The 288,358-nt window shown below is 40.2% G+C and overlaps 1 protein-coding gene and 2 long non-coding RNA genes across 14 annotated transcripts; all 3 read left to right on the top strand.

The window, feature by feature from the left end:
- Positions 1 to 10,745: 10,745 nt before the first annotated feature.
- Positions 10,746 to 11,705, top strand: LOC130931346 (uncharacterized). The gene is made up of 2 exons (XR_009067198.1): positions 10,746 to 11,162; positions 11,554 to 11,705. It is a non-coding gene; the product is annotated as an uncharacterized LOC130931346 (long non-coding RNA).
- Positions 11,706 to 118,260: 106,555 nt separating this feature from the next.
- Positions 118,261 to 267,070, top strand: fgfr3 (fibroblast growth factor receptor 3). Of its 12 annotated transcripts, none has more exons than XM_057860206.1 (18): positions 118,261 to 118,559; positions 139,857 to 140,005; positions 169,196 to 169,396; positions 171,553 to 171,606; positions 199,866 to 200,035; positions 212,384 to 212,507; positions 215,945 to 216,135; positions 230,168 to 230,315; positions 234,735 to 234,914; positions 238,960 to 239,104; positions 239,181 to 239,302; positions 243,984 to 244,094; positions 244,165 to 244,355; positions 244,763 to 244,885; positions 244,959 to 245,029; positions 253,601 to 253,738; positions 253,816 to 253,921; positions 259,286 to 267,070. In XM_057860206.1, the coding sequence occupies exons 2-18, from the start codon at positions 139,912 to 139,914 to the stop codon at positions 259,475 to 259,477; spliced, it is 2,361 nt and encodes a 786-aa protein (XP_057716189.1). In that variant the 5' UTR covers positions 118,261 to 118,559; positions 139,857 to 139,911; the 3' UTR covers positions 259,478 to 267,070. The 12 variants fall into 12 exon arrangements, with proteins under 12 accessions (XP_057716189.1, XP_057716188.1, XP_057716187.1 ...); XM_057860205.1 differs by having other exon boundaries at positions 171,553 to 171,618; XM_057860204.1 differs by lacking the exon at positions 230,168 to 230,315 and adding an exon at positions 231,857 to 232,001 and having other exon boundaries at positions 169,196 to 169,462; positions 234,735 to 234,907; positions 238,956 to 239,104.
- Positions 216,316 to 227,650, top strand: LOC130931419 (uncharacterized). Its single transcript, XR_009067207.1, has 2 exons — positions 216,316 to 223,400; positions 225,033 to 227,650. It is a non-coding gene; the product is annotated as an uncharacterized LOC130931419 (long non-coding RNA).
- Positions 267,071 to 288,358: the final 21,288 nt, after the last annotated feature.

The following is a 288,358-nucleotide window of genomic DNA, read 5'->3' as shown; positions in this document are numbered from 1 at the left end:
TTTTGATAATGGGATTTTTTTCTCAGCACAATTACATCTACCTGAACTGTTATTATTATACTATACTATAACCCAGGGGTTGGCAACCTATGACACGCAAAGGGTTAACCAGTGACACGTGAGCGCATGGCAAAATAAAAAAAATGTGCCTTTTTACCTGAAATTTAGACATTTTTAGTTGCGCGCCCTCTTATTGTATAAAGTACTGTAATGTGTTCTCGGTGTGGTCTCGTTATGGTATTGTTTTGATGGTGTAAATTATTAGTTTGAAAGTCAATAAAAATATTGTGGGAAATAAAGTACTGTACTAAAATAATAAAGGAAGGTATAAAAAGGTTGCTGACCCCTGCTATAACCTATTGGATGAAGGAATTCGGCCCCCCGGCCAAGCCGCGGGAACAGCATCAGCCGAACCAAATGACGTCCCGCTGGCGCTGCTCCAGCAAGTCGGCCAGCGAGGCCAAATCCCACGCGTTTACTCCAGCGTTAACCCTTTGTACTGACCCCATTTTGAACGGTTTAAAGAAAGCTCACCGCGAACAAGTTGACAATTTATTCGTCAACAGTGATCAAAAACAAAAGGCAAAACAGACGACAGAGAGGCAATGTTAGATCCAGGGTCCGCAAAACAACGGATAAATTGGAATGTCCCCGAGAAGTGAGCGTTGTTATCTAAAAGTTCAGTCTTTTGAAAGCTGCGGTAGAGTGGGGGGGGGGGGGGGGGGCGCGGAAGGCGTGCCTGGGTGTTGTCTTGGGATGGTCCCTCTGTAGAAGATTTGGGCGGTCAAGTTCGTGCGTCATCCTTCGTGGCTGGGACATGGTTGCCACGGCAATTGAGGCAGGTGTTGACGTCTAAGACGCCACGCAATCAGTTTGTTGTCTTGGTAGGGTCAGAGCCGTTGACGTCCTTTCCTTTGCTTATCAGGCGAGGGCTGAAAAGCCGATCAACTCTACTGTGTCAAATGGCATGTAGTAACATCTCCCTAACTGCTTTACTATAATGAATGTGTTAGACTAATGTACAGGGATGAAAGTGGGCCAGAACGGTCAGGAAAGCAGTTCCGGTATAAGAGTCAGGGCCAGAACGCAGTTCCGGTATAAGATTCAGGGCCTGACCGGTACACGGTGCTTTAATTCAGAAAATATGACAGCAACTGTCAAAACGCTATGTATAAAAAAAAATTTTTTTTTTAAAAACCTAAGCTGCCACACATGCATTTCAGCTCCAAGAAGAAAACAATCTACCAACATCAGATTTACATACACAAGTGTTAACAACAAGCATAATAAAGTGCTTGTGTAGCATAATCCGTTTCCACCAATATTTATTATTGATTTTATTCCACGGACGGCATGGAGGTTTCCCCAGCTGCTGCAGTTATCTGAGTCCGACGATGATGAGTCACGTCAATGTGCAAATGCACGCAGCAAAGCAAAACGCCTGCACTCATTTATCCGTTCAATTGACTGACATACTGTCATGTGGTCAGAAGAGATGGTTAGCTCTGATTGGTTCAAATGTGCATGTTTTCTGGAACAGCAAAAAAAAAAAAAAAAATTGAATTGATGCCACAAAAAAGCAAAGCAACATAAAATGGATCAAATCTTTAAGAGCAACGAAAGAGTTGAGGAGGCTTATTTATCATATTTCGTTTTATTTACTCTGATGGGGAGGTTCAGAACATCTTAACTGTCAATGTGCGCTTTGGACTTATATTTGTTCATTTATGTTAGGCTACTTATTCATTTCCTTATGATTTGAAAAGTTCAATGTTTGCGTAATTTTCAAATATATTCCATTCCATAAGTCATTTGTACTTATTTTTCTGAATGTATCTTATGTATATCTTTATTATTAAAAAAAAAAAAAAAAGTAAATGTTTACATTAACTTCAACATTGATATATATCCTATGTTCTTAAGTAGTTAAAATTGAGATTTGGCATTTAGTATGTGAGGGAATGAGGGAAAATAAAAACTAGGAGATGGAGGTTGGGGTTATTGCTGTTTTTGTTAACTTTTATTTTGCAAATCATTCAAAAAAATACAATTTTGAATGAAAATCAGTTTTTGTATGTGTTATAGAAATAACTGTGCTAAAACAGTTTTCTTTGCATTTCAGTAGTTTAAGAGGTTTGACCACCTCCCAAAAAAAAAAAAAAAAAAAAAAAAATGCCGTCCTTTATGTCGGGGAGTTCCGGCAAGAAATTCTAGCCACTTTCACCCCTGCTAATGTAGACAGTAATATGGTGTCTGTGAGAAAGGTACCTATTCCCTTCATACACTACCATTTTAGGCCAAAAAGATGACACAAAAAATCATCAAATTCAGACCACAACAACACATGAAACATCACCAGTCCAAAGGACATGAGCCCCCTCTAGCGGATAAAAACATTTTTACCTCTGATTGGTATAATAAAGTCATGTGGGTATTGTTGCGACGTCTAATTGAAACTGAGACAGCCACTGGCGGCAACTCTGGCAAAAATAAAGAACATGTAGAATAAGAAGGAAAAATGTAACGACTCTCGTATAGCCCAAGAATAGACTTCATAATGATATTGACGGGTCACATCCGTCATACACTGCGCCACGCCTTCAAGTAGGGGGCCTGCCCACATCAAGAGGAGTTATTCTCAAACACACTCACGCAGCGATCTAACTGCGGATTTAGGTTAAAAAAGGATGAAAGCTGTACCGCTAAGTCTGCTCTCCCAAGCTATTATGAAGAATACAGTTTTAGCCCATAATCATGTGCTTACATTTTTATTACCGGCAATTGCTCACATTCTGCTGATAAATAGATACACATACAGTATGTTGATTCATCACACAACGTCTCAGTACTTTTCCACCAAGCTACTTCGAGTGCAAATGTGTGTTCAAAACCAAGTTATCTTGCTCGCTCAAGAGTGTGACTGTTAATTTAATCAAGAGTGTGACTGTTACATCAATGACTAGAATAAGGAACTTTGCACGATCGAAACTGCCACGTTGGACAACAGTGTTGTAACTATATTCCGCCCAGCAACAAGCCCTCAATAAAAGTCAGCAGCGTGGGGAGTCCGGAGAGAGACCTCGGTAAGATTCCGATTTGGCACGTTGCGCTCGCCGACTCTCCCCAAAACTGCGGTTTGGTAAAAGTCTACTCTCTGACTCCTGCCTCCTTGTGTCCTGCCTTTTGTCACCTCGCTCTGGGTCAACAGCTAAATTGAAGAAGGTGTTTTAGACCCAACAACAGCATACAAACAGGAAGATTGTCTCAGGAGTGATTTGTTCGAGGATTCAAGGTAATTACTATATTTTTCGTGCAATGGATGCATTTTGAAACGTTGTGCAATTGATCAATGGGAGAAATTAGCCGCAACTGCATTGGCATCATAGTTCGTAATATTTACGTAAAATAAATGCTGAGCGCACATATTCTTTTTTTTTTTTTTTAGCTTTTAATCAAAAATTGAGACTGTATTATGTCCATATCTATAAAGAATTCAGGGATTTAAGCATTTATTCACAAGAATTTTGAATGAAAAAAGCTCTATGTGATGATGAGGCGGCGCTACAGTGGCTTAAAGACTAGCAGCAGATTTGATATATTTACCTAAAATAATTGCTAACTATCCATTTTTTTTTCTTTTAATCAAGAATCGAGACTGTTTTATGTCCATATCTATAAAGAATTTGGAGATTTAAGAATTTATTGACAAGAATTTTCAACGTAAAAAGCTTTTTGTCTGTGTTTCCACTGGGTCAGCTTTGACTGAGATAAACCCCCTATGAATCGGCCCCGCACCCGGTGTCCCATCCATATATTATAAAGTCTATGCCTGGTGTGAATACGCCCTAAATAGGGTTAGGGTTAATCGTCAATATTATTATGAAGTCTATGGCCTAAGGTAGCAGAGTAGGAGTAGTGTTTCTTCTTCACAAATCTACTCAAGTAAAAGTTATTGATCCAGCAACCCAATCTGACTATCGCAGATTAGCAGTGAACTCTCCGTCCCTCTTGCACTTATCACTGGCGCACGAGCGCAGCCTCACATTACACATAAAGACTGCTCATAGCTGCCGGCAAAAATCAATTATGAAATTCATTGGCAACTCATTTATCAATTGATTTTAATCGATTAGTTGTTGCAGCCTTAGACTGTAACTAAGTAGTTTTTTGGTGTAACCTTTAATTTCAGTATTTTTTTTAAACAGTCATTTTACTTTTAGTTCATTTTTTTTCTATTTTGTTTTTGAAGATGTTTGCTCAATTACATTTGAAAGTACCTCGGTTACAAAGTACCGGTAAATTCTTTCAGCGCCATTGAGAGTGATAGATGTCCAATCTGGACTAGGAAGAGCTGGCTGCCGTCATTGGCGGACAATCAGTTATCTGTGAGCGAAGTTGGAGTCCCATCGTGGTTGATAGGGCCTGATATGAGGCTCTGTCTGTTTCTAAAGGTTTTTTAGGTGTCCATGTAAGAGTTTTGTAACGCTGACAGACGACTCTGGGCCGCCGACCAGATTCCACTGATCTGGCAGCCCTGGAGATTTTTGGGACAAGAAGACAAGCCGTATCTCGACTGCGGGTCGAAGCGACCTCGCCGCTGTCGAGCCATATTGATTCTTGGATATGAGTACTTTATTAATAATGATTATAACTTTAATCTATGAGTTGTTATTTATTGTGTGTGTTTGCACGTAAATGTGTTTGCTGCCAGACACCTCAATTTCTCTCTTGAGAACATTTTTTACCAACTTACCTTCCTTCCTTTCTAACAAGGATGCTCACAGTTAACTAACCTACCTTACTTCCTTTCCAACAAAAAATCTACCTACATAACTTCCAGCATGCCTTCCAAACAATGATACTCACAGTTAGCCTGCTGTGTATGGCAATGTGAGTCGCAAAATAAATCAGCCCGATGTAAAAAAAATCAGCTGGCTCACACCTCAAAGCGCCTTTTTACTCATTTTCTAACTTGTTAAAGACAAATCCAAGTAAAATCACATGTTAGTTCTATATGTCTTATTTTAGTTTGAGTAACTCATCTCCACTGCTGGCTAAAAGTATTGGCACCCCTGCAATTCTGTCAGATAATGCTCAATTTCTCCCAGATAATGATTGCTATTACAAAACTTTGGTAGTAATATCTTCATTTATTTTGCTTGCGATGAGAAAACACAAAAGAAAATGAAAAAAACATCAAACCATTATCAGTTTACACAAAAGTCCAAAAATGAGCCGGACAAAAGTATTGTCACCCTCAGCCTGATACTTGGTAGCACAACCTTTAGACAAAATAACTGCGAACAACCGCTTCAGGTATCCATCAGTTTCTTAAGATGCTCTGCTGGAATTTTAGACCATTCTTCTTTAGCCAACTGCTCCAGGTCTCTGACATTAGAAGGGTGCCTTCCCCAAACAGTCATTTTCACATCTCTCCACAGGTGGGGGATTCAGGTCTGGACTCATTGCTGGCCACTTTAGAAGTCTCCAGGGCTTTCTCTCAAACCATTTTCTAGTGCTTTTTGAAGTGTGTTTTGGGTCATTGTCTTGCTGGAAGACCCATGATCTCTGAGGAAGACTCATCTTTCTCACACTGGGCCCTACATTATCCATCCATCCATTATCTTCCGCTTATTCCGGGGTCGGGTCACGGGGGCAGCAGCTTTAGCAGGGAAGCCCAGACTTCCCTCTCCCCAGCCACTTCCGCCAGCTCCTCCGGCGGGATTCCAAGGCGTTCCCAGGCCAGCCAAGCGACATAGTCTCTCCAGCGTGTCCTGGGTCGACCCCGGGGCCTCCCGCCGGTGGGACATGCCCGGAACACCTCTCCAGGGAGGCGTCCAGGAGGCATCCGAACCAGATGCCCGAGCCACCTCAACTGGCTCCTCTCAACGCGGAGGAGTAGCGGCTCGACACCAAGCCCCTCCCGGATGACCGAGCGTCTCACCCTATCTCTAAGGGAGAGCCCGGACACACTGCGGAGGAAACTCATTTCGGCCGCTTGTATCTGGGATCTTGTTCTTTCGGTCACGACCCAGAGCTCGTGACCAAAGGTGAGGGTAGGAACGTAGATCAACCGGTAAATCGAGAGCTTCGCCTTTTGGCTCAGTTCCTTCTTCACCACAACGGACCGGTGCAGAGTCCGCATCACTTCAGACGCAGCACCGATCCACCTATCAATCTCCCGCTCCCTCCTACCCTCACTCGTGAACAAGACCCCAAGATACTTGAACTCCTCCACTTGGGGCAGGATCTCATCCCCGACCCGAAGAGGGTATGCCACCCTTTTCCGGCTGAGGACCATGGTCTCGGATTTGGAGGTGCTGATCTTCATCCCAACCACTTCACACTCGGCTGCAAACCGCCCCAGCGAGAGTTGGAGGTCACGGCTTGATGAAGCCAACAGCACCACATCATCTGCAAAAAGCAGTGATGCAGTGCTGAGGCCACCATACCGGACACCCTCAACGCTTCGGCTGCGCCTAGATATTCTGTCCATAAAAATTATGAACAGAATTGGTGACAAAGGGCAGCCTTGACGGAGTCCAATCCTCACTGGGAACGAATTCGACTTACTGCCGGCAATGCGGACCAGACTCTGACACCGGTCGTACAGGGACCGAACAGCCCTTACCAAGGGGCTCGGTAACCCGTACTCCCGGAGCACCCTCCACAGGACTTCCCTAGGCACACGGTCGAACGCCTTCTCCAAATCCACAAAACACATGTAGACTGGTTGGGCGAACTCCCATGCACCCTCGAGGACCCTGCCGAGGGTGTAGAGCTGGTCCACTGTTCCACGGCCGGGACGAAAACCACACTGCTCCTCCTGAATCCGAGATTCGACTTCCCGATGGACCCTCCTCTCCAGCACCCCTGAATAGACTTTACCGGGGAGGCTGAGGAGTGTGATCCCTCTATAATTGGAACACACCCCCCGGTCTGCCAATCCAGAGGCACTGTCCCCGATGTCCACGCAATGTTGTAGAGGCGTGTCAGCCATGACAGCCCTATAACATCCAGAGCCTTCAGGAACTCCGGGCGGATCTCATCTACCCCCGGGGCCTTGCCACCGAGGAGCTTACCAACCGCCTCAGTGACTTCAACCCCAGAGATTGAAGAGCCCACCTCAGAGTCCCCAGACTCTGCTTCCTCAAAGAAAGTCGTGTCGGTGGAATTGAGGAGGGCTTCGAAGTATTCTCCCCACCGACTCACGACGTCCCGAGTCGAGGTCAGCAGTACACCATCTTCACTATACGCAGTGTTAATAGTGCACTGCTTTCCTCTCCTCAGACGCCGGATGGTGGACCAGAATTTCCTCGAAGCCGTCCGGAAGTCGTTTTCCATGGCCTCGCCAAACTCCTCCCATGTCCGAGTTTTTGCCTCGGCGACCGCCGAAGCCGCAGTCTGCTTGGCCAGCCGGTACCTGTCAGCTGCCTCCGGAGTCCCACAGGCCAAAAAGGCCCGATAGGCCTCCTTCTTCAGCTTGACAGCATCCCTTACCGCTGGTGTCCACCAGCGGGTTCGGGGATGGCCGCCACGACAGGCACCAACCACCTTACGGCCACAGCTCCGATCGGCCGCCTCAACAATGGAGGTGCAGAACATGGTCCACTCGGACTCAATGTCCCCCACCACCCCCGGGACAAGGGAGAAGTTCTGCCGGAGGTGGGTGTTGAAGCCCTTTCTGACAGGGGATTCTGCCAGACGTTCCCAGCAGACCCTCACAATACGTTTGGGCCTGCCAGGTCTGACCAGCATCTTCCTCCACCATCGGAGCCAACACACCACCAGATGGTGAACAGTTGACTGCTCTGCCCCTCTCTTCACCCGAGTGTCCAAAACATGCGGCCGCAAGTCCGATGACACGATCACAAAGTCGATCATCGAACTGCGGCCTAGGGTGTCCTGGTGCCAAGTGCACATATGGACACCCTTATGTTTGAACATGGTGTTCGTTATGGACAATCCGTGACGAGCACAGAAGTCCAATAACAGAACACCGCTCGGGTTCTGATCGGGGGGGCCGTTCCTCCCAATCACGCCCCTCCAGGTCTCACTGTCATTGCCCACATGAGCGTTGAAGTCCCCCAGCAGAACGAGGGAGTCCCCAGAGGGGGCACTCTCTAGCACACCCTCCAAGGTCTCCAAAAAGGGTGGGTACTCTGAACTGCTGTTTGGTGCATAAGCACAAACAACAGTCAGGACCCGTCCCCCCACCCGAAGGCGGAGGGAGGCTACACTCTCGTCTACTGGGGTAAACCCCAGCGTACAGGCACCAAGCCTGGGGGCAATAAGTATGCCATCACCTGCGCCTCTCACCGTGGGCAACTCCAGAGTGGAAGAGGGTCCAACCCCTCTCGAGAGGACTGGTATCAGAACCCAAACTGTGTGTGGAGGAGAGTCCAACTATATCTAGTTGGAACTTCTTTGCCTCACACACCAGCTCGGGCTCCTTCCCCGCCAGAGAGGTGACATTTCATGTCCCAAGAGTTAGCTTCTGTAGCCGGGGGTCGGACCGCCAAGGCCCCCGCCTTTGGCTGCCGCCCAAATTGCTACGCACCCGACCCCTTTGGACCTTCCCACAGGTGGTGAGCCCATGGGAAGGCGGACCCACATTACCTTTTCGGGCTGTGCCCGGCCGGACCCCATGGGAAAAGGCCCGGCCACCAGACGCTCGCCTTCGAGCCCCACCCCCAGGCCTGGCTCAAGAGGGGGGCCCCGGTAACCCGCGTCCTGGCAAGGGAAACTTGGATCCTGTAATTTTTTCCATCATAAGGGGTCTTGTGAGCCATTCTTTGTCTGGCCCCTCACCTAGGACCTGTTTGCCATGGGTGACCCTGCCAGGGGCTTAAAGCCCCCAGACAACAAAGCTCCTAGGATCATTGGGACACGCAAACCCCTCCACCACGATAAGGTGATGACTCAAGGAGAGGGCCCTACATTATGCTGCAAAATTTGTTGGTGGTCTTCGGACTTCACAATGCCATGCACACAGTCAAGCAGTCCCGTGCCAGAAGTAGCAAAACAACCCCAAAATATCAGGGACCATCTACCATGTTTGAATGAGGGGACCGTGTTCTTTTCTTTGAAGGCTTCGTTTTGTTTTGTTTTCCTTGTAAACTCCAGACTGCAGGACAGCTTGAACTTGTTTGGATGCTAGTCGAGGTTCTTTATTCACCATCCGCACAATCTTTTGTTTAATCTCTTGTCCATTTTTCTTTTCCGTCCACATCTGGGGAGGTTAGCCAGAGTGCTATGGGCTTTACACTTATTGATGACACTGCGCACAGTAGACACAGGAATATTTAGGTTTTTGGAGAATGACTTGTAGCCTTTAGATTGCCCATGCTTCCTCACAATTTTGCTTCTCAAGTCCTCAGACAGTTCTTTGGTCTTCTTTCTTTTCTCCACGCTCAATGTGGTAAACATAAGGACACAGGTCGAGTCAACTTTAAATCCATTTTAACTTGCTGCAAGTGTGATTTGGTTATTGCCACCACCTGTAATGTGCCACAGGTAAGTAACAGGTACTGGTAATTACAAAAAATTAGAGAAGCATCACAGGATTTTTCAAAGAGTGCCAATACTTTTTTTCCGACCCATTTTTGGAGTTTTGTGTAAAATTAGAATGATTTAATTATTTTTCATTCTCTTTTGTGTTTTTTCAATTCAATCAAAAGAATCAAGATATTACTACCAAAGCATTTATAATTGCAATCATTTTCTGAGAGACATTGAGCATTATCTGACAGAATTGCAGGGGTGCCGATACTTTTGGCCAGCAGTGTACTATTTAATCTGACTACACAAACACATAACATTTGCTGACACATGACAAAGACATTGATGAAGTTAAATAATTTTACATGCATTACTTTGATCAGAATAGAGCCGCATTAATATCTTAGCAAAATATATTTTCTCCCGAGGAGAAGGCATTTTTATTTTTTTGACGGGTCGTCGCTTTTCTCTAGTGGCCAATGGAATATTTTCCTTGCGGCTTGAAAGGAATACAGTGATTCTTTGTTTTTCGCGGTCAATGGATACTCCGCGAAAAGTGAAAAACCGCGAAGTAGGATGTCATGTAGGTCCACTCACGAATAAAGAGAGCATGTAGCAGGGATATGATGCTTCATTTGCAGGTAAAATAAAAAAAATCCCTTAGATATTGGAGGTTTGTAAAAGGCTTTGGGTGCCCTCAAAGCAGGTAAAAATAGTAAAAAGTCCCCCAGAGGTCCTTGAGTTGTTTGGAGGGGGTAAGGTGGTCCATTTGTGGGTAAAAGTTGTTGAAACTCCTCGTGAGGTGTTGGAGGTTTGCAGCAAGCTTTGAGTGCTCTCAAAGCAGGGAAATAGTGAAAATAGGCATGAAAATGGGTCAGGGGTAAAGAAGGTGAGAAGGGTGTGGAGGAAATATGTTCCGGTACACTGTACAACTAGGGCTGTCCCAAACAACTAATTTTCTCCCGTTTAGTCAGCCGACTATTTTCACGATTAGTTGACTAATCTAATAATTCCCACCCGCCCCCCTTTTTTTTTTTTTTTTACCAATTTAGCAATGAAATTTTTGATGACGCTTATTCATTCACAAAAACATTTTGGAACACTTAAATTCTTTATTAAAGTACAAGTAAATACTAGGGCTGTCAAAAATCGCGTTAACGGGCGGTAATTAATTTTTTAAATTAATCACGTTAAAATATTTGACGCAATTAACGCAGATGCCCCGCTCAAACATTAAAGGGGAACTGAAGACCTTTCCGGATTTTGGTGTAATTTTATGAATATAAACTTGGGACAAGTTCGTCAAAACAACCATGACATTATCAACACGTAATTGTAAGGATAATTTGCGTTTTTTTAGTTTTTTTGCACTCCGTTAATGGTCCCTTCGCAAACCCGGAAGTGTGACGTAGGCAACAGAAGACTACTCACAGCTAACATAGCAGCAACAACGATGTCAGTGATATTTCCACCAAAGGTAACCATTCAGGATCGCTCTTTCGTGACGCTACCGATGGCAAAGGCTCCCAGGAAAGATGAACTACAATTAATCCCTACATGTTTGAACCTGAGGCGTCAGATGACGGCGATTTACTTGACACAGCAGATGGCGTCATGACGCCAATTGACAGCTCGACACTTCACGAACGGGAGAGTGAGTGGTAAATCCAGCATCGTGATTTTTTTATTAGAATGCGATTACATGGTTGTATATTTTTCCATGCTCTACACATAGCTAAAACTGGATATTAGGTAATGGGACAGCTCCTACCGATCTAAATATGATAAAGCTAGCCCAAATGTGGCTAAATGAATGCTCTACACATAGCTAAAACTGGATATTAGGTAATGGGACAGCTCCTACCGATCTAAATATGATAAAGCTAGCCCAAATGTGGCTAAATGAATGCTCTACACATAGCTAAAACTGGATTTTAGGTAATGGGACAGCTCCTACCGATCTAAATATGATAAAGCTAGCCCAAATGTGGCTAAATGAATGATATGTTATTGATATTTCAAAATAAATGACAAAACCATTTTATTTTCCAGGTGTTGCTGTAAACCGTCAAGTAATTACCCTTCCAAGAGTATGCCTGTGTCATCAGGAGATCCCAGACGTGAGAGCCAAACTTGCGGAGGCTGAAGCACTGACAGGGGCATGAATTTCATTAAAAAAATAAAACCATAAATTGTTAACAACATTGACACATTTTGTTGACTGTTTAATGTATTCTATTGGTATATGATATATTGTAATTATATTACATTCTGAAAAAACATTCAATAGGCCGCAATAATAAATGATACCAGGTTTATGTTGAATCAGCATTAGCTTTCGTTGTCACATTGTGACACAACATGTTATACCAAGCACACAACGGCACACATCAAAGAACATAATTTTAGTAAGCAACACAAAGTTAGGATAGCAACGGACTAGCGCAACATTGAAAAATGATAATGGCAGTGGAAAATATGTATTTACTCTTTTCTGTAGTATGAAGTGTTCTCTATACAAAGATAATGCATTATCATTAAAATATGAAGGTAACTTGATTTTTTTTTAAAAAAATGTGTACTGTATATATGACTAGTTTATGATTTCATATCATCAAAATTTGCTACATTTATTTCTCCTAAATCATCGTCATCTGATGTCACAGACAGAAGAAATTCAGCATCTGGCAGGCCTCATAGGATCTCTTCAGTCGTCATCGCTGGACACCGCATCACTTCGGTCATCATATGACTCGACCCACTCTCTCTTGATTTTGGGAAACTGGGTGGCAACTGACTTGCAACGCTTTTTTCATCGTGTTGAGGGTTTCCGCCACTTAATTTTTTATGTTTGGCTTCCTGGAGGAAAAAAAAAAAATCACAGCAGCATGAAAATATTGGATGAATCCCAATTTTAATTTAATAATAATTTCTTGGTGATCAAATAATAATGCCCCAGTCATAGCAGCATCTATTTGATGCTATTGTTCCCTCTTCAAATAGGCAGACCTTGATGTTGAAATATAAAAAACAACGAGCCAAGGACCTATTTGGTGCTGGGGACATTTGAATTTACATAACACCTATTGATATAGTAATAAAATCACATGAGTAGACATGTCAGCCAACCTATCTACTTATGACAGGCCAACAGCAAAAAAAAAAAAAAAAAATGTCGCACTTCAACAAACTGGCAGTAGGAGTCCCCCTCGTTTATAAAAAAAAAAGCCATTAATGTTCTACTTACGTGTTTGGAAAACCAAGGTTGCATTGTTGTAGGTTTTCAAAGCTGTCGTGGCTGAAATGATGAAAACAATGAGCCGATTGGGGACCTGTATGCATGCTAACAAAAACGGTCCAAACCTTTGCAGAAGTTTTTTTTTGGACCACTCCTAGAGTCTCGAGTCTTCCTGTGAGTAATTCATATCGAATTCATGACGAATCCCGCGAGTAAAACCCAGAAAATGTTTGCAATATATGGCGAGGATAGCGTGGTGCTATATATCCGTGTTCAGAGTGGTGGCGAGGCTTCCTGGAAGTTACGTCACGAGGTAGGGGTCGGCAGGACGGCGCGTCCCTCGTTGCTATGGTGTTGCTATGGCCATAACTCAAAAACTACGCGGTCAATTATTAATTTTTTTTTTTTATGTGACTTTTTGAGAAAGCGAATGACGCATTTAATACAATTCAACTGAGTAAAACACTTAAGAGCGAAATCTGAAAAGCTCTTCAGTTCCCCTTTAAAATGACAGCACAGTGAAATGTGTACTTGTTGTGTTTTTCAGAGTTTTGTCGCCCTCTGCTGGCGCTTGGGTGCGACTGATTTTGTAGGCTTCAGCACCCATGAGCAATTGAGCATTGTGTAAGTAATTATTGGCATCAACAATGACGGGCTACTAGTTTATTTTTTGATTGAAAATTTTACAAATTTTATTAAAATGAAAACATTAAGAGGGGTTTTGATATGAAATTTCTATAACTTGTACTAACATTTATCTTTTAAGAACTACAAGTCTTTCTATCCATGGATCGCTTTAACAGAATATTAATAATGGTAATGCCATCTTGTTGATTTATTGTCATAATAAATAAATACAGTGCTTATGTACCGTATGTTGAATGTATATATCCATTTTGTGTCTCATCTTTCCATTCCAACAATAATTTACAGAAAAATATAGCATATTTTATAGATGGTTTGAATTGCGATTAATTACGATTAATCAATTTTTAAGCTGTAATTAACTCGATTGAAAATTTTAATCGTTTGACATAAATACGTAAATAACAACAATAAAACAATAAATCGCAAATAAACAATGAGGTCAAATGCTCATAGTATTAACTACTGCAAAATAATGGAATGTAAACAGATTCAGAACACTGACTTCGCCTTTCCAACATGATTCAAAACAATTCTTAAAAAAATATCTAGCATTAATATTAAGTATACAACTATATATAATCGTAGTATAATAATTATTCATTGCCAATCAGATTTTTCATAAAGGGTGTCATTTTAAAGCTACTCTTAGTGTAGAATCTGAATTCTGAAGTATGCGGGATTAACTCCCGAAATCGTTATTTATGTGACTAACGTGTGGTGCTTTTATTTTGGAATATTTACCAGAAGTTCGTTCGGTAAACCGCTAACCATAAGCTTTAAACTCCACAAAAAAAAACTCTTTTTGCCATTGCATGTGGTGTCAGTAATCTTTTTTTTTTTCATTTGCAAATGCTGTTAACCAGCGATTTTTCATGTTTGAAGTGTCACCTTTTAACTGCAAGTTTGCGTTTTGGAGAAGACAGCCAATGTTTTATAGCAGGCTAAAGCAGGCTGTTTTTCCCCATTAGCCTCAATGTGGCAATGCTAACGTTTCTAACGTTTACAGTGTTTAATGCAGATGTGTTTATTATTTTGCATGTATGAACTTTATTTCTACGGCGTGTTGATGACCAAAAAACATCTGTGAAAAGAACTGGAGTCTCACATGCCATCAACACGCACATGTACACACAAGCACAAATGTATGCACGCACGCACGTGACGATAAAACGCAGCCATGAAAATTATCGCCCTCATTTTTATTTACCATGCGTTAAATGGACTCATTGCATCCCGTGACAGGCTTAGCAACTTCAGTAAAACATGTCGTTAGGTAGTTAGATGGATTTACAATCTGCCAGCTTTTCCTGTCGTCTTCCAAAATTACAACTGGGTGACAGCGCTTTAGGTGTTCATTCACGGCCGACATGCAGCCAAGCTTGGCATTGAAGAGACAGGACACAACAGTGTACGCTCCTTTGCTTTGTTGAGATAAGTCAATGTTTTGGCCACGCTGGTGCGCTTTTTTGGCTTTGTGCCGCTTTCCCCGCTTGCATTAAAAGTGTCCGACATTAAAAAAAATCTCTCGAACCTCCCCCCCGTAAAAATATTCTTCTTGGAGCAACACAATTCACGTAGGTCACCCTTTTTGACTTCAAACGGCGAATTTCGCGGAAAGGTGAGAGATTTTTATGCCTGTGAAAAGCAACGCTAAATAATCCCTTGGAGATCGTGGAGGTCTGTGGCGGGGGTAGAGTGCTCCATTTTCGGGTTAAAAAAAAAAATAAGAAGGTTCAAATTCCCCTGGAGGTAGTGGAGCTTTGGGTGCTTTCAAAGTGGGTAAAAACGGTGAAAAGTACTGCTGCAAATGACCCGGTAAGTCCTTTTGTTGAAATTCCCCCGTAAGACTGGAGATGGAACAAGGTAAGGGGCTGGGCGAGCCTGCAATGTGTGCAGCCAATTTGCTCACGAGATTGATCCACTCTCATTTGTTCTGTTGTTTGTCAATCAGCATTTGGAAGGCTGCGATGGGACGCAGCCAATCAGCTCATGGGATAAGGCCTCTTATTGGTGGAATTATCCAACAATCATCATAGGGAGATCTCGATGGTGCATATCCAATCGGCTCACGGGATGAAGCCACTCTTCTTGGCGGTCTCATCGGTTGGATAGGCTGCAATGGTGCTAATTGGTGCTCCAATGTGTCAATCTCGCAGCAGGAACCAATCACACGCCTTGTCGAGTTCCCATGGGTATGTACAAATTCCCTGAATCAAGTTTGCCTTGCTGAGAACAATGTCTTTTACACCTCAAAAATGAAACATTGCATATTTTTTCATTTAAAATTTTTATTTAAAAAAAAAAAAACCTGTCCTGTTCAGCTGTTTGACACGGAGAATGGAAGTCTAAGTGCCCGGTCGGTCTGAACAGTTTTAATGTTTCACATTGAGAGTATGGCTTTCTCCCATTGTGATCATTCAACATACCTCGTTTATTATGACAAAGCAGTGAACAGGAAGGGGTTATGGGGGAACAGAAGAAAATAAACACAAGAGAAGAAAGAAAAGAAACACAAACGAACAACAACAAGAAATACATTGAACGTCTACACTAACTACTAATGTGTTGGTGCTATCGCCAGCTAGATGTATTTCCGGTTGACACCATGTGGGGGGCCTGTTGACCAGGGAAAGAAGGGGACAGGGGTGGGGGAGTCTATAAGCTAAGTGGTTGAAAGGGGTAGAGTGTACACAAATCAGCTCTATGATCTGTAACCCAGTAATCGTGTACATCCCTTGTGAGTGTAAACCCGTTGGTGACTGACCCTACGCCGCCCCACCGCCACTCCTGGCACCGGGACCCCCCACCCGAGTGCGCCCTATCACATCCCGCCGCACGCGAGCCCCATCAAGCTCGCGACACCCACGCAGACAAGCGGAGACAGGGCGCCAACCCAGGGCCACGGCCCCCACCCAGCCAGCCCGGGGAGGGAGAGCGGTCGGGCGGGGGAAGAGGGGGCGTTCAGCGCAGCCCATCCCTCCTCCCGCAGCCCAGTAAAGGAGCCATCGTCACCCGACCCAGGATCCAGGGTGGTCACCCGGGCGACCCGCGCACCCATCAACTGGCCTTCAGGGATGGCAAGAGGGGACGCACCACCAACCCCATAAAATTTAAATTTTGTGTGACTTTTATGTATAATTTTATTTCCTGTTTCGATTGCCTTCAACGTTCTTTTGATTTAAAGTGATTTTTATTACCTTCATGTGATGTCAAACACTTTGAATTGTGCTATACAAATAAATTTGCCTTGCCTAACATTAAAATAAAGCATAGAGAACTAACATGTCATTTTAATCAGGGTTCTCTTTAATGTTTCCCACGTAGCAATGAACCCTGTGGCCATTATCTCAATTCGCTGGGCCCGGAACTTATCGCTTCTCTTTACCTGTGTTTGTTAGAACAGAGGCGCATTCAGCTTCAAGGTCAGCTAAATAGCACCAGCACTAACCGCTAATGACTTGGGGGGAGGATGGCAGGGCTTCCTTCTACCTCCTACACATTGGCCTTTGGAAGTCTGGCAGTAGACTCCAAATAGATAGGATGTGTATAGCCATGTAAGATACCCAATGATTCATCTAAAAGTGTTATTTTTGTTGTTGCTTTTTTTGCGTTTAAGTCTCTCTTTATTTCCATGATTTTACACTGTGAGTGTGGTTTTTCACTAATTTGTATTCAATTCAACTCATGACCAGTTTGGGGTGTAGACTACTTTTCGTCCGAAGTTAGCTGGAATATGCTCCAGCACCCCGCGGCCATTGCAATGATAAGCAGTGTCTGAAAATTGATGGTTGCAATTGAATTCATTGGCCGCTATCGATGAGCGTAATGCAATCCGATGAAAGGACTAGATGTAACAATCCCTCGGACTATGTGTGGCAGGGGTGTCTTGCTCCCTGAGTCAAGTTTGTAAAATGTATTATATTTTGGTTCATTTAATAATATATATATATATATCAGGGGTGCACATAAGTGGTCCGCATGCGCGCATGCGTACCGGACATAGACAAACGCGCTGGCCCTCAACGGCTTCCATACGCTTTTGCGTACCAATGGCTGACCATAAGCCTGTCGCAATATGCAATAATTCCATTTATCGCGTGATATATAAAAATGAAGGCGGTAATTTTTCCGCTGCGACTTATCGCCTCGCATGCACGTGCATGCGCGCGTGCGGCAGACGTGCTGTTAAAAGTTCGGATTCCTCGTTACCAACTGCGCAAAATGCATCTTCGTTCCAAGTCCGGCAAAAACAAGCGCCGGAGCCAATCGTTCCCATTATATCCTGTTGTTCAACGTATGCCGGCCGCATCAGTGCTCCGGAGTGACTGTGGACCATCTACAGCGCGCCGGTGTCGTTGACGTGTAGGCGCTCCCGTCAGGAGTGACATTTCACGCGGGTGGCTGTTTTTCGGCACAACGCCGGATATTTACAACGAAGTCCGCCAAAACATTGTTACCGACTAGGCTGCTTCGAACAACCTCGCTTTGACAATAAACAGCTGAATGAAATTAAGAGCGCTGTGTCACCTTCTCATGTAATGCTCACTCTGAGGCTTACTTCCCATTAGACGAATTTGAGAAAACTGAGAAAACCACTCTGGTCTCGATTATTGCTGATTCATTTCTCAGAGATGTAAATGAGACATGAACAAGATCTCATTTTCAATTTTGCTTTGCTATGGGAGTGTGGTGTTGTGTTTGTGGTTTTGGGGCAGGCTTGTGGACTTCCTGTAGTATAACGGAGCAAAAATAAACAATGCAAGATGGAACGCTTGAATATGGATCTTCAGCTCATCAACAATGAATAATTGTTGATCATGCAAATGTTGAGGCGCAGGCGACGCAGAAGACGATTTTGAGGCAGTCTGTCTGTCCTTTGATGTTCGAAGTTCTAGCCTCGGGTGGAAGCCAGCAAGCTATGGCGGCTAGCGTCAAACTGGCGTCGAGCACTGCGTCCAGCATTTTGTCCGAGATCTGCAAAGCTCTCCAGTCCGATTTGTTTGCCGTGTCCTACAACCAGCCAGTGGGAAGCCATAGCAGATTTCTGGAGGCTATGAAACTTCCCAAACTGCGTTGGAAGCCTTGATGTTACCGTTATCATAAAAGCACCAAGGCACTCTCAATCAGTGATGATGTATCGAGTTTGAACTGTCTGTTGTTGAAAATTAAACATCAAAACAACTCTTTTGACACCAAACCTGTGCTTTATTCTTCATATACTTGAAGTGGGACACGTAAATAAGTCACAGACTCACATCAAACATATGTACACAATAAATGATGAAGTGCACCGACCAAAAATACAACATAAAGTGATAAAAAGCTGGCAGTTTTTGGCCGACTGGGCCATCGCTTCATGTGGCCATTCGATTCCGAACACACATATACTTGTCTCGGTGGTTCTTCCATTTTTTAATTCAATCGCTGGCTGTCCTCCAGCCCTGTATTTTCAGCAATCTCCTCCTACGATTTGCTTGCCATTTGGCAATCTTTATAATGTCTTGACGAGACATAGTAGAAGTTGTCGTACTTGCTCTTTGTTGATACTCTCGTCGGCTTAGCGTGTAGCAAAATCATGTTTGACCATGGCGGTGATTTCGCGCTGAACCGGATACAACAGTCTGAGCAGACCAATCACAGTCCATTTCGGCCACGTCATATGTGTCGACGTGACGCAAAGTCACAAAATTTTAGAAGTGCACATCAGGCTATGGCGGAGTGTCGTAAATCGGGTCTTCCTTGACGGCGCAGGTCTTACGCGGAAGCGTAACTCGGCCTTAACTCACATCTACCTCACATGCTTCACTGTCAAACACGCCACACAACCCCTACATCTCACCACACCCTCACATTCCTTCCTCTGTCCTCTGCTGCAGCTGTACAGCGGCTTCTTGCGTCCATATGCTTCTCCTCCCAAGGATCTGTTACTGTGAACTCAATGATATACAGTGGGGCAGATAAGTATTTAGTCAACCAACAATTGTGCAAGTTCTCCTACTTGAAAAGATTAGAGAGGCCTGTAATTGTCAACATGGATAAACCTCAACCATGAGAGACAGAATGTGGAAAGAAAAAAAAACAGAAAATCACATTTTTTGATTTTTAAAGAATGAAAAATTAGTATATAAAAAATAAAGAGTGAAAAATAAGAATTTGGTCACCTACAAACAAGCAAGATTTCTGGCTGTCAATGAGGTCTAACTTCTTCTAACGAGGTCTAACGAGGCTCCACACGTTACCTGTATTAATGGCACCTGTTTTAACTCATTATCAGTATAAAAGACACATGTCCACAACTCAGTCAGTCACACTCCAAACTCCACTACGACCAAGACCAAAGAGCTGTCGAAGGACACCTATAGACAAAATTGTAGACATGCACCAGGCTGGGAAGACTGAATCTGCAATAGGTAAAATGCTTGGTGTGAAGAAATCAAGTGTGGGAGCAATTATTAGAAAATGGAAGACATACAAGACCACTGATAATCTCCCTCGATCTCAAGATCTCACCCCGTGGCGTCAAAATGATAACAAGAACGGTGAGCAAAAATCCCAGGACCACACGGGGGGGACCTAGTGAATGACCTACAGAGAGCTGGGACCACAGTAACAAACGCTACTATCAGTAACACAATGCGCCGCCAGGGACTCAAATCCTGCACTGCCAGACGTGTCCCTCTGCTGAAGAAAGTACACGTCCAGGCCCGTCTGCGGTTCGCTAGAGAGCATTTGGATGATCCAGAAGAGGACTGGGAGAATGTGTTTTGGGCAGATGAAACCAAAATAGAAATTTTTGGTAGAAACACAGGTTTTCGTGTTTGGAGGAGAAAGAATACTGAATTGCATCCGAAGAACACCATACCCACTGTGAAGCAAGGGGGTGGAAACATCATGCTTTGGGGCTGTTTTTCTGCAAAGGGACCAGGACGACTGATCTGTTTAAAGGAATGAATGAATGGGGCCACGTATCGAGAGATTTTGAGTGAAAATATCCTTCCATCAGCAAGGGCATTGAAGATGAGACGTGGCTGGTTCTTTCAGCATGACAGTGATCCCAAACAAACAGCCTGGGCAGCAAAGGAGTGGCTTCGTAAGAAGCATTTCAAGGTCGTGGAGTGGCCTAGCCAGTCTCCAGATCTCAACCCCAGAGAAAATCTGTGGAGGGAGTTGAAAGTCCGTGTTGCCCAACGACAGCCCCAAAACATCACTGCTCTAGAGGAGATCTGCATGGAGGAATCGGCCAAAATACCAGCAAAAGTGTGTGAAAAGCTTGTCAAGAGTTACAGAAAACCTTTGGCCTCCGTTATTGCCAACAAAGGGTACATAACAAAGTATTGAGATGAACTTTTGGTATTGACCAAATACTTATTTTCCACCATGATTTGCAAATAAATTCTTTAAAAATCAAACAATGTGATTTTCTGTTTTTTTCCCCCCACATTCTGTCTTTCATGGTTGAGGTTTACCCATGTTGACAATGACAGGCCTCTCTAATATTTTCAAGTGGGAGAACATGCACAATGAGTGGTTGACTAAATACTTATTTGCCCCACTGTTGATGAGCTTGGATGTATCGGACCATAAGACAAGTTCTGGAAGTAGGCTGGACTTTGCGATCTCCAGGGTGAAATGAGCCTCCGACCTAAATCGACCTGCATCTGACAATGCTTGACTACGTTTAGTGGGCCCAGGTCAGCGTGTGAAGGGCTTGACCTCTGCTTTTCCAACTCCTGAACAAACGATGGCAGGGGTTGGTACACGTGCTGGTTGATGGTAGGTAGGGGCATTGATGGAAACCCTCTTGCAATCAAGTTAATCAGCAAGACATCTGAGGACCTGATTTTGTCTTCTTGTGTCGTATATTGGATATGAGTGAGGCTGGTTTTGCAGCCCACTAGGATGCGCTTGAGTGTTGCTAGGGTCACACACAAGGGGTATGCTTGCTCGTTTCCAAACCATAATTGCAGGTTTACAGGAGATGGTAGCACATCCTCCTGTCCGTTGCTCGAACGATGAAACTCAACCTGTTGGATGGCATGCCCTGATTGAGGAACATTTGTTCATTCGCTGTTAGCCCTCCCACTTCAAACGGAATGGACATCAATCCCTGTCAATGTATTAGTATTACAAACATGTTTCACATTTTGTAGTGATGAGTATCACGTTCAAACCTCATAAATTCCCCATTTGGTGGAGAAGGAGGGGCATTTTGAGTTTCACCAGATGCCGACCTTTGTTTATTTTCCAAGCGACGTTGTTGAGTTTTAAATCATCCCTGCGAGGAGCGCTTTTGTCCGTCCGCCTGCCCGTCATGGCATCCACTGAGCGCTCCCAGACCGTCCTGTCTCCACCCTGTTAGAATTGGCTGTCACAACAGGGCAGCGCTGGTGAGACGTTGAAGAAGTCCCGACTCCGGCTCCCGCCAATGGCTGCACCCGCTGCTCGATACCTTGCTTTAAAAGGCGAAGCGACGCCACGCTTTGTTTAGACTTGAAGCACAAGCGAGGATGGATGATGTGTGTCTCTGCCACTCGGAACACCCCCAACAACCTATTAAATCTGCCCTGCCTGTCACAACAGTCCCCATGCTAATAGTACAATTTGTCCCGGTGCACCACAAGCACTTAACTCCTTGGCTGCCAGAGATGTTGCTTGAAAACAAGCAGTTTCTACACTAAGCACGAAGTAACTTTGGCATATTAGGACCTACAACCTCAGAGTGGCAATATTGATAAGGGCGATGTTCCCATCAAAGTCGAAATTGAAGTCATTACTAGTTTATTTCTTGAAAAGACTATTGGATCAATGTCAGCTATTTACTCAGTGGCTGCCATTGACAGCGCTAGAGTCCGATGCATTTGAAGTGGGAGGATTGGCAACGAATGAATGTTCATTCACTGCAAAAATCCTGCTTCAAATGGATCGGACATCTAATATTGATAACCTCATTTCAGTTGACGATAGAATCATGAAAAGACCTTTTGTGGTCCACTGCCAAAATGGCAGCAATTGCTAACAGTAGTGGCGGCCATGTTGGTAGAAGCGGCATTTCCATCGAAGCCAATGTATTGATATTAAAAAAAGTCATAACTATTTCAAACCGACAAACACAAACTTGTTCGTGTTTAATGTGAGGCTGTGTGCGCACCAGTGGTTAGAGCAAGAGAGAGGGAGAGAGAGTTTACTGCTAGTCTACTACACTCAGGTTGGGTTGCTGAATCACTAACTTTACAAAGTGTCAAGAGTTAGATTATCTTTTGTGCTGTTAGATCCAGTGTGCCAGAAGCCAATTGTATTCTTTGTATTCTATGTTGATGAGATGTGTTGATGATCAGACTGCCTATGTCTATTGAGCCCGTTAAAGTATTACGCATGCGCATCAATTCACAGTCCAACACATGCTGAGCAAACTGACCCGCATGTGCAGCAGCATTAAACCAATAATTATTCATGCTGGCTGTATGTCATTCCAGGGTGATCCTGTTTTGATTGCCAAATAAAGGACACAAACAAGAGACATTAATTTGCTCATTTGGCTCACAGAAATAAAATCGAGCATTATCAGGCTTATCCTTGTCTTCATTTTTTTTTTTTTTTTAATGACTGTGGTCAAGGGCGGCCTCCTGTGTAAAAGCCAAGTTTAAGCTAGGCGCTAACGCTAATGCAAAGCTACATCGCTGCCATCCTGCCTGCCGCTCTTGCTCTTTGCTAACGTAATTGCTGCATTAATTCCGATTTGAGAGACTTTACAGTTCAGACTGCCGTCACATTCTGGGAAAATGTGGCCCAGATCAGATTTAAACTACATACGAAAGTGACCCAGATCGTACCTCCGGTCTGAACCGAGCCACTGACTCATTGACACAATTTATATCAGAGCTCTGCCCACAAGAAAATAACTGTCAATCAGCAGCACTTTTTTTTATTTGAATGAACAATGAACAGCTGATGACCAGTATTATCCACTCTCAATGTGTTTTCTTCCGTCAGAAAAGTAATTGTTAAAAAAGATAAAAAGTGCACTAATTAGGGGTGTAATAAATAAAAAATCGACACCACTAGTTGTAATGTTAGTTCATTGTTCATTGTGTTTCTTCATTTGTAATGTTTGTTTTGTTTTTCAGTATTGCTAAACGCACTTTTTATCGTCGCTTTTGGTTACGTAACAACTAGCCGAAGGGACTTATGACGTACGTGAGCGTAAAGAGGTGTCCCAATTCGTAGGGCTGACATTTCAAGCCCTCCCCCTTATTGCTTCGTTTGAAGGTCCAAGGGGTAGGGGAAGAAAAATAGAAATGGGATGTGGCCGGCGGTGCATAAGAAATGGCCCCATTTACAAAACAAAGGCTAGGCTCGGCTTGGGGGCGGATCCCAAAATGGGACACCCTTGGGGGGTACTTCTAGTGTTAAACCAAGAATCGAGACTGTTTTACGTTCATATCAATAAAAAATTCAGGGATTTAAGCATTTATTCACAAGATTTTTTCAATGTAAAAGCTCTTTGTCTGTGTTTCCTTTGATGGAGATAGGCCCCTCATGAATCGGCCCCGCGCCCCTTGTCCTGTCAATATATTACAAAGTCCATGCCTGGTGTCAATACACCCTAAATATTATTGTTTACTTTCCACCCCTGCCTAATTGGATATTAAAAAAATAAAATAAAAATAGGTCCCCCCCAAAGCAGACAAATTATGTCTGTCCATCAACTGATTGCATCTCAAGTGTTACGAGACCAAAATGTAGGATGGAATTTTTCTCCCTTTTCCCCCTGACACGCAACCAATTTACTTTTTTTCCAAAATGGCATTACCTGAAGAGCAGGAAGGCGACGTTTTAAGGGGCAACTTCATCAAAAGCGACGCGCGGCCACGTAGAAATAGAAACGCCGGCGTCTTTTGATTGAGGGAGACGTCAGGTCAAAAGTCTCCGGAGAGAAACTGCCGACGATTACGAGGCGTCGGAGTGGCTACCGCTCGCTTTAATGCACAAAGCAATTACTTTTTTTCCACTTGAGCAGAGAGAGTGGGAAAGAAGAAGACACACGTAAACCATGACAAACATTTCGCTCATTGACATTTATGGACTTCCAATCCATGAATGATATTTTTGCCAGGTTTTTTGCTTCAGTTCATTGAAGATTGTTACGCTCCTCATATGTGCTCATTACAGTATGCAGGTAGTCCTCGGGTTACGAACAAGTTTATTCCTACGCTGGCGGCGAAGCACGAATTTCCTCGTAAATCAGAATTAACCTTTTTAGTGCTCCTAAATACCCCCTAAATCTCAAAATAACTGTCCAAAACCATGTATAATACGTCACTGTACGGCCCTCGCCACGACGTTGGAGCTAAGTCCTTGCTACACCACGAGCTAAACTGTAATCTTTACCTCTATCTCTCTCTCTCACCTGAGCAACATCTTCGTGCAAATGCGCTCTTCCTCGTGTGTGCGCAAATCGTCCTTTTTCGTGTGTACTTGCGCTCTTACTCGCGTGCGCCAAAATGAAATAATGCATCACAACACAAAAGACATTATAACCAAATACACATTTTGGGAAAGGGCAGGACTATGGAAGCCCATTCCCGCCACAAAAAAAAACAAAACAAAAAAAAAGTATGAAAACTTTTTTTCTCAATAGAACAAGGAGCCTATTTCTGCCAGTAGAAAAAAAAAGCATGTTACTGCCAATGAAAAAAAAACAAAAAAAATTGTTAACCCTACCATCGCCTGACATACCATAGAACAACGTTGTTGCAACGTCACTTGACATCAAAAATTTCGATGTCAACCATACTGATGATTATGATTGAAAATTAATGTTTATTCAATGTCGGTCTGCTATCTGGGTTGTTTAGTTGAGAAAAAAAGTTTTCATATTTTTTTGTGGCGGGAATGGGCTAACCCTAACCCTAAAAAAAAAAAGATACTGTGAGGTACAATAAGGTACTATTTAAGCGATTAAAAAAAAAAAAAAAACCCAACTGGAGACTAAATGGCAGACGAGATTCCGACGTCGTACAGTCGAAATCACGAATGGACTAGCTGTATATATATCCATCCATCCATCCATTATCTTCCGCTTGTTCCGGGGTCGGGTCGTGGGGGCAGCAGCTTTAACAGGGAAGCCCAGACTTCCCTCTCCCCAGCCACTTCAACCAGCTCCTCCGGCGGGATCCCAAGGCGTTCCCAGGCCAGCCGAGAGACATAGTCTCTCCAGCGTGTCCTGGGTCGTCCCCGGGGCCTCCCGCCGGTGGGACATGCCCGGAACACCTCTCCAGGGAGGCGTCCAGGAGGCATCCGAACCAGATGCCCGAGCCACCTCAGCTGGCTCCTCTCTACGCGGAGGAGTAGCAGCTCGACGCCGAGTCCCTCCCGGATGACCGAGCTTCTCACCCTATCTCTAAGGGAGAGCCCGGACACCCTGCGGAGGAAACTCATTTCGGCCGCTTGTATCCGGGATCTTTCGGTCACGACCCAAAGCTCGTGACCATAGGTGAGGGTAGGAACGTAGATCGACTGGTAAATCGAAAGCTTTGCCTTTCGGCTCAGCTCCTTCTTCACCACTACGGACCGGTGCAGAGTCCGCATTATTGCAGACGCCGCACCGATTCGCCTGTCGATCTCCCGCTCCCTCCTCCCCTCACTCGTGAACAAGACCCCAAGATACTTGAACTCCTCCACTTGGGGCAGGATCTCATCCCCGACCCGAAGAGGGTATGCCACCCTTTTCCGGCTGAGGACCATGGTCTCGGATTTGGAGGTGCTGATCTTCATCCCAACCGCTTCACACTCAGCTGCGAACCGCTCCAGTGAGAGTTGGAGGTCACGGCTTGATGAAGCCAACAGCACTAAATCATCTGCAAAAAGCAGAGATTCAATGCTGAGGTCACCAAACCGGACCCCCTCAACGCTTCGGCTGCGCCTAGAAATTCTGTCCATAAAAATTATGAACAAAATCGGTGACAAAGGGCAGCCTTGGCGGAGTCCAACCCTCACTGGGAACGAATTCAACTTACTGCCGGCAATGCGGACCAGACTCTGACACCGGTCGTACAGGGACCGAACAGCCCTTACCAAGGGGCTCGGTACCCCGTACTCCCGGAGCACCCTCCACAGGATTCCCCTAGGCACACGGTCGAACGCCTTCTCCAAATCCACAAAACACATGTAGACTGATTGGGCGAACTCCCATGCACCCTCGAGGACCCTGCTGAGGGTGTAGAGCTGGTCCACTGTTCCACGGCCGGGACGAAAACCACACTGCTCATCCTGAATCCGAGATTCGACTTCCCGACGGAGCCTCCTCTCCAGCACCCCTGAGGCTGAGGAGTGTGATTCCTCTATAATTGGAACACACCCTCCGGTCCCCCTTTTTAAAAAGGGGGACCACCACCCCGGTCTGCCAATCCAGAGGCACTGTCCCCGATGTCCACGCGATGTTGTAGAGGCGTGTCAGCCATGACAACCCTACAACATCCTGAGCCTTTAGGAACTCCGGGCGTATCTCATCCACCCCCGGGGCCTTGCCACCGAGGAGCTTACCAACCGCCTCAGTGACTTCAACCCCAGAGATCGAAGAGCCCACCTCAGAGTCCCCAGACTCTGCTTCCTCAAAGGAAGGCGTGTCGGTGGAATTGAGGAGGGCTTCGAAGTATTCTCCCCACCAACTCACGACGTCCCGAGTCGAGGTCAGCAGTACACCATCTTCACTATACACAGTGTTAATGGTGCACTGCTTTCCTCTCCTCAGACGCCGGATGGTGGACCAGAATTTCCTCGAAGCCGTCCGGAAGTCATTTTCCATGGCCTCACCGAACTCCTCCCATGTCCGAGTTTTTGCCTCGGCGACTGCCGAGGCCGCAGTCTGCTTGGCCAGCCGGTACCTGTCAGCTGCCTCCGGAGTCCCACAGGCCAAAAAGGCCCGATAGGCCTCCTTCTTCAGCTTGACGGCATCCCTTACCGCTGGTGTCCACCAGCGGGTTCGAGGATTGCCGCCACGACAGGCACCAACCACCTTACGGCCACAGCTCTGATCGGCCGCCTCAACAATGGAGGTGCGGAACATGGCCCACTCTGACTCAATGTCCCCCACCTCCCCTGGGACAAGGGAGAAGTTCTGCCGGAGGTGGGTGTTGAAACTCTTTCTGACAGGGGATTCTGCCAGACGTTCCCAGCAGACCCTCACAATACGTTTGGGCCTGCCAGGTCTGGCCAGCATCTTCCCCCGCCATCGGAGCCAACACACCACCAGGTGGTGATCAGTTGACAGCTCCGCCCCCTCTTCACCCGAGTGTCCAAAACATGCGGCCGCAAGTCCGATGACACGATTACGAAGTCGATCATCGAACTGCGGCCTAGGGTGTCCTGGTGCCAAGTGCACATATGGACACCCCTATGTTTGAACATGGTGTTCGTTATAGACAAACCGTGACGAGCACAGAAGTCCAATAACAGAACACCACTCGGGTTCTGATCGGGCGGGCCGTTCCTCCCAATCACGCCCCTCCAGGTCTCACTGTCATTGCCCACGTGAGCGTTGAAGTCCCCCAGTAGAACGAGGGAGTCCCCAGAGGGGGCGCTCTCTAGCACACCCTCCAAGGACTCCAAAAAGGGTGGGTATTCTGAACTGCTGTTCGGTGCATAAGCGCAAACAACAGTTAGAACCCGTCCCCCCACCCGAAGGCGGAGGGAGGCTACCCTCTCGTCTACCGGGGTAAACCCCAACGTACAGGCGCCAAGCCGGGGGGCAATAAGTATGCCCACACCTGGCCGGCGCCTCTCACCATGGGCAACTCCAGAGTGGAAGAGAGTCCAACCCCTCTCGAGAGGATTGGTACCAGAACCCAAGCTGTGTGTGGAGGAGAGTCCGACTATATCTAGTCGGAATTTCTCTGCCTCACCCACCAGCTCAGGCTCCTTCCCTGCCAGAGAGGTGACATTCCATGTCCCAAGAGTTAGCTTCAGCAGCTGGGGGTCGGACCGCCAAGGCCCCCGCCTTTGGCTGCCGCCCAACTCTCTACGCACCCGACCCCTTTGGCCCCTCCCACAGGTGGTGAGCCCATGGGAAGGGGAACCCACGTTGCCTTTTCGGGCTGAGCCCGGCCGGGCCCCATGGGGACAGGCCCGGCCACCAGACGCTTGCCTTCGAGCCCCACCTCCAGGCCTGGCTCCAGAGGGAGGCCCCGGTAACCCGCGTCCGGGCAAGGGAAACTGGGGTTCATTAATGTTGCTCATCATAAGGGGTCTTTTTGAGCCATACTTTGTCTGGCCTCTCACCTAGGACCTGTTTGCCATGGGTGACCCTACCAGGGGCTTGAAGCCCCAGACAACATAGCTCCTAGGATCATTGAGACACGCAAACCCCTCCACCACGATAAGGTGATGACTCATGGGGGGTAGCTGTATATATAAGTATACATATACAGATTATAGTTTGGCTTTTTCATGATAGATTAGATTTTGTTTTACAATGAACGAATGAAAAATTACGATAGCATAACAGATTACAAAACAACAAAATTAACAGGAAGTGACCCAGGAATGCCAACAATCTTACAGGAAGTGACCCAAAATCAACACAGTGACCTATAAACAGAGGTGGGTAGAGTAGCCAAAAGTTTTACTCAAGTTAGAGTAGTGTTACTTCAAAATAATATTACTCAACAAAGGCGTACGTAGGTTTGCATAGGGACTCTAGGGACAAAACACTTCCAACTTTTCAGGATGCTCAAATTGTCCCCACCAACTTTAAAGCAACCTTATATGCATGATATAATGAGTTCAGTTATATAAGTCATTTAGATTGTCTTCCCATATGTTGTAACGATAGAATTGACACTACCATTATTAAGTGAATTATTTTCATTATTTTCAGACTTACATTTACCTCCGCCAGCTTCAAAGAAGAGGGATATTACTAAAAGTTTTTTTTAGCCAGCAGCCACAGCAATTAATGTGAAAGCCTTTGTAGGAAACTGCTTCAACAGAAGTGTCCTCCTGTATGTGTATTCTACTCTGCTAACGTTAATTAAACTGAGAAATATAGTGAACTCTTCTTAGCTGTAAGAAATGTAATGAACCAAGGTTTACCCCCTTCTTCCCAGTTTTCATTTTTATTTTGCTTGCGTGGTCTTAAAGCAGCCCAAAGGAGCTTTTATTTATTTATTTTTTGTTGAGTTTGGCTGTGCTTGTGGACAAAAGCAGTAGTGGTTTTCCGGAAGGAAGGCTCCATTTTTATCTATTTTTGTTAGACAATTTTGAGTGGTATTAAGACAAATGTTTATTTTGTTTTGCATTCCTGTATAGCAGTACTTCTCAAATAGTGGGGCGCGCCCGCCCCCCTGGGGGGGCGCAGAGCGATGCCAGGGGGGGCGCATGTGACCTCGGGGAACATGCATTTTTTGTTTTTTTGCCGTACTGGAATAAAGTGTACTTGCACATCCACTCAGTAGGTGGTAGTGGCGCTCTCATTTTCAGAGTGCGCGCAGTATTTTTGAACTAAGGAAGAGCACTCAGCACACACAGAAAACAGATATGAAGAGCAGTGTGCCACCGCCGTTTTCGAAAGCCGTTTTCCGACCGGACTCACTCACGCAGCGACCCACTGTCTTGTCCGGTTCTCACGTCGCCGCCCGAGAAGTGCCATTTTCGGCTTGGGATCGGCACGACGACCGCCCTCACCTACGGTTCTACCTCGGCCACCGAGAATGCGCTTTTTTCGAGCCGTTTGCCTTTTAGCTTTGACTTTTAATATAGTGGGTGATGAGGAAAGACCACTGTTTACTGTGTCTAAAAATAATTATAGCGGACAGCCAGAAGCCAAATCAATTAAGACGCCACTTAAAGACATTAGACCCCAATCTCATTGATAAGCCGCTTGATTGTTTTTCAGTGAAAACGTGCCGAATATTGCCAACAATTGTCCTGCTTTGTCAGTGTTATATCAGTAATCCACTGAGCATTGTTAGCATGCTCATTGAAAAATAACTCCACACCATTGCAAAGGAGGTAAATACTGTGAGCCGCAAAAATAAAAGCTGTCCTGTCCAAGGACACTCTTTTTTTTTCTTCTTTTATTCAGTTTTGTTTTTTCGGTCAAATTTTTTGGCATATTGTCCTCATGAGTGAATGTTTCTAATCAATTTTAATTTATTATTTACTGATTTTATTACATTTTATTTTTCTGTATGGTCAAAAATGTACCTTGAGTGTATTTTTTTACAGTTTGGATGTGACTTTTTTTTTTTTAAATTCAGGCAAATTGATGCACGTCAAGTCTTCTCTGTTACAAACAAAACAATCTTAATAAAGTTATACTTTATTATAAGTTGATCTATGTTACTTTTTCTCTTTATTAGAAAAAAAGGAAACAATGTTAGGCAGATGCGTATTTATAATAGTAATTTTATAGACAAATGATACTATTTACAGTGGCGGCAGAGAGTTTGGGGGGGGCGCGAAACATTTACGTCTTCCTTGGGGGGGCGTGACAGAAAATAATTGAGAAGCACTGCTGTATAGTTAAGAGATGATGAACAATTTCGTATTTCTTTGTATGTTGATACACACATTTGTGTTCAAATATTGTAATTTAAATTTTCTAATAAAAGTTTTTTTTTTTTAATTTAATTATTATTATTATTATTATTATATATTATTTTTTAAATTATTATTTTTTTAAATGTTTCGTTAATAGATTTTGGAAAAAAAAGGTTTGCATGGAACGGTAAATTGTACTCAGATTTCTTGAAATTAGAAAAATAGCTAACTGAAAATAAACTTAACAGACTTATTTTAAGCAAAAAGCTTCTATATTTAATCTCAAAATTGTGTGTCAGAAATGTTCTTAACTCAAGAATAGATATTGTTCGAAACATTATTTGTAAGCATTTATTTCTTGATTTAGGTGAAAAATGACTGACTTTTAGATTTTTGGGCTTAATAAGAACAAATGGTATTATTTACTAAAAGTAAGTGGAAGAATCTGACACATTAATCTGTTAACTGGCCTTTAAAATTCAAAACAAGAGGAAGACAATTATTAAACGGCAAGGTGAACAGCAAATAGGTCCCCGACAGAGAGGCAATTCTGGATCCAGGGTCAGCAAAACAACAAGGACATTGGAATGTCCCTGAGAAGGGACAGTTGTTACCTAAACGTTCAGTCTTTTTGAACTCTGCGGTACGGTGGGCCGGACAAAGGGTGTGCCTGGGTGTTGTTTCAGATAATTCTTCTGTTGTAGATTTGGGCGGTCAAGGTAGTGCATCACTATTCACTGCTGGGTCATGGTTACCCACCGTCTGAGTGGCGCCGAACTATCAAACTGAGAGTTTCTTTTTGTTATCGGTTGTTGTGGTAGTACAGGACGTCCGGCCATTTGTTTTGGACTGTCCTGAAGAGCTAATTGCGGGATTTGGTGTTGCAGACGTGGGCTTGTAGATGTCTTGCCTATCACCTGGTAGTCAGCATCAATCTTGCTCAGTCAGCTGCATGACGCACACATTGGGCTTCTGTGGTCAGACGGCGTCATGTATCTCATGCCCTATGTCAAATATTCAATCCCGGGCTCCGGCCTTCCAGTGTGGAGTTCGCATGTTCTCACCATGCCTGCGTTGGTTTTCTCCTGGTGTGTGTGAAAGCAGGGCTATAAACATGGCAAGCTGGAAATGGCTAAATGAAACTGAAAACATAACGAAATTAAAATGTCAATCATTACGTTCGGGTCGGGGTTCTCGCAAAATTTTTAAAATAAATATATATTTATATACGTATACCAAAACGATGTATGGATGTTAAACAAAGGAATACTTATCAAATAATTAATTTGGATAAAAAAGACAAGGCACTGTATGGTCATTGCAGAGCCAGAGCGTGCCATGCGCCCTCTTTTTACTCGTTCTCCTCTGCGATGCAAAACCGCATCTGTTTATTTACATTTAACAAACTTCCCCAGCGTTATTTCGTTGTGTAAATGCATTTAAAATGATCATAAAAATATGTAGACTATTTAAACATTAAGAAAAGTTGCAGTTTTTTTCTGCCAACTGAGAATTCGTTACAAAAGACAGGCTTTAATGCGCAGGCATTGTCACCAAATGTGATCACGCAAAACGCAACCAGTCTGTTTTTCCAAGCAGCAAGCAGTGATCTGTCCATGTCTGACTGGAGCATCCCTTCCCTCTCCTCCTCACAAATAATACATAGAATTGAGGGGTACTGGGGTTTTTTTCTCGGGCTTGGGTCTACAAATAATATATAAAATTTTGGGGTTTTTTCGGGCCTGCAAATCAAGTTAATTGACCGGGCTCGGGCAGATCGGGATTTAATACCAGCGGACCCGGGTCGGGTCGAGTCGGGCTGGATTTTTTTAGGCCCGATCTTACCTCTTGATGACCTTAAATTGGTTGCAGTTACACGTCGGTGAACGCCCTCCGGAACAAAACACGACAGGATTTGACCAACATTGTGACAATGCTGACCAAAAATGACGTAATGTCCAGGTTATAAAATTGCCCAGCAGCCTTCCACGCACAGAGAATGCCAGTGGGCAACACAGGTCAAGTCTGTGAAAGCGTCCAACCGGCTTCATTCTCGGAATCTTTTCATGCACGAAAGCAATGACGAGAATAAATCCTGCGTTACCTTATACGGGAAATTCCCTGGTAATATGTGTGAAAAGGGCTACAGGCAATGCAACTTGTCAGATAGAGAGAGACGCTGGGACGAACTACGTAGAATAAATGAATAATAAAAATCAGTGAAAACGAATGACGCTAAGCAAGCTCTTTATTAGGCTTGTATTGTTAACACTTGTGTATGTAAATCTGACATTAGTAGATTGTTCTTATTGGAGATGTGTGTGTGGCAGCGTGGCAGTTTTTTTTTTTTTTTTTTTAAACATTGGATTTTGACAGTTGCCGTCATATTTTTCGGGATCAAAGCACCGTCTGCCGGAACGGCGTTCCGCCATCGTATATCTTGGCGGAACGCCGATCCGGTGCGTTCTGGCCCACTTTCACCCCTGACCGTAAATATTCCAAAACCAACAGAAAGTGACCAAAAATCAACAGAAAATGACGTAGGAATGCCCCAAAATCGACACGATGTGAACAATTAACTGGAAGTGACCCAGAAATGCCCCAACATTGACAGGAAATCACCCAAATTGTACAGAAAGTGACCCAAAAATGCCCAATTCACAATTAAAAAGGATGTGAGCAAAAAACCTACAGGAAGTGAGCCACGGGAGACGAAGCAAAGAATCTCCACGCCATTTCCACAGAAATTGCATTTTCTACTTCTTACTGTGCAATCACATTAACAGAAGAGACGATAGCAGTTGTATTCAAAGAGACAAGCTGGCAGCTTGCGTTAAAGACATTGGAGTGTCTTCTATTTTGTTGTCTCTTTGCGTCTCGGAGTCCATTTGTCAGGCGTGACGCGATCCCGCCTTTTTGATGGCCGTGTCACTTCCCATCTGGCTTCCTCACCTGTTAGCGGCGTAAACAAAGCGCGCAGTCAGGTTAGTCCGTTGGTGTCCATTTGTCATCAAAAATTGGGGTCATATAGGGACTTTAAGGCCAGGAGGCAAGTCATCATGTTTCAGCACCGCTGACAGCGATAGACGTCCAATTCATTTAACGTGGGAGGGACAGGAGCTAATGAATGAACATTCATTCGCTACCACCCTTCCGCTCCAAATGGACTGGACGTGTACTAGAACTCAATGGCATTCACGGCTAGGGTATTAAAAGAGTGGTGAGGTTCCAATCAAAGTCAATGTATTGGCATTTAAATGAAGTCAGGGGCGTTACTAGACCTAGCACAGCGGGGTACTGGCAAGCAAACAAAATTTTTTTTAGCACAAAAAGTCAGAAATAGCCCTTCAAACTATACGTAATTCATTTTAATTTGTTCTCATCATTTCTTTTGACCAAAGCAGTAACGTGCGGTGAGGTTCATAATGAGTGATATATATATATATATATATATATATATATATATATATATATATATATATATATATATATATATATATATATATATATATATATATATATATATATATTAGGGCTGTCAAACGATTACAATTTTTAATCGAGTTAATTACAGCTTAAAAATTAATTAATCGGAATTAATCACAATTAATCGCAATTCAAACCATCTAGAAAATATGCCATATTTTTCTGTAAATTATATATATATTCTGTAAAATAATTTGTTGGAATGGAAAGATAAGACACAAGATGGATATATACATTTAACATACGGTACATAAGGACTGTAGTGGGCATTTCACTCTACTGTCATTTAAATCCGTCTATGCTGTCCTCACTCCGAAGCGTCTACTTTTTCCAAAGCTAGACGGCTAGTGAACGACGCCTTAATAATCAGACTTCTTCCTTTTTCATCTGATTTATTAATAAAATGGCCTAAAACCATTGTCCTCTTTAGACCGTAGTGAAACTACAAAAAAAAAGTACACAAGCATTGCATTAGCAACAACGTTAGCTTAGCACGCTATACAGGTTCACTAAACATAAAAAATAAGCGTCTCATTCAAAAAATATAACATTTCTCTTACTAACATAATATGTACATTCTTTACAACAACCATACTTACAGACAAATCTTGTCCAAGGATCATATAAGCACAACATTACAACGTAGGCGTCAGCCCGAGACGTCGTGCAGCCATATTGAACTGGCAAGAAAGCAATAAACCATGTCGCAAAGCGACCACAAGAGTTCACTGTTAGACAGCACAAAAAACCTTGCTGTAAAACTTACCAAAAGGCAGAATACTGTCTGAGCGGTACATGTGCGTTAATTGCGTCAAATATTTTAACGTGATTAATTTAAAAAATTAATTACCGTGCGTTAACGCGATAATTTTGACAGCCCTAATATATATATATATATATATATATATATATATATATATATATATATATATATATATATATATATATATATATATATATATATATATTTACACACACACACACACACTCTGGTATGAAAAAGAATTTCTCACATTTCTGCATAAAATCACCATCAAATGTGATCTGATCTTTGTCAAAATCACACAGATTGATGACAGTGTTTGCTTTAACTAAAACCACCCAAACATTTATAATTTTTTTTTTTTTTTATCTTTTAATGAGGATAGCATGCGAACAATGACAAAAGAGGGAAAAATAAGTTAGTGAACCCTCTGGGAGACTTAAAGAGTAATTAAAAGCAATTCTTACCAAACATTTTAAGTCAGGTGTGTGCCCAATCACTGATGAGTGGTTTAAAGCTGCCCTACCCACTATAAAACACACACCTGGTCAGAAATGTCTTGATGAGAAGCATTATCTGATGTGCATCAAGGCTCGGTCAAAAGAGCTGTCTGAAGACCTGCGATCAAGGATTGTTGATTTGTATAAAGAGGGGAAAGGATACGGAACCATCTCTAAAAGTCTGGATGTTCATCAATCGACAGTCAGAGAAGTTGTCTATAAATGAAGAGAATGCGGCACTGTTGCTTCCCTCCCAAGGAGTGGCCGTCCACCAAAGATGACGCAAAGAGTTCAGCGCAGAATACTCAGAGAGGTAAAAAAAGAACCCTACTGTGTCTGCTAAAGACTTACAGAAATCACTGCGCAGTCCAATATCTCCGTGTACATATCAATTGTATGTAAAACTGGTCAAGAATGGTGTTCATGGGAGGACTCCACGGAGGAAGCCACTGCTGTCTAAAAAAACGTTGTTGCTCGTTTAATGTTCGCAACTAGGCACTTGGACACTCCACAGAAGTTTTGGCAAAATATTTTGTGGACTGATGAAACCAAAGTTAAATTGTTTGGGAGTAACACACAACGTCATGTGTGGTGGAATTATGGAACGGCTCACCAACATCAGCACCTCATCCCATCTGTGAAGTATGGTGGACGGAGCGTCATGATTTGGGGCTGTTTTTTGTTACCTCAGGGCCAGGACAACTTGCAATCATTAATGAAAGAATGAATTCAAAAGTTTATCGGGATGTTTTGCAGGAAAACCTGAGGCCGTCTGTCAGACAGTTGAAGCTAAAAAGAGGATGGATGCTGCCACAAGAAAATGACCCAAAACACACAAGTAAATCAACTTCAGAATGGTTTCAGAAGAACAAAATACATGTTGTGGACTGTCCAAGTCAAAGTCCAGACTTGAACCCCATTGAGATGCTGTGGTATGACCTAAAAACAGCGATTCATGCTAGACATCCCAGGAATCTGACTGAACTACAGCAGTTTTGTAGAGAAGAATGGGCCAAGATAAGTCCTGATTGATGTGCCAGACTGATCTGCAGCTACAGAAAGCGTCTGGTTGAAGTTATTGCTGCCAAAGGGGGGCCACAAAATACTAAATGTGATGGTCACTTACTTTTTCTTCCCACTTCTGTCATTGTTTGCATACATTCGTTATTAAAATATGAAATGTTTGGGTGATTTTAGTTCAAGCAGATACTGTTTTTTCATCTGTGTGACTTTGACAAAGATCAGATTATATTTGATGGTGATTTTATACAGAAATGTAAGAAGTTCCAAAAGGTTCAGATACTTTTTCATACCACTGTGAATAGCATCAGTATAGATACGGCTCAAATATCACCTACCATATTAACATAATTTTAGACAAAGATCTCGAGTGAGAGCCTCCCACTCACCAGTAGGTAGATGGTGATGTAGTGTAAAGCGCTTTGAGCGCCTTGAAAGGTGGAAAAGCGCTGCATAAGTATAACACCATTACCATTTACCACTCAAATCGCATTTAATTGTCAATATATTCATAAGCAGTAAGCGAAAAGACGGCAGATAATCTGCTACTTCAATTTTGCTAACAGAGAAGTTTACCGCAGTTAACTGCCTGATGTGCAAAGAGTAAAGTTGAACCATTTAAATTCACAATTCATGGGAATAGGCGACCAAACAAACATCAACACAGAGGTAAAAACAAACAACAAGGATGGGCAGTTAATCTGGCACCAACCTGTAATGCAGGTGGGAAAATGTAATTTGCACCGTCGACTGTATAAATTAGCACATGCAAATGTAATATTGATGCTGCATTCACATGTTGTTGGAGTAATCGAAAAAAATGAATCTCTATTACATTGTGTCAACAAAAAGCGGCAAACAGTAAATCAACTTGTGATGTGTCATTGGAGGATTAAAACAGACTTCTTTTTGTAGCATCCATGGTTTTATCCTCAATTACGACTTTACAACACATCAGAATGATTTTCCAACTTGGGAACTCAGCTCTCCCAATACAAATGAACACAGCATCTCCTGAAGGTGTTTCGTGGAAGTTTCAACTCATATGCCTATCAAGCCAATGTTACATGCATATATTACCATATTAAGGAGCCATGTGCAGATTGTCTATATGGAGTAAATAGAGTAGTATGACAATATTAAATGGAGTATTCTGTTGGTTATGTTATGTAGACTTTAACTCCAAAGTATTTTTTTTTTACCAGTGAAATTTATACCTATTTTTCAGACTATAAGTCACAGTTTTTTTTCATAGTTTGGCTTGGGGTGCAACTTATACTCTGGAGCGACTTATGTGTGAAATTATTTACACGTTATTATATCATTTCACTTGTTATTTTGGTGTTTTGGAGTGGCACTGATGGTTTGGTAAAATTGGTAGCATGTTCTTTATGCCATAGTTATCTGAATAACTCTTAATAGCTATGTTACGTTAACATACCGGCCACGTTCGCATTTCGCTGTTCATGCATCATGTAACATTATCATACTGCACACTTAAAGCAGTAATGTGAAGTAATTTCTTCACATGCCAAATAGGGTCACAAGTAAAGTAATTAAACATTGTCCAACAAATAAAGCATGAAAAAATTATTTATATGTTGTATATTTGACAAAATAATTGCGTTTCCGAAGTTCGAGCCTGAAAGGGGACGAACCCGGAAGTGATACGTCACACCGGGAACGCGATGGCACCTCCATACATACAAAGCCCTTCAAACAATGATTCAAACAGCGCTATAAGCGATAGATCAAGCACAAGGGAGGAGATCCAAGTTTTTGAAGAGTTGGAGGAAGAAGAGGAGATTGGAATTTTATGTTATTAGCCAGACGCTAATCAGGATGCAAACAATGTGCCTAGACTTCCTGACATGGAATGGATACAAGACCCATCGAGATTACAACATTGGTAAAATATAGGCTGTTATTATTTTCATGATTTGAAGATGCAGAAATTTGCACATAATTTTATGTTTTTGTCTATCTGATGACATTGTTAAAAAAAAATAATCAGACTTCATGTTCATTTTGACAGATCCGGCAGCTCTCGTGCATATAAAATAATAATATAAAAACGTTGGGGGGAAAGAAGGAGATGAGTCGTTGTTATATCTTGACCGAGTGACCCACACGACACCTTTATTGGCTTTTACAACTTTACTCAATGTCTTGCCAAGTGACTCTGAACAACAACTTTTCTCTCTTTTAGTGAAGGATTAAGGCACAAATAACACATCTAAGTGACATGAGTACACTCTACTGGTGAACTCCCGTATTACAACTAAATAATATCCACTATATCACAGTCGCCGATGGCTTTCTCCACTTTATTGTGGCAACAATAAGAAAACAAAGTGGTGTCTAATGGCGTGAGGAAATGTAGTTTTTTCACACAAGCGAACAGATTACAAAGCACCACTTCAGTGTTGTCCTGAGACTACATTTCCCATGATTCACTGCGTGGCCTGCGCGCTCGCTGATTCGCTGCCAGACATTAAAAGCAACACTTGTCACCTGTCAGCGGCTCTCGCGAAGCGGCGAAACACAAACTAGAAGGCTATCAAGCGATCACCGTGAAAGAAACGGCGAACCATACAAATGCAATGCAATGCTTGAAGCATGAAGGTGGAAATACATAATACAAATACAAATAAATAGATCATAAATAAACAAACTCACCGGCGGTGTGTGTCTCTTACTGCAACGTGACCGTGAATTACCGCAACGCCGACCCGCTTATGTGCACATCCACACCCCTTTCCTGATTGACAGTGGATTAACCCTTTCGGACAAGATCGTAGATGACGCACAATTTAAACACGCTTAACCTAGCGAACGCAACAACAACTATGATCGGGGATTGCCACGACTTAACTTTCGGCTAACGTCGCTAGCTTATACTGTTCATTCCACAACAGTAGGCAGCTATGCTTTGACAAAGTCATCAGTCATCTATCCAAAAATCACACTAACTTTTTGGCAAATCCTTGATCATAAGCAGACCGGTTAAGGAAGCAGGCATCTTCGAAGTGTTTGCAGCAGAGAACACTACTCGATGATGGCATGAAATTAATTTGCTTCGTGCGAACGAAAGATGTCCATTTACATGCCCTGCTATCCTTTGGCCACTCATACAACTTTTCGTTTGAGTGAGAACAAAACATCGCCACACACCGCCGTGGCATCTTACTGAGAAGCAATGCAACAAACAATACTGTTCTGTGGTGGACTTCCCTCGCACTTCCCGGTGTGACGTAATTTCCGAAGATTGCCGAAGAAAAGCATTTTCGTTGTCAAGGGCGTTGCTATGGGTTAAACAAAGAATCTGGAAGGGTTGCGTTAAAAAAAAAAATGAAAACATTTTATGGCTGGTGCGACTTATACTCAGGTGCGACTTTAAGTCCGAAAAATACGGTACTGAGGCACTGCAGATCAATACTGGGGCAGGTACCCCAGTGAAATACAGTGGTATGAAAAAGTATCTGAACCTTTCTGAATTTCTCACATTTCTGCATAAAATCACCATCAAATGAGAGCTGATCTTTGTCAAAATCACACAGATGAAAAAACTGTGTCTACTTTAACTAAAACCCCCCAAACATTTATAGGTTTTCATATTTTAATGAGGATAGTATGCAAATAATGACAGAAGGGGGGGAAATGAGTAAGTGAACCATCACATTCTAAGCCACCCACCCACAACCCTCGCCCCCCTTTGGCAGCAATAATTTCAACTAGCTGTAGCTGCAGATCAGTCTGGCACATTGATCAGGACTAATCTTGGCCCATTCTACTCTACAAAACTGCTGTAGTTCAGTCATTTTTCTGGAGTATCTGGCATGAATTTCTGTCTTTAGGTCATGCCACAGCATCTCAATGGGTTTCAAGTCTGGACTTCGACTTGGCCACTCGAGAACGTATATTTTGTTCTTCTGAAACCATTCTGAAATTGATTTACTTCTGTTTTTTGGATCATTGTCTTGTTGTGGCATCCATCCTCTTTTTAGCTTCAACTGTCTGACAGACGGCCTCAAGTGTTCCTGCAAAACATCCTGATAAAATTTAGAATTCATTCTCCCATTAATGATTGCAAGTTGTCCAGACAACGAGGCAGCAAAACAGCCCCAAATCATGATGCTCCCTCCACCATGCTTCACAGTGGGGATGAGGTGTTGATGTTGGTGAGCTGTGAGTTGTGTGTTACTCCCAAACAATTCAACTTTACTTTCATCAGTCCACAAAATATTTTGCCAAAACCTCTGTGGAGTGTCAAAGTCCCTTTTTGCGAACATTAAACAAGCTTTAAACCACTCATCAGTAATTGGGGACACACATGACATAAAATGTTTGGTAAAAATTGGTTTCAATTCAACCCTCTGCCTAAGGAGACATAAAGAGCTTCTCCTTAGGCAGAGGGTTGACTGACTTATTTTTCCCTTCTGCCATTGTCTGCTCCTAGTTTCATTAAAATATGAACCCAAAATGTTTGGGTGGTTTTATTTAAATGCAGACATTGTTTTTTCATCTGTGTGATTTTGACAAAGATCAAATCACATTTGATGGTGATTAAATGCAGAAATGTGAGAAATTCCAAAAGGTTCAGATACTTTTTCATCTTGCGACGCCTATGAATGAAGTCATAACTAGCTTTTTTTTTTTCACTTATTGGCTGCCGTTGACGGTGCTGGACGGATGGATTGGACAGCTTCTAGTGGTAAAGCAGAAGCATGAAAATACCTTTCTTTTCTCCTACTAACATGGCCCCCTGGCGGCCATGTTGATAGGGGCGATGATCCAATCAAAGTCAATGCATTGACACTAAAATGAAGCCATAACTAGCTTAAACCAATTTCTTAAATGGTTATTCTTTTCTCCTAAGACATATTCTGTCTGTCTGTCCGTCCGTCCGTCTGTCTGTTAGCTGCACAACAACTGCACGCCGCTCTTTGTTTATGCCGTGTAGTAAAGCATTATTTTTCATTATATTCGTATTGACCATGTGGCAGCTACGCGTTCCTCCGACGTCGGCCGGTTTGTGCTGCGGTATTCTCCAGCTGCTTCCCCGGCGAGCTCTCCTGTCCGTAGTTGCAGGGGAACGAGCTGTAACTTGCTCTCCGCCGGGCGGGTTGCCGATCCACGAAGACAATCGACAACCCCGCGGCAGTGTGACGTGATCCGGGCTAGTTTTGTGTGATATTTCTCTTCGAAAGCGAAAATAAGACTTTGAGACGTCACTCGGTTCGGATTAGCATGTCAGCTAGCTGTCGCGCCTCTTGGTTTGTTTACATTCTCGAAAGCCGGGGGGCAGGGAAATATCAAAAGCCTGACTAACTACGGCGGCATAATATAGTGTTCGGAAGGTGCCACAGTAAAGGTGAAGTCGACAGTTTAGACCATTATAGACAGGGGTGCACATAAGTGGTCCGCATGCGCGCATGCGTACTGGACGTAGACAAACGCGCTGGCCTTCAACGGGTTCCATACACTTTTGCGTACCGATGGCTGACCACTGTATTTGCGGCGGACACGAGAAAATAACTTCTCAAAATGTCGAAGAGGCAGGCCACACTGAGTAATTACTTCCGTGTTCCCCCACCCCCGTCAAAAAACAGACAGGCGACAGAGACGTCACCGGAGCTACCGAAAAAAGGACTTTTGCTGAAAAGTGGCTGCAGCAGGTACCGTGGCTAGAAGTAAATGATGCTCGCACGGAAATGCGGTACAAAATGTGCCGTGAGAATCCCAATATCGCCGATAAGAGCAGCGCATTTTATGTAGGGTCAAAGAATTTCAGCCATCCAAACTTAGAAAAGCACGAAAAAACAGAGAGCATGTGGCAATTAAGCAAACTATCAATGTCAGACAGCACCGTACTCGCCCTATGGACAAGTGGCGGAATAAAGGTAATGAAAACGGCGTCATGCACTGACAAACGTGTTTTTGCTCGCATTTTACAAAGCTAAACATGCACGTTCAATGAGGTCTTATGAGGAGGACATCCCACTTTTAAAAAGGCTTGGAGTTAATGTGGGAGCCGCATAATGCCCTTTATTTTGAATTGGTGCGTTTGTTTATTTCTTTACATTTCACTTCAAAGTAATGGCAATTTTGTTGTGCCAGTTGATGTTAACCAGGCATTAATTGTTAATATAATTAATTAAAGTTAATTGGCTCTAAGTAAAGCTTGTCATAAATTTAACCGTCGCATTAAGTGGGTCGGCTCTCAAGCTCAATGAGGACCAAGTCACATCTCCAGGTCCTCCTCTGAGAACCTGGGCAAAAAAATTATGTGCACCCCTGATTATAGAGTAATTTTGCCATGTCGTACTGAATAAATGCATTTTTATTATTTCATATTCCATTTAGCACAAGATTATCATTTGTCATGACCATATAATTTCTATAGCAATTGGGGAAAAATACTTAGATAAAAAGAATATCCTGTAAAAATATTGTAGTAGAGAGACTGCGGCTTTCTTCGTCGCATTTCCCCCTTTCTGAATAATTCCCCCTCAATGGGCTGAATAGTAAAACAGATGAAACCATTCTCCTGCCGACGTCATCCACTTTGTGGGGATGCTAGAGCCCCATAATGGTAGGCGTGGCTAACCGGCAGACTAATTTCTCATCATCTGCGCTTTGCCAAATTGTTGTATATAGTCGAATCGTCTCAAAATATAATTCTAATTCACATAATAATGCCATTTAAGACTTTTTTTTATCCGGTCGTACGCACTTTAAACATCTGCAGAAATGCCAGGGGTGTACTCACTTTTGTGATACACTGTAGGTCCTCTTTGGTGCAAGATGTCGGGAGGAGCGGGCAGACAAGGAGATGTTGCAGGGTCTGATCCTCTCCACACAGACAAGATATGTCACCATTCTCATTGAACCCCCACCTTGTCAGGTTTGTTTTGCATTGGCAGACAGTAGTTCTCAATCAGTAACAACAAGACCAGAAATCTTTTTTTTTTTTCAATTGTTGTTCTCATCATTTGGTTTGTCGTTGTTCACAGTAAAACCTTGCTCATTGAAAAAGAATAATCAGCGGCCCTAGTGTCTAATAAAGCGTTGGGTGAGGAGCATACATTTTGGAAGGAAGGAAGTCGCACGATATGATACCGATAAAAAAGGCCGCGGGGGAGTGAAAGGAGGCTCTAAAAGGAAAGATAAGTGTTGCTGAACCGAAGAGGCTGAAAATAGTGTGGACTGTTATTAGTTATCTCTTCAAGAGAAGAAAAGTGAGGAGGGATTAAGGTCACGTCCACTCATCTTGTTGCTTTTGGACTTTTCTCCTTCAACTAGCTTCCATAAACATTTTCTTCTTTCTGCGGTTTTCTTTCAAATCATGTGAAATGTTTGCTAAACAATGACTGTCAAACGTTTTGAACCATTTTGTTGAGGAAACATTTCAGACATTTGACATGAAAATGATTCTTGTTAACTCATTCAATGCCATTGACAGCAATAGACGTCAAATCCGTTGGAACCGGAGTGGGTGCGATGTCATCCAAACCATTTGGAATCAACAGAACGTGACCTCAAGTGCCCCAAAGCCAACATGAATTGACCTGAAATCAACAGGAAGTAATGGTGCAGGAAGTGAGGTGCTGAGGGTGCTGCAGCACCCTCTAGTGTTGGGTATAAAATAAGTGTTTCGGTAGATTCTTTTTTGTTGTTGTTGTTGTTTAAAGTAAATACATAAATAAAAACATTGAAAACAAGAACGTGTTTAACTTGGGAATTAGATATATATGGTGAAAGTTTTTGAGGTAATAACACCACCTGACACCTAGCTTGAAACCGGGTTCAAATACTTTAATTTTCGGACTGTAAACCGCTACCCTTTCCCCTCATTTTGAATTCTGCGGCTTGTGGCCTAGTGCAGCTTAGTTGTTGATTTATTTGGGTTAATGGAATGGTATATAATATTCAGAATGGTTTCATAAAAACAAAATACAAGATCTGGAGTGGCGTCAAAGTCAAAGTCCAGACTTGGACCCCATTGAGATGCTGTAGCATGACTTAAAGACAGCAATTCATGCCAGACATCCCAGGAATCTGACTGAACTACAGCAGTTTTGTAGAGAAGAAGGGGCCAAGATTAGTCCTGATCGATATGCCAGACTGATCTGCAGCAACAGAAAGCGTCTGGTTGAAGTTATTGCTGCCAAAGGGGCCACAAAATATTAATTGTGATGGTTCACTTACTTATTTTTCCTACTTCTGTCAGTGTTTGCATACTATCCTCATTAAAATATGAAAACTTATAAATGCTTGGGTGGTATTAGTTTAAGCAGACACTGTTATTTCATCTGTGTGATTTTGACAAAGATCAGATCACATTTTATGGTGATTTTATGCAGGAACGTGAGATAATCAAGATGATTTTCCTTTGGGATCTTCAAATACCTTAAATTTCGGACTATAAGCTGCTACTTTTTCCCCTCATTTTGCAGTTAGTAGCCTAGTGCAGCTTATTTGTTGATTTATTTGGGTTCGTAGGTAACACTTTATTTTACAGCGGTGTCCTAGGACCGTCATAATTATGACATGACTTTATCGTGGGCATCAACGAATGCTTATGACAGATGTAATTAAGTGTCATCTCCCAAATTATGTCACTAACTCCATTTATGTTCAGCTAGGATCCTTTACATCCATTCAAAAGTGAGAAAATTTGCTGGATGACACAAAATGACATCTGTCATCAGACACAGGCATTCACTAATGCCTGTGGCAGTGTCATGACATAATTATTGATGGTCGTATGGCACAGCTGTCAAATGTGTTACCAAAATACCATAACTAGAAATCAATGCAAGAACTGGAACGGTGACTGAAGAAATAATTAGCACAGAACATGTATGTTCATTGTTATTTATATCTGTAGTGCTGCAATGCATGCTAGGAGGTTGATGATGGCCAAATAAAGCTTCTTGAAGCAATGAATTCATGGTGGTTAATTTGGTTTTATGACAATCTTATGATGCCACTGTCAAATAAAGTGTTAAGTGTTAATATCTTGTAGTGTAAATATCCCATAATACAGTGAACACAGCTACGGATTATATTCCAGTGCGGTTTATTGAAACAAATGCCATTTTTGAGTCAAATTTATTGGGTAGCAGATTATAGTCATCTGACTATAATCTGCTACCCAATACAGTGCTGGCCAAAAAGTATTGGCACCCCTGCAATTCTGTCAGATCAGTTTTTCCCAGAAAATGATTGCAATTACAAATTATTTGGTAGGAGTATGTTTATTTATTTTAATTGCAATGAAAAACACAAAAGAGAATGAAAAAAAAAAAAAAAAAATTATCATTTTACACCCTCAGCGTAATACTTGGTAGCACAACCTTGAGGCAAAATAACTGCGAACAACCGCTTCCGGCATCTATCAGTGAGATTCTTACAATGCTCTGCTGGAATTTTAGACCATTCTTCTTTGGCCAACTGCTCCAGGTCTCTGAAGGGTGCCTTCTCCAAACTGCCATTTTCAGATCTCTCCACAGGTGTTCTATGGGATTCAGGTCTGGACTCATTGCTGGCCACTTTAGAAGTATCCAGTGCTTTCTCTCAAACCATTTTCTAGTGCTTTTTGAAGTGTGTTTTGGGTGATTGTCCTGCCGGAAGACCCATGACCTCTGAGGGAGACCCAGCTTTCTCACACTGGGCCCTACACTATGCTGCAAAATTTGTTGGTAGTCTTCAGACTCCATAATGCCATGCACACGGTCGAGCAGCCCTGCGCAAGAGGCAGCAAAGCAACCCCAAAACATCAGGGAACCTCCGCCATGTTTGACTCTGGAGACCGTGTTCTTTTCTTTGAAATCCTCGTTTTGTTTCCTGTAAAGTCTATGTTGATGCCTTTTCCCAAAAAGCTCTACTTTTGTCTCATCTGACCAGAGAACATTGTTCCAAAACGTTTTTGGCTTTCTCAGCTAAGTTTTGGTAAACTCCCGCCTGGCTTTTTTATGTCTTTGGGTCAGAAGTGTGGTCTTTCTCGGTATCCTACCATAGAGTCCCTTTTCATACAGATGCCGACAGATGGTATTAGTCGAGGTTCTTTATCCACTATCTGCACAATCTTTTGTTGAAATTTCATTAATTTTTCTTTTCTGTCCAAATCTAGGGAGGTTAGCCACAGTGCCATGGGCTTTACACTTATTGATGACACTGCGCATGCTAGACACAGGAACATTCAGGTCTTAGAGATGGACTCGTACCCTTGAGATTGCCCATGCTTCCTCACAATTTTGCTTGTCAAGTCTTCAGACAGTTCTTTGGTCTTCCTTCTTTTCCCCATGCTCAATGTGGTACACACAAGGACACAGGACAGAGGTTGAGTCAACTTTAATCCATTTTAACTGGCTCCAACTGTGATTTAGTTATTGCCACCACCTCTTATGTGCCGCATGTGGGTAACAGGTGCTGTAAATTACACACATTAGAGAAGCGTCACATGATTTTTCAAAGGGTGCCAATAATTTGGTCCATCCCATTTTTTGGAGTTTTGTGTACAATGATCATGATTTGTTTTTCCATTCTCTTTTGTGTTTTATCTTTGCAAGCAAAATAAATGAAGATATTACTACCAAAGCATTTGTAATTTCAATCATTTTCTGAGGGAAATTGAGCATTATTTGACGGGGGGGTGCCAATACTTTTGGCCAGCACTATAGTCCGAAAATTACAGTAGGTAAGACATGCAGATTGTTGTTTGTTGTTGCTGTTGTTGTTACAACGAAATTTTCTAAAATTCAATTCGAGGTCGAAAATGAAGACGATTATGCTGATAGTTCTATCTGCCTTTGGTGTCTTCAAATGGACAGGCTGAGACATGCTTGCATTGTAGTCATATTAATGTTTGTTGTTGCTGTTGAGCTGCCCCCATGCACAGCGCTGTTGGATATTCGTGTGCAATTTATTTTACTGTTATGAAAAGGAGGTGTTAAACCGAGGTTTATAGGCCCTTATAGTTTTCAAATGTGTTTGTGTCTTCTTGCACCATCTAGCTGCAGGGATTCACATTATAATACAAGGGCACTTTTATTTCCAATACAAAAACCCCAACACACACTGGTGGTCAAATAAAATGCTGTCTTTGTTGTCGCCTAGTAGTAGCACATAATTTATCCAGCATGCGTGTGTACCTCCATTGTGCAACCCTTGTATTTAGAAAAGGCATGAGCATGACAAATTTGGAATTGACAGAATGTACCCTAAAATTAACAAGAAAGTGACCCAAAATTCTATAAAATTAAATATATATACATTTTATTTCAATATGTATTAAATATGTCTATTGCTGTTTCATGTAATAAATTCTAACTATTTACTATTACGTATTATGATTGCATTTTTATGATTAATCAATTTTAAAACTATAAATTTGTTTTTATTAAAGTAATAAATAAATAAACCTAAAATCAATGAGTGACCCAAAATTTTAAAAATAAATATGTTATATAAATTTTAATTTGATTAAAAATGGATATCTTTGTATATTATCATGATCAGTTTGATGTATTTTATAAAATATTTTTTATTATTAATACATTATTTCAAATACATTTTAAACTTCAAATATTTCTTTAAATCTTTATTTGTGTGTTTGATAAAAAAAAAAAGTTAAAAATTGTATTTTATAAATGTATAAACACAGTATATATATATATATATCTATATGTACATGTATATGCATATATGCTCTTGCTCTATGCTCGTTTCTGCTCTCCTGCACTCCTCTTTAAAAGAAACTGCTGTATTTTAAGCCAAAACAACAGTTGTGTTTGATAGAACAATATGTCCATATGCTGCAAATGCAGATTTATGGCACATTAAGCCCCCGAGCTATTTTTAATTTGTCTGTTTTACCCTGGAAACCCCCGTTTACAGACGCCGCGCAACCGCTTTTGTTTCAACCCAGCCATAAAACGAAGGTAATTAATTATATTTATTATTCAAAATGTCTGTCAGTTTTAGTTTAGAATCATTAATTGATGTGTAATATTTCGTTTAAAAAAAGAAAACGAGTTTAAAAATTGATTCACTCACATATTTTAAACGTTTAAACAAATTACGTCACAATCTGTAAATCTCTAAGCAGCTTCCTACGGATATCTTCCTCATAACTATCGCTTACTTGTATTTTTTTTGTTACCGTCACATTTCCTCCAATATGTTAGATGATAAATAATGGATCCAAACAAAGAAAATCTGGAAGAAAAAAAAAAAACGTTTAAAAGGGTAAATATATGAAAAAGAAACTCTCGACCACTCCTTGATGTCTGCGATTTCTGCATCGCGACCCTTGTTCTATTATCATGTTTCACCCAAAAAATCCCCCTAAAATCCAGCTGTGGCCATTCACAGCTGTGTCTTGACACTCAGTGATACATGTTACATGGAGTTTTTGGATCGAAACAAGGTAAGTACGCGATACTATCTCGTTAAAGTTATGGCGTCTGTAATTCTGCTCACGTCTGCTCTTGCCTCCAGATAGGGATTTGCTGTTTAAATTTTTTTTTGTTTTTTGAAATGCCCTCCTATTTAAATCTTTTCTTCCCATAAAAAAAGCTTTCCAATGATGTATCACACATGCATATCGGACAATTTTGAACGTTAGGCAAATTGGGGGCCACAGAGCGGAACTTCAAGTTACCTGTGTGTTTTGCGCCATATATATATATATATATATATATATATATATATATATATATATATATATATATATATATATATATATATATATATATATATATATATATATATATATATATATATATATATATGTATATGTATATATATATGTATATAAATATATACACTCACAATGGGAAAACCCATTGGCAGTGTATCAAATACTTGTTCTCCCCACTGTAATTCCTTTGTTTTCTTGTCATTAAAAAAAAAAGTTTGAGTTTGGGGAAGACGTCGGCAACGGCGTGGTTCTAATTACATCGGGCCGCCGCAGCCTTGCGGCTTGTGTCGCCATGCCAGGACGTCCCGAAAGAGACGGGACTGACGCCTTTGAGGCCTGCCAAGCCCCGCCGCAGAATCCCTCCCATAATGCTCTGCTCCGGGGGGATAATGCGCGCGCGCCTGTGTGACATCTGACAAAACACTCTCCCCCCCCCCCGCCCGCTGCTGACTTTTACAGCCTGTTTAAGAACCTCTGACACAGGAAAAGGGGGCAAAATGACACCTCACTTTTGATATGTGACACACATTGCATGTAATTACTTGTGTGCGGGAAGGGGGCGGCATTGAGAAACGGCAATGCGCCTGCTCGGCTGTGTCGTTTTGCTGACGTGATGACGTTTTCATTTCCTCAAGTGGCGTAATAAAGAGGGTACTTTTTTTCCCTTGCACACATAACATTTACATGATGATAGGCTTCCAGTTCATTTCGACTATTCTTGGAAAATTTGGGGTTTTCCTTTGAAAAAGCGGAGCGAAAAAAGTAATCTAATTACAGTCTCTTTTTTTTTTTTTTTTTTGCAGCTCAATCTTGCAAAAAAAAAAAAAAATGTTGTTTTTTTTTCCCTTTAAATTGACGAGGCATCTTTTTTTTTTTACAAGAAAAAGTGTAGTGTGACCAAAATGTAGTATATATATCTTCTCAGGGGCTGGGAGGGGGGAGTAGAGATGTGACCGAAAATTCGGCGCCGAAACCTTTCGGCTGAAAATGGCTGAAATTGCCCATTTTCTGTTTTTGGTTAAAAGGCTGGAAGTTTACCTCAGAAAAGTGTGAGGAACCTTAGTCCTCGTGTGATGATGTCATCAAAATGGCGAGCTAACACTATTGGCTCACAGCCAACATGTTTGCAGTTTGACACAATGAAAAGTAGTCTGTGTGCAGCTTATATAATAGAGTTCATTTATTTTTCCCCTCAAAATAACTTAAAATATAGCCATTAATATCTAAACCCCTGGCAACAAATGTAAGTACACCCCTTTGTGAAAGTTGTCAATATTAACATACAACATCTCAACTGTCATTATTTTGTGTGGTCACCACTATTATCCAGAGCTGACTTTATTTTCCTGGGCATGGAGTGGACCAGAGCTTCACAGGTTGCTACTGGAATGCTCTTCCACTCCTCCATGATGACGTTGTGGAGCTGCCGGATATTTGAGACATTGCGCACCTCCACCTTCCGAATGAGGATCCCCCAAAGATGTTCTATTGGGTTCAAGTCTGGAGACATGCTTAGCCAGTCCATCACTTTTACCCTCAGCCTCTTCAGTAAAGCAGTGGTCATCTTGGAGGTGTGTTTGGGGTCATTGTCATGCTGGAACACTGCCCTGCAACCCAGTTTCTGGAGGGAGGGGATCATGCTCTGCTGCAGTATTTCACAGTACATGATGGCGTTCATTTTTCCCTCAATGGCATGTAACTCTCCAATACCTGCAGCCCCAGACCATGACATTCCCACCACCACGCTTGACTGTAAGCATGACACACTTATCTTTGTACTCCTCACCTGGTCGCCGCCACACGTGCTTGAGACCATCGGAACAAAACAAATTAATCTTCGTCTGATCAGACTATAGAACATGGTTCCAGTCATCCATGTGCTTTGTTGATACAGTGCCTTGCAAAAGTATTCGGCCCCCTTGAACCTTGCAACCTTTCGCCACATTTCAGGCTTCAAACATAAAGATATAAAATTTTAATTTTTTGTCAAGAATCAACAACATGTGGGACACAATCGTGAAGTGGAACAAAATTTATTGGATAATTTCAACTTTTTTAACAAATAAAAAACTGAAAAGTGGGGCGTGCAATATTATTTGGCCCCCTTGCGTTAATACTTTGTAGCGCCACCTTTTGCTCCAATTACAGCTGCAAGTCGCTTGGGGTATGTTTCTATCAGTTTTGCACATCGAGAGACTGACATTCTTGCCCATTCTTCCTTGCAAAACAGCTCGAGCTCAGTGAGGTTGGATGGAGAGTGTTTGTGAACAGCAGTCTTCAGCTCTTTCCACAGATTCTCGATTGGATTCAGGTCTGGACTTTGACTTGGCCATTCTAACACCTGGATACGTTTATTTTTGAACCATTCCATTGTAGATTTGGCTTTATGTTTTGGATCATTGTCCTGTTGGAAGATAAATCTCTGTCCCAGTCTCAGGTCTTGTGCAGATACCGACAGGTTTTCTTCCAGAATGTTCCTGTATTTGGCTGCATCCATCTTCCCGTCAATTTTAACCATCTTCCCTGTCCCTGCTGAAGAAAAGCAGGCCCAAACCATGATGCTGCCACCACCATGTTTGACAGTGGGGATGGTGTGTTCAGGGTGATGAGCTGTGTTGCTTTTACGCCAAACGTATCGTTTTGCATTGTGGCCAAAAAGTTCAATTTTGGTTTCATCTGACCAGAGCACCTTCTTCCACATGTTTGGTGTGTCTCCCAGGTGGCTTGTGGCAAACTTGAAACGTGACTTTTTATGGATATCTTTGAGAAATGGCTTTCTTCTTGCCACTCTTCCATAAAGGCCAGATTTGTGCAGTGTACGACTGATTGTTGTCCTATGGACAGACTCTCCCACCTCAGCTGTAGATCTCTGCAGTTCATCCAGAGTGATCATGGGCCTCTTGGCTGCATCTCTGATCAGTTTTCTCCTTGTATGAGAAGAAAGTTTGGAAGGACGGCCGGGTCTTGGTAGATTTGCAGTGGTCTGATGCTCCTTCCATTTCAATATGATGTCTTGCACAGTGCTCCTTGAGATGTTTAAAGCTTGGGAAATCTTTTTGTATCCAAATCCGGCTTTAAACTTCTCCACAACAGTATCTCGGACCTGCCTGGTGTGTTCCTTGGTTTTCATAATGCTCTCTGCACTTTAAACAGAACCCTGAGACTATCACAGAACAGGTGCATTTATACGGAGACTTGATTACACACAGTAGGATTCTATTTATCATCGGTCATTTAGGACAACATTGGATCATTCAGAGATCCTCACTGAACTTCTGGAGTGAGTTTGCTGCACTGAAAGTAAAGGGGCCAAATAATATTGCACGCCCCACTTTTCAGTTTTTTATTTGTTAAAAAAGTTTAAATTATCCATTAAATGTTGTTCCACTTCACGATTGTGTCCCACTTGTTGTTGATTCTTGACAAAAAAATTAAATTTCATATCTTTATGTTTGAAGCCTGAAATGTGGCGAAAGGTTGCAAGATTCAAGGGGGCCGAATACTTTTGCAAGGCACTGTATGTCTTAAGCAAACTTTGCGGGCTTTCTTGTGTACCGTCTTCAGAAAAGGCTTCCTCCTGGGGTGACAGCCACTCACACCAATTTGATGTAGAGTGCGGCGTATGGTTTGAGCACTAACAGGCTGACCCCCCACCTCTTCAATCTCTGCAGCAAGGCTGACATCACTCCAGCGACGATCTTTTAAAGAAAGCAGTTGGATGTGACGCTAAGCACATGCGCTTAGCTTCTTTGGACGACCAACCCGAGGCCTGTTCTGAGTGGACCCTGCTCTTTTAAAACGCTGGATGATCCTAGCCACTGTGTTGCAGCTCAGTTTTGAGGTGTCGACAATCTTCTTGTAACCTTGTCCATCTTCATGTAGCGCAACAATACATCTTATAAGATCATCAGAGAGTTCTTTGCCATGTGGTGCCATGTTGGAACTTTCAGTGACTAGTATGAGAGAGTGTGAGAGCTGCACTACAAATTTGAACACACCTGCTCCCTATGCACACCTGGACCTAGTAACACTAACAAGTAACATGATATTTTGGAAGGAAAATGACAAGCAGTTCTCAATTTGGACATTTAGGGATGTAGTTTCTAAGGGGTGTACTCACTTTTGTTGCTAGGGGTTTAGATATTAATGGCTATATTTTGAGGGGAAAAATAAATGAACTCTATTATACCTGTATAAGCTGCACACAGACTACTTTTCATTGTGTCATTTTGTCAGTGTTGTCCCATGAAAAGATATACTTAAATATCTGCAGGAATGCGAGGGGTGTACTCACTTTTGTGGGGAAAAAAATGCAGGTTAGGTTATACATGACAAAAGAACGGTTTAATCATAAGAAAACGTTTCGCCGCAGCAATAAGCAGCCAGATATGAATGCGGCATGGCTCATGCAGTCGCCATGACGACACCTTTACATCACACGCGAAGTGACTGACGGCACTTTTATCAACATGCAGCCAAAGCGCAGCCATTTGTCGAGCTCGGATCTGAGCGGGAGGGGGAATTTGACTAATGAACACCCCCGGGATGTGCTCTTTTGGCGGGTGGGGGAAGAATAAAAGTGATGAGCGTGCAGTGGTGGACAACATTCCTGCCGTTCTTTTCAAATTCAAAGTCACCAAAAAACACCCATGAAAACCGCTCGGGTTAGTAAGTGCGTGGCATGTGACAAAGCTTTGGACAATTTTCAAGGGGGAGTCTTTGTCTCATTGACTGTCATCAATGGTGTCGTTAGGCCTATTTTTGGGGGGCTTCAAATAATCTCAAGCCCCCCTAAAAATATTGGTGTTGTTTTAATTTAAAAAAAAAAAATGAAAAAAGAAGAAGCTGGCATATTCACTATGAAGTTGCCAGAATATTAGTTTAAATCAATAATGATGTAACCTGTTATTATTCATTTAAATATGATCACAAATCTGTCAGTTTCCCCTCACTGGTAGAGAGCCCCATCAGTTCGTACTTATCCAATCCATTCCATTTGTTCATATAGAGACCCCCACATTACTAAAACTTCAGTTTGCGTTTTCCCTGTGACTTGATCGTACCGACACCGTGTGTTTGTTTACCTCTGACGCCCACAGTCTCAAGTAGAGCATGAACGTGAATAGATGGATGAAGGATGGACATGAGACTCATTTCACGAAAGTGAGTATTTATCACTGCTGGGAGTAACAGTTAGTTTCGGGTGACCACATTTTGATTTCCAAAGAAGAGGACACTCGACCTGGTCTCGAGATACTTGAATTTTACTCAAAGTTCACTCAAAGATGCCTGTATCACTTTAATATGTTTAAAGTGTTAATCCAGACCCATGGAAATGTAGTCCAGTCAATACACACACATAGTAGGCTATGTGCCAACTCAACATTTTTTATAAATTACTGACAATTAATTGACAAATTGTTATTCCCACTCAATTTTTATTCTCATTCAATGTTCTAGATTGTACGCAAACAACAACTGAAATAAACTAACAGGCTATTCAACCAGCGTGTTTCCCAACGCAACAGTTCAAAACTGCATTGCCCATAATGCCTAGCTTGGCTGAGCTCACTGATAGCTACCCTATTAGCGAGTACTGGAAGCCGAGGAAAAATTAAACTTTGCTGTAAATGTTTACAATCATCGGCAGCGCAACGATGCGACGCCAAACGGGATTTTACAGATTACGCTAGTCCAAATGTTCAACAGAAGTCAACAGTTGCCTTTATAAATGTGTTTATCATTAAAAGTGTTTTTTTTTTTTTTTAACTCATAAAAAACACAGCTACTTGGAATACTAATATTTAACCAAATAAACGAAAGCATAACAATTACGGGATTTTACAGATTACGTCAGTACAAATCTCCAACAGAAGTCAACAGTTGCCTTTATAAACATACTGTATTCATCGTAAAAAAAAAAAAAAAAAAAAAAAAACTCATAAGAAAGTTAGAAGCACAGCTACTTAGAATACTAACATTTAACCAAATACACTAATGCAAAACAATTACGGGATTTTACACATTACGCCAGTACAAATCTCTGACAGAAGTCAACAGTTGCCTTTATAAACGTATTTATTGTAAAAAAAAAAATAACAATAATAATAAAAAAACATTTTAAAAACACATAAGAAACACAGCTACTTAGAATACTAACAATTAACCAAATAAACGAACACATAACAATTACAAGACTCATACAATATACTGCATCTCTGTGTACACATACAACCCAATTATCAACAGACACATGATCGACATTAACAGGAGATAAACTTACAGAAAGGTGGATGGAGTCACGTCTCTTAGAACTACTTATTGAACTCCTTACTGTAGTCTAATCGCTCACCAAACCGTCAACCATCACTATATGGCGGAAATTCCCATGAAACAAGCAAACTGCCAACAAAAAACAAGACATTCTACTCCTTCTCCCGCCCCTACAAGTAGGAGCCACGTCAACGCAAGCATGCGCTGCCGCCTAGCGGCCGGAGGGATTCTTTTCAAATTGGTCCCGTGAAAAATCATAAAAACCGGACTTTTTCATCAATTTATGAAACCTTGCCGGATGCTCCGGAGGGCACGTGATAAGAGGACTTGTCCGGGAAAAAGAGGACGTTTGGTCACCCTAAATTAGTTAGCTCCAACCCCGAGCTAACAGCAGAAAGTCCCATGAAATTAATAAACGAAATGCTCCGTGTTTGACATAGAAAAACCTGGCTTGAACACTACAGACAATCTGCGCACGTCTTATCTTCTTTGTTTTGCTGTCAAAAGTTGCATCTCAGCGCTAAAATAACGCTGCTACTTAGCTACTGCGAGCTAGTTAGTCTGACATGCATTGTGAAGGTCCAGGTTGTTTATAGAGTTAAGTCTGTTTTACAACTGTATTTAGGGTGACTTCCTACGAATCTGGAGCATCAGTTGTTTCTCACTTCACGCATAGATGAGTACAGGAGCCTAGCTCATTCACGTACAGTACAAGCCAAAAGTTTGGACACACCTTATTCAATGCAACACAAATGAAGGTCCAACCCCAAATGGCAGGAGTGTGCAAAAAAGTAATCAGAGCAAAGGGTGGCTACTTTGAAGATACTGGGATGTTATACATGTTTTTATTTATTTCCGCTTTTTTTTTTTAGCTTACATAATTCCACACATGTTAATTCATAGTTATATTAACTTCAGTGAGAATTCACAATAGTCATGAATATAAAGAAGACATGTGAATGAGAACGTGTCTCCAAACTTTTGGCCTGTACTGTATGATTATCATTAGAGGATGGTCATAATAATACACTAATAATAATCACTCCACCACCTTTATTAACCTGTAGGAGTCAGTGCAGTGGAGCAAAGAGGGTTAGAGAGGAGAGACCTCTATTGTAAAGGTGAGTAGGAGAATAATGATAAGAAAGTGGAGAAAGCCAAGAAGAGGATTATACCAAAGGCGTAGGTTTGGTCTCATCATTGGTAGGGATGATAGAACAGCATAATCTGCATGTACACTTTTTGCTGGGGACAGGACAAACTGATTGACCAAACTGATTGGGTGAACGGGGGTCAGGGCTACATTTCTCACGAATATCAACCTAATTATTTGATAGGCTAAATGATCAATGCAAAATAAGTCTGTATTAACTTATGCTAACTTTCATATGTACGGTATTGGTTCAGATGATAAACCGTTCGATTCAAACCTTTGCTTTCAAAAACTACGAAAGAAACATTTTGAAAACATAAATGTCTGGATATTTAGGCAAATTTAAATTGCAATATTTGAACATAACTTAAATTACATTAACATACACAATAAACACAAACTTGTTAATAATCTGTTAACTATCCAGGAATGTAAACAAATAAATAAACATTTGTCTTAAGACCATGCAACATTGTCTGTCTAAATAAATAAAATATAACCGAAAAAACTTGTTAGTCAGGGAATAACAAAAATAAATAAAATGGAGCCTTCCTTCAGATAAAACACTACTGCTTTTGTCCACAAGCACAGCCAAACAGCAGAAAATGAAAGCGCTTTTGGCCTGCTTTAAGGCCACATAAATGAAATAAAAATGACAACTGGGGAGAAGGGAGTAAACCTCGGTTCACTACATTTCTAACAGTTTAAGGAGAAAACACATACAGGAGGACACTTCACTCTAAGCAGCTTCCTACTCAAGTTTTGCAAGTTAGCAAATTCAGAGTTTAATGTTAAGCTAACTCAGGTTGGATTTTCAGTAGCAAAATTTGTGGTGCGTTCCCCACCTCCACAACATTGACGTCTTTTTACATTACTTACAGTGGCTGCTGGTCCTGTTGGCTGAAAAAAAAAAAAAAAACTAATATCCCTCCCCTTTGAAGGGGGCGGAAGAGGCGGCATGTTGTCAACATTTTGTATAAGTAATCAACCAATCAAACATGCGTTTGGGGGGGGGGGGGGAAATGGACTGGTACATTCAGCAAGTGAAAAGGGGTAAATATAAGTCTGAACATAATGAAAACAATTCACTTAATAATATTAGTGTCAATTCTATCTTTACGGCATATGAGAATGCAATCTAAATGACCTATATAACTGAAGTCATTATATAATGCAAATAAGATTGCTTAAAAATTGGTGGGGACAATTTGATCATCCTAAAAAGTTGGTAGTGTTATGTCCCTAGTGTCCCTATGCAAACTTACGCCCTATACAATCCCTAGCAAAAAGTATGGAGTCACCAGTCTTGGACGAGCACTCACTCAGACATTTTATTATGTAGAACAAACTCAGATAAAAAGCTTGAAAAAGTAATGAATTTGTTCAAAAGTGCAACTCCTTGGCATTCAGAGACACTAAAAGAAATGATTTAAAAAACACTGGTGGTCAGTAAATGTTACTTTTATAGCGCATATGCAGGGAAATAAATATAGAATCACTGCATTCTGAGGAAAAATATATGGAATCATGAGAAACAAATAACAATCAAAACACATCTCTACTATTTAGTTGCACCACCTCTGGCTTTTATGACAGTTTGCAGTCTCTGAGGCATGGACTTGGGTATTCTTCATCAATTTGGTGCTATAACCAAAATCAGTGCAGCTAGATGGCGCAATGACACACGAACACATTTGAAAACTAAAAGGTCCAATAAGCCTCAGTTAACACACACTTTTCACAACACAAAAATAAATTGCGAATGAATATATCCAACAGCGCTCTGCGTAGGGGCAGCGCAACAGCAACAACAAACAATAATAAGGATACAATGCAAGCATGTCTCAGCTTATCTGTTTGGAGACACCAAAGGCAGACAGAACTATCATTATAATCATCTTTGTTTTCGATCTTGAATTGAATTTTAGAAAACTGGTTTTGTAAAGAAAAAAATTGTTAATTCATTTTTGCGCCTTGTTAATGCCTCCTCTGTCAACAGGTAACTTTTCCAAGAGCGCCTTATCCAATGTGCCCCAGAAACATGCAAGGTGTCAAGTGATGACCTTTTCACCCACAAAAAAAAAAAAAAAAACTTTTTGAACATTAATTTGATCATTTTCCGAGCCGCTTATCCTCATATGGGGGAGAGTGGGGGGAGTTGTGTCAGTTTTTACTTAAAGTGACTTTAAAGTGAGGTCATGATAGTAATCTATCCAACTACAATATGAAAATATATTTCAGAATATGGTGCATCTTTGGGAACAATCATTTTGGATCTGAACTATAGTATTTAAGAAATATAGCTTTCTTTTAAAAAAGTGGTCTTTTGGCACAACTTGCCCCCAGTGCCCGACTTACTACGGTGGCATGAAATATTGTTTGGGAGGTGCAGCAGTGAAGATGAAGTCGACAGTTTTGACCATTATGGAGTAATTTTGCCATGTATTTTTTTTTTTTATTTTTTATTATTTCATATTCCATTTAGCACAAGACTGTTATTTGTCATGACCATACCATTTATTTAGCTATTGGGGAAAAAAATACTTGGATAAAAAGAATATCCTGTAAAAATATTGGAGTAAAGAGACGGAAAAAATGATATTTTGCAGCTCTCTTTGTCGTATTTTCCTCGTACTGAATAATTCCCCCTCAATAGGCTGAATTCTAAATCAGATGGAATCGTGACCCTGCCGACATCATCATCCAGCTGGGCACGCCCTATAATGGTAGGCGTGGCTAACTGGCAGATTAAAACACTCATGTCTCGTCATCTGCGCTTGGCCAAATTGTTGTTGACGGTGTTTTTTTGCATTGAAATAAGAATGAAAAAGAGGGAGTCGTCTTATATTCGCGGTCTAGCCATTATACCAATTGACGACGCTGGATGGCACCATATATCATTGAAGCAATGTTCTGTCATGACAGTCCTCAGCTACTCTCCCCATTCACGACACTAGATGGCTCCAGATATCATTGAAGCGATGTTCTGACATGACAGATCTCAGCTACTCTCAAGTTTAAAGGGCAACTGAAGAGCTTTTCGGATTTCGCTCCTGAGTGTTTTACTCAGTTGAATTGTATTAGATGCATTGTTCGCTGTCTCAAAAAGTCACATTAAAAAAAAAATAATAATAATAATTGACCACGTAGTTTTTGAGTTATGGCCATAGCAACACCATAGCAACGAGGGACGCGCCGCCCTGCCGACCGCTACCTGATGACGTAACTTCCAGGGAGCCTCGCCACCACTCTGAACACGGAAATATAGCACCACACTATCCTCGCCATATATTGCAAAAAATATAAAGAGAAATAAATATATGAATATATAAATAAATAAATGAATAGGTAAATAAATGAACGAATAAATAAATGTAAAGAGAAATAAATATATAAATAAATAAAAATATAACGGTATACTTTGTCATTGACATTTACTTTTGGTCAATTACAACCACAAATTTTTCATTGACTTTTACTTTTTGTCATTGAACACCACAAACGGAAAAAACAATGACATTTGTATTTTTTGCCTTTGCCTTTTCTGTTTGGCTTTTACATTGTCATTGTCATTTGTCGATCGCCTTTCCTCTTCGGGAATGTAAATGGCAAATGCGCAGAGAAACGGTCTGTCAATCAAATGACGTTGGGCGGGGCTTTCCAACCAGGAATAGTAGTCGATAACTGATTATTCCTAGTTTACCTGAAGGAAAGTGACGTCGGTTATCGAGTTGCACGTGCGGTTTTTATGGACAGGATAGACTGGATAGATATGGATAGACTTTTTACGTCTATAGATTCAACGATAGAAATACATTTTTCTAGACCGGTAAAAAAATATATTATAAAATATATTATTCGACACACATGCCAGACCATTCAAAGAATAATTATTTTCTATGTCCGAATCTTCGCGTTCATAATCATGACGACATTGGAGGAAGTTGCGTAGTGCAGTCACACAAAACAGCCGCAATCGCGCTTGGGTAGCCGTACGGCGCATGTGCGGAAAGTTAAACCAGGAATAATCAGTTATCGACTACTATTCCTGGTTGGAAAGCCCCTCCCAATGACATTTGATTGACAGACCGTTTCTCTGCGCATTTGCCATTTACATTCCCAAAAAGGAAAGGCGATCGACAAATGACAATGACAATGTGAAAGCCAAACAGAAAAGGCAAAGGCAAAAAATATAATTGTCATTGTTTTTTCCGTTTGTGGTATTCAAGGCCTAAAAGTAAAAGTCAATGAAAAATATTGTCATTGTTTTTTCTGTTTGTGGTTGTTAAATGGTGAATGGTGTTATACTTATATAGCGCTTCAATGACCAAAAGTAAATGTCAATGACAAAGTATACCGTTATATTTTTATTTATTTGTATATTTATTTCTCTTTATATTTATTTATTCGTTCATGTATTTACCTGTTCATTTATTTATTTATATATTCATATATTTATTTCTCTTTATATTTATTTATTCATTCATTTATTTATTTATTCACTTATTTATTTATTTTTAATTTTGGCACTCCTGTGACTCCATAGATATCCTTGTGGACTCTACAATTATGTGCACGCCTGTCAATGTTCATTCGAAATTGTTGGAAACCTTTCATTTATTTATTCGTGGACTCAAACTTTTAGTTTTTGACGAAAAATATTGACTAAAACTAGATGAAATGTGTCTGCAGTTTCGTTGACTAAAATTAGACGAAGACGAACAAATTTTGAAGTAACTGAAATATGACTAAGACTAATAAGTACAGTGGGGCAAATAAGTATTTAGACAACCACCAATTGAGCAAGTTCTCCTACTTGAAAAGATTAGAGAGGCCTGCAATTGTCAACATGGGTAAACCTCAACCATGAGAGACAGATTGTGGAAAAAAAAAACAGAAAATCACTTTGCTTGATTTTTAAAGAATTTATTTCCAAATTAGAGTGGAAAATAAGTATTTGGTCACCTACAAACAAGCAAGATTTCTGGCAGTCAAAGAGGTCTAACTTCTTCTCACGGGGTCTAACGAGGTTCCACTCGTTACCTGTGTTAGAGGCACCTGTTTTAACTCATTATCGGTATAAAAGACACCTGTCCAAAATCTCAGTCGGTCACACTCCAAACTCCACTATGGCCAAGACCAAAGAGCTGTCGAAGGACACCAGAGACAAAATTGTAAACCAGCACCAGGCTGGGAAGACTGAATTTGCAATAGGTAAAACGCTTGGTGTAAAGAAATCAACTGTGGGAGCAATTATTAGAATATGGAAGACATACAAGACCACTGATAATCTCCCTCGATGTGGAGCTCCATGCAAGATCTCACCCCGTGGCGTCAAAATGATAACAAGTACGGTGAGCAAAAATCCCAGAACCACATGGGGGGACCTAGGGAATGGCCTACAGAGAGCTGGGACCACAGTAACAAAGGGTACTATCAGTAACACAATGCACCGCCAGGGACTCATATCCTGCACTGCCAGACGTGTCCCCATGCTGAAGCCAGTACACGTCCAGACCCGTCTGTGGTTCGCTAGAGAGCATTTGGATGATCCAGAAGAGGACTGGGAGAATGTGTTATCGTCAGATGAAACCAAAATTTAACTTTTTGGTAGAAACACAAGTTCTCGTGTTTGGAGGAGAATGAATACTGAATTGCATCCGAGGAACACCATACCCACTGTGAAGCATGGGGGTGGAAACATCATGCTTTGGGGCTGTTTTTCTGCAAAGGGACCAGGACGACTGATCTGTGAAAAGGGAAGAAGGAATGGGGCCGTGTATCGAGAGATTTTGAGTGAAAATCTCCCTCCATCAACAAGTGAATTGAAGATGAGACTTGGCTGAGTCTTTCAGCATTACAATGATCCCAAACACACAGCCAGGGCAACAAAAGAGTGGCTTCGTAAGAAGCATTTCAAGGTCCTGGAGTGGCCTAGCCAGTCTCAAGATCTCAACCCCATAGAAAATCTGTGGATGGAGTTGAAAGTCCGTGTTGCCCAACGACAGCCCCAAAACATCACTGCTCTAGAGGAGAGGAGATCTGCATGGAGGAATGGGCCAAAATACCAGCAACAGTGTGTGAAAAGCTTGTGAAGAGTTACAGAAAACCTTTGGCCTCCGTTATTGCCAAAAAAGGGTACATAACAACGTATTGAGATGAACTTTTGGTATTGAACAAATAGTTATTTTCCACCATGATTTGCAAATACTTTAAAAATAAAACAGTGTGATTTTCTGTTTTTTTTTTTTACCAAATTCTGTCTCTCATGGTTGAGGTTTACCCATGTTGACAATTACAGGACTCTCTAATATTTTTAAGGTGGTGAACTTGCATAATTAGTGGTTGACTAAATACTTATTTGCCCGACTGTATTTTCGTCCAAAAGACTAAGACGAACATTAAAAGGGCTGTCAAAAACAACACTGCATAGGAACAGAACTGTATAAAGATTTTAAATAATTGCTTCGGTTTTCCGCTTCCATTTCCTCATATTTCGGCAAGAATTTTCATTTTGGAGCATCTCTAATAAAAAGTCTAAAAAAAAAGTACTTTATTTTATTTCGTTCAAGTTCTCTGGACCCCTCCCTTTTTGCCCCCCCCCCCCTCCTCCTGCCCGCACCTCTTCAACTACCGCCCTTATGCATCATACAGGCTTGAATTTCCCCTCTATTGAGACGCCTGCGTAATTACCTCGAGAGGAGAAAATAAGGATGTGCAGGGGACATATTAAAAGTGCCTGAAAAAGAAATACTCGGCATTCTTCTGTCCGTCCTTAGAAAAGGAGAAAGAGGAGGAGGAGGTGTTGGCTCAAAAAAAAAAAAAAAAAAACAGAAATGGGGTGCGTTCCAGGAGTTGTTCCCCTGGGGGAATCTGAATAAATTAATGACGGTGATGGGCTCGCTCTCATCGCCCCCTCTGGCGGGACGCCGCCGTCTAATTGGACCCCGGCACAGACGCGGCGCTCCCATTGGCCAGGAGGGATTGTGAGAACCCGAAGACCTCGGCCCACCGGGCCGACGGGAGCTCAAAGGGCAGCTTCTCTCCGCGGGGTGAATGGCGAAGGAGGCGGCGGGTTACGGAGGGCCGGCGTGGGGTGGGTGGTGGTGGCGCTATTATCTGGCTACTAATGGAGCGGCGGGTTTTGGAGAGGGATAATTAAAAGCGATGGAAGCGGGGGAGGTGTGAGAGGAGCGTGTTATCATGTGTGCGGCTTCACGTTTGCGCGAGCTAGGACAGGGGTGTCAAACTGCCGTCCTGGGGGCTCACATCTGGCACGGTGTAGTGCAGCCCATAAAACTAAATGACATGAATTGCCATTAATTTGCTTCAACAAAAATTCTTGTTTTCGTAGACCAAGTACAGGAGATTTACTGTTGGTTGCTTTTTAATGCAAAACAAAAGAGTTGTTTTAATCAACTCCAACAGAGGAAAAAATAGATTGTTTATCGATATTTTTTCCTTTCTATATTTTTGTTTAAATAATGGATGGTCCTAGACATCCAATCCATTCTTTTCATGCACCCCTCTCATTCGAAATGGATTGGACGTCTGGCACCGTCAGCGGCAACCATATAAATTAAATATTAATCTAAGTCGGCCAAGATAATAGAGCTCTCGGTGAAGGAAACCCTAACTACAATCTGACCAGCACTAGGATGAAGGCCTGTTGCCCCCCTCCAGCGAGTCCCAATGGCCAGACATCTGCCTCATTATGGCCTCCACTTCACCACACGCTGCCCATTGTACTGGCTCCCTCTGTTTGCGCTCACTATTCACACAAACGCCCGGCTCCGCGGGAAGCATTTGCTTGGAAAAATCCTGCCTTCAAATCAGCCTCGCGGGAGAGACAGCGATACTCCTGAAAAATGCAAGCGGACCTGTGCTAGATTGCTTCCATAACGTTCTGGAAGAGTGCCACACCTGTCACCAACAGTCACATAGCTACAAAATATATTGAATATTTTTTGTTCATTATTACCTATACTGTTAAATTGTTGTTGTTTTTTTGTTGTTGTTGTATTTTTTAAACTCGCTATGGGCAGGGTTTAGCCTTGCAGAGCAAACCGGCCCTGCCTAATTCATCAAGCAGGATTAGTTTTTGGTTTGAATTATTTTTGATGTGTTGTGACCAGGGCTGTCAACAGACTTGCAGGGGCTTGGGGACATGAGACCATTATAGGGCCCCACCCCTGTCACTGGCTTGTCCCGACAACATACGCAGTACTTTAACGCTTTGCAAGCGATGACAGTGCAAATTTTCAAATTATTTAATTTGAGATGGACAGTTAAATTTAATAGACCGTAATTTGATGTGACACAATATACAGTAAACAAATAATTTCATCTATTGTCCCATTTAGGCTACAATACAATACAACTAAGAGTGCTATGCCGCCTGCTAAGCAACAAAACAGTATAACTAAACATCTTGTGCCTGCCCCTCCACATCCCTGGGGTTATCAAGCCCTCAAACAGTAATGCGCCTAGATTTTTTGACAGCAAAGTCATTTATAACATTGGTGAAATCCAGTGTTTGAGCAAGCTCACGCTAAATAGAGAGCATGGTGTTACCGGCATCCCCAAGCAGCTGCTGTCCCCTACAATATGACCGGCTTTACCAATTTGGAAGAGGAAGAGGTGGGCAAGCGTAAGGGGGTGAGATAGGAGTTGTTGAGAGTTGTTGCGCGGTAGCGCTGAGTTGAGTAGCTGTGGCTCCATCGTTAATAAAAGTTCCAGCAAAAAGCCATCCGACATGTCTCTGCGTTTTTATTCACATTGCCACCTTCCTTAAGGAAGACCCGGACAAACGGACGACAAACGGACGACAAACAAGCCGTCCACCCCACACTACGGTGCGGAGTTTCTTTTCCATAAAGTGCAGTTTGGTGACAATGGCTAGGTTGTTAAGCCTGCCCTGTGATATGGTGGAGAGTAGGTAGTTTTTTATTGAAGCCATTACACGTCAAGGCCCGTCTGCGGTTCGCTAGACAGCATTTGGATGATCCAGAAGAGGACTGGGAGAATGTGTCATGGTCAGATGAAACATAAAATAGAATTTATGGGTAGAAACACAGGTTCTCGTGTTTGGAGGAGAAAGAATACTAAATTGCATCCGAAGAACACCATACCCACTGTGAAGCATGGGGGTGGAAACATCATGCTTTGGGGCTGTTTTTCTGCAACGGGACCAGGACGACTGATCTGTGTAAAGGAAAGAATGAATGGGGCCATGTATCGAGAGATTTTGCGTGAAAATCTCCTTCCATCAGCAAGGGCATTGAAAATGAGACGTGGCTGGGTCTTTCAGCATGAAAATGATCCCAAACACACAGCCAGGGCAACAAAGGAGTGGCTTCGCAAGAAGCATTTCAAGGTCCTGGAGGGGCCTAGCCAGTCTCCAGATCTCAACCCCATAGAAAATCTGTGGAGGGAGTTGAAAGTCAGTGTTGCCCAACAGCAGCCCCAAAACATCACTGCTCTAGAGGAGATCTGCATGGACGATGGGCCAAAATACCAGTAAGGGTGGGGGAAAAGCTTGTGAAGAGTTACAGAAAACGTTTGGCATCCGCTATTGCCAACAAAGGGTACATAACAAAGTATTGAAATGAACTTTTGGTATTGACCAGACACTTATTTTCCACCATGATTTGCAAATAAATTCTTTAAAAATCAAACTGTCATTTTCTGTTTTTTTTCCCCACATTCTGTCACTCATGGTTGAGGTTTACCCATGTTGACAATTACAGGCCTCTCTAATATTTTCAAGTGGGAGAACTTGCACAATTAGTGGTTGACTAAATACTCTTTTCCCCACTGTAGGTGACATTTAAAAAAAAAAGAATTAAAAAGTGTGACCTACGTTTTTTTTTTTTTTAATGAAAAATCAGTTCAATTCAATCAGTTAATATAAACATTTTTTATGTGAAAGATGTTATAGAACTGGGGTCCTCAATTAGCAGACCGCGGTCCACGACCGGACCACGGCACACCTCTCTGCAGGGATTAACGAAAAAACGAAGAAAAAAAAAAAGCTTTTTTTCAACATATATCATTTGTACGAATCGCCGATCTATCGCTATGCGCTACTAGGTCGAGAAGGTCATCAGTAAATCCAAACCATCCACTTGCTCCCTAGACCCCTTCCCTTCCCCTCTGCTTAAAGCACACTGTCACTCCGTCAGTCACTTAATAACAACAATTATCAATCTTTCTCTTCAAACCGGGTATGTTCCGGCCACCCTCAAAACAGCTATCATCAAGCCCCTCCTCAAAAAAGCCACTCTTGATCCAGATCCTCTGTCAAATTATAGACCGATCTCCAATCTCCCCTTCATTTCTAAAATTCTTGAAAAAATTGTATCCATCCAACTTCACAACCACCTGAAATCAAACAGTTTATATGAAAAATTCCAATCTGGTTTTCGTCCATCCCACAGCACCGAGACAGCGCTCATCAGAGTCACAAATGACCTTCTGATGACCTCCGACTCCGGTTCTACTTCCCTCCTTATCCTTCTTGACCTCTCTGCTGCATTTGATACTGTTGATCATCACATCCTCCTTCACCGCCTCCAACACTATATAGGAATCTCTGGCACTGCCCTTCAGTGGTTTAACTCATATCTCACGGGAAGGACCGAGTTTGTAGCCCTGGGGGATGCTAAATCCCGCCCTAACACTGTCATCTGCGGAGTCCCCCAGGGCTCTGTGCTCGGTCCAACCCTCTTCACCATTTACATGTTACCCCTCGGTCGTGTCGTCAGCAGGCATGGAATACAATTCCATTGTTATGCTGACGACACAAAGCTATATATCAAGGTCACTTCGTCCTCTACCCCCTCCTCCTCTGTTTCTCACCTTGACTCCTGCCTGGAGGAGATAAAGGCCTGGATGAGTGAAAACTTCCTGCAGCTGAACAGCTCCAAAACAGAAGCTATTCACATAGGTACTCCTCACCAGCTCCGTTCCGCCCCCATTTCCTCAGTCTCCTTTTTCGGCCACAAATTTTCCCTCTCCCCTTCTGTGACTAATTTGGGAGTCAGATTTGACCCCCATCTTAGCTTTAACAATCACATCAATTACATTTGCAAAACCTCCTTCTTTCACCTCCGCAATATTGCCAAACTCCGGCCATCTCTCTCCCGTCCTGCTGCAGAGAGACTCGTCCATGCCTTTATCTCCTCCAGGTTGGACTATTGTAACGCACTCCTCATCGGGATCCCTGGCAAGAGCCTACAAAGGCTTCAGTATGTCCAAAACAGCGCTGCCAGGGTCCTGATGAGGGTGCGTAAACACGAGCACATCACCCCCATCCTTCACACCCTACACTGGCTCCCTGTTCACCTCCGTATTGAATTCAAAATCCTCCTTCACACCCATCACTGTCTACACGGTGTAGCCCCCACCTACCTCACCGAACTCCTCACATCACATAATTCAGCTAGAACCCGGTCAGGCCAACAGCACCGTCTACTCCCGCCCAGGACTCGGCTCAAGACTATGGGCGACAGGGCCTTTGCAGCTGCTGCTCCCCGTCTGTGGAACGCCCTCCCAGACCACCTCAGAGCCCCGCAGACGGTGGATGCATTTAAAAAAGGACTAAAAACTCACCTTTTTAAAAAAGCTTATTCTAGCTAATTTTATTTGACTATCTTATTTTTATCTGATTGGTATATGATTTTATCTGTGCTTCTGCCTGTTTTGCTTTTCCTCTTTTATTCTTAGTCTTTTTATTCATTTTATTTTTTTCTGGCGATGTGCACTTTGAGATTTGTTTTCAAATGTAAAGTGCGTTATAAATAAAATGTATTATTATTATTATTATTATTCTATCGCTAAATTCTGTTTAATTTTTGGTCAAATATCTTCCATGTTCCCACTTCTGTTGTCATCTCTATGACAACGATGCGCTGATTGGCTTATAGAGCCTGCGTGGATGCACTGATTAGCTGAGAGAGCGTGCATGGATGCGCTGATTGGCTGAGAGCGCCCGCGCATGCTACTAGCTAGCGTGGACGGACCTCAGCAGTGTGAAACACGGGTTGCACCCCACACTTTGCAGTCTGTTTGTACATGCCACCAGTATAAGACCGAATCTAACAAAATGTCATGCTCAAAGTTGACCAAGAGAAGAAAAGTGGACAACGACAATCGCCGTTTCAATGAGGAATAGAATGACAAATATGTGTCCATTTTACCAACTGCAAGTACCAAACCTATGTGCTTAATATGCTTAAAGACAATTGCTCTGATAAAACGTGAAAATGTGAAACACCATTATGTTAAAGAGCACAGCTCTTTTGTTCCTCCTAGTTTCCTCCTAAATCAGAATTGAGAAGGACAGAAATTAACAGCAGTCATACAAGACTCAAGGAAGGTTATTGTTAAATCTATGACACAACAACAAATTGCAACGGAGTGCTCACTCAGAGTGTCGTGGGTGTTGGCCAAACATAAGAAGCCGTTCTCTGATGGAGAAATAATAAAAGAGTGTATGACTGAAGTGATGACAGCAATTTTCAAAGGGAAAGAAGACGCATTGAAGTACTGGCTGATGATGTGATTAAACAGCTTTGTGACCCACAAATGCGATTTCTCTCATTGAGCAGTGTTTTACTGTTAAAGTTACTGTCAATAATTGTTATGTTTGCACCTTAATTACAGAGCTTGTCATTTCTGTTCTGAACAAGTGAACATGTACTGTACAACTTGCACGTTTTCTTTTTTGTCCAGCAGTGTTTTACAGTTACAAAATGTACTGTCAATAGTTATTGTTTGCACCTTAATGACAGATCTTGTCAATTATTCTGTGTACATGTGTAAACATTGTTCTTGCATGTTGTTGGTTTTTTTTGTATTTTTATTTAATCAAAAAACATGTTTGTTTATTTATTTTTATTTAATGAATGGGTCATTTTATTTTTGTTTGGTCAAAAGAAAACCACCTTTACCACCTTCGACCTGCCTTGTACTTGACCCATGCTTGTATGAAAAAATAATTGTGGACCTTCAAGATTTGTATTTGAGGACCCCTGAGTCCTCGGGTTACAATGTCCTCGACCTACGACGTTTCAACTTAACCGTGCCTGTGCTGCGTCCAACATTTGGTCCCCATTGTCTAGTAGGGGTGGAAACCTCTGGGTAGCATACAAGTATACAATACTATAGGATTTGCGATTTAAGGCTCACGATGACGATTATCTCACAATACGTCGATACAACAATTTTCGATACACGTGTCAGGAAATCATTCTACGATATTCTACAATATAACTAATAACCAGCTGTGAATTGAAATGAGTTTACCACTAGTATAGCTAACATAGACACTAAGTCGTTTCCTCATAAAATCCCGATTAATTATTTTTTTATATCGGTATAACAAAACTTAAAATGGCTATAAAATTCTTATATTTTACACTAGATACACAATATCACCAAATGCAGAGATAATTACCTATATTTTCAGGATCAATAGCAATATTTAACATATCATATCAGGTTTTTTCCCAACATAGGAACTTAATTTTATTTCAACAGCTAATAAAACACTCAAATTTCACATCAGAAACATGCATGAAACATCAAAACATGCAGAATCAATTATAAATAATTTATAAAAAGATTATTAATAAATTCTATATGCAATCACAACTCATTATAGAGTAGAATAGCCCATTATTGTCATTATACAGCTGTATAGTTACTTATATAGTTGTTGTGAATGAGGCTAGCGGCCTCCTGACGTAAACAGAGCTTTTCTGGTGAAAATTCTTGTGAATAAATGTTTAAATCCCCGAATTCTTCATAAATATGGATGTAAAACAGTCTCGATTCTTGGTTAAAAGCAAAAAAAACGTGCAGTTAGCGTTTATTTTACATAAATATATCGAAGTTCAATGCTACTCTGTTAGCGATTGAGGCTAGCGGCCGCCTGACATAAACAGAGCTTTTCTGGTGAAAACTATTGTGAATAAATATTTAAATCCCCGAATTCTTCATAGATACGGACGTAAAACAGTCTCGATTCTTAGTTAAAAGCAACAACAACAACAACAAAAAAACGTGCAGTTAGCATTTATTTTATGTGTATATGGCGAACTATGATGCCAATGCAGTAGTGGCTGATTTCTCCCATTGATTTTTTTTTTTTCACAACGTTTAAGAATGCATGTATGGTAGGAAAAATATAATAATTACCTTGAATCCTCGAACAAATCACTCCTGAGACAATCCTTTCTGTTTGTATGCGGTACAGCTTTCATACTTCTTCAAAAATCCAAGCTTAAATCCGGCTTGGACATGAGAGTGTGCTGTCTTTATTTATTTTAAATGAAGCTCAGCCCCCTATGGTAAGGCCTAAAATGTAAAGCAAAGAATGACGAAGTGTCAGGTCAATAGAGTTTTGAAGTCTATGCGATAACCTTTTGGGAAACAAAGTATCGCAATATAACGCCATTTCATCATTTTGTAACACCCCAACTAGCTAGTGCATTGCGCTTGTCTGTGTTTGAGCACTGTGAGCATCTTTGCATTTTTCACCCTCCTTGTTTCACATAATGGCCCCAAAGAAGAAGCCGGGTCTTCTAGGTCCAGCCAAAAGAAAAGCAGTTATCACAAAAATCAAGAAACGATCTGAGAAAGGAGAGAGACAAGGTACTGATGAACATTGGTAAAAATTTACTGCATTCAGATCAAAGTTAAACCGTCACGTGAAAAGCTTTTCGCCAAAAGTGCCTCCTGGACGCCTACCTGGATAGGTGTTCCGGGCATGTCCAAATGGCGGCTGGCCCTGGGGATGACCCAGGACACACTGGAGAGACTACAGTATGTCTCTCAGCTGGCCTGGGAAGACCTTTGGATCCCGCCGGAGGAGCTGGTTGAAGTGGCTAGGGAGGGGAAGTCTTTACTGCTAAAGCTGCTGCCCCAGCAACCTGACCCAGGATTAAGTGATGGATGGATGGATGGATGGATGGATGGATGGATGGATGGATGGATGGATGGATGGATGGATGGATGGATGGATGGATGGATGGTTGGATGGATGGATGGATGGATGGATGGATGGATGGATGGATGGATGGATGGATGGATGGATGGATGGATGGATGGATGGATGGATGGATGGATGGATGGATGGATGGATGGATGGATGGAGGGAGGGATGGATGGATGGAGGGAGGGACGGACAGAAGGACGGACGGACGGATGGATGGAGGGACGGACAGAAGGACGGACGGACGGACGGACGGATTGATTTTTTGATTTGGACAATATCGTGATATCGGTTAAAAAGTTGTTATCGGACGCCTCTAGTCAATGGCACTGAAATAGTTAAGCCCCCTGAAACCCTCTGACGGGCTTTGCTACAAAGCTCTCACAGTTTTCCAAAGGATGAGTGGAGCACGCGTAAGAAATGCCCTGGCTGGCGCTGAAAAATGTCAATAAATTCCAAGAGCGAGACAACGCGCTCTGGCGTACTTTCATACAGTGTGACGCCTTTGAGCGCGCTCAATGTGGCCTTTGAGAGTAGGGCGGGCTGTGCTCGGCTCGGGGGGGAAAAGCAAACACTGGCCTGGGAAAAGAACATCCTCGTCGAGTAGCTAGCGCCGGCCGGGCTGTCTGAGCACAGACGCGGCCTGAGCAAACAACCTCAGTCAGGGACCCTACATGTACTGCATCTGTGGTCATATTTTTCTTAGAAAAAAAAATCTGTCAAATAATGGTAATTTTCTGCTATAATCTTGGAGACCACACTTAATGTTCATCTATGCAGGTCTTTACGAGCTTAAGTTTTTTTTTATGACCAAAAATAGTCAAATGCCCTAGAAAGAATTCAAATTAAGACTTTTTTCCTGTAGAATTTTTCTGACCCAAAAAAAAACGATAAATTTTCTCTTATGCAGTGGTACCTTGAGTTTTTTCTAAGCTTTTTTCACTTGTTACGAAGAATTATTCATCATACGCTTGCAGCAATGCAATAATTAACCATTGTACTGTCTCATTATTCTAATCAGCGAATGAGGTGTGAAAATCATTCACAAACATTTAATGAACAGTTTCGTTTTCACTCTACCGGTTGTGCAGTGTAGAGTACACTTCCTTGTAGAGCAGGTAGTACTTCCAAACAGGAGTAAGAGCGAATGTACATATGAAGAAGAACGTATAGTATTTGCACACATAATGAAGAGGCCACACGCACACACAAGGAAAAGCGCATTTGCACTCACGAAGAAGTCGAGAGAGAAAGACAAAAAAAGATAACAGTTTAGCTTGCTGTCTAGCTACACTGGTATGAAAAAGTATCTGAAACCTTTTGGAATTCTCACATTTTTGCATAAAATCACCATCAAATATGATCTGATCTTTGTCAAAATCGCACAGAGGAAAAAACTGTCTGCTTTAAGTAAACGCACCAAATCATCAATAGGTTTTCATATTTTAATGAGGATAGTATGTAAACAATGACACAAGGGGGAAAAACAAGTAAGTGAACCGCCACATTTATTAATGTCTCTGACTGTTGATTTATGAACATCCAGACTTTCAGAGAGGATTTTGTATCCTTTCCCACATGGATGGATGCATGGTTTGATATCGGAATCAGATTTTTGGAGTTGGCCTGGGAATGTCTTGGGATCCCACTGGAGGAGCTGGTTGAAGTGGCTCGGGAGAGGGAAGTCTGAGCTGCTCTTTTAAAGCTGCTGCCCCCGCAACCCAATCCTGGATTAAGTGGTAGATAATTTCATATCTTGAGGTACCACTGTATTAGTTATTCTTTTTTTTCCTCCCCATATTTTTATGCTTTAGTTTTTGTGTTATGTTGTTGTTTGTAGATACGGATTCCGGCTTGGGCCAAGATTTTTCATTTTGGTGCATCCCTTGTTTGTGTTTTTCTTAAATTGGTTGATTTCGGAGGCCGTGAAGGGGAGGTCTGAAATACATCCCTTTTCCCCAGGATACAAGATCATTTTGAGGCCCAAAACAACTGCAGTTGTCTTTACTGGTTTGTTTCCAATGGTGCCTACCGTTCACGGAGGCGGGATCAGCGCTCACAGATGAGGCTTTTGAGTCTCTTAAATCCAGGGATTATCTATTGTGAGTGCGTTCGGCCCGGTCTCCGCCCACCGGCCCCCTTCCCGCTCGCCACCCACAGCACCGACGACCGTTCGGGCGGCCACCCGGGGCGGTCACCGACCCTCCTCAAAAATTCCGATTAGACCCAACGATAAACTGACTGGCTGGGTGATATCGGCAAAAATATAATCTTGACCAAAAATTAGATTTTCTTTCCTGAATATGCGACTTTTTTAAGGATTCAATAAGAACAAAAGACAGAAAAAGCGCAAAGCATGTAACTCATGCCATTTTATATACTTATTTAAAAGAGAGAAAAAATATATATTCAAACAAATATTTTATACGAACTGATATTTGATTGCTAATTTTCCAATATTTGTCAAATTATCAAATGTGTCTGGCAAAAATTGCATGACATTATATTTTAGTTTGCCAGTGGATAATCAAGAATTGATTTAAGAAGCAGAAGAATAGGATTCAAATGCTGTCATTGCAATGACATATACATGCACTCATACAAATATGCTACTGCAGCTGAAACACAACACCGCAAAGCGCATTTCCCCACATTTTCTTTTTTTTTAAAAAAATGTTTTCCGCATAATTGTGTTGGTTATTGGCGCTCCCGTTGTTCCACAGCGGAATCATTGTTTAGAAACAGCTGCGACTGTTCAACTGCTGGAAAAATATGACAAACACAAACCAGTGAAATCGTAAAAAGACCATTGTTGCTCATGAAAGAATACTTCCTTTCCTTAATGTGTTTTTTTGGACGTGTTCATTCTTCCTTCTTAACCACAGACTCAAATATTCCCATACAGTTATTTGTCAGGAGAGGGGTTTATTGGCCTTTCCCGGTCCAAATGGATTGGACGTGTAGCGCAGTCAAAGGCACTCAAAGAGGATCACTCGATGCCAGCGCTCCCAGTTCAAATTGATTGGAATGGAAATTGAGTTAAGAAGCTTTATTCTATTTAGCTCTATGCTTCTTTGCAAATGGAGTGACCTTAGGTTTACAGCAACACACAATTGTGATTAGGTCTGTCCCAAACGACTATTTTTTTTTTAACGATGAGTTGACTAGTCTACTAATTTTTTAAATTTTTTTTTTTAAACAATCAAGAAATTAATTTTTCGATGATGCTTATTAATTCACAAAAACCTTTTGGAACACCTACATTCTTTATTAAAGTACAAATAAACACATATATAACAATAATAAATCACAAATAAACAATGAGCTCAAATCCTGATAGCATTAACTAGTGCAAAAGAATGGCAGATTCAGAACACTTTCTTTTTTTGTGGTATGTCTATATTGTTCCCAGCATTACAATTGGCACTAGCAGAGTAGATTAATCAATGGAGTGAAGTACTTGGAAAAAAAAAAACTGATGCACCTTGATACGACGCTACGACGGATTATAAGGGCCAAATAATTAAATCCTAAAAAAGGACTATGAGATGTCGTAATAATGCTACGAAAAAAATAATAACTCATTATTACGTAGGAGTGATGTAGCTGTGAGCCGCTAAGCATTGTTGGCGAGGCCGTCAAAGCTGACCGAGTGGAATCACAGACAAAGAGCTGTTTTCGTTGAAAATTGTTGTGAATAAATGCTTAAATCCACGAATTCTTTATAGATATGGACGTAAAACAGTCTCGATTCCTGGTTAAAAGCAAAAAAAAAAAAAAAAGTGCAGTTAGTGTTTATTTTACGTAAATATGTTGAAGTACAATGCTAGTCTGTTAGTGAATTCAGCTAGCGGCCGCCTGACGGAAACAGAGCTTTTCCGGTGAAAATTCTTCTGAATAAAAGCTTAAATCCAAAAATTCTTTATAGATATGGATGTATACCAGTCTCGATTCTTGGTTAAAAGCAAAAAAAACAAACGTGCAGTTCGCATTTATTTTACGGAAATATTGCAAACTATGATGCCAATGCAGTCGTGGCTACTTTCTCCCATTGTACTTCGACATATTTACATAAAATAAACGCTAACTGCACGTTTTTTTTTCCTTTTAACCAAGAATCAAGACTGTTTTACGTCTATATCTATAAAGAATTCAGAGATTTAAGCATTTATTCACAAGAGTTGTCAACGAAAACAGCTCTTTGTCTGTGATTCCACTCGGTCAGCTTTGACGGCCTCGCCAATGATGCAGGACCCCTATTTATCGGCCCCGCGCCCCGTCAATACATTATGAAGTCTATGTATGGACTTCCAATCTGCCAGCTTGTTATCGCCTGTCATCTTCCATAGTTACAACTCGGTGACGACGCTAGACTGAACAGACAGTGTACCCTCCCCTGTTAGTTGAAATAAGTCCATGTTTTGGCCACTCTGGTCCGCTTTTTTGGCTTTGCGGCTTCCCCGCTTGCATCCCGAGCGTCTGCCATTCTCAACTTTTGTCAAGCATTGTTTTACATGTGCACCCTTACTCAATATGTTATGGTAGCAGATGGTGTATGTGTGTTCAATGCATTTTGTTATGACGTAATCCTCCCCAACAGTGAGAGCTGTGTGGATCGCGCCGATGCGAGCATGTTTGTAAATTGTGAATGCTCAAATAAATACACCCGTTTTGAGTGACCGTCAAAACACGCAGTCCTGATCATTTTCATCACACACGGACGAGAGGTCACAAACACTGCGCGTAAACCTTGCTAAAACTTTCCACGCATATATTTTTTTTAACCCCTCATTTACGTCGATGGGATGTTGAGCTTGTATTGACGTCATCGATGACGTCAACTACGTCGACTAGTCGGGAAAGCTCTAATTGTGATAACACAGAATTTGATGTCCAGATGTGTGCCGGTGGATCACCACAAGTATTTCACCAGGCGTGCTTTCACCGCTTCCATAGTTATCCTCTGTGTCAAATTAGTTGGCAACTAATTTATTAATAGATTTCATTGATTACCGTAATTTTCGGACTACAGTATAAGCCGCTGATTTTTTCCTTCATTTTGAATCTTGCGTCTTATAGTCCAGTGCGGCTTATTTGTTAATTTATTTGGGTAAATAGGTAACACTTTATTTGACAGCGGCATCATAACACTGTCATAAGACAGTAATAATTATGACATGACACTATCAATGGCATTACTGAATGCTTATGACACAGTCATCCGGCAAATTATGTCACTAACTCCATTTATGTCCAGCTAAGATCTTTTACATCAATTCAAAAGTGAGATAATTTGCCAAATAACACTAAATAACATCTGTTATAATCATTCATAAATGCTCATGACAGTGTTATATCTTAATTATGATTGTCTAATGACAGTCATATGGTGCCACTGTCAAATAAAGTGTTACCAAATACCATAACTAGCAATTAATGAAACAAGTGGAACACTAACTGAAGAAATAATTTGCAAAGAACATGAATTTTGATTCCTATTTACATCTGTAGCGCTGCAATGCATGCTAGGAGGCATGTTGGACAGCAACAGTGTTGACAGCAGGTGGCAGCAGAGGTTGACTGTCTCCCCTAAGTGAGCAGTGATGGCCAAATGAAGCTTCTTGAAGCTATGAACCAATTGGCTGCAAAGCTTCATGATCATTCATTTGATCTTGTGACAATCTTACTGTGCCGCTGTCAAATAAATTGTTACCGGTTAATATCTTTTGGTGTAAATATCCCATAACACAGCGAGGACAGCTGCGGCTTATATATGAACAAATGCCATTTTTGTGCCAAATTTGGTGGGTAGCGGCTTAGTCAGGTGCGCCTTGTAGTGCGAAAATTACGATAGTTGTTGCAGCCTAATCGTGATAGATCTCAGAATCTATATTTTTTTAAACCCTTACTTACTAAATATCGTTATTGTATTTCTTACATTATATTTTATGCATAATACTTTCCTTCCTTGTATTTATCTTGAGCCATGTTTTTGTTGCAAAGCACTTTGAGGGCCTTTCGGGTTTTGTAAAGGGCTATATAAATAAATTTGATTGATTGATTGATTGATTGATTGATTGATTGATTGATTGATTGATTGATTGATTGATTGATTGATTGATTGATTTTATATAATTATTATAGTGATCCTCAACCTTAAATACATGTAGGCTCTAATAAACCACAATTGTTCTCTTGTACTAAAATATGTTGTTAGAAACACATAAAATGTTAAATCAGTGGCAATATTTTATAATATTTACTTCATATTTTGACCGTTAGTTGGCGCCATGGTTTGCGGGCTCGCAGTGATGACGTCATTGGGATCTTTCCAAATGTGTAGCGTGTTCAACAATTGCTTATTGCTGCCTAAACTCGCGAAGTAAAATGCCACGATGTGCTGCTTTTGGATGCAATTTCCAGTCAAATGGAAACAAGGGGAGTGAAGTGAGTGGTCAAGGTGGAATTATTATTTTTAGTGAATAAATGTGCATAAATGGAAGCTTCTCCCCTTTTTGGTCCCTGTATGCACGTATCCTACCCACCACCGCATTACAACTGGCGCCCAAACATTTTTCCTGGATCCTCAGTCAAGTAAGGGATCAGTCTATTTTCTGGATCCGACGGTCCCACCGCGTCTGCAATGTCTGTTCATTTTTTTGATTCGTCGGTCCCACAACGGCTTTTTGAATCAGTCTATTTTGTGGAATAGTCAGCCTGATCGGTCTAATTCCTGGATCTTCGAGTGAGTAAAAAACGCGGATTTGGATTACTATTGCTATCTTTTTTGTTGACTATTCTTCGAGGGAGTTTTCCCCAAATCATACTAAATTATTAAAGCACTATGGCACGCTACAGTGACGACAGTGACTCTGACGTGGACCTTACAACAATGTTGGAGTTCGTCAGGGAACGCGTGTTTGCGTACTGCTGAGCTCCCGAGTGAAAAGTGGTCAAGGCGAAAATATTATTTTTTGTGAATAAATGTGCATAAGTGGAAGCTTCTCCCCTTTTTGGTACTTTTATACACGTATTCTACCTACCACGCCTTACAATGTACAAGACATTGATTACACAAGGTGTGCTCTTTGGCCTGTACTGTATGTAAAGCACACGACAGCTTTGGATGCTAACAATCTACATAATTATATTGGGATAAGTTTGACAACACAATATACTTACCTTGAATATCTGCTAATAAAACCAGAGTTCCCAACAGCATACACTCTCGCCCCCAAGCGGAGTTCCCAACAGCATACACTCTCTCGCTCTGTCGTCATTGAGACTTTTGCCCAACTTTTGTCTTATCAGGTATTTGCTGCACGCATTTTTCCCTGAAGCTCGTCTTGTGAACGACCGACAGTGCTGTCTTGCTCCTCACTTTTCAGATCTGGTTCAAATAGGAAGGGTAGAACCGACGACATGTTGGGAAAGCTAACAGTGACACGCTGGAATTTCGGGAACGGGCCCGGTGACGTCACGCACTGCGACGTAACAAGAATGGCGACCCTTTTACTTAAAATAATTTTACAAACTTTATTAAAACAAAAACATTAAGAGGGGTTTTAATATCAAATTATAATAACTCATACTAACATTTATCTTTTAAGAATTACTTGTCTTAAAAATAGAGGATCCCTTTAATATGGACTTTTTTTCCAGTATTACTTAACTCATTGTATGCCATTGACGGTGATACACGCAGAAATCATTCAAAAGAGGAAAACTGGCTGTGATCGCTCATGGTCATTCGTTCATTTGCCCCTCCCAGTCCAAATGGATTGGGCATCTAGCGCCATCAATGGCAGACAATGAGTTTACTGAGTAAGTAATTCATAAATCGTGCACGGACAAAAGTATTGGGACAAAGTCCTCTCTAAATGACTTAAATAATAGCGATGATGCCATTTTAGTTTTTGCAACACCAAAGTTTTGTCTGACTGCCGCCTCTTAAAGCACCCTGTTGCTTTTGGAGGGGTGGGTGGTGAAGCAACTCACAGGGTGGAGAGGGCTGGGTGGGGGGGGGGACAATGAAAAGCTTGTGGTGGTCCTCTCCAAGGCAGACTGGACGTCTTTCAGCTGCTAAATGCAGCAGCAGCAACACTTGTGTGGTGTTGATGGAAAAAAGGGCTTTAATGTCCCTATAAAAGCAGACAGAGAGTATTTATATCTGCACCAACAACATTACACAAGGAGTACTGTGACTCTCGGTGCCACGGTTAACTCTTTCAGTGCCATTGACGGTGATCGGTCGGTGACGGTGTTCAATCCAACCAGTACTGTTTTTGTCAACAATGACGATAACAAAACTATTTAGCTGAAGAACAATTTTTCATGACAATGGCGTGACAATTACGAGCTAAAAAGGTGACTTGGGAAACTAGAACATAACGAGACAAATGCCAGTTTTCGTCTGACAAGACGAGTAGTTGAAAATGCCACTTCGTTTGTATAATATGTTTATGATGCGTAAAATGTTCATATTGTACGTAAGCTTGCGACGTGGCAGTGTTTGGGTTGTGTCACTCATGTGAGATGTGCTGCGCCTCTCTTTCACTCTCCTCACCGGGGTGTAAGATGTTTTTCAAGCTAGGCTGTGCTCCATTTTGCTTGTTTGGAAACACGGTAAGATTTGTTTTCTTATCTTGGCAAGAGAGAATATGCAATGTTGCTTTAGCCTTTAAAGGTCCGTGGTCAGTGACCATCAGACTCTAAATGTAATCCGAGCGTTAGCATAGCATTCGCCTTAGCATTAGCTTCAGAATGGCGAGCGTCCTCTTAAAACACTGGCCAGTCTAAAGCAGAGCCACTTGGCTTTTCTGGTCAGTAAGTCTAGAGGATGTTAAACACCTGAACAACTTCTTTTTTACATACAGTTCACGGCTTCTAGGTAGGTTTAATTGTAAAATAATGTACTGCTTTTCCTGATGAGTGTGTATTATCATCACAGGTAGGCGTTGTCCTTGTAGACGCCTAAATATGTGCTGGTCTGTCTATGTTCATATGAAATTGTTGGAAACCTTTATTTATTTATGGACTAAAACTTTTTTTTAGAATTTTACAGACGAAATCATTTTGAGTCACTGTCGACTAAAACTCGTCGAAAACAGAAAACATTTCGAAATGACATAAATATGACCAAGAATAAAAAAGTATTTTTCGTCCAAAAGACTAAGACTATGAGAAAAATTAAAAGGGCTGCAAAAAAAAAAACAAAAAAAACCCCACTGCTTTCAACCCTCCCGCGTCAAATGGATTGGACGTCTACAGTAGTGCTGTCAATGGCAGCCACTAAGAAAGTAGCAGATGCTTTGACAGGGATGAAGGAATCTATTAAAAATTGATTTAAGATCATTATGACTTAATTTTAATGTCAATGCATTGACTGATGGGAAGGTCTCCCGTACCAACATGGCCGCCCTGGGCCATTTTGCAGAGGCGATGAGGTCTTTTCATGCCTCTGCTGTGAAGGGCGTACCGCACACAACACATAATGTTTGCTTATTAATATTCATGACGTTAGCAACTGTTGCTACCCGGGTCAAGCTCGCGTTTGTCCCTAATGCTAAATGCATGTAAATAATGTAGGAACGTGATGTTTACTGAGCTAAAACTACCAATTCTGTCCAAAAATGATGTCCCTGGTGCCAAATTCACTAATGAAGACGTGGAAGAACATACAAATGTTCAGTTAAAGAGATGGCTTGAGTGTCGAGGGCTGAAAAAGACGAGCCAGACAAGGTAGCTTTTTTATCTAAACCTTTTTCTTGTGTGCATTGCCTTACGCCCCTGACAACTACATTCTCCTGTTTCAACAATCTATCCTTTACCACCATATGCCCTGTCTTTCTTATATATTACACCCTCTGGTTGTCTTACGACTCTGACCGTTCTTTACATTGCTATTTTTGTGTAGCATTTGCAAATGCTACTCAGTGACAGCCAACGAACACTTTTAATTTTTTCATTAATAACACATCTTAATTCTATATTTTATTTACCCCTTACTAGAGTTTTTTTTTTTTTTTACAACACAAAAGGTAACAACAGTTGCAGTCAGATACCATTTTCATTTTTTTCAGGTTATTCATTGTCACACAGAAGCAGCACGGCAAAACGCCACACTAAAAAATCAGTAAAATATCAAAATGGCTTACCTCTTCGTCCTCTGTAGGGCCATGGCCTCCAACAAAATGTTCACTGAATATGAAAGTGAATGGCTTCACCTTGCTGGCATTAAACTGGTCTTTTGGACGTCCGTACAAGTTGATCCATTGTTCACATTGTTTCCTCTTTTTCGGCTTCGGGAAACATATGAAGAAAACATCCGTCATATGTTAAGTGTGTGTATATGTGTAATGTCTAGAGTTTTTTTTTTTTACAAGTTCCATAGCAGCAGTGTTTACTCGGCATCTTCTTTTTTGAAAGATTACCGTCAGAAAACAAGCAGTACTAACATGGGTCGTAAGCGAGGGCACCTTTATGTTTACCCACTTCAGGTTAAGGATGGTGACGTCACGGTCTAAAAATAGCATTCGTGCGGTACACTTTTGAAATTGGTTTATCACTAGTAGACGTCCAATCCATTTGAAGTGGGAAGGTGGCAGCGAATGAATCAACGCTAACATTCCCACTTTGATTGGCACAAAATCATCAGAAAGAAACACGTTCCCCAAAACCAATTGTAAGTCCAATCAAGACATCCAATCTATTTGGACTGGGCGGAGCAAATGCATTCATTCATTCATTCTCCAAGTCAATGGTAGCCAATGAGTTTAAGTTCCAAAGCTGTGTCTGAGAGTCCTGACTTTCCCCGATATATGAGAGGGATGAGTGTTCCCATTGTGTCACATGACTTTATAGGAACAAGATGACAGTTACCATGGCAACCGGAAGATGCTTAGAAAGGCAGAATACCACATGCTGTTTACAAACAAATCTTTCATCACAGCAGTCGGTTTGTCAGTCCCTCGCAAAATATTTTAAGATAACCGAGTGGGCGTACAAAAAGGCCGACGACGTCGCGTAATCTAAACTTCCCGCTTGACATTCATGAAGCCAAAATGGAAGCTTTGAGCTGAACTTGCTAATAGATAATTCTTGACTCGAATTAAATAATTACACCTTCAAAACAACATGGTCATGAGGCTTTGGTAACACTTTACAATAAGGGTCCCTTAATTAACATTAAAATGCATTTTTAGCCAATAACTCATTTGTAAGTAACATGACAATAATTCATTTAATCCCTTATCTAACATTTAATATATTAATTAACATGAGTTAATGCATTGGTTAATGCAGTTTAAGACAATAACTGATGTTTAAGTAACATCAGTAATTCATATAATCCCTTATTTAACATTTAGTAATATATTAATTAACACTAGTTAATGCATTAGTTAATGCATAACCAGACAGTAACTAATAAGTAGGTAAAATTAAAAAATATATACTGGACTGTCTCAGGAAATTAGAATACACAATATTCTAATTTTTTGAGACAGTCCTGTGTATATATACAGGACTGTCTCAGGAAATTAGAATACACAATATTCTAATTTCCTGACTGTCTCAGGAAATTAGAATATTGTGTATTCTAATTTCCTGAGACAGTCCAGTATGGTATAAAACACAGACAAAACTGAAAAAGCAGTTTCTGCACTTGCACCCCTCTTTAACATAAACTGCTGTATTTTAAGCCAAAAGAACTGTTGTGCTTGATAGAACAATATATCTATATGCTGCCACAGCAGATTCATGGCGCACTAAGCCTCCGAACAATTTTTAATTTGTCCGTTTTACCCTGAAAACCCCCGTTTACAGACGTGGCTCAACCGCTTTTGTTTCAATCTAGCCATAAAAAGAAGGTAAGTAATTATATTTATTATTCAAAATGTCTGTCATTTTTAGCCTAGAATCATTTATTGATGTCTAAATTTTAGTTTAAAAAAAAAACAACTATAAAAAATTATTAACTCGCATATTTTAAATTTTTAAACGAATTATGTCACAATGAAAATTTTGGCGTCTGTAAAAAAGTCACGGATATCTACCTAATAACTATCGCTTAATTGTTTTGGGGGTTTTTTGTTACTGTTGCATTTTCCCCAATATGTTAGATGATAAATAATCGATCCAAACAAAAAAAATTTTGAAAAATAACGTTTAAAAGGGTAACTTTATGAAAAAGAACATCTCAACCACTCCTTGTTGTCTGCGATTTCTGCGACCCTTGTTATATCACAATGTTTCATCCATAATATTAAAAAAATATCCAGCTGTGGCCATTCACAGCTGTGTCTTCACACTCGGTGATACGTGCTACGTGGATAACATCTCGTTAAAATCGTGGCATCTTTAATTCTGCTCTTGCATGTTCTCGCCTCCAATTATGGTTTTGCTGTTTATAAACCTCTTTTTTTTTAAATGCTTTCCTGTTCAATATTTTTGTTCCCCCGCAAAATTGAGATTTTAAGCTTTCCAATGATGTATCACACATGCATTTCGGACAATTTTGAAAGTTGGCCAAATTGAGGGTCTCAGAGCGGAACTTCAAGTCACCTGAGTGTTTTCCGCCATATATAGGCCTATATAGGGTTAGGGTTTAGGGTTAAGGTTTGTTAACTTAAGCATTTATCATTTATTAGTTAACCCTTTAATGCCAGCAATATGAAGCCATCATCAGAGAATCTCAAACTATGATAAATACGGTCCAAATGAAACCTTTCTTTCAAATTTGTAAAAAGAAAAGTCGGAATTAAAATGTGTAATAAGCGCTGAGATACCTATAACCCTTGCTAAATCCTGTTTGTTTTTTTTCATGGATCATGTGTTGACTTGCATCCATCTTTTTTTTTTTCAAAAAGAAATGTCAAAATTCTGAATTAGTCTCAAAATCATGAAATTTTAGGTGTATCAAATGTGATACATTTGGCAATATAGGGTTAAGGGACACGTGCTACACTTTACAATAAGGGTCCAAAAAGCATTCAGTAATGGTTAATAAAGGTTAAGTAATACTTATGAGTTCACGTGACATAATACCATACTTAAGGTTAGGTTAGCAGCACCCAAGGACTCACAGAGCAAACTTGAAGCTTTTGAATTTTTATGGTTCTAACATTTGTTATTTAAAAGTTTATGTGCAAAAACAGACAACACATCCTTTGTTTGTACGGCTCGACCGAGATAAGTTAAAGTCAGGTAGCACTCACTAGCTGCGGTATTGTTTTAGGCAACCCTTTTAATTTTTGTCTTAGTCTTTTGGGCAATAATACTTATTAGTCTTGTCATATTTTCACATCCCTCAAAGCGCTTTGCACTACATCGCCTTCCAACTGCTGCTGATGCAGCACCAGGAGCAACATGGGGCTAAGTATCTTACTCAAGAATACTTAGACAAGTTCATCAGGGCGGAGAATCAAACACTCCACCACCGAGCCACGCCACCCCAAATTTAGCTATCTCAAAATGTGTTTGTCTTTGTCCAGTTTTTGTTGACGAAGACTCAAGATTTATTTCGTCTAGTTTTAGTCGACGTTTACATCCATAAATGTAGCTTTCCTATTATTTCGAATGAACATTGACAGATGAGCACATATTGTGCAAGGACAACGCCAACTTGGTGATAATACACACTCAGCAGGAAAACAGTACGTTATTTTCAATGAATTATAACCACCTGGACGACACAAGCTGTCTATTAGAAAAGTTGTTCGAGAGTTTTAGAGGACGCTCGCCACTAGCATTAGCCTAATGTTAACGCGAATGCTATGCTAACCCTACATTTAGTGTGTGATGATCACTCAGTACAGACCTTTAGAGGGTAAAGTAACATTGCATTTCCATAATTTCCATCTTAATTCAATGCTAAGCATTACCCTTTTCCTTTTTTCCCCACCTGCCACCTAACCTTCCTTGGACCCATGTTGAAGAAAATTCGCAGTGCTGCCATCTTGCGGGAAAACGATGAAATTGCGATGCTGTTGTAAATCTTCGCAATTCGAGCATGTCGTAATATGTCGAGTCAAATTTGACGTCGGATGTCAAAAGGATCGTATGTCGGGGTGTTCGTATGTCGAGGTCAGGGGTCGCGTTAACCGAATATTTTCCGTCGTTGACCGATTTTTTTAAAACGGTGACGGAAAAAACTGAAGTCCCTCTGTCATTTTGACAGGTTGCAATTCACACCCCAGACCACAGGGTGGCGAGTGAGCATATTAATTAGCTATTGTCTCTCTTGATGCATGATGTCGTTGGCCTTACTCTGAAAAATGTCAAGGCAACTGAGTGTCCGAAGGTTCTTCAAAAAGCCCCAAAACGACGATGGTGTTGATAAGAGGTGAAAAAACAGGGACTCCACAAGCGGGCACGCAATTCAAGTCCATGCGCACCAGGAGGAAGGTGCGAAACTGCGTTCAGGCCACAGCAGGTGAACTGTTAATTTCATTGTTCCATATGTAGCCTACCTACTGGGGCCACAGTCAGCTGTTTTTGTCACTGCGGAGAAAAAGTTACATATTCATCTGCTTGATGTGTGATGGCACGGTGTGGATTCTCTGTTAAGCTTGTTCGGACAGAATATTAATTTAAAATGAATGAAAACTAAATACTATTGAATATGTTGAAGCGGTATGCAATGTTAAGAGTCTTGTTAGCTCGAATTGCTGTGTCCAGCCGCTGTAGCTCTGCTGCTCTCTGTGAACTCTCTATTCAAGCCGGAACGCGCGCGGCTCTTAAGCGTCTCTGTCACGTGACTGTGTCGTAGCCGGTAACGCGCTTGGCCAAATGGACACACAAGTACGGAAGGTGAATTATGCCAAACAAAGGGTCACCACAATGTCATTATCATCATTTTAAAAATTTAAGTGACGGGTAAAAATAGATTATGACCGGATTTTTATGACCCTGTCAGTCAAAATGACAGACAACGAAAAAGTCTGGCGCAACCTCTGGTCGAGGTACAACTGTACCGCAACACTCTTATATGATAGACATGTCTCCCAAGTTTTAGGGGGATTTTAGGGGGGGTAGGGGGGCCCGGCCCCCCCTAGTGGCCAAAAAGTGTCATTGCATGTAATTGAATTTCCTATATACACTGTATATATATATATATATATATATATAAGTTGCACAGCAAGAAAACTGAAACAAAAATGAATGAAATGAACAAAAAAAAATCGCAAAAATCATTTGACTATCAACTTAGACATTTGCTTTTGCGTATAAAAAAAAAAAAAAAGATTAGGGGAGGGAAATTTTATTTTTCAAATGATTATTGAATGATTTGGACACAAATGTCCTACCCATAATATGGCCCAAAAGCAAAAAGGATTGCTTCAATCAAAGAAACGTTTTTCAAAGAAAAATTAAGTGTTCAAATGCAATTTTTTCTCAAATATTTTTTCGCAGTCAAAAACTTTTTCGATGATTGAAATTTTTCTTTTTTTGATTGATTTTTCTTTTTTTTGATTGAAGTGATTTTTCTTTTTGAAAATATTTCTTTGAAGCTACTTATATTTTTGAATGAATAATAAAGACAAAAATGTCCTAGCCAATGTGTGGCCCAAACACAAATAAACATTACTTCAATCAAAAAATTTGCCTCAATCAAAATAAAAACTTCACTTCAATCCCCCCCCCCTAAAAAATCAATCAAACAAAAATAGTTTTCACTTTTTTTTGTTTTGTTTTTTGAGTTTCAAATTTATTTTTGCAATCAAACACGTTTTTTTTTTTTTTTTTTTTTTTTTGATTGAAGTGACTTTTTTTTTGGTTTGAAAATATATATTTTGATGGAGGCAACTTTTTTTTTTTTGAAGCAACTTTTTTTGATTGAATAAAAAAAAGACACAAATCTACCTCCTAATGGCTCCGCCCAGGGGATACAATTTTTGACTGGGGTAATTACATTGGCACGACACCGGCGGGCGTACCATATTCAATGGATGATGATCTTGGTGAAAAGTATTGCCTAAGCAGCCTGATTTAGAATTCCCTTCAAAAATGATGGGAAACAAAAAATGCTCATTGTCAACTTATTATTTTAAATATTCTTGAATGTTAATTTTATTGCTGACACTGTGTTTCGGGGTCATCAACATGTTGTGACCCCACCGCCCCAAAAGTCAAACTCCGCCTATGGTTTTGGGGCTGAATATTTATTATGTACTGTACTGAATCAAAATGGCTGCTTGCTCAAGGGCACTTAGATGAGGTCACCAGAGTGAAGAATCGGACCCACAACCTTTGGGTTAGGGAATACTACTCTACCACTCAGTCACGCCTTTTCCATGCTTGCTATTGCAAACAGTCGAACTTTCTTTGGGGGACTGAATTTTTATGAGAAAAGTCAGTTGAATTGTTTCAGTCGGTTTATCTAATAAAGTAGGGCGCGGACACGTGTAATGAATGTCACGTTTGGCATCAAGTGTCTAAGGCGACAGGAACGTTGACGATGTGACGTCTCGCTCCAGAGGAAAACAGTTTAACACAAACTCATTTAATAGCGGCCAATTAGCGCGCCGGCGAGCGAAGCTGCGGCGAAGTGATAAGTGCATTGACGAGGCGTCCGTTTAGACGGGCAGCTGTCACGGAACATTCCGATGCGGGAGGGGAAAAAAAAGTGGTAAGACAGAGAAAAAGGTTCTCCGAGGACACGCTTACCTAAAGAATAATTTAAAACCCTCATTTTGGGGACGCTTTGGTCGAAACGCTCCACAAAATCAGGTTCTCTTTGGATTTTGCCCCTAAAATTCAATTACACACAAAACATACTGTCAGTGTCCCAAAACCACCAGAACTGACCTTTAAAGTGCCTATGACAGGATACAAAAAGTCTTAAATAGCATTATTATGTGAATTACAATCATATTTTAAGACATGATTTTATACAACAATTTGGCAAAGCACAGATGACGAGAAATTAGCTCTAGCATCCCCAGCTGGAGGATGACGTCAGCAGTGTCACGATTTCATCTGATTTAGAATTCAGCCCATTTAGGGGTAATTATTCAGAACGAGGTACATGCGATGAATGCAGCAAAATTTCATTGTTTCAATCAGTCTACTCCAATATTTTTACAGGATATTCTTTTTGTCTAAGTATTTTTTCCCAATTGCTAAATAAATGGTATGGTCATGACAAATAACAGTCTTGTGCTTACTAAATGGAAAATGAAATATTAAAAATGCATTTATTCAGTCCGACATGGCAAAATTACTCCATAATGGTCAAAACTGTCGACTTCTTACACCTCCCAAACGATATTTTATGCCACCGGAGTTAGTCCAGCTTTTGTCATTTCCATGCCCCGGCTTCGAAGAGCGTAAACAAACCAGGAGGCGTGACAGCTAGCCGACATGCTAACCCGAACCGAGCGGCATTTTAAAGACTAAGGGCCCAAGTACACCGCATGCGTGATCGTTGCGGTTCCGGTCCGGTTCAGTGTTGACTGCGTGCCACGCAGTCCGTCAAAAACAGGCAAATCATACCGGCTGCTGCACGGCTGCGGTCCGCCAACTCTGTCCCCTCGTGAGCTCTCGCGTGATCGCGTGCGATAATGTGCCATTTAAAACAACGACAAACACACGGAGTCTGTAGTATGTACTCATCAGAGAAGCAGAGAGAGAGCACATTTTTTTCCTCAACGAGCTTCAAGGCCTTTTTCCTCTTTTTCTTTATTAACCTCCCGCCACCTCACCAATGCAAAAACAACAACTATATACACTGACGCTATCTAGTCCACCAATCGGAGCGTCGCGCTGGGGCACCAGCACACCAATGACAGCCCCGCGTTGGTGCATAAATTAACCCACCGATGACAGCCCCGGTCGGCACAACACAGGCGACCCTACAATATTTTGGTTGTGTCTGTCTCTTAATTCCAGATTGACTGCATCATGTTGAGATCAGGGCTCCGTGTGTGGAGGGAAGGGGGGCCATTATGCCCTTGGTTGTGTCGGTGCGTTTATATCTTTGTGCACATTTAAAATTTATGGCACATAACATCTCATTGAGCTGTTATAAACAACTGATAAATAATCTGTCATATATATAAAATGGATAGCGAATTATATACGACACGAACTAAAAAAACAGCGTACTTGGAATTGGTGTCTCAACACTGCAGATTCATGTGCCCAGCGCAAACTGTTGTTTTTTCTATGAAGGGTCAAGTGAAATGTAGGAAAGAAAGAGAAACGTCTTGAATAGACCACCAGGTCGAAACTTGTGGGTGTCTCTTTTTTTCTCTTTCGTACTTTTCCCCCTCGACTCTCTATACAAACCGAGATTGTTTGTGCGCCGGGCACGAGAATTTCTGCAGTGGAACCACTTCCAGATACGCAGCTTTTTTTTTTCTTTTTTTTTTCTGCTTAGCACGTCGTGTGTTTGATATCATTGCCAGAAAAACACACATAATAGGACACTTTGCAGTTTCGCTTTTAATGGTGTCCTTATAGTAACGATCTGCTGCATCGTATATCACTTTGTGACTTTCCACCTCCATGATGGAGCGCTCATCATCCATCTTCGCTCGTGTTTAAACCGTGATTAGGCACCTTGACGTCAGGCCCAGCTCCGCCCATTTTGTCGGATGCGTGTCCGGCAAAAATAGAAAATAGCCTATACCATCCGGCGGGCATGCGGCACGCCGGAGGTGGTTCGCAGTCAATCCGGAGCACTGACGCGGCCGGTATACGTTGAACAATAGGATATCCGGCGCTATTTTTTACCGGAGTCGGACCGGAACCGCAACGATCACGCATGCGGTGTACTTGGGCCTTTATTCTCATCTATCGAAGCGAAAAATCACACACAACCACCCCAGATCATCTCACACAGCGGCGGGTTGTTGATTGTCTTCACCTATCGGCAACCTCCCTGCGAGCAAGTGACAACTCGTCGTTCCACTGCTGCGGGCAGAAGAGCTCGTTTGCCGGGGAAGCAGCTGGAGAAAGACCAACGGACAAACCGGCCGACGTCGGAGGAGCGCGTGGCTGCCAGAGCCCAACCCGAGGATAGTCGTCTATTGCTGTTCTGCCAAATTTTGCACCATTATAATATTTTTCTCCCAAAACTGTTGTGGCTGTGAATAACATTCAGTTGGACTCTCAATGTTATGCACAGGTGCTAAATAAACAAGTAACATCGTAAGCATACATGTTAATCACGAATATGATGTAAATTATTGTTTAACTACATGGCAAAGACGTTAACAGTGAGAGAGCAGTGTGCAGTTGTTGTGTGCAGCTAACATGGCAGGATGTGTTCGAGTAAAACTTTTCAACATATCCGTCCATGATCAAACGTAAGTAAATATTTTTTTAATTAAAGAAAATTTGTAGTGTTCACTTTGTAATCGCTGTATTCGCGGTCATTTTTAACACAAAGTTACAATTTCTGATGGTGCGCAAAATTTGACAGAACACCAGGCACACGAAGAGGGCGATAAGCCAAGTATAGTGCTCTCCCAGCGGGAGGATGTGTGACGAGCCGCCAGTCGTCGGCCGAGGGGACAATGAGCATTGTCAGACACAAAATGCAAGCCATCTCCATATTAAAACGTGTAACACGATCCCAGTATTTGACATAATACAAAACACACTGTTTACTCACTTGCTCGTAAGTCCAATGGTCCCACAGTTGTCAGACTTGTTTTGGCCAATCTCAGGGTGAACGGGAACCTTTTGAAACCCAAAAAGGCCTCTCCCCCAAGTGCAGCAACAAAACCCTGAAGCACATTTGGCTGGCGTGATGCGAAAAATAAATGAATTAATCCACAAAATCTGCTGAATCAGCAATCTGCATGCAATGAAGCAATGCTGTATTGTGAGATGCTGACCTGGGTGACGTCACATTTGCATTCGTCCTCAACCCGAAACTGGAGTCACTCATTTTCATGGCGCGGGACTCAAAAATTGAATAAATAAAACGATCGCTTCCACACACATCCAAGCGGTGTATTTTATTCAGGAGCATAAAATACCGCATGAAATATGAAATTAACATGCTTTCTGATGTTATACACACTTTAAATGCCCAAAAATAAACAGGAAGTCAACCCAAAAGTTGGGAATACCTAGAAATGGACAGAAAGTGACCCAAAATGAACAGGAAGTGATCCAGCAATACCCCCATATAAAGAGGAAGTGACCTGTAAATGCCCCAAAATCAACATGAAGTGACCTTGAAGAATCCACACGCAATTTCTCCAGAAATTGTGTTTTCTTGTCTTATATACTTGACTTATTTATTGTCCAATCCTAAACAAAACCTGCTTTGTTTGGGGTGACTGCCGTGTTTCGCTCAAATCTGGTCAAACCGGTCGCCGGGAATGTCGGGTCGGTCGCATGTCGGCTCTGGAACGTTGGTCCTACCGCTCGTGTCGCATTCCCGCCTCCATTCTTTTCAACTTTCTTTGTTTACACAACCAAAGATGATAAAACACTGTTTACATATTTTTAAGTTCATACTAAAAACTAGGGGAGGGAACCTCATGGTACGATAAAATTTGCGATAAAATGCTCATGATAATGATAATCTCAGATATGGCGATACAACGATTATCAATACATTGGTCAGGGAATCGTTCTACAAAACAACCACGGTAATTTTCAGACTGTAAGCTGCTACCTTTGTTCCGTCATTTTGAGTCCTGTGGCTTATAGTCCAGTGCTGTTTATTTGCTGATTTAGTTGGGTTAATAGTTAACACTTTCTTTGACAGCGGCATCATAACACTGCCATAAAACCATCATAATTATGACATGACAATATCATTGACATTGATGACATTATGAATTATGTCACTAACTTTTACTTCCAGCTCGGATCTTTACATCCATTCAAAACTGAGATAATTTGCCAGATGACAGAGAATTACATCCGTTATAAGCATTGTCATCATTTGACATCTAAATTATGTCATGTCCAAATTTGTCATAATTTGGACATGACACTGCCATGTGCATTAATGAATGCTTATAACGGATGCAATTCTGTAACAAAGTTATGTCTTACGACAGTCGTGCCACTGTCAAATAAGGTGTTACCAAATGCCATAACTAGCAATTAATGAAACAAGTGGAACAGTAATTGAAGAAATATTTAGCATAGACTAGGAGTTAGATTGTTATTTACATCTGTAGCGTTGCAATGCATGCTAGGAGACATGTTGGACCATAGACTTCATAACCTATTGTCATGACACGGGAAACGGGGCCGATTCGTAGGGGGCCTATTTTCAAAAACTTCAAATTCAAATATTTTCAAAACCAAAGCTGCTACCGACCTAAAATCAAAACAGGCACCTAACTTAGCCATATATTAGTCTCCATGAGCAGCGGCATCAAAAAACTTAAAGTCCTTCCCTTATAGAATCCTGATTAATTATTTTTTATCTAAGTATAACACAACTTAAAATGGCTATTAAAGTCTCAGATTTTACACTAGATGCACAATAATCACCAAATGCAGAGATAATCACGTATATTTTCAGCATCAATAGCAATATTTACCATATCATATAAGTTTTTGACCAAAATAGCAACTTAATTTTTTTTATTAATTGCAAGTTTTCAACATCTACTTTCAGAAACTTAATACTTGAGGAAAACATGCAGAATAAATTATAGATAATATGTAAATAGATTATTGATCATTTCTATATACAATCACAACTTATTATAGAATAGAATAGCCCTTTATTATCATTATACACTATATACTGTTGGTGAATGAGGCTAGCGGCCGCCTGACGAAAACAAAGCTTTTCTGGCGAAAATTCTTGTGAATAAATGTTTAAATCCCCGAATTCTTCATAGATATGGACGTAAAACAGTCTCGATTCTTGGTTAAAAGCAAAGAAACCGTGCAATTAGCGTTTACTTTAGGTATATTGACGAAGTACAATGCTACTATGTTAGCGAATGAGGCTAGCGGTTGCCTGGTGTAAAAGGAGCTTTTCTGGCGAAATTTCTTGTGAATAAATGCTTATATCCCCGAATTCTTCATAGATATGGACGTAAAATAGTCTCGATTCTTGGTCAAAAGCAAAGAAACTGCGTAGTTAGCTTTATTTTACGTATATTGTCGAAGTACAGTGCTACTATGTTCGTGAATTAGGCGAGTCATCGCGTGGCATAAAAGGAGATTTTCTGGCGAAATGGTATGTGAACAAATGCTTAAATCCCCGAATTCTTCATAGATATGGACATAAAACAGTCTCGATTCTTGGTTACAAGTAAACTATGAGGCTAGTCAGTTATGAAAATTAGCCACCTCTATGTGTAAACAAAGAAGAAAATTCCTGCCAATAAATGCGTCAATCACGCATGCATGGTACGAAAAATATAATATTTACCTTGAATCCTCGAACAAATCACTCCTGAGACAATCCTTCCTGTTTGTATGTGGTATAGCTTTCGTAGTTAAATCTAAGGCTACGTTCATACTACAGGTCTTAATGCACGAATCCGATTTTTTGTCATATCCGTTTTTTTGGCGTGCCCGTTCAGACTGCCTTTATCCATTGAGACCGTTCAAGTATTACGCATGCGCACTAATTCGCAGTCCGACTCCCGCTAAGCAAGAAGACCCGCATGCGCAGAACCATCAAAACAAATGACAGACGTCATCCGTCATTCCAGGGATATCATATTTTGCTTTTCAAAAGGTGGACACAAATAACAGACATAAATAATCCCCGTTTAGGCAAATATTCAAAGTTTATATGGATCGATAGCATGCACGCACTGTCCGTGCACGTCACACACACATACGGGCAGTTTGTCCCGACTCTCGGCCGTGGAGGCAATGTTGAAATATTGCTCACTTGGAACAGAGAGAAAACTGAGCATTCTCAGGCTTATCCTCAACCCATTTTTATTTTTTATGACTGTTGTCAAGCTCAGCTCTTCCTCAAAAGCCGTGTTCACTGCAAGCTAGGCGCTAGTAACGCACAGGTGCATCGCTACGGTAACGACTCTCTCGCTATTTGATGACGTAATTGCTGCATTAAATCCGATTTGCGGGACTGGACAGTACAGACCGCCGCGACAGTCTGGAAAAATGTGGCCCAGATCGGATTTAGACCACATACGAAAGTGACCCAGATCGGATTTGAAATGGTCCCGTTCTATGCGACTTGTCACGTTCAGACCGTCAAGTTAATGCCTCACTCGAGTCGGAAAAACACAAAAAAATCGGATTCGTGCATTAAGACCTGTAGTATGAACGTAGCCTAAGTTTAAATCTGACATGAGCGTGAGCCGTCTTAGGCCATTACTAAATGAAGCTCAGCCCCCTCTGATATGGTGTTACAGAAAGAATTACGAAGTGACAATATAGCGGATGAAATGTTGTGAGTCTCGATGGCCTGTCGAGTAAAAGAGTTGCTGTGTCCGGCGGCTCATGCAACTGCTGCTCTCCATGAACTCTTATGTATCTGTCACGTGACTGTGACGTAGTCGGTAACGCGCTTGGCCAAATGTACACACAAGTTCCGCAGGTGAAATATGTCACACAATGAAGGGTCACCACAACACGTCAATAATATAATAAATAATATCTCCCCCAAGGGAACAGTGATGGCCAAATGAAGCTTCTTGAAGCAATGAAGCTTTCTAGCCAATTGGTTCCAAGCTTCATGGTAGTTCATTTGATCTTACGATGCCACTGTAAAATTTAGCTTTAATGGTTAATATCTTTTGGTGTAAATATTTCATAATACAGTAAGGTAAGGACAGCTGCAGTTTACAGTATAGTCCAGTGCGGCTTAACTATGAACAAATGCCGTTTTCGGCTTATAGTCAGGTGTGCCTTATAGTCCCAAAATTATGGTAATAAACATAAAAAAACAAGCTATTTTTATCCTTCTGCTGTGAGCAGAGGCGTAGCAAGGGTCCCCGGGGGCCCCAGGCAACAGGCAACATGGGGCCCTTTGAGTATGTGCAAGTAAGGGGGACAGTTGGACTTGGAGCAATAGCATATTTAATAAAAGTCTAATAACGCCTCGCTCTCGTAGAGCGCTTTTTAGGACACTCAAAGTACCCCCCCCCCCCCCCCATTGCATTATTCATTCACTTCACACTATTCTTAATTATTTACACACATTTGCCTTAAAGGGATCCTCTATTTTTAAGACAAGTAATTCTTAAAACATAAATGTTAGTGTGAGTTATAATAATTTGATATTAAAACCCCTCTTAATGTTTTTGTTTTAATAAAGTTTGTAAAATTGTTTTAAGTGATAGGTCGCCATTCTTGTTACGTCGCAGTGCATGACGTCACTGGCCCCGAATGCCGAAATTCCAGCTTGTCACTCGTTAGCTTTTCCAACATGTCGTCAGTTCTACCCTTCCTATTTGAACCAGATCTGAAAAGTGAAGAGCAGGACAGCACCGTCGGTCGTTCACAAGATGAGCTTCAGGGGAAAATGCGTGCAGCAAATACCTGATAAGACAAAAGTTGGGCAAAACTGGTGATGCGAGAGAGTGGTGTTAGGAACTCCGGTTGGGAGCGAGAGTGCATGCTGTTGGGATTCGGGAACTCCGGTTTTATTAGCAGATATTCAAGGTAAGCATATTGCATTTTCAAACGTTTTTCCAATATAATTATGTAGATTGTTAGCATCCAGAGCTGTCGTGTGCTTTACATACAGTACAGGCCAAAGAGCACACCTTATGTAATCCAGGTCTTGTACATTGTAACGCGTGGTAGCTAGGATACGTGTATAAAAGTACCAGAAAGGGGAGAAGCTTCCACTTACGCACATTTATTCACAAAAAATAATATTTCCACCTTGACCACTCTTCACTCGGGAGCTCAGCAGTACGCAAACACGCATTCCCTGACGAACTCCAACATTGTTGTAAGGTCCACGTCAGAGTCACTGTCGTCACTGTAGCGTGCCATAGTGCTTTAAATATTTAATATGATTTGGGGAAAACTCCCACGAAGAATAGTCAACAAAAAAGATAGCAATACTAATCCAAATCCGCGTTTTTTACTCACGCGAAGATCCAGGAATTAGACCGATCCCATGACAATATCGCAGCCGCGATTAGGCCGTCGATTCCACAAAATAGACTGATCCGAAAAGCCGCTGTGGGACCGACGAATAAAAATAAATGGACAGATCCAAAACTATTATTGCAGACGCGATGGGACCCTTACTTGACTGAGGATCCAGGAAAAATGTTCGGGCGCCAGTTGTAACGCGTGGTGGGTAGGATACATGCATACAGGGACCAAAAAGGGGGAGAAGCTTCCACTTATGCACATTTATTCACTAAAAATAATAATTCCACCTTGACCACTCACTTCACTTCCCTTTTTTCCATTTGACTGGAAATTGCATCCAAAAGCAGCAAATCGTGGCATTTTACTTCACGAGTTAAGGCAGCAATAAGCAATTGTTGAACACGCTACACATTTGGAAAGATACCAATGACGTCATCACTGCAAGCCCGCAAACCATGGCGCCAACTAACGGTCAAAATATGGACTAAATATTATAAAATATTGCCATTGATTTAACATTTTATGTGTTTCTAACAACATATTTTAGTACAAGAGAATAATTGTGGTTTATTACAGCCTACATATATTTAAATCAGATCACTTTAATAAACAAAATGTACTTCAGATTATTATTATTATTATTATTGTGCTTAGTACATATACCTTTACACATACCGTATTCTGCTGACTAGCTGGTAAGTTATATTGCTTTTACTTAATAAGGATAACATTCTGGAACAGAAGTGAATCATGTAACATCTTATCAGTTTGGCTGATCAGTGTGTATGGTGATTCTAAACACTGATTTAACGTTCTAGGTAAGACCTTTATGTATGAAGAAACGCTAGCATGCTGCAATGCTGTTAGCAAACGCTAACAAGCTAGTTACAACAAGTCAAGGCAGTTAATTGGTTTAGGACATAAAAATACTACTACTAGTCTGCAGTGCTTAAAATAAACACGTAAAATGAACACGAAGGTGGGGGGGCTGCGTGTGGTCATCTTGTCCATAAAAGTGTCGAAAACTAAGCGCTTTACACTCATATGGATGTACAACATCATTTTAAGATGCTAAACTAACACCTTCCCTCTTAAAGCAAATGTGCAATGCGATTATAATGTAAAGAACGCTCTCCTCGACGCAGCGAGAACGAGCAGGATCAACTAGCCGACGTAACAGGAAAAACACAAAACGGTCGCGCTGATAACGGCTCTAACTTATCATAAGAACTTTATGGCATGAAGAGGAAATACTTACATTCGTTCATGGACGCACAGATTAATCCTCTAACAGGTGGGGTGGCCGTCCTATGCTCGAAATGCGCACCTTACGCGTACACCTATTCTCATTCTCAGAATATGCAGCGCTTGTGACGTAGGACAATATCAGGACTGGTTGCTATGGGAACGTACACAGCGGCATACCGCATACCCAAGGAACCTTGCTAAACGGAGTATTAAAATTGCTAATAAAATCGTTTAGGATTATTTTAGATGCATATATGTTATATTTTTCTTATAGAGTATTCAATGAGGAATACGATAGACCCATTAATAGACTTTCTTGGGGGGAAAAAATCACCATTTCTTTAAGTAGTCACATGAATAATGAGGTGGCCTGTGAAAACCAACATAATATATGACTGCAAAGACTTATCATAAAGTTATTTATATCATAAAGTTCTTGGTGAATAACTCTTAGCACATACATGCAGTGTTAAAACTGATTGGACTTGTTTAAACATGTATGCTATTTGGGACTGATAACAGAACTGTTAGATTATCTGCCAAATGATTCCATGGTATTGAATCGCTTCCAATACTTATAACTACGACAGCGCGGTGAAGCTGAGTTTGCTAAATCTTTGTGTGCCAAATCTGTTGGCCCTCTGGGGGCCCCTGCTGGCTGGGGGGCCCTAGGCATTTGCCTGCGTATGCCTAATGGGACGCTACGCCTCTGGCTGTGAGTGAGGTTGGCAGTGAATGAACATTTGTTGATTCGCTGCCATCCCTTCCATTTTAAACTTGGAGGACCGACTATGAATGCTCATCTTTTCGTACCACTGGCAACAGTCGTTCGTTTGCCCATCCCAGTCAAAATGAATTGGACGTTTAGCGCCACCAATGGTACAGAAAAATGAGCATTCGCAGTTGGTCCTCCAAGTGTAAATGAATTTCATGTCTATCGTTGTCAATGGCAGGCAATGACTTAGTTGTGGACCTTAGTGTAGATGAGATTGTATGATTGTTTTTATCACTTGCACTGCTGGCCAAAAGTATTGGCACCCATGCAGTTCTGTCAGATAATGGATAGTTTCTCCCAGAAAATGATTGCAATTACAAATGCTTTTGGTAGGACTATCAACATTTATTTTGCTTGCAATAAAAAAAAACAAAAAAACAAAAGAGAATGGGAAAACAAATGACATCTTTATCATTTTACACAAAACTCCAAAAATGGGCCGGACAAACGTATGGAACCTTTGAAAAATCATGTGATGCTTCTTTAATTTGTGAAATTAACAGCACCTGTTACTTACCTGTGGCACACAACAGGTGGTGGCAACAACTAAATCTCGCAGCTAACTAAAATGGATTAAAGTTGATCAACCTCTGTCCTGTGTCCTTGTATGTACCACATTGAGCATGGAGAAAAGAAGAAAGACCAAAAACCTGTCTGAGGACTTAGGAAGCAAAATTGTCAGGAAGCATGGGCAATCTCAAGGCTACAAGTCCATCTCCAAAGACCTGAATGTTCCTGTGTCTAGCGTGCGCAGTGTCATCAATAAGTGCAAAGCCTGCGGCACTGTGGCTAACCTCCCCAGATCTGGACGGAAAAGAAAAATTGACGAGAGATGTTAATGAAAGATTGTGTGGATCGTGGATAAAGAACCTCGACTAACATCCAAACAAGTTCAAGCTGTCCTGCAGTCCGAGGGTACAACAGTGTTGACCCGTACTATCCGTTGGCATCTGAATGAAAGGGGTCTCTATGGGAGGATACCCAGGAAGAACCCACTTTTAGAAGCATGTGCTCTGGTCAGATGATACAAAAGCTTCCCTGATGTTTTGGGGTTGCTTTGCTACCTCTGGCACTGGACTGCTTGACCGTGTGCATGGCATTATGAAATCTGAAGACTACCAACAAATTTTGCAGCATAATGTAGGGCCCAGTTTGAGAAAGCTGGGTCTCCCTCAGAGGTCATGGGTCTTCCAGCAGGACAATCACCCAAAACAGACTTCAAAATGCACGAGAAAAATGTTTGAGAGAAAGCACTGGAGATTTCTAAAGTGGCCAGCAATGAGCCCAGACCTGAATCCCATAGAACACCTGTGTAGAGATCTAATAATGGCAGTTCGGAGAAGGCATCTTCAAATCTCAGACACCTGGAGCAGTTGGCCAATGAAGAATGGTCTAAAATTCCAGCAGAGCATTGTAAGAAACTCATTGATGGATACCGGAAGCGGTTGTTCTCAGTTATTTTGTCCAAAGGTTGCGCTACTAAGTATGAGGCTGAGGGTGCCAATACTTTTGTCCGGCCCATATTTGGAGTTTTGTGTACTCGTAAAATGATAACGATTTAATTTTTTTTTCATTTGTCTATTTCATTGCAAGCAAATTAAATAAAGATATTACTACCAAAGCATTTGTAATTGCAATCATTTTCTGGGAGAAATTAAGCATTATCTGACAGAATTGCAGGGGTGCCAAAACTTTAGACCAGCAGTATAGTTGATCATTCGTGGACAAAATTATAACAACCTGTCAGCCTGTGTTGACATGAGGTACAGACTGATACGCCGGCCACTTGAGTGACCAAAATGAGGTGAAATTACAAATTATATTACATTTGCCGAATGCAGAAGGGCTGACACGGATTTTGTTGTTACAAGGAAATACTACAAGGTATGTACATATAAAAAAAAAATTGTATGTCATTCTTTTTATTGCAGATATTGATTGCAATAAAACATTTGGACAACATGATTCCATTTCTTGTTTTATTTAAAATGACTGGTGCATGTACAAAACAGGTTCATAAATCACAATTTATATATTTATATATTCATAATTTCAGACATGTGGAAGTAAAGCGGCGGTACCTCAGAAACCTGTCTATTCATACAATGCCACACAAAGTTAGCACAACTTCCTGAAAGTTTTATTTTGTTTACAGTTTAGCCCAATTTGATCCTCAAGCTTGTGTGGAATGCTACAGGATGGGTGATGAGAAAAGAATGGGGGTGGTTCCGAGACGATTAGCTCGCTCTCTTTCAACCTGTCACACATTGGTGACTTTATTTCGACTGGGCTCCGGCACCCCCACGTGTCAGAGGGAACATCTCTGTCTTCGGCTAAACCGGCGTAACAAGCGCCGCAGTCCTGCCCCCTTTTCGACCTCGGGTGACCCTTGCGACCCCGAAGGGGGCAGAGGTCCGGGTCGGGTCGAGGCGAAGACCTTCTCCGACGTGCAGAAAAGAACTATGCCTGCGCACACAAGTGCACGCAGCTGTGACAAAGGCTCTGCAGGATTAGCCGGCCTTTGTTGGCACAACACAAATTACAGGTCTTTTAGCAGCGTGCACATCTATCTCCCTGCTCTCTTCTCAATGTCTGTCAAACTCGTTTTGTGCCGATACCATTTTTTTTAATCCCGATTCCGTAGTATCGGCTGAAACTGTACAGTCAATGAACATAGTGAGTCACAATTTATGAAAAAAATAACACACACATATATACATGCAGGACAGCTTGCAGAACTCTTTTCGATGTTAATCGAGGTTCTTTATCCACCATTCGCACAATCTTTCATTGAAATCTCTTGTCAATTTTTCTTTTCCGACCACATCTAGGGAGGTTAGCCACAGTGCCGCAGGCTTTACACTTATTTATGACACTGCACACGGTAGACACAGGAACATTCAGGTCTTTGGAGATGGACTTTGGGATAGCCTTTAGATTGCCCATGCTTCCTTACAATTTTGCTTCTCAAGTCCTCAGACAGTTCTTTGGTCTTCTTTCTTTTCTCCATGCTCAATGTCGTACACACAAGGACACAGGACAGAGGTTGAGTCAACTTTAATCCATTTTAACTGGCTGCAAGTGTGATTTAGTTATATCCACCACCTGTTATGTGCCACAGGTAAGTAACAGGTGCTGTTAATTACACACTTTAGAGAAGCATCACATTATTTTTCAAAGGGTGCCAATACTTTTGCCTGGCCATTTTTTGTAGTTTTGTATAAAATGATGATGATTTATTTTTTTTCCCCATTCTCTTTTGTGTTTTTTAATTGTAAGCAAAATAAATGAAGATATTACTACCAAACCATTTGTACTGTAATTGCAATCATTTTTCTGGGAGAAATTGAGCATTATCTGACAGAATTGCAGGGGTGGCAATACTTTTAGCCAGCAGCTGCATACTTGAATGAAAAATAATGGTTATCATGGTTTGGTCGGACAATGCTGACGGCGCTACACGTCCATTCCAATTGAAGCGGCAGGGTTGGACGTTCAATGAACGAATGTTCATTCCAGGGGCGTCACCAGACCTAATACAATACTGGGGTACAGCGAGGCACCGGCGAGCGAGCAAGGATTTTTTTTTTTTTAGCACTTATCTATCTTAAAAAGTCAGAAACAGCGCTTTAAACTAGATAAGTATAATCAAACCAATCCATGTTTCTGTAAAAAAGTGATTTTTTTTTCCAGCTATCAGTACTCAAAATCAAAATTGGGACATCCCTTGTTGATCAGTTCACCTCTCCTCAAGCTTATCAACTTCTATTTCTCCTTCACCTCTTTTACCTGGTATATGTTGCCTAGGTGGGTTACCTAGCTTACCTCTGTCAGTCCTCCTTGCTGATTCATCCTTGCTGCGAGCAAATAACTGTCTAAAATCCATTTGATAGAGTAATGCTTTCTGAATATATTGTTCCAGATTAAGGGGACTGCAGTAACAAATAAAATGTTTGTAAAACAGCTGGATATGATGATGATCGCACATACGGTTGATGGGGGCCCAGGCGGCCCCGGGGACAACCTTAGATCCTTGGGGGTTGACAATGGCCCCTTTTCCTGGGGTGCGGGAGGAGAGATGGGCTGCACTTGCTCGCCTGCCCTCCCCTGGTTGGGTGGGGGGGCCGTGGCCCTGGGGTGGCGCGGCGTCTCCGCTCGTCAGCGTGGCTACTGCTTGTTTGGTGGGATTCGCGCATGACCGGATGTGATTGGGCGCGCTCGGGTGGAGGACCTCGGTGCTGGGATTGGCGATGGGGCGACATAAGGTGGGTTGCCAACAGGCTCATACTCAAAAGGGATTCACACAATTACTGGGTTCTAGATCACAGGGCAATTTGTGTCTCTCTTTCCCTCGTTAACAGGCCCCACACATGGTGTCAACCGGAAATATATCTAGCTGATGATAAGACCAACATATTCATAGTTAGTGTAGGCGTTCAATGTATTTCTTGTTGTTTGTGTGTCTTCTGTCTCTCTTTCCTTCCTTTCTTCTGTTCCCCCATAACACCTTCCTGTTCGCTGCTTTGTCATAATTAAAAAAAAAAAAAAAAAAAAGGATGGATTAAAAGATTATTTTATCAATGTCAAAGCATCTGTTATTGAGTTGTTGACTTCCATTGATGTCCAATAGATGTCCAATCCATTTGAAGTTGGATGGGCGGCAGCGAATGAACGTCAAATGGATTGGATCTTATTGTGATAAAGGAAGGAAGAACAAATTTTTGTTTTTTACTCATTGTATACGATTGACATCACTAGACGTCCAACTCATTTAAAGTGGGAAGGTTAACAGCGCATGAAGAAACTTTCAACCTTGAAAAAAAAACATCCCCATTCATTTCCAATTGGAAAAATGACCTGATGTCAACAGGATATGACCAGAAAAACCCTAAAAATAAACAGGAAATGATCCAAAATGTACAGGAAGTGACACCAAGTCCACCAAAATGTTAAGGAAGTGATCACAAATTAATAGGAAGTGATGCATAAGTGCCCCAAATTGAACAGGAAATGATCTAAAATACACAGAAAGTGAGCGCAGAATGCCCAAAAATGCACAGGAAGTGACCAATAACTACTCTGAAATTAACAAGGAAGAGACCCACGGCTAAGTCATTGCTTGTCATTGACAATGATAGACGTCTAATTCCTTTCAACTTGGGGGACTGGCTGCAAATGCGCATCTTTCCGTGCCATTCACGGTGCTAGACGTCCAATCCATTTTAACTGGGAGGGCCGAAGGTAAATGCACAGGAAGTGACCCAGAATGCCCAGACCTAGATGTCCAATCCTTGTAAACTGGGAGGATGGCTACAACCTTTTGTTGTTGTTGTTGTTGTTGTTAGCTTTTTTTTTAAACTTTACAGTGCACAACCTGTTTGTAATTGACAACTAGGCAACTTTGACCTAAACGCCGGCGACCGGTCCGACCGGCGGAGCTGGCCGGCCTCGCTTTCCCTCCCGCGGCTCTTCCGTTGCATCACGCGTGTTCACACTCACCCACACCTGTTCCATCATCACGTCGATATGCAGACGAGGTCCGTATGTCGACGATGAGAAGCTCATGAAAGCGTCTAAAAATAGCCTTTGCATGAAAAGGGGGCCAGAAAACGGTCTTTCATCCGCCTCCTCCTTTTCCTTCTGGCTACAGAAGATGAAAATGCACCGACACGTGCCGAGTGGTAATAGATAATAGATTACAGGCCCGCGCTCACGCCGCCTTTAGGGAATTGCCGCAATTTCGAACCAGCTGTTAAAAACGTTAGTAACATACAGAAAGAAACTCCAAGCGCACGCATGTGTTGTGTATGTGCTTCATCTCACAGTGGTTAACTCGATGCACGTCTAGTGCCGTCAATGGGACTGAAAATTGAGCATTCACAGCCAGTCCTTCCAGTGTAAATGAATTGAATGTCTATCATTGTCAATGGCATTTAAGGCATTTCCTGGTCACTTCTTGTTCATTGGTAACCTATTATATTGGGGCACACAGGGGTAATTTTCTGTTGATTTTGGGCCACTTGCTGTCGGTTTTAGGGTGCTGGCAGGTCACTTCCTTTTCATTTTGGGTCACTTCGTGGCCATTTCGGATTATTACTTGTTGATTTTGAGCATTTCTTGATCCTTTCCTGTTCATTGATCACTTCCTAATGAATTTGGAGCATTTACAGTGGTATGAAAAAGTATCTGAACCTTTTTAAATTTCTCACATTTCTGCATAAAATCACCGTCAAATATCATCTGATCTTTGTCAAAATCACACAGATGAAAATACAGTAACTGCTATAACTAAAACGACCAAACATTTATAGGTTTTCATATTTTAATGAAAAAAGCATGCAAACAATGACAGAAGCGGGGGGTGGTGGTGGTGGTGGGGGGGGGGGGGTTAGTAAGTGAACCCTCTGCCTAAAGAGACTTACAGAGCATTTGAAACCAATTTTTTACCAAACATTTTAAGTCAGGTGTGTGCCCAATCACTGATGAGTGGTTTAAAGCTGCCCTGCCCACTATAAAACACACACCAGGTAAGAATTGTCTAAATGAGAAGCATTGTCTGATGTACATCATGGCTCGTTGAAAAGAGCTGTCTGACAACTTGCGATCAAGGATTGCTGATTTGTATAAGCTGGGAAAGGATGCAAAACCATCTCTAAAAGTCTGGATGTTCATCAATCGACAGTCAGAGAGGTTGTCTACAAATGGAGAGAGTTTGGCACTGGTGCTTTTCTCCCAAGGAGTAGCCGTCCACCAAAGGTGATGCTAAGAGTTCAGCGCAGAATACTCAGAAGGGCAAAAAAGAACCTGCTAAAGACTTACAGAAATCACTGACACAGTCCAATATCTCTGTGCACACATCAACTATATGTAAAACAATGGCCAGGAATGGTGTTCATGGGAGGATTCCACGGAGGAAGCTGCTGCTGTCTAAAAAAACATTGATGCTTGTTCAATGATCGCAAAAAGACACTTGGACCCTCCACAGAAGTTTTGGCAAAATATTTTGTGGACTAATGAAACCAAAGTTGAATTGTTTGGGAGTAACACACAATGTCATGTGTAGAGGAAAAATGGAACAGCTCACCAACATCAACACCTCATCTCCACCGCGAAGCATGGTGGAGGGAGCATCAGCATTTGGGGCTGTTTTGCTGCCTCAGGGCCTGAACAATATGCAGTCATTAATGGAACAATGAATACAAAAGTTTATCAGAATGCTTTGCAGGAAAACCTGAGGCTCTCTGTCAGACAGTTATAGCTAAAAGGAGGATGGATGCTGCAACAAGACATGGATCCAAAACACAGGTAAATCAACTTCAGAATGATTTCAGAAGAATAAAATACACATTTTGGAGTGGCCAAGTCAAAGTCCAGACTTGAACCCCATTGAGATGCTGTGGCATGAACTAAAGACAGTGATTCATGCCAGACATCCCAGGAATCTTACTGAACTACAGAAGTTTTGTAGAGAAGAATGGGCCAAGATTCATCCTGATTGATGTTCCAGACTGATCTGCAGCTACAGGAAGCGTCTGTTTGAAGTTATTGCTGCCAAAGGGGGGGCACAAAATATTAAATGTGTTGGTTCACTTACTTAATTTTCCCCCTACTGTCATTTTTACAGACTATCCTCATTAAAATATGAAAACCTATAAATGTTTGGGTGGTTTTAGTTAAAGCAGACACTGTTTTTTCATCTGTGTGTTTTTGATCAGATCACATTTGATGGTGATTTTATGCAGAAATGTGAAAAAATCCAAAAGCTTTAGATACTTTTTCATACCACTGTATGGGCCACTTCCGACAGATTTTGGGCCACTTCCAGCGTGATGCTGTGACGGTGCACACTCCCTCCCCTCTCAGAAGGGAGGTAGTTCCTCTTCTATTTGTCCAATCAAAGAGTGCACCTTTTGTCCACGTGAAAAGTTCGGTTGGCGCAGTGTGAGTGCTGAACCTTTTCAACAAGTCATTTGCAACTGTTGTTGCGAGGTAGCTCTCCAAATAGACCCTGGTCCTCTTGGTCTAATGTAAAAGCATAGACTTCATAATGTATTGACGGGGCGCAGGGGTGATTCATAGGGGGCCTATCTCCGTCAAAGCTGACCGAGTGGAAACACAGACAAAGAGCTTCCGTTCAAAATTCTTCTGATTAAACGCATAAAAATCACTGAATTCTTTATAGATATGGATGTAAAACTGTCGATTCTTGGTTAAAAGCAAAAAAAAAACCGTGCAGGTAGCATTTATTGTACTTATTTATTTATTTATTTATGTACTTGTATTTATTGTAGGTAGCATATATTGTGACCTATGAGGCTTGTCAGTATGGAAATTAGCAGCCGCCATTTGTAAACAAGGAAACAAGGAGCTTTTTCTGTTGAAAATTATGTGAATAAATGCTTAAATCCCTGAATTCTTTATGGATATGGACGTAAATGAGTCTCGAGTCTTAGTTAAAAGCAAAAAAAAAACATGCAGGTAGCATTTATTTTACGTTAATATTGCGAAGTATTATGCCAATGCATTTCTTCCATTGATTTCATTTTAAAATGCATGCATGGGACGAAAAATATAATAATTACCTTAAATCCTCGAACAAATCACTCCTGAGACAATCCCTTCTGTTTATATGCAGTACAGCTTTCATACTTTTTCAACCTAAATCCGGCATTAGATTGCTGCGTGTGACCGACTGCTAATAAATGAAGCGGAGGTTTGGACTGCCCCCTTCGGGAAGGCGTAACGCAGTGAATGGGGAATGTGTCATGTCAATACATTATGAAGTCGCCCTTAGTTGCTATTATGTGTGTTTGTTTGTCTTCTCCATTTTGTACAGTAGTTCAAAACACACACACACACACGCACACACACAAAAGCAACTAAGTAATTATTGCTTTCAGTAAATTTTAAATTTGCGATATTTTACTATTAATTTGAGAGGAATTTTACACCAATACTTTTATTTGTTTAGAGGATTTTTATTTGGTACATTTTGCCAACCCTTTTTCTCTGTCATGTTTTTTTTTTTTTTTTGTCAAATCCATGTCAACTTGTGAGCATCAATGAGTCACTCTGATCTCTTTTTGCTCTTGTGTGTGCGCGCACGCATTTGTGTGTGTGTGTGGCGAGCACAAAGACAAACACAGCTGAAGGCCGTGGTTGTTGACTCTCGCTTTTGACACCTCCGCTTGCAAACAGACGTGGGTCGGCCGACCGGCGCGCCAAGGACCCCAAAACAAGCGTCCTGTGTACTCGCTCGGGGCAACCGAGGAAGAAGATTTAGCATTCCGGACGCTGGCTGTGCCAAAACTCCACTCGCTCGGCCGCTAGCTGCCTGCCGTCAATGCCTTTCCATTGCTGCTAGAGTTGGAATTACACCTCATTGTTACACCGGGAGAGTCAATGGTGGCGGTTGTGAAACGTATCGGGAACTTTTCTTGAATGGACTACTAGTCATTCTCAAAAAATTAGCATATTGTGATAAAGTTCATTATTTTCTGTAATGTACTGATAAACATTAGACTTTCATATATTTTAGATTCATTACACACAACTGAAGTAGTTCAAGCCTTTTATTGTTTTAATATTGATGATTTTGGCAAAAAAAGTCAAGAAAAACTAAAAATCCCTATCTAAAAAAAATAGCATATCATGAAAAGATACACTAAAGAAGCTACTAACCTAATCATCTGAATCCACGGATTAACTCAAAACCCCTGCGAAAGATTCCTGAGGCTTTTAAAAACTCCCAGCCTGGTTCATTACTCCAAACTGCAATCATGGGCAAGACTTCCGACCTGAGTGCTGTCCAGAAGGCCATCATTGACACACTCAAGCAAGAGGCTAAGACACAGAAAGAAATTTCTAAGCGAATAGACCCCAATCACCAACGTCACACAATCATGTGATCATGTGATCGCTGTATTGTGCCGCCATATTGTCCGTCATTGTGTGTCCGTATTGTCAATGATTGTAGTTTGTAAAGGTGGATTCACTTGCAAATTATGGAAGCCCCGGTGCTTTCAGACGCTGTAAACTCATTGGATGAGTTGCATAAAAGCCGTTATTTGGAACAGCTTCGGTCGATCCAGTCGCCAGATCCATATTTGATGCCCAAACCGATGTTTCCTCCCGTCCGGTCCCGTCCCGTGCGTCAGAGCTCGTCCTGAGACCACAAAATTTCCAATCATACTCTAGTTTATGTCACGATGAGGAGTCGGGTATCCAAAATCGGCAACGGCCCGAATATAAACCGACATTTGGTCAGCTGAGGGTCACCGTTGTCATGATTGTAAAATGAAACTTGATCGGCGGTTTGACAACTGATCGATGTGTGCCCAAAAATAGCCGCCCCGCGTGAAATGACGGGAGCGCTTTATTGAAGTGAAAACATCAAATGTTTCATGGACGCATTACAGTAATGGATTTACGACTGTAAGATCAGATTTAAATGATTAAATTACACAAAATATTAGTACTGAATTTTGGTAACAAATCGCGGACTGGGACACATAACCATCTTTGAACAGAAATGTATTAGTCTACAGGTTTTCACGACCATATTCCAATGACAATCACACAGGTATGACATTTATTAGTTCAAGCAGAGTAAAAATAATACATATTCACGGTACAGGAAAGTCGTTTCCGTGTGGGCGCTCCCGTCAGGGGGGACATTTCACACGGGGCGGCTGTTTTTCGGTACAACACCTGTTGTTGCGCTCACCTTTTTGCTGCACGACCATGGTGACGAGCTTCGTAGTCTCCGTCTGATGATGTCTGCGATCGTGTTGGCATCACGACTATTGATGTTTTCGCCGCTGTCGGCTGTCGACACAAACGCATCATGGACGGAGATAAACAAACCGTGCTGCTTTAAAGATTTGCCCTTTTAACAATGGGCACACAGCAACTACTAAAATGACAGTTTATCTTTTCTGTTACTGCAACCAACCGCCACACATGCCATCACCATTTTGATTAATCAATGTTAACGATAGTCAGGAAGGTTTTTGGGTTCGTTTACTAGGCGGTGATTCCTTAGACAAGCAGAAAAACATGCAGTAATAGGAGGAATGTACGTAGCGGTTATATGTAAACACGATGAGCTGACGAACAATATGGTGGCACCAGTCAGGGGGGCTAAGTTGTGACATCACATGATTGGGGTCTATAGGCTGTTCCTAGAGTGCTGTTTCAAGGCACCTCAGTGGGAAGTCTGTGGGATGGAAAAAGTGTGGCAGGAAACGCTGCACAACCAGATGAGGTGACCGCACCCTGCGAAAGATTGTGGAGAAGGGCCGATTCCAGACCTTGGGGGACCTGCAGAAACCTGGAAATGGTCTACAGGTGCCGCATTCCCCAGGTCAAGCCACTATTGAACCTGAAACAGCGGCAGAAGCGCCTGACCTGGGCTACAGAGAAGCAGCACTGGACTGTTGCTCAGTGGTCCAAAGTACTTTTTTCAGATGAAAGCAAATTTTGCATATCATTCGGAAATCAAGGTGCCAGAGTTTGCAGGAAGACTGGGGAGAAGGAAATGCCAAAATGCCTAAGGTCCAGTGTCAAGTACCCACAGTCATTGATGGTCTGGGGTGCCATGTCAGCTGCTGGTGTTGGTCTGCTGTGTTTTATCAAGGGCGGGATCAGTGCAGCCAGCTATCAGGAGATTTTGGAGCACTTCATGCTGAAATGGAGATGAAGATTTGATTTTTCAGCACGACCTGGCACCTGCTCACAGTGCCAAAACCACTGGTAAATGATTTACTGACCATTGCATTACTGTGCTTAATTGGCCTGCCAACTCTCCTGACCTGAACCCCAGAGAGAATCTGTGGGATATTGTGAAGAGGAAGTTGAGAGACACCAGACCCAACACTGTGGATGAGCTTAAGGCCGCTATCGAAGCATCCTGGGCTTCCATAACACCTCAGCAGTGCCACAGGCTGATTGCCTCCATGCCACATCGCATTGGAGCAGTCATTTCTACAAAAGGATTCCCGACCAAGTGTTGAGTGCATAGCTGATATAATTAATTCAAGGTTGACTTTTTTTTTTGTACTAAAAAAACACTTTTTTGTAATTGGTCGGATGAAACATGCAAATTTTTTGAGATAGGGATTTTAGTTTTTTCTCGACTTTTTTGCCAAAATCATCAATATTAAAACAATAAAAGGCTTGAACTACTTCAGTTGTGTGTAATGAATCTAAAATATATGAAAGTCTAATGTTTATCAGTACATTACAGAAAATAATGAACTTTATCACAATATGCTAATTTTTATCAGAAGGACTAGTATAGTGAGTGTGCTTGGGCTGACACGATGACTCAACTAATTGACAGTCAAATAAATCGACTGGTTTGATCGTCTCTGAATCGTTTCGAGACGTCAAAATAGACCAAATTCCCCTTTTTGATATTCATAATAGTGATCGTCTTACAGGGGTGCTAAAAGTCACTCACAGCAAGGGGTGCTGAGGATCTTATTTTGTTTTTCCTAATCCAAAAACAGCCGTTTCAGTCCAACTTTGTCATGCTCGTGATTTTTGTCCATACAAGGCATGCACAATGGCAGTACACACGCATGCTGGATAGTTTACTTACTACTACTAGGCTACTACAAAGACAGCGTTCGATTTCACCTACAGTGTTAGTTGGAGTTTTTGTTTTGGAAATAAGAGCGCCACTGTATTATAATGCAAATCCCCGCAGTTAGACGGTGCAATGACACACAAACACATTTGAAAACTAAAAGGTCCAATAAGCCTCGGTTTAACACTCACCTTTCACAACACTCAAATAAATTGCACACCTATGGCCAACAGCGCTTTGCACGGCGGCAGCTCAACAGCAACTACAAACAATAATATGCCTACAATGCAAACTATTTAAAGTTCCCCACGGTGTGCAGCTTAATTTTCCTCGCTGGGCACTATTATAAACTATCATCTTCATTTTCAACCTATATTTAATTTTAGAAAATTTCGCTATTTTTGCAAAGAAAAAAACGTTTTTGTGCCATATTAATGCCTCCGCTTTCAACAGTTGATTTTTCCATTCCAATAGCGTACCGCACAAATGCTATTTTTACACCGTGACGTCGCCATCGTAACGTGGAAGTGGGTCACCTGGTGGACGAAAGTGTCATTGCATGTAACTGACTTTCCTATATACATATATAAAAGTTGTAAAGCAATAAAACTGCAACACAAACGAATGAAATGAACAAAAAAATATATTTTTAAAATGGGTGAAAAATTATTTTTGAGCACCTTAGATGGTCATTTGCTTTGCATATAATTTTCAACCACAACAACAACAAAATAGAAAAATAATATTTTTAAAAATGATTTTTTTTTCTTTGATCGAAAATGTTTTTATTGATTGAAGCAACTTTTTGAGGGGGATTGAATGATTTAGACACAAATGTCCTAATCATAATATGGCCCAAACACAAAAAGGATTGCTTCAATCAAAGAAAACTTTTTCAATGAAAAATTAACTGTTCAAATGCAAATTTTTCAATCTCAAATATTTTTTCGCATTCAAAAACTTTTTCTATGATTGAAATGTTTCTTTTTTTGATTGAAGTAAGTTTTCTTTTTGAAAATCTATATATTTTTTAAGCAACTTATTTTTTGATTGAATAATAAAGACAAAAATATCCTAGCTAAAATAAGGCCCAAAAATAAATCAACATTACTTCAATCAAATAAGTTGCTTCAATGAAAAAAAAAAATTGAAAAAAATAAAACAAAAATAGCTTTCACATGCATTTTTTTTCTTTAGTTTTTTTTTAGTTTCACATGTATTTTTTGTATTCAAACACATTTTTTTTTTTTTAAATTGAAGCTACATTTTTTTGGTTGGAAATATATATTTTGATTGAAGCAACTTTTTTTTTTTTTTTTTGAAGCAACTTTTTTTTGGATTGAATAATAGAGACACAAATCTACCTCCAATTGGCTCCGCCCAGGGGATACAATTTTTGACTGCGGTAACTACATTGGCACGACACCGGCGGGCGTACCATATTCAATGGATGACAATCTTGGCGAAAAGTATTGCCTAGGCAGCCTGATTTAGAATTCACCTCAAGAATGATGGGGGGGGGGGGGGGGGGGCGCTCATTGTCAACTTATCATTGTAAATATTCTTGTAAGTTCATTTTATTGCTTGCACTGCGTACTACTACTCTACTACCATAAGTAGCAGTGAATGAGTTAACGGCTAATCATTTAGGAGCTGGCTGCTTTTTTTGCGTGTGTTACCGTGTTTCGACCTGTTTGAAGGTTTGCCTTCCCGGTGAACTCTCGCGTCTTTCATTTTTAAACTCCATGAAAAGATTCATTGTTCATCTGCTCGTCTTGTACTCCCTCGGGGTGGGGCGGGGGAGGTGCACGCGTGCGCGTGTTTGGGTTTGATGCTCCCTTGTCAATTCTAAAGCTGCTTTTTGCCCACTGCCATATAGGAAAATGATCGGTATTTGCCACCAATGCGTTGACTAATTGTGATTCATCTACTAACTGCTTCATATAACATCATAGTTATGGTTTGTTACACATTATGTCAGCCAACCCATAGAAATATTGCGCAATTGGTTGCCATTCAGTGCGGTAGACGTCCAATCCATTTGGACTTGTTTGAATTACAGCAATATGAAAATACAATAATGATTAATCATTAAAAAAAAAAAATTGAATAATATTTGCGAACTTAAATTTTTTTTCATCAGTAAGAATGGTCACTTGCTTTGGCTTGGGTTAAATTTTTGAATAGCTGTCCACTGTAGCAATGTTTCCTCAATTTTTTTATGTGTCTGAGCAGACACACAAAATCCCTAAACACAGAGGACCACTGTGAGCAACATCAGATGTGTATGCTGTAGCCACACAGCAGTATCACACCTATTCAAAACCTTGTATTAGAGCAAATTACATGGCTTATTAGAAAAATGAAATCACAGCAGCAATTTTCATTACTTTATTTTTAATATAATTGATCTTGCCCACTTAGAATGGAAAAGACAAAAATCTTGTTGTTCATGGACTATGTTATTTGTGAGAGTTCTGCTTAAACCAGTGGTTCTCAACCTTGATAAAGGTACCGAAACCCATAAGTTTCACACGTGAATTAACTGAACCTTTCGGAATTAAAATTTTTCTTTCTTTTCTTTTTTTTTTTTTTAATTCAAAATCAATATCTCTAAGCAAGCAAGCTAAAGCCTAAGTGAATTTCCATTCAAATTTCTTCTCATTTCGACAGCATGTTTTTAAACAGGCCAAAATGTATGTTTTTATCTGTATGTCTTTGTGCAAAAAAAGGAAAAAATATATATTTGAAATATTTAATGTGTTAAAGTTTTTAAGTATATATCGAGTAGAACATAATATTTAATCAAACAATGATTTAAATAAAAAAAGAAATATGTGAATGTAAAGTAAATTAAATTAAGGGTCATTCAGGGGCCCCTATGGTCCTGAGGCCCGGGACAACATACCAGGTTGACCCCCCCCCCCCCCCCCCCCCCCCCCGTCGACGGGCTAAAACGTACCAATAGGAGTGTCGTGCTGACACATCACTGAGGCGCCGATAGTACTCCTTGCGCTGAGTATGAGCAAGTAGTGCGCAATTGGACTTTAGTCACCTCTGTCCCTGAAAGGGTTAACAACAAAATAATTAATATTTGCTTCGTTAAAAATTATGCAATATCGCAAATGAAATAATTTAACTATACAAATAATTTTATTTATATAGTCTCCATTTATCTAGTCTCTATCGCAAATTGTGCAATACAATAGCGTACCCACCAATGCTAGTTTTAAACCTCAAGGCTGCGTGACGTCACCTTCGTAAACCGGAAGGGGGTCAACATAGAAGTGCGCTGGCATACAACCCATGCTAGTACTGCTTGTTTTCTGCCGGTAATCTTTCAAAAAGAACACGCCGAGCAAACACTGCTGCTATGGAATTTGTAGAAACGACTCTCGACATTACGACATATGAAGGATGTTTTCTTCAAACGTTTCCCGAAACCAAAAACATAGAGGAAAAAAAAATTGAATAATATTTGCGAACTTACATTTTTTTTCATCAGTAAGAATGGTCACTTGCTTCGGCTTGGGTTAAATTTTTGAATAGCTGTCCACTGTAGCAATGTTTCCTCAATTTTTTAATGTGTCTGAGCAGACACACAAAATCCCTAAACACAGAGGACCACTGTGAGCAACATCAGATGTGTATGCTGTAGCCACACAGCAGTATCACACCTATTCAAAACCTTGTATAAGAGCAAATTACATGGCTTATTAGAAAAATGAAATCACAGCAGCAATTTTCATTACTTTATTTTTAATATAATTGATCTTGCCCACTTAGAATGGAAAAGACAAAAATCTTGTTGTTCATGGACTATGTTATTTGTGAGAGTTCTGCTTAAACCAGTGGTTCTCAACCTTGATAAAGGTACCGAAACCCATAAGTTTCACACGTGAATTAACTGAACCTTTCGGAATTAAAATTTTTCTTTCTTTTCTTTTTTTTTTTTTTTAATTCAAAATCAATATATTTAAGCAAGCAAGCTAAAGCCTAAGTGAATTTCCATTCAAATTTCTTCTCATTTCGACAGCATGTTTTTAAACAGGCCAAAATGTATGTTTTTATCTGTATGTCTTTGTGCAAAAAAAGGAAAAAATATATATTTGAAATATTTAATGTGTTAAAGTTTTTAAGTATATATCGAGTAGAACATAATATTTAATCAAACAATGATTTAAATAAAAAAAGAAATATGTGAATGTAAAGTAAGTTAAATTAAGGGTCATTCAGGGGCCCCTATGGTCCTGAGGCCCGGGACAACATACCAGGTTGACCCCCCCCCCCGTCGGCGGGCTAAAACGTACCAATAGGAGTGTCGTGCTGACACATCACTGAGGCGCCGATAGTACTCCTTGCGCTGAGTATGAGCAAGTAGTGCGCAATTGGACTTTAGTCACCTCTGTCCCTGAAAGGGTTAACAACAAAATAATTAATATTTGCTTCGTTAAAAATTATGCAATATCGCAAATGAAATAATTTAACTATACAAATAATTTTATTTATATAGTCTCCATTTATCTAGTCTCTATCGCAAATTGTGCAATACAATAGCGTACCCACCAATGCTAGTTTTAAACCTCAAGGCTGCGTGACGTCACCTTCGTAAACCGGAAGGGGGTCAACATAGAAGTGCGCTGTCATACAACCCATGCTAGTACTGCTTGTTTTCTGCCGGTAATCTTTCAAAAAGAACACGCCGAGCAAACACTGCTGCTATGGAATTTGTAGAAACGACTCTCGACATTACGACATATGAAGGATGTTTTCTTCAAACGTTTCCCGAAACCAAAAACATAGAGGAAAAATGTGAACAATGGATCAACTTGTGCGGACTTCCAAAAGACCAGTTTAACGCCAGCAAGGTGAAGCCATTCACCTTCATATGCAGTAAACATTTTGTAGGGGGCCATGGTCCTACAGATGACAATGTGGTCCATTGCCTGCCACAGCCTGTCTCGAAGAGGTAAGCCATTTTGATATTTTTACAGATTTTTTAGAGTGGCATTTTGCCGTGCTGCTTCTCTCTGACAATGAATAAGCTGGAAAAAGAAATGGTAACTGACTGCCACTTTTGTTACCTTTTCTTGCAACTTTAGTAAGGGGGAAGTGCAAATAAATTTATAGAATTAAGATCTGTTATTAATGAAAAAATTAAAAGTGTTCGTTGGCTGTCACTCAGTAGCATTTGCGATCGCTACACAAAAATAGCAATATAAATTACCCCCAAGAACAGTCAGAGACGTAAGAAAACCAGAGGATATAATACTGTATATAAGAAAGACAGGGCATGTGGTGGTAAAGTATAGCTTGTTGGAACAGGAGAATGCCACTGTCAGTGGTGTAAGGCAATGCACACAAGAAAAAGGTGTAGATAAAAAAGCTACCTCTGGATCAGGACTTTTCCCCGTCTTTTTCAGACCGCGACACTCAAGCCAACTGCACATTTGTAAGTTCTTCCATATCTTTACCAGTGAATTTGGCACCAGCGACATCATTTTTGGAAAGAATTTGTAGGCTTAGCTCAGTAAACATCTCGTTCGTACACTATTTACATGCATCTAGTAGGGGTGTGACAAAATATCGAAATGGTGATATATCGTGATACTTTGGATCCCAAAAAGTTATCGATATGCTCCTGCCAAGAATCGAAATATCGTTTTATAAAAGGTGTCAATGTCTGGAGAAAAAAAAAAAAAAAATGAACCAACAAGTTTCTACCAAAATCTTCCACCATAATAGTGTCTCAGTTAACTCCAAGGCTGAATTGATGTACTCGACACCCAATCCATTTAGACTAGGAATGTTCGTTCATTCGAAACCAGGACATTCACAGTCATTCTGTGATTTTTAGGGCATTTTACAGGTCACTTGCTGTTCATTTTAGGGCATTTACAGGTCATTTCCGGTTGAGTTTGAGTCACTGCCTATTCATTTTGGTGATTCCTAGGTCACTTCCTGTTCTGTAACTCTAAATAAACAGGAAGTGACCCATAATATACCCCAAAATCAACAGGAAGTAAATGAAATTCAACAGGTAAATGACCTTAAATGGCTCAAAATTACCTCATTGCCTGGCATTGGCTGACACTGACAGCCATAGACGTTCAATCCGTTTAAAGTGGGAGGGACGGCAGCGGATGAACATTCTCAGTTCAAATGGATTGGACGTCTACTAGTGATAAACTCATTCCAATTCACTGCAGAAGCTTGTTTTTCTTTTTATTAGTTGATCGTAGAATATCCTAGAATGATTTCCAGACGAATGTATCGACAATCGTTTTATCGCCATATCGTCAGATCATCGTTATCGTGAGCTTTGTATCGCAAATCGTATCGTATCGTGAGGAACCAGGAGGTTCCCACTCCTAGCTAGCTAGCATCAGGGACAAACACAAGTTTTACCCCCCCCCCCCCCCAGCAACTGATGCTAACGTCATGAATATTAATGAGAAAAGGTGACGTGTTACGTTCGGTACGCTGTTGAGGGTCTAATGCGGGCTGCAAAATATTGTACGGTATTGGCCCCCGGGCCACATGTTTGAGACCATATTCCTATATGAATGTAATAAAAAAATGTATGAAAAAAATCGTGCATGAAAGCCTTAAGTATGTACGGTCTATTTTGTTTCTGGTACAATGGGACTCGTTGTTCAGCCGTTTTATTTTGAAATTGTCAACCGGATCCTTTTGTGTTAGCTAGGCAAATTTGCCCGCTCACGCAGCCATGCCTCCTCTCCTTCAATCTCCTCTCCGCCCACCCCTCTGCTCCTCACTTGCCCGCGCGGAGGCTCCGGTTCTCGGCCAGTCTCCGCGAGTCTCCCCGAGCGTGTGGAGCGGCTGGAGCCCGGCGCTGCGCGGCTGTCGGCGGGCACCGAGACGGCATGAAGGCTGCCGACTGCCTACCTTGGAGAACTCCCTGGACTTGAACGAACCGCCGCGGATTTGATTTTCACAAGCAGTTTTTCACGCACTTTCGGAGGATTTTGTCCCCCAAAAAAGAAAGGGAAGAAAGACAAGGTTCATTTAGCGAGGAATTTTGGAGAGTGGAATTACTACGTAGACTTTGCTACACGGATATACATTGGGTGAGTTATTATGCTGTTATGTGTATGATAATGATTGACGTGTACCTGTTAAAATGGGGATAGGTTGACTTCCTTGTACGTTACGGTCAAACAGGTTGACGCACTGGACTAAACACCGCAGGGCGAGTTTTTATAGCCCGAAAAATGGGCAACGTGCAATATGAATTGTTTTTAAAAAAATGTATCCCAATAAAGACCTTGATGCATATTTAACAAATAGACATAAAAAAGCATGCATAAGTGCATAAAAATACTAATACATCAATACTCATAAAAAAAAAGAAAGAAATAATAATAAAAATAGAAAATGTGACAAGTACAACAAAGAATGTGAAAATCGTTCATTTAAATGAATCAGAAAAAGATAAATGAATAAAAAGGAATGGAAGAACATTGGAAAAAAATAATTTTAAAAGGTAAAATAATCAAGAACATTGATAAACAGGAGGAAATTATTGATAAATTCCGACTGAAATGTCATATTTAAAAAAAAAAAGAAAAAAAAAGAAACATTATCATTAAATTTCTATATTTACTTTTTATTTCTCATTGATTTTTTTTTTACTTTTGGATTTTCCCATTTTTAGCTGTATGTTTTTAATTTAATTTTTAATATTCATGTATTGATTTTTATTAATATAATTTTTTTATGTACTTAAGTATTTCTCCAATACTTCATGTTTATTTTAAGTGTAAATTCATGAATCAAGGTGTTAATAGGAATGTCCCAATCTCACACACAGTATTTTGCATGCCGGTCCAAGTCATCTGATTTAGAGATACCGAGTCCTGATCCGATACCTCAAAAAAATGCATCAAGGAGGGGTTAACCCCCCGCCCCCCCGTCAAATTGAACAAAGCTATCCCACCATGATTTAGCCATATAAAAGGCTTCTCAGTACAGCAGTAGTTTAAACCAAGAAAAAAAAGAAAAAAAAATCACATCTCTTTTCTCGCAAACATATGTTCAGCACAAAATAAGGTTGCCAAAAAGTACATTCAAATAGTTTGTTTTACATTAAAAAAAAATGAAAGTTGGAGATTTAATGTGATAAATTGAGTGATCAGGTGTCAGGGGGCAGAAGGGGAAGGGGTGGGGGAGTTGGATTGAACATTTGCTGGCAGCCCTCTCATTCAAAATGGATTAGACGTCTATTGCCGTCAATGGCAGCTAATGAGTTGATACTTTAAAATAAGTAAATACAGACGTTTTAAAAACCAGATGGGATTGGAGTTGTCACAATACAATCCTAGAATTATCAACTCGATATCAATACTAAAAAAATATTTGAAACTGTTTTCGATACAAATACAAACAAGAAAATGTTTTAATGATCATGGAAAAAGCGAAAATATCATCCCATACCATTTATATCAAAAGTAGTAATTTTCCCCCATGACAACAGATTTCTTCTGCAAAAACAAATAAATAAATGAACAATACAAATGTCACCAATTAGAGAAATATTGAAGAGTAATACTGTGCAAAACACTTAAATGTTAGCTTGATTACAAACAAAAAAGTTTTGTTTTGACTGCGTACAGTACGTTTGTAATCAAATATCAACATTTCAGCATCCATTTCTTCGATACTTTTCGACATCGATTTTCAACTGATGAACCGAAAAATCAGCCGATTGCCAATGTATATGATATCCTTTTTAAATGGGAGCATGTTGATCATGAAAGGCAATTAAAATACTCACTATATAAATGTACGCTAAATATTACAAATGAAATACACCAATAGAACATTTACACAAGTGCAGAACAGGTATGGAACTGTGGGGGAAAAAAATCGACATACAATTAAGTCAAAACAGTAATGGTCCAGTCGATTCTTAATATTAATGTACATTTACTAGGCCCGGTGACCGAGACGTACTGTACTTTTAAAACCCTCAGGGCCATCAGAATGCTCCAACCTCTGGCCCAGTTGGGCCACTAAAATAATACGTTGATTAACAAAAAAAATCTTATTTCACCTTAATTCCCTGTGGTCCCGTATTTTCACGACGTTACGCTATCCTGATTAAAGACAACCTTAGAGTCTATGCAGCCAGCCGTTGCTCTCCATGGGAGGCGTCAACACACATCGTTCGCTCGCTCGCTCCTACGTGAACGCTCGCAACCCGATTACTGCTGCTTGATTAATTGTCAGTATTAATCATTTGTCATTTGTCAGTATTATTTGTCAGTATGTCAGTACTGAACGCTATACTACAAGACAACATGTTTTTGAAACCCCCAGCACCCGGCCAAGCACTGGGGGAAAAAAGTTCATTCAAAATAGAGAAATTGACCAGAGGAGTTGAGGGAAAGCGAAATCCAATGTGAAAAGAAAAGCGAGAGAAAGTTTCAGAGCCAGTGGCGAGACCGCTGGAACTGGCTCGGCTACGATGGGACAAAAAAAAAACGAGGTTTCCTGTGAGATGTGCAGATCAATGCCCACACATGCAGACAAGTAAGTTAGAGAAAAATTAACAAGTATAAAACCTATGCTAAGAACTAGGGCTGGGCGATATGGCCTAAAGCATGTATCACGGTAAATTAAGCAGATTTACCTCGATCACGATAAATGACGATAAATGCGCCCAAGCGGACTGTTATATACTGTAATTTGAAAATCTGAATCAATTCGTGAAAAACAAATTAACAGTTTCTCGTTGTTTATTTACCAGATTTCAATTTAACATATTTAAACAATTGTACATGCAGTCTAACCATTAAGTATATAAAAATGTCTTGTAAACCATAAGAATTCAAGTATAAACATTCATAACAGCTTGTATGACTTGAACAAAGTACAACTTTATAAAAATCAATACGACGACTGTGCAAACATGTCGTTGTAACACAAATGAGTTACAGTTTGAACAAAACACTTCAGTTTACAACTTATTGTTAATGGCTGCTGTGACATAATTACTCAACACAAGTGTTTACTTCAAGGTTTCAGGTTTTTTTCCCAAGAGCATTTTTTAATACATGCACGCACACATGCACCCCCCACACCGACACACACACTCACACATTAAAGCTATATTGCTCTTTTGCCAATGAAATATTTCAGATTTATCATGGTAGTAATGATACAGAATGAAGCAAGCACATACAGAAAAATAGCTGTGGCCATTAAACGGTCATGTTATAAGCTATATTATAATTTATGCTGCATGCTTTACCCTCATAAAAGATATCAAAGAAATCACACACACACACAGATACAAAATAACGCAACATACTAATTGCTACATTTAGTCCGTGCCCAATCCACTCATTAATTGGGGTGGCGTGGCTCAGTGGTAGAGTAGTTGTCCCCCAAACCAGAGGTTGTGGGTTCGATTCTCTGCCCTGATGAACTCGTCTAAGTGTCCTTGAGCAAGCTACTGAACCCCACGCTGCTGGTGCTGCGTCACCAGTAGGTAGATGGCGAGATAGTGTACAGCGCCTTGAAAGGTGGAAAAGCGCTATATAAGTATAACACCATTAATTCAGCCGTTTTGACAAGGTTACACCCGCTATCAGACTCCATCAAGTTCATTTTATAGCGTTGGCCGCTAGCGTTAGCCTGTGGCCTGGCTACCAGTAGAAAGCACCCTCTCCTTAAATCGTTATAACCAGGGAGTAACGCGGGTGAAAGCCTGTTTGGAGGCCGCCAAGTCTACTTAATGTTGGATGAAAGTTTGGCGAAGCTCCCTTAAGCCCGACTCCATCACGTTTGCTTGTAGCGATAGCCGCTAGCGTTAGCCGCTAGCGTTAGCCTACCGGGCTTCTGTTTGTTTGAGTTCCTGATAACCACGTGACTTCATACGTAAGCACGCTGACTGCTTTCTTAAAGGGGAATGAACATAGCCGAACAACACAGACTCAAAGCGGGATGAAAAGACAAAATTTTCTTGTTTTATTAAATTACCGAAATTACCTACATGGTCAAAATTACATCGGTCATCGTGAAGAATTTCGGTAACGGTAAATTTTCGGTATACCGCCTGGCTCTACTATGAACTTAACATGATAATTCCTCCACGTGACTACGGAGAAAATAATATCGTCATAATGACGGTCTAGCTTGAAAATCGTTAGCCACAATTGCCTTACTCTTTGACTTCTAAATTGTTGCCACGACAACCGGGGGAGACCTACAGAGGGTGGTAAGGGGAAAATGGGAAAGCTTCGCCCAGGCATGGGGGTCTCCCGCGTGCCCGCCTCCCCCTTAAACTCCAGAGAAAAAAATGTTTTTTGTGTGTGTGTTTGTTTCCCAAAAACATTTAAATATGTGTAATTGGTCAGTGTAGTCGATTTTATTTAGTTTAGTCATAGTTCAGTGATCCCCAACCACCGGGCCGCGGACCGGAACCGATCCGTTGGTGCATTTGCTACCGGGCTGCAGAGAAATAATAAATCATTTGTTAACAACTGCAATCTGGCCTGTGGCTCTTGACACATCAATATCCCGGTCTACTCTTTAGAATAATCCGAGTAAAGCTGTGTGGAGGTCGCCATCTAGTAGTTGGCCAAAATTACAGGGGTGTTTGTACACCTATAGCGGCTTGCCGCCAGTCAGTATAAACAGTAACTTTAGCTGCTGTTGGCTGTGTGCTGCGGGGGGCAACGTCTTTGGACAGCTTTTTAACGGGGAAAAGGTCACCTGCTGAGCCTGAAGAGGAGCCTACTACCAATTCTGCATAATTTGTGACTAAAAGCCAGATTTAGGTTGAAAAAGTACAAAAGCGGTACTGCATAAAAACAGAAAGGATTGTCTCAGGAGTGATTTGTTTAAGTATTCAAGGTAATTATTATATTTTTCATACCATGCATGCATTTTGAAACATTGTGAAAAAAAATCAATAGGAGAAATTAGCCGCTACAGCATTGGCATTAAACTTCGCAGTATTTACTTAAATTAATGCTACCTGCACGTGTTTTTGCTTTTAATCAGGAATCGAGACTCTTTTACGTCCAGGGATTTAAGCATTCACTCACAAGAATTTTCAACGGAAAAAGTTCTTTGTTTACATATGGCGGCTGCTAATTTCATTACTGACTAGCCTTATAGTTTGCAATATTTTCGTAAAAGAAATGCTACCTGCATGGTTTTTTGCTTTTAACCAAGAATTGAGACTGTTTTACGTCAATATCTTAAAGAATTCAGGGATTTAAGCATTTATTCACAAGAACTTTCAATGGAAAAAGCACTTTGTTTACATATGGCGGCTGTAATTTCCTTATTGACTAGCCTCATAGTTCGCAATATTTACGTAAAATAAATGTCACCTGCACGTTTTTTTTTTGCTTTTAACCAAGAATCGAGACTGTTTTACATCCACGTGTATAAAGAATTCAGGGATTTAAGCATTTATTCACAAGAATTTTCAATACATAAAGCTCTTTGTCTGTGTATCCGCTTGGTCAGCTTTGACAGAGATAGGCCCCCTATGAATCGGTCCCGCGCCCCGTGTCCCGTCAATATATAATGAAGTCTATGCCCCGTCGTGTTATTTTATATTTACTGTTATTTTCTGCTACACATTGCTGGTCCGTGAAAAATGGACCACATTACACCGGTCTATGGTGCAAAAAAGGTTGGGGACCACTGATTTAGTTTATTCTTGTTTCAGGTTGGGTTATCCGTGTTCTGGGTTGGTGCACCTCGTCAAGTTGAAAACGGGTAAATGCTGACACCACAAGCCAGTTTGTTACACGCCAACGTTACACAAAAAGAATAAAAATTAAAAACATCATTTTAGCACAAAAACCCCCTCTTCATTAGATCTACCTAAACAAAAGTAAATGTTATGCATGCTATTCAAATAAATTGTTCTTTTTCGTGATAACTGGTGTCAATTATTTGTTGACCGGAGGGCCAATGGCTAATTTCCCTTATTGTCTACCCACCCCTGTGTACAAGAAATGCGGCAGAATTAGCTAAAGGCTACATTTCATCTGCAGTCCCTGGCAGTGCTAGAAAAAGTGAAAAAACACAAATGAAAGAAGCAAAAATAAAAAAGTGCTAGTTGAAATAGTTCAAATCAGTGCTGACAAACCTGCTTTCTTTTCCGCCGTTAGATGGAAAAAAAAAAAAAAGTTATTTACTCATTTGTCAACCATAGCTGTCCAATCAATGTGAAGTGGGAGGGTTAGCAGTCGCTGCCAGCCTCCCACTTCCACTGGATTGGATGTCTACTAGTGATAAACTCATTTGAATGGATCAAGGGCATAGGTTTGGTCTCAATATTGGTAGGGACAAAATAACAGCAAAACCTGCATGTACACTTTTTGGTGGGAATGGGACATGAATAAGACCAAACAGATTGGGTGAACAGGGGTCAGGGCAGCATTTCTCACTAATATGAATCTAATTAATTGATAGGCTGAATTATCAATGAAAATTGAGGAAAAGGGGGTAAACCTTGGTTCACTACATATCTTACAGTTTAATTAACATTAACAGTAGAAAACGCATAAAAGGATATTTCTCTTAAAGCAGCTTCCTACTGGAGTTTGGGAAATTCACACAGATTAATGTAAGGCGAACTCTGATGCCGGTCGGCCTTTCAGTAACAAAATTAGTGGTGTGTTCCCCACCTTCACAACATTGATTTCTTTTTACAATACTTACAGTGGCCGCTGCTGTCGGAAAAGCACTTCTAGTATCCCTCGTCTTTGAAAGGTGCGGAGGATTCGGCATGTTGTATTTATGTCAGGCTGTGATTGCGTGTGTGTGTGTAGGGGGTAGGCCTGAACGATATTGGAAAAAACTATTGTCGCGATTTTTTTTAGGTTTGCAATATATTGCGATATTATATTGCGATATTAAAAAAAAAAAGATCTATCTTTTTTAAAGAAATTTTCACTAAATGACTTGAATAGGTGTTTGGAAATACTTTACATAACACACCGTGACCACAGTGTATTCATATAATACCGTTTAATTTGTTAATGATGAAGATTTCTGTATGAAGGTATCCAGGAAGTCATGTCTGCACAAAATAGATCATTTATTGAATACAATATTTTACACTTCAACAGCAGCAAATACATTAAATGATAAATAAAAGAGCAGGTGCATTAGTCCCCTTAGTTTTTGACAAAATATAACAAATAAAAACTTCTGTAAAATAACAACAAAGTTGTCAACATATTTGAACAAAAATATTAAATATGACAAATAAAAGAGTTGTTCACAAACTATAACAATAAATAAAAACCTCAGTAAAACAACAAAGTTGTCAACATATTTGAACAAAAATATTAAATATGACAAAAGAGTTCACAAACTATAACAATACATAAAAACCTCAGTTAAACAACAAAGTTGTCAACATATTTGAACTTAAATATTAAATCTGACTAATAAAAGTGCAAGTGCATTAGTCCCCTGAGTTGTTTACACAAAATATAACAATATAAAACTGCAAAACGGCAACAAAGTTGTAAAAATATTTCAACAAAAATATTAAGTATCAAAACTTTATGTGCAGCTGTACTATATATAGTTATTTGAAAAATACGGTTTACAATAAATTTAAATATAAAAGAAACAAACTCAATTGAACTTGTAAATAATTGAACTGAATAACTGCAAATAACTGTGATGAATAACAGAACCATTTTAACTCCCAAATTTCCTGCCTTCCTGATAGCTGTCACATTAAAAGAAGAAAAGACATTCCTTCAGCTGTGTTATGTATTTGTCTGCATATCGTCCACCTTCCTTGCTCAGCAATTCTCAACTGGGTCTCATAGGTTTTTGGCCAAGACTATTAGTTTATCCACTATAGCAGGCTTGAGACAATAACGTTGGCACGTAACAATGTTCCCACCTGTGCTAAAAAGCCTCTGATGGGGAGCTCGTAGCAGGAATGCATAGATACCTGCGTTTTAAATGGTCCCACATGTTTGACAGATTACTTCTTGTTGAGGCAACCATGGCGAGGCACTGCCGACAGGGTTGTTTTTTGTCCCTTATAGTCTTGTTCTTGCCAAAATACTTCCAAAACTCCTTTTGGATACAGTCTTCCTTGCTCCTCCAACGTGTTGATTGCTTGCTTTCACTTTGAGAACGGGCCCTCCTCCCTCCGCTCTGCTGTTCGGCCCCTCCTCCCTCCACTCCGCTGTTGCAGGGGGAGGGGGAGGAGCCGATGACTTGCTGGAGAGAAAGAGAAGCTGTGCGCTTTTTTTTCCCTCTCCTTCCTCAAAACAAACGTTTGTGGATTAAAAAAAATGAAATTAAAAAACTATCGCACGTCCTTGCGATGGGACTATTGCACATGCGCACATCGCGATGGCGATGTTTAAACGATATATCGTTCAGGCCTAGTAGGGGGGGGGGGGTTTGTCAAGACGATCTAAATTACCGATGTAACTGAATTCATAATATAATGCAAATAAGTTGCTGAAAAGTTGGTGGGGACAATTTGAGCATCTTGAAAAGTTGGTAGTATTGTGTCCCCACCGTTCCTATGCAAACCTACGCCCTTGGAATTGATGTCAGAAGCATCAAAAGAGCTTTCTTCGCCCCTACCAAAATGGCCTAGGGTCGCATGATGATAGCGGTGACGTTCTCACCAAAGTCACAAATGAAGTCACAACGAGCTTAATTCTCAACCGATATTTCAGCTGCTATTTACTCAGCGGCTGCCATTGACGCACTTGACGTCCAATCTATCTGAAGCGGGAAGGCTGATGCCGAATACATTTTTTGGGCTCTGCATACCCTGGCACGCCTCTATCTGAACCCGCTTTAACCTTTGTCTTGTGGTAGAAATGAGCCCATATTTTTTGCTAGATAATTAAATTTGATCTATAAAATAACGTGGCCTGAAAATAGTAAAACCTTTGCAGTATATGGTTTTTGGGTCAAGAATGACCCCTTTCAAGTTTGAGTATGTCAAAAGTAGAGCTGAAATGAATTTTCGAGCAACTCGAGTAACTAAAGTTTGAAAACTGATCCGAGCAATTTTATTCTCCTCGAGGAATCGTTTAATTTTGCAAGCATCACGTAGACTTTTAATGCGGGACAATGCGCTGACGTCACGTGCGTAGAGAAGCAACAATACCTGAGTGCAGCCGACAGCCGCTACAAACTATGCCGACATTGCTAAAAACTACGCCCGCATTATGCTACGGTGGTAGCAGGTAGCCTCTGATGCGTCTCATAGATATCATATGTACGATATAGAACTAGATGCGAAATGATAGACTCGGCGGCATTCATAAACAGCCGCCATCTTAAAGCAGTAGACTTCTCAGCGCTAATAAAAAATATTAATGTGACTGTCCCTTGCTCGCGTAACGTTAGCCCTGCGGAGGGCTAGGTTTTTTTAATTAATTATGACGACTGTCGATGTGTGGCTAACGTGTCTTACATTCAGGCTTTATTTAATCTGTAAAATCATAGCGCTGTAGCGTGATGAGGGTGTAAAATAAAAACATAAAGGTAACTGTCAACTTTAGCTCAGTAGTCGTTGCTGGATAAAACACCAAGTTGCACTGGTCCCTCATGTGCTCCAATACAGCAGGTAGGTATCATACATTTATTTTGAACACTGCAAAAACGCAAAATCCTGTGAGGACTTTGACTCAGGAATTTAGACTAACTGAAAACTTAACTAGAACTTAAAAATAGCTTGGCACAAATGGAAATCAATTAAAACACGTGAGAAAAACACCAAACTTTTAAGTGATGTGTGTTATCAAGTGTAATGACATTTTAGGTAAAAAATAAGATTTAAAACAAAAAATAATAATAAGATTTTCAGTCCAATACTCGAGTACTAAAATATTCGATAGATGCAGCCCTAGTCAAAAGTACCATAGATTTTTGCAAACGAAAATTTGAAAACCGCTCAATTCTTACGCCAACACAATAGGAGAGTTAAACATTCTTCCACTTTTTCTCCACGTTCCAGCGTGCCACTTTAGAATTCGGCGTCATACCGAAGTGACAGACGAGCGCATCAGCTGATTGCTATCTACTTTGACCCCGGGGTGCGTTTGATTGATCAACCGTCAGGAGGAGGAGTTGAAAGGCGAAAGCGCACCTGATTCAGTCATGTTTTATTCACTGTGGCCGTCTTTGATGCTCACCAGTATTTTAGCATGGCAAACACGTTGTGCTTTAGCCGTCACCAACAGCGATGTGAAACAACTCTACACAGGGAAGGAACCGTGCGCGTTTGCTTTCCGCTAACGATGATCCGACCGTCAATTCACCGCTCATGTAGACGTCTGGTTATTTAATGCTCTTTTACTTTTAATTTGGGCTTCACATTTTAACTGGAAATGTGAATTTTAAATTGCAAAAATCAAGTGCTGAGAGAAGTTGGACATCGAATATACTATAAATTAGGCCTGAGCGACATTGGAAAAAGCCATCATTGCGATTTTTGAGGGGTTTGCGATATATATTGCGATATTATTTTGTAGTATTAAAACTTTTTTTCACCAGGTAACTTGAATAACAATGTTTGGAATAAGCCTGAATGATCTTGGAAAAAATTAACATGGCAATATACTGTATATTGCCAAGGCGCCACACTTACCGTATCGGCCCTAATATAAGACGGTGTGTTCTGCATTGAACTAAGACTGAAAAAGAGGGAGGTCGTCTTTTATTCGCGGTCTAGACATTATACCCATTCACGACGCTAGATGGCGCTAGATATCATTGAAGCGATGTTCTGTCATGACACATCTCAGGTACTCTCTCCATTCACGACGTTTGATGGCACCAGATATCATCGAAGTGATGTTCTGTCATGACAGATCTCAGCAACTTTCAGGTTTAACATGTTTGCATTATTTTATTGCAATGTTTTTTCTTATTCAGATATGTTTCAAGACTACAGTTACAGTTAGACTTCACTTTGATGGTTAATGCAGTTATTGCAATTTTGTTGTTTTAGCACAATAGATTGGTTTATTTACATTTCAAAAACCAGAAGCCATGTGATTGCACTTTAGTTTACATATTTAAATGTTCAGATATTAAGATTTGAATGATGCAAAATAACATGCCTTTCTCTCAAGTATGTTGTTATAATCATTTGTTTCGGATGTACTGTAATTATTCTCTGTATAAAAATTAATTTGGTGTTCAGAAAGTCTTTTTTCAAACTTGAGTCTTGAAAAAGAGGGGTCGTCTTATCATCAGGGCCGTCTTGTATTCGGGCCAATACGGTACTTATTGCATTGGTTGCACTGGTACACCTAACTTTTTTCTTAAAGGGAACCCCGGACTTAAAGACTTGTAGGCTCTAATAAGCCACAATTGTTCTCTTTTACTAAAATATGTCATTAGAAACACACAACATATTGCCATTGATTTAAAAATATTTAGTACATGTTTTGACCTACGGAGGGCGCCATGTTTTAAGCACGCAATGGACGCTCGGGGTGATGACGTAGATTGTCACTGTCACTCTAAGAATACTACCGGGTTACTGCAATTCCTTCTACACAGCATTACATCCAACACATGCGCTCATCAGTTAGAAGCAGTGAGTACTCATTATTTGTGTTCTTATTGAGTCATTTATTAGCTTTTCATCACCTCAAAATACTTTTTGCATGTGTTTCCCTCTCATACTTTTTTAAGCAGTGTGTTTACTTGTGGTAGCTTTAAAAACGATTGTTGATCTGTTGACCACATTAGTCACATAGCATAAATCACCCTTTTTTGATTTGACTACGTTTATGTTTTTTCTTAAGGCATCTTTAGTATGTTCTGTCTGTATGCATCTAAACAAAACAAGCTGAAAGCACGCGGTAGTACTTTGGGTGTCAAATTGGCCTCTTGTTGGACATTTCATTTATTGAATTTGTGAGAAGATTGATTATTTTTTTTAACATAATGACTTTGTGTCAAATTTGGCGATCATTTTGTGCAGGGTTTTTCTTTAAATTTGACATAATTTGAGATGTAAACATGACAGAAACTGCACGGTTAAGGTTAATGCAACCAAGCAGGTTTAATGATGAACAATATAATATATATTCCTCCAAAATTGAGTGTAAAATTCTGAGATATGCGCATTAGGCCAGTCTTGGTTCTGATGATGCTGCAGGCATAAAAATGAAGCCTGTTTAAAAACATGCTGTCCAAATGAGAAGAAATTTGAATGTGTTTTAGCTTGCTAGCTTTGAATATATATATATATATATATATATATATTGAATTTGAGGAGGAAAAAAAAAAGATTTTTCTAATTTCAAAGGGTTCAGTTAATGCATGTGTGAAACTCATGGGGTTTGGTACCTTTAGCAAGGTTAAGAACCACTGCTCTAGGTACTTCGCGATACGATATGAATTGCAGAACAAAGGTTACGATAACGATTATCTCACGATATGGGGATACAACGATTATCGATGCATTGGTCAAGAAATCGTCCTTAGATATTCTAGAAAACAACTAATAAACTGAAAAACAAGCTTCTGTTGTGAATTGGATTGAGTTCATCACTAATAGACATCCAATCCATTTGAACTGTGAGGCAAGGCAAGGCAAATTTATTTATATAGCACAGTTATACACAGGGCAATTCAAAGTGCTTTACATCACATGAAGAGCATAAAAATCACATTTAAATCAATACAACGTAAAAACCAAGACAATCAAAATCGGAAATAAAATTATACATAAAAATCGCATTTAATAACAAATAGAATAAAAAATAAATAAATAAAAATAAAACAAAAACTACTTCTACTAATAATAATTGAAATCAGCAATGGAGATAAGCACAAGAGGAATAGAAAGCAAGTAGATTGAAATATATAGACAGTTATGGATATGCAGTGCTAAACAAAAGCGTTTTTAGCCCTAATTTAAAAGAGCTAACAGTTTGAGCATACTTCAGACGTTCAGGTAACTTGTTCCAAAGGTGAGGAGCATAATAACTAAATGCTGCCTCACTCTGCTTGGTTCTTGTTCTTGGAACATGCAGAAGACCGGTTCCAGACGACCTTAGGGGTCTAGATGTCTCATAGGAATCTAACAAATCAAGCATGTATTTTGGTCCAAGGCCATTAAGTGTTTTGTAGACGAGCAGTAGTATTTTATAGTCTATCTTTTGACTCACTGGAAGCCAGTGTAGCGATTTCAAAACCGGTGTAATGTGGTCCAGCTTCCTTGTATTTGTGAGGACTCTGGCTGCAGCATTCTGTACTAGCTGCAGCTTCCTGACTGATTTTTTATCAAGACCCGTAAACATACCGTTGCAATAGTCCAATCTGCTGAAAATGAATGCATGCATAAGTTTTTCCATGTCTTGTTGAGTCAGAAGCCCCTTAATTCTGGTTATATTTTTTAGGTGGTAATAAGCTGATTTAGTGACGGACTTTAGATGGCTATCAAATTTTAGGTCTGAGTCAATAATTACGCCAAGGTTTCTGACTTGATTTGTAGCTGCAAGTGACATTGAGCTAAGTTTCCTGCTTATCTTTGACCTTTCCTTTTTTGGCCCAAAAATGATCACGATCACCTCTGTATTCTCCACATTTAACTGGAGAAAATTCTGGCACATCCATTCATTGATTTGATGAATGCATTTACTCAGGAAGACTAAGGGACTATAATCATGTGGGGACACAGAAATGTACAGTTGTGTGTCATCTGCATAGGCGTGATAGGAGATGTCATACTGTTCCATTATCTGAGCTAAGGGAAGCATATAGATGTTAAATAAGAGTGGTCCAAGAATTGACCCATGAGGGACTCCACGGTTCGTTCTGATTGATGGTTTCCGATTGACACAAAGAAATCCTTATCATGTAAATAGGATGTGAACCACTGAAGTATAGTGTCAGTAAGCCCTACCCACTGTTCCAATCTGCTGAGTAGTATGTTGTGATCAACCGTGTCGAATGCGGCGCTGAGATCCAATAGTAACAGAACAGATGATTTGCCTGCATCGGTATTCCGACGAATATCATTTAGGACTTTGATAAGCACGGTCTCGGTGCTGTGTTGTGGCCGAAATCCAGACTGAAATGAGTCAAAAAGATTGTTTTGCATCATGAAAGTCTGGATCTGTTCAAACACAACCCTAATTTTCCCCAGGAATGTCAGATTTGATCGAGGGTGGAACGAATGTTCTTTCGCTGCCATCCCTCCCACTTCAAACGGATTGAGCGTCTATGGCCGTCAGTGGCACCCAAAGCTAGGCAACGAGGTAATTTTGGGGCATTTCAGATCATTACCTTGTTGATTTTCAGTCATTTCCTGTTGACAGGGAGTGACCTGTTGACAGGAAGTGACCCTGGAATCTCCCAAATGAATATGCTGTGACTCAGACTCAACAGGAAGTGACCTGTAAATGCCCTAAAATGAACAGAAAGTGACCTGTAAACAGTGTTGTTAATAACAGCGTCAGAATATAACGGTGTTACTAACGGCGTTGTTTTTTTTCAGCAGTGAGTAATCTAATTAATTACTTTTCTCATCTTGGCAACGCCATTACCGTTACTGAGGATGGAAAGGCATGCGTTACTATGCGTTGCTATATTGGTTGAATGACGCGATAAAAGTCTGAGGGAGACCGACTCACCGAGATGACAGAGCAGAGCAGGAGTGGGGAGGAGGCAAAAAAGTTGTGACGCAGAGCAAACTCGATGCTAGGTGGCTCCAATAATACCTGACTGTAGCCGATAGCCTACAAACTACGCCCACATGATATGGTAGATATGGTAGACATGGTAGATATCACATATATATAGAACTAGATGTGAAATGACAGACACGGGAGCGTTAGCAACATGTACAGTATAGGAACTAGATGCGTTAGTAAACAGCCGTCACCCTAAAGCAGTAGACTTCTTAGGAAGGCTCTGTTGTAGAGAACCTTCCTAGTGAACCTAAGTAACTTTTTATCTAAAATACTCCTAAATCGGCAAAATCTTGACTTGAATCTATCTTTAAATGATGAAACAGTTTTAAAACTTCCCAATGTCAAAAGTAGACAGAAGGGAACTAATGCAATAATGGGAGCAATTTTAACAACTTTTAACGGTTGATTCAGGGTAAAGGGTAAATTAGGGTAAAGAACTGGGCTTGGGCCAATTGTCCCAAAAACCTTTTACACTTCAAATAGTGTGACTTAAGTTTTTTATTTTTATTTTAGGGGGAAAAAAAAAAAACATGAAAATTATCACCAGTTACTTTGCCAAGTAACTAATTACTCTTACATTTAGGTAACTGAGTTACTAACGCAATTCCTTTTTGAGAGAAGTAATTTGTAACTATAATCAATTACTTTTCTAAAGTAAGATTAACAACACTGCCTGTAAATGCCCCGAAAATTGGAACGATTGACTGTGAATGCTCTGGTTTGGAACGAACAAACGTTCATTCGTTATACTGTATTATCACACCCCAAGTCACCAGGGGAGGGGATCAAACCCACAACGAGTTGGGAGACGACAACTCTACCACTGACGCATTCGGCCCCTCATGCCAGTTCCTGTTGATGTATGGGCATTCCCTCTCTGGTCAACCAAAAAAATGGCTGTTAAAAGTCACGACAATGAGTGCCTGCCTGTATTTCCACATGGTTTCTGCTTAAATTCTTAATTGTGCGCCCCCAGGACTGTTTTTTCCTCCCTGGTTGTGTACATAGCCAAAAAGTCGCCTCGACCGCGAGGCGCCGACCAGCCAGCGCTCGCGCGTTAAAGTTAGCGAGCAAGAGTGAAAGCGAGGGTGAGAGTGTTCTTTGCTCCCGCACAGAAGCGTGTATTGTGCGTCCGCGGATAGTTACGCTAACACTGCCTCTTTTCTTTTCCAGTCGGCCGCTGCCACACGCTCGTCTGACGATAACGCGAGCCCTTCATGTCGGTCGCGGCGCCGGCGGGGTGTTTACGCAGCGGTGTTGAAGGCGGCCCCTGAGGGTTTTAAGCTGAGACCGCACACGGAGACGCACTAACCTTTTTCAGCGTCAGCCTAGCGCGTCAGCAGAAATCCCGACCGCCGGTCACTCCTGCGTTAGAAAAACACGCACGCCAATGGAAAAACACAGCTATTTTACAAATCCATACGTCGAAATCAGTTTTCAGGGAGTAAGTTAATGTTGAACTGTTTGGATCCATTGATGGCCAATCTGTCTGGACTGGCAGCAACCCACTGATCAATGGATTGGATGTCCAGCAGCGTCAACAGCAGATGCTTCAAGACGATGAAATAATCTTTTAAAATGGGTTAAGAAATAAGCTAGTTTTGACTTCATTTGAATGTCAATGCATTAGGGATGTCCCGATCACATATTCTTGCACCCGAATCCAGGTCAGTCACATGAGTTCGAGAATCTGTCAATACTGAGTCCCGATCCGATACGGAGAAAAAAAAAAATATATATATATATTTTTAACAAAAGTTCCAGACATGTTACTGTCCCACTGTGCCACCTGCAGAATGTTTTAAACAAGCAGAATGTAGAAAAATGCTTCGCTTGGCTTTATTAAATGCTTCATTAAGATAGTCCACTCCAAACTACACACGCTTTGATGCTCACATTGCTGAGAACAGCATCTCACTTACAGAATGAGTTGCCAAAGCACACTTAGGCAAGTTTAACGATGATTGATACATTTGTGCCTTTGATCGTGGAGCTAGCAAGCTTCTATGGTAAGATCAAAGCTACAAACCTGTTAATCATAATCAAGTACCAAACACAAGCGAGACAGTTTGGCCTCACTGCTTAGCAGAATGGAGGGTGAAAGGCTGTGGCGCTTTGAATATGAAGCAAATAATGAAAAACATAATTGTGTAAATTAAAAACACGATCCTTTTTACCCGATTCCGATCCTCTGGAAAATGGCGCGATCGGCCTGATTTCCGATCATGTGATCGGATTGGGACATCCCTACAATTCATTGAATTTGATGGGAAGGTCACCACTACCAATATGGCCCCCCGGAGGTCGTGTTTTAGGGTAGATGAAAGGTCTTTTCGTGCTTTGGCTGTGAAAAAGTGTTTTTTTTTTTTTTTAACAAAAGTCTCTGGAAAAACAAGCAAACTCTACTCAGGAAGGCCAGCGCCGGGATTGAATCCATTATCCTAGAACTATGAGGTGGACGTGCTAACCACTGTCCCACCACCGTACTGCCTTGTAACTCATGTTCAAACAAGAATAACGTAGAAAAATTTAGTAAATGCTTTATTGTGTGAGTCCACTCAAATTCACTCACACTTCGACGCTCACGCTGAGTTGCCACAGAACACTTCAGACTGTGTACCAAACTAACGATGATTAACACATTTGTGCCTTTGAGGGTACAACTACGGAGGCTTCTCTGGCCAGATCAAAGCTGTCAATCATTTTTAACTTTAAGTACCAGACCCCAGGCCATGTCTACATGTATCAGGGTATTTTGGCCTTTCGTCCACACGCAAACGCACAATTAGGGCAATGAAAACGGGGGTTCTTAAAAAACTCCATCCAAAATGAAGATGTGCGAATTCTGCGTTTGTGGCGCCATCATGTGGACACTGATAACCAAAGATTTAACTATGGAAACGTCACTCACTGACTGCGACAAACTTTGCTCCAAAGTCACACATGAGACCAATGTTTTATTTACATCATTTACGTTTAGTTCTAATTAGACCGGGGCTTTTTGCTTCCATTTATTTACAGACTCTATCAGTGCTTCATATTGAACAACAAATTTGAAGGATAGGGGTACTGTGGACAATTATTTTCTGCGCATTGCTATGAAGGTACTTAAAAAAGCTTTTTTTTCTCCAAATGTGTTGTGTAGATGTAATTATTTTTTCAGGACGTATGGCGGCGGGATCCTCGGTTTTAAAAAACCCTGCCGGGTATAGACATGGCCCCAGCTGTACTGGTGACAAAGAAAAATAGTTTGGTTGCACTGCTTAGCAAGGGGGGGTGGTAAGAGAGCAGAAAAACATAAATATATTTTTATGTTTATGCTAATTAAATTATGCAAATTAAAAACTAGAGGTCGACCGATATAGGATTTTCAAATGCCGATACCAATACCGATATCTAAAAAAAATTCAGCCGATTGATGATATCCAAAGCCGATTTTGTAAGCCGATATTTGAGGCCTATATACTTTTTTTTTTTTTTTTTAAAACATGTAGATTATGAAAGGCAATTTAAAAAAAAAAAATGCGTCAACAGCTTCAAATTTACAAAGATGACCTGAGACTTAAAGGATTAATTCGGTCTAGTGCTACCAAACGCAGCACTTCTTTTTATGATTATACACAGTCAGCAAGAACAGTTGATTATTTTCAAATAAACCCTACCAGGACGTCACGACGAAATGTAAACAAGTGAGAGTTTAAGAGGATGCTCACCATGCTAAAGCTAATCCTAACGCGAATGCTACACTCATGCTACAAGTTACATTTAGAGTGTAAGGATTACTCAGTAAACACTTTAAAAAGCTAAAGCAACATTGCATATTTTCTTATTCAAGATTAAAAAAAAAAAATCTTACAATATTTTAGTGCTGCAACGATTAATCGATTAACTCGAGTAAATCGATTAGAAAAAAAGATTGGAATTACATTTTGCAGCTTCGAGTATTCATTTAATTAAAGTGGCGTTGTAATGGTTTGTTTTGAAAGTGTTGCATTTAGTTTTATTAATTTGGGTGGATACACTGCCCTCTAGTGGCAACAGTCAATATGACATAACTCTTTTCACATGGCTGAATCCAGGTGCCCCCTGTTAAGACCAACATAAGCTAAGTTTCTGTTTGCGCTAACGTTACTTTAATACTTTAATGCATTCGTAATTTAGTTTATTGGTGTATTTAGCCGTTTTTTGTGGGAATATGTGTTAGAACTATTCGTTGAAGCATTGAAGAACAAAAAACCCGTTAGCATTTTATAACATTTAAGCTAGCAGACTTTTGCTATGTAAGTTAGGCAGTTCTTCCTTTGTTGTACTTATAGTAGATCCTCCTTGATTTTTTCCATTTGAGGCTCAGTTTAGGTATTTTAATTTTTTATGTTCCTTATCCGATTAGTCGATTATTCGAACAAATCAGTTTATCGATACGACTACTAAAATAATCGATAGGTGCAGCTCTACAATATTTACAAAACAGGCAAACCTGAAGCTTCATGTAGCAGCCTCCCTTCACGCTGCTGTAGGGTCCTTTCGGGGTCCTACCATCAGTCAGCGGCGGCCACAGTTGATTTCCGATCACATGATCGGATCGGGACATCCTTACTAAAAGGAGTATTGCTACTAGAGGCATGCAAAATTTCCGATTCTTAGATTATTCGCAATCCGGCCGTGGAAGATTCGAGAACGATTCACAAACATCCAAATTCCGATTATTGAATTATACCAGGTAAAGCGGAAATAAAACAGTCAGCGCGGTCTTCGGGACACAATGAGGAACGGACCGAGAGTAAATATCATGTTCAACTCCTGCCGCTAGATTAAAAAAAAAAAAAAAACAATAATACCTGACTGCAGCCAACAGCCGCTACAAACAGCGACTAGTTGCTAGTTGCTACAAACATACGGCAACATACGGCTATAGTAGATATCACATATATGTAGAATTAGATGTGAAATGACCGAAGACAGCAGCATTAGAACATGTACAAAGAACTAGATGCGAAATGACAGACTTGCCGGCACCAGTAAACGGCCGCCATCTTAAAGCAGGAGACTTCTCTTGAAGGCTCTGTTGTAGAGAACCTAATTATTTTTTATCTAAAATACTCCTAAATCGGCAAAATCTTGACTTGAATCTACCTTTAAATAATGAAATAGTTTTAAAACTTTGACATGTCGAAAGTAGACAGAACGGAAATTAAGGAATAACAGGAGCAATTTTAATAACTTTAACGGTTCATTCACAACATTAAAAGAATGAATGTAGTTTAAAGCTGCTGATACAGAATGGGGATTTGAGTATTTTATTTACTAGAGCTGGGAATCTTTGGGCACCTAACGATTCGATTACGATTACGATTCAGAGGCTCCGATTCGATTATAAAACGATTATTGATGCACCCCACTCCTTTTTTTTTTTTTTTTTTTTTTTAATTTGTTTTGTACATTAGTTCCAAAATTGTTCAAAAATCCTCTCAGGCTAAACCAAACTACTATTTGAGTATCAAGTTAACATATAGCAGTAAACAAATATACAAAAATAACAGTAAATAAAAAACTCCAGTCCCCATTCTATATCAGCAGCTTTCAACTACTTTCAATTAATTTATGTTGTGAATCAACCGTTAAAGTTGTTAAAATTGCTCCTGTTATTCCATAATTTCTCTTTTGTCTACTTTCAACATGTAAAAGTTTTAAAACTATTTTAAAGATAGATTCAAGTCAATATTTTACCGATTTAGGAGTATTTTAGATAAAAAGTTAATTAGGTTCGCTTGGAAGGTTCGCAACAACAGCCTTGCAGGGAAGTGTACTGCTTTAAGATGGCGGCCGTTACTAACGCCCGCATCTAGTTTTTTGTAGATGTGCTGGTAACTATACCGAAGCTATAATGCATCTAGTCCTATATAAATGATATCTACCGTAACATAATGTGGCTTGTAGCAGCTTTTCGGCAGGAGTCAGGTATGTTGTTGTTTTTTTTTTAATCTCGTGGCATGAGTTGAGCTAGAGCCGTGAGTTGAGCATTGGCGTTACCCGAGGGGCCGGGTAATGAGAAGCATGATGTTTAGCTACTCTCGCTCCGTCCCTAATTGCATACCGAAGACCGCGCGGCGCGCTGAGTGTGTGTACTTCTGCTTTACTTGGCATATTTCAATAATCGGAATTTGGATGTTTGTGAATCGTTCTCGAATCTTCCACAGCCGAATCGCGAATAATCTAAGAATCGGAAATTTTGCACACCTCTATTATTTACTGTCTTTAACTGTTAACCTGGTACTAAAATAGTAGTTTGGTTTAGCCTGAGATCATTTTTGAACAATTTTAGAACTAATTTACAAAACATTAAAAGTGTGTGTGTGTGTGGGGGGGGGGGGGGGGGGGGGCTGCATCAATAATCGATTTATAATCGAATCGGAGCCTCTGAATCATAATCGTAATCGAATCGTTAGGTGCCCAAAGATACTAGACGTCTGATTCATTTGAAGTGGGAGGGATGGCAGCTGCCACCCTCCCACTTCAAATGGCTCGGGCGTCTACTAGTTATAAACTCGTGTCAATTCACAGCAGAAAAATGATTGGAGGCCACGCAATTGGATGTCCATCACTGTCCGTCGCACTGAAAAAGTTATTATGCTAAATATACTAACATTAAGCTAATACTTTACACACATTCGGTTTTTCTTCCAGGTGGGCCGCAGGGACACCATGCGGCTTCCGGGCAACGCCTGAATCGCTCGCCGGGATGACGGCGGCGGCGTGGCTTTCGCTCTGGCTCGCCTGCGTCCTGATGCTCGGATGCACGGCGGCGGCCAGGCTGCCCGTCGCCGAGCCCACAGGTAGGAAGCTCTTCTCTAACTCGTTGCGTCATCGGTCGACGGCTACAGGCGTTCGATCATTTTGGAGTGGGAGGGACGGTGGCGACCAGATGGATTGGACGCCTGTCGCCTTCGGTGGCAGTCACTGAGTAAATAGCAGATGCTCCGACATTGATAAAATAATTTTTTAAAGATCTGTTGAAGTTATTACTTCTTTTTATCATTTAGACGTCCAATCCATTTGAAGTGGGATGTTTGTTCATTCCCTGCCAAGCCTTCCTCTTCAAATCGGTTGGACGTCTATCATTGTCAATGGCTGCCACTAATCTTTTAAAAAACAATGTAATTTAGTTATCACTTCATTTAAATGACAAGTTACAGTGGTACCTCTTCCTATGACATTAATTGTTTCTGGAAGTAGTCTAGTAACCCTAAAATTTTGTAAATCGAGATGCGTTTTACATGTAAAGTGGAATGAAAAAGTATCTGAACCTTTTATGATATCTCACATACCTGTAAAAAATCACCATCAAATGTGATCTGATCTTTGTCAAAATCACACAGATGAAAAAACAGTATAGGCTTCAACTAAAACCACCGAAACATTTATAGTTTTTTTTTTCATATTTTAATGTGGATAGTATGCAAACAATGACAAAAGGGGGAAAAATAAAAAAGTGAACCATCACATTTACAATTTTGTGGACCCCTCCTTTGGCAGCAATAACTTGAACCAGACGCTTCCTGTAGCTGCAGATCAGTCTGGCACATCGATCAGGACTAATCTTGGCCCATTCTTCTCGACAAAACTGCTATAGTTCAGTCAGATTCCTGGGATGCCTGGCATGAATCGCTGTCTTTTGCAAATGCCACAGCATCTCAATGGGGCTCAAGTCTGGACTTTGACTTGGCCACTCCAGAACGTGTATTTTGTTCTTTTGAAGTTGATCTACTTCTGTGTTTTGGATCATTGTCTTGTTGCAGCATCTGACAGACGGCCTGAGGTTTTACTGCAAAACATCCTGATAAACCTTTGAATTCATTCTTCTATTAATGATTGCAAGTTGTCCAGGCCCTGAGGTAGCAAAACAGCCCCAAATCCTGATGTTCCCGCCACCATGCTTCACGGTGGGGATGAAATGTTGATGTTGGTGAGCTGTTCAATTTTTCCTCCACACATTACGATGTGTGTTACTCCCAAACAATTCCACTTTGGTTTCATCAGTCCACAAAATATTTTGCCAAAACTTCTGTGGAGTGTCCAAGTGCCTTTTTGCGAATATTGAATGAGCAACATTGTTTTTTTAGAGAGCAGTGGCCGCCTCCGAAGGGTCCTCCCATGAACACCATTCTTGGCCATAGTTTTACATATAGTTGATGTGTGCAGAGATATCGGACTGTGCCAGTGATTTCTGTAAGTCTTAAGCAGACACTCTAGGGTTCTTTTTTTACCTCTCTGGGTATTCTGCGCTTAACTCTTGGCATCATCTTTGGTGGACGGCCACTCCTTGGGAGAGAAGCAACAGTGCCAAACTCTCTCCATTTGTGGACAACTTCTCTGGCTGTCGATTGATGAACATCCAGACTTTTAGAGATGGTTTTGTATCCTTTAATACCTTTATACAAATCAACAATCCTTGATCGCAGGTCTTCAGACAGCTCTTATAACCGAACCATGAGGCACATCAGACAATGCATTTCATCAAGAAAGTTCTTACCAGGTGTGTTTATAGTGGCCAGGGCAGCTCTAAACCACTCATCAGTGATTGGGCGCACACCTGATTTAAATTGTTTGGTAAAAAATGGTTTCAACTGCTCTTTAAGTCTCCTTAGGCAGAGGGTTCACTTACTTATTTTTTCCCCTTCTGTCATTGTTTGCATGCTACCGTCAGTAAAATAAACCTATAAATGTTTGGGTGGTTTTAGTTAAAGCAGACACTGTATTTACACACCTGATTAAAAATTGTTCGGTAAAAATGGTTTCAAATGCTCTTTAAGTCTCCTTAGGCAGAGGGTTCACTTAGCTATTTTTCCCCCTTATGTCATTGTTTACATGCTACCGTCAGTAAAATAAACCTATAAATGTTTGGGTGGTTTTAGTTAAAGCAGACACTGTATTTACATCTGTGTGATTTTAACAACGATCAGATCATGTTTGATGGTGATTTTTTTGCATCTGAACCAAAAGGTTCAGACACTTTTCCATACCACTGTAAGTAGCGGTACCACTGTGTTGGCTTTGATGAGAACGTCGACCCTACCAACTTGGCTTCCCTGAGGCCATGTTGGTAGGGTCGAAGAATCATCACGAGTAAAGGTCTAAAATGTTATAAGCAGGAGGCTGGCAGTGAATGAACGTTTGTTCATTCGCTGCTAGCCATCCCTCTTCAAGTGGATTAGACATCTAGCTCTGTTAATGGCAGAAAATGAGTGTCTGACCAAGACGACCCGACTTACGTAATTTCTACTGTACGCCGGAGTCTCGTCCGCCATATTGTCTCCAGTCATTTTTATTTATTTATTTTATTTTTTTAATAATGTTGACTTTTGTTTTGTGATGCATTATTTTATTTTGGCGCAATAAGCAAAGAGCATGTAGAACTTCCACGCACAAGTAAGACGGCATGTACACGCGAACAAGAATGTATTTGCGCGCAGTAAGAAGTCTTGCAGCCGAGTGAGAGAGAGAGGGGATAGGTTGCAGTTGCAAGCCTGCGCGCACATTTGTTGGTTGTGAAGCATCCACAGAGGCAACTCCTTTTGTACTGTTTATTGTGCGTTTTCAATTGTGGTCAAATACTTATGTGATTATTTTTTATGATGTGCGGATCGTAACTGATACATTCTAATCGCTTGTTTAGATTGTTATTGCTGTATCAGCAACTAGTTATAAACACAAATTTGAATCGCTGTTATTAGAGCTGAAACTGATTTAATGTCATTCTGCAAGTGTTGATGTCATGAGCAGCTGAATAAAGTCAGCAAACCACACGGATGTCTGAAATGGTCATGTCGGAGCTTAGCTTGCTGTATAGCTAGGATTAGCTCCAACGTCTTGGCAAGGAAAGTACAATGACGTACAACACATGTTTTTGGACAGTTATTTTGAGATTTATTGGGTATTTAGGGGTACTTAAAGAGTCAATTCTGACTTCCACAGAAATTCGGTTTACATCACCAGCGTAGGAGCTAGTGCTGCAACGATTAATCGATTAACTCGAGTATTTGATTAGAAAAAAATATTCAAATGAAATTTTGTTGCTATGAATATTTGTTTAATTAAAGTGGTGTTGTAATGGTTTATTTTGAAAGTGTTTGCATTTAGTTTTATTAATTAGGGTGGCTACACTGCCCTCTGGACTGCGTCATTTCACATGGCTGAATCCAACTGCTCCCTGTTAAGACCAACGTAAGCTAAGTTTTTGTTTGAGCTCATGTTTTTTAATGCACTCATAATTTAGTTAAATGGAATATGTGTCTGAACCATTTGTTGTTGAGCACTGTAAAAAAAAAAAAAGTTAGCATTTTATAGCATCTAAGCTCGCGGACATTTGCTATGCAAGTTAGCCAATTGTTCTTTTGTTCTTTTGTTGGACTTAGATCGTCATCTATTTATTTATTTTTTTAATACCGTTTGAGGCTCAGGTATTTTAATTTTTCATGTTCCTTATCCGATTAGTCGATTATTCGAATGAACTAGTTCATCAATTAATCGACTACTAAAATAATCGATAGCTGCAGCCCTAGTAGGAACGGAACTCTTCGTAACCCAGGAACTACCTGTATATGTTTTTATTTTTATTTTTTTATGTGGTATTGATACAGTATGGGCACAGACGATGTTGGAATCTGTATAGGGAGCCAAAAAATGAGTGAAGTAAAACGAACAATGTAACCGGCGAATTATTACTTTGTGTATATCTTACCAGTCACACCAGCAGTTTTACGTGTGTAAAAGGTTATCACTGTAGCTTTACTTTTACTTGAGTAGATACTTTTTTGAGTTGGTGAACGTCAGCCAATCAGACAAGAAGCAGAAGCATGGCATGGATTTAATTGCTTTAGTCAGGCTTTGCTGAGCGTTTTCTCCCTCCTTCTTTTTTTCTTGTTCTTTGGTGTCCCTGAGGCGGTGAAACAAGCAATCCAAAGTAAACGCGGGACGTGTTTGCTTTAATCACTCGGCATTGTGGGGAAAAAAAAAAAAAAAACATTAAAAAAAACACAAATGCGGTGGAGTCATCTTTTTGTTTGAGGTCAGTGCCAAAGTCTTTGTGTTGCTTTTGCTTTCATGTCGAGCGAATGTGTGTGTGTGTGCGTGTGCGTGTGTGTGCTGGAGACGTGACAAACTCAGCACATTGGTTTTGTGGGCGGAGCAGTAGGGCTGCCACAATTAATTGATTGTCAAATTCCTTGACACAATTTTCATAGTGGATTAATGGTTTTAACATTAATGACCTAAAAATGTTTTTTTTTTTTTTTTTTTTTTTAAATCCTCTTTAAAGTATCAATTCATTTTTAACATTTAATTTGTATTTATTCATTTTAGTTTGTTTTTATACTTTTTTTTTCAATATTATGAAAACCATTGAATATTCTGTATTCTATAAAATTTCTATTTCTGTAAATATAAAATGTTTTTCAAATGTTTCATAATTGCAAATGTTGCTGTCTAAAACGACTAATTTTCTCGCAATTAGTCAGCTGACTATTTCAACAATAAGTCGACTTATGTAATATAATTATTTATTTATTTATTTATTTATTTATTTATTTATTTTTACTAATTTAGCAATGAAATTTTTGTATATGCTCATTAATTCACAAACACATTTCGGAACACTTAAATTCTTTATTAAAGTACAAATAAACACATAAATAACAATAATAAATCACAAATAATCAATGAGGTGAAATGAAGATAGTACTAACTGGTGCAAAGAATGGAATGTAAACAGATTCAGAACACTGCGCCTTTCCAACATGATTCAAAACAATTCTTAAAAAAAAATATCTAGCATTAATATTATAGTATAATTCTATGCATAATAGTATAATATTAAAATATTAATATAATAATAACTATTCATTGCCAATCAGATTTTTCATAAAGGGTGTCATTTTAAAGCTATTCTTGGTGTACAATCTGAATTCTGAAGTATGTGGGATTAACTCCGGAAATCGTTATTTATATGACGAACATGACGTGCTTTTATTTTGAAATGTTCACCAGAAGTACGTTCGCTAAACCGCTATCCGGAAGCTTTACACTCTGCAAAAAAGCACTTTTTGTCATTGCATGTGGTGTCAGTAATAGATTTTTTTTTCTTTTGCAAATGCTGTTAACCATCGATTTTTCATGTTTGCAAGTTTGCGTTTTGAAGAAGACTGCCAATGTTTTATAATAGGCTAAAGTAGGTTGTCTTTTTTTCCCCATTAGCCTCAATGTAGCAATGCTAACGTGTACAGTAAATTCTACGACTTGTTGATGACCAAAAAACATCTGTGAAAGGAACTGGAGTCTCATATGCCATCAACACGCAATGTATGCGCACTCGCGGCAATAAAACGCAGCCGTGAAAATTACCACCCTCATTTTTATTTCCCGTGCTATAAATAGACTCATTGCATATAGCGACAGGCTTAGTAACCTCAATAAAACATGTCGTTAGTTAGTTAGTTAAATGGACTTACAATCTGCCAGGTTGTTGTCTCCCGTCGTCTTCAAAAATTACAACTGGGTGACGGCGTTTTAGGTGTTCATTCACGGCTGACATACAGCCAAGCTTGGCATTGAAGAGACAGGACACAACAGTGTTCGCTCCTTTGTTTCGTTGAAATAAGTCAATGTTTTGGCCACTCCGGTGCGCTTTTTTTGCTTTGTATATATATATTTTTAACCCTTCATTAGCCGTAGACGGGATTTTGTGCTCGTCGACGCATTTACGTCATCGATGACATTGACTACGTCGACTAGTCGAGACAGCTTTAGTAAACCGTACCTTATTGTACCTAGCAGTATCTTATCGTTTATTTCATTTTATTAATATGACCGTTCTGCCCTTTGGAGAAACGTGTATTTGATTGTAATGTTGACTCTTGTTTTGTGATGCATGCTTTTATTATTTTGGTGCAGGAAGCGTAGAGCATGTAGTACGTAGGCCTGTCGCGATAACAAATTTTAGTGTGCGATAATTCATCTCATAAATTATTGCGATATGTGATATTATTGCACCCACCCCCCAATTTTTTTTAAACCAATTTACAATAACACAGTGAGAATACAGTATATATTAATAGATCAAGTATATCCATTTAAACGCGATAAGAAATCACAACTAAAAACAATAGAACATGCCTCTTAAGTAAAAGACAACAATATTAATACCGCACAGAAACACAGAATAAATAAAATGTGTTTTTCAAGAAAAAAAAAAAGACAATTGCAGTTACTACCTAAAGCATTTAGGCAAATGAAAACTTTTCCCCTCAAAGCTTCTGCAATGGTGTTCCATAGGGATGCAACGATACAGTTAAGTCACAATAACTGTTTTTTTTTTTTTTTTTTTTTTTTTTTTTTTTTTTTTGTGCAAACGAGCAAAAACTAAATTGCCATCATATAAACATGCATTTTAGTGCATAATATCTATGTGCTTACTTCTTACTGATCTGAACAAATTTAGTATAAAAGTGCTGAGAACAATCTTTACTGTTTGTAAAGTGAGGCGGGGCACACTGTTGATTGCTACAGCTCTCTTAGCAGCTAGGTTTACTACATGAGCGAGACATCCTATTTGTGGTCCGAATCCATCTGTGTCACGTACTGAATTAACAATATTTGCAGCATTATCTATAGTCACTGGTATGGATTGATTTTGCCTTCTTTACTTCCATTTAGCCGTGGCGGTTTATAATTCATCGATGTAGTATATGGACTACGTGTCCCATAATCACTCTGGGCTCACGTAGCCAATGGGATGGGACGTAGCACATCTAGTTTGCTATTTCATGATATCCAGTGTGTGCGCGCATTAAAAAAGTTAGCAAACGCCACAGAAGTCACGTCTGCTCATTACTGCACAACAGCAGCATATGACAATCGACTTTCATAAACAGGACAAGTTTGAAGCACAGCGCTCTTAAATTGCCACCCAGATATCTGGTGTTGTGCCGAAAAATAGCCGCCCCGCGTGAAATGTCACCCCTGACGGGAGCGCCCACACGTCAACAACACCGGCACGCCGGAGATGGTCCCCAGTCAATCCGGCGCACACACGATGAAGAGCGCATTTGCGCCCACAAAGAAATAGCGTAGCCGAGTGAGAGAGGGGAAAGATTACAGCTTAGCTTGCTGTTTGGCTAGGACTAGCTCCAACGCCTTGGCGAGGACAGTACAATGACATACAGTATATGTTTTTGGATAGTTATTTTGAGATTTAGGGAGTATTTAGGGGTACTTAAAGGGTTAATTCCGATTGACGTGGAAATTCGGGTTACGTCGCCAGCGTAGGAATGGAACTCATTCGTACCTGGATCCTGTTTAGATGTATTTTATCAAATAAATCAAAAGATAAAACTTATGAAATAAAATAAAATATTCTCTATAATTATCTACAATGATTATTGATTTTTTTAAATTAATTTGAGGCAAGCAGATTGAACGCCTCTTGTCGTTATTGGCGTCCACCAATCCGTTTCTCCATTTTTGCCGTCGGGCAGATGGACAAGCAGTGGGAATAAAGTGAGTGTTGTTTACTAGCAGATGGCTCCATTTCCTACCGACGCGTGTGTGCGTCGCTGGGTCATTAAATTCAGGTTGGCGCTAAAGAGAGACGCGTCCTTGAACGCAGCACGTAGTCTGACGGCGACATCGGCCAAATGACTTACCGGTCCCTTTCACCATTCGCTAAATACTAGTGTTGTCACCATACAAAAATTTCCAAGTAGATATTAACACTGGCAAAAATACTCAAAAAGCATTTTTAATACTACATGTATATATATATATATATATATATATATATATATATATATATAAACTATTATTATTTTGTTATGATTAACACTTTCAGTGACCTTGACAATAATAGAGATCCAATCATCGTTATGGTGTGAACAATATATCAAAATGGTGATATATATCGCGATACTTTGTATTCCAAAAGGTTATCGATTTGCTCCTGCCAAAAATTGATATATCGTTTTAAAAAAAGGTGTCACTATTTGAAAAAAAACAAAAGAAAAACCAAACAAACAACAGGTTGATACCTTATCTTACCCACTAGAATATCGTCGATGTCTCTGCCATTGCCGGCTCTAGATATCCAGTTAATTTTGAAATTCAAAATGAATTGGACGTTTATCACCATCAGTGGCACTCAAATATGAAAAACTTCCCGGTTTGGGGGGCATTGACAGGTCACCTCCTGTTCATTTTGAGGCACTTTCTATTCAGGAAGGGACAGAAAATCAACAGGAAATGACCTGAATTGACCCAAAATTAACACATTAGTGCAACTGATAGCCTTAAACATCTGACTCGTTCATCATTGGTTCATTCGCTGCCATCCTCCAACTTACATATATATACCAGTGATAAACACATTTCAATTTACAGCTGTCTATTAGTTGAATTGAAAAGTATCGTAGAATGATGTCCTGACCCATTTTGTCAATCATTGTTATATCGCCATATTGTGAGATCATTGTTATTGTGAGTCTTGTATCGCAAACGTATTGTATCGTGAGCTACCCAGAGGTTCCCTGTTACACGCCGCCACTGGCAGAGTTGATTTATGTTGGTACACATCCTGTTTAATTTTGGTGGGTTCCTTTTGTTGCTCTGTGTTCACCTTTGCCAGTCTTGTCTTGCCTTCCCCTTAATCACCTTAGTGCCTACACCTGTGTATCGTTAGCCCTAGGCTTTATAGTCCGCTCTCATTCCTTGTCTTGTGCCAGTGTGTCTTTCTTGCGAAAGAAGCTGCAGGAAGCTTATACACCGTCTTCAGTAAGTTTGTTGGTCATGTTTTTTCCCCCCAAGTCTACATTGCATCTTATGTTGTTACTTTGATTTCTTTTGGACTTTAAACCTGGCCTGTGTTACATTCCAGTAAAATAAAAGTCATTGAAAACCGCATTTGTATGATCGTCTCTTACATTTGAGTCCAGCTGTGTGTTCCCCAACATGGCCGCCCTGTTTTCGTACTACTGCCATGAATTAAAATGAGTTCATCACTAGTAAACGTCCAATCCGTTTGAGGTGGGAGGTTTGTTCGTTTTCTGCCAACTGCCCCACTTCAAATGGATTAGACGTCTACCAGTGATGAATGTTTTTCTGCATTTGTTTGCATTTTCCCCCCCCACGTTATTCTCAGTTGATCACATTTTTGTGGTTTTCATGGTTTTTCTATTTTTCGTTTTTCAGTTTTTCATTTTTGTTTCCTGGTGTTTTTCCAATTTAATGTGACGTTGTTTTCCTAGTATTTTTTTAAAAAATTGTTTTTCTGTTTTCTCTTTGTTGTTGCTGTTTGCGCAATTTTTTTTTTCTCCAAATTTTTTTTTACATATTTTTTTTCTGTTTGTATGCTGCCAGCTGTCCTGCCTTCAAATGCAGGGTTTTCCCTAGGATTTTTTGAAGTTGTGGTGGTGGGCTGCATCGGAGTCGGACAGCCTCACCATGTCGTGCCACGGCATTTTTTTTTTTTTTTTTTCCCACATTTTTTTCCCAAGCAAAACCATATATATTTCATTACCCAGGCTAATGTCGTAGCTCTCAGCTAGAGTACATGTACGTAAAATGCGTAGCTTGTTACAGCTACTTTACCCTACGTAATATGACGTTTTTTTCTCGTAGCAATCGTACGGCCTACATCTCTTAGTCCAGGGGTCGGCAACCCAAAATGTTGAAAGAGCCATATTTGACCCCCCAAAAAAACAAACTGATACACTATGTCTGGAGCCGCAAAAAATTAGAAGCCTTGTAATGAAAGCAACACCGGCAGTATGTATCTATTTTAGCCTACTATCAAAATGACTAATTTGGCTACATACATAATTAGCCTTCATCATTAAATGTTTATTTTCCCTACAGTGGATTCTATAGAGAATGACGAATGACGCACCACGTGAGTACTCTGTTGTACAATGCCACCTCAAGTTTTTCATTACACTATTAATGAATTGAATGTTTAGGTCATGTTTGTCCTCCTTCAGAAACCATATTAAAACAAAAAATATATTTTCCTCCCCCATCTTTTTCCATTTTCAAAAATCTTTTAAAAAGCTCCAGGGAGCTCTAGAGCCGCGGGTTGCAGACCCCCATTGTAGTCCTTCTTTCTCCTTTTAGTTGGTTCTAATATAGGTGTGGGCAAACTATTCCACAAAGGGCTGCTGTGGGTGCAGGTTTTTGCTGCAACCCATCAAGAGGACACCTTTTCACCAATCTGGTGTGTTATACGTGCAATCAGCTGATTGCAGTCAGGTGCTTCTTGTTTCCAGTGAAACCTAATTGGTTAAAAGCTCTGTGCTGGATCAGTTGGAACAAAGACCAGGACCCACTGCGGCTCTCGAGGACCGGTTTGCCCACCCCTGTTCTAATACGTACTACATTACCACAACAATAATACTCCTTCTGTTAACGGACCCATTTCAAGGAGAAGGAAAATTCTAATAGCTGTGTAAAGAGTTGTACTAGTTTCGGTGAAAATGTGCAGTTTTTTGTTGTTGTTCGTGAACTACATTTCCACACAAACGCACATCGAGGTACCATTAACTTGAGAAGGAGAGGTATGAGAGTCATTTTTCGAGCGTCCGAGAGCTCGTGAAAAAAAATGCATTTATCAAAGTTTCGTCAGCCGTGATTGCGTAGATCCGTCTGCCGAAACAGCCTGATAGCACAGATATAAGTACGCCTGCACCTCGATAGCGCGGCGGCGCTCAAGGCTCTATTTTGGGCCGCGTCTCTCGGCGCAAATTAATTTGAACTTGGTATGCCGTCCACCGCTCACTTTCGCCAAAAAGTCCAATCCAAACCACTGTAATGCCCATGATATGGAGAAGGAGGTGAGTCGGTATTGGCTTACCCACTGTATTGTATAATAAAAACAATAACAAAATAACGGGCTGCCGCAACATGCGACCGCTATCTCTCGCTACCTCGCTCGTTCTCCCATTCTTCCTACTGGCTTCCCCCTGTGTCACAACTCCTCAACTCCTCAGTCTGATAGTCTCTTAAGGGGGCCGTGCTTAGTTATGGACATTACAATACACAATGAATGGGTTGCCGCCTGAACCCTTCACACTCTGCTGCTGCCAGTTTGAAACGACCTTAAAAAAAAAAAAAAACATCTCATTTGCAAGGCATGGCGGCTTTTATTTTGGTGTGGCCGTGCGCCACAATCTCTTATTTGTAGGAGAAACCCTGAAATGGATTGTACGTCTCCTTGTGGCAGATTCATTTAAAATCAAAGCAAAAGGATAATTGGACGCCACATGATTGGACGTCTATCCGCTTCAATAGTACTGAAAGAGCTTAATTTGTAAGTGTTTTCAAATGTAATTGTCATTGAATCCCCTTAAAAATGCACTTAATGTAAAGTAAAATGACTGATTTAAAACAAAATACTCAAGTTACACTGAAAAACGACAAGAGTAACCATAATTTATAACTGTGTCTAAATCAAACTCATGTCTGGATTTGGAAAAAAGCGCAACTGAAGAGTCTAGTTGCATTGTCGAAATCCTCGCGGCCGATAAAAAGTGTAGACGAGTGACGCCGAGGGAAAGTTGGCCGTCGAGATGAAGCCAATTACGCCGGCAAAATAAAATTCCATGGGAATTTTCAAGCGCTTCTGGCGTGGTTTGTTGGGAGAGAAAAAAAATGAGGTCGTCGTCGCCTTCGCCGCCGCGGTCTCCTTTCCAGGCTTCCATTACGCTCTGCAGGCGGCACAAGGATTTATTATTTTTGCTCTCCTGGCAGAATAACATAAGGGGGAGCGGGGGGATCCGAGAGGGGAGAAGGATGCTTTGCAGCAAAGATGGCCGCCCACGTCTCTCTTTCCATTCACAGAAGAAACCATTGGAGGTGTTTTTTTGGTGACCACTTCGATAGACGTCGAATCATGTGGCGTCTGATCATATGACGATACAACAATTATCGATACATTGGTCAAGAAACAATTTGCTGTAAATTGGAATGAGTTTATAACTAGTAGACGTCCAATCAATTTGAAGTGGGAAAGATGGCAGCAAATGTCATTCACTGCCACCCTCCCGACTATGGCCATCAATGCCAGGCAACGTCTCATGATGTGAAATGCCCTAAAATGAACTCATTGCCAGGCATTGACGGCCATAGATAGGAGGGTGGCTGTGAATGCTCTCGTTTAGGGCTGCAACTAAGAATTATTTTTTTCATCGATTAATAGGACAATAAATGAAACGATTCATCAATGAATCGGATAAATGTCACTTTTTTTCAATTACCTTCACAATTTAACTTGTTACAAGTTACTAAGTTTTTTTAGGCATGTTGTAATGAAGACAAAATGGATGACTACAGTATATCATTCAAAAATAATATATTACTACAGCTTCCTGACTTAACTAGTCTACAACTGTAATGTTTAAAGTGCATAAATCTTATTAAAGTTTTTAATAAAGGTTCTGAGTATGAAAAAAAAGAATTTCTCAGTACATTTACTCCCCGGGTTACGAACAAGTTCGGTTCCTATGTTCGCGACGTAACCCGAATTTCCGTGTAAGTCGGAATTAACCCTTTAGGTACACCTAAATATCCCCTAAATCTAAAAATGAACTATCCCCCCCAAAAATTGTATTCATAGACTTCATAATGTATTGACAGGGCACAGGGCTGATAAATAAAGGTCCTGCATTGTTGGCGAGGCCGTTAAAGCTGACCAAGTGGAATCACATACAAAGAGCTTTTTTGTTGAAGATTCTTATGAATCAATGCTTAAATCCCCGATTTCTTTATAGATATGGATGTAAAACAGTCTCGATTCTTGGTTAAAAGCAAAAAAAAAAACGTGCAGTAGGCATTTTTTTTACTTAAATATGTCGAAGTACAATGCTAGTCTTTCAGTAAATGTAGCAAGTGGCCGCCTTAAGTACACAGAGCTTTTCCGGGGGAAAATTCTTGTGAATAAATGCTTAAATCCCCAAATTCTTTATAGATGTGGGCGTAAAACAGTCTTGATTCTTGGTTAAAAGCAAAAAAAAAAAAAAAAAATGTGCAGTTAGCATTTATTTTACGAAAATATGTCGAAGTACATTGCTAGTCTGTTAGTGAATGTAGCTAGCAGCCGCCTTATGTAAACAGCTTTTCTGGTGAAAATTCTTGTGAATAAATGCTTAAATCCCCAAATTCTTTATAGATATGGACATAAAACAGTCTTGATTCTTGGTTAAAAGCAAAAACAAAAAACAAAATATGCAGTTAGCATTTATTTTACGTAAATATGTCGAACTACAATGTTAGTCTGTTAGTGTATGTAGCTAGCGGCCGCCTTATGTAAACGGAGCTTTTCCGGGGGAAATTCTTGTGAATAAATGCTTGAATCCCCTAATTCTTTATAGATATGAACGTAAAACAGTCTCGAGTCCTGGTTAAAAGCAAAAAAAAAAACATGCAACGTGCAGTTAGCATTTATTATTCATAAATATTGCGAACTGTGATGCCAATGGAGTAGTGGCTAATTTCTCCCATTGATTTTTTTCACGTTTTAAAATGTATGCATGGTACTAAAAATATAATAATTACCTTGAATCCTTGAACAAATCACTCCTTAGACAATCCTTCCAGTTTGTATGCGGCACAGCTTCGTACTTTTTCAACAGAAATCCGGCGTTAGATCGCTGCGTGCGTGTTTGTGAATAGCTCCTCTTTATGTGGGCGGCCCCCTACTTGGCGCAGTGCATGACCAATACTGCCCCATCAATACCATTATGAAGTCTATGCATGTATTATACGTCAGTGTACTTTTTTCGCCAAGTAATTGGAGCTAAATCTTGCTAGCCAGCGAGCTAAACTGTAATCTTTCCCCCATCTCTCTTACTCGGCTGCGAGACATCTTTGTGGGAGCAAATGCACTCTTCCTCATGTGTGCACGTGCGTTCTTCTTCTTCTTCTTGCAGTTGCAGCTAGTACAGAATGCTGCAGCCAGAGTCCTCACAAATACAAGGAAGCTGGACCACATTACACCGGTTTTGAAATCGCTACACTGGCTTCCAGTGAGTCAAAGGATAGACTATAAAATACTACTGCTCGTCTACAAAACACTTAATGGCCTTGGACCAAAATACATGCTTGACTTGTTAGATTCCTATGAGACATCTAGACCCCTAAGGTCGTCTGGAACCGGTCTTCTGCATGTTCCAAGAACAAGAACCAAGCAGGGTGAGGCAGCATTGAGTTATTATGCTCCTCACCTCTGGAACAAGTTACCTGAACGTCTGAAGTATGCTCAAACTGTTAGCTCTTTTAAATCAGGGCTAAAAATGCTTTTGTTTAGCACTGCATATCCATAACTGTCTATATATTTCAATCTACTTGCTTTCTATTCCTCTTGTGCTTATCTCCATTGCTGATTTCAATTATTATTATTAGTAGTAGTTTTTGTTTTATTTGTATTTTTGTTTTATTTGTATTTATTTATTTATTTTTATTATATTTGTGATTAAATGCGATCTTTTGTCTTGGTTTTTACGTTGTATTGATTTAAATGTGATTTTTATGATCTTCATGTGATGTAAAGCACTTTGAATTGCCTTGTGTTGAATTGTGCTATATAAATAAATTTGCCTTGCCTTGCCTTGCCTTGCCTTGCCTTGCCTTGCCTTGTGAACATGCGCTCTTACTCCCGTGCGGAAGTACCACCTGCTCTACGCAAAACAAAACTCAACATTATAATCAAATACATGATTGGACGTCTATCGCCGTCGATGACGCTGAAACATTAATCACAGCTAACCCTCCAGTTGAAATGGATAAGAGGCCTCTCTGTGGAAAGACTTTCCTACATAAAGAGTCTCTTTCTTCCTCACCCGCCAGTCCGCCCGCCTTCCGTCCGTTCGTCGGATAAATAAACCTCTTCACGGGCAGAAGACCCGGCCGGCGTCTGCGAGCGCATGCCGGCCCGGCCCTACTCAATGAGAGGGCCTATATTATTGTCAAGAGCCATTTGTTATCATTGCGCTGGCCTCTTGATTTACTGAGTGACTGACTGTCTTTCACTCGTGTACTTGTTGAAAAAAGACTTCTTCAAACACAAGCTGATTGAAAAGTAAAGCTGTTCATCCATCTTCATCTCATTTTTTCGTGTCTTTGCAGCTTTTAATGCCACTTTCGTCAGATAAGATCACGTTTATTCAGTGTGAAAAATCATTTTAACCAAGTGAGCACCTCAAATTTGGGGTCACTTTTTGCTGTTAATTTACATCCAGAGACGCAACGAAAATTCGGCGGCTGAACATTTTTGGGTCAAAATTTGACTAAAAGTTCAGTTTTGGTTTTGCTCCAGAACGTTTTTTTTTTTTTTTTACCGAAATTATTGGGGGTGTAAAAGTACACTGAAATGTTATTTCAATTCAGTTTAGTTTAGTGTTGCAACATAGACTTCATAATGTATTGATGGGACACAAGTCGCAGGGCTGATTCATAAGGGGCCTATCTCCGTTAAAGCTGACTGAGTGGACTCACAGACAAAAAGCTTTTTCCGTTGAAAATTCTTGCGAATAAATGCTTAAATCCCTGAATTCTTTATCGATATGGATGAAAAACAGTATCGATTCTTGGTTAAAAGCAAAAAAAAAAACGTGTAGGTAGGATTGATTTTATGTAAATATGTCGAATGAGCTTTTTCCATTGAACATTCTTGTAAATAACTGCTTAAATCCCTGAATTCTTTATCGAAATGGACGTAAAACAGTTTTGATTCTTGGTTAAAAGCAACAACAACAAAAACGTGCAAGTAGCATTTATTTTACGTTAATATTGCGAAGTATAATACCAGTGCTGTGGTGGCTAATTTCTCCCATTGATTTTTTTCACAACGTTTCAAAATGCATGCATGGTACGAAAAATTTAATAATTACCTTGAATCCTCGAACAAACCACTCCTGAGACAATCCTTCCTGTTTGTATGCAGTACAGCTTTCGTACTTTTTCAACCTAAATCTGGCATTAGATTGCTGCATGTGACCAACTGCTAATAAATGAAGCGGAGTGTTGGACGGCGCCCTTCGGGAAGGCGTGACACAGTGAATGGGTAATGTGTCATGTCAATACATTATGAAGTCTATGGCTGCAAAGATAATCAGTTAACTTGAGTAATTTGATTAGAAAAAAAAGCTTCAAATCAAATTTTGCAGCTTCGAGGATTCCTTCAATTCAAGTGGCGTTGTACTGGTTTGTTTTGAAAGTGTTTGCATTTAGTTGAATTCATATGGGTGGATGCACTGCCCTCTAGTGGCAAAAGTGAATATGCTATACCTCATTTAAAAATGGCTGAATCCAGCTGTAAGGACCAACATAATGTTTTAGGTTTTTGTTTGAGCTAATATGATTGTTTATGTGTTCGGAATTTAGTTTTGAGGTATATTTAGCTTTTTTTTTTTTTATTGTAGGCATATGTATTTGAACAATTTGTAAAGATGTAAAAGAAAAACAACTTTACCATGCCTTAGCATTTTATATCATTTAAGCTAGCCGACTTTTGCTATGTAAGTTCGCCAATTGTTCCTTAGTTGTACTCTGACACTCTTTTTCTTTTCTTTTTTTTTTAAATTCTGTTTGAGGCAAAGTTCGGGTATTTCAATTAATTTTTAAATGCATTTATTTCTCTTATGACATGAAAGCGCAATTTTGGATAGTTTGAAAGAAGTCAGGAATTTTATTTTTTCGCATTTAATGCTCTTTTGAAATTGAAATCTTAGCAAGCCTTTGTTTTACATTTCGTAAGATTCATTCTGCAATGCATTAAATGTTCCTAATCCGATTACACAATTATTCAAACTAATTGATAGATTAATTGACTACTCATAGACTTCATAATGTATTGACAGAACATGGGCTGATAAATAGGGGGCCTGCATTGTTTGAGAGACTGACAAAGCTGACCGAATGGAATCATAGACAGAGCTTTTTCGTTGAAAATTTTTGTGAATAAATGCTTAAGTCCCCGAATTCTTTATAGATATGGACGTAAAACAGTCTTGATTCTTGATTAACTCATTTGCTCCCGGAAACGTATAAATACGTTCTATTTTTAAATGCTTCACTGTCCCAAAAACGTATTTGTACGTCTTTTGCGTTTTTTTTAATAAGAAGTTTATATACCTTCCACTGTATCTGAGAAACAAAGAACAACACTCCAAACCCATTTTAAAGCAATAAAACTGGCCACTGGAGGGCAGTAGAGCATTTTGCAAGACCAGGCAACCCGATTCAACAGCAGTGAACGGCCGGGCAGCGTGGTCGGAGCGCTGGCGGCACGATGCCAGGCGGCGCTCCGACCGAACAAAACAACGAGAGGACGCCTGGAAGGCCAGGCGTTGGAGGACTGCGCAAAGGGAGTGAGACCCTCAGTAAAAGACCCCGCAGAAACGCAAAAATAATCCATCTTTGTGAGACAGACAACGATGAGGGAAAAGTTTACACGGCTGATGTGGCGACAACGGCGTCATCTCGGCGACAAACCGTCATCTCTCAGTAGTCATGTGTGAATAAATTGCTACTTTGCTATCAAAAGCTCTATTTGGCTGGTTGTTCATGTTGTTTTGTAAAAGGAAAACATTATTCAGATGTTTGGGATGTCACTGAAGCAAAAAATAGCCGTGTTAAAGTCAAACTTATGTTTGAAATATATGCGTTTACAAAAAGCTCATTTTCTCCCGTTTTTTCATCAGAAATTGGAAAATTGCTCAAACTAAGCTATTTTCTAATGCTGATTTCTAAAGAATGGAAAAAGATTGACTTAATTTTTTTTCAGCTGAAAGAAGAGAGTCTAATCTTTCTTTTGGTGGGTTCCATGTTTATATAGCAATGGAACAGAATTTTCTGTGGGCCTTGCAAAATCAGTCAAAATCCGGAAAAACGGCCAGGAGCGAAGGGCCTTGCTCTGGTGAAAATGGCTGAGAGTGAATGAGTTAAAAGCAAAAAAAAAAAAGTGCAGTCAGCATTTATTTTACGTAAATATGTCGAACTACAATGCTAGTCTGTTAGTGAATGTAGCTAGCAGGCGCCTTTTGTAAACAGAGCTTTTCTGGTGAAAATTCTTTTGAATAAATAAAAATACTTAAAATGCATTTATTTATTTGTTTTTAAATGTAGTGAATAGAACTTGTGTAAATAAAAGTGACCCTTTTGGGTGAAATTTTGAAAAAATGACACTGAGTTTATTAAATTAAAACAAAAACAAACAATTGTAACAGTTATAAAAATCTTAAAAATTGTGAAAAACTAAACAAAACTGCAGGCTTTGAATCCTTAGCAGCAACAACCTGAGCATGAAAAATTTAATTTTCCAAGTTTAATTATTATTATTTTAATTTTTTTGCTTGAAAGATGAACAGCTACACATGTTCTCCAGAAAGATATTTTGTTGCTGTGACAATATCAAGTGGAGTTTCTTTGAGCATATCCGTTAAGCAATTGTCAACATAACTATGGATTTATCCACTTGCCTTTGTTTAATGGTAATTTTAACAAGAAAGCCAAAAAGTGTTTAACAGCACTGGCACTGGCGTTATTAACTATTATTAGTCCTAGTCATATTTTAGTCATCTCAAAATGTATTTGTCTATTTTTTGTTGTCGAAAACTCGAGAGTAATTTTGTCTTGTTTTGGTCAACGTTTACAATAAATGTTTTCGTCTGTAAAATTTTAAAAGATTAGTCCAAAAATAAATAAAGGTTTCCACCTATTACGTTGTCTGACAGTTTAAGAGGTCGCCCGCTGTTAGCATTAGCCTAATGCTAACGTGAACGCGAATGCTATGCTACTGCATTTAGTGTGTGATGATCACTCAGAACAGACCTTTAAAGCCTAAAGCAACATTGCACATTCTCTCTGACCAAGAAAATAAATCTTACCATCTGTGCATGTGTGCAAGCCTGGAGACTGGAGAGCAGCGGCACGTCGAATGAGTGATGCAACCAGGCACTGCTACGATGCAGGCTAACTACACAAAAAATGCCACACATTTACAGCAGAAGGATGACTGGCAATACACAATCGGACATCTCTCATTTTTGATGGCCCTGAAAGAGCTAAACATCAAACTTCTAGACGCTTGCCCGCTAATTATAAATCCACTGTAACGGCAGTGTTTAACATCAAATCATGAAAACGCTACTCCGGCGTCAAGTTACGCAAGAGCAACATAGCTTTTGATAGCAAATTTAGTACGTTTCGTCTGAAGTGGAGCTCATTTCCAAGCGTGGGACTTGATGGAGGGACGCTGTCGGCTAGCGGCGATGACTTTGCTCTTTTCCGCGCGCTGCTTCAAAGTGCCTGCTATGGATCTTGCAGCCAATTACATCTGCGAGTCTTCCACATGGGACGCAAAACATCATTTTCGCTCTCCCGGCATGGAAGCTCTTATTAGGAACCCTTTTGAAAGTGCTGCGTTTCTTCATAGTCAGTTCTTGGGCCCAATTGATCAACGTTTTTAGAGCTTACCCTCCAAAAGCCCCAAAAAGTTCTTCCTGGAATTGTTTAATAACCTGAGATTGTTTAGTGTTTTACTCAAAAATTCAGCCTCCAAAGCCCGTTTGACTTGGCAACTTGAAATTTGGTGGTCATGTCTATCATGAGTAGACCCACAAAAAAGTCTGAAGAAGCCGGTCAGTAAAACACTCAGGGGGTCCTCCACTTTGGTTTAAACTGTACATTTTACAGTCATGTTACTCATTTTCAGGAGTCATCACAATTTTAAAAATTCAGCCTCCGAAGCCAGTTTTGCTTGACAACATGTAATTTGGAAGACATGGCCATTATGAGTAGAACCACAAAAATGTCTCAAGAAGCCTTTCAGTAAAACACTCAGGGGGTCCTCCACTTTGGTTTAAACTGTACATTTTACAATCGTGTGACTTATTTTCAGCAGTCCTTAAAATTGAAAAAAAAAAAAAAAAAAAAATTCAGCTCCCAAAGCCTGTTTTGCTGGGCAACCTGAAATTTGGTTGACATATCCATCATGAGTAGACCCACAAAAAAGTCTCAAGAAGCCTTTCAGGAAAATGCTCAGGAAGTCCTCCTCTTTGGTTTAAACTTTACATTTTACAACCATGTTACTCATTTTCAGCAGTCATTAAAATTTTTAAAAATTCAGCCCCCAAAGCCTGTTTTGCTGGGCAACCTGAAATTTGGTTGACATGCCCATCATGAGTAGACCCACAAAAAAGTGCCTGGAAGCCTTTTAGTAAAACGCTCAGGAAGTCCCCCACTTCGGATTGAAGCAACTGTTTCAATGTCGTTGAGCCCAATTCTACCAACGACCAAATTTGAAGTCCATATACAGTGGAATTTGAGTTTTTATTATGAATATTATTTTTATTATTTTGATATCTGGTAATTGCAAATATATACAGTATATACAACCCCTAGCAAGAAGTATGGAATCGCCAGTTTCGGATGAGCACTCACTCAGACATTTTTCATGTAGAACGAACTCTGATAGAAAGCTTGGGGAAAAAAATGAAATAGTTCAAAAGTGCAACTCTTTAGCATTCATAAACGCTAAAAGAAATGAATAAAAAACATTGTGGTGGTCAATACATTTTAATTTTATAGAGCAAGTGCAGGGAAATATATATGGAATCCCTCCATTCTGAGGGGGAAAAAAGGAATCATGAGAAACAAAGAAATAACAATCAAAACACATCTCTAGTATTTAGTAGTCCCATATCATCAAGGACTGAGGGATTTTTGATGTCTTCTTCAGGCAGTCATCTTTGTAAATCTCACTGGAACAGCACCAAACAAAAGTTCCAACATCAACACCTTGTCCAATGCAGATTCTTGACTCTTGACAAGTTGATGATGCTGGAAATTTTATTTGGTGCTATTCCAGTGAGATTTACAAAGATGACTGTCTGAAGAAGACATCAAAATTCCCTCAGTCCTAGATGACATGGGGCTGCATGTCTGGCAAAGGCACTGGGGAGACTGGCTGTGGTTACATCTTCAATAAATGCACAAGTTTACATTGAAATTTTAGACAGCTTTCTTATCCCTTCAATTGAAAATATGTTTGTCATTTTCCAAGATGACCATGCATCATGCCACAGAGCTAAAACTGTTAAAGCATTCCTTGGAGAAAAACTCATCCAGTCAATGGCATGGCCTGTAAATAGCCCAGATCTCAACCCTATTGATAACCTGTGGTCGAAATTAAAAAAAAAACGGTCCATAGCAACGCTCCGACTTGCAAGGATGATCTGGCCACTGCAATCAAATAGAGTTGGCACCAAATTGATTAAGAATACTCATCAAGTCCATGCCTCAGAGACTGCAAGCTGTCATAAAGGCCAGAGGTAGTGCTACTAAATACTAGAGATGTGTTTTGAGTGTTATTTCTTTGTTTGTTTGTTTCTCACTGTTCCATATTTTTTCCTCAGTGGAGTGATTCCATATTTATTTCCCTGCACTTGCTCAATAAAATTAACATGTACTGATCACCACAAGGTTTTTTTCATGTCTTTTAGTGTTTCTGAATGCTAAAGAGTTGCAATTTCTAACTAATTCAATATTTTTTCATGCTTTTTATCTGACTTTGTTCTACATGATTAAAGGTCTGAGTGAGTGCTCGTCTGAGACTGGTGATTCCATACTTTTTGCTAGGCGTTGTATATATATTTTGGCCCAAAGAGGTCCTCTTGGCTTTTAATTTCACCAAAAGATGATTGCATCATATGGAGTGTCAAGGCTGGGCAATGATTACACCTACTGTGTAACTACCCCCCTCTGTCGGCGCCCCCTTTTCTACTAACCTACGTGTTTAAGACATTTCAAGACATATGTTCTCATTTGCCTTCGCAGAGGTCAGCGCTAATACAGCAGTCAGTGAGCCATTCATTCATTCTGCTGCTGCTCGCAACAGCGGCGCCTGTGTGTTTTCCTTTTCCTCAATGGACCTTTTTGTTTGGAATTTAAAAAAAAAAAAAATTTTTTTTTTTAACTTGTAAAAAAGTTGTTTGTAGCACTACAGAAAGTCAGAGAGCTAAAATGCCTCCATCGAGACAAATACACACAAATACTACTACCATTTTATTATCATAATTTACACCCTTAAATATCTCAACGTTTGGAGATTGGAAATAGACCATGGGTTTTGACAGTAAAGAAATTTCGCCTCTCCGAGTACCATTATCAGGGCCAACATTTTGACTGCCTTTGATGCTTATCAGGCTCTTTTGATTAGTGCATCTGGCTTTCTGGCAACTCGTATTATTACATGTGGAACCGGCCGTCTCGTTTGACACGAGCATGCTGTGATGAACTGATGGTCCATTCACATATTTTTCTTGGACCTTCCAATGTACGTCAGAATAATATGCTTCAATTCAGTGCCCATTGGTGGTCCTCCCATCGCGGCTTGCACAGAGATGGGCGTTAATACAGAGCTCGTTTTGCGCGTTAAGTCTCCACTCAATCAGCAGCTGGACTGGCCCCGCCCAACTCAATGCCGAGCGAACTGGAGTATATAAAAAATGCATAGGGGAAAATTAAACCACGAAAGTGAACTGCGTGGTACCTCAAGTCACAGAGGTGCTATCAGTTTCACTTTCATGACTTTTTCGCCTGTCAAAATTGTTGCCACTTCCAGGACAGAGAGACTAATGAAACGGCTGCCCCAAGAGGCTTCACCTGTCTTGGCCACTGTTATTTACAAGTTCCCTGGTTGCAGTTTCCACTTTCGGGAAATATACGCGGCGCCACACCATGTTTCTGTTTGTTATTTTCCAAGTGGTGAGTGCGTAACTGAGCAACAATTGTAACACTCCAAGTCAAGATGTCAGGCTTTCATTATTGTTTGCCAAAGATTTATTTCAATCACAATTCGGGAACTGCTCGTGAAAGCCGAGCGGGGCCTCAGTCTCGCTCCTGCGTTCTAATACGCTCACCAAAAAACCAGTGATCCCAAAACCGACTTGGACAAGCTGGCAAAGGATTTAAAAAAACAAACTTTAACTTCCCCTTCCCCCATCTCAATTGGTAGGGTGGGTGGCTGTTCATCTCAAGCTCGGGTCCTCTACCAAAGGCCTGGGAGTTTGAGGGTCCTGCGCAGTATCTTTGCTATTCTTAGGACTGCCCTCTTCTGGACGGAGATGTCTGACATTTCTCCAGGTATCTGCTGGAGCCACTTCTCCAGTGTGGGGGACACGGCCCCCAGTGATCCTACAGTGGACACCACTGTTGCTTTCACCTTAAAGGCTCTCTCCAGCTCTTCCTTGAGCCCTTGGTATTTCTCTTGTTTCTCATGTTCCTTTTTCTTGATTTTGCCATCGTTGGGAATAGCTACATCAATCACAAGGGCTGTCCTCTGCATATCCATGATCACCATGTCCTGTTGGTTGGCCATGACCATCTCATCAGTCTGTATCCCGAAGTCCCAAAGGATCTTAGCTTTCTCATTTTCCACCACCTTGGGAGGTGTTTCCCATTGCGATTTAGGAGTCTCCAGTCCATACTCTGCACAGATATTTACGTAAGCTATACCAACTACTTGGTTATGGTGTTCCATGTATTCTTTTCCTGCCAGTATCTTACACCTTGCTATTTTGTGTTGGACTGTTTCAGAGGCCACTTTGCACAGCCTTCACCTGGGTGGTTTATCTGGGCTTCTATTGCTCTGGTGCTCAAGGCCTGCTCCTATGCTGCCATGATTAGCGCCTCTGTGTTGTCTTTCAGTCTAGCCCTCTCTTAACCATTGGCAGGACTTGCTCAGATCTGCCACTTTAGTTATCTGTATGTGTTACATCCCATGTAGAGGTTTTTCCTCCCATGACGGTTCCTCCAACTCCTCCTAGTTCTCCTAGGCTATAGAGGTTGCCGACCCCTGGCTCAGGTGTTACAGCCTTATCCTCTTCCTTCTCGTAACACATGCCCTTGACCTCACGTGTAACAATTGTCATGTCCAGTGTGACGTCACAGTAGAATCATGGGGTATGTAGTTTTCCACGCTGCTTTCCGATTGGTGAAAGGACAGGAAATGATAAAGATATGGACATACACATGGTCCATGCAGTGTTTTAATGCTTATATATGAGAACAATGAAGCACGAAGGGCATCATCTCCAGTTTTAATTGGTCTATTGACTTCATGTAAAAACGAGGGTGAGGCTCTTCTTCCGCACTTTCGAATAATGAGTACCTCAAGCGTGCGGGAGACGTAATCGCCAAGTTACTAGAAGCTTGTAAAATGGCATGCACACAGGATGCGCCAGTGCGTCTACCGACCTTAGAGGGTTTAAAAAAGTAGGCGACAGACACTATAAAAATTGGGAAAATTTTTTGTGGGGAAAAAAACATGGCCTATTTAGGGGCCGTTTACACGGTGACGCTGTAACACCAAGACGCAACGATTGTGGATAGGCCTCGCATTTACATGGTGACGGCGAAAAACGAAAGGCGCAAACTTTTCATTTCCGGTCTCCAAGGCGGAACGATTCGATTGCGAGGCTTGCTCCGCAACCATATGAATGAAAAGCTCTCACTCCAATGACGTCAGCACTCGCACACATCACTTTGGCCATGCGTAGCGCTCCTACTAGGCATGTGCCGGTATGAGATTTTGACGGTATGATAACCTTAAGCAAAAATACCGCGGCTTCACTGTATCACGGTATTGCAATTACCGTATTGGCCCGGATATAAGACGGCCCTGATTATAAGACGACCCCTTCTTTTTCAAGACTCAAGTTTGAAAAAAGACTTTTTGAACACCAAATTAATTTTTATACAGAAAATAATTACAGTACATCCGAAACAAATGATTATAACAATATATTTGAGAGAAAAAGCATGTTATTTTGCCTCATTCAAATCTTAATATCTGAACATTTAAATATGTAAAGTGCAATCACATTCGTAAATGAATGGCTTCTGGTTTTTGAAATGTAAATAAACCAATCTTTTGTGATAAAACAACAAAATTGCAATAACTGCATTAACCATCAAAGTGAAGTCTAACTGTAACTATAGTCTTGAAACAAATCTGAATTAGGAAAAACATTGCAATAAAATAATGCAAACTTGAGAGTAGCTGAGATCTGTCATGACAGAATATCGCTTCAATGATATCTGGTGCCATCTAGCGTCGTGAATAGGTATAATGTCTAGACGGCTGAGATCCGACATGACAGAACATCGCTTCAATGATATGTGGCGCCATCTAGCGTCGTGAATGGGTATAATGTCTAGACCGCGAATATAAGACGAATCTTATTTCAATGCAAAAAATACTGTCTTATATTCGGGCCAATACGGTATAGCTTTAATATGTATTATTTTGAGATGTATGGGTTATATATATATATATATATATATATATATATATAAAACTTTTTCCTGTGAACAGGATTTTATTATTTTCCACAACATATTAGTAAATTAGAGCATCAACCTGAATATAATGTTCTTAAAAAATGAAATAGCAAAAAATTAATAATTGAAATATTTTGAATAAAATTGAAATAAATAGAACTTATAGACTAAACCTACAGCCACAATTTGCTCAACATTAGAACAAGACCAAAAAAAGAGAACGACTTAAACTATACTGTATATGATCAAATTGATTTTATGTATGCGAGAGCAATGGACAGAGCGCGTGTGTATGACACGTATCATTATTTTCACATTATACACATACACACACACACACCCTCTCTCAACACAGCAAATCACCACAGAGAAAATACACCACAGGCTGTGTTATGAAAATGTTTTTTTAACAGATGTTTACAATGGCAGAAGACTTTACAAAAGTAGGCTAATGGTAGAGAGGAAACTAATTTGCTGTCTTGGCATGCTAACTAGCCACGTTATCTGCCTTGTTAAGAAGCTTACGTTATAGTATTTGTTTATTTACCATCGCTAGACACACTAAACGCACTGAAGTGAACTCTCGTATAATACCTGGTGGGAAACATTAATGACAGTGTTTACTTACCTTAAATTTTGTGTAAAGTGACAGATGATGATCACATAAATGTCAAATCAAATTAGAGGTCCTGCTGTCCTTCCTCCTCCAAGCCGCGGCCGTCTGTGTTTCTTTTTGGTAGCCGAAGTACTCCCATACTAGCAACTTTGTTTTTTTTCAAGGGGGGGGGGGCTCAGGTGTTGGTCACTGACAGACAGAGGACAGAGCAACAACTGGAAGGGGATGGGTGACCACTGCCGCTCCAAGCCTTGGATTTCTCGCTGCATTTTTTGGACATAAAATATAGCTAAAACCGTCCTACAGTATAATGGAAAATTTTTGTGGTTTTGAAACCGTGACATTTTCATATCATGGTAAACCTTGAAACCGGTAAGTGGCTCATGCCTAGCTCCGACTAAAGATTCAAAACAGCAAACATGGCGGAACGTTGGCTTTAATTTACTTTTTTTAAATCATATATTTAATGTTCGCATTTTTGTCCCCTTCGGACCAAAAGAAAAATCACTGTAGACGCAATGACTGGAGTAGGCGGGTATGTTGTCTTCTGGGCTGAGGAGGTATTTGTCAAGCTAGTGCATCATTGGGTATTGCCTTGTAAAACTGCACTGCCCCCTAGGACCTGGCATCAATACTACATCGTTTTCACACGGAATTCGAATGGAGTTGGAACCAAGACGGAACCATATAAATGCAAACATGAAATTTGTCGTATTCTCGGAGCGTCACGGTGTAAACAGCCCCTTAGTTTTCAGGCGTTATTGATTAGCCCTTGGTGGGTGTGTCAGGGCATCATTTGTCACACGCCCCCTTGGCATTTTCCCAGGATGCCGATGGCTCCCAGCTGGTACATGCGAAAGTATGCGTGCGTACGTGCGCGTGTCAGGGCTGCCGTTCCCTGGAACGGTTGCCGCGGGAACATGGTGGAAGCCGGAGTAGAAAGGTCCGCCGCGCCGTGTTGATTTTTCTCTCGCTCTCTGCTTGCCTCCTCCAAACAGTTGGTTCACTTGCCCCTCCTAGTCCAAATGGATTTGACGTCAATGACACAGAACACATCACAGCTAGTGCTACCAATATGAATGAAATGGACGCCTATCACTCTGATTGGCAGGCATTTTGGGTTACGTCCTTCTTCATTTTAGGGTACTTGCAGGTCTCCTCCTATTGATTTTATGTCTCTTCCAGAGCATTTTTGGTTATTTCAGAGGTACTTCCTGCAGATCTTGGTTCATTTCCTGATGATTTCATGGCATTTCTTTGTCTCTTCCTGTTCAGTGAACATTCATAATTGTTTTTGTGGCCTTTTCAGGTCACTTTCTGTTGAGTTTAAGTCACTGTCTGATGGTTCGGGGGCATTCCCATGTCACTTCCTGTGCATTTTTGGCCCATTTCAGAGTCACTTCCTGTACATTTTGGATCATTTCGTGCAAGTTTTTGGGCATTTCCAGTCGGCGACTGTTGACTTTGAGTCACCTTTTGATGATTTTTGGGCATTCCCGGGTAGAGCCAGGCGGTATACCGAAAATTTACCGTTACTGAAATTCTTCACAATGACCGACGTAATTTTGACCATGTCGGTAAATTCAGTAATTTAATAAAACAAGAAAATATAGTCTTTTCATCCGGATTTGACTTTGTTGTTTGGCTATGTTCATTCCCCTTTAAGAAAGCGGTCAGTGTGCTTACGTATGAAGTCACGTGGTTATTAGGAACTTAGACAAACAGAAGCCCGGTAGGCCAATGCTAGCGGCTAACGCTACAAGCAAACGTGATGGAGTTGGGCTTAAAGGAGCTTCGGTACTTTCACCCGACATTAAATCGACTCTTGACGGCCTCCAAACGGGCTTTCACCCTCTTTCCTCCATGGTTCACATGATTTCTGGAGAGGGTGCTTGCTACTGGTAGCCATGCCACAGGCTAACGCTAGCGGCTAACGCTATAAAATGATTGTGATGGAGTCAAGTAGCAGTTCTAACCTTGTCAAAACAGCTGAACTGAATGAGTAGATTGGGCACGGACTGCATCTAGCAATTAGTATGAATAGTATTGAAGCCTATAATATATATCGTTTAATGGCCACGGGTATTTTTCTGTATGTGCTTGCTTCATTCTGTGTCATTACTGCCATGGTATACTCTTAAAAGTTTCATTGGCAAAAGAGCAATATAGCTTTAATGTGTGTGTTGTGTGTGTGTGTGTGTGTGGGGGGGGGGGGGTGCGTGTAAGTATTTAAAAAAATTCTGAATAAAAAAACCTGAAACCTTGAAGTAAAACACTTGTGTTGAGTAATTATGTCACAGCAGCCATTAACAGTAAGTAGCCTGTTTGAAATGCTTTGTTCGAACTGTAAGTCATTTGTGTTACAATGACATGTTTGCGCAGTCGTCGTATTGATTTTTATAACATTGTTGTACATTGTACATTTACATTGTTCAAGTCATACAAGCTGTTATAAATGCTCATTCTTGAATTCTTCTCAGATTTTCATATTATATAACAGTCCGTTTTGGGTGAATTTATCGTCATTTATCATATCGAGGAAAATCTGCTCAATTTACCTTGAAACGTACTGTAGGCCATATCGCCCAGCCCTATTCCCATGTCACGCCCTGTACATTTCGGGCCATTTCCTGTAAATTTTCGGGCAATTCAAGGATGTTTTTTTTTTTTGGGCTTGGAGTCCAAAATATTGACCACCAATATAGATTTTTTGAAAACCAATAGGAGTAAATGGAGTTGTATGTGCCATTGGAAATGAATTGACCCACTGAAAATGTATGGGGAAATGTTGAATTTTTGAAATGTCACATTTTTGCGAAGTTTTTTTTGCCAAAAAGTGGCTGATCACTTTTGTGCATCTTGTTTTTGGGAAATCTGAAATTTGACATTTTTGCCGTTGGACATAAATGGGCATTTTTATTTCTCAATTAATTGGACATTTAGTGCAGTCACTGGCAGCTAACAAATTGATAGCTAACACATGTTATTATAACCTATTATTCTATATAATGACCCAAATTCTGATGTTCAGATGCAGCGTCCAGCGAGCCGGCCTTCCTGGAGGATTTTGTCCTGGGCGTGGGGGACACGCTAGAAATGTCTTGTGACCCCGAAGAGGACTCTGCCCGCCCCGCCGTTTGGTACAAGGACGGTGCCGTGCTGGTGCCTGGCGAGCGGACGCGGCCGAGCCAGAGGACGCTGCGCATTGTCAATGTGTCCTATGAGGACTCAGGTGTCTACTCCTGCCGACTGGCTCGCAATAACAAGCTGCTCAGCAATTACACCATCAGGGTGACAGGTACGACACCTGTCGGGCAGTGAATGATCGTTAGGCCTGTTGTGATAATAAATTATAGTTGGCGGTATATTGTCTCATATATTATTTTATTTTTTAACCAATTCAACCGCTAATGTAGAGACAATACATTCTAATAAATCTCCCATTTAAATGCAATACAGTATTATTCTTATATGAAACACGAATTATATTAACAATAATAAATCTTAAAAAAACACACACGCACACAATGCATCACTAGTCATTTGAAAGCTACCCAGTGCAGAATATATACTGTATGTCTAATAACCGCTTGCTAGATTTCCTTTTTGGGGAAAAAAAAAACAAAAAATGGTATGAATTCTTTTTTTGAATCATCAGCATTTAAAAAAAAAAACTCAATTCACAAAATAGATTCATGGGGCCCTTCTTTGATGGCTCTTTGAGAAGTTTTCTATTTTTTGTAGGTTGGGCAAATTTCACGTTGCTAAGCAAGGGGCGACGGGCTCACCGGCCATTTTTTTTTCACACTCACTTGCGGGCCTTTCAGCCAGCAGTCAAGTGCGACTTTGTAGAGGGCGCGCAGGCCGTTTCCTGTCCCCACCCTGCGTAATACGCACACTTCATTCCACTCCAAACACACACATCGACTGTTACGCTTTGCTTGAAATATTTGAGCAAGGTGTCAGATACGCGTATCTGCTTTAGCACCTGGACGGCGCCCAGACGGCGCTAAGTGGACGTCTCGTACTGTACACAAACGCCCTGTAAAAACCAGACCTGCGGTTGTGAGCAAATATTGAAGAGCAGAGAATGCCGTTCGGGGGAAAAATCGCTAGGCGGGAGGTGAGCTTATTGGCTGCCGTTTTGAGATTTTCTCACGTTGCTACCAAATTTCAAACTCAAATAAAATTGATAGATTCATAGTGGGGCTGGGTGATATGCCCTTAAGTATGTATCGCCGTAAATTGAGTTGATTTACCTCGATAACACCAAATGAGAATAAATCTGCCCAAGTGGACTGTTATATTATTTGAAAATCTGAATCAATGCATAAAATACAAATGAACTGTTTCTCGTTAATTATTTACCAGCTTTCAATTTAACATATTTAAGGATTGAACATGCAGTGTAAACCTTAAGTATTTAAAAATATCTTGTAAACAATAAGCATTCAAGTATGAACATTTATAACAGCCTGTATGATTTGAACAATATACATTATAAATATCAATATGACCACTGTACAAAAATGTCATTGTAACACCAATGACTTGGACAATACACTTCAAACAGACAACTGTGACATAATTACTCTGCACAAGTCTTTACATGCACGCACACATGCACACCCACCACACACACGCACACACATTGAGCTATACTGCTCTTAAGCCAATGAAACATTTAAGATTTTTTGATGGCAGTAATGACACAGAATAAAGCAAGCACTTACAGAAAAATAGCTGTGGCCAATAAACGGTCGTATTAAAGGCTTAACTGTTGGATTATACTTTATGCTGAATGCTCTACCATCATAAAAGCTATCAGAGAAATCACACACACACACACACATACCGATACAAAACAACGCGACATACCGATTGCTAGATGCTGTCTGTGCCTAATCCTCACATGAAGTTCAGCTGTTCGACAAGGTTAGATCCGCTGTCACAGGTAGTCATGGTACCACACTATGAGCGTCTATACTCGAAATGCCTGTAGCATTGCTACCAGTAGTTTCACTATTATCCGACTTCATCACGTTCACTTCGTTAGCCGCTAGCGTTCGTGTACCGGGCTTCTGTTTGCTTGATTTCCTGATAACCACGTGACTTCATACGTAAGCACACTGACTGCTTTCTTTAAGGGGAATGAAGATATCCAAACAACACACAGTCAAGGCCGGGCTGAAAAGACTTAATTTTTTCGTTTCATGAAAATAACGAATTTACCGACATGGTCAAAGTTACCTCGGTCATCGTGAACCATCTCGGTAACGGTGAATTTTCAGTAATCCGCCCGGCTCTCATGAACAATGTGTCAACAAAAACATGTTTATTCCTTTCGATGGTAAAATCAAATTGAAAATTGTGACCTTTTTTTTGTAGATTCTCTGACGTCCGGTGATGATGAAGATTACGATGAAGATCCAGAAGATGCAGGTAATGACAATGGTGAATTCTTTTCTCGCTCTCGCACTGGCTTTGTTTTATTGCTTTTGTGGCAACTCGATTTTCATTTTCGTATATTTCACTGCATGTCATTTGTGTATTGGTTCTCGGGCAGTCCCAAACGACTATTTTTCTCTTGCTGGTACTATTGCAAATAGCAATTACACAGAGCAAAACAAATAAATTATGAATAATAATAATAATAGTAATAATACCTGTAATAATGTAACGAATCGGGTTCTAATGTGGCAGATGTGTTTTGCTTGGTCTACCTGAACGCACCGTGTGGCTGACTTGACAGAGTGAGAGAGGACTTTTTACCTTCACTTTTCATGTTCAGTTGCGGCGGACAGTAGGCATGCTGTGTTGCACAAGTTCTGAAATAAATGATTAAAAACCTGACGAAGCTGGTGATGTTAATAATATGTTAAATGTTAATACTAATTGTCAAATCGTTTAAGACTTCACATAAAGACATTGGACCCCATTCACATTGAGAAGACGCTTGATTTTCTTTTTCTGTGAAAACGTTCCGAATTTTGCCAACAATCGTCCCGCTTTGTCAGTGATACATCAGTAAACCAGCGAGCACTGTTAGTATCATATTAGGTGGCGTACCAAGTTGCTCAGTGCAAAATAACCCCACACCCTGGCAAAGGAGCTGATACTGCCTGCAGCAAAAATAAAAACTGTCCCGTTGTCCAATGACAGTGTCGTTTTTGATCTATTAATTTTTGTTTTTTTGTTTTTTTTGGGGGGGTGTTATGGAATTGTTTGGCATATTGTCATCATGCGTTAATGTTGCTAATTAATTTGAATTCATTGTTATTTATTGATTTTATTACATTTCATTTTTCAATATCAGACCTTCAAAAAACCCTAACCTAAAAAACCTTTAAGTGTATTTTCACAGTTTGGGTGTGACTTTTTTTTGTTTGTAATTCAGGCAAATTGATGTGCTTGAAATGTTTTCTGTTACAAAGAAAACAATGTTAATAAAGTAGTTCTGTCAAATTTATCGCGTTAACGGGCAGTAAATATTTTAATTAATCACGTTAAAATATTTGATGCATTGAACGCATGCGGGGAATGACCCGCTCATGCATTGCCTCAAACAGATTACAATGACGCCGTTTTTTGCACATTGAGAGCGAAGAGGCAGAGAAAGGCGAGTAGACACATGCGTTCATTGGACCGTGCCGTTTATTGGCATAAGCTTCGGCCATTCCTTCACAACAAACATAAGTATCATTTAGTCAAAGCATAACAAAAATAATATTCCTATCTCTCTCAAAAAAAAAAAAAAATGTTCACAAAAAGAAATAGCTATGAAAAATACACATAAAACTTACTCAGACTTTGGTCAAACTCTATTCAAACATTTCGTTTAGCTCAACAAATAAACTGGTAGGCAGTATTTAGTCAGAATATACTAACTATCAGAGGTCTCATACATTGTGAAGCCAACACTCAAATGAACGTAAGGTACAATGAACCCGGAAACTACAGTGTCAGTCGAGGGACAAAACGCACTCGTTGGCTAGATCTGTAATTAATTTGAAACTCGCCATTGACCCCTTGTGGTGTATTTCAATCACTACCTTACGTAGGTAAAGACACTATAGAAGAACGGCAGGGAGCCCATGCGACGTCACCGCTCGGCGACGTCAACAATGGCGAGCTACTAGTTTATTTTTTGATTGAAAATGTTACAAATGTTATTAAAACGAAAACATTAGGAGGAGTTGTAATATATAACTACTATAACTTGTACTAACATTTATCTTTTAAGAACTATAAGTCTTTCTATCCGTGGATCCTTTTACCGGAAAGAATTTTAATAATGTTAATGCCATCTTGTGGATTTATTGTTATAATAAACAAATACAGTACTTATGTACAGTATGTAGAATATATATATCCGTCTTGGGTCTTATCTTTCTATTCCAACAATAATTTACAGAAAAATATTGGCATATTTTACAGATGATTTGAATTGCAAATAATTATGATTAAAATTAATTTTTAAGCTGTGATTAACTCGGATTTACAAAAATCAATTGTTTGACAGCCCTATAATAAAGTGATACTTTATTGTAAGTTAATCAACTTTATTTGTATAGCACATCTAAAAAAATCCACCAAAGAGTCCAAAGTGCTTTACATACCATAAAACAGCAAATAAGTTAACTTTCAAACATAAAACAAACACATAAAAATAAAATAAATGAAAGACAAGGCCATAAACAGTCATTGCACATTAAAAGCTGAAGAAAAAAGAAAATGTTTTAAGGTGTGCTTTAAAATCCGTAAATGAAGGGGTCTGTCTAATAGTAAGTGGTAATTGGTTCAACAGCCTGGGTGCCATCACCGCAAATGCACAGTCACCCCTGAGCTTCAGCCTTGATCTTGGGACTCCTAGAAGCAGGTGGTCAGCTGATCTGAGGGTTCTGGTTGGGCTGTAAGGCTGAAGCAGTTCTGACAGATATGGTTTATTTAATTTAGTGGCACTGTTGCACATATGAGAGTGGGATCGAGATTAAGTGGATAGGAATTAGGAAGTAAATGTATCGTATAGGGAAAGTTAGGAAGAGCTTGCAACTTACTGTTGCTATCTGTAAAGTTTTTTGGAAGGTTTTTTTTGTGTTTTCTTATTTATTTCAATGGGTTGGGGAATGGGGAGGGAGAAGCAGTTCTTCATGCTCTAATTTAGGCACTTTAAGGGCTTGTATTTTTATTTTTTATTTTGATGATGATGTGGCAGCGCTATCACTAAGCTTTATATTATATTATGTCAGTACCAATATACTCTGCAGATTAGACAATACATGAATGGTGATCTTAATTTGGTAAGCTGGAATGTCAAGGGCCTAAATCATCCAATCAAAAGAAAGAAGGTATTTAACCATCTAAAGCAGTTTAAACCAGACATCGTCTTTTTGCAGGAGACACATATACGAGCATCTGAGCACCTCAGGCTTATGACGGGCTGGTCAGGGCAGCACTTTCACTCTGCATTTGAAGCCAAGGCAAGGGGAGTTTCTATTTTGGTTGCCAAACATATGCATTTTGAACCAGACAATGTCACAGCTGACTCAAATGGGAGATATATAATCGTTACTGGGAAACTTTTTAACACCAAAATTATATTTGCTAATGTTTATGCTCCTAATACGGATGATGTCCGCTTTTTTGATAATTTTTTCTCCCTTCTTAATGGGTTGGATACACATTACTTAGTTTTAGGGGGGGACTTTAATTGCTGGCTGGACCCGAGTCTCGACCGCTCCTCCAGCAGATCAGCAGTAGTGAGTAGATCTGCATCATGTATTCAATCATTCATCGCTGAATTTGGGATTTCGGATATATGGCGTTTTCTTAACCCTAGAGAAAAACAATTCTCTTTCTTTTCCAGTGTCCATCACACTTATACTAGAATTGATTATTTTTTTATTGATAGCAGACTTATCCCTCGGGTCAACTCTTGTACATACCAAAGCATAGTCATATCTGACCACGCCCCTATCGTGATGTCGGTGTCATTTCCCAATGTTCCCCGGCCTATGAGGCACTGGCGTTTCAACCCTGTTGTACTTTCAAACCCACAGTTTTTTAATTACATAAAAGACCACATTACTCTTTTCTTTGAAATTAATTGTTCACCTGGTGTATCCTCTCTTCTGGTCTGGGACACATTTAAGGCATATATTAGAGGGCAAATTATTTCATTTACTGCAAACCTGAAGAGACAAACGCAAAAGGAGCAATCAGAGTTGATATCAAAAATTCAGGAGATTGATTGTCACTATGCTCTTGATCAAACCTCAGAGCTATTTAACCAACGTGTAGAATTGAAAACAAAGCTGGACCTTCTCACTACTTACCAAACTGAAAACCTCCTGTTAAAAAGTAAAAGCATGTACTATGAGAACAGTGAGAAGATTGGGAAATTGCTAGCTAATCAATTAAAAGGCCAAAAAGCTAAACAATTTATAACACGTATTCAAACAGACAATGGTGATATTTCTCTCGATCCTACTGAAATAAATGACACCTTTAAAAGTTTTTATGCCCAGCTGTATACCTCGCAATTTAACAAGTACGATGATGATGATGATGATGCAACTATTGCAGCCTTTCTTGACCCTCTACCCATCCCAACCATTCCATCAACATTACTGGGGAAAATGGAGGGTCCTGTGTCCCAGTTGGAGATAACCCGGGCTATTGCATCCATGCAATCTTCGAAGATGCCTGGCCCGGATGGTTTACCATCAGATTTCTATAAGACATTCTCAGCATTACTCTCACCGTACCTTGTCACCGTTTTCTCTGAGTCACTCAGGCTTGGTTCACTTCCTCAGTCCATGAATGAGGCTCGTATAACTCTCATTGCCAAAAAGGGTAAGGATCCCACACGCTGTGCTTCTTACCGACCAATTTCTTTGCTGAATACAGATGCAAAAATTTTTGCCAAGGCAATAGCACACCGGCTAGAGGAAGCTGCCACTTTAATAATAGCGCAGGATCAGACGGGTTTCATTAAAAACCGACACTCCTTCTTTAACACTCGGCGGCTCTTTAATATTTTATACTCAAGCCCGAGTAATGTTCCTGAATGTATAGTCTCACTTGATGCCGAAAAGGCGTTTGATCGGGTAGAGTGGAAGTACTTGTTTAAGGTCCTGGAAAAGTTTGGTCTTAGTCCAACACTCATAGCATCGATAAAATTGCTGTATTCTTCTCCCATTGCAAGAGTTCAAACAAATAGCATAAGTTCTCAGCCCTTTGCATTGGGTCGTGGAACCCGCCAGGGTTGTCCACTAAGCCCCATTCTTTTTGCCTTGGCAATTGAACCACTTGCAATTGCACTCCGGAACAACCAGGATATTTCTGGTATTTGGAGAGGGGGTACTGAGCATAAGGTGTCTCTGTATGCAGATGATCTCCTCCTGTATGTGTCTGACCCCAACACCTCGCTTCCAGCTGCTCTTACATTGCTTGAGCAATTTAGCTCAGTGTCTGGATATAAAATCAATATATCTAAGAGTCAATTATTCCCAGTTAATAGAGAAGCGCTTGTTTTGGACCATAGCAGCACCCCGTTCCAGATTGAAGAGAGACAGTTTACATATTTGGGAGTGGTCGTTACACGGCAGTTTAAGAATCTTCTAAGAGATAATTTTACTGTTTTGTTAAATCAGGTTAAAACATCATTATCACAGTGGTCTCCCATAACATTATCGCTTGCCGGACGTATAAACTCAATAAAAATGAATATACTTCCAAAATTTATGTACTTATTTCAGAATATTCCAGTACTTATTCCAAAAGCCTTTTTTGTTTCTCTAGATTCCATAGTTTCCTCGTACATATGGCAAGGAAAAAGGCCTCGGGTCGGTAAAGCCATATTACGGAGACCAAAGAAGGACGGAGGTATGGGGCTCCCAGACTTTCGTCATTATTACTGGGCTGCTAATATTCGCTGTATCGCTTTCTGGACTCATTTTTATCTTCAACTGGATGGTCCAGGCTGGACGTCTTTGGAGCTGGACTCCTGTGAAAATGTCTCTCTTCCTGCACTTCTAGCTGCATCATCAGACTGTCAAATACCAAACTCACTTAACCCAGTGGTACGTCACACCCTTCGTATATGGGTCCAGTTTAGGAGATTCTTTAACTACAAACTGTTTTCTCTCTTGAGTCCGATTGCCTCCAACCACCTTTTCATCCCCTCTTCTTGTGATTATAACTTTCGGATATGGCATGATAAGGGTATCAAATCATTTGCTGACATGTTTGAAGATGGACACTTTGTTTCATTTACTCAACTGACTGAGAAATATAATCTACCCAGAACTCACTTTTTTCGTTATTTGCAAGTCAGGCATTATGTGCGCTCTAATGTGCCCAATTTCCCCTTAGTACCCAGTCCTAATCCAATCGACCGGTTTCTCTCCTTTGATCCACTTTCCGAAGGTGCACTGTCAAAACTGCATAACTACATTTCGTTATCATTGGGTTCAGCTATTGATAAGGTAAGGGCAGCTTGGGAACAAGATTTGGGGCATCTCCCTGATAATTTGTGGGAATCTATACTATCTTCAATACATAAATCATCAATCTGTGCTAGGCACTGCCTTCTTCAGTTCAAGGTGGTGCACAGGGCTCACATGTCCAAAGCTAAACTGTCCAGTTTTTACTCGAACATTACGGCCACCTGTGATAAATGCAAATTTGGGGAGGCTACATTGATACATATGTATTGGCTGTGCCCCAAACTGCAGAAATTTTGGTTTGATATTTTCCAAACTCTGTCCACAGTACTAAATAAGAATATTAACATCAATCCTACCCTTGCTTTGTTTGGTATTTTTCGTGAAGATAATGATCACTTGTCATCTACAGAACAACGTATGGTCACCTTTGCTCTGCTCTTGGCTAGACGCACAATTTTGCTACAGTGGAAGGGGGCTGCCCTGCCCACGCTTATCCAGTGGCGTCGGGATTTAATGTCTTGCCTCAAACTAGAAATGTTGCGCTTCTCTTTGACTAGGTCAAGGAGAAGGTTCCATACGACGTGGGATCCTTTTCTGACGTACTTTCACAAAACTCAAACAAAGCCATGAGATATGCTCAGATGTTCGGAGGGAACCCTTGAGACGTATGGATAAATACAATCATTCTCCTCCTATTTTTACATTTTCTCTCTTTAAAGATAAAGATATATACAGATATGGACATAAACGCAACAGCTTTTATTTTGTGATGCACTGCCTTTAACTCATCATTGATATGTATTTGTTTGCCTAAATACTATAGTTATTCAGGACATTTGGGGTTGTGGGTGGGGAGGGTTTATCTTGTGTTATCTTGTTTGTAAATTTCTGTTTATATACATGAAAAAATTGAATAAAAATATTTGAAAAAGAAAGAAAATTAATTTTTAAGCTGTGATTAACTCGGATTTACAAAAATCAATTGTTTGACAGCCCTATAATAAAGTGATACTTTATTGTAAGTTAATCAACTTTATTTGTATAGCACATCTAAAAAAATCCACCAAAGAGTCCAAAGTGCTTTACATACCATAAAACAGCAAATAAGTTAACTTTCAAACATAAAACAAACACATAAAAATAAAATAAATGAAAGACAAGGCCATAAACAGTCATTGCACATTAAAAGCTGAAGAAAAAAGAAAATGTTTTAAGGTGTGCTTTAAAATCCGTAAATGAAGGGGTCTGTCTAATAGTAAGTGGTAATTGGTTCAACAGCCTGGGTGCCATCACCGCAAATGCACAGTCACCCCTGAGCTTCAGCCTTGATCTTGGGACTCCTAGAAGCAGGTGGTCAGCTGATCTGAGGGTTCTGGTTGGGCTGTAAGGCTGAAGCAGTTCTGACAGATATGGTGGCGCAAGATTATTCAAACATTTAAGAACAAATAATAATATCTTAAAATGTATTCGGTAATGTACTGGGAGCCAGTGAAGAGATGCTAAAATCGGGGTGATATGTTCGCGTCTGTGGGTTCTAGTTAGGAGTCGAGCAGCAGAGTTTTTTACAAGTTGCAGATGGGCCAGTTCAGCCTGACCGACGCCTGCATACAAAGAATTACCATAATCCAGCCGAGTTATGACAAAAGCATGAATCGATTTCTCCAAATCAGACCGTGAAACAATAGATTTCACCTTAGCTATCTGGCGAAGCTGATAAAAACAGTCGCATACAACACAAGAAATCTGCTTCTCAAATTTAAAATCAGAATCAAATTGGACCCCTAGATTTTTGACATAGTTCTTAAGAAACGGAGACAATGAACCAAGGTCAACATTCAGGGAGGCCTGGCTACTTGGTCTGAACACCATGACTTCAGTCTTGCTGTCATTCAAGCTTAAAAAATTAAGTGGAAGCCACGACTTTATATCGTTGAGGCATTCAATGAGTTGACAGAAAGTGCCATTTTGCGGCATTGGAAAATAAATCTGACAGTCATCAGCATACAAATGAAATAAAACATCATGTTTCGTAAAAACAGAACCAAGAGGCAATAAATAAAGCGAAAATAAAAGAGTGCCGAGAACAGATCCCTGGGTTACCCCGTGTGGAAGCGATGCCTTTTTGGACATGAAATTGCCCATTTTTACACAAAAACTCAGCTCATTTAGGTACGACTTGAACCATTCAAGAGCGACAAGTTGATCTATATTACTTTTTTTCTTTAATATTAAAAAAGGCACAATTTTATGCAGAAGTGTATGTATAAAAATAATAATTTCATTGACAAATGATACTATTTACAGTGGCGGCAGAGTTGGGGCAGTGCGAAACGTTTACGTCTTCCTGTGTGTGTGTGTGTGTGTGATTGGGGGGGCGGGGTATAAAAACTAATTGAGAAGCCTTAAATAAAAGTAAATTGACTGACTTAAAAAAAAAAAAGACAATTTACACCAGAAAACGAAGTATTGACATTAAATATAATTTGTTACTTTATGTATGTGCATTCAATGCAAAGCCACCATCCTATAAAATTCCTTTCTTTATTTGGTATGTTGTACTGTTAATTGAAGCATACAAAAACACAATAGCGGCAAGCAAAGTCGTCATTGTCGTCGCTGTGACAAAACAGCCTTAATCTCAGCCGGTAAATCCACCTCATGACACGGGAGTGAGTGTGGGGATTAGCCCGGAAAACTTCACGTGCGCTAAGCCGGCGTTAATTAGTCCCACGGGAAGGATAGCCAACCATGTGACTCCAAACAAAAGCCCAGGAAAAAGGTAGAGAATGACCAGTAGGGATACGACGAGCAAGGATTGGAAAAATGGCTACGGAAAATGGATTTTTAATTAAGTCCGATACTTTTTGCATTCATAATACGCAAACGTACGTAACTCGCAGTGTGAAGGAAATGCGTCTGTGACATCGCATGTGATTTCAAATGAGAGTAGACGTCCTATACTGTAAATTTGAAGTGGGAGGGTTGGCAACGAATATGCATTTAATAAAAAGAAAAATGCAAGTATTCTTTTTTGTTGATATTTTTTTACTTTTGAATTTTAAAAAATCAAAATGAAACTGTGAATATCCTTTTTTTAAATTAAATATTTGTTTATCTAAATTAATAAAAATAATGGATTAGAAAAAAACTGAACAGCACATTTTCTCTGAACATGAAGTGCACATAAAGTCATTTTCCCAATCTGCCCAAAATCATGCAGAGGGCCTGATCTGGCCTCCAACTTGCGAATTTGACAACTGTAGTTAAAGGCAGTGCCTATTTTGAAATGTCTGGAAAACTTGGACCTCAATTTCTGTTGTTGTTGTTGTTGTGCTAAAACATGTCAGTTTGATTGAAGCTAACAGCAATCAGCAGTAAAGCGTGCGGGTCAACACGCTAGGCGGTGCTTCGCTAGTCAAAGGGGTGCGACAGGGCATAATTGCCTAATTGTTTCAATTCCCCCCGCTTAGGCCTGCGACACGCACGCACGCACATTGGCGATTAGAGTCTTGAAAGGTGCCGCGCAGAAAAACGAGTTAGCGTAGCGTAGCGGGGACTTGCTCGGGTTGCCAGCGTAAACAACACAAGCCACAGATTAGACTCTCAGCATTCCTACACAGGGAAAAAAACACTCATTACACACATTACGGCTGCCGACAACATTTGCTGTCAGCCCTCCCGCTTCAAATAGATTGAATGTTTAGCACAGTCAATGAGTTAAATAAAAATCACCTCTGGCCATGATGCACCCTCGTTTCCTTCCACCAGTCAGTTCATCACTAATAAACATCCTATCCATTCGAAGCAGGAGGGTTTGGCAGCGAAAGAACATTCGTTCATTTGCTGCCAGAACCCTCAGTTCAAATGTATTTGATGTAGGCTGACCACCTGTCCGGCTTTAGGACGTACACTCAGCCTTTTCAGTGATATGTCCGGTGTCCAGCACAACCCGTTTGTCCGGTTTCAGCTTGTCGTGCCTTGTGTTAGGTTTAGTTAAGTTTGTGTCCTAGTGTCTTGTCCATGTGATTATCCATTAATTTCACTTGCTGTGGCCTGCTCCTTGTGTGTTGACCAATCTGGTGCCTCTTGTGTCACCCACCTGTGCCTCATTGTCTCGTTACCTCTTGTATGTATTTAAAGGGAACCTCGGACTTAAAGACTTGTAGGCTCTACTAAGCCACAATTGTTCTCTTTTACTAAAATGTGTTATTAGAAACATGTAAAATATTCCCATTGATTTCAAAACCTGTAATATTAAGTACATGTTTATATCTACAGAGGGTGCCATTTTTATGCACGTAATGGACGCTCGGGGTGTGGACGTAGTTTGTCTCCGTCACTAGACGAACACCACCAGGTTAATGCAATTCCTTCTACGCGGTGAGATGTCCAACACATCCGCACATCGGTTAAAAGTGACGAGTACTTACTATTTGTATTTTTATTGAGTCTTTGATTACCTTGTCATTGCCTCAACATACGTTATGCATGTGTTTCCCTCTCATACTTTTAAGCACTAGCCTATTTTATTTTATTATTATTATTGTTTTTTTCTTTTTTTAACCTGTCCTGTTCAGCTGTTTGACATGGAGAATGGAAGTCTACGTGTCCGGTGGCTCTGAACAGTTTTAATGTTTCACATTGGAGTATGACATACTCCCATTGTGATCATTCAACATACCTCGTTTATTAAGACAAAGCAGCGAACAGGAAGGGGTTAAGGGGGAACAGAAGAAAAGGAGAGAGAGATCGAGAGAGAACGAGAGAGAGAGAGAGAGAGAGAGAAAGAAGAAACCCACAACAAGAATTACATTGAACGCCTACACTAACTATGAATATGTTGGTGCGATCGTCAGCTAGATGTATTTCCGGTTGACACCATGTGGGGGGCCTGTTAACCAGGGAAAGAAGGGGGGGTCTAGAAGCTAAGTCACTGGGAGGGGAGGAGTGTACACAAATCAGCCGTGTGATCTAGAACCCAGTAACGCCCGTTGGCAACCCACCCTACGCTGCCGCATCGCCAATCATGGCACTAAGCCCCCCCACCTGAGCATGCCCAATCACATCCAGCCATGCACGAGTCCCATCAAACACGCGATAGCCACGCAGAGGAGCAGACAGCCCCCGGGGCCACAGCCCCCATCCAGCCAGCCCGGGGAAGGTGGGTGGGCGGGGGGCCGGGAGTCAGCGTGGCTAATCACTCCTCCTGCAGCCCGGAAAAGGGGCCATCGTCACCCCCCCCTTAAGGATCCAGGTTTGGCCCCCGGGGTCAACCGGGCCCCCATCAATCGGCCTTCAGGGATGGGAAGAGGGGACGCACCACCAACCCACATGGTGGGGCCTGCCATGAGGTGGTAACGGTGGTGTCACCCCCCGCAACAGGTCCCATCCATCCCACAACCTTGGTGTGTAATGCATTAAAATCAAGGGGAGCCTGGCCGGGACTGTATGGCCCCCGCTCGACTCTCCCCGGAGGAATGAATGAGTATATAGGTGCCAGGGTGAAAAATATTTACAGTGCAAAGTGATGAGTGCGTGAAGGCATGCTCCCGCAGGCGTGGCCCTGTCCGGCAGAACCACCGTTCGCAGGGCGGGGGAAGGGACAGGGCCACGATCAACCCCCGCCCCAAACCACCACGGTGCCCCCGCATCCGCACGCCCCTCCCCCCCTTGCTGCCCGGGCACCCACCCCGCATCCCGAACAGGCGCCACGCCAAATGCAGGGGACAACAAGCCGCACCCAAAGGCCCCATGGGCCCTAAGAGGCCCCGCCAATTGGAGGGCAGCGGCAGCCGGCGCGGTCCGGAGAGGCGGACAGGGCCGGAGACAGACCAAGGGGACGGAGGCGCGACCCCCCCATCCCACCCCTGGGTCAGGAGGGGTGCGCAGTATGACACCAGGGACACCTCCCCGGTACCCAGTACGAGGGGACGCAGCTCCGGCCGGGCTGACCCAGGAGGGAGCTGTGGCCGCCGCCTAAAACTCCCAGCCCGGCCGGCCAGGGAAGGGCCGCGGCCATGTGGCGGCACCCAAGCGGCACCCCCACCCGGTCGCGGGACCACCACACGCCCCACGGGACCCATGCACGACCAGATGCAACCAGACAAGCCCAAGCAGAAAACCCCGGCGCCAGGACCAGCGACGGGACAGCACAGGACAGGATGCCAACAAACTCCACCCAGCACCTGGAAAGATGACAGAAGGAGAGACTTATCAAATAGCCTTAGATGTGTATCTATGACCAGTGAAGTGTATATTTAAAGGGATCCTCTATTTTTAAGACAAGTAATTCTTAAAACATAAATGTTAGTATGAGTTATAATAATTTGATATTAAAACCCCTCTTAATGTTTTTGTTTTAATAAAGTTTGTAAAATTATTTTAAGTGATAGGTCGCCATTGTTTTTACGTCGCAGTGCGTGACGTCACTGGCCCCGAATGCCGAAATTCAAGCTAGTCACTCGTTAGCTTTCCCAACATGTCGTCAGTTCTACCCTTCCTATTGAACCGGATCTGAAAAGTGAAGAGCAGGACAGCACTGTCGGTCGTTCACAAGTCGAGCTTCAGGCAAAAATGCGTGCAGCAAATACCTGATAAGACAAAAGTTGGGCAAAACTGGTGATGCGAGAGAGTGCTGTTAGGAACTCCGGTTGGGAGCGAGAGTGCATGCTGTTGGGATTCGTGAACTCCGGTTTGATTAGCAGATATTCCAGGTAAGCATATTGCATTTTCAAACGTTTTCCCAATATAATTATGTAGATTGTTAGCATCCAGAGCTGTCGTGTGCTTTACATACAGTACAGGCCAAAGAGCACACCTTGTGTCATCCAGGTCTTATACATTGTAACCCGTGGTAGCTAGGATACGTGTATAAAAGTACCAGAAAGGGGAGAAGCTTCCACTTATGCACATTTATTCACTATAAATAATAATTCCACCTTGACCACTCACTTCATTCCCTTTTTTCCATTTGACTGGAAATTGCATCCAAAAGCAGCACATGGTGGCATTTTACTTCGCGAGTTTAGGCAGCAATAAGCAATTGTTGAACACGCTACACATTTGGAAAGATACCAATTACGTCATCACTGCGAGCCCGCAAACCATGGCGCCAACAAACGGTCAAAATATGGACTAAATATTATAAAATATTGCCATTGATTTAACATTTTATGTGTTTCTAACAACATATTTTAGTACAAGAGAACAATTGTGGTTTATTAGAGCCTACATGTATTTAAATCAGAGGATCACTTTAAGCATGTATCCTTAATTGTTCTGAATCTGGTAATTTATATATAGGGTGTCTCAGAAAAATACATACATTCCCCAGACTCATTAGCGTATGTAAACCACCTTTATTTGATATTACTACGTTAAAGTATTTTCTTAAGGCATCTTTAGTATGTTCTGTCCGTATGCATCTAAACAAAACAAGCTGAAAGCGCATGGTAGTACTTTGGGTGTCAAATTTGCCTCTTGTAGCACGTTTTGCTAGTGTAGCACATTTTGGCAGAACACTAGTTTTGTCATACTCTCGTCTCATCTCATCCCTTCTTTCCTGTTCATTCTGCTTTTGCTGCTCGTTTAGTGTAATATCGACAGTGCTGTCATGCTCAATAATGTTTCTCCGGGGTTCAGATTGAAAGTGTTGAACAGTTGACATGTTTATGCCACTTGAGTCATACTCTGGAAGCCCGGCAGCATAACCATCCTGCGATGTCAACAACAAGGGCGACCGTCTAGTTAAACTAATATTACAAATTGTATACAAATGAATAAATAAAGATGGATTTTCATATCAAATTATTTTAACTCATAATAAAGTTTATCGTCTTTCTATCAGTGGATCCCTTTAAGATCCCCATGTGCTGTCTGTTCCGGTTGTGTCATTGTCTATCCGAGTGTCTATTCCAGCATCAAAGCCCTTGTGTTCAAGTTCCTGAATTTCCAAGTGAGTTTTTAATACCATCTGTTTGTTCCCCTTGACTTTTGTTTGTACTTTATCGTCTGTCACCATTACTAAAGCTTTTTTGAGTTCCCCAACACCTTGGTTTGCCTTGCCTTTGTTTTCCCTGCATTTGGGTCCTCCATGCCCCTGCCACGTTTTGACACAGCTTGTTTTGTTTAGATGCATACAGGAAGAACAAAGTAAAAAAAAATGCATTAAAACAATACTTTAATATATTAATATCAAATAAGGGGGGTTTAAATACACAACATGATTAATGTGGTCAACAAATAAACACTCTGCTTTAAATCTACCACAAGAAAACACCATGCTTAAAAGCTTAAAATCAGAGGGAAACACGCCAAAAGTAATTTGAGGCAATGGAAAGGTAAAAAAAGACACAATAAAAATGAAAATAATTGCTTTTTACTGATGTGCGCAAGTGCACTGGGCATTGGTAAACGCTTCGCCTGTAGGATATTTTGGCAGAATACAGTTTGGAAATAAGATTTGTTCTTGGGCACGTTGCAATTTCAAAACACGGTACGGTAAACCTAATAAATTGTTAAAAAAAAGTTTGACTTTTCATTGGTATTTTTTTTACTATTTATTTATACAAATATGATCTATGAACTGTGTAAAACTTTATTGTTGATGAAAATACACCGCAAATCTTATAGGTTTTTTGTTGTTGTTGTTGTTTTTTTTTTTGACCATATGGAAGTGGTCAGTGTTGTTAATAACGGCGTTAGAAAATAACGGCGTTACTAACGGCGTTATTTTTTTCAGTAGTGAGTAATCTAATTAATTACTTTTCTCATCTTGGCAACGCCGTTACCTTTAATGAGGCAGGAAAGGCGTGCGTTACCATGTTGGTTGAATGACGCGAGAAAAGTCTAAGAAAGATGGCCTCACAGAGACGAGAGAGCTGAGCAGGAGTGTGGAGGAGGCAAGGGAGTGTGACGCTGTTGCAAACGCGATGCTACTATGCTAGCAGGCTCCAATATTACCTGACTGTAGCCGATGGCCTACAAACTACGCCCACATGATGCTACGGTAGACATATCACATATATACAGAACTGGATGCAAATGACAGACACGGCGGCATTAGCAACATGCATAAAAAACTAGATGCGTTAGTAAACAGCCGCCATCTTAAAGCAGTTGACTTCTCAGGACGGCTCTGTTGTAGAGAACCTTCCTAGCGAACCTAAGTAACCTAAGTAAGTAACCTAAGTTTATCTAAAATGCGCCTAAATCAGCAAAACTTAACTCAAATCTATCTTTAAATGACGAAACAGTTTTAAAACTTACACATGTCGAAAGTAGACAGAAGGGAACTAATGCAATAACCGGAGCAATTTTAAAAACTTTAACGGTTCATTCACAACATTAAATGACTTCCACACATAGCAGAGGTTACTATCTAGTTAGCCCAATATCCGCAAAACCCCTGTGTCTAGTTAAGTTTAGGGTAAAGAATTGGACTAGGGCCAATTGTCCCAAAAACCCTTTAAACTTGACATTGTGTGACCTGTTTTTTTTTTTGTTTTGTTTTGTTTTTTTTGAGAGAGAAAAAAAAAACATGAAAATTGTCACCATTTACTTTGCCAAGTAACTAATTACTCTTACATTCAGGTAACTGAGTTACTAACGCAATTAGGTTTTGGGAGAAGTAATTTGTAACTGTAATTAATTACTTTTTTAAAATAAGAGTAACAACACTGGAAGTGGTCACCCTGATTGGATGTCTAGTGCCATCAATGGCAACCACTGAGTAAATATAACTGCTTTAACATTGATCAAATAATGTTTTAGAGAAATCAGACTTCATTTGAATGTGAATGCATTGACTCTGTTGGGAGTGTTACACTCACCAACATGGCTGCCCTGAAGCCACGTTGGGAGGGGCAATGCTCATGCTTCCGCCACGAATGGAAATGAGTTTCTGACTCGTAGACGTCCAATACATTTGAAGTGGGAGGCTGGCAGCGAATGAACCTTCAAGTGGACAGTGTATATTTTGAGGTCAAGACTGTCTCTAAACAATTTTTCAAGTATCAAAACCATCGCTTAGTCTATGAGTTGTACCATTCCTAGTCAGAAGACATGTAGGGGCTTCTTTCCTCCATCAGAAGGAAAACCCTTACTACAATGTGGCCCGATATCCCACGACAAAGATGAGTTTGACACCCCTGCCCTAAATAGTCAGTGAGAGTGAGCAGCTGATATTGTCAACGTCACTCGGTCCCGCGCGGCGTCCGCCGGAGAAACTTCATCCCGTGTCTAATTGGCGGGATGGTATTTCCTCAGCGTCCCCCCGCGGGGGCACCGATAACCCCGGCGAGGTATGCGGAGTCCGGGGGCGGCGCCTCCACCTGTCAGCGCCCGCGGGGTTAACTAACAGAGGAGGAAATCCCAGCGGACTAAAGACTAAAAATACACTCGCAAAAGTTTTGCCACTGTGGCTCCTCCAAAGAATGGCCATAATGACATTGAAGGAATCTTTTTTCATTCAAAATAAATCAATAGATAAAAAAAAACGAAATTCAAAATAAACAAAGAGGGAAAAATTTATTTAATTTAATTTCAAATATATTCTTTTATGAAGCAAGTAAAATATGATTTAGTTTTTCCCCATTCTTTAATTCTAAAAAACATTAAATTACAGTTTAGAAATATAAAATATGCGCAAAATATTTTTTTAAAAAGTTAAAAAAATTAATAAAAAAAAATTTTGTCTGATTTTATTTCAAACCCGTGAAGAAAAGTGGCACAGAAGAATGAATATTTTTAAAACAATATATATTTAAAGGAATAACTAAAAATATTTACTATTTTACCATTTACTATTTTTTAAAACCTTTTTTGGGGGGAGGGCATATTTGTCAAAAATAAATACTTTGTATTAAAGAAATACATTTTTTATTTATTTTATTAATTCATTCATTTTTATTTATTATTTTGGTTTTAAAAAAAACATATTTACTTATGATTTTTCACTTTAAAAATAAAGGTAGTCCCTGGGTTACGACGTACCCGACTTACGTGATTTGGACTTTACGACGCCAGAGTCTCGTCCTCCAGTCTGCAGTCTTTATTTTTAATTTATATTTGATTCTTAATTTTTTGTCTTAATTATTTTTAGGAATGTTGACTTTTGTTTTGTGATGCATTTTGGCGCAGGAAGCATAGAGCAGGTAATAATTCCACGCGCGAGTAAGACTGTATGTAGGCTACATATGAAGAAGAATGTATTTTGCGAACGCGCTTACATAAGGGAGAATGCATTTGCACCCGTGAAGAAGACGCGCAGCCGAGTGAGAGAGAAAAGGAGAGCGGATAGATTACAGCTGCAAGCCTGCGTGCATTTTTGGTGTGTTAAGCATCCAAGAGGCAACCCCAGTACATAACACCCTTTGAACTGTTTACTGTGCATTTTCAATTGTGTTCGAATACTTAGGGCAAGTTTACACTGCTGGCCAAAAGTATTGGCACCCCTGCAATTCTGTCAGATAATGCTCAGTTTCTCCCAAAAAATGATTGCAATTACAAATGCTTTGGTAGTAATATATTCATTTATTTTGCTTGAAATTAAAAAAACACAAAAGAGAATGGGAAAAAAATCTTTATCATTTTACACAAAACTCCAAAAATGGGCAGTATTGGCACCCTTTGAAAAATCATGTGATGCTTCTCTAATTTGGTTAATTAACAGCACCTATTACTTACCAGTGGCACATAACAGGTGGTGGCAATAACAAAATCAAACTTGCAGCCAGTTAAAATGGATTCAAGTTTACTCAACCTCTGTCCTTGTGTGTACCACATTGAGCATGGAGAAAAGAAAGAAGACCAAAGAACTGTCTTAGGACTTGAGAAGTACAATTGTGAGGAAGCATGGGCAATCTCAAGGCTTCAAGTCTATCTCCAAAGACCTGAGTGTTTCTGTGTTGACCATGCGCAGTTTCATCAAAAAGTGTAAAGCCCACGGCACTGTGGCTAACCACCCTAGATGTGGACGGAAAAGAAAAATTGACGAGAGATTTAAACAAAAGATTGTGCGGATGGTGGATAAAGAACCTCGACTAACATCCAAACAAGTTCAAGCTGTCCCGCAGTCCGAGGGTACAACAGTGTCAACCCGTTTTTACGCCCTAGTAAGCGAGAGGTCCCGGGTCCGACTCCCGGACGAGACCCCAAATCATGTTACGCCCAGTCTATGGGAATCAGGACGTAACATGGGGTGTGTGCTCCTCCCGTCCAACCCTCACCCAGAAAGGCCAGTGAAAACGGAAAAATCAAGAGCAGTTTTTTTATTTGGCTCCGAGGGAGAACTTTGCCAAAATAACAAACAAAACAATCTGAGAAACCCTGCCTTTCCTAACAAAAAGAAAAAAGGTCAAATTAAAGACATTTCCTTCACCTAACTCCTATCAACCAAAAACAGGAGAAAACTGTGTAAAACAAAAAGGTAGTAATGGCACGAAATGGGCCGAGGTTCCGAAGCTTGTGTCGAGTAGTGGGAGGGGCGTTTCCACGAAACTTGTATTGAGGCATGCGTCATTTCGGCAAAACCCGGAATTGGTTGCGTGTTAAGCCTCGCCGGCCGGCTGATTCTCATTAGCACTTCGGGAGTGGTCCGACGTTTGGCGCATATTGCAAACACAGTACAGACTATAAATTGGTTGCAAAACGCAATGGCAATCGCCTGTTATCTCACATTTTGTGGATTTCGGGCTCCTATACTTGTTACACCTGTGCGCAACAGTGCAACTAGTGCAATCTTTTTTCGAGCCTTGTCGGTTGCTTGCGATGGAACCTGCGTGAAAAAGGCGATCCTCCCCTGTATGGGAACATTTTGATTTGATTGCGTCCAAAAGGGAAGGGAGAAAAACGATGTTAATCCCCAAACACCCTAGCTGATGCAACCCTGGAGGTCCAAAAGTACCTATCAGAACCAAACATCGACGGAATGAACAATCCATTAGTGTACTGGGAGACACATAAAGATACCTATCCAAATTTATATACAGTAAACTGGCACTCACATTATTCTGCACCCCAGGTTCATCTGTGCCTTCACTGCCTTGTGAAAGATATTTTCTTAAGCTGGTGAAATATTGTCCAAAAAGAAACCGTTTAAAGCCAGCCACTGTGGGAAAGCTATTATTTCTTAATAAAAATAAATAACAAATTATCCTTAGCACTATTTGTATTTTGTTGATTTGTTCACATACTAAATTAACTAACACAAGCACATTCATATCTTTGTCTTAACCCTGTAATGCCTGCAATATAAAGCAATTGTCAGAGAATCACAACATTTGAAAAATAAGGTGTTAATGAAACCTTTTTTTCAAATTTGTAAAAAAAGAAAAAATAATATGTGTAATAAGCACTCTAGTATCTATAACCCTTGCTAAATCCTTTTTTTTCTCATGGAACCTGCAGATGCATGAGTTGACTTGCATCCATTATTTTTTTTTTGAGGAAAGATATTTAAAAATTCTGAATTAGTCTCAAAATCATGAAATTCTAAGTGTATCAAATGTGATACATTTGGCAAGAAAGGGTTTTAAGCAAATAGCCATTGAATTCTTAACACTGTTGACCTCTTGGGCTTCTAGACCACTTGATGGCGCCATAGAGTAAATGAAGCACCATGAAGCTTTGCTACATGTGCAAACCAATTGGCTGCAAAGCTTCATTGATTCATGAGGCTTCATTTGGCCATCTCTACAAAAAGTCATCTCCCTCCTACATTACTGCTCAAATATTTACACTATATACAAAGATGAAATGAAGCTGGAATCACTGCTGGAGATCAAACATACAAAGTGGTGTTTCTGAATGCTGGTCTGGCTGGAGAGAAGGACGAATGCTGGTGGCGAGCTTCTTAAATAGGCCAGGGAGTCCTCACCTTGGCCAATCATGGGGCACCAATCAAGAGTGGCTTAATCACCAACGCCTGCACCTAATTAACTCAATCAGCCACCCAACTCACGCACACACACCAGTGGAAAAAAGCAGTAAAAAAAGAACAATTCATCCGAGCAGTCCGAAGGTACAACAGTGCCAACCCGTACTATCCGTCAGCATCTGAATGAAAAGGGACTCTATGGTAGGATACCCAGGAAGACCCCACTTCTGACACAGAGACATAAAAAAGCCAGGCTGGAGTTTGCCAAAACTTACCTTAGAAAGGCAAAAAAACGTTTTGGAAGAATGTTCTCTGGTCAGAAAAGGGAAAGGACATTAACATAGGGAAAAACAGGGAAAAAAACGAGGCCTTCAAAGAAAATGCGGTCCCCACAGTCAAACATGGCGGAGGTTCCCTGATGTTTTGGGATTGCTTTGCTACCTCTGGCACTGGACTGCTTGACCGTGTGCGTGGCATTATGAAGTCTGAAGACTACCAACACATTTTGCAACATCATGCAGGGCCCAGTATGAGAAAGCTGGGTCTCCCTCAGAGGTCATGGGTCTTCCAGCAGGACAATGACCCAAAACACACTTAGAAACACACCATAGAACACCTATGTAGAGATCTGAAACTGGCAGTTTGGAGAAGGCACACTTCAAATCTCAGAGACCTGGAGCAGTTTTCATTCTCTTTTGTGTTTTTTCATTGCAAGTAAAATAAATGATTAAATAAATTAATTGCAAGCAAAATAAATGAAGATATTACTACCAAAGCATTTGTAATTGCAATCATTTTTTGGGGAAAAATTCAGCATTATCTGACAGAATTGCAGGGGTGCCCATATTTTTGGCCAGCAGTGTAAGGGTAACTTCGTGTTACGTCACTCGAGTAGGAACGGAACTCCTTCGTAACCCAGGGACTACCAGTACAGTGGTACCTCTACATACGAAGTTAATTCGTTCTAGGATCTTGTTTGTAAGCCGAAATGGTCGTATGTTGAGCAGGATTTTCCCATTAGAATATATATATAATTCAATTAATTCGTTCCAAAGCCCATAAACATACACTAAATGCTTACGATATACTGCTTGTACTATTACAAATGGCAATTACACATAGCAAAACACAATTATTATACATAAATATTTTTATACATATTATACATAAATACATATATATATATATATATATATATATATATATATATATATATATATATATATATATATATATATAATATACATCGGAATAATATAATAATAATTCCCTGTAATAATGTAACGAATCGGGTTCTAATAAGCCGGACGTTATTTTCTGTACCTGAACGTCATGACTGACGTGACAGAGAGAGGAGCGGTGTAGTTGACTTTACTTTCGCTTTCAATGTTTTCTTGAGTACACCGTCAATTGCAGCAGACAGCAGGCATTTTATGTTGGATAAGTTCTGAAATAAATGATAAAAACCTGACGAAGCTGGTGATTTCTTTGGCAATGTAACCACAATAATAATTGTCAACTTAACTTATAAAGACTGGCGAACGGTGGTCAGAGGAGGACCGTGGAGATGTATTGAGTCATTTCACGGATGCGCACCCCACGCACATATTTTTCTATAATTCGCATCTTCATTACAATGGTAAGTTTCACCTTTTTCCATGTTTCATCACCTGTACCAACCTTTTTGAAACCTGTGTTGATTTCTCTCACAAGAAAGTTATCCGTGTGTCCGTCTGCGGTGCTGTCATGTCATCGTATTCCGAGTATGTCGTCGGATGTAGAAACAAATGGCGAGTCAAATTTTACGTTGGATGTCGAAAAGGTCGTGTGTCGAAGCGATTGTATGTCGAGGTACCACTGTATATGTATTTATACATATATTTTTAAATATTTTTATTTTTAAAAAATCAGTTAACGATATTTTTTTATTTCTAAAAACAAATTAAATAATTAACAATTAAAAATACTTTTTAACAGTAAATAATTGAAAAAAATAAAAATATTTTTTTTAAAAAACATTTTTTTTAATTTTTATTTTATTTTATTTTATTTTTTTTATTTAAATGAATATTTTGGTCAACAATGTCATTTAATGGACGATGAAAATAGCTGTCGACTTGGTTTCGTTGGGCCGTACGTCCGTCCATACCCTGCTGGCTAACAGCAACACTGAGATTGCATCTTAAAGGGGAATTAGCGGCTGGATTTGATTATTTCCTTCTTGTCGGGCCACGAGGAGACGCCGACCTCCGCCACGCTGGATTTTCTTGGCGTCGCCGTCAACCGCACACATACGCGCTTTTTATAGCCTCCCCATGTGTGGTCCCCTCCTCTGCGCGCAAACCTCTCCTGTCATCACCCAAAACGGCACAATCCGCCCTCTCTTCTGCACTTTTCCACCCAAAAACACCACCGCCTTATCTACTCTAAACGCTTTACTTTGGCCTGACCAACAAATTCAGTTTCTCAATTAGTTTGAGTTTTTTTCTTATTAATGTCGATGATCCCAAAAAGAGTTGTTTTTGTTGTTGTTGTTTATCGCCATGAAGGAAATCTGGAAACCCGTTATTTGATTCCAATTGTTGTTCCATTAAAAAGAGTGGAAGTTATGATTTTGTGGCAGCACAAATAGGGGGATAAAAAATATTTTTAAACAGTTTTGCACTATGTTTACAGTACAGTTATGCTTCATTTTTCACTTTTAATGGTAATTAACATGGCCATATACAGTTTATTGCCAAGCCTTACTTTTTGCATTGGTTGCACCTAACTTTTTTCTTAAGGTGCACCATCACAACATGTAGGCACGCCCACATTTTTCATTGCATCACCTTTAACGGCATACTTTTAATCACTCTCCATAACATTCATATAGTTCCTTCATTCATTCATGTTCTGAACCGCTTATCCCCACGGAGGTCGCGAGGGTGCTGGAGCAGCTAACTCCAGACAGAAGGCAGGGTACACCCTGAACAGGTTGCCAGCCGGCAGGGCACATACTGTATAGACAGACAACCATTCACACACACACTCACACCTACGGAGAATTTGGAGTGTTCAATCAGCATACCATGCTCGTTTTTTTTGGGATATGGCAGAAAACCCACGCAGGCATGGGAAGAACATGCAAACTCCACACAAGAAGGCCAGAACCGGAATTGCACCCGCGATCCTAGAAATGTGAGGTGGACGTGCTAACTACTGTCCCACCTTCATAATGTGAATTATTTTTAAACAAGAATAACGTAGAAAAACGCTTGTCTTTATTAAATGCTTAATTGAGTGGGTCTGGTAACGCTTTGAGGCTTACACTGCGGAAACAGCCTCTCATTTACACAATGAAGGAGTTGGCACCGCACACTTCAGACTGGGCTGTAAGTTTAACAATGATTAACACATTTATGCCTTTGATCGTTGAGCTACCGAGTCTTCTCTGGTTAGATCAAAGCTACAAAACTGTCAATGTTAAGTACCAAACGCCAGCTGCACTGGTGACCAAGAAAAACAGTTTGGTTGCACTGCCTTGCAGGAGGGAGGGTGAGAGGCTGTGGTGCTGTACGAGCATGAAGCAGAAAAATTATGTAAATGCATAAAATTCGGTCTACCAGGGGCAAAGCGCAAATTCGGTCTGCCAGGGGCAAGATACCAAAATACAGTCTACCAGGGGCTGCATTGGCAAGTTCGCAACAAGAGAATACGACTTGAGCAACTTCTTTTTCATTTTACATTGCACTACCCTCCCCACACAATCCCATCACATTGGTGAGTAATGGCTCCCAGTCGGGGACCTGGCAACCACAGTAATAGGGTGGTAGCTGGGTCCCACACTTTTTTCTGTATGGGGTGGCTCCCGGGGCGTGGCCTTGATCGGATCGGGGACATCCCTAATTTATAAAATGCCGTTTAATCCAGACTTGCTGTCTATAAAAGGGATCCAGGACCTGAACCCCCGCTGCTTTTATTAAGTAAGACAAAATTTAACATCTTAAAAAACAAAAAAATAATTTCACGTCCTGTGATGTGACTATTGCGTATGCGCACATTGCGATGGTGTTGTTCAAAGAGATATGTATTTTTATGTATATTTTTGTTTTTTAAGCCCTGAAAATGTAATAATTATGATTATAAGCGTGAAGTAGCGAGGGATCACTGTGCTGTTCTTTTGTTTGAAATTTTAAACCCTTTATGGTTATTAAAAAAAAAAAAAAAAAATTTAAACCTTAAAGGCTCAATTTTGTTTTTTTTTCCAATAATAAATTATTTCATATAACAAATTTGATTGTACATTTCTAAAATGTTAAAGTAATATAAATAAAAAAAATAGAAAAAAAAAATGTGAAAAATCAAAAACTGAAGTGCAAAAATATTGCAAAACTGCACAAAATGTGAACAACTGCCAAAAAAAAAAAAAAAAAACGGGGGAAAAAGTAAACAGTAAAATAAACCTGCATAAACCACGGAATGAATGTTCATTCATTCGCCGCCCTCCCTCCCTCCCACTTCAAACGGATTGGACGTCCAGCGCCGCTTCTTTTTAATCAGGTTAAAGGCGTCGTCACGCTGTCAGCGGAATAAAGACAGGTGTGTCCTGCACCTTTCACTGCTGACATCTGTGTTGAGCAGACGAGATGAAGAAGTAAAAGTGAAAGAAGGAGGAGGAGGAGACCTGCCTGCCGGCCTGATCGCCCGCCCGCAGCCTGCTGCTGGACGCTCAGGATTATTTCCAACACGCGCATTGAGATGCAAAATAGCCCCTCTCGCTCCTTCTGCCGCTTCTAAAAAGTAAAAGAGACATCTGATGACCTCCTCGGCTTTTTTTCGCACCGTTGAGCCGCGGGCACACAAACGTTGAGACGGTGGCCCCCCCTCCCTCCCTCGCCCGTCATTATTGTGAGAACAAGTCAATAAATCACCCTGGCAGCGTTGAGAAAGGCAGGATTGTCGGAGGACGCGCCACGTCTCGGCATTCCGTCAAAGCGCGTTTAATGGCGGCTTTTACAATGAGCTCCCGGGATGCGTTTGTCTCATCAAAGTGACATCAAGATTAGTGTTGCGCCGATAGTAGTATTGGTACCGATACAGAATGTCATCTGTATGGCTGAGTACTAATAAATATGTATGTAATAGGAATGTCCTGATTTCATATTTTTGCACCCGAGTCCAAGTCTTGTTTTGAGAATCTGCCGATACTGAGTTCCGCTCTGATATCGGAAAAAAATATATATACATATTGATACAAATGACTCCTACAGGACCCTTCAGGGTACGACTCTCATCAAGCACGGGAAGTATGGCGCATATATATTGTATATCTGCCAAGTTATGACTCAAAAAAACTTGTGGTGAAACAAAATGGCGACGGTCATTTTCACTTTCCTGTTTGGACTCCTCTGCTTCAATGAAACCTATATATTTTTCATCAGAAACTTGAACACACGTCTTAAGGCTCCCCTGATGCAGGTTTGAGGTCAAATGATTTTTTTCCCTTGGAGGAGGAGCCTGTCTAGTAAAAAAATGGCGTTTCCTGTTCCCAGCAGGGGGTGCCAGGCCAAATGAGTAATATTTCAATGCAGTCATTTTCAGGCTGGGATACCTCTCATACATGCGAGATATGGAAAAGACTGAACTTTGGATCAGGGAGTTTTAGATATTTACTGAATTCGCCCCAAAAAAGGCCGACTTTGGCACCCTGCCTAGGTCATGCCCGTGAAGAAAACTCACCATTTTGATAACTTGAGATCTCATGTGTCCCATGACCAATCTCACCAATTCTGAAGAGAATCCAACTCTCGTAACTCCCAAGGCGCCAATATCTGAGTGTTGTTGAGTATAAAACATTTACATTTTTGTTTATTGGCAATGCCATTGTATTGGATTATTTTGTTACCGTATTGGCCCGAATTTAAGACGGCCATGAATATAAGACGACCCCCTCTTTTTCAAGACTCAAGTTTGAAAAAAGACTTTTTGAACACCAAATTAATTTTTATACAGAAAATAATTACAGTTCATCTGAAACAAATGATTATAACACTATAATTGAGAGAAAAAGCATGTTATTTTGCCTCATTCAAATCTTAATATCTGAACATTTAAATATGTAAATTAAAGTGCAATCACATTCGTAAATGAATGGCTTCTGGTTTTTGAAATGTAAATAAACCAATATATTGTGATAAAACAACAAAATTGCAATGACTGCATTAACCATCAAAGGTCTCACTGTAACTGTAGTCTTGAAACAAATCTGAATAAGGAAAAACATTGCAATAAAATAGTGCAAACTGGTTAAACTTGAGAGTAGCTGAGATCTGTCATGACAGAACATTATTCCTCAAGTTCAGCATTCGCTTCAATGATATCTGGCGCCATCTAGCGTCGTGAATGGGTATAATGTCTAGACCCCGAATATAAGACGACTCCCACTTTTTCAGTCTTATTTCAATGCAAAAAACACTCTTATATTCGGGCCAATACGGTACTTTTTAGCACCTAACAAATTAAAATATATATACGTATGAGTGTACTGCCCATACCAATGGGTTTCCTCGTGCACTGTCCGACAGCCAGCTAACATTGAATGTCCTCCAATAAAACACAAGGCTTGGTCTTTTCTTGGTTTTACATGAAGTAGTTCGTTTGTGAAACTTTAGCAAAGAAACATGCATGGATTCAACACAACTGCACAATGCACGCTGGTATACAAATACCATGTAAACACCACACTTCGATACAGCAATGCAACGCTCCTATTGGTGCGTTCGATACGGCAACGCGACGCTCCCATTGGTGGTGAAAAGAGAGCTAGATTCCTGTGCTAATTTACTGAAGCAACTTTCCGCTGCCAATCTCTGCAAGAGCTACAGTATTAATTAATATCTAATCTTAGAATTGTTAGGTTTTGTGTTTGTTTTCTCCTAGTGTGACTTGTCCCTGTGATTGCCCATTGATTTCACCTGATGTGCCTTCTCCTAGTCTATCCTCCTGTGCTCACCTGTTCCTTGTTGTCCCGTTACCCCTTGTCTGCATGTGTGTATATAAGCTCCCATTTTCTGTTCACTCCTTGTTGCGTCATTGTCTATGTCAATGTCTTTATGCCAGTGTCCATTCTTGCCCGTTCCTACGTCACAGCCCTCGTGTTTCTTTGCCTCAGTAAGTTTTTGATACCCAGCCTTTTGTTAGTAACCTGAGTTTTGTTTGCTACTGTGTTTTTTGGGATCACATCAGTTTTGGTTTGTACTTTGTTTTTCTGTCGGCATTAATTAAATTACTTTTGCACCGCCTTTTTGACTCGCTTCCTTTTCCCTGCACTTGGGTCCACACACCACCTGCCCCGCGTCCCTGACAAGAATTGATATAATCTAGTGAATTAGACCAACAAAATTGTTTTTAGTACCATTTTGCAATGTAACTCCATGAGCAACAGGTGTCTAGCCAATAATAAGATACAGTTCACTTCACTTGCGATACGCAGCCAATCGTAGCATTGACAATGTTGTGCATATGTGCCCTGCCCATAAGCACCATGCAAGTTAGCTAGCTAACAACAGTACAGCATAGTTAAGAGACGCAAATGCTAACCCCTTGAAAGGAACGAGTAGCGATACTACAAAGCTATCCCGATACACATGAACACAGCATATCTCCCGAAAGTGCTTCGTGGAAGTATCAACTCATAAGCCTATCAGAGCCAATGTTACGTGCCTAAATTACCATATTACGGAGCCATGTGCAGATTGTGTGTATGGAGTGAATAGTGTAATATGACCGCATTAAATAGGTGTATTCTCTTGATTATGCTATGTAGACTTAAAACTCCAAAGTATTTTATTTTATTTAATTTTTGTTTTACCAGTGAAATTTATACAGGGGCACTGCAGATCTATACTGGGGCACGTGCCCCAGTGAAATCCATTTGTGGGTCGCCCCTGCCAATATGGCCGTCGCCTTGAAGCGATGTTGGTAGGGGCGATGAGAAGTTTTTTCATGCTTCTGTTGTCAATTGAAATGAGTTTATCGCGAGTCGGTGTCCAATCCATTTAATGTGAGAGGGTGGCAGCGTGTGAATTTTTGCCATCCCACTTCAAGCGGATTTGAACGTCTTTGGCCGTCTGTTCTTTTTGGCTGATGTCTGACCAGGACAAATATACAATTCATTTAAACTGGGAGGACTGACTTATATTTCAGTGCCACTGAATGAACTTTTATTCTCACAGTCAAAAGTGATTGGAGGTTTTGTGCAGTCAATATCAGCCAATGAGTGGTGGTTTAAACTTGTTTTGAGCTTTCTCTGTCTTATTTTTACCATACACACAGTATATTCCTCATACTGTATATACAGATTCAATTTTTTTTCTCGGTTCCTCGGCCCACAGAAGCTCCGTATTGGACACGTCCGGACCGGATGGACAAGAAGCTCCTAGCCGTGCCAGCCGCCATCACGGTGAAATTCCGCTGCGCGGCGGCGGGCAACCCCACGCCCACCATCCACTGGCTGAAGAACGGCAAGGAGTTCAAGGGGGAGCAGCGCATGGGCGGCATCAAGGTCGGTTTTCATTCTGGGGCATTCGCAACTCACTTCCTGAAGACTGTGGGTCACTTCCACTTTTGGCGCTTCTGCAGCTCAGTACCTGTTGATTTTGGGTCCTTTTTCTGTTGATCTGAAGTCACATCCTATTGATTTTGGGCATTCACAGCACACATACTATTCATTTGGGGCGCTTTTTGTTGATTTTCAGTCACTTCCTGTTGATTGTGGGGCATTCACAGCTCACTTCCTTTTTATTTTGGGTCACTTCCTGTTGATCAGTCATCACTTCCTGTTGATTTTGGGGCATTCCATGTCACATCCTATTCAATTGGGGCACTTGCTCTTGATTTTATATCACTTCCTATTGATTTTGAGGCCTTGACAGCAGACTTCCTATTGATTTTGGGTGACTTCCACTAGGGGTGTGCCATCGTAGGCACCCCACAATTCGATTTGATTATTAAAAAATGATCACGGTATTGATGATGATCACGTTCATCACGATTATGACGATTATCGATGAATTACTAATTAATAAAGTAGCCAAACAAATTTATGTCCATTATTGATTCAAAGTATCCTAATGATTCAAATCAGCAGGAACGATGGAAACATGCCCATACAACAAAAAGCTGCCCTTAAACTTTTTTTTTTAATTACAAGAAAGTGCAAAAACATTAACCATTTTAAAGGCTGTACTTATTTCTCTCAACAATACAATAAAATTTACAAAGGTGGAATGAATTCCACATTATCTGGAAACAAATTGTCTTTGGAAATAAGACTTCTTTTAAACAATATACTTTGTTTTCACAGATTTCTGTACTATTCGCATATTTGTAGTGATACCGCTATACTTAATCATGGTTTTACACGTTCTGCATATGAAATACACGTTAGCGAATTGGCTAATTAGCTTAGCGCTCGGCGCTAATTGTTAACATCTCAAAAACAACAACAATAAATGCTAAACAGTACAAGAGGGTTCGTGTTCTCACCTATTATAGACGCACATGGGTCTTAGCAGCACACTCAGGACATTTTTCAATTGACATGACTTGAAACTACTGCTGGACAACTGAAAGACAAGAGCAAGGACTAAATCTCTCGCTCAATAACCGGCAGCATCCATCATAACGTTGTGCGTGGGTCCGTTAAATGTGTCCGGACGGCAGACGTGTCTTGAATTTGTTTCAGCTAAGAGCGGCTGTCATAAAGTTATTAGGGAAAATCATCGTATTTGAACCTTTATGAATCGTAATCGAATCGTCACGTGTCCAATCGCGATGCATCTAATAATCAATTTTTTTAGAACTCCCTTAACTTTCACTCAGTTTTGGGGCATTTGCAGCTCAATTACTGTTGATTTTGGAGCATTGATGGGTCACATCCTGTTGATCTGCTGTCACATCCTGTTTTTTGGGGCATTCCCAGGTCACATTCCATTTATTTGGGGCACTTGATGTTGATTTTCAGTCACCTCCTGTTGATTGCGGGCATTGTGCTGTCACTTTTTGTTGACTGGCATTTTGAAACTGTCTGAAAATCAGTAATGATTTTTCAAAGTTTCGAGATATTTTGGTAAAGAAAATCAGGTTGGCGGTAAAAGAGCCTGCAGGAGAAGTTCGTTGCTTTAAGATGGCCGCCACTGACTCACAACTTTTTGCTTCTAGCTTCTCTACATGTGATATCTATGGTTTTTAGCTCCTTTTCCAGTGGTTTAACAAGGTCCTAAAAAAATGTAGACCACGCCAAAAGATTTGGGTTTTTTTTTAGGGGGGGGCACAAAATTGAATGACCGGCCAAAGTTAGAGCAAACGTCTGGTGAAGCCAAAGAGAAATTTGTGGCGTTGGCCCCGTGTGCCCATCCCGATGACAACGGCGATCCCGGCAGCTGCCGGCGGTGCTCCGGTTTCAGCTCCGCGTTATTTATTTTGGTGGTCCTCACTGAAGGAATCCGAGGGGGGTCCGGAATTCTACGGCCGGGCGATCCTGACCTTTATTGCGTGAGTGGGATCACTTTCGCTGCTTTTAGATGCTCCCGCGTGGAACTGGACGCACAGGGATTAAAATGTTGGTTAAAAGTTGAGATACACTTACTTAGCTTACGTTAACTCATTCAGGAAATAACTTGGAAATGCCCCAAAATCAATGAGAAAAGGCACAAAATCAAAAATATTTGACATTGGCATCTTTCATTCCATTTATTTTTAGGTGTTCTGTTCATTTACTGACATTTTGTGACGTTTATGAAAAAGCAAGCTGTTTAAAAATGGATCCATTTGTTGCTATTTCAAAGTACACAAGACGATAATGTCTTTCTTTTTTAATGGCAATGACACAAAATGGCCAACAAATGTTTTCCTCAAAGCATGCATTACGTATCTAGTTCTCTTTGGATGGAATATCAACATTTTTGATTATAAAAAAAAAAACTTCCTCAAATCGGCCAAAAATTGACAGCAAGGGATACAGGAATGCCCCAAAATCAATAGGAAAGGATCATAAATCTACAGAAGATGACCTAAAGTGCACCAAAATGTTAAAGAAGTTAACTAAAATCAACAGGAAGTGATGCAGAAGTGCCCCACTATCAACATGAAGTGACCAATGAACAGGAAGTTACCCGGAAATTCCCCAAAATGAACAGGAAATGATCCAACAATGGCCAAACAAGTGATAACGGCCGTCCTGGTTAGTTCACAGCAAGCATTGCACATCTCTCTCTCTCTCTCTCTCTGTGGGTATACATACAGTGGTATGAAAAAATATCTGAACCTTTTGGAATTTCTAACATTTCTGCATTAAATCACCATCAAATGTGAGCTGACCTTTGTCAAAATCACACAGATGAAAAAACAGTGTCTGCTTTAACTAAAACCACCAAACATTTGTAGGTTTTCATATTGTACTGAGGCTAGTATGCAAACAATGACAGAAGGGGGAAAATAAATAAGTGAACCATTACATTTAATATTTTGTGGCCCCCCCTTTGGCAGCAATATTTTCAACCAGACGCTTCCTGTAGCTGCAGATCAGTCTGGCACATCAATCAGGACTAATCCTGGCCCATTCTTCTCACAAAACCGCTGTAGTTCAGTCAGAATCCTGGGATGTCTGGCATGAATCGCTGTCTTTAGGCAATGCCAGAGCATCTCAATGGGGTTCAAGTCTGGACTTTGACTTGGCTACTCCAGAATGTGTATTTTGTTCTTCTGTTGATTTACTTCTGTGTTTTGGATCATTGTCTTGTTGCAGCATCCATCCTCTTTTCAGCTTCAACTGTCTGACAGACGGCCTGAGGTTTTACTGCAAAACATTCTGATAAACGTTTGAATTCATTTTTACATTATGATTGCAAGTTGTCCAGGCCCTGAGGAAGCAAAACAGCCCCAAATCATGATGCTCCCTCCACCATGCTTCATGGTGGGGATGAGGTGTTGACGTTGATGAGCGGTTCCATTTTACCTCCGCACATGACATTGTGTGTTACTCCCAAAGAATTCAACTTTGGTTTCAGCAGTCCACAAAATATTTTGCCAAAACTGTGGAGTGTCCAAGTGCCTTTTTGCGAACATTAAACGAGCAAAAATGTTTTTTTTAGACAGCAGTGGCTTCCTCCGTGGAGTCCTCCTTTGAACACCATTTTTGGCCAGTTTTACATATAGTTGATGTGTTCACAGAGGTATTAGACTGTGCCAGAGATTTCTGTAAGGCTTTAGCAGACACTCCAGGGTTCATTTTTTACCTCTCTGAGTATTCTGCATTGAACTCTTGGCATCATCTTTGGTGGACGGCGACTCCTTGGGAGAGAAGAAACAGTGCCAAACTCACTCCATTTGTAGATAACTACTCCGACTGTCAACTGATGAACATCCAGACTTTTAGAGATTGTTTTGTATCCTTTCCCAGCTTTATACAAATAAACAATCTTTGATCGCAGGTCTTCAGACAGCTATTTTGACCGAGTCATGATGCACATCAGACAATGCTTCTCATCAAGACAATTTTGCCCGGTGTGTGTTTTATAGTGGGCAGGGTGGATTTAAACCACTCATTAGTGATTGGGCACACACCTGACTTAAAATGTTTGGTAAAAATTGGTTAATTGCTCTTTAAGTCTCTTTAGGCAGAGGGTTCACTTACTTATTTTCCCCCTTACGTCATTGTTTGCATGCTATCCTCATTAAAATATGAAAACCTATAAATGGGTGGTTTTAGTTAAAGCAGACACTGTATTTTCTGTATGATTTCTGTATGATATTGACTGTATGATTTTGACAAAGATTAGATCAAATTTGATGGTGTTTATATGCAGAAATGTGATTAATTCCATTGAGGTTCAGATACTTTTTCATACCACTGTATATACAGTATATGCTAACTCAGCTCAACCTTATGAAAGTTTTATTTTTCTTTTCTTTTTGTTTTTTTACAGTGTGGATTCAGGGGTCTGTATTGTCTCCCGAATTTCATTCAAATATTTGAAGGAATGTCTGCTTTCAACCAAAATGGCTGCTTTCCTGAACATTTGGCGTGTTGAGATACAGTTGTTTAGGACCAACGGTTCTCCCAAATGAGAGCTGGGTCTTATTTTTTTCATTCTGGATGATGTGGTTAGTGTAACGGTGGGAAAAGCGCAGCGCTTTAAAGAGTTAACGTAAGGGGATCCCGTAGCTATTAACAGTTTACGGAGATCTCCAACATCTGCTCCCAGCGGGCTGCCAGCAGTTGTCCGCTCCTTCCTTCCATCCTCCCCTAGCAAGCCGGCACCTGTCGCCAGCACTCCGGCCCCGCCGCTGTCACCGAGCTCCAAAGTTTGCGTCCCTCTGTTAGCGGCACACTAATCCCGTGGCCGGCCGGTGCTCAGATTTCATCGCGAGTTTTTTTAAATCCCGTGATTGCGTTCGAGACGTCGATTAGCGTCTTTCAGCGCCACCTAGCACCCGAAGGTGGCGTTCTCGTCACCGCTGATTTCCGATGGTCTCTGATCCCTCTCCTACATCGGATGCTAGTGCCAAAGCTGGGAAATTCCATGTCTTTAGCAGTTTAGCACCGATACTGGTATCGGTCATAGACGTCATAACGGTATTGACGGGTCAGATCGGTCATGCACTGCGCCTCACATTGAAGTAGAGGGCCGCCCACATCAAGAGAAGCTATTCACAAACACACGCCCGCGGCCATCTAACATCGGATTTCTGTTGAAAAAGTACGAAAGCTGCACCGCATACAAACAGGAAGGCTTGTCTCAAGCGTGATTTGTTTGAGGATTTACATGAGGCAGCTGCTACCTATATTTACTAACAGACTAGCATTGTACTTCGACATATTTACGTAAAATAAATGCTAACTGCACTTTTTTGTTGTTGTTGCTTTTAATCAAGAATCGAGACAGTTTTATGTCCGTATCTGTAAAGAATTCAGGGATTTAAGCATTTATTCACAAGAATTTTCACCAGAAAAGCTCTGTTTACCTCAGGCGGTCGCTAGCTACATTCACTAACAGATTAGCATTGTACTTCGACATATTTACGCATTTATTCACAAGAATTTTCAATGAAAAAAGGTCTTTGTATGTTATTCCACTCGGTCAGATTTGACGGCCTCAACGGCCAACATTGCAGGCCCCCTATTTATCGACCCTGCACCCCGTGTCCCGTCAATACTTTATGAAGTCTATGCTTTAGGATATTTACGGGTCACAACAATTTTCAATCGACGGCCTCGCCAACAATGCAGGCACCCTATTTATTAGCCCCATGCCCCATTTCCCGTCAATACATTATGAAGTGTATGTATTGGTACAGATGCGCACTAAAATTATGCCATTGGTATCGGCGAGTACTCAGAAATAACTGGGAATGGGAACATCTGGTTACTTCATAATACAATACGACTAGTGATACAAGGCTCACAACAACTATGATCAATATGGTGATCAGAGGTGGGTAGAGTAGCCAAACATTTTACTCAAGTAAGAGTAACGTTACTTGAAAATAATATTACTCAAGTAAGTGTAAAAGTAGTCATGCAAAAAATGTACTCAAGTACAACTTAAAAAGTATCCAGTGACAAGAATACTCCAGTAATGAGTATCATTGTGAGTGACTGCTTATACTGGACTGTCTCAGGAAATTAGAATACACAATATTCTAATTTTTTGAGACTCAGGAAATTAGAATACACAATATTCTAATTCAGTATTCAGTATTTTTGTTGGATTTTTTTTTTTTTTTAACAATTGTATTTTTTTTTCTGAGCACAAAGTTGTTATAATGATACTGTCAGTGACCCATTATATAACCACATTAAGCCAAAGAAATACTAAAAAAAAAAAAAAAAAAAAAAATTGAATTCCAATGACAGAAAAAAAAAATACATAAATGAAGCATTATTCTTACAAAGAGCATTTGCCCTATGGTGGAGAAAGTAGTTCCTGGTTTGGATAGTGAAGAGTTCCTTTATGATTACTATTTAAAAATGAAAAGGATCATATCTCCGGTTTTCCGTGGTCAATCGGTGCCATATAAAAACTGGGAGACAGGTTAAAATCCACGCTTTCGAGTCATGTTGAGGGCATGTCAAAATTTTTTTTTACAGTGCTTTAAAGTGCCTTCCTTTAGCACTGCCTGTCATTATAGCACTCTAGGGTCCCCAGCTGGAGGATGACGTCGGCAGGGTCACGATTTCATCTGATTTAGAATTCAGCCCATTGAGGGAAAATTATTCAGAACGTGGAAAATGCAACGAAGAGAGCAGCAAAATGTCATTGTTTCAATCTCTCTACTACAATACTTTTAAAGGATATTCTTTTTATCGAAGTATTTTTTCCCAATTGCTAAATAAATGGTATGGTCATGACGAATAACAGTCTTGTGCTAAATGAAATATGAAATATCAAAAATGCATTTATTCAGTACGACAGGGCAAAATTACTTTATAATCAGGGGTGCACATAAGTGGTCCGCATGCGCGCATGCGTACTGGATGTAGACAAACGCGCTGGCCCTCAACGGCTTCCATACGCTTTTGCGTACCGATGGCTGACCTCTGTATTTACGGCGGACACGAGAAAATAACTTCTCAAAATGTCGACGAGGCAGGCCACACTGAGTAATTACTTCCGTGTTCCCCCACCCCCGTCAAAAGACAGACAGACGAGAGAGACGTCACCGGAGCTACCGAAAAAAAGGACTTTTGCTGAAAAGTGGCTACAGGAGGTATCATGGCTAGAAGCAAATGATGCTCGCGCGGAAATGCGGTACAAAGTGTGCCGTGAGAATCCCAATGTCGCCGATAAGAGCAGCGCATTTTATGTAGGGTCAAAGAATTTCAGCCATCCAAACTTTGAAAAGCACGAAAAAAAACAGAGCATGTGGCAATTAAGCAAACTATAGATGTCAAACAGGACCCCACTCGCCCTATGGACAAGTCGCGGAATAAAGGTAATGAACAGCGACATGCACTGACAAACGTGTTTTTGCTCGCATTTTACAAAGCTAAACATGCACGTTCAGTGAGGTCTTATGAGGGGACATCCCACTTTTAATAAGGCTTGGAGTTAATGTGGGAGCCGCATAACACCCTTTATTTTGAATTGGTGCTTTTATGTTTATTTCTTTACATTTCACTTCATAGTAATGCCAATTTTGTTGTGCCAGTTGATGTTAATCAAGCATTAATTGTTAATATAATTAATTAAAGTTAATTGGCTCTAAGTAAAGCTTGTCATAAATTTATCGCATCAGGCGGGTCGGCTCTCAAGCTCAATGAGGACCAAGTCACATCTCCAGGTCCTCCTCTGAGAACCTGGGCGAAAAAATTATGTGCACCCCTGTTTATAATGGTCAAAACTGTCGACTTCTTGCACCTCCCAACCGATATTTTATGCCACTGGAGTTAGTCCGGCTTTCGTTATTACTGTTTATTTCATATTTCTTCGGAGAGCGTAAACAAACCAGGAGGCGTGACAGCTAGCCGACATGCTAACCGGAAACGAGCGGCATTTCAAAGTCTTATTCTCGCCTTCACAAAACTAGCCCGGAACATGTCACACAGCGGCGGGGTTGATTGTCTTCTCTAATCGGCACACATCCAAGCAGTCCATTTCATTCAGGAGCATAAAATACCTTGTGAAATATGAAATAAATATGCGTTTTGCTTTCATAGCTCACTTTAATTAAAGACACCACATGATTGAACAGGCTGGCATCAAGAAAGAACGGCAGGCTTGCGTCTGATTGGTAAAATGGAGTCATGTGATTATTGTTGTGACGTCTCATTGGTGAAATCGGTAGAGCTACTCCGGTATTACACATGGCACTTTTGGCATTGTTGGTAAAAAATATTAAATGTAATACGTATGTAGAATAAAGAGGAAAAAATGTAATGACTCTTGTGTAGCCCCAACAGAGTAAGAGTTGCATTTTTTCTTCACAAATCTACTCAAGTAATTTAGCTTACTAAAACTACTCTTCGAAGTACATTTTTATCAAAAAGTTACTCAAGTAAATGTAACGGAGTACATGTGACGCGTTACTACTACGGGTGTGTCAAAATATCGAAATGGTGATATATCGTGATACTTTGTATCCCAAAAGGTTATCAATATGCTCCTGCCAAGAATCAAGGTATCGTTCTAAAACGGTGTCAATAAACAGGAAGTGACCCATAAAATACCCCAAAATCAACAGGAAGTAACTGAAAATCAACAGGTAAATGACCATAAATGGCCCAAAATTACCTCATTGCCTGACATTGGTTGTCACTGACGGCCATAGACATTCAATCCGTTTGAAGTGGAAGGGATGGCAGCAAATGAACATTTGTTCATTCGCTGCCATCCCTCCCGCTTTAAATGGATTGGACATCTGTTAGTGATAAACTCATTCCAATTCACAGCAGAAGCTTGTTTTTTTGTTTATTAGTTGTTTGTAGAATATCCAAAATGATTTCCTGACCAATGTATCGATAATCGTTGTATCGCCATATCATCAGATCATTGTTATTGTGAGCTTTGTATCGCAAATCGTATCGTATCGTATCGTGAGGTACCAAGAGGTTCCCACTTCTAGTTTCTACCCACCTCTGGTCACTAGTAGGGTCATTTGAAGGGGCCGGTTTGCAGCAAAGGAACGTTTGTTCATTCGCTTCCTGTTCATTGGTTATTAACTTTGGGGTCACTTCCTGTACCTGACAACCCTCACACTTCGAATGGATTGGACGTCTATGGCCTTCAATGGCAGCCACTGAGTCAACTTTTCAGCTAAAGGTGTTTTGACACCTTGGCCACATATAAGCCCCTTCATCATTTAATTCCGTTTGGAATCTGGCGGGATTGCAGGATTAGGAGCAACTCGTGCAGCAGCTCACCTTTCAATGCCCTTTGTCAATTGCTTTAAAATGAATAAACAACCAAAAAAATAGTCACTTGCCCTATTAAGGGTTAAAAGTATGTGCCACCTTCCCTTTTTCCACTGCGCCGTGTGACATGTCGATGCACTCTCCTAACCAAACGACTTTTTTTCTTCCCGGTAGACGGGCTGCAGTCAGACGGGGTGTTTTTTTTTTGTAGGGGGGGGCTAAGCATACGCAGGCTTAATAATATCTAGTCGCATTTTCCTCGTGGCCGTCCAAGAATGGAGGAGGAGACAGTGGACGACTTGCTCAGTGTGGGAAGGCGGGGCTTAAACTTCATCTGCCTTCCAACGCTGCTCACTGTTTTATTTCAATGAATAAGCCTTTATAGGATAATTGACTATTTTTGGTGATTTAAAAACATAGCCTCATCAAGACTTGCTGTCCAAACTGGCTGTGAATGCTCATACAAGGCTCTAAAAAACAAAATGTACAGGAGGTAAGATGGGAATGCCACTAAATCAACATAAAGTTAGTTGTAAATGTCCCAAAACTAACAGAAAGTGACCTGGAAATGCACTAAAATCTACAGGAAAAATCCAGAATTTACAGGAAATGCTCCTACCAGCTGGATGTGCTCGGTACGATAACAATATTCAACCAAGTATCAGAAAACTAACGAGTTATTAAGGAAGGAAATGACCAAGAAGTGACCTGGGAATGCGCTAAAATCAGTGATGTGCAGTCAAGGCTATTCATTCATGGAAATATGAAATTAAAAATAATTACAATTTTGTATTTACTCATTGTTAAAGCTCTTTTTCATTTAATTTTGCAATTGTTGTTTTCAAAATCATATGGGTCATATGTTTGTAACTCTGACTGTGTTGAAGACAGTGCCTCACCTGACATCAACCTCACCGCAGGTCACTGCATAAAATCAAAAGAAAAGGTCCGACAATCAATAACAAATAACGGAAAAGCAACAGAAATGGACTGTTAATACCCCAAAATCAACAGGAAGTGACCCGGAAATGCCCCAAATCAACAGGAACAGATGCGAAATGTATAGGAAGTGACACCAGAATGCCCAAAAATGTACAGGAATTGACCCATAATCACCAGTAAGTGACCCGTAAATACCCTAAAGTTAACAAAGAATTGACCACTAAATGCGCCAAAACCAACAGGAAGTGACCCAAAATTAATACGACGTGACCCGGAAATTCCCTAAATTAACAGGAAAAGATCTAAAATGTATATGAAGGGACACTGGAATACCCCAAAATGTACAGGAAGTGACCGGTAAATATCCACTTCATAATGTATTGACAGGACACGGGGCGCAGGGCCGATAAATAGGGGGCCTGCATTGTTGGCCGTCAAATCTGACCGAGTGGAATCACAGACAAAGAGCTTTTTTCGTTGAAAATACTTGTGAATAAATGCTTAAATACCAGAATTCTTTATTGATATGGAAGTAAAACAGTCTCAATTCTCGGTTAAAAGCAAAAAACAAAAAAACCACAATGCTAATCTGTTAGTGAATGTAGCTAGCGGCCACCTGAGGTAAACAGATTTTCTGGTGAAAATTCTTGTGAATAAATGTTTAGATCCTGAATTATTCATAGATCTGGACGTAAAACAGTCTAGATTATTGGTTAAAAGCAACAACAAAAAAATGCAGTTAGCATTTATTTTACGTAAATATGTCGAAGTACAATGCTAGTCTGTTAGTAAATGTAGCCAGCGGCCACCATATGTAAGCAGAGCTTTTCTGGTGAAAATTCTTGTAAATAAATGCTTAAATACCATAATTCTTTATTGATATGGATGTAAAACAGTCTCGATTCTTGATTAAAAGCAAAAAAAAAACCGTGTAGTTAGCATTTATTTTACGTAAATATGTCGAAGTACAATGCTAGTCTGTTAATGAATATAGCTAGCAGCCGCCTGATGTAAACAGAGCTTTTCCAGTGAAAATTCTTGTGAATAAATGCTAAAATCCCTTAATGTTTTATATATGGATGTAAAACAGTCTCGATTCTTGGTTAAAAGCAAAAAAAAAAACGTGCAGTTAGCATATTATTTACGTAAATTTCTTGAAGTACAATGCTAATCTGTTAGTGAACGTAGATAGCAGCCGCCTTATGTAAACAGAGCTTTTCCGGTGAAAATTCTTGTGAATAAATGCTTAAATCCCTGAATTTTTTGTAGATTTGGACGTAAAAAAGTCTCGATTCTTGGTTAAAAGCAAAAAAAAAAAAAAAGTGCAGTTAGCATTTATTTTACGTAAATATTGCGAACTATGATGCCAATGCAGTAGCAGCTAATTCCTCCCATTGATTTTTTTTCCACAACATTTCAAAATTGGTACGAAAAATATAATTATTACCTTGAATCCTCGAACAAATCACTCCTGAGACAATCCTTCCTGTTTGTATGGGGTACAGTTTTCTTACTTTTTCAACAGAAATCTGGCATTAGATCGCTGCGTGCGTGTCTTGATGTGGGCGGCCCTGGTGCCTGACCAATCTGACCCGTCAATACCATTATGAAGTCTATGCCTAAAGTTAACAAATCAACAGAAAGTGACCAATGAACATTAAATGAAAATGAATTGTCCTAAAATCAACAGGAAAAGATCCAAAACGTATAGGAAGTGACAACGGAATTACCCTAAATGTACAGGAAGTGACTCAAAACCAACACGAAGTGACCTGTAAATAGTTAAAAAGGAATTGACCTGCCTGGTACTGACAAGGACGGACATTCAATTTTTTCAGACTGGCTTATGTTTCAGTGATGCCGCTAGAAGTCCAATCCATTTTGGACTGGGAGGGGCCAATGAACCAATTAAGTTTTATTTTTAGGCCAAATCACCTATCAGCCTATCATATCCTATTCCCATTTCTTCAAACGGCCTTCCCATTTTTTCCCCCCGCCATATGTCACGAGCAATATTAACAATCACAACACGTGTTTTTGTTTGTCTTTGCGTAGCTGCGGCACCAGCAGTGGAGTTTGGTGATGGAGAGCGCTGTGCCGTCGGATCGGGGCAACTACACCTGCGTGGTGCACAACAAGTATGGCACCATCACGCACACCTACCAGCTGGATGTGCTCGGTACGTTAACTATTATTCAACAAAGATTTGGAAAACTAACGAGTGGACATCTTTTGTTATCTTGCGGAGCTGGAGGCGTAGACTTCATTATAATATTGATGGGACACATTCCCCAGACACTGTGCAACGCCTTCAAGTAGGGGGGCGTCCCACACTCTGCTTCAGTCGGTCGAAGTTATTCTCAAACACATGCAGTGATCCAATGCCGGATTTAGGTTGAAAAAGTACGAAAGCTGTACCGAATAAAATAAGAGGGATTGTCTCAGGAGTGATTTGTTCGAAGATTCAAGGTAATTATTATATTTTGCGTACCATGCATGCATTTTGAAACGTGAAAAAAATCAATGGAGGAAATTAACCGCTATAGCATTGCCATCATAATTCGCAATATTTACGTAAAATAAATGCCAACTCCCCTAGACTGTTTTACTTTCATATCTATAAAGAATTCAGGGATTTAAGCCTTTATTCACAAAAATTTTCAATAGAAAAGGCGGCGCCACAGTGGCTTATAGACTAGCAGCACATTCGACATATTTACGTAAAATAAATGCTAACTGCCTGGTTCTTTGCTCGTTTAACAAAGAATCGAGACTGTTTTACGTCCATACATATAAAGAATTCAGGGATTTATGCATTTATTAACAAGAATTTTCAACGTAAAAAGCTCTTTGTGGTGATAAGGCTAAATTTAAACTAGACTTGCAGCACATTCGACATATTTACGTAAAATAAATGCTAACGGCCCTTTTTTTTTTTTTTTTTTTTTTTTTTTTGGGTTTCAACCAAGAATTGAGACTTTTAGGTCCAATCTATTAAGAATTCAGGGATTTAAGCATTTATTCACAAGAATTTTCAATGTAAAAAGCTCTTTGTGGTGATAAGGCGGCGCCACATTGGCTTAAAGACTATCAGCACATTCAACATATTTACGTAATATAAATGCTACCTGCCCGTTTTTAACCAAAAATCAAGACTGTTTTATGTCCATATCTATCAAGAATTCAGGGATTTAAGCATTTATTCACATGAATTTTCAACGTAAAAAGCTCTTTGTCTGTGTTTCCACTCGGTCAGCTTTAATGGGGCAGGATGGCGCCCCATGTCGTGTCAATATATTATGAAGTCTATGCGGAAGGCCATCTTGGTTTGGGCAACTGGCGGTCGGGACCTAAATTAGGAAAAGTTCATATTGCGCAAAGGGATATAACAGTACACACAAGTCACTGTTCGGTACGTACCTCGTTCCGGGGGTCACTGTTCGGTACCTGTTCAGTATAACAGGAAAAACAAAAAGGCTTTTTTATTCTATACAGGATTCAAAAGTTAGTTATATATAAACATTTGTTTATTTCTTTTACATATCCTAAATGTTATCCTGCGACGCGTTAAATGTTCGTAATCTGATTAGTCGATTATTTGAACTAACTACAGGTTACGGACAAGTTCCGTTCCTACGCTGGCGATGTAACCCAAATTTTCATGTAAGTTGGAATTTACCCTTCAAATATCCCTAAATCTCAAAATAACTATCCCAAACCATGTCATACGTTCTGTTCTCGCCAAGATGCTGGAGCTAAAACCACGCAGACAGCGAGCTAAACTGTAATCTTTCCCCCCTCTCTTTTGCTCTCACTCGGCTGCACGACCTCTTCGTGGGAGCAAATGCGTTCTTCTTCGTGTCCGCAAATATGTTTTTCTTAGTGTGTACATGCGCTCTTACGCGCGTGCCTTAGTACTACCTGCTCTATGCTTCCTGCGCCAAAAGGAAAGCATGCATCACAAAACAAAAGTCACAATTATAATCAAATACACATTTCGCCAAAAAATAGAACAGTCATATTACTAAAATTAATTAAAAACATAAGATGCTGTGAGATACATACTGTTTACGCGACAAAAAAAATGGCGGAAGAGACTCCAGCGTAGTAAAGTCGAAATCATGTACAGTAAGTCGGGTACATCGTAACCCGGTGATTACCAGTATTGGCTAGTACGAAAAAACTGCTCTTATTAAAGTGCAAAATTGAAGAAAACATCCAACTTGTTGATGTGTCTTTTTATGGTTCTTTTATTCTTTTCAGTTTAGTTCAATTCAGTTTATGTGCAAAAATAGACAACACAACCTTTTAAAGTCAGATAGCGCTTGGTAACTTTTTTTTTTTTTTTTTTTTAATCAAAATAAGATACTCCCATTTTCAATGTTGAATTACACACAACCATTACCAGTGAAGGTACACTCGCACATATACTGTGTGTACATCTGATATATTTCCATATTCGCTAAAAAATGTGAAAAGTGCAAATCGTTCCAAAACTGAAGAAGCATCTATTGAAACAATGCGCAAATAAATACTCACGCAGTGTTTCATTGACTTCAGCCGCAGATATTTTCTCAGAATATAACCTATTCACAGACACAATTTTTTTCATTGTGACGTAATTTGTTTACAAGTTTAAAATATGAAAGTGAATAATTTTTTTTTAAGTTGTTTTTTTAGCTAAATATTAGACATTAATCACTGGTTCTGAGATGAAAATGATTGACATTTCGAATAATAAATAGAATTACTTGCCTAGTATCTTTTTCTGGCTGGGATGAAACAAAAGTGGTTGCGCAGTGTCTGTAAGCGGGGGTTTGCAGGGTAAAACGGACAATTTTTAAAAATAGCCCGGGGGCATAATGCGCCATGAAACTGCTATGGCAGCATATAGACAAATTGTTCCATCAAACGCAACTGTTCTTCTGACTTAAAATACAGCAGTTTATTTTAAAGAGGGGTGCAAGAGCAGAAACTGCTTTTTCAGCCTTGTCTGTGTTTTCCGCCACATATATAAAGTGTTAGTAATACTGCGTTTGATAGTTCCCACCCTGTACAGTCGTCATAACTAACGTCATATGTAGTGATCAACTTTTTCGTCTGTTCTGGTTTGTCTTCTTATTCCTGTAATGTCAGTTGTTGGTTTACCATCAATTATTTTCTAATTTTCTAATCTGTGTGGATGTGCAATTAAACTTTATTCTAGTACGGCAAAAAAAGTATGTTACCCGAGGTCACACATGCCACACCTGGCATTTATTCTCTGGGGAGAGGGCGCACTTCACTATTTGAGAAGTACTGGTTTAGGCGCATTACCCCTACCACACCCTATAATAGTGGAATAATTCCGACATTGTTTTTTTTTTTTTTTTTTTTTTAATAAACTTCTACGTATTCACCACTCCGTGCACCGAACCGCGAATACAAATAGTGTTACATTCTTAATTGGCTCATTATTAGCACATTATTTCTCAGTGGTCCCCGATACAGTTGATATCATTTTAGCGGCGTATCGGTACAACGCTAGTGCAGACTAGCATATACTGGCACGGGACTCGTTTGTATTCCATTTAAAGGTGTTTCTTTTTTGTTGTGTGTGTTTTTTTTTTTTTTTAGAACGCGCCCCGCACAGGCCCATCCTCCAGGCGGGCCTACCAGCTAATCAGTCGGTGGTGGTGGGCAGCGACGTGGAGTTCCACTGCAAAGTGTACAGCGACGCCCAGCCGCACATCCAGTGGCTTAAGCACATTGAGGTCAACGGCAGCCGCTTCGATGCAGACGGTGGACCTTACGTCAAAATCCTCAAGGTCAGGCGCTTGCCTCACATCATTTTCTCATCAACTCGGCCCGCTTCACGGTTAGGGTTAGGGTGTTCTACTTACAGTGCTGGCCAAAAGTATTGGCACCCCTTCAATTCGGTCAGATAATGCTCGATTTCTCCCAGAAAATGATTGCAATTACAAATGCTCTGGTTGTAATATCTTCATTTATTTTGTTTGCAACGAAAAAACACAAAAGAGAATGAAAAAAAAAAAAAAAATCATGATCATTTTTCACAAAACTCCAAAAATGGGCCGGGCAAAAGTATTGGCACACTCAGCCTAATATTTGGTGGCACAACTTTTAAACAAAATAAGCTCGAACAACCACTTCCGGTATCCATCAAATGAGTTTCCTACAATGCTCTGCTGGAATTTCAGACCACTTTTCTTTGGCCAACTGCTCCGGTTCTCTGAGATTTGAAGGGTGCCATTTTCAGATCTCTCCACAGGTGTTCTATGGGATTCAGGTCTGGACTCATTGCTGGCCACTTTAGAAGTCTCCAGTGCTTTCTTTCAAACCATTTTCCCGTGTTTTTTTAAGTGTGTTTTGGGTCATTGTCCTTTTGGAAGACCCATGGCCTCTGAGGGAGACCCAGCATTCTCACACTGCGCCCTACATTATGCTGCAAAATTTGTTGGTAGTCTTCAGACTTCATAATGCCATGCACACGGTCAAGTAGTCCAGTGCCAGAGGTAGCAGAGCAACCCCAAAACATCAGGGAACCTCTGCCATGTTTGACTGTGGGGGCCGTGTTCTTTTCTTTGAAGGCCTCGTTTTTTTTCCTGTAAACTCTGTTGATGGCTTTTCCCTAAAAGCTCTACTTTTGTCTTTCAAAACGTTTTTGGCTTTCTCAGGTATGTTTTGGCAAACTCCAGCCTGGCTTTTTTATGTCTCTGGGTCGGAAGTGGGGTCTTCCCGGGTATCCTACTATAGTCCCTTTTCATTCAGACGCCGACGGATAGTACGGGTTGGCACTGTTGTACCCTCGGACTGCGGGACAGCTTGAACTTGTTTGGATGTTAGCCGAGGTTCTTTATCCACCATCCGCACAATGTTTCAGTGAAATCTCTCGTCAATTTTTCTTTTCCGTCCACATCTAGGGAGGTTAACCAAAGTGCCATGGACTTTACATTTATTGATAACTCTGCGCATGGTAGACACAGGAACATTCAGGTCTATGAGATGGACTTGTAGCCTTGAGATTGCCCATGCTTCCTCACAATTTAGCTTCTCAAGTCCTCAGACAGTTCTTTAGTCTTCTTTCTTTTCTCAATGCTCAATGTGGTACACACAAGGACAAAGGACAGAGGTTGAGTCAACTTAAATCCATTTTAACTGGCTGCAAGTTTGGTTTTGTTATTGCCACCACCTGTTATGTGCCACAGGTAAGTAACAGGTGCTGTTAATTAACCAAATTAGAGAAGCATCACAAGATTTTTCAAAGGGTGCCAATACTTTTTGGAGTTTTGTGTAAAATGATAATGATTTTTTTTTTTTTTCCATTATCTTTTGTGTTTTTCATTGCAAGCAAAATAAATGAAGATATTACTACCAAAGCATTTGTAATTGCAATCATTTTCTGGGTAGAAATTGAGCATTATCTGACAGAATTTCAGAGGTGCCAATACTTTTGGCCAGCAGTGTATGTTATCATTAGAACATTAAAGAATAGCTTGAAACATAAATTAAATATTAATGATATAAATACCATACATAAAACAATGTGTAAATAATACATACTGTACATTATTTCTCTCTCAAACGTGTGTGGAGATGTTTGCGATCAGTTTTGGGGAGAAATTAAGCATTATTTGACAGAATTGCAAGGGTGCCAATAGTTTTGGCCAGCACTGTACGCACAAATCTGTCATGTGCACGTGCAAAACCTCTCGGATGAGTTAGGTTTTTCAGTGAGGCATTTTTCCATGAGACTTTTTTTGTACTTCTACCAGAGGTTGCGCTAGACTTTTTCGTTGTCTGTCATTTTGACTGACAGTGTCATAAAAATCCGGTCATAATCTATTTTTACCCGTCACTTACATTTTTAAAATGATAATAATGACATATTCAATAGTATTTAGTTTTCATTCATTTTTTATTAATATTCTGTCCGAACAAGCTTAACAAGAGGCAAACAGACAGCGGAGTGCACCAATCAGCGACGGGCAGACGTGGCGTTAGCAAAGTGACGAGGGCAGGACGAGGGACTTGCGCGCGGAAGTAAACATACGAGGAGAACGGAGTTTATTCAACATGGCTAGCGCGAGACAGACTGTTGTCAATGTCTCGTGTCGATGTGTTTTAGCTCATTTAAAACTGAATTTACCGCGGATTGGAACATATTTTCGGCTCTCCCGTTCGCCATCCGTGTTGTTGTAGAGACGACTTTCGGCGCGCAAGAGTGACGTTGCTAGACAGCTAGTGAACGACGCCTTAGTAATCAGACTTCTTCCTTTTTCATCTGATTTATTAATAAAATGGCCTCAAACCACTGTCCTCTTTAGACCGTAGTGAAACTACAAAAAAAAAAGTACACAAGCATTGCATTAGCAACAACGTTAGCTTAGCACGCTATACAGGTTCACTAAACATAAACAAAAAGCGTCTCATACAAAAAATATAACATTTCGCTTACTAACATAATATGTACATTCTTTACAACAACCATACTTACGGACAAATCTTGTCCAAGGATCATATAAGCACAACATTACAACGTAGGCGTCAGCCTGAGACGTCGTGCAGCCATATTGAACTGGCAAGAAAGCAATAAACCATGTCGCAAAGCGACCACAAGAGTTCGCTGTTAGACAGCACAAAAAACCTTGCTGTAAAACTTACCAAAAGGCAGAATACTGTCTGAGCGGGATATGTGCGTCAATTGCGTCAAATATTTTAACGTGATTAATTTAAAAAATTAATTACCGCACGTTAACGCGATAATTTTGACAGCCCTAGTATGTACATATCAGAGGTTGCGCTAGACTTTTTCGTTGTCTGTCATTTTGACTGACAGTGTCATAAAAATCCGGTCATAATCTATTTTTACCCGTCACTTACATTTTTAAAATGATAATAATGACATATTCAATAGTATTCAGTTTTCATTCATTTTTAATTAATATTATGTCCGAACAAGCTTAACAAGAGGCAAACAGACAGCGGAGTGCACCAATCAGCGACGGGCAGACGTGCCGTTAGCAAAGCGACAAGGGCAGGATGTGGGACTTGCGCGCAGAAGTAAACATATGAGGACAGCGGAGTTTATTCAACATGGCTAGCGCGAGACAGACTGTTGTCAATGACTCGTGTCGATGTGTTTTAGCTCATTTAAAACTGAATTTACCGCGGATTGAAACATATTCTCGGCTCTCCCGTTCGCCATCCGTGTTCTTGTCGAGACGACTTTCGGTGCGCAGGAGTGACGTTGCCCGTGAAGAACACGTCACGCAAATAAACAAATCTGATTTGTCGATTGATTTTGTACCTACTCGAGAGGCTGTGTCCCAGACTTTTCTCACAGTGTTTGAAAAATACAGGGAGAACAGTCTGGCCGTGCCAGGCAAACACTCAGTTGCAATGACATTTTTCCGAGTAAGGCCAATGACGTCATGCATCAAGAGAGACAATAGCTAATTAATATGCTCACTCGCCACCCTGTGGTCTGGGGTGTGAATTGCAACCTGTCAAAATGACGGATGGACTTCAGTTTTTTCCGTCACCGTTTTAAAAAACCGGTCAACGACGGAAAATATTCGGTTAACGCGACCCCTGACTTCTACCCATGTTGGCCACGTAGCCAAAATGACCGTTGGCAGCTGATTTTCCTTAAGAGTGCTTGCTGTCGTTAGGTCAGTCCAGTCTTTTTTACATCCCACCAGTGTTGTTTTCGTCAACAATGACGATAACGCAAATATTTCGTCAAGCAACGTTTTTTTCCTAACGATGACGAAACCATAACGAACTAAAATCATGTTTCAGGAGACTATAACATCATGGGCCTAATGCCAGTTTTCGTCTGATGAGATGAGAATGAGACGAAAATGACGAAAAAGACGAAAATTTTATGTGTAGTTAGCCTACATCGTAGCATTATCTGGTGTCACTCATGTGATGGGCTGCACTTTAATTTCACAAGATCAATATTTGTATTTAAAAATAAACTACCTGAGCTTAGTCACAAACGATATAAAACATGAATCAATAAATTACGATATAAGTACAACAAAAGATCAATTTGCTAACTTGTTGGGTCACCTGGACGAGGGTATATGGTGTTGAAAGACCTGAAACACCCGATGATTCCAGGAACATCACTGAACATGTGTTCAAATGCATCAGTAGATGTATGTACACAGCATAGCAAAAGTGTGTTAGCTTAAATGCTATAAAATGCTAACTTTTTTTTAAAACTGCTTTTAACAAATTATTCACACACAAAACTGCAAAATATACTTCTAACCTAAATCACGAATGCATAAACAAACCTCAAGCTCAAACAAAAACATACCTTATGTTGATCCTAACAGGGATCAGCTAAATTCAGCAACGTTAGTTATGGACTATTCACTGTTGCCACTAGAGGGAAGTGTATCCACCTAAATCAATACAACTAAATGTAACACTTCCAAAATAAACCATTTCAACATCTCTCTAATGAAACGAATCCTGGAAGCAGCAACATTTGATTCGAAGCTTTTTTGTAATGGAATTACTCGAGTTAATCGATTAATCGTTGCAGCACTAAATAGGATAACTGTTATGTTCACTGTTTGGGTGATGATCTTTCCTATGAATATATTGGCGGAACAATACATCAGGCCAACGTTTTGATCGGTCAATATCAGCTGGTATGATTAGATACTGTTGCGTTGAGTGTTTGGGTGAAGGGCTTTGGTAATTGTTCATTTTCACCACCTAGTGATCAGCATTACATAAAAGAAGTAGCAGAATAAAAATTGAACTTCGAATATGTACATTTACAAGTTTTTCACTTGCCTTTTATAATCAATGCACTTTAAATAAAAGTATATGGTCTTACTAAATCGGTTTAAAACATCGGTAATCATCATAGAAAAATCCCATATCGGTCATCCTGCAACTTCTATGCACGCTGGCCTTGCCTACTAAATTTCACGTAGACCAAAATTGCTTGCTGTTGTCGAGTTCAGGTCAGTCCAGGCTTGTTTATGTTCCACTGGTGGCCGCGTGGACTTTTTTGGGTTTTGCCGAGAATAGTCACAGGACAACACCCTAAAACCCGAGCGAGAGGCGTGTTTTTCTTTTCTTTTTCGTCTTTACAAAGACTCCCACACGTTCTCATTCCGCCGAGCGAGCGAGCGAATTAAGCAAACATCTGGTTTAGACTAAGTTAACTGCTGCGGTGGCGGCGGCGCAGGCAGAGAGGCGGCCTCTGCTAACCGCCGCTGCCGTCAGATGTCCCGCATCGTGTGTTTTTTTTCGGCAGCGGCGGAAAAAATGAGCGGCGGGCGGGCGCGAGGAAGGGCAGAGTCAGCACACACCAAAGTGTGACGGAGGAGGAGGCTGGAGAGCAAAAAGGGCCAAGGAGGACAAAAATTGACATGGCTTTCATCTCCATGTGCTAATGAAGCAACAAGGGAATAAATTCAAAGTCTTTTGGACGGTAAAAGGCAATGTTGTCTTGCAAGGATACACAAATTGACGAAAGGCCGATGAATGCCCCGTGCTAGAAATACCGCCCTTCTTAAAATGGACACTTCAAACCATAATGGTGGACTCTACGTGTCTTATCCTCCAAGGTCTCTTGAGTTGATCTTTGTGGGTATCACAGTAGATATCACAGTAGATATTTTGATCAAGTTTCATGTTCCTGAGTCAAAGGGACGCATTTTTGTTATCGTTGAGGACACTGCTGAGCCAAAATGACAGCTTTAAAACCATGTGGCAGACTTTCTGTCTTTTGGGCAAGGTTTCATGAGATTTTTTTTGTGGTTCTCCACGTGATGGAGTCAAGTCAAAGAAGTTTCAAGAGCTGTTTTTTTTTTTTTTTTTTTTTTGGGGGGGGGGGGGGGGATCAGTAAGGAATATACTGAACCAAAATGGCAGCTTCAAACCCAGACTTTCTGTGTCTTTATGGGCATAGCTTCTTGAGACTTCTTTTTTATACGTATACTCATGGTTCTCATGTTTCTAAATCGAACAGGCGTCATGGGCAATTTTTTTTCTAATTGTTGTTTTTGACACTACTTGGCCAAAATGGCAGTTTCAAATCCAGATGACAGACTTCATGTGTCTTTTTGGGCATAGCTTCTTGAATTTTTTGTGGGTCTCCTTCTGAACGACATTTATATAAGTATCACAGGTCTGATTTTGGGGGGTGGTGGTTGTTAAGGACTCTTTTGAGCCAAAATGGCTTCTCAAAACCCAAATAGCAGACTTCTTGTGTCTTTTTGGGCAAAGGCGGACTGGCATACTGGGGTACCAGGGATTTGCCGTGGGGGCGATGGGCCCGTGGTCAAATGAGCGAACACTAAAATTACCGCACATGTGTAAATCCCCACTTTGGAATAAGTTCTGGCCAAGGTCTGTGAATATTAGTTGTGGACCTCTCTGACAAAACAATGCATTTTTACTCTACCAAAATTTAGAAATTTTGAATTAAAAGTCCGACATGCATACCTTGCTCAGGTTACAGTTCACATTTTGTGGAACTGTAAATCCACAGTTCTGAGTAAGTTCTGGCCAAGGTTGGTGAATATTAGTAGTGGACCTCTCTGTGTTGCCTGCTGGATGTATTCAAACACTGTCCATGAAGTGAGCCGATCTTTCAATGACTCCCGAGCCACTCCCCACCCCCAGTCCGCCCCTGTTCTTGGGCATGGCTTCTTGAGACTTTTTTGTGGGTCTCTTATTGATAGATATTTCTACAAAGTGTCACATCTCTAGTGCTGCAATGATTCATCGATTAACTCGAGTAATTCGACTAGAGAAAAAGCTTCGAATCAAATTTGGTGCTTTAAGTATTCATTTAATTAGAGTGGCGTTGTAATGGTTTGTTTTTTAAGTGTTTGCATGTGGTTTTATTGATTTGTGTGGATACATTTTCCTCTAGTGGCAACAGTGAATATGACATAACTAATCTAACATGGCTAGATCCAGCGGCTTCCTGCTACGACCAACATGAGGTAATTTATGTTTTGTTTTAGCTAATATTATTGTTTGTACATTCGTAATTTAGCTTAGAGCACTATTCTTAACCTTGCTAAAGGTACTGAACCCCACATACAGTGCCTTGCAAAAGTATTCGGCCCCCTTGAACCTTGCAACCTTTCGCCACATTTCAGGCTTCAAACGTAAAGATATAAAATTTTAATTTTTTGTCAAGAATCAACAACAAGTGGGACACAATCGTGAAGTGGAACAAAATTTATTGGATAATTTAAACTTTTTTAACAAATAAAAAACTGAAAAGTGGGGCGTGCAATATTATTCGGCCCCCTTGCGTTAATACTTTGTAGCGCCACCTTTTGCTCCAATTACAGCTGCAAGTCGCTTGGGGTATGTTTCTATCAGTTTTGCACATCGAGAGATTGACATTCTTGCCCATTCTTCCTTGCAAAACAGCTCGAGCTCAGTGAGGTTGGATGGAGAGTGTTTGTGAACAGCAGTCTTCAGCTCTTTCCACAGATTCTCGATTGGATTCAGGTCTGGACTTTGACTTGGCCATTCTAACACCTGGATACGTTTATTTTTGAACCATTCCATTGTAGATTTGGCTTTATGTTTTGGATCATTGTCCTGTTGGAAGATAAATCTCCGTCCCAGTCTCAGGTCTTGTGCAGATACCAGCAGGTTTTCTTCCAGAATGTTCCTGTATTTGGCTGCATCCATCTTCCCGTCAATTTTAACCATCTTCCCTGTCCCTGCTGAAGAAAAGCAGGCCCAAACCATGATGCTGCCACCACCATGTTTGACAGTGGGGATGGTGTGTTCAGGGTGATGAGCTGTGTTGCTTTTACGCCAAACATATCGTTTTGCATTGTGGCCAAAAAGGTCAATTTTGGTTTCATCTGACCAGAGCACCTTCTTCCACATGTTTGGTGTGTCTCCCAGGTGGCTTGTGGCAAACTTTAAACGAGACTTTTTATGGATATCTTTGAGAAATGGCTTTCTTCTTGCCACTCTTCCATAAAGGCCAGATTTGTGCAGTGTACGACTGATTGTTGTCCTATGGACAGACTCTTCCACCTCAGCTGTAGATCTCTGCAGTTCATCCAGAGTGATCATGGGCCTCTTGGCTGCATTTCTGATCAGTTTTCTCCTTGTTTGAGAAGAAAGTTTGGAAGGACGGCCGGTCTTGGTAGATTTGCAGTGGTCTGATGCTCCTTCCATTTCAATATGATGGCTTGCACAGTGCTCCTTGAGATGTTTAAAGCTTGGGAAATCTTTTTGTATCCAAATCCGGCTTCTCCACAACAGTATCTCGGACCTGCCTGGTGTGTTCCTTGGTTTTCATAATGCTCTCTGCACTTTAAACAGAACCCTGAGACTATCACAGAGCAGGTGCATTTATACGGATACTTGATTACACACAGGTGGATTCTGTTTATCATCATCGGTCATTTAGGACAACATTGGATCATTCAGAGATCCTCACTGAACTTCTGGAGTGAGTTTGCTGCACTGAAAGTAAAGGGGCCGAATAATATTGCACGCCCCACTTTTCAGTTTTTTATTTGTTAAAAAAGTTAAAATTATCCAATAAATGTTGTTCCACTTCACGATTGTGTCCCACTTGTTGTTGATTCTTGACAAAAAAATTCAATTTCATATCTTTATGTTTGAAACCTGAAATGTGGCGAAAGGTTGCAAGATTCAAGGGGCCGAATACTTTTGCAAGGCACTGTATGTGGATTCATTGAACCCTTCGGAATTAGATCATAAAGCTATTGTTTTCAAATTGCACAAGCAATATTTCTAAGCTAGCAAGCTAATAATTGACCAAATTCTTGTTCAAAATTCTTCCCATTTTGACAATATGTTCTATAAACAGGTCAAAATTTGGGACCACTCTGCCCATTGGTCTGTTGTATTCCCTCATACCAAGTGCGAGTCAACCTTCCACTGAGCAAACCAGTTCCTCGTCCCATCAGATCCAGGACTGGTTCTTAAAAGAAATCAATTAAGCCCGTAAGTTCGGAGAAAACTAGTCCAAAACCTGATCTAAAAAGCCACTTTGCCTTGTTTTAATTGGAGTACGAAAATAGGGCTTTGCGTTATTTTACCTTCGCCAAACCACTTAGACTTACTCACCGAACCCCTGGGTCGATCAAACCCAGGTTAAGTATATAGGTTAGGTATATATAGCAGTTATTTGTGGGGAATATGTTTTTGAACCATTTGTTAAGAGCGTTGTTAAAAAAAAACAACAACAAAAAAACGTTAGCATTTTATAGCATTTAAGCTAGCGGACTTTTGCTATGCAAGTTAGCCAAATGTTTTGTTATACTTCGTTACTCATTTATTTGTTATACTTTTATACCGTTTGAGGCTAAGCTTAGGTATTTTAATTTATTTTCAAATGCATTTATTGCTCTTGTGAAATGAAAACAAATTCTGCATAGTTTCCAAAATACACTCGGGAATTTGAAAATGCAATCGTAGCAAGTATTTGTTTTACATCTCCTAAAATTTATTCTGCAACGCATGAAATGTTCCCAATCCGATTACCATATTGGCCCAAATATAAGAAGGTGTTTTTTGCATTGAAATAACACTGAAAAAGTGGGGGTCGTCTTATATTCGCGGTCTAGACATTATACCCATTCATGGCACTAGATGGCGCCAGATATCATTGAAGCGATGTTCTGCCATGACAGATCTCAGCTACTCTCAAGTTTAACCAGTTTGCATTATTTTATTGCAATGTTTTTCCTTATTCAGATTTTTTTCAAGACTACAGTTACAGTTAGACTTCACTTTGATGGTTAATGCAATTATTACAATTTTGTTGTTTTATCATAATAGACGAATGTGATTGCACTTTAGTTTACATATTTAAATGTTCAGATATTAAGATTTGAATGAGGCAAAATAACATGTTTTTTCTCTTAAATATATTGTTATAATCATTTGTTTCAGATGTACTGTAATTATTTTCTGTATAAAAATTAATTTGGTGTTCAAAAAGTCTTTTTTTCAACTTGAGTCTTGAAAAAGAAAGGGTCGTCTTATAATCAGGGCCGTCTTATATTCGGGCCAATACGGTACTTGATTATTCAAACTAATTGAGAGATAATAGATTACTTAAATAATCGATAGCTACATGTCTAACTCAAATGAGGTTCAATGGCTGATATCTGGGGATTTTTAAGGACTCTTTTGAGCCAAAATGGCTACTCCAAACCCAAAAAGCAGACTTCCTGTGTGTTTTTGGGCATGGTTTTTGAGGCTTTTCAGTCTGAGTGGGTCTACTCATGCTAGACATGAATGCCAAGTTTCATGTTTCTGATTCAAACAGGTTTCAAGGACTGAATTATTAATTGTTGACGACACTCCTGAGCCAAAAACCTAAATAGCAGACTTGCAGTACCATGACTTTTTTGTGGGTCTTCCTGTGATGCTTACCAAGTTTCAAGTTTGTAACTCAAATAGAGACATGTATAAAAAGGAATAGGCGTAGCACAGCTACTGAACTGCAAAATATCTCACGTGTAAAAGCTGACGACTGCGAGGGGGATGGCAAAGAGGGAGGGAGGCAGGCAAGTCTGCGGGTCCAAACCACGGCTCCACGCTCTATTTTGGACCACCGCATAATTGAAACAGTATTTATCCAGTTCTCTGTGTGCGTCTGCGCTACAGTTCATTCATTGAGCCGTCATGTCGTGTGTGTGGCAGGCGTGGAGTGTGTAGTTAAGTGGGCGGAGGACTAGGAAGGGAGGCTTCGTGAATCCTTCTTTGATGGCTGCAGCTCAAGCCTTAATATTCATATCGGGAACAACCGCAGCTTCAACGTTTGCTCCCTGATATGCTCTTAATCTTTCATTATTCAGGTCATGTCTTCCTTTCAAGCCATCTATGCAGAACATGTGTGTTTTTCGGATATATGTGGATTTGTTGTTGTTGTTGTTGTTGTTTTTTATGCTTTTCTGTGTGTGCGTCATTAGCTCGTTCACTGCCATTGACGGTGATAGACATCTAATCTAAGCTGTTGCCAAATCAGGTTTGCTTGGATAGTGGCGCGGGACGTTGGGTGCTGAGGGTGCTGCAGCACCCCCTGATATTGGGGAGAAAAAATGAAATGAATCATATATACGTTCAATTTTATTTATTTATTTATTTATTTATTTTTACTAACATGGTCACCACCTGACATCTTGTTTGCTACCGGGTCATGTTGAATAAAGCACTATTTGTAAAAAAACAAGGTTTATTGGACCTTTTAGTTCTCAAATATGTTTGTGTCTCATTGCGCCATCTAGCTAAGGGGAATTGCATTACACGGGCGCTTTTTTTTTTTCAACACAAAAACTCCAACACGCACTGCAGGTGGAATAGAACACCGTCTTTGTTGTAGTACATAAACTATCCAGCATGCGTGTTTACTGCCATTGTGCACGCCTTGTAATGAGAAAACACCGAAACGCCTGTTTTTGGATGGGAAAAACTAAAAAAAGACCCCCGCTGTGAGTGACTTCCGGCATCCCTGGGCATGGACCACTTTCTTCCACAAGGCTCAAAATAAGTGTCAAATGTGCTCAGTGTCTGTCAAAAGTTATCAAAAAAATGTTTGGTGGCTTTTGAAAGAATTTGTTAAGTTCAAATTGAGAATGAAAAAAAAAATTGACGTTTCTTACGTTTTTTAAATGTACTTAAAAAAAAAAAAAAAAAAAAAAAACTATAGTGCTTAGGTCGGCTATTGTTGTAGGGCACTCATTTGAGTCATTGTCTGTCAGCCCTTCCAATTCAAATGAATTGGACGTCTACTCTTGACAAACTCATTTAACCCTTTGAGTAATGACTGCAGTGGACAATTGTATAATAATATAATATCCAAAAGTTAACATTTAAGACTTTTAAAGTGCCTGTGACAGCATGAAAAAAATCTTAAATAGCATTATTGTGTGAATTAGTCACGATTTCAGCTGATTTAAAATGCAGTGGGTTGAGGGGGACGATTCAGAACAAGGAAAATTTCGACAGAGAGCAGCAAAATGTCATTGTTTCAATGTCTCCAATATTTTTACAGGATATTCTTTTTATCGAAGTATTTTACCCCAATTGCTAAATAAATGGTATGGTCATGAAAAATAACAGTCTTGTGCTAAAAGGGATATTAAATATTCAAAAATGAACAGGGCAAAATTACTGCATAATGGTCAAAATTGTCAACTTCTTGCACCTCCCAAACGGTATTTTATGCCACCGGAGTTAGTCAGGCTTTTGTCATTTCCCTGCCCCTGCTTCATAGATAGGGGAGAAGGCGTGACACCCAGCCGATGTGCTAACCGGAACCGAGCGGCTTTTCCAAGTCTTATTCTCGCCTTTCTAAAACAAAAAAATCACACAAAACTACCCCACTCATGTAATGTCACACACGGCGGCGGGGTTGATTGTCTTCACCAATCGGCCAGCCCCCGGTGGCGAGCGAGTTACGGCTCGTCGTTCTGCTGCGGCCACAGCGGGCAGGCAGTCCTCTTTGCCGGGGAGAGAAGTGGAAAGGCCGAAAATGTCAGCAAAAAAGGAGGCGAGACAGCTAGCCGACATACTACCCTGACTCATGTCACACACTGAGGCGGGGTTAATTCTCTTCACCGATCAGCCACCCCCTAGCGGGAACAAGTTATGGCTCGTTCTACTGCAGCCCCAGCGGGCAGGCAGTCCTCGTCGCCAGGGAGAGGAGGGGAAACGCCTTAACACGAAAATGGACGCAATGGAGAACAAGATGAGAGAGGGGGGCTGCACGAACCCAAGCCGAAAATAGAGCATTCTCGGCGGGCACGCGAAGGGATCGAGGGGGCTGGAAGTCTACTCAATTGAGGACCGGAGACTAGAGCCAAGGAGAGAGCTCTGTAGGCGGGCACGCCTTTATCGGTCGACGACCATGGTGTGCGACAAGTCATTGGTTGTCCTCCATGTGGCCTTCTCGATGGACAGGGAATATTGTCACCCGCAAAATACAAGCCACCTCCTTATTAAAACGTTTGCCATGATCCCAGTATTTGACATAATATGAAACACGAAGCTTCCTCACTCTCTTGTCCGTCCAATGGTTCCTCGGTTGTCGGACTTGTTTTGCCCATCGCGGTGAACAAGAATCTTTTGGAATCCAAAAAGTCTCACACCACTCTCCCTGGTGCAGCAACAAAAGCCTGCTTCACATTGGGATGGGGTGATGCGAAAAATCAACAAATTAATCCGCAAAATCGGCTGATTCCGCAGTCCATCTCCATTCCATGAAGCAATGGCTGTGTTGTGAGATACTGACCTGGGTGACATCACATTCGCATTCTTCCTCAACACGATACTGGAGCCGGAAGTCACTCTTTTTCATGGCGCGGGATTCAAAAAATGGAATAAATAAAACGATCGCTTCCACACACATCCAAGCGGTCCATTTTATTCAGGAGCATAAAATACTGCATGAAATATGAAATGAAAATGCTTTTTGCTGTCATAGGCACTTTAAACCTTTATCGAGCAAGGAAATTAAAAAATGAATATTAACAATTATTATCATATATTACTTAAATCATGAGTCATTATTGTAATTTTGGTATCCTTTTTCATGATATATATATAATTTCAAATGGATTTGACATCTAGAGCTGTCAAGAGCAGCCAGTGAGTTCAATAAGCAAGCGCTCAAAAAAATAAAAATCATAATTTGTGCACAAAAGGATTCATTTCACTGCAGATGGGTTGTCTAGCATCGTCAACGGCACGTAAGAATTTATTCCAAAAAATGTTTTGAATTTTTTTTTTTTTTTACTGAAAATGGTGTAGCATATTTTGGCTATCTGAATGTGTTTGCAGAGTGAAGTGAGCTGGCAGGCCGAGGCCCGGCTCACGCTCACTATGTCCAATGTGAGCGAGCGCGACGCCGGCAAGTACTGGTGCCGTGCCACTAACTTTGTAGGCAGGTCGCAAAACGCCTTCTGGCTCAAAATACGACAGCGAGCAGGTAACGTCAAACCACAGAGAAAAACGGCGTCTGTGTGTCTCCTTCTCTCGGGTTTCACCTGTCGCCCGTCGTCCCCATGCGCAAATATCATATGTTGGTTTTAGGGGGATGCTAGCTCATAGTTGGGCTGCCATTTGTGCCGTGAATCGCTATATATAACAATCAGAAATGAAAAATGATGCTTTTACAAATGTTGGGTCATGAAAATCACGTCACTTTGAAGCAGAACACGGAAGTCTATGAAAATAGTTCATGCTGTTTTTTCCTTTTTAAAAAACAAATAAATGAAAATATAAGATACAACAAAAGATGGAATAAGATAGGCTTTAATTTTTTAAGAATATTGAAAAAAAATAAAGAGATCTTTATCCTTTTTTCTTTAAATTGTACTATTAAGAATAAACAATTACCATTAATTTACTTAAAACAGATTTTTTTTTTGTTTTTATAGAAATTTTTAATTCATTAAAAACAAAATTCATACAATGTTAAAAAAATTAATAATCATAACAAGATAGATCGTTAAGCTTTTTTCTTTAAATTGTATTATTAAAAACCGAAATGAACAATTACCATTAATTGACTTAAACTTGACAATTTTTTAAAAAATTTTTTAGAAATTGTTTTAGAAATTTTTAATTCATTAAAAACAAAATTCATACAGTGTTAAAAAGATTAATAATCATAACAAGAGAGATCGTTAACATTTTTTCTTTAAATTGTATTATTAAAAATAGAAATAAACAATTACCATTAATTTACTTAAAATTGAGAATTTTTTTTTTTTTTTTTTTTAATTCATTAAAAAAATACAATGTTAGAAAGATTGATAAATAATAATTTCTGTTTTGATTTCCCTCTTTTTTTATTTAAAAATTTTCGAATATGGATATAAAGGAGGGGGGGGAAATGAGTGTTATAAATAAAAAACAAATACATGAATTAAAATGTTTTAAAATATTTAGTGTATATATATATATATATATATATATATATATATATATATATATATATATATATATATATTTAAATAAATTAACTTGAAAAAAAATTAAAATGTAAAAAGTAAAATGTTAAAAAAAAAAGTAGAAATGAAACAATTTAAAATCTTAAAAATCAAATATTTTCATTTTATTATATTTTTAAATTTATGTTTTAATTGAATTCAAAAATACAAAAAACTTTTTTTTTTTTAAATGGAAAAAAATATATATATTTATATGTATATAATTTTTAGGGGGGGAAAAGCGTCGCGATTACTTCACGAGCACCATTAGATGAATGGTGGCAGCCCTACCTAGTAGTCATTCAATTGAAACAGCATCCATCTGGGTTAACGGCAGCATGTGGACGTAGGGCGTCGCCGGCTCTCCAACTTTGCGCTGTGGAACATCTGTGTGTCGTGGAGGTGAAGGTTCTGCTTGGGTGTCTTCTCTGGTGTGGCTTTTCGAGGTGTTTGCCGGTCTTTTCACGGCCATTCTAACTTACTCACTTCCTGGCTTCCTTCTTGGCTTCCTTCCCGCCCTCCCTCCTTCCTTCAGACGGCCGGCATTAACACCACCGACAACGAGCTGGAGGTTCTGCTGGTGTCCAATGTGTCTTTCGAGGACGCGGGCGAGTACACTTGCCTGGCGGGGAACTCTATCGGCTTCAATCACCACACGGCTTGGCTCACGGTGCTTCCAGGTACTCCCGGGGTGCAGGGGGGCAAAAATACGGCCGGAAAATTCAATTTGAACTCATTTTAATTTAGAAGCACGAAAAGACCTTTCTATTCCCCTACCAACATGGCCTCCTTAAGACCACGTTCCCATCAAAGTTAATACATTGACATTAAAATTTCGTTTGCTTACAATGTTTTGCTGACAATGACAATAAACTTCTATTCTATTCAAATAAAGTCATAAATAGCCCAGACCAATTTTTAAAAGATGATTTGATCAATATCCAAGCATCTGCTACTCAGCTAGAGGCTGCCATTGACAGAGCGAGACGTCCAATCCATTGGAAGTAGGAGGCCACCCCCACACTTCTAATGGATGGGACATAAACACATTTTAATTGACAACAAAAGCATAAAAAGAGCAAAATGGCCTCTGTGCAGCCATATTGGTAGGGGCGACATTCCCGTCAAAGTCAATGCATTGACATTCAAATAAAGTCATAACTTAGAAAGCACAGTGCTGCCAGTGTCAGTGAAACATTTCTACTTGGGCATTCTCATTTTAATGTATTGCCAGCTCGTTTAAAGGTATTAACAACTTGTTTCAAACTATTGCTAACCTTGTTTTAATTTTTTGCTAACCTCGTTTTAACGTACAACCCCTAGCAAAAAGTAGAATCACCAGTCTTGGACGAGCACTCACTCAGACATTTTATTATGTAGAACAAACTCAGATAAAAAGCTTGAAAAAATAATGAATTAGCTCAAAAGTTTAACTCTTTAGCATTCAGAAAGACTCAAAGAAATGAATAAAAACATTGTGGTGGTCAGTAAATCTTACTTTTATAGAGCAAGTGCAGGCACTCCATTCAGTGGAAAAATATATGGAATCATGAGAAACAAAGAAATAGCAATCAAAACACATCTCTCGTATTTAGTAGCACCACCTCTGGCTTTTATGACAGCTTGTAGTCTCTGATGCATTGACTTGATGAGTATCCTTCATCAAATTGGTGCCAACTCTCTTTGATTGCAGTTGCCAGATCATCCTTGCGGGTCGGACCCTCACTGTGGACCATATTTTTTCAATTTCCACTACAGGTTTTCAATAGGGTTGAGATCTGGCCTATTTGCAGGCCATGACATTGACTGGATGAGTCTTTCTCCATGGAATGCTTTAACAGTTTTAGCTCTGTGGCATGATGCATTGTCATCTTGGAAAATGATTTCATTATCCCCAAACATATTTTCAATTGAATGGATAAGAAAGCTGTCTAAAATTTAAGATTTAACCACAGCCAACTCCCCAGTGCCTTTGGCTGACATGCAGCCCCAGATCATCAAGGACTGAGGGAATTTTGATGTTTTCTTCAGGCAGTCATCTTTGTAAATCGCGCTGGAACGGCACCAAACAAAAGTTCCAGCATCATCACCTTGTCCAATGCAGATTCTTGACTCATCACTGAAAATAACCTTCATCCAGTCATTGACTGTCCACGATTGCCTCTCCTTTGCCCATTGCAGTGTTGTTCTTTTCTGTTTAAGTGTCAATGATGGTTTTCTTTTAGCTTTCCTGGATGAAAATCCCATTTCCTTTAGGCGATTTTGCACAGTTCTGTCAAATACTTTGACTCCAGCTTCCTCCCATTTTTTCTTCATTTGTCTTCTTGTACATCTTCTGTTTTCAATACATAAGGTTTTTAGTTGTTATAACGTTGGGATGTCTTCCTCGGTCTCCAGTACGCTTAACTTTAGCAACCTTGCCATGCTGTTTGTACTTGGTCCAGATTTTTGATACAGCTGTGAACAGCCCATGTCTATGGCAACCATATGTGTAGCGTTTCCTTCTTCAAGAACTTTGATAATCCTCTCCATGGTCTCAAGAGACATCTCTCTTGTTGGAGCCATGATTCTTGTGAATCCACTTTGTCCAGCCGCCTTCCAAGGTGTGATAACTGCACTGTTTTTAACTGCTGACTAACGAGCAGATCTAATCTGAGGCAGGGACCCAATTAAGGAAAGGAAATTGACTGGGTGTGTCTGCATTTATCACTCAAAATGGAGTGATTCCATATTTTTTTCTTCAGAATGGAGTGATTCTGTATCTATTTCCCTGCACTTGCTCTATAAAAGTAACATTTACTGACCACCACAATATATTGTATTCCTTTCTTTTAATGTTTCGGAATGCAAAGGAGTTGCTAACTAATTCATAGTTTTTTCAAGCTTTTCATCTGAGTTTGTTCTACATAATAAAATAGACTGGTGATTCCATATTTTTTGCTAGGGGTTGTATTAACATCTCGTTTTGACGTCTTGATAACCTCGTTTTCACGATGATGAAGGCAGCATTAGCCTTTTCCAATCCATTTGAAGTGCGAGGGCTCATTCTACTAGTGATTAACTCATTGAAATTGATGGCAAGAGCATGAACAACCCTAACTCAGGGCGGCCATGTTGGTAGGGGCGAGGTGCCCATCAAAGTCAATGCATTGACAATTTAATGAAGTCATAATTAGCTTAAACTTTTTTAAAAGATTATTTAATCAATGTCACGGCATCTGCTATTTACCCAGTGGCTGCCATTGACGTCCAAGCCATTTAATTTGGTCGCTGCCACCCTCCCGCTTCCTACGGATTGTACGAGTGATAAACTCTTTGGAATTCACAGCTGGACGATGATTGGACATCAATGGCAGCGAATTTGTTTCTTTTGAATGCTGGCGAGCGCTAAAGTTTTTCTCCCGTTGAAACAGCCAGCCCAGAGCAGGAGGACTACTATGCCGACATTCTGATCTACGTGACGGGCTGCGTCCTGTTCATCCTGGCTGTGGTCATCGCCGTCCTCTGCCGCATGCGCTTGAGCGCGCAGAAGACGCTGCCCGAGCCGCCCGTGCAGAAACTCTCAAAGTTCCCGCTAAAGAGACAGGTAACAGAAAGTAGATACCCGATTTGCAACCTTCCAATAGCACTAAATGACTGTCAAAACAATCGGCGACTACTTTGATAGTCAACAGTTTGGAGTCAAAAAAGAAAAGGCGGGAAAAATAATATTCATTTTTTTGGGTGGTTACTAACCCCCTTATAAGGCGTTTTAGAAAAAAATCACATCAAAAAGACTCTTGCTCTATTTTTTGAGGCATTCCCAAGTCACTTCCTCTTCATTTTGGGTCAATTCCTATTGATCTTGAAGAATTCCCTGGTCACTACCTGTTAATTTCAGAGCATTTTTTCCAACCACTTCTTGTTGATTTCGGGGCATTCCTACAGTTGTGGCCAAAAGTATTGGCACCCCTGCAATTCTGGCAGATAATGCTCATTTTTTCCCAGAAAAGGATTGCAATTACAAATTATTTGGTAGTAAGGTTCATTTATTTTGCTTGCAATGAAAAAACACAGACGAGAATGGAACAAAGAATGAAATCATTATAATTTTACACAAAACTCCCAAAATTGGTCAAACAAAAGTATTGGCACCATTTGAAAAATCATGCGATTTTTCTCTAATTTTTGTAATTAACAGCCCGTTACTTACCTGCGTCACATTACGGGTGGTGGCAATAACTAAATCACACTTGCAGTCGGTTAAAATGGATTAAAATTGACTCACCCTCTGTCCTGTGTCCTTGTGTGTACCACATTGAGTATGGAGAAAAGAAAGAAGACACTTCCTGTTGATTTTGAGGTATTCCTAGGTCGCTTCATCTTTATGTTGGGTCACTTCCTGTTGATTTCGGGACATTCATAGGTCACTTCCTTCTCATTCATGGTCACTTCCTGTTCATTTTGAGGCATTCTCAGGTCACTTCCTCTTCATTTTGGGTCACTTCCTATTGATTTTTTGGCATTCCCAGGCCACTTGTTCTTCATTTTGGATCACTTCATATTGATTTTGAGGAATTCCTGGGTCACTTCCTGTTGATTTCAGTGCCCTTTTGACAATCACTTCCTGTTGATTTTGAGGGATTCCCAGGTCGCTTCGTCTTCATTTTGGGTCACTTCTTATTGACTTCAGTGCATTTTCTTCAGTCACTTCCTCTTCATTTTGGATAACTTTTTGTTGTTTTTGAGGCATTTTCCCAACCACTTCCTGTTGGTTTTGGGTCACCTATGTTGATGTTGGGTCACTTAATGTTGATTTTCAGTCACTTCCTGTTGATTTTGGGGCAGTTTTGTTAAAAAAAAAAAAAAAAAAAAAAACAATGGCCTATTTGCAGGTATAGTAGCTTTAGAGTTTGACTCGTAATGCTGTCGTTATCATTTGTCGGCCATTTTACATCAGTGCCATTTGATGAACATATTTCCGTTTTTTAATCCTGTAATGAAAAGAATCATTTTTCGAAAAAGAAATGATCACCGTCCGAAGGGATTTGAAATCTATGGCACGGTAAGATAATGATTGACTGCAGGCTCTCCCAGTGCAACCGTCCATTTGAAAAAGTCTGTCTTCTCTCTCTCATATAAGGCAAAGATTTTATTGCATTCTTGAGTAATCTTTGCTCGCTTTTGGTCCCGCTAATCTGCCGCTTTTTTCTCTCCTATTTTTTTTTTTCATAAGCAACTAAATCTCCCCTAAAGCTCCTGGCATTTTCTCGCACATATTACTTTTCAGGCACGGCAAATTTGGACCTGGCTGAGCTACTTTTTGGGGGGGGTTCATGGTCTGCTGTTAACATTTTGTTGTTTAATTTTCTTTGGGCCGCAATCACTTGTCATGTCACATTAAGTGTATATTTATTCCTAGTTGTTGTTTAAAAAAAAAAAAAACTCACAAGGATGGCTGCCACCATAAATTGCCTCATTGTTAACTAATCGATGATTAAATACTTGGCGAATCATTTACAGACATTGTTGACCTCAAACTTGCCCTCCAACATTATATACAGTGGTATGAATAAGTATCTGAATCTTTTGGAATTTCTCACATTTCTGCATAACATCACCATCAAATGTGATCTGATCTTTGTCAAAATCAGACAGATGAAAAAGCAGTGTCTGTTTTAACTAAAAACACCCAAACATTAATAGGTTTTCACATTTTAATCAGGATAGTATGAAAACAATGACAGATGAGGGGAAAAATGAATGAACCGTCTGCCTAAGGAGATATAAAGAGCAATTGAAACCAATTTTGACCAAACAATTTAAGTCGAGTGTGTGCCCAATCACTGATGAGTGGTTTAAAGCTGCCCTGCCCACTATAAAACACACACCTCGTAAGAATTGTCTTGATGAGAAGCATTATCTGATGTGCATCATTGCTCAGTCAAATAAGCTGTCTGAAGACCTTCGATCAAGGATTGTTGATTTGTATAAAGCTGGGAAAGGATACAAAACCATCTTACACCTAAAGGTCTGGATGTTCGTCACTCGGCAGTCAAAGAAGTTGTCTACAAATGGAGAGAGTTTGGCACTGTTGCTTCTCTCCCAAGGACCGTGGCCGTCCACTAAAGATGACCCCAAGAGTTCCGCGCAGAATACTCAGAGAGGTAAAAAAAGAACCCTAGAGTGTCTGCTCAAGGCTTCACTGAAATAACTGGCACAGTCCAATATCTCTGTGCACACATCAACTATATGTAAAACTATGGCCAAAAATGGTGTTCATGGGAGGATTTCACAGAGGAAGCCACTGCTGTCGAAAAAAAACATTGTTGCTAGTTTAATGTTCGCAAAGAGGCACTCGTACACTCCGCAGAACTTTTGGCAAAATATTTTGTGGACTGATGAAACCAAAGTTGAATTGTTTGGGAGTAACACACAACGTCATGTGTGGAGGAAAAATGGAACGGCTCCCAAATATCAACACCTCATCCCCACCATGAAGCATGGTGGAGGGAACATCATGATCGGGGTTGTTTTGCTGCCTCAGGGCCTGGACAACTTGTTGCAATCATTAATGGAAGAATGAATTCAAAAGTTTATCAGGATGTTTTGCAGGAAAAGCTGAGGCTGTCTGTCAGACAGTTGAAGCTAAAAAGAGAATGGATGCTGCAACAAGACAATGATCCAAAGCACAGAAGTAGATCAACTTCAGAATGGTTTCAGAAGAACAAAACACACATTTTGGAGTGGCCAAGTCAAAGTCCAGACTTGAACGCCATTGAGATGCTGTGGGATGACCTAAAGACAGCGATTCATGCCAGACTTCCCAGGAATCTGACTGAATTACAGTTGTTTTGTAATGGGCCAAGATTAGTCCTGATCAATGTGTCAGACTGATCTGCTGCTACGGGAAGCATCTGGTTGAAGTTATTCCTGCCAAAGGGAGGGCCACAAAATATTGAATGTGATGGTTCACTTACCTATTTTTCCCCCTTCTGTCATTATTTGCATACTATCCTCATTAAAATATGAACACCTATGAATTTTTGTTTGGTTTTAGTTAAAGCAGACACTGTTTTTTCACCTGTGTGATTTTGACAAAGATCAGATCACATTTGATGGTGATTTTATGCCGAAATTTGAGATACGTTTTCATACGACTGTAAACTCATTCCAATTCACAACCGAAGCATGAATAATGCCTGAAGGCAGCCATGTTGGTAGGGGCAATGTTCCCATCAAAATCAATGCGTTGACATTCAAACCATTTGTATTTGATTTTTAAAAGATGTCAAAGCATCTGCAATTTATTCAGTGGCTGCTATTGAAGTTTGTTCATTTGCAGCCAACACTCCCACTTCAAGGGCATCTACTCGCGATAAACTCCGAAAAGGGCGACAAATTCAACTTTTTTTTTGCGGCGGTGTGCGTAGCTGGTTGGCCATCTTGGGTAGGGCGACCAACCTGGAAAGTAGATCTTGAACAGGACATATTGCGCAGCATCGGAACGTTATTTCTCAGTACTCGCCGATACCACTGATGTCATTTTAGTGCTGTTCGCTAGACTAAATGAATCCAAATGTTGTGTTTGCAAAGGCGCGCTGAGCCTTTCAGCGCCGATAACGGTCTCCTTGTGTCCGTGTTTGGCACCCAAGCAGGTGTCCTTAGATTCAAACTCGTCCATGAACTCCAACACGCCGCTGGTCCGGATCGCTCGCCTGTCGTCCAGCGACGGGCCCACGCTGGCCAACGTCTCCGAGCTGGAGCTTCCCTCTGATCCCAAGTGGGAGTTCCCCCGAGCCAGGTAAAGATGGACAGACCGAGCGAAAGACTGACGGACGGGACCTCACGACGGCTCTCAAAATCTGCTGTTCTTTCAGGCTGACCTTGGGGAAGCCGCTGGGTGAAGGCTGTTTCGGACAGGTGGTGATGGCCGAGGCCATCGGTGTCGACAAGGAGAAACCCAACAAACCTCTCACGGTCGCTGTCAAAATGCTGAAAGGTGAGTGCTTCTTCTCCTTTTGTACCCTTGAAAATTGTCCTTTGCAACTTGCTAACGCAAGTAGTGTTGCACCGAGACCATTTTTGGGGCTCCTGATACTGATTCCGACACCGTGTGGTATTGGTAGGGTTGGGCATCGAGCATCGATGGGATCCGGGACTAACAAACTGGTTCTCCTGGAACCGTTCCAATTTTTAAATTTCGATTCCAAGTTTTGATGCCCTGACCGCTGACCGGAAGAAATAGCTTCCGAACACCACGAAGAAGAAGCCACATGAAGACTAGCTCCGTTATGAGCAAATCAAATTAAGTGGCTAATTTAGCTTAGCATAAAAACGTGTTGCTTCGCGTCACATAAATGACAACAAAGTAACAGAATAAACACCGAAATGATATCAGGTCGTTCGTTAAAGCGTGCAAACTTACAGATTTTGTTTTATCAAGGGTAGGGCTGCAGCTATCGATTATTTTTGTAGTCGATTAATCGATGAACTAGTTTGTCGAGTAATCGGATAAGTAACATGAAAAATTAAAATACCTGAGCTGAGCCTCAAACGGTATAGAAAAACAATTAAATAAGGATCTATGTACAACAAAAGAACAATTGGCTAACTTACATAGCAAAAGTCAGCTAGATAAATGCTATAAAACGTTAACTTTTTTTTTTTTTTTTTTTACAATGTTCTTAACAAATGGCTCTGACACATATACCCACAAAAAACTGCTAAATATACCCATAAATTAGATTACGAGTGCATTAAAGAAAAACAGCGCAAACAAAAACTTAGCTTATGTTGGTTTTAACATGGAGCAGCTGGATTCAGCCATGTGAAATGAGGCAGACTAGAGGGCAGTGTAACCACTCAAATCAATAAAACTGATTGCAAACACTTTCAAAATAAACCATGACAATGCCACAATAATTAAACTAGGGCTGCAGCTATCGAATATTTTAGTAGTCGACTGAAAATTCTATCGATTAATCGAGTAATCGGATAAAACAAATATATTTTTAGGTGAAGAGTAATTATAAATATACATGACAAAACAAGAAATTTCATCTAATCTTGAACCATTTTCAGTCAATCAATGTCTTTATTTTCGATGTATATTGTTGAAAACAGCCAACAATTGCATCTCAGATGTAACTAGAATAAAAAAAGACTAATTCACTGCTTTCACTCAAAAAACCTGTAGATCTAATTAAAAAAATATATATATACTATATATATATATATATATATATATATATATATATATATACTATATATATATATATATATATATATATATATATATATATATATATATATATATATATATATATATATATATATGTGTGTGTGTGTATACTAGGGCTGTCAAACGTTTAAAATTTTTAATCGAGTTAATTACAGCTTAAAAATTAATTAATTGTAATTAATCGCAATTAATCGCAATTCAAACCATCTATAAAATATGCCATATTTTTCTGTAAATTATATATATATTCTGTAAAATAATTTGTTGGAATGGAAAGATAAGACACAAGATGGATATATACATTCAACATACGGTACATAAGGACTGTAGTGGGCATTTCACTCTACTGTCATTTAAATCTGTCTATGCTGTCCTCACTCCGAAGCGTCTACTTTTTCCAAAGCTAGACAGCTAGTGAATGACGCCTTAATAATCAGACTTCTTCCTTTTTCATCTGATTTATTAATAAAATGGCCTCAAACCACTGTCCTCTTTAGACCGTAGTGAAACTACAAAAAAAAAAGTACACAAGCATTGCATTAGCAACAACGTTAGCTTAGCACGCTATACAGGTTCACTAAACATAAACAAGAAGCGTCTCATACAAAAAATATAACATTTCGCTTACTAACATAATATGTACATTCTTTACAACAACCATACTTACGGACATCTTGTCCAAGGATCATATAAGCACAACATTACAACGTAGGCGTCAGCCTGAGACGTCGTGCAGCCATATTGAACTGGCAAGAAAGCAATAAACCATGTCGCAAAGCGACCACAAGAGTTCGCTGTTAGACAGCACAAAAAACCTTGCTGTAAAACTTACCAAAAGGCAGAATACTGTCTGAGCGGGATATGTGCGTCAATTGCGTCAAATATTTTAACGTGATTCATTTAAAAAATTAATTACCGCACGTTAACGCGATAATTTTGACAGCCCTAGTATATACATATCAGAGGTTGCGCTAGACTTTTTCGTTGTCTGTCATTTTGACTGACAGTGTCATAAAAATCCGGTCATAATCTATTTTTACCCGTCACTTACATTTTTAAAATGATAATATTGACATATTCAATAGTATTCAGTTTTCATTCATTTTTAATTAATATTATGTCCGAACAAGCTTAACAAGAGGCAAACAGACAGCGGAGTGCACCAATCAGCGACGGGCAGACGTGCCGTTAGCAAAGCGACAAGGGCAGGACGTGGGACTTGCGCGCAGAAGTAAACATATGAGGACAGCGGAGTTTATTCAACATGGCTAGCGCGAGACAGACTGTTGTCAATGACTCGTGTCGATGTGTTTTAGCTCATTTAAAACTGAATTTACCGCAGATTGAAACATATTCTCGGCTCTCCCGTTCGCCATCCGTGTTCTTGTAGAGACGACTTTCGGTGCGCAGGAGTGACGTTGCCCGTGAAGAACACGTCACGCAAATAAACAAATGTGATTTGTCGATTGATTTTGTACCTACTCAAGAGGCCGTTAATGGGCTGGGTCCCAGACTTTTCTCTCAGTGTTTGAAAAATACAGGGAGAACAGTCTGGCCGTGCCAGGCAAACACTCAGTTGGCGTGACATTTTTCCGAGTAAGGCCGTCATGCATCAAGAGAGACAATAGCTAATTAATATGCTCATTCGCCACCCTGTGGTCTGGGGTGTGAATTGCAACCTGTCAAAATGACAGATGGACTTTAATTTTTTCCGTCACCGTTTTAAAAAACCGGTCAACGACGGAAAATATTCAGTTAACGCGACCCCTGATACATAAAAGTATACCTAAAAGTTAGGATTTTTTCCCACGTGTTTCAATTGAATTTCTATTTGTGTCAAGCCATTTTTAAGTTCTAGTTAAGTTTTAATTTAGTCTAAACTGTAAGTCCTGATAGGATTTTGAGTTTTTGCAGTGTTCAAAATAAATGTATGATACAGGCTGTATTGGAGCACATTAGGGACCAGTGCTACTTGGGTGTTTTATCCAGCAATGACTACTGAGCTAAAATTGATACTTAGCAGTATTGAGTTTTTATTTTACACCCTCATCACTCCACAACGCTATGTTATGATAAAGCCTGTATGTAAGACACGTTAGCCACGCATCGAAAGTGGTCATAATTAATAGAAACCTAGCCCTACGCAGGGCTAACGTTACTTGAGCTAGTGACAGTAACGTTAATCTTATTTATTAGCGCTCTTTATTAGCGCTTAGCGCTCTACTGCTTTAAGATGGCGGCTGTTTACTAACGCTGCCCAGACGCGGCCGAGTCTGTCATTGATGATCTAGTTCAACATACATGTGATCTCTATGAGACTCATCAGACGCTACCTGCTACCAACGTACCATCGTGCAGGCTAGTATTTAGCAACGTCGGCATCGTTTGTACCGGCTGTCAGCTGCAGTAAGTTTTTTTTTTGTTTTTTTTTTTTGGCTTCTTCCTCTACGCACGTGACATCAGCGCGTTGTCCCGCATTAAAAGTAGTCCGAGCAAAACGTGATGCTTAGAGCTGTCAAAATAAACGATTACTCGAGGTGAATAAAATTACTCGGATTAGTTTTTAAACTCGAGTTACTCGAGTTGCTCGAGTATTCGTTTCAGCTCTAAATTAAACGAATACTCGAAGCAGCAAAATTTAATTTGAATCTTTTTTTTTAATCGAATACTCGAATTAATCGATTAATCGTTGCAGCACTAATCAAGGGTTCCTAACGATGTGCAGTGCAGAAGCGGTGTGTAATGTCTGTACACATCAAGGATTCTTTTCCAACTAAAGTAATGTTCTTTTTGCCTGCTGCTTCCAGTAAGTCACCACTAGGGGAAGCCAAGGGCACAAAGCAAAACCAAAGAAAAACTGTAATGTCTGGAGGTACAATAATGACATTTTCTGGACGGATGAACAATATACAGTATCAGTTTAGAAAGAAATCAAACTGAAAAAGTAGTCATCTTAAGATCAAGGGACAGAACACTCCTCTTAACCAACTTGTAGAAATACCACCTAAAACAAACGATGCAATACAATAGATGGCTGCAGCATAAGACACTCGAAAACATAGGCACAAGAATATGTGTAAATGTTTTCTCTGTGAGCTTTTAAAAAATAAACATCCTTGTGAAAGTGCACTCCTGTGGAAAGAAACTTCATCATATTCAAGTTCAAAGACTAATATTTACTGTACATAAAGTAGAATTACTGTTTATTTGATAGTACTCAAAAATATTAATAAAATAATCATAATTTATAGTTACGGGAGTAGAGTAGAGTAAACTTAAGAGATGAAAAGTTGCAAAAAATGGATATGAGAAAGATGCAACCACAAAACTAGTGGCTAAAATGCATGAAAGTAGAAAGACGTTCCACGCCAAATATTATAAAATGGATGAAAAGCGAAGCTACTAAGCTAATGAACTAACTCACCCTTGTTGTTATCAGATGACGCCACAGACAAAGATCTGTCCGACCTGGTGTCTGAGATGGAGATGATGAAGATGATGGGCAAGCACAAAAACATCATCAACCTGCTGGGCGCCTGCACTCAAGATGGTGAGAGCAACCCCCGCCCGCCCGGGGTATTGAGTTTTTTGACCCCACTCACCGGGCCTTATTCCCTCAGGCCCATTGTACGTCCTAGTGGAGTACGCATCCAAAGGCAACCTGCGGGAGTACCTGAGGGCGCGGCGACCGCCGGGCACGGACTACTCTTTCGACACCTGCAAGATCCCTGACGAGCAGCTGACCTTTAAAGACCTGGTTTCCTGTGCCTACCAGGTTGCCCGAGGCATGGAGTACCTGGCATCGCAAAAGGTCCGTCCTCTGTCCCATCTGATATTATGAGTTGGGGGAGGGAAGTGCCAATAGTACACTGTTAAAAAAGAAAAGTAGAGCTTGAAATTTCAAGTCAACCAAGTCTTACCAATCAGCAGAACTTAAAATATAAAGTGAGATTTAGGTCAAGTTCAATTTAGCTAATCTGTTGTTGCAGAATTCCTTTTCTGACCCCTGTGACTTTTGTTCTCATGCCCCCAAAACTGAATCACCTCTTCAGTCTCACATTAAAAACTTATCCTGCAATCTTGACAGTAACTCAAAAAGTAATACAGAGATTATCTTGAACTCAAATTTAGTTTTGACCCCGTGTCCTTTAATAATGTAGCGATGTCACCTAGTTTTTGTGTTTCTTGTGGTGTTAAGCCGTCTCGCACTTTCCTCAGTGCATCCACCGAGACCTGGCGGCCAGGAACGTCCTGGTGACGGAAGACAATGTGATGAAGATCGCCGACTTCGGGCTAGCCAGAGATGTGCACAACATAGACTACTACAAAAAGACCACCAACGTGAGAGCGCTATTCTTTCTTTCAAGTCAATAAACGTGACTTGACTTGACCTTCCCGTGTGGTTCGCCTTCAGGGTCGTCTTCCCGTCAAGTGGATGGCACCGGAGGCCCTTTTCGACCGGGTCTATACCCACCAGAGCGACGTGTGAGTTACCGTCACACCCTCTCCAACGGCAGGAATCCCGAGCCCCCCCCAGTCACTCGCCGCGTTTGTTCCGTAATCTGCCGACAGGGCATCAGAGGCAGCCGAGCGCCGCGTCTTAGCCATGTTTGAACTAGCTAAATCCGCGGATGAGAGGCTAGCAGCGCCGGTTCCGAGTCTTGCCTCGGGCTTGTTTTTCCAACGGGATTCAAAGAGCGGGGGGCCGGCGCGGGTCAAAGGTCACTGAAAACCAAACCGCTATTGACGATAGATGTTCACTCATGTGGCATCCAGTCATCCTGCTGTGGAATGGTGGATGAAGTACTCACTTTTTTTACTTATGTAAATTACAGATACAGGTGCAAAAAAATTACTGTAGTAAAAGAGCAAGTATGTAAGAAAAAATAAACTCAAGTTAAAGTACAAAAGTACTTACTTTAAAATTTACTTGTAAAAGGTAAGTAAAAAATAAAAGTATTTTCTTCCGATGCAAAAATTTAATACAGTACATATATCAGACATATATACAGAGTCATATACTGAGTCAATATTCAAAGGAAGAATCAGAAAAATCATTGAATGGAAGTGGAAATGGAATGGAAAACAAGCAATAAAATTGAATGCACCGTAAACAGAAGCTTAACAAGCTCAAAAACTCCAAAACTTAGCTTAATGGCGGGTTGCAAGCAACTGTCAAGTGCATGCCCCCACCTACTGTGCAAGAGTGTGGTGGTTTTTAATTGGCCAAAATCTTGTTCACCTGCTTAATCTTGTTTGTACACGTATTGCTGCCTTTAGTGCTTATTTACGGTATAGCTGCACGGGGTTTATTGATTGCGCCGGAGACAAACCTATAGCCCCTTTCACACACTCCGAAACACCGGGAATGTTGCGGGACTTACCCGTGTAGGAGTTATCAGTGAAAACAATTTCCCGGGTCGACTGACACGGAGATTACGCGGATATTTCCCGGGTTGCCTCCTAGTATCATGTCCGGGACTTTCCCGAGAAGCGGTGTGCTTGAAAGTAGGCCGTTAATTCCTGGGTCACAGCACGATGGCTGATGACGTAAATATCATGGCGGGCCGATCGTCACTTCCTCCGTCTAAGCAGTAAAACAAAAAGCGATGAACAAACATCGCAATTAAATTAAACTGAAAACAACGAAATAAAATTGCTTCGGGATGGTAGAACCGAGGATGCGTGCGTTCAAGGGGTTTATTAAATACATATTAGCCACCAAGATCTGTGCCCGCGCTTCCGTGCGCACCGCGAGAGTGAGCCTCTCCGCCGGGGAGAGGAGAGAGAGCGCTGCCCTGCAAATAAAAAAGGGGGAATAAGACAACGGGTCCGTGACAGTAGGTCGACGGGGATCTTCTATAGGATCGCCTGGGCTTAAAAAGATTGAATTGGCTGCAGTTGCGACGTCAGGAACGCTTACTCAGGAATAAAACACGATTTGACCATAACGAAATTAAAATATCAATTATCACGTCCGGGCCGGGGTTCTTGCTTGCTAACTTTTTAAAACAAATGGCTTAAATGGCAACATGGCTAGCACGAGACAGACTGTTGTCAGTGACTTGTGTCGATGTGTTTTTGGTCATTTAAAACTGATTTTACCGTGGATTGGAACATATTCTCGGCTCTCCTGTTTGCCATCTTTGTTGTTGTAAGACGACTTCCGATGCGGAGGAGTGACGTTGCTCGTTAAGAACACGTCACGCAAATAAACTAATCTGATTGGACGGTTGATTTTGTTCTTGCTTGACAGGCCGTTAATGGGCTGTGTCCCAGACTATTCTCACAGTGTTTGAAAAATACAGGGAGAACAGTCTGGCCGTGCCAGGCAAAGTTGATCGGGCTCGGGCCAGGTTGGGCTTTAGCCGTGGACAAAGTCGGGTCGGACTGGATTTTTGAGGCCCGATTTTACTTCTAGTTTAAATACAGTCTTGATGAGCTTAAATTGGCTGCAGTTACGATGTCGGGAATACTCCCTCCGGAACAATACACGTTTTCACCAATATTGTGACAGCCGATGCCGACCAAAAATGACGTCATGTCCAGCTTATAAAATCGCGCCAGCAGCCCTCCCCGCACAGAGAGCGCCAGTGGGCAACACGGGACAAGTTTGTGAAAGTGTCGAACCCGCTTCATTCCCGGGACAGCTTTTCATGCATGAAAGCAATGACCCGTGTAAATCCCACGTCACCTTACACGGGAATTTCCCTGGATATGAGTGTGAAAAGGGCTAATCAATGCACAATGAGAAAAAAAGAAAACAAACAAAAGCAACGTGTAACGCAGACGACAATTTGAAAAGTAGTGGAGTAAAAAGTACAGATACCTTTTGTAAAAGGTAGTGAAGTAAAAGTAAAAAATAACACTTTATATTTGTACTCAAGTAAAGTACTGATATACAGAAATTTACTCAAAGGGGAAGTTCAGGATTTTTGACATCAGGCTTAATCTTTGAGTTAGCAAGGGTTTAATTAGTCGACAGAGTTGATTTCAACAAATTCCATGTAGTTAGTTTTTTTTTTTTTGTTAGTTTTAGGGCTCCGGAGTGGCTAAGCTAGCGCAAGTCACTTGGGCCATTTTAACATGCCAATAAAAAACAACGGTAACACTTTACAATAAGGGTCCCTTAATTAACATTAGTTAATGCATTTTTAGACAATAACTCATGTTTGAGTGACATGGCAATAATTCATTTAATCCCTTATCTAACATTTATTAATATATTAATTAACATAGGGTAATGCATTATTTAATGCTTTTTAAGACAATAACTAATGTTTAAGTAACATTACAATAATTCATATAATCCCTTATTTAACATTTAGTAATATATTAATTAACATTAGTTAATGCATTAGTTAATGCACAACCAGACAGTAACTAATAGTTTGGTAAAATTTAAAAAAAAAAATATAGGCCTATATAGGGTTAGGATTTAGGGTTAGGGTTTGTCAATTTAAGCACTTATAATTTCTTAGTTAAGGGACACATATGCTAGACTTTACAATAAGGGTCCAAAAAGAGTTCAGTAATGGTTAATTAAGGTTAAGTAATACTTATGAGGTGCGTTCACATGAAATAATACCATACATAAGGTTAGGTTATAATATATAACATACAGTATATAATTCATTACTTAACATTAATTCACATATACATTAGTGCATTAATAAATAGTTATTAATGTATACTGGTACCAGTAAGTGATTGTTATTTTAAAATGAGAAACATTGCTCTGTGAGTCCTTGGGTGCTGCTAAACTAACCTTATGTATGGTATTATTTCACGTGAACGTACCTCATAAGTATTACTTAACCTTAAATAACCATTACTGAATGTTTTTTGGACCCTTATTGTAAAGTGTAGCACATGTCCCTTAAATAAGAAATTATAAATGCTTAAATTCCCCCCCTTAACCTTTATTAACCATTACTGAATGCTTTTTGGGCCCTTATTGTAAAGTGTAGCACATCTGTTCCTTAACTAAGAAATTATAAATGCTTAAGTCAGACATGTCCAAAATCCGGCCCGGGGGCCCAATGCGGCCCCTGGTCAAATTTCATCCGGCCCCCAGCCTCTGTCATAAAATCAATAACGTCTGGCCCGCACACAGACTATTAATAAATTGGTCAGCAGTACTGCTACCATCATATGAAGTAGCTTACACACTAAATGCTGCTCCTGATTTACCCACTAAAAGGCAGCAGCACTCTAAGCAACATTACCCCATGTGACCCTTAACTCCCAATTTTCTAAAATGGTGACAATCAAGACAAAAAAGAAAGTTGACTGCGACGGCCGACGCTTCAGGGATAGGTGGAAATTGGACTATTTCGTCACCAAAATACGCAACAACTGTGTCTGCCTCATTTGCAAAGAGACAGTCGCTGTTTGTAAAGAGTTCGATTTGAGGCAATATTACCAAACAAGAGACGCTGACATGTATGACAAGATTACTGGGAAGATATGTAGCGAGATATTAAAGCAACTTGAGGCTAGTTTAATTTCACAGCAGCAGTATTTTGCATGAACCCGAGAATCGAAAGAGAACGCCACAAAGGCTAGTTGCGAGATTGTTGATATTATTAATTAAAAATAATAATAAAGCAAATGTGACACACAGAATGGCTTGCTAAAATTTGCTTAAATATATTGTTCTACGTACAGCACGTCAACCAAGGTCGACCCCCCACATTTTTACCACACCAAATCTGGCCCCCTTTGTAAAAAGTTTAGACACCCCTGGCTTAAGTTAACAAACCCTAACCCTATATAGGCCCACATATATTTTTAATTTTACAAAACCATTAGTTACTGTCTGGTTATGCATTAACTAATGCATTAACTCATGTTAATTAATATATTAATAAATGTTAGATAAGTAATTATTAATTATTGTAATGTTACTTAAACATTATTGTCTAAAAATGCATTAACTAATGTTAATTAAGGGAGCCTTATTATAAAGTGTTACCAAAAAAAAAAAAAAACATGACCACATATATGAACGAGTTGTTTACTGAGCTACGCCTCCCAATTCTGGCCGAAAATGATGTCTCTGGTTAGGGTTGCCACCTGTCCCTTGAAATAAGGAACAATCCGTAACTGGGAATTAAATGTTGCGTTCCGTATTAAACCAATACGGAATATATATGAATAGATACATTTCTATGCATTTTAGGAGTTTTGGAGATCTTTTTTGTTCTGCTTGTGCAGCTTTGGGTGCGAGAAGCGTCCCATATTTCTATTTCTGAAAGGTGGCAACCCAATCCCTGGTGCCAAATTCACCTGTAAAGATGTGGAAGAACATACAAATGTTCAGTTAAAGAGAGTTAAAGAGTAAAAATATCAAAATGGCTTACCTCTTCGGGGCAGGCTATGACAGGCAATGGATCTGAATTGTCATCTGTAGGACTATGGCCCCCAACAAAATGTTTACTGCATATAAACGTGAATGGCTTCACCTTGCTGGTGTTAAACTGGTCTTCGGGAAACGTATGAAGAAAACATCCTTCATATTTTGTATTGTCTAGAGTCGTTCCAGAGCAGCAGTGTTTACTCGACATGTTCTTTTTTGAAAGAAAGCAGAAAACAAGCAGTACTGGGGTGGCGTGGCTCAGTGGTAGAGTAGTTGTCCCCCAACCTAGAGGTTGTGGATTTTATTCTCCGCCCTGATGAACTCGCCTTAGTATCCTTGAGCAAGATACTGAACCCTACATTGCTCCTGTTGCTGCGTCACCAATAGGTGGATGGCGTTGAAGTGTAAAGCGCTTTGAGAGCCTTGAAAGGTGGAAAAGCGCTATACAAGTATAACACCGTTTACCAGTAGTGATTGTATACGAGGGCGCTTCTATGTTGACCCCCTTCTGGTTTTGGATGGTAACGTCACGCAGCCTTGCGGTCTAAAAGTAGCATTCGTGCGGTACGCTCTTGAAAGTATATCACAGGTAGTCGGTCAATCCATTTGAAGTGGGAGTGTGGCAGCGAATGAACATTTCCTGTCACAATGGCAGCCAGTGAGTTTACTCTGCCATTGAGAACGATAGACATGTTCCCAAATCACCTTCGCAGGTTTCAAAATTGTCATGGACCATTTTCAACAGATTTTCAATTGGATTACAGGCCATGATTAATGTTAACCAGTTAAACAGGCTAATATGTTATCAAGTTATCGCGAGATTCCTTTTCTGACCACTGACCTTTGATCTCATGATCCCAAAATTGAATCTCTTCCGTTGCATATTTCAAACATACCCTGAAAATTTGACCATGCCTTTATTCCTTCTTGAGTTATCTTGAACACAAAAATAAACAATACAATACAAATGTAATGTTTTACTCTACATTGGATAAAGTTATCTCATTGTCTGCCATTGACACAAATAGATGTCATAGGCAGTCAGTGAGTTCATTTACTGACAGCCTCCCACTTCAAATAGACTGGATGTCTACTAATGATAAATTCACTAAAAAAATAACAGCAGAAAGATGATGGGATGCCTCGTAATTGGACATCTATCGCCGTCAATGACGCTGAAAGAGTTCAAAATTGTAGCGGAAAAAAGTTCGGAAAAGGTCAAAACTAGTACAAGGGGGGAAAAAAGTGGCAAAAATATGCTAACACAACGATAAAAGGGTTGTCATGTTGTGGTGGAAAAGTGGCAATGTTACAAAAAGAAAAAGTGTGAGGTTACGGGAAAAAGCCCGTCAAGTCACCGGAACGTTGAAAGGCACCGCTCGTGTGAGTTCGCCACACTGGGAACAGAAAACAAAAATTCCCGCCTGCTCGCTACTGTGTTTTTCCAGCAGGTTTGCATTTACATAGCAGAGCATCAAGCTAGCCAACACTGGCAGCATAATCGAGTACAGTAGTAGTAGCTAGCTTGATGTCAACACCGCTTTACAAGAGTGAAAAGAGTAGGAGAAACAAAACCTACTCAAGTAAAAGTACTGTTAAATTGGTGAAACTTGACTCAAGTAAAAGTAAAGGTGTGAAAATCTACTCAATGTAACAGCAAAACATAGCTCTTTTAAAATGTACTAAAAGTAAAATCACTTTTTGTGTATCTGTGTGGGCGGGTTACAACGTTTTTGTCAAATTTGTTACTTTTTTGGAACTAGAAAGCAAAATAACAGCGGTTGTAGCAATTACTTAAAATACGTACAATTGTAACATTTACTGGAAAAAATTGAATGCTGTTCTCTATGTCATGTTCTCTATGTCCGATGTTTTGGCCATGTTAATTAGCAATGGAACATCCCTCAGTAGCAGCTGTAAATAACATTTATATATATTAAGGATGTACCGAAAGCAAAATTCTTAGCTGAACCAAATATCGAAAACACTTGGCCCAAAACCAAAAGGCCGAAATAATACAATTCATTTTTTTCTCTCATTTTTTTCTTACTGTACTTTTTAAAAATATGTATATCCCAAGGTTTTTTTTTTTTTTTTTGTAATGTAATAAACTATGGTGCCTTCTCACAAGTACGCAAATATCTTCCAAAATGTTTGACCACGCCGGAGGCTTGAGAAATTTAGGGGCAGTTTACATGGTGACGCTCAAAGAATACGACAAATTTCAAATTTGCATTTATATGGTTCCGTCTCCATTGGAACAATGTCGCAATTCCGCGTGAAAACGATATTGTATTCATGCCAGGCCCTAGAAGGCAGTACAGATTTACAAAGCCAATGATGAACTTTGACACCAACAACCTCCTCAGCCTGGAAGACAACATACCCACCCACTCCAACCAATGACATTTTTTTTACTCCAGAAGGCACAAAAATGCAAACATTTAACATATTTAAATTAAAAATATTATAAAAAAACAATATTTTAAAACTGACGTTCTACCATATTTGCAGTTTTTAATGTTTAGTAGCACCACTGCGCACGCCCAATGTGACGTGTGCGAGTGCTGATGTTATCAGCGCAGGAGCTTTCCATTGATATGGATGCGGAGCAAGCTCCCTCAAGCCACTGCAATCAAGTCCTTCCACTTTGGAGCCCGGATTCAAAGGTTTGCGTCTTCGCCTTCTGTTTTTGCCGACACCATATAAAGGCATAGCCATTCCGCAACACAGTCATTGCGTCTTGGTGTCGCAGAGTCGCCATGTAAACTGCCCCTTAGTTAGAAAGGTACCAATTCTGAAGCCCCGTGGGCGGGTATGTTCCCAGCGGCAGTGAGCGTTTTGTGGCAAACTCTGAACGCGTCCTATAGAAGAGGTCCTGGCGTCGTCATAGCATTCTGGTGGACGGAAACAAACACATCACGGCCGATGAAACCTTGATAAATGTGCTTTCTTGGATGTTTGGGACACTCGAAAAATGGCTCTCACGCCTCCAATTGCTAAGCTAAATGAGATCTCGATATACATTTGTGTGGAACTGTAATTCACAACAACAACGAAGAGCTTTTGGCCGAAACGAGTAAAGCTTTTTACAAGGCTATTACAATCTCTCCTACTCCTTAAAATAAGACTCAGCGTTTTCTTGCGCAAGAAGGGAAGTCGATCGAGAGCCAGGTCGAGTCTAGTGGCGACGAAGCCGAGCGAAGGAGCTCCCGGTTTTGATCATTTCATCAGAAGTGGACTTTTTTTTTTTTAACTGAAAATGCAATTTTAGCTATTTTTGGTGCCAAATTTTCGGTCTCATCTCTATTTTAAACACGGGTGGAAATGAGTGAATTACATTTACCGTCATTACTGTAACTAAGTAATTTTTTTGGGGTGTGACTTTTTGTGTATTTTTTTTTTTTTTTTGTCAAATCAGTCATTTTACTCAATAACATTTTAAAATGCTTCTGTTACAAACGGTGTAACTAACTGGCTGCCATCTTGTGTCAGGGGCCGAGGTCATTAATTTTCTCTCAACGGACACTGAAAAATACTTAACAAGAGTCAATGTAATTTGTTACTTTCCACCCATGAGAACAAGGTGATGAGATTAAAACAATTGTAACTCAATACAAGATATCAAATATCTTTTTCAGAAATTAGGAAGGGGGGTAAAAAAGTTCTTAATTTTTTTTCTCCGGACCCGGCAGGTGGTCTTACGGCGTCTTACTGTGGGAGATCTTCACGCTGGGGGGCTCACCCTACCCGGGCATCCCCGTGGAGGAACTCTTCAAGCTGCTCAAGGAGGGACACCGCATGGACAAACCCGCCAACTGTACCCACGAGCTGTGAGTGGCCGTTCCTCAAGTTCTTTCCGACATTTGCGGGGGGGCTGTTTTGACGCAGCGCTCATGTACACTTTCAGATACATGATTATGCGGGAGTGTTGGCACGCTGTTCCCTCGCAGAGGCCCACCTTCCGACAGCTGGTGGAAGACCACGACCGTGTTTTGTCCATGACCTCCACGGATGTAAGATGCGCAGCCTCAAGTGGCTAACTCAGAAACTACAGGCAACAATTAGTCCGCAGTTAACTCATAGGCTGTCATTGTCGGTGATAGACGTCCATTTCATTTTAAGCAGTACAGAGCAATGATTCAGTCAAAATGAACTTGACGTCTATCACTGTCAATGAGTGGTTTTAATACATATACAGTGATACCTCTACATTGCGTATTCATATGGCGGAAAACACTCAGGTGACTTGAAGTTCTGCTCTGAGACCCCCATGAATCTGCTCTGGCAGCATATAGACATATTGTTCTATCAAACACAACAATTGTTTTGGCTTAAAATACAGCAGTTTATTGTGGTGGTATTGGTGCAAGAGCAGAAACTGCTTTTTTAGCCTTGTTTGTGTTTTCCGCCTTATCACAAATGCATTATAAATACAAATCGGAAAAATAATAATATTAAATGGAAATCTAAAAAAGCATTTTAATTTAGAGATCGACCGATATGTGTTTTCAGGACTAATGCCAATACTGATTATTAGTAGTTAGAGGGGCCAATCACCGATTTATGGAGCCGATATTCATTGGCAGTAAAAGTGTTGAAATTGGCGTTAAAAAAATTGAAGACTGGAAACACTAAACTTCATTGAAATGTCAAAAGCATGTTTATTGAATCAGGCAAATAGAAAAATACTAGCTCCAGAAGTGCCTGAATTTCCTGGACTCAGAAACATCTCTTGTAAAGTTCAATGAAAGGTTAAAAAAATAGTTCTCTGAAATTTTTCCACAGAAAAGAAAACCCTGATGACCTCGTCTAAGTATCCTTGAGCAAGATACTACTACTACCCACATTTCTTCTGGTGCTGCTTCACCAGTAGGTAGATAAGGATATAGTGTGAAGCGCTTTGAGGGCCTTAAAAAGGTGGAAAGGCGCAAACAAGTGTAACTCCATTAACCGTTTAATCAATCAGAGGACAGGGTGGATACCAGTGGAGGAGACAGCGGATAGGAGACAGAGGCACGGCTGAATCTGAGCTGAAATAACCCCGTTTTAAATTGATTTCTTCATATCGGCTGTTTGGATTTTTTTTAAAAAGGCAGACACCGATATACGTCAAATTTCCAAAGATCGGCGCCAATAATTGGCTTACCTCTAATTAGGCATGTGCCAGTATGAGATTTTGACGGTATGATAACCTGAAGCAAAAATACCGCGCTTTCACTGAATCACGGTATGGCAATTATAGCACTAAAATGTGTTATTTTGGGATATATGGGTTAAATGAACAGGATTTTTTTTTTTTTTTTTCACAACATATTTGCAAATTGGAACATCAAATCGAATATGTTAAATAGATAAAATAACAAACAAAAAAAATAGATAAAAAATGGAAATATTTAAAATAAAATTGAAATCGAACTTAGACTAAACCCACTGCCACAGGTCACAAAGATGGAGCGCGTGTGTATGACTCATATCATTATTTACGCATTATGCACACCCCCAGACACACCTTCTCTCAACACAAAGTCACCAGAGAGAAAAAATACCACTGGCTGTATTATGAAAATGTTATTTTGAACAGATGTTTACAATGGCGGAAGACTTGACACTAGTACGCTTATAGTATAGTGAGGAAACATGTTAGCCGTCTTGGCATGCTAACTAGCCACGCAAATAGCCTCTTTGACAAGTTTACGTTATAGCATTTGTTTAACCATCGCTAGACCATAAACTTCATACTGTATTGACGGGGCACGGGGCCGATAAGTCGGGGGCCTGCATTGTTGGCGAAGCCTTCAAAGCTGACCGAGTGGAATCACAGACAAAGAGCTTTTTTGTTGAAAATTCTTGCGAATAAATGCTTAAATCCCTGACTTATTTATAGATATGGACGTAAAACAGTTCGACTCTTGGTTAAAAGCAGAAAAAAATAGTGCAGTTAGCATGTATTTTATGTAAATATGTCGAAGTACAATGCTAGTTTGTTAGTGAATGTAGTTAGCGGCCGCCTTATGTAAACAGAGCTTTTCCTGTGAAAATTTTTGTGAATGAATGCTTAAATCTCCAAATTCTTTATAGATATGGACAGTCTCGATTTTTATTTAAAAAAAAAAAAAAAAAAAAACGTGCATTTATTTGCCATGCAGTAGCGATTTCTCCCATCTATTTTTTTCACGTTTCAAAATGCATGCATGGTACGAAAAATATTATAATTACCTTGAATCCTCGAACATATCCCTCCTGAGACAATCCTTCCTGTTTGTATGCGGTACAGCTTTCGTACTTTTTCAACAGAAATCTGGCGTCAGTTTGCTGCGTGCTTGTGTTTGTGAATAGCTCCTCTTGATGTGGGCGGCCCCCTATTTGAATGTGAGGCACAGTGCATGACCGATCTGACCCGTCAAAGCGAACAGTATACAAATAGTATTCAAATGCATATGGCGGAAAACACTCAGGTGACTTGAAGTTCCGCTCTGAGACCCCCAATTTGGCTAAAATTCAAAATCTCAAAAGCTTAAAATCTAATTTTTCTGGAGGAAAATTTTTGAACGGGAGGACAATTTTTTTAAACACCAAAACCCAATCTGGAGGTGCGAGCACGCGAGAGGAGAATTAAAGACGCCATGACTTTAACAAGATATTATTGCGTACTTACCTTGTTTCGATCCAAAAACTCCATGTAGCATGTAACACTGCGTGTCAAGATGTAGCTGTGAATGGCCACAGCTGGATTTTTGGGGGATTTTATGGGTGAAACATGGTAATATATGCAGAAATCGCAGACATCGAGGAGTGGTCGAGATTTTCTTTTTCATATATTTACTAGGGCTGTCAAAATTATCGCGTTAACGGGCGGTAATTAATTTTTTTTAATTAATCATGTTAAAATATTTGACGCATTTAACGCACATGCCCGCTCAAACAGATTAAAATGACAGCACAGTGTAATGTCCGCTTGTTACTTGTGTTTTTTGGTGTTTTGTCGCCCTCTGCTGGCGCTTGGGTCCGACTGATATTATGGGTTTCAGCACCATGAGTGAGCATTGTGTAATTATTGACATCAACAATGGCGAGCTACTATTTTTTTTTTTAAATTGAAAATTTTACAAATTTTATTAAAACGAAATCATTAAGAGGAGTTTTAATATAAAATTTCTATAACTTGTACTAACATTTATCTTTTAAGAACTTCTTCTTAAGTCTTTCTGTCCATGGATTGCTTTAAGAGAATGTTAATAAAGTTAATGCCATCTTTTTGATTTATTGTTATAATAAACAAATACAGCACTTATGTACCGTATGTTGAATGTATACATATATTCATCTTGTGTCCTATCTTTCCATTCCAACAATAATTTATAGAAAAATATGGCATATTTTATAGATGGTTTGAATTGCGATTAATTACGATTAATTCATTTTTAAGCTGTAATTAACTCGATTAAAAATTTAAATCGTTTAATAATATTTACCCTTTTCAATGATTTTTTTCTTTCAATTTTCCTTTGTTTGAATCCATTATTTATCATCTAACGTATCGGAGAAAAGCGACAGTAACAAAAAAAATACAATTAAGCGATAGTTATGAAGTAAATATCCGTGCCTTTTTTAAAGACACCATTTTTTTCATGTTGACTTAATTCGTTTAAAAGTTTAAAATATGCGAGTGAATAATTTTTTACAGTCTTTTTTTCTTTTTAAACGAAATATACATCGATTAATGATTCTAAGCTAAAAATGAGACATTTTGAATAATAAATATAATTAATTACCTTCGTTTTATGGCTGGGGTTGAAACAAAAGCGGTTGCGCGAAGTCTGTAAACGGGGGTTTCCAGGGTAAAACGGACAAATTAAAAATAGTTCGGAGGCTTCATGCACCGCGAATCTGCTATGGGAGCATATAGACGTAGTGTTCTATCAAACACAACAGTTGTTTTGGCTTAAAATACAGCAGTTTTTTTTAAAGAGGAGTGCAAGCGCAAACACTGCTTTTTCAGTCTTGTCTGTGTTTTCTGCCATATGCCTGCATGTTGTTTAGTACAATACATTTATAGCACGACCACTTCTTCTTTTTGATCGCCATTTAATCCGGCCGATTTCATTTGATCCCCAAGAAAATGCCGAGTCTTATTTTAAAAAGTAGGAGAAATTGTTATAGCGTTGTAAAGAGCTTGACTAGGTTCGGCGAAAATGGAATAACTTCTTGTTGTGAACGACAGTCCCACACAAATGTACATGGAGATCTCATTTAGCTTAGCAATTAGAGGCGTGACACCCATTTTTCGAGTGTCCCAAACTTGCCATTGCGGCAGCGCCCACCCCTCCCCCTCCGGTTGTTGCTCTGTCCTCTGCCTACACCTGAGCGTTTCCAAAAAAGACAAAGTCGCTAGTATGGGAGTACTTCGGCTACCGAATAGAAACAGTCGGCCGCGACTTAGAGGAAGGACAGCCGACATGCTTGCGGAGGGTGGTTGCCAGGGGATACCACACGTCCAACATGATTTCACATCTACGTGACCATCATCTGTCACTTTACATAAAATTTAAGTAAACGCTGTCGTGAACATTTCCCACCAGCTACGAGAGTTCACTCCAGGATGTTTAGTGTGTCTAGTGATGGTAAAACAAATACTATAACGTGAGCTTTTTAACGAGGCATATAACATGGCTAGTTAGCATTCCAAGATGGCTAACTAGTTACCTCTCTACCATTAGCCTACTATTGTAAAGTCTTCCACCATTGTAAACATCTGTTCAAAATAATTTTCATAAAACAGACTGGTGTTTTTTTCTCTCTGGCGACTTTCTGTGTTGAGAGAAGATGTGTGTGTATAATGTGTAAATAAGAATACAAGTCATACACACGTGCTCTGTCTCTTACTCTTGCTCTCCATTAATATTCAACGAATTAATATTAATTCCAGTCGTGGTATGTGTTTTACATAAAATAAATTTTATTGTATATTGTTTAAGTCCAGTTCTATATTACCAAGGGTTCTTGTTCTAATGTTGAGCAACTTGAGCTGTTCTATTGACTTCAATTTTATTCAAAATATTTGTTATTTATTTGTTATTTATTTTTACATTATATTGATGTTGATTTTCCAATTTGCAAATATGTTGTGGAAAAATAAAATCGTGTTCAATGGGAAAAAGTTTTTTTTTTTAAACCCATACATCTCAAAATAACACATTTTAGAGCTATAATTGCAATACCGTGATACCGTGAAACCACTGTATTTTTGCTTAAGGTTATCATACTGTCAAAATCTCATACCGGCACATGCCTAATGCACGTTTGTTTTGTGTAAATATGAATTTCTCTCTTTTTTGAAAAAAGACTGATTTGATATACTTGCATTTTGTTATTCGCAGGAGTACCTGGACCTGTCAGTCCCGCTGGAGCAGTACTCGCCCACGTGCCGGGACTCCAACAGCACGTGCTCATCAGGCGACGACTCGGTCTTCGCCCACGACCCCGCGCCCGATGACCCTTGTCTTCCCAACGACGACGGCGAGCTCGCCGTTCACTGTCTCGCTCCTTCCGAGCGGGCTCCCAAACTTTGAAGGATTTTTCCGTTTTTTTTTTTTTTAAGCACCGAGTTTATTTTTCTACACGGCCAGTCTTTTGTTATGGACAATCTGCGGGACGGGACGAAAGCGGGTTTGTCGGCGACCAATCTGTGCCTAGCCTCCAAAGCTCAACTTCCTTCCAAAGTTGCCCCTTTTGTACATAGCAATCGCCGCAAAATCACCTTCGAAGACGCTGAAGTTATAAGCATCGAGATGTATATTTGTAAAGATATTTATAGAGCTTGAGCTGACAGAGGGGCCCAAAACTGCCCATTTTTCACACTTTTCTAACTTATTTTCACTCGGGATTTTTACAAAGGAATGGCAAGAACACACTGACGAAAAAAAATGAAAAAGGACACTAAAATTAACAGATGTCCAATCACGTGGCGTCCAATCATCAAGCTGTGAATTTTATTGAATTTGTTACTCGTAGATACAGTGGTATGAAAAAGTATCTGATCCTTTTGGAATTTCCATCAAATATGAACTGATCTTTGTCAAAATCACACAGATGAAAAAACTGCTTTAACTAAAACCACCCAAACATTTATAGGTTTTCATATTTTGATAAGGATAGTATGCAAACAATGACAGAAGGGGGAAAAATAAGTAAGTGAACCATCATTTTTAAATTTTTGTGCCCCCCCCCCCCCCTTTGGCAGCAATAACTTCAACAAGGCACTTCCTGTAGCTGCAGATCAGTCTGGCACATCGATCAAGACAAATATTAGCCCATTCTTCTCTACAAAACTACTATAGTTCAGTCAGATTCCTGGGAGGCCTGGCATGAATCACTGTCTTTAGGTCATACCACAGCATCTCAATGGGGTTCAAGTCTGAACTTTGACTTGGCCACTCGAGAACGTGTTTTTGTTCTCGTGAAACCATTCTGAAGTTGATTTACTTCTGCGTTTTGGATCATTGTCTCGTTGCAGCATCCATCCTCTTTTTAGCATCAACTGTCTGACGGACGACTTCAGGTTTTCCTGCAAAACATCCTGATAAACTTTTGATTGCATTCTTCCATTAATGATTGCAAGTTGTGCAGGCCCTGAGGCCCCAAATCATGATGCTCGCCTCACCATGCTTCACAGTGGGGATGAGGTGTTGATTTTGGTGAGCTGTTCCATTTTTCCTCTACACATGACGTTGTGTGTTACTCACAATTAATTCAACTTTGGTTTCAGCAGTCCACAAAATATTTTGCCAAAACTTCTGTGGAGTATCCAGGTGCCTTTTTGTGAACGTTAAACGAGCAACAATGTTTTTTTTAGACAGCAGTGGCTTCCTCTGTGGGGTCCTCCCATGAATCCCATTCTTGGCCATAGTTTTCCATATAGTTGATGTGTGCAGAGAGGTATTGGACTGTGCCAGTGATTTCTGTAAGTCTTAAGCAGACACTCTAGGGTTCTTTTTTTACCTCTCTGAGTATTCTGCGCTGAACTCTTGGCATCATCTTTGGTGGACGGCCACTCCTTGGGAGAGAAGCAACACTGCCAAACTCTCAATTTGTAGACAACTTCTCTGACTGTTGATTGAACTTCCAGACTTTTATAGAAGGTTTTGAAACTTTTCCCAGCTTTATACAAATCGACAATCCTTGATCGCAGGTCTTCAGGCAGCTCTTTTGACCGAGCCATGATGTGCATTATACAATGCTTCTCATCAAGACATTCCTTACCAGCTGTGTGTTTTATAGTGGGCAGGGCAGCTTTAAACCACTCATCAGTGATTGGGCACACACCTGACTTAAAATGTTTGGTAAAAATTGGTTTCAATTGCGTTTTAAGTCTCCTGAGGCCGAGGGTTCCCTTACTCCCCCCCCCCCCCCCCCCCCTTCTGTCATTGTTTGCCAGCTATCCTCATTAGAATATAAAAAGCTATAAATGTTTGGGTGGTTTCAGTTCAAGCAGACAGTTTTTTCATCTGTGTGATTTTGACAAAGATCAGATCACATTTGATGGTGATTTTATACAGAGATGTAAGAAATTCCAAAAGGTTCAGATACTTGTTCATACCACTGTAAATGAACAAAATCAATAGGAAGTGAGTCAGGAATGCTCCCAAATGAACTCATTGGCTGCCATTGATGGCAAATTCACAGCAAAAGTATAATTGGACGCTACACGATCACATCAGCGGCGCTGAAAGAGTTCAGTTTCAGCACGAATTCCATTTTCCCACTTTTTCTTTCCAGTGCATCGCTAGCAGTTAGCGACTTTTTCCGCGTTTCAACCTGAAGTTGTCGTCGTTGGCGTCTTGCTGGCCAAGAAAAGGCTGAAAACTACAAAGTCCTGTCGTGCTTTGCACCGCAGGAAAAAAAAAGCAATAGTTGCTCGCGTGGGAAGGTTTTAAGCTTCAAAACGTGAAGTCAAACGCGATATTTTCTTCTTTTCGGGAGTTGGAACCAAATGAAGTCTTAGGATTTTTCCCTTCTACGCTACAGTCAACGGCGACAAATCTTTGATTCTATGAAATCAAAAAGTCCCTTGATGGTTTTTCACTGATTCGAAGCAACAACAAAAAAATGAAGTACGAGAAAATTAGCGGTGGAGTTTTTCTTATTTATTCTTCCATGCTGTGTCAAAGCTTTCCCTATGGTGAGAGTATTTTTATTCAAACCTTTTGTTTTTGCTGCCCCCTATATGTCTTTTGACATTTAACACTTTCGCCTCCATTGACGGCGATAGACGTCCAATTTTGTGGCTCTTTTAATCCTTAGTTCATCACGTGTAGTCAGTCAATCCGTTTGAAGCGGGAGGGTGGAGCGAAAGAATTTTCGCCGACATTTCTCTCGCTTCAAACGGCTCGAGCGTCAATGGCCGTCAATGTTGGACAAAGAGTTAACGGTACCGAAACGTTTGAAAGTATTCAAAACTAGCACTTGTGTTTATAGTCAGAGGTGGAAAGTAATGAGTAGCATTTTTTAGGTGTTTTTTTTTTTTTTTTTTTAAACCTTTTTGTTGGTATTAATTGAGTCATTTACATTATGAAACACTTCCATTAAAAGAAACCAACTGAAAGTAGCAAGAGACGAGAGAAATAATTGCGTCAACATTTGCGTCTGTGTGTCCACAGGGATAACATTATTAATTATAGATGTCTGCAGTGCAATCGGTGGTCTTCATAGTAAGCAGCTGGTGGCCATCTTGTGTCAGAGGAGAGTGATTTTCTTCACTAAAGCACTTTCAACTTCCTGACAGACTTACGAACAGTTTGGTTTATAACCATATGGTACATGCTGGATGTTGAAAACATATAGTTTTAAGTAGCCTACACAGTTAAGTGGCTGCATCTGAAAATTGAGAACTCTATAGCTTTTCTTTCTCACCAGGCAGCTGCTGCTTGTTAAAGTTTTCGATGAGTGACAAGGGAGCTGCTTTGAACTTGCCATAGTCCTACTTTTCAAAGACGCCGCCTCGTTTAACTTGTTAAACATTTGCTGTAGTCGCTATGGCAACTCGTTGTGTTGTGTGCTGTTCTAAGCAGCATGAGTTTATTTGAGAAGCATTTAATAAAGAATTATACTTTGGAGAAGAAAGGGGGAAAAACATCTATCATGTATCTCTTTCCAGTGCTAAATAAATACACACCAAAAATACATTAAACACACACAAAAAAAATATTTTTAAATTTAATGTAAATAAACTACCTCTAATTCGCAGATTGTGATTATCGCGAAGGGTGGAAACAAATGCTCAAATCCCCGAATTCTTTATAGATATGGACGTAAAACGGTCTTGATTCTTGATTAAAAGCAACAACAACAAAAAAACATGCAGTTAGCATTTATTCTACATAAATATGTCGAAGTACAATGCTAGTCTGTTAGTAAATGTAGCTAGCGGCCACTTTATGTAAACAGCTTTTCTGGTGAAAATTATTGAAAATAAATGCTTAAATCCCCAAATTCTTATAGATATGGACCAGAGGTTGCGCTAGACATTTTCGTTGTCTGTCATTTTGACTGACAGGGTCATAAAAATCCGGTCATAGTCTATTTTTACCCGTCACTTAAATTTTTAAAATGATAATGATGACATATTCAATAGTATTTAGTTTTCATTCATTTTTAATTAATATTGTAACGCTTGCTTGGCGGCGAAAAATTAGACACGGAAGTCGTGGTATTTTTTTCCCTTTTTACTCTGCTTACCGCCAACAACTCCGCCCCCAAAGAAAAGGAGGCAACGATATAGACCCCAATCACTAACGTCATACAATGATCTTAATTGTGGTTGTCAGCCCAAAATCTTCTAAATATATATTAAATGCATCTTACCAGATATAAAAAGACTACTACATAGTCTGTGGTGATCGTTTGGTGCCCAGATTTCTTGTCGAATTACAGCAGTCCATCTCGCTCTCATCTTCGCGTCTCTCAGAATACGGTAGAACTTCAAGTCTCTCCGTCTATCTTCTCTGTTACAGCAACCAACCGCCACACACGCCTTCACCATTTTGATTATTAATATTGACGAGCAGAAAAACACGCCGTAATAGGAGGCATGTACGTAGCGGTAATGTATAAACATGACGGGCTGACACACAATATGGCGGCTCCGGTCAGGGGGGCGGAGTTGTGACGTCATGTGATTGGGGTCTATACACAGGCGGCAATCTTGTCCATCAATTGGATGACGCGCTGGCACACCGGGTGCACCAATAAGAACCTCGCGTTGATGTGTCAATCACGGTGCCGCCGCCAGACCCCGGTTACGCTACAATATTCGAGAGGAATATTCTGACAGAATAGCCAACGACGTCATGCATTAAGAGAAACAATAGCTAATTAATATGCTAACTTGCCACCCTGTGGTCTGGGGTGTGGATTGCAACCTGTCAAAATGACTGACGGACTTCAGTTTTTTCCGTCACCGTTTTAAAAAACCGGTCAACGACGGAAAATTTCCGGTTAACGCGACCCCTGATATGGACATAAAACAGTCTCGATTCTTGGTTAAAAGCAAAACAAACGTGCAGTTAGCATTTACCTTACGTAAATATGTTGACGTACAATGCTTGTCTGTTGGTGAATGTAGCTAACAGCTGCCTAATGTAAACAGAGCTTTTCCGGTGAAAATTCATGTGAATAAATGGTTAAATCCCCGAATTCTATATAAATATGAACGTAAAACAGTCTTGATTCTTGGTTAAAAGCAAAAAAAACCTTGCAGTTAACATTTAATTTACATAAATATTGCGAACTACGATGCTAATGCAGTAGCGGCTAATTCCTTCCATTGATTTTTTTTCACGTTTCAAAATGCATGCATGGTACAAAAATTACAATCAGGGGTGCACATAATTTTTTTGCCCAGGTTCTCAGAGGAGGACCTGGAGATGTGACTTGGTCCTCATTGAGCTTGAGAGCCGACCCGCCTGATGAGATAAATTTATGACAAGCTTTACTTAGAGCCAATTAACTTTAATTAATTATATTAACAATTAATGCTTGATTAACATCAACTGGCACAACAAAATTGCCATTACTTTGAAGTGAAATGTAAAGAAATAAAAAGCACCAATTCAAAATAAAGGGCATTATGCGGCTCCCACATTAACTCCAACCCTTTTTAAAAGTGGGGTGTCCTCCTCATAAGACCTTATTGAACGTGCATGTTTAGCTTTGTAAAATGCGAGCAAAAACACGTTTGTCAGTGCATGTCGCTGTTCATTACCTTTATTCCGCCACTTGTCCATAGGGCGAGCGGGGTCCTGTTTGACATCGATAGTTTGCTTAATTGCCACATGCTCTCTGTTTTTTTCGTGCTTTTCAAAGTTTGGATGGCGGAAATTCTTTGACCCTACATAAAATGCGCTGCTCTTATCGGCGACATTGGGATTCTCACAGCACATTTTGTACCGCATTTCCGTGCGAGCATCATTTGCTTCTAGCCATGGTACCTCCTACTTTTCAGCAAAAGTCCTTTTTTTCGGTAGCTCCGGTGACCACGGGGAACGCGGAAGTAATTACTCAGTGTGGCCTGCCTCTTTGACATTTTGAGAAGTTATTTTCTCGTGTCCGCCGCAAATACGGTGGTCAGCCATCGGTACGCAAAAGCGTATGGAAGTCGTTGAGGGCCAGCGCGTTTGTCTACGTCCGGTACGCATGCGCGCATACGGACCACTTATGTGCACCCCTGATTATAATCATTACCTTGAATCCTCAAACCAATCAGTCCTGAGACCATCCTTCCCTTTTGTATGCGGTACAGCTTTCATACAAAAATCCGGCGGTAGATCGCTGCATGCGTGTGTTTGTGAATAGCTCCTCTTGATGTGGGCGGCCCCCTACTTGAATGCGAGGCGCAGTGCATGACCGATCTGACCCGTCAATACCAATAAGAAGTCTATGATATATGTGTATATATATATATATATATGTTTTAATAAATTGTTCTTAAGCACTTAAAATGTAATATGTTTTAAACATGTTACTGTCCCACCAAATTATTTTTAAAAACAAGTAAAGCAGAAAAATGTTTGTATTTATTAAGTGCTTCATTGAGTGAGTCCACTCGAATCCGCTCAAGCTGCTAACTCACACACAATGAGTTGCCACAGAAAATTGTTTAACAATTCATACGATGATTGACGCATGCTTTAAAGTAAGCGTCTCTGGAAAGATCAAACCGTAATCATCTGTCAATCATCGTTAACTTCAATAAGCAACTCCAGCACACTGCCTGACCAAGAAAAGTGGCAGGAGTGAAATAATAAAATAAAATACTGCTTTTATTTATTTTATTTTTTTTTTAAATTGAAAAAAAATCCACGATGGACTGAGGGTGCGAAGTAACGAGGGATCACTGTATTGTTAATTTGCATGGGTACCAGACAGTCATTGACACCGCATTGAGAGCAGTACTTTTGCAATAATTGGCTACTGTTACTATTGTGCTTACATTTTCACTAATTCCTATTACATCTTTCTTTGCTTTGTGACGCAGTTAAAAAAAAGTAACAATTTTTTCCAAAAAAAAATGCCTTCACAGTCACCAAAAAAGTAAGTAACCTTTGCTTTTTTTGTACATTTAAATAAGTTACTTTTGAAACTTTTACACTAGTATTTGAGTATACTGTATATTTTTTTGGTACTCTTTCCACCCCTGGTTATAACAGATCAACCAAAAGCACAATTTGACATTTTGAAAATAAGTTAAATTCAAGTCATGAGCGCAAAGCGACAACTCATCTGTTATTGTGCTAGAAAATCCGACTTTTCCGAGCTGGAATTTTTTGTTTTCTTCACACGGTGTTTTATCTTTGGTCAGATTAATTTATAGTTTTAAACATGCTTGCTGTTGTACATAAGAGACATTAGACTTTTTTTTTTTTTGATTTTTTTTTTTTTGTTAAGAGTTTTATTTAGCTGTGTGAGCTATTTTTGTTGTTGTTTTGCATTCCACTTTAGAGCAATTAGCAGCGGGCTTCTACCACCTAATTTATTTTCAGTCACATAGAAAAGTGGAACTAACATTTTGTCGCTTGTGATGATGCTGTGGAACATTCCAGCGCCAGACGGCGCTGACAAAATCATCTTGCTGTCAAAAATCTTTCAATAAACAGCTTTTATCTTGTCATACCAATGAATGCTACTCGCTTGGAATTTTCAGCTTGCATTTTTTCCACGCCATGGACAAACACATGGAAAATGACCCCGCATTTAAGGGTGACTTATTGTTGATTTTTGTTCACTTTCGAAAACAACAAGAAGTGACATTGATGGCAGTAGACGTCCAATCTGTTTGATCAATAAATCGCCGTATATACATTTTGGAGCATTCCAGCATCACATCCTGATGATTTTTGGGGCATTTTCCGGTCACTTCTCATTGACTTTGGTGAAATTCCAGTAAGTTTTCCCGTCAATAGACACAAATTTAGCATGGTTGCTAAGAGAAATGAACATACGTGGCACACAACGTGGAACTTTTGAACAAAGGTCACATTTTCTGGTGGTTTTATAAAAAAATCAACATAAGTGAGCCCGCTGCCTCTCGTGGTCGGCCGTGTAATTACACATCATGTCATTAAAGTATCAGGTGGACTTGAGAGCAGCCAAATCCAACCCTCCGGCTTTTTTTTTTTCTCTTTAACCGGCAACAGCGGCCACAAGTTTGACTGGCGACGCTAAAAAGACGTCTGCGAGGAAAGCAAATAAAAGTAATTACACACATGGTGGCGACACGACATTGTACGCGTAATTACAGCGCGTGTAATTATAGCGCTGCTGTTGAGATGCTACAGTAATAGCTTGCCTTGTTTTTGCTGGCTTTGGAGAAAAATGAAAGTTGTCCACATGAAAAAAAATGCTCCATACATGTGCGTGTATACATTCAGTGTACTGTATGGTTATGTGTGCGGGAGGTTTTGATTTGAAAGGAGTTGCAATCCATCGACGTCTTGTCTATTTTCAGATGATTTCTTTGTACGAATTTGCAACATGAATGCTAATGTGGCAGATTCTAATGGGTGAAAAGTAGTGTTGTACCGATACCATTTTTTTGGCTCAATACAGAACGCGGCAATAAATTGAACAGATACTACATTTTCTGAAAAATACGTTAAAACATATTTCTTAATGCTAAAGATAGACTTCATAATATATTGGCAGGACACAGAGCGCTGGGCCAATAGAGGCAGACAGACATCCGGGCATTTAATGACGTCACCAGCCACAACAAAGCGTCGCCATATTGACAATGGGGTAAAAGACCAGTCACTCATAATAGAAACGCATTGAACTTTCGTCTTATTTGCCGTCTTTTTTCAGTCGGAATGGCTAAAAGTTGCTGTATTGCGGGTTGTCACACAAGGAAGAGTTCGGAGCCGCATTTGAAGTTCTTCATTCTTCCACGTGAGAAAAAAAGGAGTAACAAATGGCTGAGGGCAATTAATCGAGGAACAGTAAAAGAAGACGGTTCCGTGGACTATTTTCGCCGGTGGGAACCTAAATCCAAGCACATTTACGTTTGCAGCCGACATTTTATTACTGGTGAGTTTAATCGATTATATTTTGCCCCAATTAGCTGCTACGATTCAATAGACAGTGGTTATTTTTACCTTAACCGGCAACACGCAAAGCGTTTTTTTTTCTTTTGCCGTGAACTGCTCTGATTAGTCAATCGGTATATTATTGGTCTGGTGGGAATTGTTTTTTTTGCCGTGACGTGTTGACGGCTAAATAAAGCTTGGAGGCAAATTACCGGTAACGGCAGAAATAATCACTTCGTAGATACTACCAATTTTCTCAGTTCCACACAGTACATAGTCCACGTAAATGATAAAGGTCAACTTACTGGGTGACTTTGTATCGGCAGCTTTGTACGCCAATAAACGCTAATTTTAAATTGCATCGCCTCCTCGCGTCTGTCGGCAGTGACTCGTGATAATAGTAAGCCACGTTTAAGACGTTTTTAGGAAAAAAGATGCAAAACACACCTGAAATATATGAATTTCAGATGTGTGTCTATTGAATGTTAAACTGTGCGTACCCCCTTCACAAAATGGCGACACGTTGCTAAGCGAGGTGACGTCATCGTGACATCACGCCAACTTCCTCCATTCATAGGGGGGCTATCTCCGTCAAAGCTGACCGAGTGGAAACGGATAAAAGAGCTTTTTCCGTTGAAAATTCTTGTGAATAAATGCTTAAATCCCTGAATTCTTGATAGATGTGGACGTAAAAAAAGTCTTCATTCTTGGTTAAAAGCAAAATAACGGGCAGTTAGCAGTTATTTTACGTAAATATTGCAAACTATGATGCTAGTCAGTAAGCAAATTAGCGGCCGCCGTTTGTAAACAAAGAGCTTTTTACATAGAAAATTATTGTGAATAAATGCTTCAATCCCTGAATTCTTGATAGATAAGGACCTAAAACAGTCTCGATTCTTGGTTACAAGCAAAAAAACAGACAATTAGTTATTATTTACGTAAATATTGCAAAGTATAATGCCAATGCCGTAGCAGCTAATTTCTCCCATTGATTTTTTTCACGTTTCAAAATGTATGCATTGTACGAAAAATATAATAGTTACCTTGAATCCTTGAACAAATCACTCCTGAGACAATCCTTCCTGTTTGTATGCAGTACAGCTTTCATACTTTTTCAACCTAGATCTGGCGTTAGATCGCTGCATGTGACCAACTGCTAATAAATGAAGCGGAGTGTGGGACGGCCAACTTCGGGAAGGCGTGGAATGTGTCACATCAATATATTATGAAGTCTATGTGCTAAATTAGTACACACTCATTCGACTGAAAAGTCATTGCTACGACCTGGTCGGACACTGCTTAAAGTGATCCTCTGATTTAAATACATGTAGGCTCTAATAAACCACAGTTGTTCTCTTGTACTAAAATATGTTGTTAGAAACACATAAAATGTTAAATCAATGGCAATATTTTATAATATTTAGTCCATATTTTGACCGTTAGTTGGCGCCATGGTTTGCGTGCTCGCAGTGATGACGTAATTAGCATCTTTCCGAATGTGTAGTGTGTTCAACAATTGCTTATTGCTGCCTAAACCCGCGAAGTAAAATGCCACGATGTGCTGCTTTTGGATGCAATTTCCAGTCAAATGGAAAAAAGGGGAGTGAAGTGAGTGTTTATTATTTTTAGTGAATAAATGTGCATAAGTGGAAGCTTCTCCCCCTTTTTGGTCCCTGCATGCATGTATCCTACCCACCACGCGTTACAACTGGCACCTGAACATTTTTCCTGGATCCTCAGTCAAGTAAGGGTCCCATCGCGTCTGCAATAATGGTTTTGGATATGTCCATTTATTTTTATTTGTCGGTCCCACAGCGGCTTTTCGGATCAGTGTATTTTGTGGAATCGACGGCTATTGCCATGGGATCGGTCTAATTCCGGGATCTTCGAGTGAGTAAAAAACGCGGATTTGGATTAGTATTGTCATCTTTTTTGTCGACTATTCTTCATGGGAGTTTTCCCCAAATCATACTAAATAATTAAAGCACTATGGCACGCTACAGTGACGACCGTGACTCTGACGTGGACCTTACAACAATGTTGGAGTTCGTCAGGGAATGCGTGTTTGCGTACTGCTGAGCTCCCGAGTGAAGAGTGGTCAAGGTGGAAATATTATTTTTTGTGAATAAATGTGCATAAGTGGAAGCTTCTCCCCTTTCTGGTACTTTTATACACGTATCCTAGCTACCACGCGTTACAATGTACAAGACCTGGATTACACAAGGTGTGCTCTTTGGCCTGTACTGTATGTAAAGCACACGACAGCTCTGGATGCTAACAATCTACATAATTATATTGGGAAAATGTTTGAAAATGCAATACGCTTACCTTGAATATCTGCTAATAAAACCGGAGTTCTCGAATCCCAACAGCATGCACTCTCGCTCCCAACCGGAGTTAACAACAGGACTCTCTCGCAGTTTTGCCCAGGTACTTGCTGCACGCATTTTTCCCTGAAACTCGTCTTGTGAACAATCGACAGTGCTGTCCTGCTCTTCACTTTTCAGATCTGGTTCAAATAGGAAGGGTAGAACTGACGACATGTTGGGAAAGCTAACGAGTGACAAGCTGGAATTTCGGCATTCGGGGCCAGTGACGTCATGCACTGCGACATAACAAGAATGGCGACCTATCACTTAAAATAATTTTACAAACTTTATTAAAACAAAAACATTAAGAGGGGGTTTTAATATCAAATTATTATAACTCATACTAACATTTATGTTTTAAGAATTACTTGTCTTAAAAATAGAGGATCCCTTTAACTCATTATCTGCCATTGATAGATGTCCAATCCAACTGAGGCGAGAGGGCTGGCCACCCTCCCGCCTCAAATGGATTGGATGTCAACTAGTGATAGATGAATTCCAATTCACAGCCGAAGCATGAAAATAATTTCCATTGCCCCTGCCAACATGGCTTCAGGGTGGCCATGTTGGTAGGGGTGACGTTCCAATCAAAGTTATTGCATTGACATTCAAATGAAATCATTTTATTTAGTTTATTTTTAACTGATTTTTGAGTGTCCACTATTTACTCAGTGGCTGCCAAGCGTGGAAGTGGGAGGGCTGCTGCCAACCTCCTACAACCAATGGATTGGACATCTACTGGTGATAAAGTCATTGGTGGGAGAGAAGGTGCATCTTGGCCAGTAGAAGAACAAATTTTATTTTTTAGCCCCTTTCACAAATGCCGAAACACCTTTAAAATACCGGGATTTAAATGGGCAGCTCTTGTATGTGAAAGCAATTTCCCAGGTCGACTGACACGGAGATTACACGGACATTTCACGGGTCACGTCTTAGTATAATATTCTGGAAAGTCCTGGGACGAGGCATATGTGAAAGCAAGCATTAAATTCCCGGGTCACAGCACAATGGCTGATGACGTAAATATCATGGCGGGCCGATCGTCACGTCCTCTTTTTTTCACAGTAAGAAGAAAAGCAGTAAACAAACATCGCAATTATCAATATAGCAAGCTGGAATAGCTAAACTGAAAACATTACGAAGTTAAATTGCTACGGGATCATAGAGCCAAGGAAGAGAGTCCATGGTCCATCTTTGGAAATGTGGTTTATTTTGTTGCCGATGTTGATGAAACAAGGTTGTACCCCAAAGCAAAAAACAACGGAGGGATGCGTTCAAGGGTTTATTAAATACAAACAGAAATACATGCGATCGCGGAAAAGGAGGACGAACACAATGGGTCTGTGACAGTAGGTCAACGAGGATCAAAAATACTAACCTAAGCCATAGACTTCATAATAGTAGTGATGGGTGAGATCGGTCATGCACTCTACCTCGCATTCAAGTAGGGGGCCGCCCACATCAAGAGGAGCTATTCACAAACACACGCGCGCGGGGCTCTAACGCCGGATTTCTGTTGAAAAAGTACGAAAGCTCTACCACATACAAACAGGAAGAATTGTCTCAGGAGTGATTTGTTCAAGAATTTAAGGTAATTATTATATTTCTAGTACCATGCATACATTTTGAAACGTTGTGAAAAAAATCAATGAGCGAAATTAGCCGCTACTGCATTGTCATCATCGTTCGCAATATCTACATAAAATAAATGCTAACTGCATGTTTTTTTTGCTTTTAACCAAGAATCGAGACTGTTATACCTCCATGTCTATAGAGAATTCGTGGATTTAAGAATTTACGTACAATAAATTTTACCGGAAAAGCTCTGTTTACATAAGGCAGCTGCTAGCTACATTCACTAACAGACTAGCATTGTACTTCGACATATTTACGTAAAATAAATGCTAATGGCACGTTTTTGTTGCTTTTAACCAAAAATCGAGACTCTTTTATGTCCATATCTATAAAGAATTCAGGGATTTAAGCATTTATTCACAAGAATTTTCATGGGAAAAGCTCTGTTTACATAAGGCGGCCGCTAGCTACATTCACAAACCGACTAGCATTGTACTTTGACATACTTACGTAAAATAAATGCTAACTGCACGTTTTTCTTTTTTTTGCTTTTAACCAAAAATCGAGACCATTTCACGTCCATATCTATAAATAATTCCGAGATTTAAGCATTTATTCAGAAGAATTTTCAATGAAAAAAGCTTTTTGTCTGTGATTCCACTCGGTCAGCTGTGACGGCCTCGCCAACAATGCAGGCACTCTATTTATTGGCCTCGCCCCGTCAATACATTATGAAGTCTATGTCTAAGCGTTAGGCAGAAGAGCCGATATGACAACAGAACAAATACACTCAAAAACCAGCACAACGTAGGGGATTTCAAAACACGGGCAGCATAGGTGTCGAATGGCGCCCAGCAAGTTAATATCTCGGCACCCTTTTCTTGGATTGCCTGGGCTTAAATACATCTTGATTACCTTGAATTGGCTGCAGTTATGACGTCGGAAATGTACCCACAAACGGCTCTGTTAAAAAACACGATTTGACCAACATTGTGACAGCCGATGCCGACCAAACAGGACGTAATGTCTGGGTTATAAATTCGCGCCAGCAGTCCTCCCCGCACAGAGAGCGCCAGTGGGCAATATGGGACAAGTCTGTGAAAGTGTCCAACCCGCGTCATTCCCGGGATATCTCTGCATGCGTGAAAGCAATGACACAAGTAAGTCCCTCGTCACCTTACAGGGGAATGTACCGGGATATGTTTTGGCACAAGATTCGTGAATAGTAGCGCTGTGGCAGTTTACCGGTTAGCAAATTAGTCTAAACTATTTTGATGAAGCGTTGAGACGTTTTTGATTTTAATAAAATGTCTATTCATTTAAAAGAAGAATATCTAAATAGGGCGAAAAGGCAGGTGGTCGAGCGGGCAACCAGAGAGCGAGAGAGGAGGCCAGTGCCACTGTTGCCTAGCGACCCACCGCCCGTGATCATTTTTGCTCAAATAGTCGAAACATTTGAACATGCGTTTATTTGTTCATTCACCACCAAATGAACTGACGCAGCAGATGTCAGATCAGTGTGAAACAAATTGGATTGGGCATATGTCACACTTAAAAAGATCATTTGCAAGCACGCACGCAAAAGAAAAAAAAAATTACTAGCAGATCGCCAAGTTTAAATATATTGGACACCCATTGTCATGAGTGGCAGTGTAGATAAGAAAAAATTTGGATGCATGGACACAAAAAAAAAATGGGGGGAAATGTGGTTATGTGGGGTAATGTGTTATTTAATAAACATAGAGCATGAGAACAAAACTAGAAAATGCAATTTCTGGAGAAATTGTATGAGAATGCTTGTTTCTCTGGTCCTGTGCATCACTTCATTTTCATTTTGGGGCATTCCCTGTTCACTTCCTGGTCATTTTGGCTGACTTCCTGTTCATTTAGGGTCAATTTCTGTTCATTTTGGGGCATTTTTGGGGCACTTTCTGTTAATCTTGGGTCACTTTCAATTCATTTTGGGACATTCACAGGTGATCTCCTGTTCATTTTTTATCACTTCCTGTTCATTGTGGGTGTATTCAATTTTTTTTGTCAAAAATAAGAGGGATCAATGTTCCCTCTAATTTTTCATGTGTCATGATCAGACACACAAGCTACCTGAGAAAACCCAGGACCACTGTGAGCAACATCAGATGTGTACGCTGTAGCCACACACCAGTATCACGCCTGTTCAAAACCTTGGATCAAAGAAAGTTACATGGTTTATTAAAAGAATGAAAATACAGCAGCAATTTGCATTAGTTTACTTTTAATGTAATTGATTTGGCCCACTTAAAATGAAAAAGACAAAAGTCTCATTCTTCATCAGATGTTTACTATGTTATATGTGAGAGTCCTGCAATGGAAAAGGTCCAATTGTGGCATAGGTGAGTGAATAAATAAAACATAATGAACAACCACAATGAGAGCATATCAAACTCCCACATTAAAACTGGTCAGACAATAAGAACACTCAAGATTCCTTTTCTCAGTGTTTGAGCAGCTATACAGGACAGTTAAAAAAAAAAAGAAAAAACTAAGAAAAAAATCTCACTCAGTTTCACCACTTCTATTCGTGCATACTGTACTCTGACAGCCATTCCATCTTGAAGGAACCAGATTTCATTTTTACTTTGGCTTGATGAGTGTAGTATCGCTGCCTGTTCCTTTCGCTATTATTAGGGTTAGCATTTGCGTCTCAACTCCACTGCACTGTTGTTGGCTAGCTAACCTGCAAGGCACTTATGGGCTGCATAGTGTAAGTGAAGTGAACTGTGTCACATTATTGGCCAGACACCTTTTGCTCATTGAGTTACGTTACAAAATGGTACAGAAAACTATTTTTTGGTCTAATTAACTAGATTATATCAGTTCTAAAATTAGATATCAATTAATACTGTTGCGCTTGCAAAATTTGGCAGCGGAATGTTGCTTCCGTAAGTCAGCACAGGAGTCTAGTTCACTTTTCACTCTTTATTTTTCTCCGCACCCACCCAGGTCATGCACCTCACAACTGTATTCAATCGTGGTATAGTAACCCAACATGGGAACGTCACGTTGCCGTACCGAATGCACCAATGGGAGCGTTGCGTTGTCATATCGAACGCACCAATAGGAGTGTCGTGCTGCGGCGCCGACAGTAGTCCTAGTGACACTACAATACGTTTCTGTTGAATTTTATTTTGTGCGCTGAGTTTGTACAAGCAGAGCGCGATTGCATGCGTGCACAGCCTAGAGGGAACATTGGCAGGGATGTCCCAATGCGATCACGTGATCGAAAATCAGGCCGATCACAACATTTTTCAGAGGATCGGAATCGAGTGAAAAGGATCAGGTTTTTAATTTAAGAATTTTATTTATGCTTTCCTGCTTCTCATGCTTGTACCTTCCCTCCTGCTAAGGTTTAGCAGCTAAGCCGTGCGGCCAAACTGTCCAGCTTGCGTTTGGTACTTAAAGTTAATGATGATTGACAGGTTTGTATCTTTGATCTTACCAGAGAAGTTCTGTAGCTCGACGATCAAAGGCGCAAATCTAGGGTGACCATATTTTGATTTCCGAAAAAGAGGACACTAGGCCTGGCCTCGAGATACTTGAATTTTACTTGAAGTTCACTCAAAGATGCCTATAACACTTTAATGTATTAAAAGTGTGCCTCCTCCATCTGGATAGAAAAAAATTAGTTAAAAAAAAAAAGAGAGAGAATTAATAATGATAAAAAATTATATACTAGTATAATGCAGACCCATGGAAATGTAGTCCACTCAATACACACACACAGTAGGCTATGTGCCAGCTAAACATATTTATAGATTAATATAACTACAATAACTGACAATGAACTGACAAACTATTCAACCAGCATATTTCCAAATGCAGCAGCTCAAAGCTACATTTCCCATAATGCCTAGCGCGGCTTAGCTCACTGATAACTATCCAATTAGTGAGTACCGGGAGCCGAGGCAAAATAATACTTTGCTATAAAAGTTTACAATCATCGGCAGCCCAACAATGCGACACCAAGTGGGATTTTACAGATCACGCAAGTACAAAGCTCCGTCAGAAGTCAACAGTTCCCATTAGACAAGTATTTATTGTAAAAAAAACTTAACTGGGCAGGCGCTCTGGGAACACGTCACAGGCAGCAGTACCGTAGAATTCTGTGCAAATTGTCAATTTCAACACACGCTAAGTGTGAAGAAGTACTCCTCAATTTCAGTTTTGAATTTCCTTTTATTAACATAGATGACGGAACCCTGAGGCATCAGAAACACAGCTACTTAGAATATAATACTAACATTCAACCAAATACACGAACGCAGAACAAATACAAGACTAATGCAATATACTGCACCTCTGTGTACACATATAACCCAGAACTACTAATTGTGGTCTGTAACTGCCTGATCTCTTGCCAAACTGTCAACCCAGTAGATGGCGGTAATACCCCATGATACAAGGGGTAAACTGTCAACAAGACGAGCAACTACTCCTTCCCTCCTGAAGGAATTTGGCGTCCAGTTACAGCCGAACCAGTAGGCGTCCCGCTGGCGCAGCCCCAGCAAGTCGGCCGGGAAGGCCAAACTCCGCGTGTTCACTCCAGCGTTAACCCTTTGTTCTGACTCCATTTTGAATGGTTTAAAGAAAGCTCACCGAGAACAAGTTGACAATATATTCGTCGACAGTGATAAAAAAAGCAAGGCAAAAACAGACGACGGAGAGGCAATGCTGGATCCAGGGTCAGCAAAACAACGGATACATGGAAATGTCCCCGAGAAGCAACAGTTGTTAGCTGACTGTTCAGTCTTTTGAACGCTGCGGTAGAGTGGGCCGGGCGGAAGGCGTGCCTGGGTGTTGTCTTGGAAACATCCGTCTGTGGCAGGTTTGGGCGGTCAAGTTTGTGTGTCATCTTTCGTGGCTGGGTCGTGGTTGCAACGGCAACTGAAGCATTACTTGACGTCTAAGGCACCGCGCTATCAACTTGTTGCCTTGGTAGGGTGGGGTTGTTCTGACCCCATTGAAGAGATGCTGACGTCCTTTCCTTCGCTTATCAGGCGAGGGCTGACAAGCCGGTCAACTTTACTGTGTCAAATGGTGTGGAGTAACGTCCCCTTTAAATGCTTTACTATAATGAATGTGTTAGACTAATGCAAACAGTTATATGATGTCTGTGAGAAAGTTATCTATCCCCGTCAAACTCTTGTGCGCCTCGATTTTGTGAATTTTTTTAATGTGTGAATCGGACAAAAATACGGTAGGACAAGTAGCATTTTGAACATTGTTAATTTTTTTTTTTGCCAATACAAGTGAATGAGACTGCCTTTGAGTAACCTTGAGCATGGATTGGGGATACCAACGCATGCCGAATTTTGCCTCTTTGCATCTTTGCCTTCTAACATGTAAAGAGACAGCGTGAAGGGCTCCACTCCAGGAGAGCTTGTCAAAGGTATTGCGCATTAAAAAACATAGCGCAAGCCTGGGGGTCAATTGCGGAGACGTCGCCTTTCTTCTTTTGACTTTCATCTCCGGCACCGAGAGAGCACCCAGAGGAGGAGGAGGAAGAGCGGCCCTACTAGTGTTGCGGCGATACGGCACTAAAATGATGTCATGGCTGTCAGGAATACCAAGAAATAACTTGCCAATGCTGAGCAATATGTATGCTTCCAGATTTAGTTTCACACTGCTGGTTGGCCTACCCATCAGCTACTACTGGAAAAAAAGGAGTGTTTGTCACCCTTCCCAAGAAAATTATGTCCAATCATATGGCGCCCAATCAAGGGCGTAGATTTACATTGGAGAGGGAGCGACATAACACTACCAACTTTTCAGGATGCTTAAATTCTCACCACCAACTGTTAAGCAACCTAATTTTCATTATATAATATTTCTGTTATATAGGTCATTTAGATTGTCTTTCCCATATGTTGTACGGATAGAATTGACCCTACCACTATTAAGTGGATGACCGTACAATACTTTCATTGTGTTCAGACTTACATTGACCACTTTTCACTTGCTGAATGAGCCAGTCCATTTTTTCCCTGAAACGCACATTTGATTGGCTGATGACTTGACCCCCCCACCACACACACACACACACACACACGCATTCAGTGCCATTCACAACCTCGACAGAAATACTACGTCTCCTCCTCCGCCCCCTTCGAAGATGAGGGATATTAGTAGTTTTTTTTCCGCCAGCAGCAGCCACTGTAAGTAATGCAGAAAAACTTAAGTGTTGTGGAGGTGAGGAACACACCCCTAATTTTGCTTTTGAAAATCTAACCTGCATCTGCGTTAGCATAACATTAATCTGTGTGAATTTCTCGAACTCAAGGAGGAAGCTGCTTTGAGAGAAACATCCTCCTGTATGTTTTCTACTGTTAAGGTTAATTAAACTGTAAGAAATGTAGTGAAACAAGGTTTACTCCCTGCTCCCTAGTGTTCATTTTTTAATTTGATTTATGTGGTCTTAAACCAGCCCGAAGGAGCTGTAATTTTTTAGTTGAGTTTGGCTGTGCTTGTGGACAAAAGCAGTAGTTTTTACCTGAAGGATGGCTTCATTTTTATTTATTTTTGTTATTCCCTGGCTAAGAAGTTTTTTGTATGATATTTAATTTATTTACACAGACTTTTTTGAGTGGTATAAAAACAGATGTTATTTATTTGTTGCATTCCTGGAAAGTTAAGGGATTAGTAACACGTTTGTATTCTTTGTGTATGTTAATACAATTTGTGCTCAAATGTTGCAATTTAAATTTGCTAATAAAATCCAGACATTTATTCTGGAAGTTTTCAAAAATGTTTAGTAAATTTGAATCGAACGGTGTATCGCCAAAACCAATACACTGTACATTGCAAAAACCCACCTCCTTAAAACTTGAAAAAAAAAAAGAGCTTACATTTCCTTGTTTTCAATGTAAATCTACTACAAATAAGTGAAATTATTTCACGTAAATTTTACTCAGATTTCCTGAAATAAGAAAAATAGCTAGCTGAAAATAAGAATAACAGTCTTATTTTAAGCAAGAATTGTGTATATTTTATTAACCAAAAAAAAAAAAACAACAACAAAAAAACTTGTTTATCAGAAATCTTCTTAATTAAAGAATAGATATTGTTCAAAACATTATGTGAAAGCATTTTTTTCTTGATCTAGGTGAAAAATGACCAACTTTTAGGGGCTTAATAAGAACAAATAGTAATATTAACTTAAAGTAAATGGAATAATCCGATGCATTAATCTGTTAACTCGCCTAAATTTGCAGTGTGAAAGTTAGTATAAGTCAATACAGATCTATTTTGCATTAATCATTTAGCCTTTCAATTAATTAGGTTCATATTGGTGAGAAATGTAGCGCTGACCCCTATTCACCCAATCTCTTTGGCCTTATTAATGTCCCGTCCCAAGAAAAAAGTGTACATGTAGGTTATGCTGTTATATCGTCCCTACCAATACGGAGACCAAACCTACGGCCTTGGGTCCAATCCTCCTTCTGCTATGAGTTCGTTACTTGTAGACATCTAATTTGAAGCAGGAGGGTGGCAGCAATTGGACGTTTAGTGCAGTCAATGGCAACAACCGAGTAAAGCGCAGATGGTTTGACATTGATGAAATAATCGGTTGTGAAGTAAGCTAGTTATGACTTCATTTGATTGTCAACACATTGACTTTGATGGGAATGTCGCCCCTACCAACATGGCCGTTACCTTTAGGCCATTTTGATAGGGGCAATGAAAGTTCTTTTCATGCTTCTGCCGTCTATTGAAATGAGTTCATCACCAGGAGATGTCCAACCCATTTGAAGTGGGAGGCTGCTACAGTCATGTGAAAAAAATTATGACACCCTATGGAAGCCTGTGTATTTTTTAACATATTTGGTCATATGGATATTTAATAACAATTTTAACCATTTTGAGAGATTCAAGTAACAAAACTAAACAACTATAACTGTTTTTTTTTTTTTTTTAAATAACTTTCTGTAAAATGTAATTTTATATAAATGCAATTTCTGTTGAGGAATAAATTAGGACACCGCCCACATTCAATCCCACTTAAAATGGCTAAAATCACACATAGGGGTATCACATCAGGTGCACGTCACTAGAACATGATTACCCAGTGTTTTAAAGGAGGCTTGCCTTATTTAAACCTCACATTTAATTTGGTGTGCCCTTGACTGTTGATGTGAGAGAAAACACCATGGTGAGATAAAAGGACCTGTCTGAGGCCTTCAGAAAGAAGATTGTACAGGCTTATGAGTCTGGTAAAGGATTTCAAAAGATCTAAAAAAAAAAAATATATATATATATATATATATAGAGAGAGAGAGAGAGAGAGAGAGAGAGAGAGAGAGAGAGAGAGAGAGAGAGAGAGAGAGAGAGAGAGAGAGAGAGAGAGAGAGAGAGAGAGAGAGAGAGAGAGAGAGAGAGAGAGAGAGAGAGAGAGAGAGAGAGAGAGAGAGAGAGAGAGAGAGAGAGAGAGAGAGATAGATATATAAAATCAGCCATTCCAATGTCTGGAAAATAGTCTACAAGTGGAGGACATTCAAAACAACTGCCAAGATGCCCACGTCTGGCCGTCCAAGTAAGTTCACCCCGAGAGCAGACCACAATATGCCAAAGAAAGTCTCCAAAAACCCTAAAATGTCATCATGGGACCTACAGAAGGCTCTTGCTACTGTTGATGTGAAAGTACATGCCTCTACAATCAGAAAGAGACTTCACAAGTTTAACCTTCATGGAAGGTGTGCAAGGAGGAAACCTTTGCTCTCCAAGAAGAACATGAAGGCCAGACTGATGTTTGCCAGAGTGAATGTAGACAAAGACCAGGACTTCTGGAATTATGTTCTTTGAACAGATGAATCTAAAATTGAAATATTTTGACAGCAGAACAGAGGACATGTTTGGCGTAAACCCAACACACCACTCCAGGAAAAGAACCTCATGCCAAATGTGAAGCATGGAGGTGGAAGTGTCATGGTTTGGGGATGCTTTGCTACAGCAGGACCTGGCCAGCTCACCATCATAGAATCCACCATGAATTCTATCGTGTATCAACGGGCGCTTGAGGAACATGTGAGATCATCGGTGAAAAAATTAAAACTTAAGCGAAACTGGACCCTACAACATGACAATGACCCAAAACATACCTGTAAATCCACCAAGGACTGGCTGAAAAGGAAGAAATGGAGAGTCCTGGAATGGCCAAGTCGAAGCCCAAATCTTAATCCCATTGAGATGCTGTGGGGTGACTTGAAACGGGCCGTACATGCAAGAAACCTCTCAACTCACAGCTGAAAGTATTCTGCGTTAAGGAGTGGGCCAAACTTTCTTCAGACCGATGTCAAAGACTGGTTGATGGCTCCAAAAAGCGTCTCACTGAAGTTATTTCAGCCTAAGGGGGTAACACCAGCTATGAGGTGGTTGGGTGTCCTAACTTTTTCCTCAGTTAGAATACGCATTTTTGTTGATATATTCAGTTTAATGAGTAAAACAATGTTATTTTTTGTTGTTTACCTGCAAATAAATCACTTTGTTTTCCAGAGATAAAAGAAAAACAACATCAGACATTGATATGTGAACATTTCTCCATAAAGAACTGAATAGTTCATGGAGTGTCCCAATTTTTTCACATGACTGTTGCATAGGAACTGTGCATTTTTAAAAATTTATATAGTGTATTTGTTTTGTTTAAAAACGGCTTCAGCAAATATTTTACGATTTCTGTGATGCTCAAAGGAAGCAGACCGATTAACATTTACCCATTCGATTGCTGCCACCCTTCCCAGTTCAAAAGAATGGGACGTCTCTCGCCGTGAGTTGCAACCAATGAGTTCATTTATTATATAACATAGTCTCTGCTAACAGTGCTAGACGTCCAATCCATTTGAAATGGGAGGGCTTGGCAGCAAATGTTCATTCTCATTCTAAGTTTTTTAAGACCCGCATGATTGGACGTCTATCATCGTCAATAGCACTGAAAGAGTAAATATTCGAATGTTTACCGTTTGTTAACAAGTATATCAATAAATTGTGTTCACGACTACAGAATATTCTTAGTCATATGGAGGCAAATGGGCAAAAGTGCTCCTATGCTGTCCTCTGGTGGCCAAAATTATTTTCCCCAAAATGCGTCAAGTAGTCAAATTACAAATATATTGCTGATATGACGATTTACAGGCCACCAGGGGTGGAAAGTAATTACATTCCCTCTCATTTCTGTAAAGTGTTTTTGGGTGTAACTTTTATTCATTTGTTTTTTGTTTTTGTCAAAAAACAACAAAAAAAGGGGGCACCTCTTTGGTAGAGCCGACCAACTCCGGTAACAATCACCCTTTCATTATTATTATTTTTTTTTGTATGTGAACTGATTTTTATTTATAATTATAATAATTTTACTCAAAACTGAATTAGAAAGGTCCATATTTGAGTGATATAAGCACATGAAAAGCAATCATTGTGAGCCCTGTATTTTTAATACAGAAAAATACTCGAATAAAATTAACAGCTGCCATGATAAATTTAAAACAGAGGATTGAACTCTTAAGTCCAAACCTTTTGTGTTTTTGGGCTTTTTTTTAAAATGAATACTTTTGTTAAAATGTGCGAACATTAATCTTGAGGCATTTTTTTTTTTTTTTTTAACTATTTAGGTGTGTTCAAAGTCCCCACAGCAATAAGTTTCACAAATGATCACTTCAAATATAATGTGGAAATGCAAACAAAATTGACAGAACACGAAAACATAATACAAATACAGGTGCCAGGTAGCAGACCAACGTTGAATAAACGTTGATTTTCCATCAAAATCATCAGTATGGTCAGTGCTTAATTTGTAAATCATAAGGTGCCGGTACGTAAAGTACATATGACAGCACAGGGATGACGAGATGGGCACAGGTAAAAGAAAATACGCAGAAAATGGTGCTGAAAACAACACCCAAAAGCCGATTTGACATGCTGTGGGATTTACAAGCCTCAATTTCAGATAATATCCATGGCATAAATGTTATGACAGCAATTTACAATTATTTAGGCTATTACTCTGCACAGCACGGCCAATTGCCACAAAACCACAGGTGGGACTTACAGTAACGTTGTGGTGGCTCCCACTACCACCACAATTTAGTGTTTCAAGATTTAATTATTTATGTGATATTTTTTGGACATGTATTTGCTAATGGGTGCACACCTTAGTTAATATCTGTCTGAATACTTTACTGGATTTCATTTGACAATTTGAGGTAATGACCACAGCTGTGTAAGATCTGGCACCTACCATTCTGAAGGGGGGGATATTTAAGTTGATTTAATTAGTATGGAGTAGTTTTCACTGTTTAAATGCACATTAGAATGTTTGGATAATTTGTCATACCTCCTTCAGGTGGTCATTAGTAGAGTCCGCCCTGATTTAAACGGCCACAGAGATGTGTCTAGAGGTCAGGTCAGTTTGGTTGAAGCCTATTGTTATGCTGGCCTCTTTTATGTTGGGCCCAAGATATTTTGTTAAACTATTTCTTTTGTGACTTTTATTAAATTGAATTTTCACCTATGTTGAAAGTTGAAACACGAGTGTCCATGTGTATGTTGGTCCACTACAAACGTCTAACTTGTATAACATTTAAAAAAATCAGAGATTACAATAAATAACACAGACCCATTTTTTTGCGAGTTTCATTCATTCACAAAGTTGCCGAAATTGTAAGAAACGGTGCATTTGCTGTAATTGGCATACAAGCGAAGACCTATTTAGCCTGGATGCTAGCTAAGTAGAGCTCAGTTCAGGCAAACCTAATTCTTTTTCCAATTTAAGCACTAAAATCACTAGATATTACAAAATCGGGCCTCGTCTGAATTAATTTATTGAACACCAAGACATTGCGGTCATTTTTCCATTGTAGCTAGCTAAGTAGCTACGTAGCTCCGTTCCCACATGTAGCCTTAATTTGGTTTGAAATTGGTTGAGAAATTCACTTCACCACAAAATACTGAAGTATGTTAAACTAACATATGATACAGTACCTGCTAATAGCATCGTGGTTGTAAATGAAGATGATGACACAACATTGATTCAGGGTTATTCCAATATTATTAATAATCGAAATGAGGTTTAGGTTTTGTAAGGATTTCGAAGTTGGAACAACATTAATCGAGGGTGCAAAAGTGATGACAAATCAACTTCGCGTGTCAACGTTCAATCACTGATATGAGTGACAGCGGAATGATGATTCAACAACTTTTTCAATGTCTGTCTGCTATCTGGGGTGGTCCCCGGCTTATGAATGAATTCCGATCCTACGCCGGGGACGTAACCCTAATTTCTGCGTAAATTGGAATTAACCCTTTAAGCATAGGCGGAGTTTGACTTTGGGGCAGAAGGGGCACAACATGTTGTTGACCCCAAAACGCAGTGTCAACAATAAAATTAACTTACAGGAAGATTTATAATAAGTTGACAATGAGCGTTTTTTGTTTCCCATCATTCTTGAGGGGAATTCTAAATCAGGCTGCTTAGGCAATACTTTTCGCCAAAATTGTATCCCGTGGGCGGAGCCATATGGACGTAGATTTGTGTCTTTATTATTCAATCAAAAAAAGTTGCTTCAATCAAAATAAATGTGTTTGAATGCAAAAATCAATTTGAAACTAAAATAAAAATACATGTGAAGGCTATTTTTCTTTGATTTTTATTTTTATTGGAGTCGTTTTTTTTTTTTTTTTTTTTTTTTTTTTTTTTTTTAATTAAAGCAATTTCATTGATTGATGATGATGATGATGATGATGAAACTTTTTTATTTCGAGCATGCACACACAAAAGAAACAAAAAACATACAATATAATTCAACAAAAATAATTGTACTCGAAAGGGAGTGGGAAGAAGAAAAAAACTTATTTTGTCCCACCCCTGATCTCATTGTCCAGCATCCTTACTTGTGGGATACTCATGTCTACACAATGAAAAGAAGAAAAAAGGAAAAACAGACAAAAACAACTAAACCAACAGACAACCAACTAATGTTGGCTCATTCCCAAAAATTACAATATTTACACCAACTGACATAAACAGCAACACACATTGTCAGCAAATGTCATTATATTGTGACCAGACCATATTTTTATACAGCGATTTAAATTTTTGCATATTCTGACACTGCTTGAAATGATTGTCTAAATTGTTCCAGAGTTTCACTCCACATACAGACACACGAAAACGTTTGCAAGTGGTTCGAAATCTTGGCAACATAAAATCTCCAGAGCCTCGCAGACTATGGATATTCTCACGAACCTTAAATAGGTTTTGTAAATTTTGGGGCAGTAATTCATTTTTTGCTTTAAATAGCATTATAGCTGTATGATAGTTTACAAGATCTTTGATTTTTAATAGTTTTGAGAGAGCAAATAAACGGTGGGTGTGATCGAGAAATCCAACCTTATGTATGATTCGTACCGCACGTTTCTGCAATGTGACTAATGAATTGATGGTAGATTTGTAAGTGTTTCCCCACACTTCAATGCAATATGTGAAATATGGGAGCACTAGAGAACAGTACAAAGTGCGGAGTGCACTGTCATCAAGGTATGATTTCACTTTGTTTATTAGTGACAGGCTTTTGGAGATCTTGGTTTTGATATGTCTGATGTGGGGTTTCCATGATAATTTACTATCTACAATAACTCCTAGAAATTTGAATTCATTTACATTCCCGATTGGGACCCCATCAATCTTTATTTGTAGTTCTGCGTTATATTTTAGGTTACTAAATATCATTACCTTTGTCTTATTTAAGTTAAGTGATAATTTATTTATATCCATCCACCTCTTTAATTTACTTAATTCCTCATTAACGGTAGTTACCAATTCATTTTGGTTTTCACTACTATAGAATATGTTTGTGTCATCTGCAAAAAGTATAAATTTCAATAACTGAGATACAGTATATATATCGTTGATATAAATATTAAATAATTTTGGTCCCAAAACAGACCCCTGAGGGACCCCATGAGAGATACTGAGATGTTCTGATGACCATTTCCCCATTTTCACATATTGTACCCTTCCTGTTAAATAACTTCTCAACCACTCCCCAGCAACCCCCCTGATACCATACAGATGTAGTTTCTTGAGTAAAATTGTGTGATCAATTGTGTCAAAAGCTTTCTTTAGATCAATAAAAATTCCAACTGCATGTTTTTTTTCATCCAATGCATTTGTGATTTCTTCTACTGCATCTGTAATTGCCATTGAGGTGGTTGTTTTTGTTCTAAATCCATACTGGCCCTGGTTAATTATGTTATGTTTATCAAGAAAATTATTAAATCGGCAGGTAAATAGTTTTTCCAAGATTTTAGAAAATTGTGGTAATAGTGATATCGGTCTATAATTTGTGTAACTGTGTTTACTGTCATTTTTGTGTATTGGAATTACTTTAGCAATTTTCATTTTGTTTGGAAATTGACCCGATTGAAATGATAAATTACAAATATAAGTGAGGGGCGTTGCTATACTATGTATAACTTTTTTAACAATAAACATGTCAATATCGTGACAGTCGGTGGACAGCTTGCTCTTGCACTTCAATGCAGTATTTATCACCTCCTGCTCACTGGTGGCATAGAGAAAGATTGAATTCTGATTCCGTTTAATTCTTTTATAATAGTGGTCGGGGTCCTGGTCCGGAATACCTGCAGCCAATTCTGAACCGATTTTTACAAAGAAACTATTAAAGCTGTTAACAACTTTTTTCATATCATAATTTATACCATTCTTTTCAATAAAGTGGTCAGGATATGTTGCCTTGGTAGATCCTTGTTTGATTAATTTGTTCAATATGTTCCATGTGCCTTTTATATTATTTTTATTTTCATATAATTGTTTGTTGTAGTATAGCTTTTTACTAGTTCTTATTATAGCTGTTAATTTGTTCTTATAAATCTTATATTTCAGTTCAGCTTCTTTGGTTTTTAACTTGATAAACAACTTGTATAAATAATTTTTCTTTTTGCAGGCGTTGATTATTCCTTTTGTCAACCAAGGGCATTTGAATTCCCTTTTCTTTGTACTGCTTCCTTCAACAGGACAGTGCGTATTATAAAGAGAAGTAAATTTCTCTAGGAACTTATCATATGCACTGTCCACATTTGATTCCCTAAATACAGTAGTCCAATCCTGGACCATCAAACTGTTATTGAATGCGTTAATATTTTCTTTGCTTCTTTTCCGTTGATATACCACTTCACTATCCTTACTTTTCCAGATATCACAATCAAATAAGGTAAAAACCGGTAAATGATCTGTAATATCACATATGAGCAAGCCACTGACTATCTGATTTCCCAAGTTGTTAGTAAAGATATTGTCGATAATTGTAGCACTGTGTGATGTAATCCTACTTGGTTTAGTTATTGTTGGGTAAAGAGACATACTATACATTGTATCCAAAAAATCGTCTATTGCTGCCAGTTTGCTTGGATTTAATAAATCAATATTAAAATCTCCACAGATGAATAATGTTTTTTGCTTAATAGTGGAAAACAATTGGCCCATCCATTCAGTGAAGGATTCAATACATGAACCTGGTGATCGATAGATACAGCTGACAATTATATTTTTCTTTTTTTCATTGTAGATCTCTATTGTCAAACATTCCATGCACCCATCCAGTGTTCTTGACATATCTGTTAATACCATACATTTAATTGATTTATGTATATATAGGGCAACTCCACCACCAGTTTTCTTTTCTCTATTTATGTATTTTAATTCATAATCATCCATAAGAAAATCAATACCTTTATCAATATTAAACCACGTTTCTGTGATAGCAATTATGCTGAAGGGGTGTGTAAATTGTTGCAGATAGTCTTTGATAGAGCTGAAATTTTTGTACATGCTTCTGCTGTTGAAATGTATAATTGACAGTTTGCCCATTGAGTTGATATGATT

The sequence above is a fragment of the Corythoichthys intestinalis genome, chromosome 15 (assembly GCF_030265065.1).
Source record: "Corythoichthys intestinalis isolate RoL2023-P3 chromosome 15, ASM3026506v1, whole genome shotgun sequence".
In the NCBI taxonomy this organism is placed as follows: Eukaryota; Metazoa; Chordata; class Actinopteri; order Syngnathiformes; family Syngnathidae; genus Corythoichthys; species Corythoichthys intestinalis.
The sequence above is the reverse complement of the archived record's forward strand: the minus strand, read 5'-3'. Positions and strand labels throughout refer to the sequence as shown.

What these genes read in the sequence shown, in the direction of transcription:
- fgfr3 (XM_057860196.1), top strand. Translation starts at nt 139,912, where the DNA reads ATGACGGCGGCGGCGTGGCTTTCGCTCTGGCTCGCCTGCGTCCTGATG. An exon ending in TATACCCACCAGAGCGACGT is followed by an intron (nt 245,030 to 253,600) that starts GTGAGTTACCGT and finishes CGGACCCGGCAG; the next exon opens with GTGGTCTTACGGCGTCTTAC. An exon ending in TGTCCATGACCTCCACGGAT is followed by an intron (nt 253,922 to 259,285) that starts GTAAGATGCGCA and finishes TGTTATTCGCAG; the next exon opens with GAGTACCTGGACCTGTCAGT.